This window comes from Calypte anna, chromosome 2, assembly GCF_003957555.1.
Source record: "Calypte anna isolate BGI_N300 chromosome 2, bCalAnn1_v1.p, whole genome shotgun sequence".
In the NCBI taxonomy this organism is placed as follows: Eukaryota; Metazoa; Chordata; class Aves; order Apodiformes; family Trochilidae; genus Calypte; species Calypte anna.
This window is the reverse complement of record NC_044245.1, coordinates 117,462,770-117,751,127: the sequence shown is the minus strand read 5'-3', so window position 1 is coordinate 117,751,127 and position 288,358 is coordinate 117,462,770. Positions and strand designations below refer to the sequence as shown.

Sequence of the window (288,358 nt, the reverse complement as noted above, 5' to 3'; positions counted from 1 at the left end):
ACCTTTCTTCCCCTGTACTCAGCGCTGGTGAGGCCACAGCTTGAGTCCTGTGTCCAGCTCTGGGCCCCTCAGTTCAGGAAGGAGATTGAGGTGATGGAGCAGGTCCAGAGAAGAGCAAGGAGGCTGTGAAGGGATCCAGCACAAGTCCTGTGAGGAAGGGCTGAGGGAGCTGGGAGTGTTCAGTCTGGAGAAGAGGAGGCTCAGGGGAGACCTCATCCCTCTCTACAAGTCCCTGAAAGGAGGGTGTAGGAAAGGAGGGACCCAGGGTGGGGTCGGTCTCTTCTCCCAGGCAGCCATCAGTAGGACAAGTGGACATGGACTTAAGCTCTGCCAGGGGAGGTTTAGTTTAGATATTAGGAAAAAAATCTTTACAGAGAGGGTGATCAGGCATTGGAATGGGCTGCCCAGGGAGGTGGTGGATTCTCTGTCCCTGGAGGTTTTTAAGAAGACTGATGTGGCACTCAGTGCCATGGTTTGGTAACCACTGTGGTAGTGGATCAAGGGCTGGACTTGATGACCTCAGAGGTCCCTTCTAACCCAGGTGATTCTGTCATTCTGAGAACAATTGTAAGGAAGGAAGCTAGCTAGCCAACATGGTAGTACCAACTGCAGTTCTTCATTCCAGAAGAAACAACACAAAGCAGAACAGATAATAAAGGTGATGGACAAGTTTAACAGAAAAAAGATTTTTCATCTTTCTGAAAAAGAAAAGTTAAAGAAGTGCCATAGGACCTGTCAGGTTAATGCAGTTTCCAATGTAAATGTATAGACAAACAATCCCTTCCAAATCCAACTTTAAGAATACTGCAATCTTCAAATAGCACAAAATTAAGTTTTGTTTTGAGTGTAGAAATCAGTCCTATCATTATTTTTTGTGTCACATGAATCTTTCACCAACCATCCTGTAAATATCACAAAGGTCTGAAAAACTGCAGTTGAAGACATTACCCTGCTTAGTGGAGTCATACAGTATGGGAACAGTTCACTGACCACCTAGTATAATATAAATGAGTCTCTACATTTTTTAGTCCTTTGGCTGGTTGCTGACAGGCAGAAGCAACATCATTTCATCTTTTATCCTTTCATATATGACTTAAAAGTGCAGTTAACTTGTTCTGTCAACCACAAGCAAAAAGTCTGGTGCTGTCCCTCCCCATCCTTGATGTACTGTGAAATGTACACTGGAAAATCCTACCTATTGCTATAGCTGTTCAGTAACAGACAATATAGGGAAAAGGAGAAAAATTAGAATAGATTTCTTGGAGTTTAGCAAAAAAACCCAAAAAACCCAGTTTGCCATATAAAATAAAAACAATATCGTGTGTGGAGGTAGTCTATGCCATTTCTTCTCTCTGTGGAGTTTACTGTGGACTTAAAGATTACATCTGTTGCTTTGGAACAGAAAAAGTGTTGATTTAGCCAGAATTAAATGCATATCACCTCTCTATAATTTGTTTGTATAGTCCTAAAATGTAATCTGGACCCCTCAGCCAATCTGAAGAGATGTAGGTACTTCCAGAGGGCAATTCATTCTACCTAAAGAAAGATCTTTAAAATAAGCAGGATATTGTTGTGTATAGAGGGAGTCTAAGTGCTTAATAACCTTTAGTGTTTAAAAAAATGTTGTAGAGTCATTCCTAATATTAACCAGCTTAATTCTTTTTTTACAAAAATTGAAAAAAAAAAAGAAAATGCAAACCAGAAAATAGATATTAATTAGCAGGGACAATACCTATAGAGTTGTTATGAAATGCTTATAGCTTTGGTGCTAGAGAAACTGTGTATAAGTAACACAGTAATATATTGTTCTACAAATGCATATTGCCTGTAATTGGGATGAGGAAGCTGCTCAGTAGGAAAAATATTTGTCTCAGCCTGTGTGTCAACTAACATGCTTTCCTTGTTGCTTTTGCTTCTGGTTTTTATATTATCTTGAATGGAACGCTTTTGTGGTGTAGTAGGTGACTAACACAAAATTGTTTATTTGAAACATTCACTGCTGCTGTGTGAATCTTCTGGTTTTGATTCAGAATCCCCTGAAGGTACTGTTCCCCTGCAACAGTCCTAGATGGCATGCACTCAGAGCCCTGTAATTCAGTCTCCAAAACAAAGGAAACTAAAAAAATCTCAATCTGAAGTAATCTCAATTGCTTGTTTTCTTTTGCTTTTATAAGAAAAAGGAAATTTTCTTAAAGGAAGAGCAAATTCACCACAAACCCATGTGAAAAACCCACATGCATTGAGAAAGCTGGGAACACCTTGAAAGCTGTGGTGTGTTTCAGGTCAACTAACTTCTCTTTCTTTTCTGACTCAAACACTCCCACATTTCCCCTTACCCTGTGTCTTGGGTCAGTGCAATGGTGTTTTGGAAGTAGGGATGACACAGGGGTGGCTCCTGTGAGAAGCTTCTGGAAGCTCCCTCAGTTCCAATCCAAGGCCGAGCCGGTATGGATCCATCAGTGAAAAGAGCATATTGTTTCCCATTCTCTGGTAGTTGGTCATATGGTGGGGCTTCTTCAGCATTCCAAAGTGTGTGCCTTCTGGCCAGTCTGTTACCACTTCTACAATTCCTGGATGATTGAGTCTTTCTGTTCTAGCTCTCTGTGAGAGTAAAGCAATCCATTTACTCCGTGTAGCATCAGGGAAGCATGATGAAGGGAATATTCTCTACCTATGTACATAAAACCCAGTACAGGTAATAGGGGCACCAGGAGGAGCTGTGCTTCAGTACCAGTTACTTCTGAAGAAGCTCTAACTCCTTTATATGCAGCCAATATCGCTTTTTCAGTGGCTGTGTAGTTGGCCCTAGAGCCTTTGTTGTTCAACCCCAAAATCCTAGAGGTCAACCTTGATTCTCTCCTGGAGCTTTCTGCCAGAAGCTCCATGTAGGACATGTAGATATGGGAAGCTAGACGAGCCTCTGTGAGTAACATATTCAAGAAAGGGAAATGAAACTGCAAAAAATATGAAACAAAAGACTTGCAGAGGAGAGGAGGAGGTGAGAGAGCAATGCCAGAGAACAGACACCAAGGCCAGTGAAAAGGGAGGGGGAAAGGTGCCCAAGATGAGATTTCACCACAGCCTGTGGTGAGATGGCAACTGTGCCCCTGCAGCCTATGGAGAAGCATGGTAGAGCCATCCCTAAAGAAGTGTGGTGGAGTAATCCTTGAAGGACTATGGCAGGGTAAACGTGGAGGTGCCCATGCCAGAGGAGGTGACTGCTCCCGCAGCAGCAGTGACTCTGTGTGGAGCCCGGGCTGGAGCAGTCTGTGCCTGAGGGACTGCACCTGTGGGAGGGACTCATGTCCCAGGGGTTCCTGAAGGACTCTCCTCCATGAGAGGGACCCCGCGTTGGAGCAGGGGAAGAATGTGAGGAGTCTTCCCCCTGAGGAGGAAGGAGCGGCAGAAACACCCTGTGGGGAACTGACCCTAAACCCCCACTGCCCATCCCCTGTGTGAGGGGCAAAGAAGAATGAAGTAATCTGGGCCTGAGAAGAAGGGAGGGATGGGTGGGAAAGTATGAAGATCTGGCCATGTTTTCTCTCTCTCCTTATAGATTAAATTAGTTTTTTTCCTTAAGCCAGTCAATGTGACCCTGTCTATTTTTTGCTTGTTACCATAACTGGGGAATGAAATCCTCCCTGTCCTTATCTTGATTAGTGAACCTTAAGGTGAACTCTCTCGTCCCTGTCCCACAGTGGGGATGGGAGGTGAATGAACAGAGGTCTGGTTGTACTGGCCAAACCATGACACCCTGGGCTGCCTTTTCTTTTCCCACATCTCTGTTTTAGATCTGTCCAACCCTCCTATCCAAAACTGGGTTCACATGTGCTGAAAGCAAGAGTTACATGTACTAGTGGAATGTATCACACTGAGAGGTGACTTTCCCCTCACTAAACTTTCTCTTCCCTTCCCATGCCATCTTTTCCATCTTTTTGATGGATGATCTTTTCCATCATCTCAACCAACCATTCACTCAGATGCATAACAAGACTGAGATGAACTCAGGAACTCAAGGAAAAAGAGAGGGAGAACCTGAGGGTCAGGATGGTCACAATTGTTATTAGACAGTAAATGGCAGGAGAAGGGGCAAGCAGCAAACACCCACTGCAGTGGGTTGTGCAGGACCTCACAGATGTCACCCCACTGCCACCACCCCACTCCAGCCCACCATTTCCTCTGACCCAGGGTAAGGAGAGGAGCCTGGGATCAATGGATCTGAACACAAATGTCCATCGTTTATTATTGATTTGCAGAGATTGTAAAGACATAGTGACCATAAAAGTGTAATTGTATTTGTAGTGTGCCTGGTAGGAATAATCATATACATTGGGCCCTGAAATCTCCAACAACTTAACTTCAGTGTTTAATCTTCAGAGGGAAACATGTTTCCAAAAAATGCCCTCATGTCACCAATGACAATGGTATCACTCTACTTTGCCAAAGCTGGTATTTCGAACAGAAAAAAATCAACTAGAGTAACTCCTCTTTGCCATATTCTTCTAGCACATGTATCATTCTGTCCCCAAAAGTCACTGTGGCACTCAAGCCATTTCAAACAGGATGTCTGCACTGGAGTTCTGTTCTTTTTTATTTTTACACAAAGTGCAAGAGACACATAACTGTTGTTTCTGTGACTTTTTTGAAAAAAACTGTGAATTTTTGTGACCAACTGTGAACATGTGGACCCAGCAGCTGTGTAGAAAAAAAACTTTCCATGAACATTATGGCTGATTTATTTGATATTGTCTCTCTGGAATTTATTATTTAGCATAGGTCTGTGTAAACTATATTCATGGGTTCTGCCTGGAATGAGAGAGATGCTTCATGTTCTCTTCCATTTTGCAGATTAAAATTTAATATATTTATTTCAGACCCATCTTAAATATTGAATATGAAATACTATTAATTTTTTTCTAGTAATCTGGAAGGATTTTCTTTTTAAGTAGCCTTCAAAAACTTAAAAGCACTGTCCTTAATGCCATTCATCCTTGAGTGTTTTTTACCACAAATGCAGTACAAAATTTACTCAAAAGTTTCTTGACAGTTCATATGGCACTGGGAAAAAGAATGATTTGTAGCGTAGACAAAAGAAGAGCACATGTTGTTAACATTCCTCAGCAATAACATAAAAAGACAACATACTCCCCTTATTAAAATTATTTTTCCTGATGTTATGTTCAATGGAATTGTTTTCAAAGATTGCCTTGGGTCTGAGATCCGGTTCCACATTTCACGGAAATCTCAGATGTCCTGGTGGGTGATGACATTAACACTGACCCCTGGGCGTGCATATTCTTAAGGGGAGTTGCAACACTCCTGCAGCTTACAGGAAAGAGCTCGAGCATAAAATGTCAGGGCCTGTTCACACAACAGATAATGCACCATTAACTGCACACAGGAGATATCTGAGCTTCTTGCAGACAAGATTGCAGTGCCAGAGATGTTCCAGATAGTAAGCAATATGTAAAACTGGTGAATTTGCATGACTTTCTCAATTACACTGGTTAGGCAGCTGATAAAGGAAATATTGTTATTATTGCACTCGCTTTGTAGCTGAGTTCTCGTTCCAGATGTTCTGCTGTGGAAAAAAAAATTAGGAAAACTGGAGGGTTCCATAACAGATATATACAAAACAGGGTATCTAGCTGTCCCAAAACGGGTATTAGAGGCATGTTGTATTATAATATATATACCAATATTAGAGGCATATTTCAATTCCTTTCTATACAGTACTTTGTTGCACAGCAGTTTTTCTTTCTATACTTGACTACTTTTCACATTTTTTTCTGTCATATCATTAATACATTTTTTCTGTTCATGTTTGTAATTAGATATCACAATTCAGAGAGTGAGCTGCTGAAAATATTTTGGATCAATCCAAATTCATATCAAATTGACCATCTCAAGGAAAATACACTAATATAGCTTAGTCCTGTCTCAGATTTGAACTCTGAGGGAAAACAAAGTTTTATTACCCATTCTACTCACTTGAAGGAACAATGCTGGGCAGAAAACAAGACTATTTTTTTTTAAATTCTAAAAAAGTTCAATTTTTTACATTATGTGATAACTTTTTGATAAGTATAATCATAAAACTTTACTATTTATATCATGAGCCGTCCCCATCTTTTTCTTTATAGTACCATAGTACTTGCTATATGATCCAGTATTTTTTCTCTTCTGATTATTTCCCATAAGTACATTCTGTCTCTTGTTGAAGACCACACATGAAAAATGTCATCCTCAATACTTTTGTTTCTTGAAACTGAGATAGAGAAGGGTTTGGGTTTTCAAAATCAAATGTGAAAGGGGATTATAGCTGTGACCATGGAATTGCTCCCACAGCATCATAAAACAGTATAAAAGACTGTCAAACTTTCAGCACTTGAAAAGAAAGCCTTATTTAAAAAATATTTCCATATGTTAATCAGATGTTCACACTACTTTACACATTTTGATGTTAAATCCACCCAGAGACAGATATTATTACACTGAACCACCATCAAGGGGCATCAACTTTCTGGAAAAGAGTAAAGGATACAAATGTGACTACTGTATATGTGCTAAGTGGAGCTTTGCTTTGTTAAAGTATTTTGGAATAGTTACAGGGCTAAGTGAGACCCACACAAGGAAAGTTGCAAGAAGAGTTTGCTATCCCAACAAGAAGAGCTGGAACAGAACTAAACCTAGTCCAGGAACCTTCAGAGTTTTTTCCAGAACTTTCAAAATGTGATCTACAGAGGAAGTTTCTCAGACAAATAGGTAAGGAAGTGTAATTCATTGATTAAGAACATGTCTGTGAAGAAGAAAGGCAAAAGAAAAGTATTAGGCATCAGCATTAAATTAAGAACACTAAAATAATTACTTTTGTCCTATGACACTTCAAACATACTGACACTTGTGTCATTTCATATATGTTTCTGGAAGTCCACATATGCATTTTAGAATTTTCACAGGATAGTGAATAGGCACCCATGCACCAACCAACCTACAGCATCTATAAAATAATTTTGGCTAGTCATTCAAACGGGTTTTTTTGCTTGTTTGTTTTGGTTTGTTTTATTTAAATATCACAGATTGGGTTATTGCACTTTTTTCCCCTTATAATCCTAATGCTAATACTGGACCTGGAGTCCCTTGGATGAAAATTTTCATACTATAATTCTACATGTAAGTTGTCCACCACAAGCTTATCATTTCCATAGCTTCCCTCCTGTGGGTGCTTTAATTTAAATTCATTTTTTTCAGGGACAAGTAGTCAAGACCTATAGACAGAGATTTTGTAAACTTCCAGGTAGTAGAAACCATCACTTTAAGCAGATTAAGATATTCACATGCAAGCACAAAGCATGAAACACTTGCATTCTTGCCTCTTCATCCTCTCCTGACCACTTTTGAGCAACACATAGTTTTGCACTTTTGCTGGGCTTAATTTCTCCACAAAATGGAGGCTCTCTCCTCTTAGCTTTTTCTCATTTTGTTTTGCTCTAGAGTTGGTGGAGTCCCTTTGATGTGTAATTATAAGTGCCTTTCTTCTTTTTTCTGACTCCAAAGTCCTTTAATGTGTGACCAATTTGGTCAATATGCTTTTTAAGTGCTTCACTTTCCCCTAAAGAAGAATGTAATTGGGATAAACCCCTACCCTCCCAAAGACAACTTACAGGAAAATTAGTTTCTTGAGGTACTCCCCTGTTTGGGCCTAGTATACTCATAGCTATATATATTCCTGAGCAATAAATATACAGACATGAAGTGCACTTTTCAACTGCTGTTGTAATATAAGGAGTTTGAGGAGAAAGCACAGCAGCCCCACAGCAGCTGCTACAGATGCCTGTGCCTCAACTGTGATTCAGAAGCTGTATGTATAACATCTTCCTCTTTTACAAATATCTTAAATACTGAGAGTGCCCTCTGAAATAATTTTCATGTTCTTCTAGAAATAATTGAAATGTTTGGGTTTGTTTACTTCTTTACTGTTTCCATTTAGTTCTGTTTTGCTTGTGTATCAGGCTCCACTTAATTTGTATGTTTGTTTTTTAATTTTACATGCTCAATTTTTTCTTGCAAAACATTTATTTATTTTTTGTCTCTGTGTAAGATTATGCTTGAGAATGGCTTTCTTTTTGATGCTGTTTGGTCTTATACAAAATGTCAATAAGGGCTGAAGTGCAATGCAAATCATTAAAGGTCCTGATGACCATAGGTATCCCCCAGGCTGAAGCATCATGTGCCAAAATATGAACCCACCACTGCAGTTTCTGTCTATTCCTTTGTTCATTGTTTGAGAGAGGTAAAGGGTGACTACAGGGTGATATCAGTGTGACATTAGCTGTGAAATGAGAAAAACTAATAACTGAGCCTTTTCAGGCTGCTTGCCTAGTCCAAAGCAAGAGGTAATGATTAAGTAGGTTGCTATGAACAGCGAGAATACCACACCCCAAACTATTTGTTTGCACTTTGAACCAGACCATTACAGAGAAAATGCATGATTTATATTGTAGCTTCGTGTTGTCTCTAGGAAACCTTTCGTAAAGTTAATGGATACAGCTGTCACCCTTAGAGACAAAGTGATCTTCAGAGTTTAGCTGGAACACCGCAGCTATTGCATTCAGGTTGTGTTCAGGTTTTTTTAGAACAGTTCAGGCATGTCAATCCCAAATCAGTTCTACAGAACAGTAAAATAAGCAGAAATTAAGAAAGACCTTGTGAAACAAACATCTACTGTAATACAGTTGAAAACACAAGGGAAGATGGGTGCCAAACCAAACATTGTGCATGTTAGTGTTTTTATCCCTTCTGAAGTAGGATCTACAGATTCACATTCTGAATGCAGACATATTTGTCAGAAGCAACACCACCAACACCTTCAGTTAATCGTGACCATTACATTTTTTTTTCCATAGCAAGTTATCAACGCTCACTCTTTCTAGCAAAGAAAACCCACATACAGAAGATTTGTTTAATTAGGAAGCTAAATATCTGTGGGGTGAGAAAATGTTTTTGGTTTTGTTTATTTGTTTTTATTTCAGCTTCTCTAACATGCAGTATTTCTTCTTACTAAAACTGGCCCCACAACTGAAGGAGTGGATAACGCAGGATTATTTCCTCAGATTTTCACAGTTGTAATGACTTTAATACAGCATGATTTCTAATTGTCATAGAACTTTCATAAGAGGAGACATTTCAGTCCACTGAACTTAATATGGTTAGGGATACTGCTGGGAGTAGAGATAAACTGAAAGACTTACCTCATGACCATCCCCAACACCCACAACGATATCAGCTTCTAAATCTAAATCTCTTTGTAAGTCTCAAGTCTGGCTTCAGGGTTTGTTGCAGTAGGGATTCTTTTTTCTTAGCAGAATTTCTGATCCTTATCAGCATTTAACATTTCTGAGTAAAAGGCGTTTCTCTTGAACGCCCAAGCAGCTTCACAGCTGCTTGTCAACCTGATAATAAGTAGAAATACCAAATGTTCTCTCTTTTCTCCCCTTTATCTTCAAAATGCTGAATGGATGAATTGAGTTCATTGCCAGCAAAGATACAATGGAACATACACATCACCTCCCATAGATCAATTAAAGACATGTTTTGTTGGTTTTTTAACTGATGAAACTCCAGAGGTCTTAATTTAAAAACAGCTAGTTCAGTCTTCATTTGTAAATTAGCAATGTTCTTTAAGAGTTCAGTTCAGAATTTAATATGGCTTATTTAAAATGGATCAGGGAGAATGAAGAAACAGAGGGACAACAAGTAGGAAAAATATCATTTATTTATTGCCAGGTTGACTAAAAGAGTAGGGGGAGAAATGCAGGAGTGTAAACGGCAGCTAAATTATACCGATGTACAACTTAACAGGCAAACCCTCTCTCTGACAGCTTTTATCATTGTGTTCAGTTTTACAAATAAAGTAGGATCGTGCAGTTAGAGACCTTCTGTCTGATTAGATACACCCACCAACAAAACCATACACCAATTAAATTGGCAGATGCTATTATGGTGGCTACAACTTGAGAGTTATTTCCTCTTGTGAGGTAAGGTATTTTCATAGCACATCAGAGTGAAATTGCACAGGCACACAAAATGGGTTTAAGTTGACCATCACAATAAATCATACTGAAGAAAGGTAGATCAAATTTTGCTTTAAATACTTGTTTTTCTTTTATTATCAATATAATTATGGATTTATCTGTAAGGATTAGGAATATTTTATGGGATAGCATAGTAACTTAAATCCATATTTTAACAAAAGTGGATTTTGTCGTAGTCAAGGAGATCATTCAGCTTAGGGTGAAACCAGTTCCGTGTATTCCCACCATGTATTTAAAAGGCATCACTGACATAACTTCTAAAAGTTCTTGCATCTGCACAGATCTCTCTTCTGTGGTGCTTTTTCTACTTTCCTTTCCCCTCTCCTCCTCTCTTTTTTCTGGCTTTAGATTTTTATAATTTGAGATTCTGTCCCTCCTTAAACATATGAAATATAAGGACACTTGATCTTTTTCTCTAAAGCCAGGAGCAGATGAAGAAAGCTGGAGATAAAATGACTTGCTGAAACATCAGCTGCAGCCAGTGAATACATCTTGTTGGAACTCTACCATCTCCAACCTTGAGAGGCCTTCTGGAACTATACAGGGCTATAGATGACTGTTAGGGGAGTCATAACATAAGACATGCAGATGTTCCTGCTAACTCCACCCTGTCCCAGTTTGTTTAATACACTGAGTTTTATTAACTTCTTAAGGAAACAAGAACTCAATAAACATTAAAATGCCATGCACCACTTGTTCATAACATGTACTTCTCTCTTGGACCAAAAACCCTGATGCCAGAAGAGCAAACAACCACTGACATCCTGCTTCAGTGCAACATCTCAAAAAAAGAATTCACCTGGGAGTTTCTGTCCCTAAGAAAAGTGTTTATATGAGAAGAGAGTTGATAAACAAGTACAGCAGTGAATCACAAGTAGGAAACTGTTAACTGAAGTCATAAGAGGCCTGAAAGGCCTATGGAAAATTTTACTGATTACAGAAGCCCTCTCTCTTTTTTTTTTTATGTCTCCTAGCACAGTTGAAGTGGAGTATACTGATGGATTAAAACATGTAAGGTGGATGCATGGGGATACTCGATTTTAAACATTAAAGTCGGAAAGCTGCAGCCCTCTTTCCTGTGATACTATAAATGCTTCTGTTCTCAAAGCTGCAGCCTGGGAAGAACAGATAACAGCCAAACAAGCAAAATATGGAAAAAATTATCTCCTGTGTGTTTTTTATACAGGACACAGAATTTGAAGGCACAATAGAGGAAATCTCATTATAAGGGAGGTCTGGAAAGCCTGTGTCTGTGTGAAGTCTGCCTTTTTGCAGTTCCCTAAATCAGATGATGATCAAAGCTCTAGACCAGCAGTTCACAGCTTCAGCAAAAGTGGGTGGAATATAAAGCTGTTCAGCTCTACCAGGCTCTTCAACCTGACATTATGTATTGGTTACCATGAGGGAAGAATATGATTTATTGCACTATCATGTCATCAAGAGGCCCTAAACCTTTCCCTCTTGGCACCACTAAAGCTCTTTGGAAATCATGCCAATAGAATCTCACAACTACACAAACAAAATGTGAAGGAACTGAGACAACCAAAAGACTCCTAGAGACCAAGTATGTAACTGACCCACTCAACTTCAAGTATTAAAATACATCCATTTCCCTTTTGAACCTTCCCTACCTCAGATGGCAATTAGGGAGATAATTGGAAAAAAAAATTAAAAACCACATCACACATTAAAAATCTGACATCTGAAATACTGGAACCTGAGGTCCCAAAGTCAAAAGTGGAGCTTGAATCTATTTAATCAAGTGCTGCCTTATCTACTTTTACTTTACGGTCACCGCACTGTGACCATAAAGTACCTGAGATGCTTACCATGACAGACATGACTATTGCATGCTAAAAGGACTCAATGGCTGGAGCATGTTCTCCCCAGCTCCTCTGCCACAGCCACCTCAAAGCCATCCAAGAGGTGTTCTCAGGAACTCTGTAGTTGTGTGTGTCTTTCTAAAAGGAATTTCTTCTCCACTTCCCCGTTTCGCATGATAGATAAGTGGCAATCAGGAGGACAAAGTGAAATATCTGCCTGTCATGCAGGCAAGCAAACCCACATCTTCCAGAAAAAAAGCTTTAAATACAAGACTATAAACATTTAGGCTAAAAACAATGCACCGGTGTGCAGTAGGAGGGGGCGTATCCTCACTTTGGAGGTAAGCCATCACACAGGCTTCACTTCTACATACATTGTGCTAGAGAGGGAGGGTGACAGGGAGCAGGACTGGGTGCTCAGCACCAGAGGGAGGATGAGAGGGAGCAAGCCTGGTTGCCCAGCATCAACAACCCATGCTGATGGCAAGAGACTTACCTGGGGACAGCCCAGTTCTCCCACTTAGGGAGAACTGTGTACACCAGGTTATAGTCAGCTTAGAGTTTTATGGGAGACAAACAGAAAGATATTGCAGATATCTTTTAGAAGAGCTTGATGCTTTTGGAAAGTGGTTATAAATACTCATACTTAAGACGAGAATTCAGGAGCAGATATTAAGTGCCTAGAAGTATTTTTTTACAGCATAGAGCCACATAAAAGTGCAAGGTCTAATAAAAATATAGATAACTTTAGACAACTTTGTGATACACTTCTAGTACATTTGATTCTTCCTCCTTGCACAAGACCTACCTTCTACATTATACTCAGTCTGATGTTTACTGTGCACATAAGGTCAAGTGTCTTTAAGCAGACCTGTTATAAACTGATGAGTACATTACCTCTGACAACTGAGCTATCACACAGTCCTCCATATTCCAACATTACTGAAATTCAACCAAAAATTTTTAACTGCCCTGTAATTAGAACATCATCTGGTTTGAAGAACATTGTAATGCTAGTAGTCAAGACATCTGCAACTGCAAAATTAAAGTTATTATATTTTCTGTGTTCTGCATAAAGTAAGCTTTCCTGAGTCTGTTCTCACCAAACAGTCATGCTATTGACTTCAAAGTGAGGTCTGGGTTCAGATATTTAGTATAGGAACTGGATCGGTTGTCTGACTTCCAAAAGACCAAAGAATGCAGAAGTGTCTAATAGACAGACTTGGTTAAATCAGACTAGCTGTAATAAAATTTTTTAAGATGACAGAGTGATTGATAGGCCCCCAGAATCATCTGTTGAGCCTCACTAAATTTGGAAAAGATGAAGACATGAAAATGAAAATAGCAACAAAATTTACTCTGTTATGATTACCTGTTTAATCAAAAAGTCAAAACTAAAAAATACACACTAACAACCCAAAGCTAAAGAGCCTGAACTGGGAGTTCAGTTGTACACAATAGCCGGATAAAATAAAATACATCAGTAGCAATATTCCAGGGTGATTTTCAGTAATTAAAGAAAATGTTAAATCTATTTGAGATTGTTGACACACACATGTCCTGATACATCACAGGCAGTAAGTGAATTGTTCAGGACAGTATGGTGTGGGGAGGACTGACCCTAGCAGAAGAGCATGGCTGTAAATGCAAAGAGTACATCCAACAGTTCTTATAGCATTAGTGCCAGCACTCTTGGCTGACTGGTGTTCCCTTATGACCAGTGGTTACCAGATGTGCAATAGCTATCTCATGATAACCTTTCATCTCTGCCTTTTGAACTGCTATTAATAATAAGTTTATTTTGAAGAGGTAGCTGACAGCATAGGAAACAGACAGGTTTCTCATTCAGGATCAGCTAAGCACATGCAGGTGTCTCTGCCAAGTATCTTCTCTCTTTCACAAAGATTACATCTTATTCATTCCTAGCATATGAATATTTTCATTTTTCAGGTCTTTAAATGTAAATTAATTTCTCCATTTTCTATTCCTTGCCTTCCCTATTTTTTTTCCCTTTACTGTCACCTACCATATAATTCTTCCCTCCTTAACTCTCTCAGTCCCAAAAGACTACCAAAAGACCCAGTCTAGGGCCAAATGGAGAAAAAACAACTCTTAGGCAAAGCTGCTTTTGTCACACAGACAACAGTCGATCAGCTCTCTTTTGAAGCAGTGTGAAAAGTACCTCTGAGGTACCTACTTACTGTTCAGTCCAGACAACAGTTGGCTAGGTCTGAATCTTACTGTGAGTTTCACCGACTTCTCTCCTCAGGTTTTGGTATTAGTGTATCAAAACCTATTAGTATACCAAAACCTGAAGGTTTTAAGTGTTTTTTCTTGCCCTAACTCCTTTGAAGTTCAGCAAACAAAGGTGACCCCAGTCCCCAGTAGGACCAGAACACCTTCTCTTTTCACTGGTCTGTGATTAGGTTACTCTTTTTCAGTATGTTAAAATCTGGCTGGAAAAACTACCCAAAAAAACCTCTAATAGGTAATACCTGGGATATAGAGATAAACTACCTCAGGACTGCATGGCTTTGCAGGCCCTTTTCTTACAAAATTCACATCATTTTGCAGGACTCATTCAAGACCTCAGCTTGGAGAAACCTTCCTTGGTAGTTGGATTATTTTTCTTGTGGTCTGGAATGAAAGAAATTCCACTCCATCTGGGTATGGTCATTCTTTTCATCTCATCTGGACATGTTTTACAGTCCTGGGCAATGTGGTAGTTCCTTTTTACATTTTAGTATTATGAGTCCACAAGTGCCTGAGGATCTCTGTCTTGCAACTTCTTCCCTTTCCATGAACATCTGTACCTGCATACTAAGTAATGACACTGTTTCCACAATCGGAATACGAAGACATCCCAAAAAACAGATCTGAAAACACTGGAAAAAACCTTTCTGAGCAAAGCTGTAATTTATGTAAATGAAACATAAGAATAATTTTCCCTTTCTCTACTGATTAGTGCTTTTCTCTTGAAGCCTTCTAGCTTTGGGGCTTACATTCTGTTGTCAACATTCTGGGCTCGAAAAACAGCTGAATGGTTTCAGAGCTTCAGTCAGGAAAAAAAAAAAAACAACAAACCAAACAAACCCAAATGTTGAGCCCATGCTTATTAAAACAATAAAAGCAATGATAATGTACAAATAAAGTATTTACAGATTGTTTGCTGTATTGCATTACTAGTCTTAAACATAAGACTTTAATGAAGAAATGCCACATTAATAGGGCATCAGGAACCACTGATGCAAAATGATACAAATTCTCCTGACAGTCAAATCTTCCTTTAGAAAGCATCCAGTTTACCCCAGTAGCTTAAATCTTGCAAACATTCTTTTCAGAACCCATTACACGTTCCATAAGGATATGCAAGTAGCCACATAGCCACAGCAGTGGAGAGACTGTGAAAGCTGAAGGAATAATTCAGTCTGGTGGGTGGCTTAAGCAGATGTCATGAAAACCTCACAAAAAGGCTGTGGTTTTAGATGCTATAAATTATTTCTTCTATGAAAAACAAATTAGAGAATACACAAAAGAGAAGCACTTCATGAGTTTATCCTGAGATACACATGATTTGGTCTTATACCTAATTATTAAATTACACTAGGAACTTTATTGATGGAAAATTATTAGGAATAATTTCCATATGAAATTTACATAATTTACATATGAAAACAGAGGCTTTGAATATATTAAGCCAAATAACTTTGAAAGGAACAATGTAACAACATGAAGGTGAAACACCAACTTAGAGGAGGGTAATACAACAGTCACCACACAGAAATGGAAGCCCTGCCCCTCTAGATTACAAAGAAACTGGACTTAGTTCTGGCAAGCTAGGTCTAAAACTGTAACAATGAAAACAATATTTAAAAGAAGAAAACCACGGACACTAGTAACAAAACTTTATATCTTCATTCTCCTCTGATTTAGCTACTGAGTTTTTATTTTGTAATAGTTTTTTTTAAGTGCCTGGAAAAGAAGCAGAAGCATAATATGAAACAAAGATATGATTTGCATTGTTGTTCACACTGTAATGAAACTTTCATAAAAAAAAAAATCAGATTAGTTCAAAACTATCTTGACTGAAAGTACTGCAAAGAGAGTTGTTAACAACATTAGACATTAAATGACAGATGAAAAGAGGATCAATACATGCAAAGAAATACACTTGAGCAAAACCAGATATAATAATACCTACAAATTTTCTGTGACCATTTGACAGGTCTTCATCTAGCCACAGCTCTTGGATTATTGTATATAAGCTTCTGAAAATATTGACTCATTAGTGAGGTCTAGTCAAAAAGGCAAACTGAGTAGGGTAAAATTACTACTGTAGGACTAAGTGACATTGTAGTAAATCTCTGTGGACTTCTCTAATCTTCAGAGCACACACTCCTGAAAACCATGTGCAGTTCTGGTTCTCCTGGTATCAAAAAGGTCACTGTAAAAAAAACAAACCAAACCAAACCAAACCAAACCAAACCAACAACATCTTCAACAAAAAAACCACACAAAAAACCCAAGCCAAAACCAACCAACCAACAACAAAAAAACCCAAACATGTAAAAAACATTATCAAAGATAGAAAATGGTTTCTGTATGCAGAATGACTTCTCTGTTAGGAAAAGCCCAAGTCTCTGCCCATGGCAGGGGGGGTGGAACTAGATGGTCTTAAAGGTCCCTTCCAACCCTGAAAATTCTGTGACTCTGTGAAAAGAGAAAACTGTCAGAGGTATCATACTGGAGCACAGGAAAACTCAGTTCAGAAGAGAGCTCATGAGATCTCAGTCCAACAACCTATTCAAATAGGATGAACTCTGGGTTTTATCTATTTGGATTTTGAAAAAACTCCAAAGATGGAAACTGCACAGCCTCCCTGTCCAGCCTCTTCCTCTTCCACAGCTCTTCTGTCCTCATGGTATGAAAGATTTTGCATATATACCATCTGATAATTTCTTGTTTCAACATGTCTGTCAGCTCTTGTTCTCCGTTTGTGAAGACCCTGTCTCTGTCTTCTGGCTGACCCCCCATGGGTATTGGGAAGTGGCTATTTAGTTCTACTTGAAATATTTTCATGATGTTGCATCAGTAAAAATATGAAATTTATGAAGAAAAATGATAATGATTGTTCAGTATTTTTCATAAAAAGACAGTAAATTATATTTTTCACAAAAAGGCTTTAAAAATATTTAACGGATATTTTTTTCCAGAAAAATCCCTTTTTCCCAGAAGAAGTTGTAGATGATTGTAGATGAGTTGTAGATGAGCTGTAGACAATTTCAGACTTCACTGAATTAGTTGCCATATGATTTGTCTCTAATAGGCTGTTGAACCTATGTTATGCTATGTCTATGCAACATTCGATTTAGGAATTTTTTTTTTTCAAAGGATATGGGAAACTGTGAAGGTTTGCAGTAGGAAGTGTCACCCTAAACTTTCCTGATCCTTGTATTCTTTGCTGAAGTATTTGCTGTTTGTCATAATTAAAAGCAGCAGGTCTCATGATATTGTACCTTTAGGCCTAGATGACAGACTTTAAAACTGGGCTGAGTGCATTCTCTGCTCAACACTGAATCCCCATCAATGTCTCTTGCTTACTCACTCTTCCTCCTACTTACAGCAACTTCTGGCTACTGCTGGATTTTCCCTGAAATATATTTTTTTCCTTATGGGAAAATGTTAAACAACAACAGCTTGACTCTGTAAATATTTGAAGAACACATCACTGCATCAGATCACCCGCAGTGCAATTGCAGGCATGAGTAGGAAACCAACTTGTGTTACGAGCTTCTGCTGTCATCATGGATGCAGGGAAATACTCAAGTGTGCAAAGAGACAGAGTGCTTCTCTGAAAGAGAGCACCATATATAGTTGTATTTATTTGTTTGTCCTTAAGCCACCCACAGGAGATCTGTTTCCATTTGTGTTTCAGTGTTGTCTGCAGAGCTGCACTTCATGACAGACAAACTTCAAAAGTTTCGGAGGTTCAAAGCTCGCATGAGCTTATCTGAATTTCTCAGGTCTGCAAGTCGCAGGGTATCAGCCTACAGCCTGGTACTTCAAGCACTTCCTGGGGAAATCCCAGATGGAAACAGAGACATAGTTTGACTTCAGAGGGCCCAGACCAAGATATGCATTCAAGTTCCTGATAGGTTTAAGAGGGGACTGGAGACTCAGTGCATGTTGGCAAAACCTAAAGCCAGACATACAGACTTTTCTGATTCTTCATGAGAATCCCACAGTAGAAAAACGAAAAACTCAATTTCTACACATAAAAAAGAAGCATTTTGTGGGTTGTTTTAATTTTTTCATTACTCTAATTCACTCCAAAATTCAACAGCTTGCACAGATAGTATTTGCAACATTGCTTTTCTAACACAAAGGACAGTGAAATCAACAGGAATCTCACAAATCTCACTGTACCTCCTTCACCCGTGAGCCATTTTCTGCTCTTTCCTTATGTCATGAGCTGCATTTTGCCAAAAGTATCTCTGCTTTCTTTCTGTTTACATCACATTCATTTATTCTGCAGCTGTTCTCTCATCTGCATATACCTGTAACCCCCTCAACAAAGTAGTGTTACAGTAATGACCTCTTGAAATGCCACAGCTTTAGCTTTTGGGTGCCTCTCAAGACCAGTATGGAATTTGCAGGAAAGAAAAAAACAGTGAAGGTGATTATTTTTCCAAAAATAATAATTTTCACACTGACAGCCCAGCACTGAAGTATGCCTGTCTTAATAAAGTGTTTTACTTAAAGTCTTCTCTTTGGTGAATAAAAGCACAGAGAATTTGACTAACTACTTCATGGTAATTTCTGAATTTCCTGTTTTAGAATTTTAGCTTCCATAAAAACCTTGAAGCAGCACCCAGGAAGATCACTTATCTGTGAACTATTGCTGATTGAAAATTCTTTGCAACATATCATCCTACATACCATCTCCTTTACGTGGATCTGACATTGTACATGACATAAAATTTTGATGAAGGTAGTCTCAAACTTAATGACCCTGCCTTATACTTCAGATTTTGACAGTGGTGGAGCTGGATTTGAGGCAAGTCTTGGACAGCTCAACAACAGAATGTGTACTGTACAGTTTATCATTCCCACAACATAACTGTTTCGTATTACTTTCAAGTCAGTTTGGCTATGTTAGAGATTATGTTCTAGATTTTACTAGTGATAAAAGTAACCTTGCTGGGGCACAGATGCTTTTCTACATAATTAAAATTTTTGTTTTCTTCTGATAAAAAATCATGCCACTGAGCATGGTTCTAGTTGAAACAATTTTATCTGTCATACAATAAGTGCAACAGAAATTTCTCCCTGGTATCACATTATGACCCTCTCCACAGGCAGCTGGTGACAAAATATTAATTAAGCATACAATAAGAACATTTCTGTGGTGGTTAAGTGAAAAGGTAATTTGTTTGAAAAACAGAATTAGCATTTGGATGTATGGAGAAAAGTACACTTTTGTAACACTTCACTACAAGCAATTTATTAAAGCAATATAGTGAGACATTCTTGAAAGAAAATTTACATATGTATTTGCAATAAAAAATAGGTTCATCCTTTCTTACCTTAACAGTACAAGTTAAATTACCAATATACAGGAAAATTGGAATTATGCATGTAGGCATCATTGAGGCAGCCTATTTCAACAAGTCAAGAATGCTCAGGTGTTTCAGTGCGCTCTTCATACTTCCAGATGAAGTATGCTTTTAATGTCACCATTTTTTTTGACTCATCTTATGCTATGAATGCTTGCTAGCAACTAAAATGACAGAAAGCATGGCAGTTTCAGTACATATTTCATCTTTAACTCAGAGACCACAGCACAGAATTCATTTACCTAACTCATCTTCCAAAGATGCATAATATGCAGTTCATCTGAATCTCAGTAAAACATGATTTTGAGAGTCTGCCAGCGTCAGAATGTTCCTGGGAATAGTTTATCACTGGTGTTCTCCATTTGCTTTCTTGATCCTCTCCTTGAGGCTCAGCCAAGCAAATGTGGATAAATATATCTGATAGTTTCTAAAATGTCTCAGCAACTAATCAGGAATAACTGGACCAGTTCTTGCAGAAATAAAACTCAGTCTGGCTTTTGATGTGTGTTTCTTAAACATAGAATTTTATCTTTAATAAAAAGGCAAACAAAATGTTTTTTTAATTCATTTAGAGTACTTTTGCTGTTTTTTATAAACCTACATACAATTAAAGCAGATGATGAAGCAGAAAGAATTCATTCATTTCATTAAAACCAATAAACTAAATAAAAAGGTACAAACCAGTTTATCTTCTGTTCTCTACTTTGACTGCCATAATCGTTACCAATATGAGCATCATTACCTAGCTAGCAGGTGCTTTTACACATAAACGTATTTCTGTGAGCTGCCCTGTCTGTCCTGGAAAGTGCTTTGTTTCTCCATTGAAAGTCAGAGGCAATAACAGTGAGTGTCCTTCTACCTTCAAAGTCACCAATAAAGAAATAAAAGGTGTTTTCTGAAGTTGTTCTCTGTCCATTAAGCCATTACAGGACTAAACTTTCTGACCATGAAGTGAATGGTCTGTACTGAAAAACTCTTTGTTTAAAATTGCTGACATAACATTAAAACATTGATAATTCAGAGTTTTCTCTTGATCAAAATTTCAGAGATTACATCATTCCCCACTGGATAAGGCCACATCCCCTCCAGAAGTGTTCCTTCAAGGATCCTCTCCTTATGGCACGTGTCCTTTAGATAAGAGAGAGGAAGGAGCAGTAATCCTTGTGTTCCTCCTAATAAAACATGCCTGAGTAAAATCCATCTTTTTCCTTGTGTTGTTGCTATAGTAGATTGATTATCCTTTTGTCCTTCATCAGTCCAGAAGTCAACTTATTGGACTTACAGGTGTATTGCCAATTAAATTCTCTTCTTTCTCACAGTAGTAAAAGCCTGGGATTTGGGACCAGCAATCTCAACACCGTGACCTGAAGGAATCCTAGAGAAATTGTTCAAGTTTGAATTTCTGTGGCTTTAGCTGAGTGAGGTAGGTTCTGCCTGGCCACAGCTCCCTACTGAGGTGGGAGGTGGTCAGGTGTGTATCCACAAATCCTTTAGGATCTTCCGACTCACACTGGTGTGCAATATATCTGCTAGTAAAAAGCAGGCGGTATTCTTGGGCTTTTCTTGCTCTGTTCCATTCTCAAAAGCTCTTTTTCATCACTCTCCCTGTCCCCCCACCCCCCCTCCTACCCCAGGTTACATTATTTAACAATAAAATCACCAATTATTTTCAAGTTTTTTTCCTTGGACTGAAACTTTTTTACTAAAGCATATAATAAACACAATATGCTTTTCAAATACTCACATAACAAAAAACAACCCCAAAACCTCACTGTATGGCTCTGTGAATTTCTTTTCTGGTTATGTTAGATGAAGAATCCTTGTAGAATTGTGGGCACTTTGATAAAAGGGAAATTTACTGAAAATGACAACTAGATGTTTGGTACATTTGGCAACAATGTTGGCAACCACTGTAATGTGATTTCTAAATATTTCATTACCCAAAGGAGTTTAGAGATTTCCATGGAATCTACTATGGGTCAGAGCAGAAGAGCTTGTACATCAGTAATATTAATGCTGACTTGTCTAGTTTTTCTTTCAGTATGTGTTTTTAGTATATGTGTCAGTTAGATTAAGTCTCTCCTGTTTGGGCTTGACTAAAAGAAGTGACATGAAAACGTGAAGTTGCAGATGTTTAATTTGAACAGACAGTAAAATAAAAGGAAAATAGAGCTAATCCCAGGCATAACAATATATCATATTACAAATCATCTTGACTGTCCAACCAAGCCATGAACCATGAGCGAGTTTCCACTGACTTCCATTGTCCAGACTAGTTGTACCACCAGTTGTATTCAGAAGTTATTCGATATTTTGATACAGTGTGTCCCTGCTTGCAGGGCTTGTACTACCAATGTTGAAGCTGGTACAATCATACTTTGAAAAGTAGAATGCCTAAATGGAAAATAATGTCTCTCCCAAGTGGTGCTGCAAGCTTTCAAGATTTTATGACAAGTTTCATAACATTTCACTGTTGGCTTGAAGTGCTTGCTCTCAGAGTATTAGAGTTGTAGGCGAATTTTGTCCCTTTTTTAAAAAATTGTCAGTCTGTAATGATTGCACAGAAAAAATTCAAAATGGAACCTGTTCTTATGAAACCCTGAAACTTTAAAAACCCCTCAACCCTAAAATATTTTTAGAAATAGAGTGTGCAATTCTTTTAAAAGATATCATGACTAAGTCAAATTCAAAACAGTCATTTTGAGCTTTTGAGTTTGGCAATGTTGCAATAGTAAAGTCAATATTTTAATCTAAATTTGATCCTTTATTACATCATTCTGTTGGCTTCATGCTATATAATATCCTGGTCTCATGCAGTGTCAGTTTATATCAGGTAACTAGTTTTTTATTATACACTCACTACCATGATATTGTGGTACCAATGCGCCCAGTGGAGGCTGCCATACTTCTGGCATTCTTGCTTAGTTTTTCTGGTTCCTGTGCATGTGGTGAAATGTAATTAAACCACATAACATTTCTTGGAATGGAGATTTGTAAATGTTAAACTTTCTTTTTTCTGTAATAAATATTCATGAGACAACTCAGAAAGGATTCATATGAAAAGCAGTAAAAAAAAAAAAGTTAGAAAAAAATTAAAGATTGTATTTACCTCAGACTTAAAATATTCAGACCATCTAAAGACAAAGACAGAATACACTGCCAGCTAGAGTGAAAAATAGTAATGATAAAATAAACACTTTACATAAACATTTTAGCTTGTCAATATATCCACAAGAGTTAGGATGGCTTAGTGTAGGCAGTGTGTTCACCACATTAAAAAAATACCCTTTTTACAAGCTCAGTAAATGTCACAAATAGTATCCTATATTTTACTTGCTTTTATTTCACTCTCTGTGGGTACTTAAGGTTGACTTTTAGCCTATGTCCTTTCATGACCCTCAAGACTCCTTATTTGCCTTACTTATACAGAATCCTTTAAGATTACAATCACAGATGATCCCCTCTTGTCAGCTCTTCATGAATACTGTCTTGCTACTTTATCAGGGTTTCGACTTCCACATTTGCTGCTACTTCAGGAATCCCTCTCTGCACTACACTTAACCCCATGTATTCTGTTGCCTTGCAAAGGTACCACTGTCACCTGAGAAAGCTTCTTGTTTTACTCCACTTTCTGTCTCCCACTTCCCATTTCTGCTGTTATCCATGCTGTTATCCATCTTGTTTTCAATGTATTGTATACCATTGTATACCAATGCTGTTATCCATCTTGTTTTCAAAACTCACTCCCTCATTATCGGTTTAACGCTTTCTCACTTTTCTCCCTCGCTGTCTAAACTCTTTCCAGGAATCCCAATGCAGCATTGTGTCAAAATGCTTACTGCCATTCCCCATTGATCTATCTCCTAATGCTTTTTCTTTTTTTCTCTTTTTTTTTTTTTTTTTTTTTTTTGGGCTGTCAAATATTATTTATCTGCTTTCCTTCTTTCTCCATATCTCCCATGATCCTCTGTCTTTGGAAGCATGTCTCCTTGGCTATCCTCTTCCCTTTCCCCTTTACTCATTAGCCATTCCTAAATGGAAAGAGATCTTTAAAACTTTATCTACCGGAGTCCACTCAAATTTTCTTTACCACTATCCCATATAACTCACTGCTCACATGGTAGTGCTTAAGTTATGCCAAAGTTCCTTAGGAATTTTTCTTCCACCTTTCTTGGTCATGTAAGTACAGAATGATCTTTAGTTCTATTACATGTGCCCACTGCCTAAAACATATCTAGTATCCACTAATTTCTTGGCAGTTAACTTATGTCAGCAGCAGTTTAAAAAAGATTCTAGGACTGATCAAAGTGAATGACCATTTTTCAAGTTGTATTTATCTATCCGTGTCTAATAACACAAATGACAACACAAACTTTTTATGTTGAAAAGTCAGCTGAATTTTTAAGTGAAAATACTGCCATACTGTATCTGGAAGACAAAATGCCATATTATCATAGATAACATTGAACAGATGTGAACAATTTTTCAACTTAAGTTTTAATTCCTCACATAGGAATTGGCTGTTGCTAATGCTTGGCAGTATTATCCTGTCTCACACTGTTCTGTCACAATGCAACATAAACCACAATCTGGCACTCTGTTCCACTGGTTTGCAATTCTACATTTGTCATGAAGGTTGTGTTTTGCTCTTGCTTCAGGTTTGCCAGTCTCATCCCATGCTGCTCTGTGTCCATGAGGAGTGTTCAGAAGTGAATAGGTTTGCCCCAGCAGTGGAATGAAACTCTGAGATGAAATTCCATCATGCTCCAGACTGGCTTTGTTTGAGAGTATCTGAGACTTCCAGATGCATGTTAAAATGACACAGGGGATATCACTTCAGCTGCAAACAAGCAGCAAAATACAAGAGACGTTATCTGACTGTTGTTTAGATATTTATAGAAATACTAATTTGTTAATGGGGAATATCTATTATAGAACTAGTTAAATCTAAGTGACATGATTCTGGTTTCCAGACGTGCACAAACTACAGGTGTCTGACACTCCCTAGCTGTAGTAAAGTCAGTATTGTGCTAAATCAACACCAGTCTTTAGAGAAGTATTTTGGGGGCAAAATAAAGCAAGGGACAGAAAATAATCAGCCAGGACAGATATCTTATTGAAGGGTCTGTCTTCAGCCAAGAAAAACAGCAATGTAAAATGGGCACGAGGAAGCAGGGAGCTGAAGCTGCAAGAAACTGCTCAGATAACAATGAACACATAACTCACTGCCATGCTACAGAATTCAAGCATATTGTTAAAACTCCTTTAATTTGGATAAATCTGTGTAACCATGTCAGTTAATTCACTGGATCTATTTCTTGCTGAAGTACCTGTCAGTTCAAACAGCTCTCATCTTTCTTTGTAAATAAAATACAGACAGTAAATCTTTGAGACACTTATCAGCTAGAGAACTAGGAAAGCCACTCACTTTATCTTGGAGGAATTTGAACTGACCACCAAAAGAGAAACCCAGAACCCATTAAAACTACTTGTCCTACTGCTTTTGAGAGCCAGGCTTGCTCCTCAGAACTAATGGAGTCAAGACTATCTAAATGACAACTGGCACTTATCAATGCTTTCTTCAAAACCATAGAAAGCTGCAAATCCCTCTGTTCACCCAGCAGAAGCTTTCCACACTGGAATCTCTCCACCTACAGAGCCATAACACAGCTTTTAGTCTTCCTTAATACTGAAGAAATGCTAGAAAAGACTTTTTCAATTTCAATAGCTTGGATCTCTCTCAGTCAAGTCCCAAACAAGATGCAGTCCCGCTGGAATATAAAGGCAAAATTTTTTCTTGGCTTTGAACATAAAAAATAATTGTAGACTGATACTGTAAGATATCCTTACAGACTTTTTCCAGCGAGTTTGCCATACTGTTGTCACACATGCTAAATCTTATCAGCAAAATGGATTTTCACTCATCTGGATCAACTCACTTAGTAGCAGTCAAAGCCTGTCTCCTATCAGCTTACCCAACATTTCTTGCTCTCCAGACAGTCTAGGAGTGCAGCAGACTCCCCAGGATCACATATTCAAACACTCCTACTTTCCACAGCATGTTTGGACTTTCAGAGTGTTCTTCGATAGCCTGCTCTTCTTACAGCTTCCCCTGTACGTGTTTTTAATAACTACACCGTATTCCATAGTTTGAAATAGAAATACCACAGTATGATACGAGTCAAAATCAAATAGTTTGTCAAGAGGCAACTCTGAGTTAAAAGAAGAAGCTTACTGGCCTTTTCCTCTCAGCCTACTTGGGTGGCAACTTCCAGAGCCAAGGAAGCAGCCTGCTTTCCATTCAGGTAAAGAAATTCTGCTGCCTGCTTGAAAATTAAGAGATTCTTTGCAGTGTGGGCACCCAAGTGCATGACAGGATTATGACATACCCAACCACCCACATTGTCACAGACTGGTTTCGTTCTTTAAAAAACACAAGCACAAGGATGAATTTTAAGGTGGAGAAGCCTTGCACTTGAGTGGAAATGCACAATGAGGACTTCACACACAGAAACATAACCCACCAAAAAACCAAAACCGATCCAAAACCCAACAACCAAACAAAACCTAAACAAATAAAACAACCAGACCAACCAAACAAAAAACAACAACAAACCCCCCCCTGCAGATGTGATTTTTTGGGTCCTGTATAGTACAAATACTTCCAACACAAATAACCAATAATTGGTCCTTTCCACTCAGCTTATGAATGTTCTGTTTAGTGGGTATAAGTATATATAGTCAGGACCTCACAGCCTCATCTTCTCATGATCTTTTTGTAAACTGACCTCTAGGAGCTTTCCATCTTAATCACTGGTGACCCTACACTCACAACTGAATCTATAGATTTCTCTCTGTTGCTTAAAATGTTTATAAGTTTGTTCTTGTTGAGGCCTGGCTCTCCAGGAAAGCAGAGATTCACTTAGAAAACTATTCAGTCTTGCTCCAAGACATAAGCTGCTCCCAAGAACCTGAGTTTGCCTCCTGGGTTTGATACAATTTCCCAACTATCTGTATAATTGAATTTAAATATATTTGAGTCATAGTCTGGGAAAGGGCTGCTACATGTGCCAAAGTGTCATACCTTCAGCGCAGAGGGGAAGGTGCAAGAGCAGGCTAAGTATTCTCTTCTCCCATCTCTTTCCTTTCTGCTCTTGTCTTTACACAGGCCTTCCTCAGAGAACAGAGGAGGTTGCTGAATGCAGGAAAGCAGAAAAACTGCCTTCAGCCTGCTAAAAAAATAGAAGAGAGATGCTGGGGTACTACATGGGTTCCTTGCAGGTACCATTTCAAGATGCCTTCAGAGTTAACGGTACAATCATCTTATTTAAATGATTAAATTGTAACCAACTATGTCATCTTTATGTAAAGTTCTGTGAAGACATTTATTTCTTTCTACAAGTTATAGTTTGACATCTTTAAAATAAAATTTAAAAGAAAGAGGTAAGTGATGTTTAAATCATGATTTTGTGCAATGGCAAATAAGAAAAAAAATGTTTTATCTTTCATGTTAACTCAAAGCATTCTTCTTATTTTTTTCCATTGCACAAAATCATGATTAATGTTGAAGCTCATTATTTAGAGAACAATTAATTGTTTCCTTGCACCTAATGAAATAAATGGTTATGGGAAATCCCTTCTTGACTAAACTGAAATGTTGCCATCTGGCTTCCATTCTCCCTGTATTGTTCATCAGTTAAAGAAAAAAATTAAAAAATTCTTATGCAGCAGAATAACCCAGTGATAAGCTGCTGGTGTTTATGTTAATGGGCTCCCATTCAGGAATGTACATACTTAGAACACAGCATCTTCTCATAAATGTTCAGGCAGCTATTGTAACCTTCCTGGCAATTAAGGAACAACTTACTGTAACAGAGCTGAAAGAAAGTTGTTTTTTTTTTCTTTTTAAAAGGAAAAAATTCAAATCCTCTGGTTCCACTGATCCTATAAAACAAACAAATGTGTTTATACCATTGCATTACCTCACATCTTGGAACTGCTTGCACAGAGAAAGGAGAGGTTTTTAGGCAGAAGAATGTCTCAGTTAAGTTGTCAGACAACCCATCATTTTTATAAGGAGAAGACAACTTTGCCATTCTGGGGATCATATGCAGAGGATATAAACATGAAGCCCATAAAAAAAGTGCAGTGGTAAATATATCTACAATTACTGCATTATCTGTATTTAAACCATCTGTTTATGTCGTTTCTAAAATAGAGAGTGCAAAGGCACAAAGCTATATTTTACATCAACTATCTCCTTGTTCCATAGGATGCTGTTTTGAAGCTAAAGATGCCCAACTTGAGCAGTGTCCTGCTGTGTTAGCTATGGTCATCTAGTGAGACAATGACAATGGAGGACATCACTATGACTACGTGTAATGAGAGGATGGAAACTGTGTTTCAAAACTGCTCAGTGTCCATGGGACAGTGAGGGTTTCTCACCTATCCTTGTGCCCCAGCTGCTCCCCAGCACACAGCTCCATGCCATATGCCATTATCAATTTATCACACAAACCAGTGTAGGTAGAGACTCACTCATACATTCATTAAAAACAAAAAGAAAATGAGATGTCATCTAAGTGATCAGGTAAGACTGAACTGGGAAGCAACTTGTAGGTATAGTATGACCCATTTTACTGGCCACAGAGCAAGGAGGTACTAAGCTCTCTGGGAAAATCTTGACTTTGGAAGTGTTGTCAAACCTACCATTGAAGCTGTAGTCATTTCTGGAAGTCGTAAAGCAGAAACTTTTGGGGAGAGAGATTTATTAACTGGTAAAGCTTGAGATAAAGGGTGAAGAATCTTCATCCAGGATCTGCAATACTTAAAATCCTCTGAGGGACAGGAAAAGTGGGAAACTTAACCACACACATGCACATGTACAGACCCAACTTCAGGAATAATATCTAACTTGTAACCTCCAGAAAGAAATGACCTTCTGCCTGCAAGTTAGACCTAGCTCCAGGTTCAAGTGGCAGTGAATATTATCCATGAGACAAGCACAAAGGGGGGTTGTAATAAACTCATAAATGTCAGGCTTCAGCTTTGGATTCTCTCTTTTGTCTTGGACTTCTCTGTTTTCCTTGTATTACTGTACATAAACCAGCCATTTACATTTGTGTCTGCATGTTTGTAGACTAAATGTGCTTTATTAAGTTTTAGGTATAGTGTGCTTTTCAGGGTTTGTTCTTTTTACAGAGTCTGATCATTAGAAGCAATAATAGTAAACCACTGCCTCCAAAATTGTGTTACAAAGCCTGTATCTGCTTGGTTATTTATGGTCTCTAATTCACTGCTTTTTGTCTAAGCAGCCATCAACTAACTGTACTCTTAAATCTTGTTCCTTTGCTGAGATGTTTAGACTACCATTTTTATTGTTACATGCTTTTATTCTTCAATTCCTTCCACACAGACTGTTTAGGTGATTTGTTTCCTGCCTATGTGCACCGACAGCCCAGATGTTGAGTTTGGATTAATAGGAAATAACTCATGAGTTGGTCTTATGACTGAGAGCCCCATAAATGAGATTTTGATAGCATATATAGTTAATGCTGCCACACAAAGGAGTAGTTTTTCCTGCAATTTGAGACCCAGGACTAAATGTTCCTGCTGTCTGCCTAACCTGTCACAACAATTTATACTTCCACCTTTTTCTTATACTGTCTTTGGACAAGAGTACCAAATCTAGGAATACTTTACATAACTCTAGAAAAGACCATTTCCCAAAAGAAAATCAGCAAATACAACTGGAGGGCACGAAACTGAGCCACAAATTCTGCTTTCATCCTCAAACAGGCACACACATGGGTGGACTAATTCTGAGGCTATGAAAAAAAAAAAGAGTAGATCACTGCTATCATCATTCTCTGAGTGTCTGTCTCAAGATTATAAATTGCTGGTTTGGGTTTTTTGTTTGGTTTTTTTTTTTTCTTTTCCCAAAAGGAAACAAACAGTTCCACTTCCAGTGAAGTGGCACCCTGTGTAGTTTTCCGTGCCGATACTGAATTATTAAAAACAGATGCAAATTATTTCTCCCATAATTCTGCAATGAAAGAAAACCAAATTTAGTAATAAAATATGAGGAAATCCTCCTATTTCACCTTAAATGTCAGCCAATGCTTTGTTCCCCTGTCATGTTTTTAAAGGTCAATTATGGAAAAAAATTTCTGGAGAAACTGTAAGCACTGAGGTTTTTCTAACAAGAATATGATAGCTGGAATTTGTAACATTCGTGTTTATGGATTTCTGCTGAATTGCTTATTCACTACTAGTTTCCAGAGTCAGCAATGGAAGCTTCATTTAAGTGTAACCTAAAACCTATCTGTAGACTGAAAAATGTCAATACAAAGGTTAATTCTTTACAGAAGCTTCTTTTAGAAGTGGAAATAAAAGTATTATAGCCTAAAAGCTGAAATGAAGCCTTTCTCTTATTTATAATGTCTATGCACCATTTTCCCACTAATTAATCCTTCAGATCACTTAGGAATGTCAATAAATAGTTTTTTGTTCAAGTTGAATTCAACAAGTTTCTCAATATAATTTCTCCCTTCTTCCACAGAATGAATCAAACTGCAGCATTGTTCTTGTTTATTGGTGCAGGAGGAAATACAGCAAGCAGCTGTACCCTAAAAGCCACATTAGTAGAGTTAGTAAATGACATGCTTCAGAGGTAGTTTTTCACAAAACACTTCAGAAGAACATAAACAGTTATGAGATGGATTGTCAACCCTCTAACTGGTAGCTTGGGTGGAGTGGCATCAACCATCTGAAAAGAATGTTGCTTACAAGTAGTGCTTGCATCTTCCTTTCTTTATAGTTTCTGATTCTTTTCTTTCTCCTTTGGGAGTCTGAAAGAATGTCTTGTTAACTGGGTTTTTGTTTGGTTAAGCCAGTCATCATCCAAGCATGCCCAGTCAAAATATAAAGTAGCTCAAAGTGGTAGATATATGAGCAATTTTTTCAGAGAATCAATGAATGTAAAACAAAGCATTATAAACAAAGTTATGATACCTCATAGCTTTTTGAAGAAGTACAGACAGGAGCACAAGGAGAAGAACAAATCATATGGTTGGAAATTCACCTCAACTTCAGAAAGATTGGTCAGAAACAGGGAAAGAGAGAAAAAAGGTATTAGATAGGGGAGAGAATTATGGCAGTGTTGGACTATTGTACAATACACATGTCCTATATGTGCTTATACTTCCTATATATCCTTCATATACCTAAGTACAAAAGAGAAGGACACAATAGATTTGTATATTTCAGGAAACATACACATTGATGTAATTGAAGATAAAGCCAAAATAATTTATATCAAAAAAAGCCCAGACTTGATGTAACTTTCCACTAGCAGGAAGAGTTTTAAATATCTGTTTTCAAATAGTTAAGAATTATATTATGGTGTTATCTAATATGATGATTTCCTAAAGAAAAAATGAGGAAAGGACTTATCACTGGTGGTGGTTAGATAGCATAAAGAGGCCTGGGGAGATTAGTGTGGGTCCAAATGCTTATCTTAATTTCTGCTATGGTTATGAAGTAACTTGCCTACAAGATATTTTTTCCTAAATACTGCTAATTAGAGTCTGAGTTATACCCTAAACACATAAGGCTTCATATCCCTTTCAAAATCCTTAACATTAAAAAAATCTTGTGTCATAACTGTGGGTAATATATTTAACAATATAAACACCCATTGCTTATATTTCTTTAACCCTGCTAAATTCATGGTGTTTTCAAAATGTACACAGATGTGCCTTTTAACCATTAATTATTTTATATCACTTATACTGAGTCTCCTGATTTTTCAGTTAAACAGACAGAGTCCAAAGGATATGCATTTAGTAGTGTAAAAACATATAAAAAATCTTTCATTTTTCTTACTTTTAAGATGAAACAAAACACAAGACGATTCATTTTACCAACCAATTTATGTGTCAAACATAATGCTTCTCATTACTATGAATAATAAATATTAAATCCTCAAGCCTAGTGATACTCTCATTGAGCACTAAATCAAAAATCTGGAGACTGGAATATCACTGTCAAAAACTGTTACTCAGCACCAGAACTTATCTTTCACTGCTGTGCCATTCACCTCTTCTAAAGGGAAAAGTAAAAGCAGTTGTGTTTTGATGTATACTTAATTTATTTACTTAATTTATTGCTGATTAGTGCTGAGACATATTTTCCACGTTTAGTATTTTGTTATTCAGATATGATCTTTTTCAACAAATCTTTCTTTCTGATTGTTAATGAAACAAATGTAATTTCCTTTTCTTATTCTCCAATTTAAATGACACAAACTTACTCCAAAGAAAAGCAATCTAAATGACAGGAGTCATCATTAGATTTCTGCTGTATCTCATGAATGAAATTGAGAAAAATATCTTTAGCTGTAACATGAAGTATTCATATTCACAGTGAGTATGCTTGAAATAACTTACACAACTGGAAACTCCCAGAAAACAAGAACCTTACAGGAGAAGCTCCTACAGAGAGACAAACCTAGTTTATCTACAGAGATGTTTCAGTGAAGGAAATTGGAAGTATAGGTTTGATTTGTCATATTGTGTTATATTCCTGAAGTCTGAATAATCTGAATGCTTTTATAGAGTAAGCTGGCATTCTCCCTGCATTTTTGCTAAACTAATTACTTCACACTAAGTGAAATCGCCTTTTTCAATCAAAGGCATCAGAACAATGAAATATGTCTTTATTTCATATTATAAAAGTATTTCAAGCAAAAAATTTTGATCATTGTTTACATGTAAATTACACCATAACTGATTTTTAGAAGTCAGAATAAGCAAAATGCAACTGGACTTACATCAATTTATTTGAAACAATTGCAAAAATTTGGAATACTTTATGATGTACAGGAGCTCCAATATATTTAGGTCAACTCATGTTTCTGTGTCTTTCTTCTGTATTTTGTAGTATAAAGCTTCCAGCAATACATGGTAGATAATCTTACCCTTTTTGTAGAGTTATCTATTAATTTCTAGCTCCAAGTAAATTAATAAAAAATCAGGTTTGTGAAAAATTTGGTCAGTCTCTAAGAGCCACAATAGACCATGCAGTATAATAAAAACCTGATTGTGTTTATAAATATAAATAAAACATTTTTTGTTGTAATTTTAGCAGCAGGCATTATCCAATTCACAGATTTTCTCATCATGTCAGAACTAGGATCTCTGTTCCTGTTACCACACAGTCACTATGCTTCATACACTGGTGTCTAACATTCTGACATCCATCCCAAAAATGAGAATTCTTTTCTTTTTTCTTTCACTAACAGTTCTTTGTCAAGCACTGAGCTATGGTGAGGATGGAAGCTCTCCAATGATCTTCCATGGGCTTAGCAATGCTAGTAGGACTATCGTGATAGAAGTCAGGCATACACCACCTGATAAATACTGCACTCATTTCCAGTGGGTGTTGCACTGTGCTACCTTGAGCTCTTCACTTACATGAGACCATTACAGAAATTCTCTTTGTACATCTCACCAAAATGTAACTCATGGTGTTACCTCTCAGCATCTGGTGGAGAACGTTTGATTTCAAAGCTAAACCAAGGGTCTTCACAGTAACATCCTGATTGTTTTACAAGTTAAACCATCCTTGGAAGGAGCAAACTGAGTGAGGACCATGGACAGATCTTATTCATATCATCTTCTGCCATGAGCTCTAACTTAAAAAGCTGTTTACATCTAATATAAGACCACAGAATCATAGAATGTCACAGTTGGAAAAGACCTATAGAATCAATGCATCCAGCAGTCAACATCGGCCCTCCTCCCAGATAAAAAATATGTATCAATCTCTATCACCCACTAGAGCATGTCCTGAAGTGAAGTTCTTCTGTATGAAGAGGACATACCTGGGAACAAGAATAAGAGAACGGTGCAGTCTACCAGGGTTCTGCATATGCACATAAAAAAAAAACCCAAACAGTATCATATAGGACTTCTTACCACTCTATGGTTCCCTTGTCTCAGGCAAGATGAAGGACACTATTGGCCCAACAAAACACATATTCTTCAGGTTAAGCTCTTTGCTGAGATCCTACCTGTACAAGAGACAAGTTGGTCATGATTAATTTTGACACAGATTTTTCTCACTGTGTAACTCCCCAAAGCTTAAACAGTGCTTTTCAGGAGTTCTAGCAAAGCCTGTGTAGCAGCAGAAGTGAGACTAGTGTCTCCAAGCTGGCATCCACTTAGGAAAAAAAATATTTTTTTCCAGGAAGGAAAATTGTACAAGTTCTTGAGGAAATTAAGCAAGTTTTTCCAAAAACTATGGATACAAATGTATCTCAGATTTTCCTATAGCTCTCCAAAAGATGCCTAAATTACCTCAGAATTACCTCAGCCAAGTGTCTCAGAAGACATTGCTGTAGGAGGCTGCCATATGTACTGTGGAGAAGATATCTGAAAGGCAGATGTGACAATACAGAGAAGTGGAAAAGAGGTGTAACAGTAGCACGGCCATGCTGAACACAGTGCTTTCACTCCTGGTGCTTTCACTGGAGCAAATCTGTTGGTTAAATCAGACCTTTATTCTAGAAGAGACATAAACAAATGACCGCAATCCCCTATTCAACTGGCCTCATATGTTGTAAGATTTTTGTTGTTTTGTCTTTATGAAGATTGAAAACCAGCTTTGGCATGTCCATGTGACTGATGTGCCACATTCTCCTATGGTCCCAGATAAAGCAACCTTTGCTATGCTATTAATTATGAAACACTCATTTTATGTTCAAATCCTGCACTAGAATGGCTGTAAAGGGAACTGGCAGAACTATCCTACTACAGTCTCCTTTTCTACAAAATTACATCATCTAACCTGACTGGTCTGGCTCCCACATAATTACAATTTTCACAGCTCAAGCCAGGAGAGCAAGGTGATGGCATTTTTAATACTTGCAGTTTTAATGCTTTCTGGTTTATGAGTTAAGGTAGGTGGCCAGGTGCTGTTTCGTAGGCTCATCTGTCCGTCTAGTACTTTATTTGCAATACCATGAGACTAAATGAAAATGTTGTGAGCATGCCTTTATGCTGCAAATATAAATGTTTTCTTTTCTGAAAAAGGCTGCTGCCTAGTGTAACAGGAAGTGATCTAATATTTCAGGTAATAGCCTTATTATTTCTAAAAGGTCTGAATTTAACTTAGGTAGTCAACATCTCCTGATATTCACTCCTTCATGAGTACTATTTGACAGTGTGCTAGGAAAGAAGAGGAAGGGAATAATAATTCACTTCAATCACATCTCATTATCTTAAAAGACAAGTTGGCAATGGAGCAGCAAAACTCTTTGAATAATGGGGTAAGAACTGAGGAGAGATTTGGCACAAAGACCTTCTGTTTTGAAGATCTGGAATCAAATCCCATTTTATTACCACATAATCCCTGATTATACGATGACAGACACCAAGATGGAGAGCTAAACCACAAGTATCATTCAGTGGCAAAGTTAGAATCATGTTCTTAACACTTGAATATATAAAAGACATACATGACAGAAAATAAAATCAATCAATCTTTCCATTACATAAATCATACCTTCCAGATGCATGAAAGGGCAAAGTGCTGTCCTCAGAAGTTAGGCAGTCACTTAGGTAGAGTGTAGGCTCCAGTTTCAGAGAAGTTATCTGGAAAAGTACCCCCTCTCCCCACAAAGAAAAAATAAATTATGAAACACTTTTCTTTTGTCCTGAAAATTCTCCTGGTTTAAGTCTGTGAATTCAGGATCCCACAATAGGAGCGTGGGATTAATTTGGTTTGATTTTCCATGTTGAAGAATAATGGACCTCTTTCCCAGCTGAGCTCCCCTGTAGTCCAAAGATGCAGCTTCATACCTGGTGTAGTCTTATCCATATTCCCCAACATCCAGGTGTCACTTTCAGGTTTCCCTTTTGAAAGATCCCACCACTAGGTTTATTAGACAAACTGTGTGCAGAAAGTTGGTGTCCTCTCCCAGATATGTTTTGAAGACTTGACTAAATGTCACCCTATTGAGAGTGGGGTGATGACCTAGGCAGAGACTGGATGGAATCATGTGATGTGCAAGATTTAATTACATGGGAATTTAACCATGGTTTTATGTTTATAGAAACACTTAATGCCAGCTAGCTCTAATTAAGTCCACAATGAGGAATCAAATCCTCTGCAGTGCTGTGACTTCTTCTTTGAAGGTATTTCATTTTGCCTCAAGAAGATGCATGTTGCTCAGGCACCTAACACAGAATCCCTGAACCACCTCATTGGGACCTGTTGCTTTTTGTTTGGTGTTGCTATTAATGTTTGAGACACCAGAAAGACTTGTTCAGATCTTGCCCAAATCAATCCCAAACTACATCCAGCAGAGGGCAATAAATAGTACAGACATGAACCAGTAGATGAGACATCTGCCACTGACAGGCTTCAGTGTGCTCATCTCTCTTTAGTCAGGATTCCCTAGGCCAAGGAAAGTATGAAGTATATGTTTGAGATGTATTATGAAATCAGGCAGTATAGCTCTCCACAGTAACAATCCTTGTGCAGCATTTAGTTGGTTGTGGTATAGGAGAGACTATGGGAATTTGGTAGAATTATGGGATACGTAACCAGCTTTTGGACAAATATTTCTGCGTAGGGAAAAATACTAGTTATAGTATGCACATGCCTAAAAGCAGGAATGCTTTTCTTCAAAACGCTTATAGTATAGACAGTAAATATATAAAGTTTCTGATCAGATGTATTCAATTGACGAAAAAATATATGAACATCCCATAAAAATTTAGAACACTGGTTCAGATGAAAATAGCAGTAATATTTATACAAAAATGTGTTTGCAGGGTCTGGTTAAATGAGATATTGACTTAAGTGAAGAGTTTTTAAGAAAAACAGTAAGATGGGACTCAATAGTCAGGACAACAAAGAAACACCGGAATAAAGCAGCAACTTCATAAATTGTTATAGTGACATTCTACAAAAAAGAAAGCAGAATTACCCGCCAACCCTTTTCTTTAGAAGACAAACATTACTTTCAAAAGTTAAGCAAAAAAGAAATCTAGCTCCCAAAATTATGTCACTAAATATCTGCTTTTGGATGAAGAGGAGAGACACTAATTTTTAAGAAAGTCAATTGCCAAAAAAATAGTTTGGGTAGAAAGCAAGTTGAGTCAGCTATTTAAAAAATTGCCAACTTTTATTGTCTCTGTGAGCCATAGCTCCAAGTTTCTTCATTGTTTTCATGAATGCAAGCAAAATTACCTACAGTCATTACTAGATAAGAGTTGTATCTATTTCTTTCCCAACAGCTCTGAGGTAAACAGTGTTGGTACAACTGTGGACCCCGGTTTTCCTCCTGGGGAGTACCTCAAGCTACACTTTTCAGCACAGGACAAATGCCAACGATTTACTTACTAAACAATACACGTTTTAGGAAGAAGTGTAGACCTAATAGCAGGCTGAAATCTTTCAAGTCACATCACTTTGGATAATGTGGAGAAATACTCAGTGCAGAAGAAACCATCACCTTTTAGCTTTTTGATCAACAAATTGTACTTGCAGCTTTCACCAACTACATTAAGAGCAGCTCAGAAAATTTCTAAGAATTTTAAAGAATTTCACAAGTTTTCTCCAAATAAATAACAGCAAAAATAATCACAGAGTTCAGTCAGCTTCTTAAATCATCCTGAAGCTAAGGTATGGTTATCAGTTTGAGAATCTGATTAACTCTTAAAACAGAAAAATTGTAAGATCCTTTTTAGAATCCCCCCCCATTTTTTAGGAAAACATTTTTAATTTATTTTTGTATGCAATATATATGTTCCTCTCTATCCTGAAGAGGACAGAGCCCAGGAAAGAGATTTAGGAAAGCAAGGCAGAGTTCTAAATCTTTTCAGTGTTATTGCAGTACCTACTAATAACCAAGCTGAAACTGCAGTATTTCTTGCGTGTGTTTATGGACAGAGTTGATAAATCCTACTTGTTATAATGATTGGGGTTTGACAAACCAAGGCATGTAACCTTCAAATGAGAAATGCACAAAAAGTATCTTAATGGATAGAGTCATTGGAAGATGACCAGATGGAGTTGCTCTTACAGGTAACAAGCAAGTTACTTGGAGACAGAAGTACTCTCAACACCTTGTATCAGTAGACACATCAGGATCTGCTAAGCTGCTTTAGACATTATGGGACTTCATTGCCATGTTATTGCCATATTTTTACTGGTGATAACCTGGCAATCAACAACAAAAAGCTAGACAGAAAGCAGGTATAATTTTCTGGCAGACTTTAACCACATAACCAGCAATAAATGGATTCCATATGGTCTTCATCAACAGAAAATATGGCATTTGCTTTACTTGGCTGCATTTTGATGCCTTATTTAGGTGGAGAGATATGAGGAACCTTGACAGACTGACAGGAACCTCATGAAGTTCAAGAACAGCATAAACATTGCCAGCAGATTATTTTTTCCCCTTTGTTCACCACTTGAGAGATTGCATTTGGAGTTCAGTCCTGAGCTCCTGATCCAAGGCCAGAGCCAGTCCAATGGAAGACCACCAGATAGGAACCTGCAGAATAAAGCATATAGGGAGAGTATTAAAAAGAGAAGGATATGATGTTGAATGTCTTCAGTGATCTCATGGGAAATTGTGGAAAAAAAACACAATAGAGCTAGAGTGTCCTTCTAGGTACAGACTGATAGGATCAAAGGCACAATATACAACAGTGAAAATCCTGATTCATGACCAGGGAAAGACGATTTGCATCTTAAGAGCCCACCAGCATTAGAACAGGATTTCTAAGATGCCTAGAGAAATTGTGGAATCTCCAGCCTCGGAGATAATTCAAGACTGAACCAGGAACAACTGTCAGCAAACTGGAAAAATCTGACCCTGTTCTGATGTAAGGATTTGCTCAGAAGACCTAAAAGGTGGCATCCAGCCTTATATATGATAGGATTCTATGACACACCACTGGCTTCAGCCCATCTGCTCTAATTATGCAATGGGTAAACTAGGGTGGGAGTAATTTAATCAAACAAGAACAGAAGGAAGCTGTGAAAGACCAGAAGTGGTTTGGTGAGCTGTGCTGGCGATGCTGGTCCTAGGAGAGACCAGCACAAGTTATCAGATGCAAAAGCCACCAACTATTCCACAAGCTTGTTATAAACTTCTATTTGAAATATATGTAAGGTAGCACAGAAAATAACTGAACCAAAACCTAAACCCCAATGTTTCATATCCCCTGACAGATGCTCAACCATCAAGAAGTTCACTACTGTACTTTTATTGCATCAAAGTAAGCTGACTAATGCACAGCAACTGTTTTCAGATCGTTTCTGTCCCCTTTATGAGCACAAATTGCCCATGAGCTGCTTACAATTTTGAGGATTTTTTTCTTCATTATTCAAAATTATTCCTTCCAATATTTCAGCAAACAAGCAGAGGTCTGTAGTTTGTGAATGAGCTGTTTGTTGCCAGTATGCAGTGTGGACTCAGTCCAAAGCCTATTGAAGTTGATGGAAAATCTCCCACTGACTTGAAATAGGTTTTGGATTGGCCCTGTTTGAGTGATAGTATTCGTTTTGATTGGAATTATAGGTCACATGGCATTTTTCTCCAATATTCAGTGTTTTTGCCAACTTGCTGGACAATAAGAGCATTTGTCTGAATTTTGACACAAAGAAAATACAGAACAGTCATTAATACAACCAGAGTGAATTTGTTAAGAAAACTCAACTATTCATGGAAAAGAAAATGGTAGTATCTGCCCAGACACCGTTCTTTTGGATTCACATGAAGGAGAGTCTTGAGTGATTAGGGGATTAATGATTACAAAAAAGTGTACTCATAGTATTTTTGTGCTGAATACTTGTGTGTGTTCCTTTCCTTACTGCTTAAAAAAGTGTTTATGGACTAACATTGTGAACTAACATGGACAGATCTTATTTTGATAAAGATTAAACAAAATCAGAGGATTTTTCTTCCATTTTGGTCAGTATAAAGAAGTCTTCCAGTCTCTGTACGGTAAAAAGATTTAGTATATGTTTACAGATTACGAAACCTTAACACACTATACAAATAAAGTAGGTGGCTGGTAAACTTAAGACATCCCAAATATAGGCTGCAATTCCTTAAATTTGCAACCATTCTTTTTCTATTTCCTTTCTTTTCTATTTCCTCACATAAAAAAACCTGCTGCTTACATCCTTAGCTAGGCAAATCTCACAGTAGAACATGTCTTCTTCTCTTTCCTGATGACTGAACAAATAACTTAAGTCCAACTGCACAACACCAGGTACTTTTACAAAAAAAACATGTTATATAATTAATTTCCTTAAAGACAGCTTCAGAAAAATTCAGGGATTCAGGACACCTGATAACTGAGCCTCCTTATGGAGATTTCAGCCCCAGCTTCACAAAAGGCACACGTCTGAAGTTGGTGGTAGTCACCAACTCCATGTCCACTTCCTAATGTATCATACTGAAATTCATCATTAACCCCTGGTGTGTTTAAAAGCTTCAGGCAGGAGAGGATTTGACATAAAGATTCTAAAGTGCCTCAGCTTTTGCTTCAGAGTGTGCTTCAACAGCAGCTCCATTTCCTTCTCCCATAAAATCCTTATGTGATGTTGTTTCATCTGCCTGTCTACTGCAGAAATTCCATTTGAGTTGATGTCCATATAGTTAAGAGCTGTCTACAAGGGCTTATTCCTACCTCCTACCTCTTCTTTCCCACGAACACGAGCAGCAAGCCAGTTCTGGATAATGATCTGGCTGAAAACTCAGAGATCTCAAGTTTTGGCTGGATCATCTGTCAGAACCAGCTCACACAGGCACTTATATGAGGACCAGTTCAGACATGAAAGAAGGGACAGTATGTACTTCCCAGTGTGCTTCAGAGGATGGTGAGACCACAGCATCACCAGACTGAAACAGTTTGTGCTGTTAAAGAAGTGCAGGCAAGAATAGAGGAGTTCTCATTGAATGATTATCAAGACAAGATTAATGTGTATAAAAAAATCCCACAGAAGCAAAACCAGTCAGAAGAGGAGACAGTGGCTTCAGTGGGAGAGTGGCTTTCTCAGCTCAGAGGGGTTCACTCAGGGAGATCACTCATTCTCATTCAAGAGAACAAATTTGGTCTGAGTCTGCCATGGTAGGTATGTGGAGGGGGAGCCATTTGCTGCTTGTGTGCTGAAAAAAACATGTAAAAAAAGGGTCGTTTTGTTCTTTCCTCAGTGAAAGCAGCAGTGAGGGAGAAACTCATAGCAGGGAGCATTTCTGGGCAACGCTGCTGGAGTGCCCACACCTTGCACTGCCAGAGCACCCTCTGGGATGAGTGTGGCACCAGCCAATTTGCTCTTCTCCAAACAGATCCTGGACATAGTTTGGGAGTTAATGTGTGCCAGCAACGATTCCCAGAGGGTAGTTTGGATGTGGCTACCCTGTTTTGGAGGGCATGAGTGTTGAGTAGTATGAATATGGGCCATTCTTGTGCCATTTGACCTCTGTGCCAGCAAACGGTTCCAGGCACATCTGATTTCCTAGAACAGACACTGCCTGTAGCTCTTGTTTCTCTTCCACGAAATGTTTGTGCATTTTATTTGATGGTTGTTTATTGCAAAATAAACATTAAGAAATCCCTGAAGTGAGGATCAGAAGTTGTCTTGCTATCAGTCAAGAGCCGATTTTTTTTTTGCAGGTTTTGTGACGTTTATATCTCTTTCAGTATAGTGCCCGATATAGAAAATACCCCCCAGCTAAGGAGATAAAATATCTTATAGGGAAACATGGAGTTTAATTCGGGTTACCTCTGTGTAACTGGTTTCCAGTGAACAACCTTGCAAATTGTTATCAGATCAAAATATGCTGGTTCAAGAATTGAACTTTCTTAAAATAGACAGGACCTTGGGAGCTGAGGAAGTGCTCTCCTTCATCAGCTCCCTGAGTTCTCCCAGCTCCCAACAGATAACGAGAGTTGGCAGGACCACAGAGGGAAGTCCAGAAACCAGGTGTATCCAGGTGAGAAGGGAAGGTCCCACACACTTTCAAGACAGCTCTTTGGCTTCAACAACTTGTATGCCCACCCTAAAACCACTCCCTGAGAGAAGATTCCCAGAGAAGGATTCTAGCTGTCAGTATGATTGCCATGTGCCTAAACTTCAGATGCGTCCCACCACAGCTGTGCTGCACCAGTATTCCTCTTCAGAGCTGACCTTGAGTTTCTGGAGTGACTTCATCTCATTTAGCTATTCTGCCAGCTCCATGAATCTCCCAGCATGACCAGACAAATACACAATATATTCTATCCTTCCTAAATTAATAAAATAATATACATTTCTTGGGTTTTTTTAGAGTACATTTCCATGCTTTACTGATATTTGTTAAAACTGAGGTCCTTTCAGGTATTTATTTTTACAGCATCTCACCTACCAGATGTTCTGTGTTGAGTCACTAGGGACACATTCATCTTCATGTACTTCTAAACTTCTCTTATGATTCATGCTGCATTTCAATCCAGCCCTTTTTCTTTTTTTTTTTTCTAAAATACAAACATTCCCTTAGGTGCCCCAGTTCATGTAATTTCAATATAACCATATAAACTGCAATAAGCCACGTGCTGCACAATTATAGAATAAATAGCCCATTTTCAAAGTTAACTGCCAAAAAATTTAAATTCTATTTTAGAAAATATTTCCTGCAAAAGCAAACATTTTCCAGGGTTGATAATTGGTCCATTTTTCATCAGCATTTTTCAAGTCAGGAATTTTTTAGCCTGCAGATGTCTTTTTCAAAAGAGAGAAAGACAGAAGGAGAGCAGGAAAGCAAGCAAGCAGGAAAGAAAGAAACTAAGATAGAAAGAAAGCAAGGAGGAAAGTAAGCAAGCGAGGAAGGAGGAAGCTGTTGTACACCTCCCTCCCCCCCCCAAAAAAATAAAAAATACCCCAAACAAATCAAAACCAAACCAAACAAAAAAATATACAGTTTAAGGCTTTGTCTTCTAGTTATATAAATCAAATTTTCCTGTTTCTTTTCACTTCAACTCAACCTCTAAATATGCACAAAAATTATAAGCCTAGTTTCAAAGCACAAGTGATTCAGAAAGACAGGAAATTTTAGAGTGGGCAAATGCCCAGTATTGGGGAAAGATCTCCATCTTAAATAACTCATGTTTTTTTTGTAATGAGAGAGTATTCACCTTTATTTCTTGTTCTTTGTGTATGGGAATTTTTTCTAAACATGCTGGTTTTCTAGACCATGAAAACACAATGTGAAAACACTGTGGAACACTTGCACCTAAGAGTTTTGTCTCTCTGTCTCCCCAGTTTCTCCCTGGCTCTTCTACCTGAGCAGCCATTCTGAGGTGTTTATGCATTTTGAGATGCTACCTCTCCCTCTTCCAGGGAGCAGGTAGGTGCACTCTTCAGGAGGGTCCTGTCACAACGAAGTGCTAAACCCACAGGACCCCCAGCCTTTCAGGCAGGTGGGGGATGTTCCTGTTGCCACCTGGCAGGATGAATTTCTTGTCCCTAGATGTGCTCTGAGCAGGAGATGGCAGCAGAGGCAGCTTGGAGGAAATGGGGTGGAGAAGAAGAGTTGAAAAGGGTTACCTTGATACCCAGATATTTCACAGTGACATTGTGAATTACTTAGCTATGTAATCTTCTGGTTACTTAGGACTATCAAAAGGATATGGCACATGCCCTTTTCTGAATAGGCTAGACATGGAAATCCATCCCAGTTAAACCCTAGAAAGTGAGAAAAGCAAGGTCTCTTCCTAGAGAAGGCAGTAGGTAGTATCAGTTGACATTAAAGGGAGCAAAACTGTAGGGACCCTATTGCTCATGGTACTCACACATCTGTATGCATCCATTCTTGTTTCCTTGAAATATAAACAACAAATAAAGTTTTATTTTTGGAATTCCAAACGGGATTTATCTGGCTGAAGCAAAAGTGAGACTCAGTCAATTCAAGGAACTCCAACAGTGAATAAAGCAGTAAAGGAAAGATCAGTACCTGGAATAAGATCTAATAGCATCTCATCAGTATTTCTACTGAGCATTGCCCGAGGAAGAGACATATACAGCATTCCAACCACATTTCTGATAATGTTGCAAAATAAATTAAGAAAACAGTGCACCAATTCACATCCTGTTTAGAACGTCTAATTAATGTCTTTCTAAATTAATGCTAGGGTAAGACATTTGACTGTTGGATGAGCAGTGCTAAGTGAACTGGAACTAAAAAACCAAGAAAGAATTACTTTCACTTTGAGGCTTTTTTTACATCTATTTTACAGAAAAGTGTGGGTTTGGACTTCATCAAGCTTGGGAAAACCTAGGAATAGTTGCTTTATGTACTTTTAATTGTACAAATGGTTACCATAACCATGCACATTTTTCAGTGCAGCACTAACTGCTGAATAAAGAGTTCACAATTGAAAAGCACAAATATTGACATTTTTATATTTATCTATTAGTCTCTGAATACCCCAGACATCAGTAACATCTGGAAAGTGCAGCCTCAGGGGTTAATGCAATAAACAGGCAAGAAAAATGGACTATGTCATTCTTTGAAACTCTTACATCACACATGACTCAGAGCCAAAGGATTTTAGTGCTTGCCATTATTATTTTATTGACACATCAAATCACTTCAATTTATAGTTGCATAACCCTGTATATTCACATTCACGTTTTTAATACACAGTGGAACTATTCTGACTGACAGTCTGTGAAGTGAATAAGAATGCTGCTTACTGCATACATACTGCCCATATATACCACTAGCAATTAAAATGGGAGTACTGGTGCCTTCATTTTCTTTGGAAGACAGAAAAGAGAAAAATCTCCTCCTGACTTCTGTCTTCAACTGCTGCCTGCTCTTTAATTAGCAGAAGGATGGCACAATAAATGCATTCAGTAGAAAATCAGCTCTTTCGAATGGTAGACTTTAAAGTATGCTGTTTTGCAGTGGAAATATTATTTGTTAGATAACAAATATCAAAGGGAGCCATAAGCTGAGTTGGAGAAGTATAGAGTGATACAGTTTGGTTTTACTGCATTAATTATAAAAAAGGGAAAATATCAAATGATGCCCACTTCTACTCCCAAATTCCTGCCAATGTAAACTGGTACTTCCACTCCTAAATATTAAACTCCTAAAAATTAAAATCCTAGAGCATTTTTTTCCAGCAGGTTAATGAGTTATATCTCAAATATGATCAATAAATAAGGCATTTTTTTCACAACCCTAATTAGAAGTATATTTTCAGGATTTACTATTTGTACTAAATCAGATTCAAAATTTTCATGAAATCAGCTTGCATTTGGTTACAATGCTCTTCTCTTCTCAGAGGGGATTACTGCAAGTTCTTAGCGGGGGTGTAACATTAAAGAGGATACAATATCCATCATTTTCATAAATTTCTTCTTAATTTTAGTAAGTGTTTCTATTCAGATAAAAGAAGAGGTGCTGTGTTACCTGATGTTGAGTTCTAGACTCAGTGGGAAGCCTTGGAGCCTTGCAATAAGCCTGGCGCTTTAACTAAAAGGGATTAAAGACATATTTTCTTTCTTTTCCTTTTTAAGTGAGACTTATAATTCAGATCCTTGAAAATCATTATCTTAAGAAAGTTATAATGAGGCATATGAAACAGCACAATCTTACCTAAATTTTAAAGAAGAAAACACCCCCTCGGTGCAGGAGTAGTTTCCATTCGAACTCACCAAAGTATTGATTCTGTCCCAAAATCACTGCTTGTTAACATAACACTGTTCTAAGATGAAGGTTTTTTTAAAATAACAGGTTGTGGTCTCTGTTATGCATTTGCCACACAGGTTTTCTCAAACTAACACTCTGGGAGGCTGAATACACACATGGAGATATATATTTCTCTCACAGGAGTCCCACTCCAAAGTGTTCTGAAACTACTTTAGATTAAATAGCTTGGGACAAAGTTCTGGATTGCAATGAAGGGTCTCTAGGAGAAAAGACAATAAGAAGATGTGACAGTTCAGAATTTCTCATTATACAATAGAAAATATCAGATTGGAAGGGACCTCAAGGGGTCTTCAGTTCAACCTTCTGCTCAGGGCAGGTTCAACAATGAATTCAGATGACTTGAAGGACAACAATTATGCTAAGTTAGAATGGATGGACAAATTTTAGATCTACATCAAAAGATCTCAGAGATAGATGTCTTTGTTAACTGATACTAGCTTACCCCTTAGAAAGAATTATAGCATATAAGCAAGTGCTCTTCTATTTAAAGTGCTCTTAAACTATAAATGATGGCACTTATGATTTTTTTTTTTTCCCTTGCCTCTGTCCATCTGCCTCTCTATCCCTGTGCCTCAGACTTGCACCACAAACAATTAACACATGTATGCATAGAGCTGGCAATGTTCTGCTGATGAGGGGAACAAATGCTATTTCTAGAACTGGAAGGGAACATGGCAACATGTAACCACAGAAGCCAACCCTAATAAGCTGAACCCAAGCTTTCTTAGTGTTCAAACAGTACAAATCAGTTAAAACCTTTTTTATTTCTATTGCAGTGCAGCTACAGGTCTCAGTCAGGATCTGGCATCATTTTGCTCCCTGTTGTTACTACCACTGCAGCAGAGCTACTCCCTACTGCTGATACCATACAACATTGTTTCAGTGAAGATGTGACAAATAAATGTAATGAAAATAGGGAAAGTGAGGAGAATAGAGAACAGTTATGCAACAAAGACTTTTTAATATGGAAATAAAACTGCCAGTCTTTCTCATCCACAGCACCTGAAAATAGTCATCAGTGCCTAAATGCCATAAAATCCCTAGCCACAAACATTTGCTTTCTGGAAGGTATCAGATCACAGGTTAGAGTGATCTGTAGAGAGAAAGAGAATTGGTAAAGATATGGTGAGATTTGTGCGAATTAAAAATAGATAAATAAATATATAGAAGCTGAAGGCTGTATTAAAAAAGATGGATGTGATTTATTCAGGTAATTAAGAAGGGGCAAGTTGTGAAAATAAGGCAGTTGCAAATTTGAATCTAGCTGCCTGCTTCTGGGAACAACTGAAGGTAAATATTTGAGGAATCTGAAATGGTTAGGGAAATTGAGTAACGTGAAAACAGCTTATACGTGTGCAGATTAAACAAGAGGGAGCTTCTGTAAATGATAAATGAAACAGCAAGGTCCCCATCCAGGACAGTTAGCAATTTAGACAACACAAAAAAAGGTTGGCTTTGGAGCACTGTAGGATTCTACTTAGAAATGTGCATAATAAAGAGATGGCTCCAATTTGCTGCTCGGAGTGACAAAGGGAAGTAGAAAAATTGCCAATACCCACAGCATCAATGGAGACATGAGCTCTGGCTGCTGTTAAGGTGAAATTGAGATGCAAGCTAGAAGCTTGTATGTGAAGGTAACTTGAATGCTTAAAAGCAATACAAAACAAGTGACTTGAGCCAGCTCAAGTTTAGGCTTCATGTTTCTCTTTCCTTGCATTTATTTCCTTTGCCCCTGTCAGATTTGCTGTGGAAAATCAGCCATGATTAATACTTCCCAGAAGAAGAAATTTATAAGCCTCCAACTGTAAAAGTATAGGGTGAATTCAATAGCTAATTTTATAGCCTTCTGTATAATTGCTTTATTGTCGAAATATAACCAGCATTTTCAGCTAGCTGGCAGTTCACTCATCACTTAATTCTTAGTTTCCTTTCCTCCCAGAGGATGAAACACTGCAGGAAATACATACTCTGTTTTATGCTGTTGATATAGCTCCTTATTTTTTACCTCTCTATACAGGACACAGTTAAGGATGGGCAGAAAAAAAATTCTCCCTGTAAACTAAAAGTGACCCAAAGTATCACCAAAGGATATGTTTTGGGTAAGTGAGTTATTAATTTACATTAGTAAATTGGAACAAACTGCATGACAGATTGCAAGGAACAGTCAAGCTGCCTATGAGTGCTTTTGCTTTCTATTCCTGAGCAGAGATGTGGTACTTTTCCAGATGAGCACCAGCACTGCTTGTGCTCTGCAGACAGTAATTCCCCATTTGTCACGAGCCTGAACAGTGCTTTAAATGTGTAGTGGGCAGTTATCTGGTCATGTCTTTAAATGGGTTGAAAGAAGTCTGTGCTCTAGCTTAGTCTGAATGTTTATTATTATCCCAGGGGTAGCAGAGGATATTTGTATTCTCAGCATCTGCCTTGTGAGTTCAATAAGGAAATGCACACTTTCTTCATGTTCAGGTGAGAGGAGTAATCAATACAAATCAGCAGAAGGAGCAGCAGGAAGATTACCCAGACTTGTTTGTTGGCAGCAACAGCACGAGGTGCATCTCTGATACAGAATGAAGGGGGAGGACAGGAAAGGTTATTTTTTAGGTCTAGGGGTAAGTCCCCTGCCTCTGCATTAAGAACTGCATCTAACACAGTGATATTAAGTTCTGGTTTGTGCACTGTGCCTGATACTGTGTATAAATAACAAGAAAAGCTGAGTTGCTAATCAGAAATTCAGCAATGGGAACATTCTTGCATGTCTGTTAGATTTTTCAATAGATCTGTGGTTAGAGGACCAATAGGTTAGAGGACTTTGGCAGGTTCCAGGGGCATTTAAGACAAATATTAAGATAGCAAGAAATTGGCATTCATATCATAAGAAAGTGTTCTCACATAGCCTCTTTTCCACCTAAAGGTATCAGAGTGTTAAACAGGGCTTCAGAGGAGAGTGAATGTTGTTCCATTGTGCAGGCAGGATACTGAGGCAAAATTGAAATATCTCAAGATAGGCAACACAGCAAGATTGGGACACAGGCTATACAGAAAACCAGAGGCTCAGATCTCTGCTGATTTGCCTATTAAGTGAACTGGCTTAGACAACTGTTTGTTAGCTTCAAAATATATCCTCTGGACTTTCAGCATCCTCACTTGCCCCCAAGACAGGCTGCATAGTGAGTCAGGATAAACCGCCTGAGCTAAATTCACATCCCACCCAACTGTGAATCTTTCCAATGACTGAAACAGCAAATGGAAGAAATTTACATATATCTTTACACATAACCAGTGTGAATGAAGTTGTTTGTAGCAGAAGAGAAGCTGTTTAAGCTGCTACCACTCTATCCTTCTGGTAGATACATCGGTCATTTCAGGATATATTGCCTTTTCTATTTTCCAAGTAAGTAAAAGGAGAAGCCACAGCCAATCACTTCCACAACCTTTGCTCATGATCAGGATAAAGTCCAAGTACAGAATTTGGTCATGTCAAAAATGGATAGAGATAAGCCATGAAGTATTTCCTCAAGGGGCTTTTTAGTATGAGTTAGTCTTCTAGGTGCTAACAAAAAAGCTCCTAGAAATTTTGAGTGAAATTTAGTGAGAGGAACACATACCTCTCTGCCCCAAACAAGTTTAGCAGTATTTTTTAATAAAGGTGGCAGTTCTTGCTCTCCAGTTAATGTGTTCCCATTGCCTGTTGGGTAAATTGGTTTGTAGTACTATTCTGCAGGAGATCAGTCCCTTGTTTGCTTTGCTGATCTTCTATTTTCTTCATCTTGATTTTTTCTGGTCTGGTGAATGCTAATTTGTAACTGCCCAAGGGCCATGCCTAACCTAGAAGTGCTTTTAAGTTCCACTCAGTCCTTGGTGTCTCCACCAGCATGAAACGTGATGCAAACAGCTGCAAAGGGACTTTTCACTTACCCTCTGCCTGGCCCCCAAAAGCTTTCATAATTTGTGCTATGTACCAAAAATTATTCAAACAGCTTCAGTGATGTATTTCAACATCTGAATACAGATTACTTTGTTTTGACATGTATCAAAGTAAAAGCTATATACTTCGGCTGTTATAAAAACTTTCATCAGTACTTTATAACAAGAAAATAGATGGTTTTACAGCATCAGTGACAAAATATTATTTAAGAAAATAAATACCCTTCATCTCTTACAACCTTTCAAAATATTATATATCTTGATTTTTTACTATATTTTAAATTCAAGCAGTGCTAGTTTCATTGGTATTTCATCAATTTTGGCTTTCAGATTAGTAATACCACTAGAAAAAAATCAAATGTCTGGAGTAATGTTTTCATTTTGTTATGATCAAGAGTAATTCCATCTGATTATATCTGATTCATTTCCCACTAAAAGACATAAATCCTTCACTGGCACAAAGTTTGCCTTGGTGATATAATAGGCCACTCTATTTTTAGTCCTGAGATCCCCTACCAGCACGATAGGAGAAAAACTTAAAAAAGGTTAGAGAGGTCACCCGCGTGCATACTTAATTCAGTAACATTAACCTTGATAAAGTGCTGTGCTGCAACTGAGTAAACAACAAAGATACATATTTTCCTCTCTATATAATGGGCCCACATGTGAATAATGGAGGCACTTATGCTGTCCAGAGTGTGAATAATGAGGGCATTTATCCCATCCCCGGAGCTCCGCTTCGCCTCTGCTCTCCCATCTGGGAATCCCGCGCCTCCAATCCCTGCACACATCCCCGGCCTGCTCTCGGCACCCAGCCAGCCCCTAATCACCCAGGCACTTTGCATTGTTATCCCACAACATCATACCCTGTCAGACAGGCCTGGGATGTGATGTACGGGTGCTTGAACAGCAGTGGGATGGCTCAGTGCTGAGCAAGCCAAGATGGTCATGGGGAAGGAGCAGGGGAAGGTGCTGGAAATATGCAAACTTATGTTCTGCGTTTGGTTTCCCACCATTTATTTATCTCATGAGTTTTGGCTCTGGAAACATAAAACAGGAAAGACAATAGCTTGAAATCACTGTCTCTTATGCCCAGAGTGAATAAAACAGTCAGGTTTAGTTGATTGCCTTGCTCACTAGTTGTTTCATATGTCCAGTCCTGCAAAAGTTGCATGACTTTTGCAGATAATGTATGTGATAAACAATCACATCTTTTACCCCACCCTACACAGATCACTGTGGCTGTTGCATAGACATTTTAAAACTATCCAGGCCTGTCCAGCCACCATAAGTCAGTTCAAGTTCTCCCGTGCTTAAAGAAGTTTGCATTTATTGTTTGTGGTACAGAACCAAGTCCTCTGATTATCAATTTTAAATTCTCTTTTTCTGATCCATTGACACTCAACACAGTTACACTATGAGATCCAAAGCAGCCTTTGAAACAAAGCACAATCCCATGACCTGGCAAGTTCCCAGGATTTTTAGGCTTTTGATTCTCTATGAAGTCAACTTTTGGCTGATGACAAGAGGTAGGGCTGATATGGGAGTTCTGTCACCTGTGTTTCTGAGCTGACTTTAAAAATAAAAATAAATAAAATTAACCAAATTACTCATTGTTATTGTTAAGAAGTCCTAACTGAATTAATTTTTTAAAGATCTGATGATTCTATTGAGAAAGTTCTTGGCCTAGTGGTGCTTGCCTTGTATCTCCACTCCCAAAAGAGTTACTATGAACTCTTACACACAAAAAAGGGAGCAGCACACAAAGAATTTCCAACTCCACAGCAAAACAGTTTGTGTAATAAAACAACTGTTTTAATAACTTCATAAACAAAAGGAGGTTGGAAAATACTTGTCTTTTTACCAGTTCAATTAGTGCATAAAAACTAATGATATTTCAACTACAGTCAAGCATTCTGCCATTGTTAACAGTTCTGTGTGCTTAATATTAATCCTTTCCACTAGGTGGTAAAGCAAACTCATCACATTCAGAACAAGATCAGATCCAAGGAAAATTCTAACCTACTTCCATCCCCTCTTCTAATAGCTGTTTTCCCAGTCTCTGTGATAGACTTAAACTGAGCCTTAAGATTAAGCAGTGAAACAAAGTAGAGGCAGACCTTCATTTGCCTTCCTATTAAGCATTTATGATTTCATTGTAGACTGAAAAATCACATTTCATATATGTTAAAAATTTATATAAAACATCATACCTTACTCTTACATATATATTTTTAAATTAAAACACAAACTTATATTAAATATCAATAAGCACTTTTAGAAGTCCATCTCTGGCTGTAGGATTTGTCTCCAAAATGGAAAAAATAAATAAGAAGAGTATTTCACCAAGCTAGGTACCTAAATTGCTGGAATACGCTGCACATTAGGTACCTCTATTCTCACCCTGAGAACAGAAGAATCCAGATGACTGTCCTGGAAATTACAAGTCAATTCTAAACTGCTTAAGTTAGAGTCAAAGCATTGATTCCATCTTTGGAGTGACAATGCACAGTGAAAATACCTGCTGATTTCAACCCTGCAAAGACTTCATCCCACCTATTCTCTGAAAAAGAAAAGATAAAAGCTAACCAAGAATAAGGAAAGCAAATTATTTATAATAAGATTTATGCTCTGCAGCCTTCTGGTCCCTTATGTTGCACTGAAAAGGTAGCAGGAAAGCTATTGTAACCATTTTTATTTTTTTCTTCAGTTGGCTGCAAATCATCAATCAGGTTTGTAGAGGCACATTCTCAAAGGCTTGTTTGTTGGATTCACCTGCCAATCCTCACTCAGCTTTATTCAGATCATGGTTCTATTCAAATGGAGCTGCACAATTCCCCATCTGTGCATCCTAATAACAAAATGCTTTTCCTTCTTTTATCTGGCAAAGACTCCCTCTTCATCCTGCTGCTTTGAATTCTGCATTTGCAAAGGGATCTAAGCCTAGAAGCTGCTGACCAAGTCTTTCAGGACTTCACCAAGATCCAGCACCACAATATGTGGCGGGAACTTTAGTGGTACTTACTTAGGGAAAGAAGGTAGGAAAGAAGGTATTTTTTATCTCATTCAGGCATATCTAAGTATATACCTGTCCAAATACATGCTCAGCAACATTTGCAATAGATGGGGATGTGCATGTAATACTTGGAGATTTGGGGTACTAAAATGAGAACCCTACTGAAAAAATATATTATCCTAAGGGATAAATTTTTTATCCTACAGACAAAAATTGACTTCAGAAAGCTAAATTATTATCTCCAGAGCCTATTTTTTGTTGTTTTTCCCTGCAATAGAATGTAGCTGAGAACAGTCACAGCTATAAGCACTTGGACACTACAGCAGCATTTGGATTGTATTACTCAAGTAATACGTCAGTGACTACAGATGGGTTCTAAAGCATGATGGGGAAGAACACACTTACACATGAACCATTTCCAAAGTCAGATGCAAAGTCCTGCATCTAGATGGGAGAACAGCATGCACCAGTAAAGACTTGGCCTTGATGGAAGAGAAAACTTTAGAGCCAAGGAGCCAGGGGGTTTGGTGAAAGACCTAGCAGTGACCCAGTCACTACCCGAGCTGCATGAGTGGGTCAAGAGAACCACTTGTGTTCCTGTATTCAGGACTTGTGAGATCACATTTAGTGTAAAGCCTCCAGCTTTGGGCTCCTAGTACAAGGACAACGCTGAAAAACTGGAGCAAGCCCAGTGGAGAGCCACCAAGATGCTGAGGGGACTGGAGCATGTGATGTATGAAAAGGAACTGACAGAAATGGGGTTTTTCGGTCTAAAGGGGAGAAGGCTAAAGGTAGAAATATTGTTGTTGCCTTTGACTACCTGCCAAGTGGTTACAGAGAAGGTGGTGCCAGAGACACACAATGATACTACAAGATGTAAAAGACACAAGCTGCAGTCAGGGAAAAACAGCAGATTGTGTAAGACAGGCTGCCAAATCTCCACCCTTGGAGATTTCCTTAACTGTGATGGATCAGACCTAAGCAGCTTTGCCTAACTGTGAAGCTATGACCTCCAGAGTTCTCCCAAAAAAGCAACAAAACCAAACATCCAGGAGCTTTTGCTCATCAGCTCTATACCATCATCTTGCAGAGGAAAATATAACAGTTCAGGCACATTATAGCATGTGCTATAGCAATATTTCCATGAAGTAAAAGGGTGCTGGAGTTTTAAAAGCACAAGAGAAAAGAGAATACAGAATGGACACTGCCACTTATTGAGGTTGATTGGAAACTTACAGTGAAATGGGTTTATTCTGAAAAAAGTAGTAATCAAAATACTTTGCAATATTAGGCCTATCACGAAACCTTTTGATGAAAAATAAGTTATACTAGAAACTCTATCTAAAATCTAGCCAGCTCGCATACTGGGCTCCCTTCTACCAGAGGTCTCCTGGTGGATGGGCAGATCTGGGAAACTGGTCCCAGCACCTGGAGCTGACTATTGCTGAATGTCTATCTAGGCCACCTTGAACTCAAGAATGCTGTGGTAAACAGAGCTAAGTCAACAGCCCAAATTCAGCGTTGTTTCAGCTTCACAGAGTAAAATGTCCCCACTAGAAATAGGAAAAAATCTCTATACATTCTGCCTAAATAGTCATTCCTGCAGAATTCTTTATTAAAAGAAATTCCAACTTTGTATCACTGTCTTTGATGTCAGGCATGAGTTTACGTGGATTTACTGTTTGTGTAGTTCCAGGCTTTGAGCATCTCAGCAGCCAGCTGTAGGTAAGAATTGCTGTGAAAGCAAGAGGTAAAGCAATAGGAAAGCTGTAGGTAAGAAGAGCTGTGAATTACACTGCACTTTAATACAGACTAGTATCTCTCAGACCTTTTAGTTGTGAAATGTTCTCTTTTTTTTTGTTTGTTTTTTTTTCTGAAAAAATTTTTGTGAGAAACTTTTAAAGTGACAAGATAGCTGATTGGTTTACACAGTTCATCAATTGGCAGGCAGAGCAAGGGAAAGAAAAGAAAGGTAAGATTAGTCTTAACATTTGCAGGATTCAAAGTTTTAAATGTATTGGACACAAGGACCAGGATCTTTACTTAGGATCTGAAGTGAAACTTGACATTCCTTCAGTCCATTTAACCTTACTTGTCAATAGCATTGCTTTCACATTAAATTTCTCTTTTAGTGAAAGATTACCTTTCAGAGTGAGGACATCCACAAATAAATGAAAAATGTCTTCCTTTGCTTTGTGAAATCATTCCTTTGTCTTCATGGACTACAGCCAAGGGCTGTTTGTGATAGAGATGATTAATGCAGAAATCAAGTCTAATGTGAAAAGCCCTGGGAACAGTCACTTTATCTTTCAGCTTTTACTTTCAGTTGCATCAGGAAAGGCATACACATATTTCTTTCCATGGGAACCAAAGTCCATAAATTGTTATAGTAAATTCCTTACTGCTGGGAAGCTGAACAATCTCACATAGTATCATCTGGTTCATTACTCAGAGCCTTCAGCTGGCTGTGATTATAATGCTTCGAAAAAGTCCAGCTATGCTCTTTTTCTTTCCTTGAGTATCTTTCTGTTTAAAATGGATGAACATTTTGGTTAGAATTTCTGTTTCACTACACTAGAATGGTTCTTTTACTCCCCATCTTATGACTTTGGAGAATGCTCTATTACCTCAATCTTGCAGCTTCTTACACTGAAAGCAGTAACTGCTGTAGTCATTTATTATTAATGATGATAAAAGTTTTATTCTCCTCATGACAAGTAAAAAAAGTTGCATTTTTTCATGACTTTGTGTTTCTTAAGCTTCATGGTTCCAAGGAGAATAGGTCTTTGGAATCTCAGCCTTTAGGTCAAAGCACAGTTTGCAGGTCTGCTAAAATAAATAATAATTAGAAAATAATTCTTCTGCAGTCTATCACTCCTGGCTACAAAAAGCTGAAAGCTTCTGAAACAGACTGAAAGAAACATGTATCAGGAATTAAGGAGTCTGATATCCTTTTTCTCATCCCATGTTAAAATCCCAGTCTTTAACTTTAAGCCAAGCTCAATTTTTTTTTTCCAAGGGACATTCATTAACTATGCTAGCAAATCAGAAATTGCTTTCTAACTGCACAATCCATTGGATTTTTTGCAATTCACAGATGTAACATTGCTGGCTGTATGAGTAGACTTAATCTTTTGATAGTGAACTGGTGAATCTGAACTTCTGAAATCTAATTGGTGACGGGGTAATTTAAGGTAATCTTTGAAACTTCTCCTTCTTACCACAAAGATTCCACTTCAGGCTGTGCTAATCTTCCACTTCCCCTCCGGGACAAAAGTAATCCTTGTTTCTTGTATTAGGTCATAATGGCAATAATAAAAGGATTGGTTCAACATGACTTATTAGGAAACTTAGAATAAGATTTTATGGGTCTGGATTTAACTTATGGATCTGGATAAGTGAATAGGGTTTTTACAGAGAAATTAATCTGGTAATTAACAACTACATTAAAAACTAAAACATGCAAAATGACACACACATGCACACACACACACACACATTTGGTTTCCATTGCATGTTTGCATACAAGCAATAAACGTTATTAAGTAGAAAAGATGGAGCTCATCTACAGCTTTAAAATTCCACTGCTGTAGTGTTCCTCCCTGCAGATTTGTCTGCACTGCAGCAGACATCTAAGAAATGGGATTTGTGCCTACCTGGCTCTTGAGCCTGTTACCCCAGTCAGTTAAAAGCTGCTGTGCTCATGTCTCTTCAGAAATTAAAAGGTAAGAAAGCAGTTGCAGTAGCAAAGAAAAAAGTAAAAAAGAAAAGAAAAAAGTGAACTGTGCCTTTCCTAAGGATATCTCTAAATGTAAAGAACTACAGCTCTGTGTCATAAAGGATACTATCCACTACTTATAAAGTATTGTTGCTTAATAAAGTAATGTCTTTGCCACTATAGAAGGGAAAGGACTTCTTAACATGAATTTGCTCAAAATCTTATAGAAGAAATGTTTAAAATGTATGCAGATTCCCTCTCATTGCTGTCTTTTTGACAAATAATTTATTATGCAAAATGCCTGTATATCCTGATGCTGAAGAAATGCTTTTATCTATGAACATCTGAATACCTGAGTTTTTTCACTCTGTTTCCTGAACATGAAAATGTAGTACTGGCAGCCAGAGTCTACTATTAGCTAACAGAACACAGTTTACATGAAACAACTTCTTTTGAATTCTTACTGGATATTTTCCTTCCAGAAATTATGCAGTTGATGGAACATGCTGTGAATAAAAAAACCAAAAAAAAACCAAAAAAACCCCCAAAGGATAATAAGATAATTTAGAAGTAGTACTTTTTTCAAACACACTTTAAAACCTCAGTTTCCACTTGCAACATGCCTCTTCAAATGTTTGGTTAGCAGTTCACTAGTAGGAATGCTTCATTAAGATAGCTTTCAAGAAAGTTTTAAAAATTATAAAAGGAACCGACTGAAATGGGAAACAGTATCTGTTTCATTACAGTCCTAATTAAAAGCATTTAGGGATTTTTTTAGGTTTTTTTTTTAAAGATTTTTTTCAATGAGAAGGAAACACTCCATGCTGCAGTATCAGTATAATCACTCTGAATTAGCAGCCTTAAACTGGCTTTCTTTATAAGCAAGCTATACAGCAGATGAGTATCTATTTTCAACAATTTGGACCCACAAATGAAAGATCAAGAACACTTTGTTCTGCTCAAGTGTAAAATGCAAACAGGAAAGGAAAAAAAAATATCTGAGTTTCAAGTGACCCATTTCCCAGTGATAAACACACTACAGTTTTAAATATTATCATCAGGCAATGCCAGAATTTCAGAAGACAAATTTTCTCTGCATAATCCCATCTCTAGTTTCTGATACAAGGTCAGAACTGTTCCAATAGAAACCTGTGTCAAAATAATATGCTGATTTTGCATATCAAGCAGCATTTAAAACAGCTGATATTTTATTGCAGACATTTGCTCTCTGTGCATAAAATCCACACTAAATTAATACTAAATTATTATCAGTGAGCAGATGTCTTATACTCATTGTCTTTATTAACTTCTACTGTACCTGGGCACCATGTAATGCCAATAAAGCTATTGAAATTGGATCAACTTCATCCTTTCATGGTACATTATCCCTTTGATGACTCTAGATCATGGTTTGATTTAATATTCCTGCTGATCAGAGAGACTGAAAGTTAAAGAACACCATATGTGATCAGAGCTGAGGAAAACTTCAGGAAGGAGTTTTGTTAACAAAATAAAATTCAAGTACTAACATTTTCTTTGTCGGTTAATAATTTTTTCAGCAAAACCTCACTTTTATTTCCATGTGTGTCCATAATTTCAGTGGAGTCGCTTTCAAGAAAAGAAAATACAGGTTGTTGAGGCAAAATACAAGTGAAATATTTGCCATAATTTTAAACCTCATCTTTGAAATATCTCCTGTCCCTGCTGAGGAAAGGTGGAGTACAGGAGGCTCCAAGTTCTTAGTCCCTTAGCTTCAGGCAAACTGTGGCTTTGTTTTGAGGGATTTTTTTGTTTTGTTTTAAAGCCAGTTTTATTAATTTAATTCTTCTACTTCATTCTACCCCAAAAATTTTATTTGTGGCCGCCTAAGAGAGAGAATCAAAAGCCAGCAATTCTTCCTCTATGTGGTCTAAATTTCTTCCTTCTGGCAAGAATTTTCTTTTTTAAAAAGGCTACAAAAATAATTGAAATAAATTTTAATGTGAATCAGAATGGGGTAGAGCTCTTTCTGTCTTGAGAATCTTACAAGCTCTCTTACTGTGAAAAAGCATAAGTACTCTACAATAGAAGACAAAGCCTTATTCTCAACGCTTTGGAGTCATATTTGGGGAAAGAAGATGTTTAACAGATGGTCAATAGAAGATAATCTATATTGAAGGCTTTTGAAAAACAGAAAAGTCTTTTAAATGCTTAATTAAAGATTTGTGACAAACTTCTTTATGCTTCCCTTCCTGAAAGAGCATGCATTTGCACGTGCAAATTAAATGTTTCTTTTCAACTAGAGATATGATGTATAGGAGTATTCATTAAGGTTGTAGTACAGGACAATTTAATGTGTAAAAATTATGCTGTGTTAGATGGAGCATATGACCTAAGATGCAGTGATCCAGTGGAAGGTGATGTCTACTGATTATATACTGATTATATACTGGCTTTGACTAAAGCTTTAAGGAGTTACAGATTTTTGCCTTTTCCTTTCTTGCATGACAGGAGGCTATAAATTCATGTAGCTTACTTCTGTATTTAACAAGATTTTGCTTAAATGTTTAAGTACTAGTTATTGAGCAGTAAGAAACACATAAAACTCTGCAGATATTAATGTGTGCCAAATAAGGCATATGGTGTGCAATTAAATAATATAGTTTCTTAACATTTACAGTTTTAAGGACACTTAAAATTTTATTGCTTTAAAGTTTTTTCTTTACCTTGGTGGAGGCAAAGGGGGAAATTCAGTCAAATCCAGCTTTCAACTAACCAGCTACTTTGCTAGGAAGCCTCTTGTTGCCATTGAACTGATTGGAAAAAAAAACAACAGGTGATGCCTGTATTTACAAATTAATCTTCCAGCTATTGAAATTAGGGGAGGAACCATGAAATAGGGGACAGCTATACAACCTACAAAAAAGACTGGATGGAGAAGGTAAAATTTCAGCCAGACTTGGCCATAATTATGCTGGTTTGTGCTACTGGTTGCCAGAAGAGTTTTTGGCATGATTTTGGCCTGGGCCAATTAGTGTTCTGCCACAGGACTCCTGGACAGGCAGGGCTCTCAGGAGGTGCCATGGAGCTCATCCCAGTGGACAACTTAAATGCAGCAATGTAAAAAAAGAGGCCTGAGCATCTTTTTCTTTACCGGTACAGTCAAAGCTAGTGATTAAATTCCAGCTAAGTTCAGAGTAACCAGGATTTTATCCAGAACTTTTTGTTTCTAGGGAGCAAATCTAAGAGACAGAGCTTCTTTTAATTCATAAGTTAACATTTCTTTGTGGCTGGTCTGCGTAAACTACAGTATTAATTGTGTTTACTTCCTTACAGGCCACAGAAAGACATTAAAAATGGCTGCTTTATTTACTGTCTTAGAGCTTCTTAATCTTCAGTGGAAAAAAAAATCCCTTGTTTCAGGCTCTAAAAGACTATGTATTTGGTTTCATGTTTGTTTTGGTTTTGCTCTTTTTTTTTTTAAAGGAAGTGCTGTATCTTAAAATAGAATTCTTTTTAATGACATGTCAGGAATTGTATTTTGAGATGTTTGTCAGCTTTTTTAAAATGTGCTGTTGAATCTTATTAAGCTGTCAAACGTATGACTAATATGTTAATAAGTAACACGATCTCGCTGTAAATCAATATTGCAGAGTAACAGATCTCAGAGCCAGGAGAAAGGGGAAGAAAGGCAATTGTTTTGTAAACTTTTTTCTCTGACATTTTCCTGTGTCTGCCTCCACAGTGCACTGCATCTTCCTGCTCTTACAAAGCATTTAAATGCTTGAAATGTAACTTAATCTGACCAAGAAAGCAGGACACAGAAGCAAGTGGAGATAGGAAGAATGGAGAAAATACTTTTGCTACCTTACTAGGTTGCACTTTTGCTTTTCCAGCAATCTCAACCAAGAGTCAGTATTTTCTACAAGAAGCAGTGTGATTAACAAAACAGTTATTTAGTCAAAACCTAGTGTTTTCTTAATGGTTTTGATTGAAGGCTTTCAGTAAACCCTCGAATCAAGTTAAATGGTATCAGGAAGGATGAACGCATATTAAGATTAAAGATTTCACTGTCAAACATCCAGAGGTCTGCATTACTGGAAGGGACACAGGAGTGGCTAGAGTCAGAATCATGGTTGAATTTTAGTTTAAATTAGGAAAACAACTCAGATTTCCTTTTGTTAGGAGTGAAATTTCTTGTCAGATATACTACAATAGAATACAAGGTCATACTTAGGTATATTATTTTTATTGATCAAATGACCTATCTTCCATTTGCTCATGCATTTCCAACGTGAAAGAACAACTGACATCTGGAACAGTTTTCAAACTATTTGATGTAACCATTTTCAAAAGAAAACTGGCTGAATAAAATAATTATTCAATCAATTGAAATCGGAGTTTATTAGTAACAGCTGACTCTTGTATTTCTGGATTAGCTGGAAGCATTTTTGTGATCCCTTCTACCTAATGATTTTCAGTGGATGCCATAAACACAAAAGGTATTATTTGTAAACAGCATGCCCTTTGCTACTTTGAAAATAGTAGTTCTGCAACAGGTTTCCTAAAGGTTAGCTTAATCCCTAACTTGTTTTTTTTCCCCTCTATCTCTCCATGGAGTTTTATAGGGAGTAAGAGCAGCTGGAAATTATAGCATCACCTTGACTGGGTGGGTCATGGAGCAGACCACAGCTTGGCTGGGGCAAGTGTGGCTGGCCACTGAAAAGACTTTCTAGCCAGAGTTCTGGGTTCTTTTTCTGTGGAACCCCTGGACTGTGCTGGTGCACAGTAGGCTGTCACAGATAATTCAGGAGCTTGGAAAGCCATTCAACCATTTAGTGTAAACACAGGTATTCCCTTAGCTCACAAGGATGCTCTTGACCAGAGGCGTGAAAGACTTAAGTCTCTCAGATGCCAGAGGGAAGGGATCCAGATAAGAATCAAAAGGGAAGAAGTACATGTAAGTCATGAAACACTTTTACTGCTTGGAAGGAATTGTCATGGTTTAGTATTCTTACTGTCCAAAGCATTTTATGCAATTTACTTTGAAAAACAGAAAAATAATAATCCCGAACTACTTCATGTGATATGTCTTCAAATTACTACTTGAGATATCCTCTCATGGACCTCCCAGAGGTACATGGAAATTACAGATGGTACCAGTTCCTTCCTCAAGCCAACCTATTCATCACATAGTCAGCCAAGCACATGAGGGTAATTTGGAGTCTTGGTTACATAAAAGAAAATGAAGCTAGATGCTTCATATAAATGAGTCAGTTTTTCCCCCAACTGACTATGTGACTCTCAGAAATATACTCTGCAAAGTATCTTGCATGCTTGAATGCCTGTTTACCTTTCAAAAGCTGGGCCAATACCATAAAACCAGATGGAAATTATTTTAAAATTGAGTACAGGATGGAGTTACTCCAAAGCCAATGCCCAGTGAGATACGAGTTCAGGAAAAAAGAACTAGTTGAATTATATTTGTCCAAATTTGACATGTCTCACAAAATTAATTCAGTATTTCATCTTACCATCATATATATATATTCTTTATATCTTCCAACTTCTATTCATTAAAAACAAAAACTAATTTCTCAGCCCACTAGTAAAAGAATCCCAGATTTTACATTTACTGCTTCTTATCATGGAGTTAGTTCATTTTACTTGGAAGCAGTAAGTATCAATAAATGCTAATCATAGTATCTCCTTTTCTTAATTTATACTTTTAAAAGTTTTCCATGTTCTGATCAACCTGTATTTCTCAAAATTTTTTAATGAGGAAATGTTTAACTATTATAATTTTCTATATAAGTAATTCATTAGCATCTTATACAATTATGTACACATTTATTCTTTTAGTACTTCTTACAGCATTTTTATGGTACTAAGTTTACATGGAAGTATCAGCTGGGGCATTAGGTAAACTTCTCTTCTGGTTTTCATTTAGGCTGTTGTGTTCATTTCTGTGTTTCTAATAGAAACCAAAGATAGCTGAAATATGAGATATGTGTTTTTTGATGTCTGTGTATAAATTCAAGTGCTATACGAAATCATGGTATTAGTAGCTATTCTAGTAGATGCATTATCAGGGAAAAGAAACCAGTCTATTTTTAACAGGCAAGTCTGCCTCCATGGTCCATGGAACATGTAAGCAAGTGCTTATTTTTATGCACTGAGGACAACAATAAGAGGAGCAAGCCTAAACTTAAGGTTATGGCAGAGCTATGATCCACATGAACTTCAGGTTTGTGCAATAGATATTACTATGGACCACATATGGAGTTTATCTTCATATATATTTGTGTGGTTCTCACACTACTGCTGTTTACAGGAAAGGTAGTGTCACCATGACCAGCTGTGCTAAGAAAAGCAGATGAATAGAAAAACCACATGTTACTGAGCAATCTATTAAATCAGTTTTGCCATTCTTTAGGGCAATTCAGAGCTGAACTCTAACAAGATATTCCAAACTGCCTATTACAGGAGCTTATATAGGCTTTTAGTTTACCTTGTCTGCAGCTGGTGTTCATGAATACATTGCTCCCTATTCATTGAAGTAATACATTTCCCAGATCATCTCACAACTTTATCAGCATTGCTGGGTCTAAGCACTCGAGTGTATTTGTGGCCATCTCCAATGGACTTCCCTTTGCTTCTGAAGTAGATATATAACATGTACTGATGATGTGTGTCTGAAGCCTGCAACTTTCTTGTGACTTTTGGCAACAGTATTAGTGTTCAAACATTATAAATCTGTGTGCTAGACTTTACAGAACAGAACATTTGAAAATGATCACAGTAACATGGGCCAATTTCAGCTATGGTTTTGATTAGAAGTTCGATAGAAACCTCACAAAAATGACAACATGCTTCCATAGATAAACTCTGCAACATTTATATTCCACTTCACTGCACTGGGTTGATTCAGAGTGTATTTGCTTTTCCTGGCCCCAGTAAAAGTGCTCAAAAAAGCTACATTCTATTATTAAGTGCTGACTCTTTTTTCCCTAGATTAATGGGTTTTGCTTGTCCAGAGAGATGACTTCTTTTGAAGAGGATGAAATACACCAAACTGAGCAACATCAGAGATACTGGATTTTTGCACTTTTATGGAACAAAGAATGCCAAGAAAGAAAGAGCTTTTTCAGATTGGTGGCCTAAGATTATTTCATTCTTTGTGAAATTTCTTACAGTCTTTCAGGAAAAATCAGAGCATTTTGTCTAATGAAGATTGTTAAATGTGCCTTTTATAAATGCCTGTGAAGTAGGCGTGACACAGTAACCTGACCCAGGAATGAAAATGAAAGGCTAGCTTGCAATGTTCTGTGATTACAAAGAGCTGAACAAATTCAATTTTCCTTACTCTGTCATTTTGCAAATTTTGTGATTTCTAAATGATTAGATAATTTTATGTATTCGTTCTGTTCTGTTTAACACATAACATATATTAACAAACTCAATCAAATGTGCCAGACCCAGCTACTTATCTATCTAGGCACTGTAGCAGTATTCTGAGCAATACACTGCATATTAAATAGCTTGAGAGCCAATTACTTAAATACCAATTTCTATTCCCTACCATTCTGTCATTATCTAAGTGTCACCTGAACATATTAGAAATGGTAGAATGGAAAGATTACACCCAAGACTTCATCACCTGTATGTATGCACCTTGCATATTTATTTATCATTCACTCATCAAAAATTGTGATAGAGTAAATATCCTGGTTGGCACATTTTAAGTCAGACATTGGCCATTATGCTTTTCTTTCTTTCTTTAACATGGGGAATTGCACATAAATATAAAACAGGCACTGCTAAAAGAATACTGGCAGAGCAGCAAATATGACTCTATATTTGGAGAGACACTTGATATGGAAAAATTCATGTTGGCAATGTTGTTTGATCTATACTTTAAGTGTGGGCTTGAGGATATAGTCAGTGTAAACATAACTGTCATGCAGGAATGTTCTGTAGGTCATGTCCTATTCGCTGCTCTCAACATTCTGGTCAGACACTAGAAATTTCCAGAAGACTCAGTACATGCACAACAAATACCTTCCAAAAGTCTAAAGAAAATAAGGGTAAGCATTTTGGGTACACATACCTACAAGTATTGGCAAGAAAACATCTGTCACTCTTGCAGGAGAGACTCCATGAGGAAGCCTTCAGCACCTATCTTTAGTCAGAGGACTGAACAGTCACAGGTTGGTAATAAAGAGGACTATGAGGACATCCTACTCACAGAGAAACCAGCACATACTACATTCTGCATCATTGCCACAGCAGCTTGTTGAAGCAGCAAGAGAATTTGAAACCACTGTAAGACACTCCTTGCCTTATAGTATGGAGGGTACTTGGTGAGCATAGTACACATCTCACAATCCCAACCACTAAAACAACGACCTCTCATACTTCCACCTTGCCTTTCTGCCTTGTTCTGAAATCTATTCTATCCTTAACTGCAGTAAGAAAAATGCACCTCTTCCAGTTTCATGTTGCAAACTTACTGTGTCCCAAAAAAAATGGGATTGTGAGCCTGTCTCACTGAATGAAATATTCAAACTTTTAATTACTTCAGTTAAGGTTGAACTTTTCTCTTTGGAGCAGATCCTCAACTGAGACAGAAGTCTCAATTCACTTCAAGGTAACCATTGTACCAGCTAAGATTCTTTCCTGACATAATTTTCCATCAGAACAAAACTGACACTCTCCCTTTTTCCCTGTGTCTGCAGGGTGTTCTCTTGAAACAGTATGGCAATGGGAAGACTAACTGCAATCTCCCATCCATTTTTTACTACCACTATAGTATTTGGCACTAAGTTCACTCATTTGTAGACCAGGATCCTTTCCATTCTCTTAGGGAAGAATAGTGGGATAGCAGCCCAGTGGAGAAAGATCTGTGAGTAGTGGTGAATGGCTGGCTGAACATGAGCCAGCAGTCTGCCCAGAAGGCCACCAGCATCCTGGCCTGCATCAAAAACATTGTGCAGTAGGGAAATTATCATACTCGGCCCTCGTGAGGACACAGCTTGAGCATTGTGTTCAGCTCTGGGTGCCACAGTATAAGAAAGACATTGAGGATTGTGGTCCTGGAGCATGTCCAGAGAAGGGTTACGAGGCTGGTGAGAGATTTGGAGGGCAGGTTATATATGAGGATGGCCAAAAGGAAGGAGGGTTATTTAGTCTGAAGAGGAGAGGGCTCAGGGGAGATCGTATTGCTCGCTACAGATACCTGAACAGAAGTTGTAGAGAGGCTGGTCTTGGTCTCTGCTCTCAAGTAACTAGTGATAGGATGAGAGGAAATGGGTTTAAGTTGTCCCTGGGGAGGTTTAGATTAGATATTAGGAAGAAATTCTTAAGTGAAATAGTGGTGAGGCATTGGAATGGGCTATCCAGGAAGGTGGTGGAGTCACAACCCCTGGAGGTGTTCAAGAAGTGTTTAAATGTGGCACTTCATTGTATGGTTTAGAGGCTGTGGTAGTTGGATTATGGTTGGATTTGATGATCTTGAAGGTCGTTTCAACTTTAGTGATTCTATGATTCTCTTTTGGCTTTTCAGCTGGAGGCACAGTTCAACAGAAATGGGCAGGTGGGGCACGCTGAGGGAGTTTGTGGTTCAGAGATGACAAAGGCTCAAACACCCAGTTCATCTGCAGAAAGTGGGAGGCTTACCTAACTGGGTAAGAAAAAAGAGGTGCTATGACCACTAACCAGAAGCTCTAAGTTCAAGTCATCAAGTGAAATAGCCAGCAGATCTGTAGGTGCAGAATTAGTGGATATTGCAAATTGAATTTCCAAGTCAGGAGGACCCTGCAGGTTGTGCAATAGGGTAACTGGTTCCACAGGCTGGAGTGTATACAGCAGATCAAACATCTGCACTTGGATGCACACACAAGCATTGCTTCAATACTGATACATGCTATATAGCAATGACTTTCCTTCAGGGTGGGAAGAAGGTCTCATCAACAAAAACGTGTGGTAAAAGTTAGCAACATTTCTTTGTTTTCTTGCTTTGTTGTTGTATTCTTAGAGCTAAGCTGAAAACATGAAGACCTGAAAGCTGCTTCATCAGGCAGAAAAAGGCACTCCACAAGAAGAGGCAGTGCTTCTTCACACTGTTGCTTAACCTTTCCTCTTCATTCTTAGCTTTACCACTGAAAACTGAAGAAAGAGAGGTGTTCACAGTTCAGCCCTCAGACTCTTGCCAAACCGTTCCACTGGATAATTTCTTCTAGTTCAGATCCTCCCCGTAAAAATATATTTGTGCTGTGTGGGGACCAGCAAATTTGATCCTAAACAGTCATTGCCTTTGCCAGGTTACCTTTCCCCAAGGGGGTTGGCTCCATAGAATGCAAGCCTGCTGAGCTGTAGTCTGTCCCTACAAAAGGAATCAGTGTTTCTTCTGGAAATCAAAGATACACCATCCACATCATCTCTAGCTCCCATCATCATAGACCCTCTCACAGAAGCTGCATACAGTATGTTAATGGACCACCTTTTCACAGGAACCTCCATGTGAAGCAGATACAAAGTGATATTCATATGGTCCTTGATTTATAGCTCTGCAGGGAAAAATGCACCAGTCCAAAATGAAGACATTCATATGGACCCTGATCCAAAAATTAAGCATATTTTCTGGGGCCATCAGAAAGCAAAGTTCAATATTCTGGAATTTCTGTAATCTGTCCTCTGAACAGCATGGGGTGATCTTGGAGAAAGCCTTTGCAGAGCCCAGGCACAATGATTTCAGTCTCAGTGATGGTAAATACTTGGCCTCTGATTCCCTGTGGCCTAATATGTCATATTTCCACCTGAAAGACATGTCATGTCATCCATGAGACTTGTCCTTGTTTCTAATCCCCTCATCAAATCTCATTCCATTTGTCTGGATCATATCACAACATTTTGCCCTACCATGAACACACTTCTCACTAATGGTAAACTTGCTCCAGACACATTTGTGGGGTCCCACACTGGTTGAAGAATTGCTCTACAGTTAACAGCAAATGGGGTTGTACCTGTGTTTGCTCCTGTGGAAAGGTTTAACAAGGTTGATTGAAAATATTATTGGAGAATGCGGGTTGTAATGATTTTTACCTGGTGGGGAGTTATTCATCTGAATGTTGTTTTATCATTTCAAATGTTACTTGTGGGAAGGGAATGTCACAGCTCGCCAAGAGCTACATTATGTCAGCTGCCATGCTCTATAAACAGATTACACACACCTTATATAAACAAACTGTGGTTAGCTAATTACCCTGAACAAAAATACACACACAGAGAAGAAAATTCATTTCAAAATGATGAATTATATAAATTTTAGTTTCACTTCAGCAACATATTTCCAGTATGCCCATGTGTAGCTGCAGCTTAATAAAACTCCCTAGAAGATTACTACCATTTAGTTGGTTTCACAAGTTCAGATTGTTGTATAGAATTGTGCCATGTTGTGAATTCAGTACTAACCACATTGTAAACTATGACCTAACTTGGCAGAGAGGGTGTATATGTTGTAAACAGATATTATGACAGGTGTATCAGCTAGTGCCAACAACCAGCTTTAAAAAAAAATATATATATAGTATCAAATGGTTACAGCCATAAATAAGCTGGAAAAAATGTAAATGGCTTAATAAAATATTCAGGAAAAATATTTTATTCAGAAGGCCATTTCTCATTACCCATGGCACTGACTAACGAATTAGAAGTAAAATGCAAAGTCAGGCCAGTGCATTTTACTCCTTTTTTTTCCCAGAAGTTATATGTAGTACACGGTAATAGATTCTTGTGGGAGATAAAAAAAAGGCATAGGAGTGCTACAGTTATTTTTTGACAAATAAGAGTTCAATTTAAAAAAAAAAAAGGATATCTCTTCCTTGTATAAGTCTTATTCAGTTTCAAATCATGATTGACTGGACAGCAAAATACCTTCAAGCTCAGAGAAAGCTCAAAGGAAGAGATTAACCAGCAAAGTTAATGATTTTATATACATACTTCCCAATACTAATGTACAGCACTAAATACAGCAAATAACTTAACTGATGTTGATATAGCCTACGAATGGCTCCCATATGTGGTTCCTGACTATGTGTATACTGGGTAGTATATTTATTCCAGTGGTAAATAAAATCTTAATTCAGCAGCCCAGCGGTTTACCGATAGGGCATGTGTGGATATCCAGATTTTAAGAAAAACATTCTTAGTGGTATTCATAGCCACATTACAAAACCCTGCAGACACAAAGTCCCTCATGAATTTCCATTGGAATTCCACCCTAATAAGGAACTCATGGGATATAATAAGGATTTGATTTTGTGACGTTTAAGGCAAAGCACTGCTTATGAATTGCAAGGAGTTTCACAAATAAGTACAGAATAGAGTTTTCCAGCATATTGTCCAGTACATACTGGTCAGACACTCCTCAAATTTAGTGAGGTGTCCTGTGTTAAAACTAATTGTAGCAAGAAAAATGTCAACATAGCACAATAAGATCTTATTTTACTCCAGTAAACTAACCAATGCTGCATATTTACTTCTGCTTTAATTCTCATGAAAGAGTTATGCAGGAGAACTGAAGTACTAAATGTAATTATGAGGTAGTGGAGATATTCTCAGTTCTAAGAGTTTGTTTCATATTATTATACAAGAAAGTACTTACAAATATGTGAGAAAACATAGGGGAATGGAAACAGAGTGTTTCCTTTAACTTCCAAAGTTGCACTTAATTTAGCAAACCTCTTGAAAGAGAAGAGAAACTTGTAAAAGAAAATACATTACAAAAAAAATATAAGGTTGTAACAATTAGGAGAAGTCAATAGTAGCCCACGTAGCTGTAAACCAGTATTCTTCTGCAAGTACATTCAAGAGACAGTGAAATTAAAAACTGTAATGTACTATTTTTTCTTTGGGGCTTCTGTCCAATGGACTGGGCAGAGTAGATCATCACCCAGGACTAATTTCGGTACAGTTACACTTGCTGCAGAAGATGAAGGAAAAGCAAGGCAAGTAAAGTGTTGGGAAAGAAAAATTTTTCTTACAATAAGTTACATTTGCACCCTCTGAACAAGTAGATCCAACCTGTCCCAAAGGTCACAGGTGTTGCTCAGCAAGGTGTGTTATTGATATCATAACTGTGTACTTGGTGGAAGCTTGGAAGCTATTGAAGTTATGAACAGATCCTGCAGGGGTCTTCCAGGAAACAACATGACCACAGAAGTTACAGATAAAACTAATTACTGGTGGATTAAATTAATTTTTGAAAACAAACAAACAAACACACTTTTTGGTATTTTCTAGCATACGACTCTGTGAGTGTGCACTCAAGGGCATATATGTAATTTACTTGCTGGGGTAAGGATATATTAAACCTAGAAAAGAAAAAAAATATATCTCCTCTCAATTCTTAAAAAAACATATTATAAAGGTAGAATGGACAAGCATGTTGATAAAAGAGAATGAACAGGAGCTGAAATCTGGTCAGTAACTGTCCAGGATATCTTCTGTCAGCAAAGGAACAGAGGAGGTGGGGAACTCCAGGTAGTGCCCATCAACTGGGCAGTTCTCCAAATGGATTTCTCTTTTCTTCCTCCTCTAACTGACTAGATATCAGTTCTCCTGCTTCATCTGAGACTTTAAATGGCTGCTTGAGTGGTTTCCTAAAAGAGAAGTCTTCTTGAGGGTTCAAACACACAATTAAATGAAGGGTTAAGATCCTATAATTTTGTCCACAGTGATTTATAAATTAAAGTGAGTTTTTGGTCCAACCTCAGATGTGTTGGAGATCACAGCTTCTTTTTTCCTTTCTCTCTGGCTGTGTACCACACAGCAGCTTTCAGCAGCAGTCATAAGGCTTTCAGAACCCAGTTGTGTCATATCAGTTGTTCCCTAGTTCTTCCTAAGGAGAATGTTAACATGGTATGTGTAGAGCTGAGAGATACCTGAAGTGATCTACTGTCTTGGTGAAGTGGATCAAAAGAGTGGAGTGTGAGAAGGGAGAAGAAAAATACATGTGATATAGGCTTGGGAAGCAGATAGAAAAGCATGAATGGGGAGTTGAATACATCCTCTATGTACAGAGGATCAGTTTGGGGCTTCAGTAGGAGGCCAGGAGAGGTAGATGTTATTTAAGAGGTGAGACAGAAATGTGGAGGACATAAGGAAGATGATAAAGCACTGCACTGGTTATACAGCAGGCTATCTGTAAACTTCTGTTTACAGATTTTAGTTTAGTTTCATTTACACTTTGTGCTTACACAAACACAGACATTGCTTACCACTAGGTAATGCAGAGATTGTCATCAGATACTCCAGCAATGCAGACAGACAGACAGACAATATTGTGTCCTGCTTCTCCACGAAGAAAGTCACAGAGGTGAAGCTCTGCTCTGTGAGGATTGCAGCTCAGGTACATCTGACACACAAGAATAATGCTTCTCACACTACAGTGTTTCTACTTTTTATTTAGCTTATTTTATTTGTTCGCTTTCCGACTAAACCATCTCATGAGGCTCTGATCATGCACTAACAAGCCAAGCCAGTCTGCCAGCTGCATCATGTAGGATACCACTCTTTTCTGGAAGAAAGGAAAGAAAAGGCTTGAAATGGCTTCTGTGAAAGGTATATACTACTTTGTGTTGTGTCAGCACACTGTATGTTGGCCTTCTCTGCAAGATTTTCCCAACTGACTATTACATATACACACAGTAGTAATATTTAGGTCTATTTAAGTATTCATTCATTTTTTTAGGTACAGAGTAGACCAATTTAATAAATGAATATGACCTTCTGCATAAGCCATACTAAATCTTGTGTCTAGTCGTGTGTTCACACTTCTAACTGCTTTGCCTTACAAAAGCATCCTTCCCTTCTCCAACTGATGAAGTTCTACTGTAGACACACAGCGTGACTTGTTTTGTTATCCAGGAGTTGTTAAAGAGTTAAACTACAATCTTTTCTTCCCCATAAAAACAAGGAAATCTCTAAGCAACTGACAAAAATCTTCTTAGGAATTGTTATGTTCAGCAGCAACAGCTGAAAGCATTTAGTTTATGAGCCAGCATTCATCTTCAAAGACTTCATTCTGCCCAGCAAAAAAGAACAAGAGATCAATTAAGATCTTGTTCAGCCTACTAGTAACAGTGGGAAACATACCTCACACAAGTCATATAATCTTGGAATACTTCCTAAGCAAACCAAAGTCTGATTTTCACATTCTTACCTTTCATAGACTTTGCAGATGCTCTTTCAGACTGAGATGACCACTTCTGGGAAACAAGGGTAAAAAGAAGTTTTGGGAGTTTAGGTCTGAAAACAGAAATTATATGTAAAGTACAAGGCTCATTATTATTTAGTACAGATTATCCAGGTGACAGATGACCAATCTTTTTTTTTACTATGATGTCAATCCCATGTAAAATCTGTAGTGCATGGAGCAGGAAAACTGCATGTGGTACATTTCCCTATTTAATCCTCAAAGGAGTTCCATAGCAAAACTGTCATTTTTGTATTAAACATGGAATTAATTACGAGCTTATGAGATTTCATAGTAAAAGTTATAAAACTACTGTTTATTCATATGAAAATGTTTAATTAGGTTTATCTATAACAGGTTTTTTTATTTTGTTTAGAATATTCCATTATGTTCCACAAAGAAATACAGCTCCCTTAGACAAGGGCCTAAGCATAAGTCTGGGAGCCATGCTTTTATTTTCCTGAAGATGAAAGTTTCTCAGATCTCAAGCCAGCTTGGCTCTCTACAAAGGTACAGATGAAGACTCTTACAGTGGTGAGAATTTCTTCTTAACTTCCTCCTCTAAAAAGAAAGTTTGTGTAAGCTCCTCAATAATTTTAGTGACACTCAGGAGCTGGTATTTTGCATGGAGAAAAATGGGAACATCCTTTCATCCCACTTGTTCTCTGCATCAAATTCAGAACAATTGCAAAGGTGGGTCATAGGTTTTTTTGGGGGGGTCGATTTTATGACCACTGTAAATTCTCTGTTCCGAGGTCTTAAGACCAAAAGGACTGATGTAAGAAACCATATAACTAGTAACAGTGGTCCTTATAAATCTTAGCTGCACACAAAAGAGCAAAGAAAATAAAGAGACGGTGAACAGACTATAAGATCAGGGGAATAAAAGGAAGTTTATTTAGAGGAGACTCACTACCAGACTGGCTTGAGTTGAACGACGTTTGTAATCTGTAAAGAGGCCGTGTTATGTGAGGTGAATACAGAATAATATTCCTCAAGGGGGGGAGAATGCTTTGTACAACTCTCTTGCAACTCTAAAAGTCCCTTTTACTGTGGGGTAGGACTTACAGCACTGTATTACAATCCCAAAAGTGCTTACAAGGAGTGACAGTAAACAACCCAGTAGAGCAGAATGCATATAACATGTATATGAGGTAAATTGTGCTTGTTTGCAGATCATGTTATTATTTAAAATAGTAAATAAGTAAATCTTTGCCCTGTCTGTTTCGATGTGAAAGCACACAAATGTTTTTGCTCTAACACAGCTAGTGAAAAAGTGGCTGGACAAGGCTCTTTTTCAACCCTAGTATACTCAGTGGGTTAGATCAGCTCAAAACTCCAGCTACCACAATAATCTCATTTTGAATCCAGCCTTTGATTTTTATTTTATGGCAACAATTCAGACACAACATAGTTAATAAGCAGCATAAATTTCTCCATACCATTTTCAGTTATGTTCTTCCATAGATTCTAAGAAAGAGATACCTATAGATCTACACTTGAAAGAATTTTTAGAATATGCTTTGCAGTTCTCACAATGCAAGCCAGATCTTTTGCAGTAATTCAGCTCAGACAAAGTGGAAAGAAGCATCTCACGACATCCTCGTATGGAATGAAGTTATGAGCTGATTTTCAAGGAAAAAAATACCTAATCACACAAAAGATTGGTTTGAACTACATTAGTTCACAGAAAGTTAACTCAGAGACACTGATTTTGCAACAAAACTTAACAGGCGAGTTTGGTCCTGGAAATCGGGAAACTGGTTAAGTTTTTCCAGCTGCACTTAAGAAGCAAGAAAACCTTAAAAGGAAACTATGAAAATTTTGAAAGAAGTGACACCCATAAGTCTCACTTCAGCAATTCTTCTCTAGGAGACCACCGTTCCATCTTATTTCTGTGTGTAAGTGCATACAAAATTGCATTTCTGCTTTGTTATGAACATGTTTACACAAAGTCATGTAGATTTCAGGGAATTACAGATGTGGAAGTCCCACTCAGTGCAGGTGTGTTAAAGCCCTGCCTTTTCATTATAGTAGTATGATACATCTCATTTAAAACACAGAAATGAAGACAAAAACCACAGGCACTGGAGTCCTACATTTCAGTATCCTGTGTATAATCACTACAGGAAGAATGCTTGCGTAGTTTACAAAACCTTCATCTTTTCTGTCCATTCTAAGCTTCCTGAGTGAAATTTTATTAAGTACAGACAACTCCCAAAGTATTGTTTCCCTGACCCTATACAAACCTTTTTCTTCCCCAAAGGGTAAATTAATAAGAAACCCTACTTGCACATACAGCTTTAAAAGTCCCCAAGCATTTCTGCAGGTGGGTAGGTGGATGCTGTTTGCAGGATACATTTCATTCTAACTCCAAATTGTATGACAAAGGTAACAATGCCTTGAAATGGACCAGCTGTTAACATTTGTGGTGGCTATTTGTATGTTATTTCACTAGTACACGGTGGGGAAAGACTCCAATTACTGACTTGAACAATTTGGTATGTAGATAATGAGAAACGGTGGTTGGATAATGTAATACAGTAGTGCCAAGAATAAGCATTATAATATGTCAGCAGCTTTTTATTGAATTAAAGCATGATTTTCTAGGTACCAAGCAGTGCTACTACTTTACACTTTCTCTAGGAGCTTTTAATCTCAAAAGTTCTAAAAACTCAAGAAGTAAGTGAGATACAGAATATTCTTACCTCTGGGGTGAAACTGAGCAGCTGTTTAACATCACATACAACAGCACAGCTTAGGACAGCAGTTGCTAATGTGGGAAAACATACCCAGATGTTGACTCCTTGTCATTTTAAGATCACATCTTGCTTAGATATTCAAGCTCAGAAGACTGAACCCTTTCATGCTTTGGAAATTTTCTTTTCCCCTCAAATTCAAATATGAGAGGAAACTATTGGTTTTTTTCTGCATATAAAAGCAAGATGTACGCATTTACTGAAATTTCTCAAAGCCTCTGGTCTTGAAGTCTTTGCTTTTTTGGACTTAAGTATTGTGGTGATGCATGCATGAATGCTTGTATCTCAAAAGGCATTGGAGAAAGGGGAAAAGAAACGAATTGTTGCCTTCACTTCCATACAAGGCTCATGGAAAATCAAAAAGAATCCTCATAAGGGTCACATAGACATCTTTAAGGGCCCCAGCTAATTTTGACAGCCACAATAAAGGACATCTTAATACCAGAAACTGATTTTCAAGGCTTAAACAATTTAATATCCCCAGATTGTTATTTGACTAAAGTCCTTTAAAATTTTATTTTATGTTCCTTTATACAAAAAGATATTTGAAGTCACGTAGCCACAATGGATGTATGTGAAGGATTTAGAGCAACAGACCACTTCCAAGTGCTCTGCCTAACTCAGAAGTCCAAATCCCTCTGGTTTATACATATGTAAATGTATACATATGTATATAAAATGTATTTTATATGACAATTCATCCACCATGCGCATAGATAGCAACAAGGTCACAAGACCTCTGTGCTTAAGAAGTGCCATGCAAAACCAGGCCACAGATGGCTTGGTCCTTATCAATAACTACTTCATTCAGACAGTCCAAAGATGAACTTCAGGTCATGCTGAAGCACTGTGCTTGGATTTAAGATTTTCCACAGTGGACTGATTCAGAACTCAGTGCAAGTCTGCACAGATAAGCACTGACTGATTTGTTGAATGTAAAGAAGTCTTTATGTGTACACAATCTGGTGCCCGACTGACCAGTAGTTTGGATGTGCCCTCAGTTTTCATCCAGAACCACACAGAATAAATATGACCACAGAGAAAGATTAAAATAAATAATTTTTCTCTTCATCACAAAGTCTTGAAAGTCCTAAGAGTTACTTAACTTTCTCAGGGGTAAGGGCAAGGGAGCAAGGGAGATTTTATTTCAATGTCTAATTGAGACATCCATTTTTAACATGTACTTTTGGTATTGCACTGCACTTCTCCAAAGCCCAAACACTAAGCATTCAATTTTACATTTACCAGCTCCACATAGTCTCTTGTCCATGGGTTGGATTAGCAAGACAACAACACATCAGTTGATAATGAATAGTTCCAGAGCAGATGTTCCAAGGAGATCACCCATCAGGCATGACTTTGGGTGTTTTCAGTCTGAGTGCATAGCAGAAGACTGGGAAACAGATGATTACTAATGGGACTTATGTGACAAAGTTCTTGGCTCAGTCCTGTAGAGTACAAGGACTGAAGCAAACCTGGAAGAAGTTCACCACAAGAACTGCCAGGAGGACAGCTGCTCAGTTAAAAAGAAAAAAGCAGTGACTGCACTTCATAGTGGAAATGGGTGGAATTCTATTGGTAGACAAAGTGCAGACACAAAATCCTGGCTGCTAAGTAACTGAAGTTTAAATACAAAGGTGATTTTGAAGCTCTAAACAAGGCAAGATATCTTAGTAAGTAACTATCTGCAGGAACCAAAGGGAGACAATGTCCCTAATGACATCCCCTAAAAATAATATTTTTGGGTTTAGTAATGTTTCAGCCTTGGTGATAATATATTAACCAAAATTAACTAATAAAATTAACTACAGAAGCAGACCACATGGAAACCAAGGTAGCCAAAGCTTTCAATGCAAAGGGGCAGGTCTAACTTGTGCTGTTCAGGCAGATGGAAATGTGTTCAGTGAGACAAGAAGCAACAAAACTTTTCTGAAGAACAATTTTTTTAAATTCCCATCAATGATTTTATAGTCAACATAGAAACACTGGAAAAATAGCAGAAAAAGCAAAGAGCTAATTAAACGACAGTAAAAATAATCAATACCAGAGAAAATCCTCAAGGTAGCCTGAGAGAGGACATGATGATCCAAAGCATCTTAACTCTATTCTCCTTTCTGGGCTAGCACGAAGACTGAAGAAGGGTAAGAGGGTTAGAAGGAGGATATAAAATCTGTTTCCTTTATCACCTCTTAAAAAAAAAGAGCAAAGAAAATGGTTAGAGATTAGAAAACACAAAGGCAAAAAATAGTTTGCTAGCAAAGAGGGGAAAGATCATAGAATCCTTCAATTACATGAAAAGCCCTTGTCATGAAGAAAATCATCTGTCCTACTTGCTCATGGTGGAAAGAACAAGTAGTGACAGCATCAAAGGTTAAACGTTAAGAAAAAGCTTTGGAATAGATTTTCTGGGAAGGTCACTGAATTTCCATCACTGGAAAAGGTTAGACAAACATCTTCTAGGACAAAAGATAGGTGTAGCTGATCGTAGTTTAGGGACTTCATGACCTCTTGAGGTCTTTTCCAGGACTATTTTCTATGATTTGACAACTTAAGCAGTGATGACAAACTTCATAAACTTTCCTGTGATCTCTTCAGATGTCATTAAGATTATCCAGACCCTTTATTTTTACAGTTACTGCTTACAAAAATAAAGAAGGAAAAGTTTGAAGGAAGAGACGACATTCTTTTTCCAACTATATCAGTCTAAAAAGATAGCATTTGATGCACATGTGCCTTTCTGAGAACAGCAGACAAGAAAGCAACACATTCCTGTTGTGTAAAAGGACTGAGTTATCAGTTGTAGAAAAACAGGTATACTTCACACTAACTTTTAATACAAGGTCATTGTGTTACATCATTCTTGAAACAATAAAAGTTAACATGCTGAAGCATTGTACTTAATACCAGAAACAAAATCGAGCCTATTTAGCATCTTCACTTTTTCAGTTAAAGGTGTAATTTTACCTCCACAGTCACAGTATTTCACACTGAGAAGCAAGACATGGGCTTCAAGGGATAAAGTTCACTCATATGATCTGAATTATGTTGTTTGGGTTTTTTCCCCCTATCACTGAAAGCAAAACAGATAGTAAAAAAAGGGGAATAGTGGTGAGAATTCAAGTATCATCCTTCGTATGTGGCTAAGGACTCCAGAGACATGAAGAGATGAGCTTCAGCCTAGTTTGATCACACGATTTGATCATCCTTTTGTAGGACAGCATCTCTCACATGCACCTGATTGTGACAACTACTCAATGTCTGTGCATCCCTCAGGAAGAGAATATCAAGGTCTTGGCTGCAAGAACAATTCTTCTTTCCTACCCTAGCCCTGGCCTCAGGGTGTCAACGGAAGGGAGAAAGCAAAGATGGGGAAAGTTTGCTCCTCTGTGCTTCTCAGGTAAAAAAAAGGCCATGACAGCAGTGTGCTATGCAGAAAAATTACTTGTAGGGAATTTTTATAGGTGATTATAAGTAACCTTCCTATCTGCTGTTGCAAAGTGCTTTACCTCCCTCTTCTCTCAAAATAAAACTATATGCCATCAACATAAGCTGATACACATAGCCTTCTTAACAAATCTTATATTTCCTTCATATTGTTCCCCATTAAAATAGTTAGATCTGCTCTTCAGCCTAGTTCTGTACTTTCTATTTACCTCTACAATGAATGAAAAAAATTCAAGAGACCTTGCTATAAACTGCATGCTATAAACTTCGCACGCCTTTTGAGTCTGAATTTCTCTTACTCCCCCTACAACAAGGTTTCCAGATATACTTTTTTCCTTTCAGGAAAACTTCTCTTTATTCTATTCTATTCTATTCTATTCTATTCTATTCTATTCTATTCTATTCTATGTCTATTCTATTCTACTCATTTCCATGACTTCAGCCTCATTTTGGAAAAAATTCTATCCCCCAATTCTATATGGCCTTTATAGGCCTTGGTATGTAAATATCAGATAGCTTTAAAAATATGACATCAAGCAGCACCTACATCACTAGCCACTAATTGCATGACATCATTGCAGGCCAGCCTATTAAATGAAAATTCAACCAGCCTTTTGCCTTTATTGCAAATCCCACAAAAAAGCTGATAGTGCCATTGAATTCCTTTTATATGCAAATCATCAAGTCTGTCTAAGACACAAACAAATATAATTTGAGTTGTTAGCTGCAGTCTAGAGACTGCTTGCAGTATTTGGACAAACAGAAGCAGAAGCTTCTCCCTGGTGATCTTCTCTTTTACATAGATCAAAGACTTTCTAGCCTTTTATTGGAGTGAGTTTAGGAATTAAAAGATAACTTGGCCTTATTCAAACATCAGACTTCCATAATACATGGATGGAATTAGAAAGACTTAACAAAGTCTGTGGTTTAGAATTTACACTTCTCCTTTAAGCTTAGAATCAAATCATCTTTTCAGAGTTAACTATGTTAAAAGAAACAGCCTCTCTGCTAGCTAATAAAAAATTGCAGACATCTTAGCTGTACAAAGTCTCTAGTGTGTTTATCTGTTTGAAGGAACTAGGCCCTCACTTCCAGATGGATTGAATTCAGCACTTATTAAAATCAAACCAAGACAGTTTGTAGAACAGAAACGATGTCCTTAATTATTATAAGAAGTATTTTTATCTATTGCTTGTAAATATGTGAGTTCAGCTGTACCTTTGTAAAAAAATAAATTTAGGAAAAAAATTCAAAGTGACTGCACAAGTAAAAAAAACTTCCAGCTAAGCAGTCAAAATAATTTTTGGAAGGAAAGCCACAGAACCCAGAAGGTGTTTCTGTGTAAAATGGCTGTGTATGAACACACTAGAGCAGCAAATGGCTTTTTTAATGAATGCCTCAAAGACAGCAGTGGGCTTTCACACCCCTATAGCCCTCTGGCAGAGTTGTGAAGCACAAATTCATCTCAGCATCCTTGTACTGCAGCAGGCAGAAGTGGAAAGTGCAGAACAAACCCTGCAACACCAGCACCGGGCAACTATGTCAGGAAGAGGAAAAAGCATCTCAGGACACAATTTGTCCCTATCTCTGAACTCAGACTGACTATGCATGCTCCCAAATCTGAAATGGGCTTTCCAGTTTCTGAAAGCAAAAGAGCCTTCTGAGCCTTTAGCACCCAATTCATCTTTGGTTGTGCTATTTTAAGAAACATCTGCTTACCAGGCATAATTTACTGAAGGAAAAAAATCCCACACTTGTTAAACAAAACCAAGAAGTGATTCTTGAGATAAGGTGCTACTACAAGGCAGAGTCACTACTGTAAAAATAAAGGTAAAGCTATTCTAGCTATTCTGTCCTGAAGGCACATCACAGGGCTTTTTTATTTTTCTCCTTTAACACTATATTAGAAACATTGCATTAATTTACATTTCTTCAGGGAAAAAATAAGACTGAAAGCTTATTTTTTTCTTGGTCATGCACACTAAATAAGATCTGCATTTTGGCAATTTCTACTCAATAGAGAGAAAAGCTGAATAAAATTTTAATAGATAAAGATATCAATATTCCAACAGCTTCAATCCAAATGATTTCTGATAATTTCTAATAATTTCCTGATTTTGAGAAACAATTTCAGCAATGTCTAATAACATCTATACCTAGTCATATATTACATACACTTGTCACTATTTCTTTCATATTTCATCAAGCATCAGTAAGTCCAGTCTATATTTTGCCAGAAACTTGTTTTAAAATATCCTTATTTATTATGTACTATATCTATGCCTACTAAATGAACTTTAAAAATTCTGAGAGAATAGAGGAAGATAAAAGAATGATAGAAGAAAGAACAATATTCTTTTAATCTAATGTGTACTCTGTTATGTCAGTTACCAATAGATCTCCTTTCCCAAGCAACTGACATGTGATATGTTCCAAAGATAGATCAGCAGAGCTCCATGAACAGTGAAGGGAAAACAAAAACAAACAAAAAACCCCAACAAACAAAAACCTGGCATCAGTCTTCTAAGAAGGTATTCCCAGCCAAGCCAAAAACCTGGTTTATAAAGCCCAAAGGGACAATCATCCATTTAGCCATCTGCCAAACCAAACCACAAAATGTCCTTTCTTCCTAAAAAGCAAAAATTCATGTAAATTCAGACGTATGGGGGAAAAAAAATAAGAATTTCAGTCTCCACATCCCATGATTTTTTTGTTTTGTTTTGCTGCATTTTTATCTACTGGAAAAAAAGAACCCCAAATTGTATTACCAACTGCTAGTTCACAGAATTACTTCTGAGTGTGATGCTGTAAGGCACCATTGTACTGTTTGCCTTGTTTCAAATGAGCATTTCAGGAAGGAAAACAAATACTGTAAATGATACATAAGCAGCTTTGCCTTCCTCCACTCAAAATCTATGGTTGGTAAATAGAGGCAGATGAATTACCACAAAGACAAGCAGAGTGAGAGCCATGGGCTCAGCTGATGTTTTGTGCTCTGAGAAGGTCTTCTGCAGGCAATGCTCCCTGAACCTTGGGGTCCCGGACAGCAACTCCCTCCACAGCCTTCCTCTCTTGGGAGATGATACAAAGCAAGCTCACTCCTAAATTCAGCTGGTACTATGAAACAGGAAGCCTATCTATAGGCTATCTATATAGCCTATCTATAGATACAGAAAATATCTATATCTATAGAAAAACAGAGATAGAAAGGGTCTCAGAAAGTTGCATAGGGAATCCCTGATTCCTGTGCAGGCCCCATCCAATTGAGGCAAAATTCAGAGCATGCTTTCTTCTGGGTGGAACAGCACCCTAGGAAGCACAGGAACAGATACAGTATGCACAGATCAATGACTGTTTTTTCATGGGTAGAGATGTGCTGCCTCGGCAGCAAGGACTGAACACAACCACAGGCAGGAATTAAGCAGAATTAGAGGAAAATGCTCAGTCTTTAAATCCATTTTTATAATGTAGAATAACATAATCTAATCTGCGGGAAGCAGCACTCCCTCTCCCACAAAATAATTCTCACTTATTTTGCTGCTAGTGACTACCAATCCCTTCCCTCTTCTCTCTAAATACTCTTTTGCCATCGGACTTCCCATGATTTAGATACAATTGGAAGTATGAATAAGTACCTCGCTTTTCTATCATGTTGTGTAAGTACAACAGATTTAAGGTAATAAATGTTCATTCTTCAATTTTTAAAATAGCTTTATTACTGATAATGGGAGTTTCTCTACTAAGTACATTTGCCAGTGTGCTTCTTTAGGAATTGGTTTTGAATTTATACTACAATGTGCTCTGGATTAGTATTAGGGTGTAATTCAAAGCCACTTTTGTCTTACCTAACTGCATTAATTTAATGTTTCTTTTAAAGATAGGGCCCTGTGTGACATCATTACACCGCCAGATTTATAGCAGCCAATGAAGTCACCATTATAGCTTCTCATAATTTTCCTCTTTCACCATTTCACTATGCCATTAGTTATATTTCTCAATTATGAATATAGCTTCTGGACAGGTAACCTTTACCTAGAATACAATATTTAACTCACAATAATGGTAAGAATTTCTTTACAGTGACATTTTGTTTAATAAACCATAAATCGGTATTATCAAATTTCAGTATATTTCAGATGCAGTGGATATGAAAAAACCTAATAAAACATACAAGCTAGAATTGAAAATATTGCCAATGTTTCTGAAAGAACTACATCTCTTTCCAATATTTTAATCAAGTTAAAAATCTTTGTCCTGTTTGTGCCTATTTGTAGCACAGAAATTTCCTTGTATAAGGACATGCATATGAAATTATGAAAAAATCCCTATTGTATTTTCTGTTCCTTCTATCCTTGCTTATGAGTGATTCAATATGTTTGTGTTCCTTGTACTAAGTCTAACATCACTAGTATGGAGAGTATCATAGAACCACAAGTGTGAAATTGTTAACTTTCTGTAAAAACATTAATTTTCAGCTACAACCTTACTTTGGCATCATGGTTTAGGCCCAGATGGTATCAACCAGACCTCTGCTCACTCACTCCCCACCCTCATGTGGGACAGGGAGGAGAAAATCCACCCAAAGGCTCTTCAATCAAGACAAGAACAGGGAGGTTTTCATCCCCTAATTAGAGTATCAGGCAAAAAACAGACACCTTGGGAAGAAAAAAACCAAATGTAATTTAATCTACAAGTAGAAAGCGAAACCATGGTCATCTACTAATACCTACACCCACCCACCCGCCGCACTCCCGCCCTCCCTTCTCCCCAGTCCCGGATCCCTTCACCCCCGCCTCCCCCTCAGGGCACAGAGAGGGGCAGGGGGGGTTTAGGGTCAGTTTCCCACACGGTGTTTCTGCCTCTCCTTCCTCCTCTGGGGGAGGACTCCACACATTCTTCCCCTGTTCCAACGCGGGGTCCCTCTCATGGGGGAGAGTCCTTCAGGAACCCCTCCGACAAGAGTCCCCCTCCCACAGGTACAGTCCCTCAGGCACAGACTGCTCCAGCCCGGGCTGCACACAGAGTCACGGCTGCTGCAGGAGCAGTCACCTCCTCTGCCACGGGGTCCTACATGGCTGAAGATCCACATCTGACCCTCTCTGTGATTCCACACAGGGCTGCAGCTTCACATCTGCCACCTGTGACAATTCAGGGGCTACAAATCGATGTTTACCTCACTGTGGTCCTTTCAAGAACTTCTCCACTCTGGTCCTCCATGTGCTGCAAGGGCACAGCTGCCATCTCACCACGGGCTGAGGGGAAACCTCTGCTCGGGCACTTTCTCCCCCTCCTTCACTGACCCTGGTGTCTTTTGTCTGGTTTCTCTCTCACCTCCTCCCCTCCTCTGCTCTGTAGGGTGTTTTTTTCAGTTTCCTCTTCCTTTCTTGAATATGTTACTCACAGAGGCACATCCAGCTGCCCATATCTGCTCAGCCTTGGGAAGAAGAGCAAGAACTGGAACTGGGGGAGCTTCTCACAGGAATTGACCCTGTGCCCCGGCTTCCAAAACACCACTGCACTAACCCAAGATGCTTGGGCAAGCTGTACATTTATGTCAAACTTGCTCTCAGATCAATCATGTCTGTTGTCTTTTTGTTTCTCTCAGTTTCAGGGTCTCTTTGATGACAGGGAGAGCCATATGCCTCTTCTTTCTGCCCCAGTGTAGGGGTTGAGGGTTGAAGTATTTACTAACATTTCTTAGCAGTTAGAATTTTGAGTATGTGTTGAGTTGTGCCACAGCTTTGATTAATGAAAAAAGGTTCACATCAAGAAATGGTAGTAGATCAATAGTTGGCCACAGCTGGCAGATAGGACTCGGTTTTCTCTGAGAAGACGGTTCTTTGTTGCAATAGAAACAGGCAACCTATGTATCTGTTTACATGGTTAATTTGCATGGATATACCTCCGTTGGTTCTAAAATTAACTTTAGATTAACAGTCATAACTTTGGTGCCCTGGGCTAGTACAGCTGCAGGAGATAGATTTATGTTACTGTAGAGGTATAACATCTTTGCAAAAGAGGGAAAATAGCTTATCGACAACCTAATCACGTGAACAGTACTCCTGTTCAAAAATTCAGATGTGTTTAAGTAATAAATATTTGTGTGTGGTCTTTCTTTCCCTTCCCTCCTCAGCAATGATCCTATTTCTCTGTGGATAGAAAAAGGGAAATGCTGTAAACATGGCAGCCTGCAGGAAGAATAAGTCAGAGAAATCGTAGAAAGAAGGAGGGAAATCATGAGGGACAAATTAAACCGAGTATTAATATTCAGACAAGTTTATCTGGATTTTGCAACATCTATACTATTATGCACATTTTTCATTTTACTAGATCTCCATTCTGACTCTTCACCTATCATCCCTGTGCATTTAACTCCTCAAAGTTTGTTGCAGAGCTCAAATGAAAAATAATGTTGTAGAGATTGGGATTTTGTATCATTCCAAGTATTTATGAACATAATTTTTCTCCAGGATCATCACATAAATCTTCTGTTTGCCACAGGGCAAACAGTTCTTTCCATAACTTTTCAGCTGCCGATGTGAAGAAGAAACAATAGTTTTTCTTTTTACATTTAAACTTTCCAATTCAGGATTCAATTTACAAAATTACACCCTATATAAATTTGCCTTTCTATTTGCCTTTCAAAAATAAAAAAGGAGGGGCTGGGATGAAAAATAATTTTTGAAAAGAAGAACCATTCCTTAAACAGAAGTTGCATATCAGTCTCTGATTTAACCATATTATTTTGCATTAGAGGATCAAATGTCCCTATCCCTGACAACTAAAGATAATGAAAAAATACACACATGAGCTTTGTCCTTTGTTGCAGGGTCAGGAGATACAATCACTCACTTAAACTATTAAATGTAATGCACACAGGCATAGGGAGATGAAAAGTGCCAGTTTAAATTAGCTTGACCTGTAGTGTTGACTCCTGGACAGATGGCATAATATACCCTGACTTCATTGCTGAGGCATTAAAAGTACACAGCAAGAGCCCATTGTGATATTAAGAAAAAGCTCAGAAGCAAACTCCCACTGCAAACCAAAAACCTGCTGGCCCCCTGTGCAGCTCTTAGGTTCCTTTTGCCAGACCTATTACAATATAGAATGGAGTCTTCTCAGTTTTAGCTAAAGCAATGCACTGCTCAGGCAATTTTCTACTTTGCTATCAACAAGCAGGCTCTAGGATGAGATTCAGAGTCCTTAAACACCAGGCTGACAAAGGGCAAACCAGTCAAAGTCAATGTAGTCTTCCCAGAAGAAGGAAAAGCTAATCGTACCCAAACCTTGCTGTTTGACAAAGCTGGCAAACCCTTTAAGGAGTGTACAAGCATAAAAATTAGGTAGATCTGTAAATCTGTGTATAGTATTTCTCATGAGACAGCAAGAATCAGCTGAAGAAGTCATAAATCTTTCTACTGTTAGCAGAAATTGAGGGATCTCACACACACACACAGCAAACCGCACATAATTTTTTTTTATATTTTCAATTAGAGGAGAAACAGAATGCTTATCCAACTTTCCTTTTGCATTCATTCTTGAAATTAGGAGGAATTTGTCTGAAGCAAGTAAATAATTCTCTGCCTAGCATCCTGAGAAACAGAAGCAGGAGTACAAAAACCAGAGCACTAACAAAATTGTTGGGTGGATAAAAACAAAGAGCTAAAAAGATAATGGCAACTCAGTGAGTGAAAGGCAGTTAGGAAAGAAAGACATTAGCCATTTTTACAATGCATGAAAGTTGGCATCGTGAAAATGGTTGGCTCCAAACATCAATGATTTACATCCATCTGTTTCTTCACCATCGGAAGTTTGCAGCTACGCACTTTGGGGATTAAGATTTTATGGGTTCTAAATGGAAAGGATACATATCACAATATGAGTGCCCAGCATTCATCAGCCAGGGTCACCTGCAGCTCTAAAGGTCATCTGGGTTCTGTTTTGTTATCTGGTCCCTTTATAAAAATAGAGAACATAACATCCCTGAAATCTCCTCATGCTTCCTTCTCCTGAAAAGGGAGAAAGCATAACAAAGGGCAAAGAAAGTTAAGAAAAGAGATTATGACATTGGATGAACCTTGGAGGGAGAGGAGTTGTGTATGCCGTGTTTGCATTACTTTGAATAGAACTGCCCAAGTTTCTCGTTCTCTTCAGTCATTTTTTATGTACTGAGATAATCCTACAGGAAGCCAGATGCTGATTTATTCCATAAAACATATCCGATTCAAATTGTTCCTGCCAGTGACCACACTTTCCATTGTGTTTGGGGCCACAGCATAATCTTGTTCTTAAACTTCAAAATCTTTATTATTTTACAGACCATAAACTTGGGAAGCTCTCATCTTAAAGCAAGAAAAGAATTTTAAAATAGGAACATATTTTGTCCCCTAAGAATCAGTTTAACATGAAACTCCTCAGAAAATTCACCCTCAAAGACTCACAGGAATCGGTGGCTTTCAGAGCAGGCTTCACTACATTTTGCAGTTTCTTCAAACATTTGCCTTTTAAAGTTGTGTTCCACCTTTGTTACATGGCTTGCAGAAAGTCTGCACAACAGGAGATCAAATATAGAGTGAGGATTATTTGCAGCACAGAACATTTCTTAAAGGGTGGATGATTTCTCAAAAATTTTAACTTGTGTAACGAGAAATATTTGTGTTCCCATGTCTGATTTTTTCTAAATATTTAATCTAATAAAATATATTTAATTGGACAGACACTGCCTTGGCTAAAATCAAGCTTCTGAATAAGAAGTTTAAATTTAGCCTTCACCTAGCTAAGGCACTCTGGCACCTGCTTTATTAACTTAAAGCACCCTCTTAAATTTAAACATATTTAAGCACCAACACCAAAAGCGTTGGACAATTTCCATCATCTCTGAAGCAAAAACAAAAGACATTTATCTCCCTGACTAAATTTAATCACACATATTAAGAATGTTGGCTTTTATGGCTAATGAAAAGTCAAAATACTTTTTTGGTACATGATTTTAAAGGATTTGCAACTCAAGTGGAGCCTCTGAGCAATCACAACACTGTGCATATATATTGTGCTTCTTATTTATACCCTGATAGCACCAGGGCAGTGGATAATGGATCCACTGTTGAAGTTACTGTACAGACAAAACTTCTGCAGCAACCTTTGCCAAATGTAGAGTTTGGGCTAATACTGAGCTGGAGGTCTAATCAGAGAGCACTCAAAGCAAGTGAGGGAATATTAAAAGCTCCCTTGCAGTTCAGAGCAGAGAGAGGCCTCTAAGTAGGGCAGATCTCCATTCCTGGCTGTCAGAAGGCTGAGTTGTAACATGAGCTGGGCTCCATTTGCTTTTCCATTTATATAAAAACCTTTTTGTTTCTTTTGTTATAAACTTAGACCTCCAGAATAAAGCCTGGAGGAAGGGGGGAGGGGGAGGAACACTTGCTGCCTGAAAGATGCAGTTTGTTGTTCCACCACCTTATGCAGCATACAGCTCCCAGCTATCTGCCAACCTTGCAGCAGCCCCTCTATGCCAGCTATAATCTCTTAAAAAATAAAGTACTTGTCCACATCCTGAGACTCCAACCCAGTCCTTGTCCCCAAGGACTCCACATTGCAGAGGAAGGACTAAAGCACACCGGGAAAGAAGAGCAAGCAAACTTGTTTCCTTTTGCGATACTTAGAGAGTAACCCAGTCTTTAGGAGATATTTTAAGATGGGAAGACCCTGGCAAATCAAGACTTCAAAGCAGCCCATGGCAAAAAGGAAGAAATCAATAGGATGGGAGTAGGGTAAGCATATTAAGAAAGCTCTGCGTTTGATATTACTGACAGCAAAAGGAGCAAATCGTGAACTCTAGAAGATAAAGCTGGAAGAGGCTATAGGAAAATGTCTCCAGGGGCAGATATATCGGTCAAGCATGCTAAGGGGAAGCAGCTTGGTGATAAATAAGAATGATGTATTTATCATGCAAGAACAGCATACATGGCCACCTTGCTACACTTCAAAAAAATTAGAACAAGGAGAAAAATAAGTAGTAGGACATTAAAGTGGAAGATAATGAGTGAAAGCACAAGTATAAATGTTCTAGTTTTCTGCAAGAGGAGACTTTCACCTCTTCGTCACATAAGGAGGAAGCAACACAAGCTGTGTGGATGTATTGGTTAAGAGAACTATAAAGAAATGGAGACTTTACTCAGCCAAGACTTATGAGTAGTAATAAACAACAGTAGATATGCTCTTCATAAAATCAGTTTTCACCATTGCTTTTATGAAGAACCCCTATCACTGCTCCTATTTTACAGAAGGAGGAAGAATAATGTATAGCTAAGCTATATAAATCACTCAAGCTGCCGAGGGTGGCAAAACAGAGGGCAAGAACAAAAGCACAATTCTTGGTAAACCCCACAGCTGAAGCCAAAGACATCCAAGGCTAAAGGGAACATAGAGGGAAAATTCCTTTGTAATGAGCAATGGGGGATGCATGAGGAGAGAAAATGAACTGCCAGGTGAGACCTTACTCAACTCCTCTGCATTGAGCTGGTTAAGTGCTATACACATGGACTAAAAAAAAACCTCATTCTCCTTTGAATTTCAAATTAAAGTATTATTTAGCTATCCACTTACTCAAATTGCTTTATCTCAGACCTGTAAAGACAATAAAAACTGAAAAGCAAGGGAGTTGCAGTAAATAACCAAATACTAAATCACTAGGGCTGTACCTGTTTTACTCTGCTATGGTCAAGTTGAAAGTAGGAAAGGTGGATCTCAAAAAAAAAGCAACTCCAGTTTGGAATGCAGTGATATGACTACTTCTCTGTGTTTTTTATGAGCCTTATAACTTAAGTTGCTGAAGGAATAAAGTAAAGCTTATAAACAATAAATAGCCAACAAATTTCAGAAATTTGCAGAGTTGCAGGAACTCTTATTTTTCCCCTTACATCTGCCATCACATTTAATGATTATATGGGAGAGGTCCTCATCACTAATACTTCAAGCATTACCTATATCATACATTTTTAGGTCTACTATTTTTAAAGGAGAAGAGTAAGAAGCAAATGATCTGGGAAGTAGCTACCATATTTTATAGCACCGAAGGCAGTAGTTATTCCTGGATTAAGTATACACAGATCTCTGACATATAAAATGACAAGTGATTTATTGCTGCCCATGCCAATGAAAAACCTGCTCAGGAAGAAGTGTAAACACATATACATACATAGAGGAAGCTAGTGAATACATGAAGGTGAGCCCTGTAGCTCAGAACCTGAAAACTGTGCAACATTTCCTACCACACTCTGCAAACCCCCAGACCATACAAAAAATGAAAGGGCTGAATGCTCCCAAGGTTGGGAAGAACTTCATATGACCTATCACTTGGATGATGGGTCTTCCATACCTTGCTACATTTGAACTATCTTGCTTCTCCCACCACTGGAGCAGAAGGAGCTGGGACTGGGGGCCTGCAATGAGGTGAAAAGAAAAGAAAGGGAAAAACTGTTTTTTATTTTCTTCCCTCCTACGAATCCCACACAGTCCCAGAAACCACATTTTATATCAGATTTTGAGGGCTGACTTCTCAGCCAGTGCTCTGTAAAATATGCTTTTTCATGTTATAAAACCAGAAACAGACAACAGCTTCAACATTTGAAATCCTATTCTGTTAAAACATGCTTATGTCTATTTTTCCCTTAGTTCCCTCCTTTTTTTTTTCCTTTTTTTTTTTTAAATTGTTCCAAGGCCTATAGTGGCAAGTTTGGCATCTGGCCAAGTTTTGGTATGAATTTTTATAGTCGAGATAATACAAACCTCTGTAAAATGGAGCAGCAAAATGCTGGCAATTACCTTTAACAATAACTGGAACAGGGAATATTGATTCTGAAATAAGCCCCTTTCCTCTACTTACTATTAACAAGTGAAGATTGTACTCTTTTATAGGTGCTATTTATCTTGTTTTTTTCTTGCTATTGGTTTATAAAAATTAAAAAACATATAAACCATATCTAAATAAAGTATTTAATACCACTGACATATGCAGAGTGAAGTCTCATACTGGTTTCCAGTAGTGCAATTCCATTCATTTTATTGGCCTATTCCTGATTTATAAGCCACAGAAGTAGAGCAAAATCAGATCCAAGGAGCACCAGGATCTTTCTCCATAAAATTTGGTTTTAAATGTTAAATAGCCAGAGCCGCAATGATCAAAAGATGCCACAACAGTAGCAGCATCTCTGTTATTCTGAAATTTTCTTGCTTGTAAACTTCAGACAAAACCACTTTTTGTTTGTTGATGTGAGCATTTTAACAGGAAACAGGAGTTCAGCCACTAAAAAGCACTTTTTTTCCGACACAAATTTCACCATTGTACTGTGATTGACAGCCATCCCAATGTCTATAAACAACCTACAAGCCTCCCAAATTGACCATTCAGTTCCTGCCTCCAACATTTAAACACTGAGCGGTTTTTGCGCTCAATAAAATTCCTTTTCATTTCACCCTGGGTTGCCATGTCTCTTCAAACAGAGACAGAAAAGCAGTGCTCTGTGTCAGACAGATTTTAATTTTCAGTCCTCATCCATTCCTACAATGTAGACACAAGCAAACAAACCCTACCCAAAGCCTAGCAACCCACAGTTTAAACAGTCAATGTGTATGAGCTGCGGGATGAAGGCCTGGACCTGTTCACACATGAATAAAGAAGATTAAGATTTTCTTTCAAAGACATGAAGCCTTTTTGACAGCCTGTGTCAACAGTGCTGTCTGCCTCTCAATGTGAAACAGTCTTCTATCACAGGTTCCCACAGGGAGGTCTTGCTTATTAGCATGCTTTACACTTCCATTCCTTGTCAGTATTTAATTTAAGAATAAGGGTGCAAAGTTTTGCAAACTCTTACTTACCCACAATGAAAGGATAACTTACTGGAGACACTGAAAGGAAATACCAGCTAACATGAACACCTACAGGGTACACTTTTAAAAGAGGATAACCTAAAAGGAAAAAGAAAAAAAAAAAAGCACTGGAGACAGTACTGTTCCCTATTATCCACTGAGGGAATATACTGATCAAGTTGTGGAATCACAAAATATCTTTTTAGAGGGCTACTTCTGCAGAATTCCCATCAGCCTACATTTCAAATTTAACATTTGCACTGCTCTGCAGGACAATATGTCAATTAAAATTTTGGAGATTAAAAAAAAAATCCACATCCAAGCAGCAACAATAACACCGAGTGGGTTAATAACGTGGAAGCACAAGACTGGAAGGGATCTCCAAAGTCATCAAACTTAGTCCCCTCTTATCACAGGCAACATGACATTTAATCCTTCGCAAAAAGTGACCAAGTGCCCTTCTAAAGCAGCACTGTGCAAAACAAAAACCCCCATGGTATTCATTGAAGAGAAAGATCAATCCTGGCTGAAACAATTAGATTCCATTTTTCTGAGTGAATGATAGCACCGAGTCACCATAACAAACTGATGATATCATATTGCTCAAAATCAAAATATTCTAAGACTTCAATCTTGCAAACACACTTGGGGAAATGTTTAGACAAAGAAGTGAATGATCCCAGTAAAGGTAATTGTGTCATGCAGATGTAGAGCACATGCAGCTTTCAGTATTGTTTAAATTTCTGGAGCTAAAAGTAATAGGGAAAAAATATACCTCTTTTAATACCAGGATAACTTTTGTTTTCAGAAGCAAATGAAAATGATGACTGCTGTATTAGCTCACTGCTTGGTTAAGACCACAATTTTGTTATCAATTTGAACATTTAGCTTAATATTAAATATTTATTTTGAAATTATCACATGAGAAACTTACAGTGTTCAGGGCAAAAAACATATTTCAGCAAGGAACTGATTATGTCCCAGTGAAGTGAGTGGGAAAAGCTCCAAATTTATCTCAAGATTGGACTTAAAACAACACAATTAAATGAGAATAGTTGGGAAAGCCAAGTCATAATCTGTATCATGGGAAGAAAGATCTCAGGAAGAAAAATTATACAGATTTTTTTTTCCCAAAATTGCTACGATTTTGCTTAAATTCAAAATCCTTTGCATCTGTATTTTTTGAGAATTTTTTTTTTAATCTCACAGCTGGAGTAAAATGAAGTAAATGTTTCATGTCTCTGATGTAAAATTCAGTATGAGACAGAGAAAAGAGCTGAATGACCTTGTAACTAGAAATAAACAGCTGAGACAGGGAAGGATAACTAGGATTATATGGATCAACATTTAATTCATCAAAAATCTTCCTTTAAAGCTATGTATTGTACACAGTAATGATTCATGGTCTTTTCCAATATCTGCTTAGCAGATGCTTTTTTAACAGCATTTTTGATTTCTTCCCTACTGTCTGAAAGACACAGTTGAGTATGTGAGATCTAATACTATTACACAAAGAACCATTTCCTTTTATTCTGGTTAAGTACAGTGAAATATACCAGGTCTTTAACTAGCTACATTTAAAGCAGTACACTCTGAGTTCTACAGTTTGATTCTAGCCAACATTTATTTCTGTCAAGGAAGTATGTGACTTAGTGCACTGCACTTATAATTCATAACACAGTTATGTTCTCAACGCTACATATTTGCCTGATAGAAATAAATGTTATTTCAAGTTTTTATTTGCTAAAGTTAAATTTGTCTAGATATCTAAAGAAAAACTCTATAGGTCAAGACACAAAGATAAATATGAAAAGAAGATGTACAAATACAGTTTGTGAGCAAGGGTCTGGATTTTATTCTCTCCAATGTCAGTTATTTGTGGGTATTAATTCTGAGAAGCAACATTAGGTTCTAGCAACAGTTAGTGGCAGGACTATAAACAAAACATAAGTTGCACTATAAAACCTAAAAAACCCCAACAAATAAAGTTTTGATTTTTATTTTCTGATCTGTTCTTTAATGGTATAAGAAATAAAAGCATACATCCATGTCTTTTCATCCTTTTTTTTTCACAAATTAATTTTTTCACTGTCTTTCAGAGGCTCAAGATTTGGTCTTTTGTTTTCCTTTGTTTTATTTGAGACAGATGCATTAGTTGGAACCAAATGTACCATTTAGACTTAGATGTACAGTACATACTATGTGCAAGAAACATTCTCAAAGCCGTTTGGGAACCCTGTATAATTTCACTCACAACAAGGGACTCTTCAGAGCCACCATATTTGCTAAAGAAAGAAAAACCTTGAATTATCATCAGCTTTTGAAAAACAGGAAAATTTAGTAATTTCCTGATGGTTTTGTGCTAACTTAATCACTGAACAAGCTGCATAACAGAGTTCATCATCAGCAGAGAAATGTCACAAAGCCTTATGATGTCTCCTTTCAACATGGTTTCCATCTCCCCTTATTCTTTCCCAGTAAACCTCAGTGGGCTGTGATTTGGCAAGTGGTATTTCTAACCCTTTATTCTTAATGGGATTCTTGTCTCCATCTCCTAATCAATTAGGAGGTCACCCTTCTCCCTGAGAGCATTTGGCTTTACTGTCATGGAGCACAATGGGAAATAGCCACCCCTTCAAGCAATTCCCAACAAGGTTCTCCAGAGCAGGAAATTTGAGGGCATAGTGGTAGCATAATTTCACAATGTTCTGTTACAGCTGGAAAGAGAAAATGTGACCATTTATATAAAATTATTCTTCTCAGAAGACCTCAAGCACACTAGATCCACTTGATAAAGCAGTCTGGGAGGAGAAAGAAACTTGTTTTAAGTGTGTGCTTGAGTCACAGAAGGGAAAATTTGGACCGTGTGTTAGAGGATGGGGAGTTGAGAGAGAAGGGCAAAGGTAGATGGGAGGGGGAGGAAGTGTAGGTGTTGCTTTGGCCATGAGCAGCTACTCTCATTCATTTTATCTGGGGTATCTTTGAGAGATGCTAGTTTACCATATAGGCAGAACTGGTGGCTGCCAAAGGCAAGAGTTAGCACAAGTTGTGTGCTTGACTGATAAATTTGGCCAGTTCCAGCTGTTTTGGTCACTGGAGTGAAACCGAAGCCCTAATCATGTAGTAGGAGTGTGCACCCATGCTCCAGCTCACAATCCCAGTGGCAGTGCCCTCATATAGACATGCCCTTACCAGCAGCTGACACAGACATGCCAGGCTCTCCCACAGAAACTGAAATTCCACAATCATCATCCAACTGCTAAGGAATGGCACATGTAGGACAACATTAGGGTGAGCTGCACATTCTCATTTGTCTTTCTGTAATTAAACGCTTGTAAAGCAAATGGCTCACATGGCTCACAGGGTTTCTTCTTTTTATTTTAATCCACATGTGATGAAAAAAGACACATTCTCATTAAGATTTTGGGTTTTCTTAATGATTTATCAAAATAGGGAAGTGTTTAACCTGAAAACCAAAATCATTTATTTTGAGATGCTCCTGCATAACCTCACATTTTTTTTCATACACTGAACCCCAGCACAAGCCAAAAATGCAGTTTCATAAATTTCTCCCTTGGCACATAGACTGTGAGATTGTAACATCCCTCGGCAACTTCAAGGATATTTTGAACTGGGCATTGAAACATTTCTATACCCCAAACGGCATCTTACAGCAGTCATCATATTTCAAAGCTGGCATGACATCAAGGCAATCAGGATTCATGCCCCTCAGAGCTTGTGCTCCCAAGAGCCACAGTTCATAAACAGTATTTCACTCTCGGTGAATATTTTCTAAAGTGGTTTTACAAGCAATCACATTCCAAACATAACTGAAACTACCCTACGGTTCTAGGATGTGTCCCTGCACCAGTGACCAATTGTGTGGCACTTCCAGAGTGCCCAGCTAACAGGAACATGTTACAAAATGGGAAACTGCTCTGTTTATTATCTCATCACTATCCTCAAACCCTAATTGGTGGCATTTGGATCTTGGTCCCTCCTGTCTTAATCAGGCTTGCTCAGACTGTGAATGTGGCCCAAAGGGTTAGATCATCCAGCTGGTGTGTCAGGTAAGAACAGCCTGCCCAGGGAGATGCCTAACAAATGATGGCACCTGTAGAATAACAGCTTTGCAGAATGAATTTGTGGAACCTAACTCAGTGTTGTGCCTTAATCCGTAATATTTCAAAATTCTGTGGCATGATATGTTCTGTGATCAAACAGATACCCAGTTGTCCAGTTGGGACTCTTTCTCTTCAATGAATACCATGGGTTTGGCTTTTTGTTGTGTGCAGTGCTGTTTTAGGGTGGCACTCAGTTACTTTTTGAGAAAGATTATGTCATATTGCCTGTGATGGCAGTGGACTAAGTTTGATGACTTTGGAGATCCCTTCCAGTACTTGTTACCCTTACCACAAAAGCAAACAAAGCAAAAAGCAGTTGCCTTTTGTTTACACAGCTTACAGCGTACTTGACATTCATTCAATCTACCCACCTTGTTACTAATCCTAAAATATCCAGCTTTAAAAACAGGGTATTTTGCAGATTTTTTTTTAACTTTATAACATCTGCAACAAATATTGTGGGGATGCTTTAACCTAAGTTCCAAAATTATACATGATTTAATAAGAGAGTTGTTTATGTTGGTTAAATGACAGTCAACTATTGAAAACAGATTCATGGAGAATAAACAGCTATATATAGGATGTGAACTGTTTAGGTTTATTGTATTGTCCTTAAGTATATTTAAATATAAGCTATTAAATTAGTATACTAAGCTAGCTTAGACTTACAAATCTATATTTGGGGACTTTGGCCAGCATCTGGTAGCCAAGTGGTAAGCCATCTTTTAGGGTTTTCAAATTAATCTGTTTGAAAGGTAACTAAGGGACAGAAATAGTGAAAAAAGGAAAGTTAAAGAGTTATTAATGTGTTTGTCTGAGAAGCTGTTCTCTCATAAGTACTTTTTTTTTTTTTTTTTTGTCCACTAGTGACAACTGACTGCAATGAATGTAATGCCTTTGTGACTATGGCTTCATTTAACACAAGTGATCGTATGTTTATGCTAAATTTGGCAGTTTAGCATCAGAAAAATTTAGTTAAGGCCCTCAAAGAAGTACTGTCTGATCTCTCTTAGTGAGGTAATTTTTCTTGTGGATCCTTCTCCATTTATACTGTTTTTGTTGATACATAAATGTAGTTTTAAAAAGCCATAGTAAAATACAGATCCTGCTCCAGCATGCCAACAACATAAGCTATCAGAAATATGTTGGTTATAACACACAAGCAGAACACAAGACTAGTTAGGTAGCCACAATGAACAACTTTTTTATACACTGTTCTTTTTGCATGCACTTTTCTGCAAGTAAAGAGCCTCACTTTTTAGACTATAGACTAGTGAATGCATAGAGCATCTTCACAAAACATTGCCAGCAGATGGAGTAGAGAAGAGTGGGGGAAATAAAGAGGAAAGAAAATGATCAGCAAGGCACCTCTTCCTTACAGAATATGTAAGAAGGCAGATGTCATGCATTTGCTAGAGTATATTTCCAACTGTTCTCTATTCCCTGTCCTCACACCCTCACTCACAGCTCAGCATTCCTTCACCAGGGCAAAGGAGAGCTTAGCTGTTAACATCAGGGTTGGGAATTTTCTTCCAGTGTCCATTTTTCTGTGAGACAACATATTCCTTTCTCTTTCAGCTCTTGGCTCATTAATGGGAGAATGTGACAAAATTTGGGTAAGAAGAAGGCATCCAAGTTTTATAGCCCACAGAGCCAACTCTTGCCATTGCTCCCTGCCAGCCTCCTAGCAGATGTTGTTCTGCAGGTAGTGCCAAGGCCCAGCTGTGGCTCCTGTTAGAAAAAGGCATTCAGGTCACCTGCTGGAGACAGGAGCTTTGCTGTGACTATTTCTGCAGCCAGCTCATTTCATCTAACTAGAACAAGTCCAATTTCTCCCCCCGAGGTTAAGGGACCCAGGACCACAGGAGGCACAGATGCCTTACTGGATTATTGAGACCTAAGTATGGCTAGACAGGAATTGCAGCCACCTGGTTTGTACACAGACACAGCTTTTCTCCTGCCAGGGAAGCAGGCTCAATGCAGGCTTCTGAGCAAACACTGTTTCATGAAGTGCCAAACACCCAGCAGTGGCACACTTCCCTCTTTGTTCTCTGCAATACAAAGCCAATGGTCTGATTTCTGCCTTTCTAGAGACAAAGCTAATTGTCTCTCAGTGAATCCACACAGCAGCAACAAAACAACGTGTTGAGAATAGATATTAGACAAGGTGAGAGCAAAGAGGGGCACACCAATGCTTCTCCCTCTGCAGCCATCAGCAGGCATGAAGACTGAGCAGTTTTCTCCCAGAACAACACTGAAGTTTATGTGGTGTGGCCACAATAAGTCATATAAGTGGTGAGTTAAGCCTTTCCCATGCCTGTTAGGGTCATGAAAATTTAATAATTACAAGTAATCAGGTCCCAGACCAGTATCACTAACACCTTTGGCTCTCCCAGTTATGACAGGTGCTTCAGCACCATGAATACATTCTTGCTTAGTCCTGACTCACACAAACATGTTTCTTATATTCAAGCAATAACACAAACCTTTCTCTGCAGTTCTGAGGTTCATTTTTTCCTAGTTCCAACAAGACCTTGCCATAAATTATTATGCAGGGTAAGATCAGAGCACAACCAAGGATATCAGTGAGAAATCTGAAGTTGTTTAGTATTTTTACTAGAACAGCAACAGAACACAGCTGAAGAATACAGTAACACGCATCATAAAGCCTCATTCTCAGTACTGGAAAAATCAACTCTTATGTGACTAGCCCCACCTTTAACAAAACATTAACTTTTTCCACAAGTGAAATATTGGGTGCTTTGGTTTTTGGGAGTGGGCTGAGGTCTGATATGCCTGGTTGGTCTTTGGTGGGCAATTCATTTGGATCCTGAACACCTAAACCAGATGTTTGTACTTAATAGGTCGGTGAGTCTCATAAGCAAGTCATTATTTAATAGTAGAATTGGGCACTTCAACATCTCTCTCTCCTTTTCCACTACCAAGCAGACATAGTGTCACACATACATACTTTTATCACTTGTGTGCAGCATACTGTAGGCATTTAATAGCTTTAAAAGTTGTATGTAGAAGGCTGATGTAATTTTTCGCAGTTTATGAGAGCTCTAACTGTAGGTTTATAGGATACAAAGGTTTAAGTATTCTGTATCTGGGGCAGATTTGGAAGTAAAGCAAAAAAAAAAAAAAAAAAAAAAAAAAAAAAAGTCATGTTTGGAATATAATATGTGTGACACAAATACCAAAACAGTCATCTGTTAAGTCCTCCTCCTGACTAATTTGAGTTACTGCTGTATTCATTAAATTGCACTCACAGCTAGATACTCTACTGAGCCTTTCTTTAATGTGGATCTGGAGTGAATTTATTGGGGTAAGCCTGAGTTCCAGCTCTTTTTTTTCAAATGTTCGTTTTCTTTGCTGAATTATTTTGGATTTAGTCCAGTCTAATAGAGTAGGGTTTGGCTCATCTTACTCTGTTTCAAAGATTCCAGCTTTTTCAAGCATGGGATTGTAAGTGAACCTGTGATATCCATAATTTATGAAGAAAACTATTTACCAGCTCAGTTCAGATCTATGTATAAATAAGTAAAAAGCAGTCAAGAAGAATAAATTTGAAGCTAATAAAGTCTATCTCAACCCTTTTTCTCTAGAAGCTTCCAGTTCATGTTAAATAAAGCAAAGTTTCCAAAGTGGCAGGGCAGAACAGGATCCCAGAACTTCCACAAAGACAAAATAATTGCTATTTCTAATACCAAATTTATAATTTTCTAAAATTTATATGGTAAAATTCTTAAAGAGATTTCTTTATTCAGAAATAAATTCTTCTAGAATCCAGAATTTATGAATAGATAACCTTCTGCTGAAATGACATTTAAAAGACGGTTTTAAAATAAAGGAACCGTTCACTAATATGAGAGAACAGATCCTTTTAAATACATAATTGAATTAAAACTGGATATTTAAAAGCAGTAATAACTGTAGTAGATAAACATTGTCACATAGCATAAATAGCTAGTTAACTGTTGAAGCAAATAGTAAAGTATGCATGGAATAAATTCATTGGAATCTCCAAGTTCACCAAAAGGTAAACATGAGTAGTAACAATGCCTAATTGCCCAGATTTTTTTCCCCGTTAAGATTCTATTTTGACTTGCTCAGAAGTTCTCCATATTTCAGTTTTTCTTGCTGAAGTAGATCCTGCTGTTTTCCTGCTTCAGGCTGAGTTCTTCTAGAGAATGTCTTCTGCAATGCTTTGCTGATTTCCAGGGATCGTGCTAAGATTAAATGGTGCTGCCCATGTTAAAATGCTTCCCATTGCCTCATGAAGGAACTCCAATAATCTTTGCTGCTTGGAGCAGGGGCATTAATCTGCTCAGTAGGTTTCTCATTACAAAAATTTGTGGCTATATAAAAGTTGATGGAGACAGCTCTGGAAAGCATGCTGCCACATGCTCAACACAGTCAGCTGGAGCTTGGCAGCTAAATTCTCTGAGGATCCTCTGGGTCTTGAGCGTGCCTTGTCCCCACACACCTCCTGTGTGCTGGCCCAAAGGCAGAGCTGACAATGGTCCTGATTCTAGCCTCTTGCACCGTATTATGCTTGCTTTAAAATGTCAGCTTCTGAACTCCTGCTGAGCTTAAGAGAATTTCAGCTGCCAATATTTGCGTAGAGGTTTCCAGCACTGACTATTACAACGAAAAACCAGGAAACATGGTGTGAGTACATGCTGAAGTCAAGGATCAAAAAAAACCCTTCAACAACCAAAAGTCTAATAAAAAGAAGTTGTGTTTTTTGGTTTTTTTTTTTTTTACACAGTCTTAAGTCTATAAAGACAGTGTCATGATTTGTTGTGGTCTGCCTCCTTATTTTTTAAATGCTTACAGTACTGGAAATATTCATGTGCTTCCCTGGGAGAAGCGCTGCAAGGGCTACAGTAATCCTGTCGTGCAGTTACTCCAGAACTGGAGTCAGAAAAACAGATTCTATCTAGAGGGCATGAGATTCCTATAGGTGTCCTGTCAGTAAAGTAAGGCAACCTGATCCAAAGGGAAAAAAAGGCAAGGAACTAAAAGGCACATGTTGAGAGAGGTCCGAATCAGAATCTGGTGGTTGGACCAAAGCAGAAGGGAGCACAAGAGGACTGAGGAACAGAAGTGCACATGCCTATAGCAGGTGGTGAAACTGCTCCCTTCAGAAATTTGGTAAGAAAAGCAGTCCTGAGTTCCTTTGTGGTGCAGTGAAACTCCCTGCTAAAACATGGGGCTGGATGCTGGGTCATAGTCTACCAGTGCAACCGTGGACAACTCAGATAGCTGTGTGGTAGTGCAAAGCCAGCTTCACTGAGCCACACTGCTCCATCAGCATCATCCAGCACTGCCCTTGCTTTAGTTACAAGTGCAGTGGGCCTAACATTGTTCCTTGAGCACAGACCCTATGAGGAGAGGCTGAGGGAGCTGGGGTTGTTCAGCCTAAAGAAGAGGCGGCTCAGGGGAGACCTCATCGCTCTCTACAACTCCCTGAAAGGAGGGTGTAGCCAGGTGGGGGTTGGGCTCTTTTGCCAAACGACTTTCAACAAGACAAGAGGGCATGGTCTTAAGTTGTGCCAGGGGAAGTTTAGGTTAGATATTAGAAAGAATTTCTTTACAGAGAGGGTGATCAGACATTGGAATGGGCTGCCCACTGAAGTGGTGGATTCTCTGTCCCTGGAGATATTTAAAAAGAGACTGGATGTGGCACTCAGTGCCATGGTCTAGCAACCGCAACAGTGGTTCAAGGGTTGGACTCGATGATCTCTGAGGTCCCTTCCAACCCAGCCAATTCTATGATTCTATGATTCCTGTATCAACAGCAAATGCAGAAGGCTGATGCCATCCAGCACTTTCTGACCTTGCCTACTGGATCAGTGAGTCTAGATAACTGGGTACCTTTTCACCCAAGTACAAGTGCAAGTACAGTGATTTGGGGCCATCAGGCACTCCCTAACCATACCTGAGACTCTGCACAATGTACCCCAAGACCTCTCCTGCTCAGAACATAGGCCCACTTTGAAACTGGTCAAAGATTACCTAACCTGAATCATGACTGTCATGGAAAAGCACTGACCAAAGTCAGTCATCTTGGATCCTATAAATATTGGTTTTAAGAGGAAGGCTGCCCTGGGTCACACAGAACTGCACAAAGGAAGCTGGTTCATCCAACTAAAGGACTAAGTAGCTGGCCACTTTTCTTAAATAAAAGGGAAAATGAAATTATTTTGACTCCGTGGGGTAATCAGGGCTATACTGAAATCAGGTACCAAAAGATGACAATTTAGTTTAAACACTTTGTTTGATTTGTACTTGGGCCCCTATGTTAATTATAACAAATTGTTCATTATGACTAAGCTGTTAGAAAAATAATATAACTTTGTGATTCTTTATAATAGTGGTAATCAAGCTTCATTTTCTGCTATTCCAAATCACACCAGATCCACATCTATGTATTAAAGCACTACACTGAAATCCCTACACTTAAAAGCAAACCAAGTCTGGGACTTGGAGTAGATTCAACCCCCATTAGAGTCTTCTCTGAGAAGGAGCTGAGAAAGCAAGGGGATCCACTCTGAAGCTCATGATTCAAAGGGAAGGTCTTCCTCATTCTTGTCCCTGAATCCTGGGCAAATAATTCCAGCCCATTTGTGACTCAGTCTCCCTTATAAAATCATCTTCCCTGACACCAGTCTAAGTCTGTCCAATCCACCTTCCACATAATAAGTAATAGAGTAAACCTTGCCATTAAAATCTGTTCAGTCATATTTTCATTAAAAATTACTTTTTCTTGATATCTTTATTGGTGATTCTTTAAGTGATCTTAAGACCTTCCATTCTCATCCATGTCAGGTTGAAATCTTTCCTGGCTTCTGAAGTTTCCAGTCTTGTTGCTGGCCCTGCAGTTGTAGACAGACATTCCTTCCCCTGCTCCTTCCCTCAGTTTTTCAGGTTAAAAAAACATACAAAATAGAACCCAGAAAAACAAAGAATCCCCTCCAGAGCAAAAAATGTCTCTTTGTACATGTTCATTATAGCAGTCTCAGAAACTATTGCCTATTTCTTCCTCGGCCTTCTCCATGTGACTATGGAGATGACAATGCCTGCTACATGGCTTGCTATTCTATCCCTTTCTCAGATCAGTGTATTAAACACAAAATAAGTACTTATTTCTGCTCCTTGAATTCAATCTTAATGTTAGCACTACCATAGTGCTTAAAAAATAAGTATGATTCTCCTGAAAAAGCTCTCTTTCCATTTCTTACAGCTGGTAACTGAGACTGACACTAGGCTGTGAGAAAGCTAATTAAAAACATTTGATCATCATCGAAAGAAGAAATCTTTGGCAGAAACAGAGATAACAACCAGTAAAATATTGGAGTGGTTTACAGCTTCTTGTAGTACTAATATTGTCCTTTCTCTTCTTGAGAGCCCCTGTTTTATTCACTGACACCTTTCAGCTTCTGTAAAAATATAACAGGCGTTCCCACAAGCAGACTCGTGCCATAAATCAGGTGGCCAAAGCTCTGTAGATGCAGGGCTAGCTCCTGCTCTTGGGATTTCTTTCTGCAGGTTGTGTTGGCGTTGTGACTTCTGGCTCTGTGCCTGGCTCTGCAGAGAAATGTGAGCCCTCCACCTCCCCCTCTCAGGAGGATGCCATCAAGGAGACCCTGAAAGGTTCAAGCATTTGGCCATAGGGGAGAGCAGCAACTGGCTGGCTGGAAATCCTCCAGACAGAGCTGGACTAAGAGTTGGGTCTTGCCCTCATAAGTAGTCTACATTCTGTGCACTTAATAGGTGTTGTAATTATCATGTAATTAAAGAACACCATAACATCTAAAAGAAGGTTGAATTAATATTACTTAAGCATCTTTAACCCCAGTAATTTTTAACTTCTGAGCGACTGACTTGCAATCTTAGCATTCCTGTAGTGTAGTTTTCTGGATGTAACAATCTCTGTGTATCTGAAAATATGTTGCATGCTTCATTTGCCAGAAATGTTATGAGCTTTGAGTCAACACATTAGGAGCATGTCTCTGTTTTCAGTGGCAAAAGGCCAACTTTTAATTTCACTTATTTGCCACTGGCTAAACTGTGTCATTTCCTAAACATTTCTTAATTTTTAAAATAAACGTCTAACCAGCATGGCAATATACTAAAACATGCTCTTCAAATGACTGTAAGAAAGAACAGAAATGTGTAGGTAAAGCATTATCTTAACTAGAGGTTTCTACTGCATTTTTATTTTGATAGCATGGGGTGAAAAATTTTTTATACAGTCCTCTGCATTTCAATTTAAATGTTATTTTGGTTTGAGCATGATTCTGTTTAATTTGCTTTACAGTTTTGTACCTATGATATACAAGATATACAATGCTGCAGAATAAAACAGCAATACAAACAGCATGGTAGGTGATCCTAGAAATACAAGTAATATGGATTAACAAGATTTGGCTATGCTTAATAAAACATTCAGCTAAGAACAGATGATAAGTCAGACGAATTGACTTTTTCTGTGGAACCACGGATTAAAAAGACTCCAGCGGAGTCCTTCAGCAGTGGTTACCATCCATATTCCATATGTATGCTATAGATGTTCATTGTAGAGCATCTCTTTATTTTTATAAGGAAAGCTTCTCTAACTTATTATTTTTTGTGAATTCTCTGCAATATGGAGAGTTTATTAACACCAAAGTGCACTTGATTGCAACAGTACAATCCCTGGTTGATATATCCAATTAAAGTAAAGTTAACCATTCTCTAACAGTTGTGATGAGAAACAGGATAGAATTGAATGTAATTTGTCATCAGACTTTAAATTAAAATTAGATTGTCAATTTAATCTGTAAACAGAACTTGCTTGGAATAGCAAGAAAAACACTATTGCTAGACATCCACCAGATTTACACTGAAGGTTTTAGTATTCACCTGAATGTTACACTTCAAAGAGATGGACTTTTCCTTCTTCATGAACGTAGGACTGGTCTACTGCTGATTTTGTTTACTCAGGTATTGCCATCATCACCTGCGCAGACTTCAAACCCAGAAGTCATTCCCAATAAAAAAAAAACATGGCTCTTTAACCTTCTACAAGCTGATCTTTTAATTAATTTTAATAAATTTAGATTTTTAATTATTCAATTACTTTTAATATCTTAAGTCATCACAAATACTGAATAACTTCAAGGAAGATCCATTTTTGTTTTGAAAAGAAAAAATTTGCCACCATCTGTGGTTAAGGAATACAAACCCATTGAAAATAACTGAAGCAATCATCTTTTGTTTTTCAGCAAGGGAGGTATCTTAAAGCTAGTGAGCATTAAGACATCAATAAAAGTGTCCGAGACAGAAAATAACCATAATAAGTGATGTCAGCAATTCTTCATGACCTTCCGATTTTATAGTCTTTTATGTGAAATACATTAATAAAAGAACCCATAAACCAAGTCCTGGAATGTAATTAACATGTTCCTATATTGAAAAGTCCATTCTGTATCTCCATTGAAATTTCCATTTCATCTGTTTAAATATCCATTGCATTAATTCAGACATAGACTTAATGTTTCCATGCTATGGGAGAGAGACAATTCACTTTAAATATCCATTACAAGTATTTTTAGATTCTATTTAAAGCCCCAAGGCTTTAAATGTGTGTGATAGGCACTTAAACACTAAATTAACTCATTAAGATAAGCACAATTTTGTTAGTGTTAAATCAATTTCTGTAAAAGGCTGCTTTTTTCTGCTGGTAATTTATGGAAAGATTTGACTGTTATAGCTCCCAGCAAATCCTTACTAGCATGTCTGTAATCTCTCTACACTGAAAGTATTATAGATAGTTTAAAAAAGATGCTTAGGCATCATTTTTAGAGAATGTACTGTACCTTAAGGCATTGTGGAATCTTCATCCTCAAGAATATCATTTTTCACTTTAGGGAACTTCCCAAATGGTACATGAAGTGAGCTCTCTTTTGCCTTTTGCTAGTGCTCTCCTGTTACAGTGTAATGTGAACTTTCCCTTCAGAGGAAAATGGGGTAACACTGAGATGAAGCAGGGAGAAGATTCCACTGAAAGGAAGATTTTTTTTTTTTTAAGGAACTGTATCACAGTTCTTTTCATTAACTTGGACAATCCCAATTCTGTTGTGGATCACACCAAGTATGGAGTAGATGCTTTATGAAATTGGTATCAGATAATATTTTTTATATAAAATTTACAGACCATGTTCCCAGTTAGAATCAGAGAATTGTTTTGATTGGAAAAGAACTTCAAGATCACCAGGTTCAAGTGTTTACTTAGCACTGCCAAGCCTAAGCAGCACATCCACCATCCCCTTGGGCAGCCTGTTCCAGTGCCAGACAACCCTTTCATTGAAGAAATTTTTCCTAATATTCAACCTAAACCTCCTGGCACAACTTGAGGCCATTTCCTTTTCTTCTATCACTTGCTTCTTGGGAGAAGAGACTGACCCCCACCTCTCTACAACCTCCTTTCAGGTAATTGTGGAGAGTGATAAGGTCATCCCTCAGCCTCCTTTTTTCCAAGCTGAGCAACCCCAGTTCCCTCAGACACTTTTCCTAAGGGTTGTGCTTTAGACCCTTCACCACCTTCATTGCCCCTCTTTGGACACACTCCAGTACCTCAGTATTATTCTTGCAGTGAGAGACCCAAAACTGAACATGGCATTCAAGGTGTGGCCTTACTGGTGCTGAGTAGAGGGGGACAGTCACTCCCCTAGTCCTGCTGGCTACACTATTTTTAATTTGGACCAGGATGCTGTTGGCCTTCTTGCCTCCACTGGACACACTGCTGGCTCATATTCAGCCAGCTGTTGACCAACATGCCCAGATTCTTTTCCTCTGGGCAGCTTTCCAGCCACTCTTCCCCAAGTCTGGAGTTGCCTGGGGTTATGGTGACCTGGCTCTTGGCCTTGTTGCACCTCATGCAATTAGCCTTGGCCCATTGATTCAGACTGTAATTATTGTGGTTTAAGCTTCATGCCCCCTTCTGTTCATGTCCCAATCATCCTTGCCACATAGCAGTGTGGCTGAGGATTTGCAGAGCAAGCTGCCACAGGTAGCTGGCTTGCTGAAGACAACTCCACCACAAACCTTTGACAGGGGGGAACACCCTGAATTAGTCCTTTGCGCAGGCACTGGGGCAGCTCAGTGTGGCCAAAGCAGGGAATTCCTGCTTAGGCAAAGGCAGCCCGAATTTCAATCATCTCAGTGACTACACTTTTGATGCATGTCACTGAAAACTGTCAGCTGACAAGCTTAAATTGTGTTGGCTTTAGGCAAATGAACCTTGACACCATAAGAATGGGGCAGTTTTCCAGATAAGAGATTTTAAAACAGCATACAATTTTGCCTATAAAACACTGAGATCATGGAAGGCTGAGACACTGACTGAGCAGGGCAAGGTAGTTGCAAATATTCAATTAAATTTTGTTTGATAACAGAAAACCTTAACTCCAGCTTCACGATTCCCTAATATTTGAAGCAAAAATAAGATTTAAAAAAGAAAGCAAAAAAAAAACAAACCACCCATATCACATACTTCATAAGACAGATGTGCAGCAGACATGCAGGATAATTGCTGAGGCTGCAGTTACAGTCTGCTTTGTTGTAGGATCATGAGGAACATGATCTGTGTCTGCCTCTATGCAGCTGAGTTGTGTGGCCCAACACGAGTAGATCTGGAGACCAAAACCGCATGTGCCAGGGATCTGACTTGCAAACTATCTGCATTTGAGGGAGAAAGGGCATAGGCTCAGATGAATTGTATTCTGGCTGTGTAGAAAGAACACCAGTGAGTGGCACGAGTGCATTACTATAGCTTCTGTAGCATGTTTTCTAGCTTGTCTTAGCCCAAAATGCAGCTGGTCTGGGTGCTGGGAGAGTGCTCTGCAACATGGACTGAGGGCCCGTGGGGATGAGTCTCCTCTGGAGTGCTCACCTAGTCCAAGCTAAAATGCACTTAAAGATACACCCCACACATTTGTGTACCAATGCCTGCTGTGATGGAGTAGATGACCCTTCCTGGGAAGCTGAAGTCCATTGAGGAATCTGGTGAAAGTTGTATGTGTGGAGTAATTACAGTGTATCTCAATTACTACTCCTTCACTTGTGGATACAAGGCAAAGTTCAGCTTTGATAACTGTAATTGCTTTTGTTAATGGTGTTTTTTCACCATGGCCAAATGTTATATAAAGCCTTATACATCCTCTGGTTTATTTCAGGCATTTCGCCTGAGTAGTCTTTAGGATCAGGCTTACAGATTCTAAATTCTTAAGATCCTTTGGGAGACATAAATCATGAATGCATATAACTTGGCTGATTTAAGTGAAAGAAAATACATGTAAGAATCTGTAGTTGTTTGAAAACTATATTTAAAGATATATTGAAAAATCAAGTCCTCTTGCACTGATGTCATCTACAAAGGTGGGGCACTGCCTGGGAGGTACTTTTAATGTTTTGTGGGTTCCTATAAAACTTGGACAAGGAGCAAAGGCATTTCAGTTTAACAAGCTAATAAATAGTTTTGAATAACCCACCTTGTGTCTCATAACATGTGGAATTAAAACATAAAGTAAAGCCAAGGAAGATAGAATATAAAGAAACGCAAGGCTGCCCTCTGCCTCCAACACTGGAAGGGATGTAGGCAATATGGATGGGAACAGTCACTTTTTGACAGATGTGACCCATCAGCTTTTCTGTTTTCTACCCTCTGACTCAGAAATGGGGCAGTATATTGTATTACAAAAAATTAAAAAGATATCCTGACACAAATTAAAGAGTCTCAAACAAAAAGCTGTTGTGCAAGACATTTTTCAAGGATTTACAAAATCCCCACAGGTATGCCATGCTATTAATGTCACAGGAATAAATCATATTCTGTCTTGTAATCTAGCCTAGAATTAATACAGTTGGTTTGTATTTAACCCTTTTCACCATTTTGGATGGGGATTTTCTAGGACTTTTTTTTAAAGGTTTTTGGAGATTGCAAGAAAGTCACATTGATGTCAGCACTACAGAGTCCCCAACTGCCAGATAATGTCAGTTCCACTGAGATCCAACCAGACATTTCTGAAATACAAGAGGAAGTTAAAGAGGAAGAGAAAGGCCATGTCAGTGTACGCTGAAGATATCTTAGTGGCTAGACTCTGCATTTACTGATGGCAGCTTTATTACAAACTTAATGAAGTGATGTAGCAATAGAAAAAAGAGTAGGGAAAATGTGTGCTCACTCCAGGAGGAAAAAGGGAGAGCTGGTCACAGAAGATGTAGAGTAGGCTGAGATACTCAATAATTACTCCACCTCTGTCTTCACTGGCAAGGACTCTGATCACACCCTCTATGTTACAGAAGCTGATGGCAGGGACTGGGAAAAGGAAGATCCTCCCACTGTAGATGAAGAGGAGGTTTGAGACCACCTGAAGGTGAACAAGTCTATGGGACCTGATGGCATTTACCCATGGCTCCTGAAAGAACTGGTGGAATAAGTTGCAAAGCCACTGTCCATCATATTTGAAAAGTCATGTCAGTCTGGTGAAGTTCCTGCTTACTGGAAAAGGGGAAACATAACCCCCATTTTCAAAAATGGAAAAAAAGAAGACTCGGGGAACTAAAGGCCAGTCAGTCTCACCTCTGGCAGGATCATGGAGCAGATCCTCCTGAAGGCTCTGCTAAGGCAACCAGATAAAAGGGTAATTGGTGACAGAATTGGTGACAGCCAACTTCCCTTCACTAAGGGCAAGTCCTGCCTGACTAATTGGTGGCCTTTTATGATGGGCTCACAGCCTTGGTGGAAAAAGGCAGAGCAACAGACATCATCTACCTGGAGCAGTGTAAAGCTTTTGACAGTGTCCCCCACTATATTCTGATTTCCAAACTGGAACAATACAGATTCAATGGATGAACCACTTGCTGGATAAGGAACTGGCTGGATAGTGGAACTCAAAGAGCTGTGATCACTGGTACAGTGTCCAAATGGAGATGTGTGACAAGGGGTGTTCCTCAAGGGTCAGTACTCAGACCAGTGTTGTTTAACATCTTCATTGGTGACATGGACAGTGGAATCAAGTGCACCCTCGTCAAATTTGCTGAAGGCACCAAACTGTGTGGTAAATTCAGCACACTAGAGGGGAGGGATGTCATCCAGAAGGACTTTGACAGGTTTGAAAAGTGGACTCTAGCAACCTGCATGAAGTTCAACAAGCTAAGTGCAAAGTTCTGCAGCTGGGTCAAGGCAATTCCATGCATGAATACAGGTTGGGAGGAGAAAGGATTTTGGACAGCCCTGAAGAGAAGAAATTGGGGGTGGCAGTGGACCAGAAGCTTAACATGAGCCAACAATGTGTGCTTGCAGCACAGAAAGCCAACCAGGTCCTGGGCTGAAGCAAACAAAGCATAAACAGCCAGTCAAGGGAGGTAATTCTTCCCCTCAGCTCTGCTCTGCTCTTGTAAGATCCCAGCTGGAGTACTCTGTCCAGTTCTGGAGTCCCCAGCCTAAGAAGGACATAGAGCTCCTCGAATGTGTCCATAAAAGAGCCATAGAAATGATCACAGGATTGGAGCACCTCCCTAGTGAAAACAGGCTGAGAATGTCAGGGTTGGAGAAAAGAAGGCTCAGAGGTGGCCTTATAGCAACTCTCCAATATCTGAAGGGGGTCTACAAGGAGTTGGGAAGGGCTTTTTACACAGGTGTGTAGTGAGAGGACAAGGAGGAATGGTTTTAAACTTGAATAGGGGAGGTTTAGGTTAGACATTAGGAAGAAATTCTTAAATTTGAGGGTGGTGAGACACTGGCACAGGTTGCCCAGGAAAGTTGTGGCTGCCCCCTCCCTGGAAGTGTTCAAGGCCACGTTGGATGGGACCTTGAGCAACCTGGTCTGATGGGAGGTGTCCCTGCCCATGCAGGAGGGTTGGAACTAGATGATCTTTAAGGTCCTTCCAACCCAAACCATTCTATGATTCTATGAAGTGAAAGGAGGAATATCTCCAAAATTTTTGTTGTTGGTGTAAGTTAGAACTTTATGATTGATAAATTGGTGTTTAAGCTGATGAATTTTGGCTTTTGTCCTGTGTTTGAGAGACAATGTTTATTTGTGGCTGATGTCTAGGGCAGGAGGAATAAAAGAAGTAGATAAGGAGAATACAATTCAATGGTAGCCCTAATTCTACTGCAATTGTTTTGATCTTTAACAACTTGTTTTATCTAGTTTTGATGGGAACCCCTTATGCTTTTGCACATGGAATACCAGAAATAAATTTAAAATTGTAAATTTTAATAATAGTGCACGTGAAGTATTGTGTCATGGGTAACATCAGTTTTTTACCTTTAAAATGCCAGACATTAAATCCACACATAGATTTTCAACCAGTTCTTGTTGTAGTTCTTATAAGAGCACATGAGCACTATGTGACCACTGTAGGGCCATTATGTAGGTTGAACCTACAAATCTTTAGGTGTTTGCCATCTTTAGGAGTACCTAAGTACCCCAACTTAAGGTAGAGAATTAAGCATGTAGCAAATGAAAATCACACGGGTAACATTTGGAAAATAATTACAATAACTGTTAGTGGAAATCATCCAAGAAAAGCTTTGGCAAAATGAGCTCTGAAGTACATTTCATCTGTGTTTACATTTTTAACACCAAAATACAAAGTTTGTATTGTTCCCCTTTAGTCCACCTGGGGAATGAGGGATATTTTCCTCTGCTACATAGCAAACTGCTAGTTTAAGGCCATGTTTTCATCTGTTTTGGAGCAGTAATCTTAAAAAGCATTTATAAGAGGCATACATATTGGGGGAATAAATCCACCTGGGCTTGTGTGTCAGAGGCAGGTGAGCTGAGCTGTGCATATGTCTTTGTCTAGGTAGACGTGATCCAAGCACGCCTTGTGTCTGATATCCACAAGGACCTCAGTCACAGTCTTTGCCTTCACTTTGCCAGCTAGTCCCTCCATAAATAATTAAGAATTGCTGTTACCTAACTGTATACTACTTCAGAAATACAAAATATCAATTTATTAACCTTTCCAGAGTAATTTTCAGTGGCTTACATGGAAAAAACGTACTTGCCAAAGCCTGCCTATGTTATTACAAACACAAATCTCAGAAAAGTATTAGATCTCAGATAAAGGTGTTGTAATTTGTGTTTATTTCTGTCAGAGAAGCACATACAACTTTCAAACATGGATAAGGGCCTTATTGTAGTAAGCTCTGTGCAGAGCCCCAGACTATACCCTGGAGGAACCTGTGGCCTTCCTTGTGTCCCTTGCTAGTTCCTTCCAGTGACTCAGGCTACACAAGCATCACCCTCCTGTGTACCTTCCCTCCTGCTGTACAAATAAATACCAATAAAGTTAAGGAAACAATGGGCAACTTCAGCAAGTGAAATAAAGTAAGGCAACTTCTTAGCCAGAATAAACTGAGGTGGTCCATAAACAAGCCCTGAAGGTGTGTTTAGCTGATAAGCTTAGGAGAACAGTCAATTTTTCAATTGATGTCATTCTTAGTAAGGAGCAGAGCAGCAGGGATTTAAACAGAATAGATGGATGCCTGGCTGGAATTTTCTTATGAATGCACAAACACATGTAAAAGAGAGCAGATAATGTCAACTGAGGCGGGCAAGGCCAGCTTAGACAAGACAGATGCTGGAGAGGGGATAAGCCAGCAGAAGGTAAGTGGTGCAGGAAGCCAGGTGTGACTGCCACAGGAGTCAGTAGAACTATCAACACAAAGTGGAAGGAGAGATTGCCAAAGTAGAAAGAGGATTCTAAAGGTAAAGTTTTGACATAGTAGCTAAGGTTCTGACTTCCTGTACCAGTTAGCCACGTTAAACAGGTGCAACCTAAGCAGGTACATTTTACACCTACATCAAGTAAAACCATAAAACAAACCCAGACCTGATCACAGTCACTGGGATTTAGAACATCCAAAGGGGCTGCACTGAAGTTAGCGAGCACAAACTACATCATTCAAATAAATTAAAAGGACAACGAACAGAAGTGACTTCATGTTGTGAACTTACAGTGTCATTAGCTTTTAGAGAAAGTGCACGCAGGCTCTGTCAAAACACAGTAAACAATCAGATAGAGTAGTTACAGTTCAATAACCAATAGTCCACCCTTGAGCATATCACTATCACCATTAAGTCAAAATCAGCATAACAGTTACAGTAGAGGCTTCACAAAAGGGACACAATTCTGGTCCACAAACTAACAATCTTCTAATGAACCCTCGACTTCTGAATACAATTAAAAACCTTCTCAAAAGCCTTCTCCTCTTAATTCTGTAGATCTTGCCATGGCAGATCATACGCACACATACTAAAGTGCAAAACATTCAGAAAAGGTTCTGGAAGGTTCACTTGTAAATCCTAGAATCAAATAGCACTTCAGTGGCTTAGGGCTGTCAACACAAGCAAACTTCCACCAGCATCACCACTGGGGAAACTGTTTGCACGTAAACTAAACATTAGATTTGACAAGTTGATATCAGCTGAATAAACTCTTAGCCCTCAGGCTGAGTTTGGTTTCAGCTCTGCATGTATGCAAAGTACCAAACAGTTAATTGAATCTTCTCTTAACCTTCATGTCACAATGTTCTGGAGAAAAATCTCTGTCTACATGTCCCCCTACTACCAAGTCTCCCAGTACAAACCTGAGACTTCACCCTTTCATTTTACAGGGTCTTTGGAAAACAAAGTGACAGGACTGCCACTTGTGCAAAAGTTTTGGCAAAGCTTAATAATAATAACCCTGAGGATATTGGGCTGCCCACGTCCTATAACCACACTTCTATTTGGCTTGTGAGTGTATCCTGAATATAATCTGGAACTTCTGGGGCTTCACTGTACCAACAGTACTAAAAAGTGAACCCTGACACACCAAGAGCTGTGCTGATCTCTTCTCATTGATTTTGCTACTCAAAGACCATTTTAAAGGGACATCCAAAAGATAATTTAAAAAATTCTGTTCCACTTTGTGCTCCAGTGTACCTCATATTTTGCTCCATCATGTTATGTGCTTACCTTGTGAAGCAGCTATCACAGAATCATAGAATTGCTCAGACTAGAAAAGACCTTCAAAATCATAGAGTTAAGCCTCAAAATCATCAAGTCCCACCTCAGTGCTCCCTCAAGGCTGATAAGTCCATTCTTTCTGATACTTTAAAAAGTTTTCTCTTTTGTTGCAACTAATCTGGTATGTCTGGCCCACATTAGAACCTCGTCTTGGGGGACATGGTGTACTGTAAGAAGTTTGGGGTTTTTTGTTTGGGTTTTTTTTGTTTTGTTTTGTTTTAATTAATATGATACTGGTGCTGATAATAAATATCAGCATGAGGCACAGATTAAATTAACTCTGTCTACTTTCATCATCCTCAGGGACAATAAGAGGACAACAAGGTCATATGCCTCAAGTAATTCACAGCTTTTTTGCATTTTTTGAAGTGATGTAGTACTCAGGAAATTGATTTTCTTCACTATTGATTTTGAACAAAAGATGCTTTGCAGAATCTTTCCCATATTTCAGGAAAGGAGTTCCATTTCATCTTTACACCATGAGCATGTCATAAGAATACCTGTCACAGCAAAATCAGATGGACTCAAGCTATGTGAGATAATTGCTATGTTTAAAAGCTGAATCTGTTGAAACAGATTTCTATCCTAACCAAACTGCTCCCACTGAGCTAAATTTTACATGCACATATATAATGTAACAAAGAAAAAGAAAAACCATCCAAGCTCTCTTACTGATGGTACACTTTTTGTTTACTCCATTTTTCAGTTGGTTGGAAATTCAACAGGAATGAAAATGTGTTTTGAAGTTGCCAGGTGCTAGTATGATTTTGTGCTTAAAAGTGAATCTCCCTTTTAAATTAAAAGTATCACATATAATTTATCTAACACACTTGCCAAACTTTTTCTTTCTGCCATTTAAATATAGTATTACAAATCAACTTGAAATAATAGAATGGTTTATGAAATTAAGCTACTGTCTGTTCTATGTTTTTATTTTTAAGTAAATTTTTGCCAAAAGGAAAGTTTACAGAGCCAGAAAGTCTGTATGAAATAATTTTCTACCCCCAAAAAATGCAATTAAGAGAAATTAAGTTCTGAACTTCCACTAATCTCTAATAGGGGTCCCTACAAGAAGTTTATTGTTCGTGGGCCAACACTTAAATGTGATTAATTTCAGTTTGTAAAATATGCTTTGATCATAATTATTACATATGTGAATGAAACATTAAAAAAAATATCCTCATACAAGATGGGGTTGCAAGTGGATGGTTCTACAGTAAGGTGTTAGTGGGGTGGAGTAGCTGAAGAGATGAGAGACAGTAGGTAACTCGCAAACCAGGATGGCGTGACTTCACATGCACCAAAATTGATTGCAATAAATCTTTTCTACTTCAAATCAGACATTCCTGTACTCTATCACTGATCAAATTCAGATCTCAAAAGGCTGCAGCCAGAAAGCCTGGTTTCAATCCACCATTGGAATGGGGGCATGGGTGAAGGGAGGGGGAAATGAGCTAAACTGAAGATGATGAGATCAGCTTTTAAAGTGCAATATAGTGTATTTTAATTGTGGTTTAAAATATATAAATGTATATTTCAGGATGTCAACTGTCACGTTCAGAGAGACAATATGAGGTTGTTCCAATCCTGCCTGGTAAAAGTGAAACTCTAGCTCAGTAACATAATGGAAAAATAGGGCTTATGAGGCAAATTATATTAAGAAAAAAGAAAAAAAAAAAAAGAAAGAGGTGATTGATTCAAATTATATCCTGAGAAAAACTCAGAAAATACCAAACAAATCCAGTCTTCAGACTGTTCATCTCAGAGTCCAAAACAAGCAAAGGCTATAAAACTGCAGCAAATGCTGATTGCTCCAGCACTGGCATGGTGGTGGTGAACAGCTGCAGAGCACAGGTGGGCACCTCCTCCTTGTCTGTAGGCAACTTGGAGGTCTGCTGAATTCTACTGCTGTCTTGGGGCTGGTGGTGATTGTCCAAGATACATAATCAATTTTAATAAGTCATAAACTATGTAAATATTATTCCAGTAACCATTACATGTCTGAGTTTAATGGTCAGGTGCTTCAAAGAGCTCACAAGTGCTAGATTACAAAACTAATGTAAATTAAGATGGTTCAAAATAACACATCTTTGATGATCTCAGTGTTAATGGAGTTGGGGCTAGCATCAGATCCTAAATTAGCTCATAACTGAGAGCTGACAAAGGTTTAACTAATATCTCCTACCTACGTGTCAACTTCCATTAACTAATTCAAAGGGAAGGGATATGGAAAAAAAAAAGTCCCCAAAAGCCTCTACCAAACCAAGAAAACTTCACTCTGAGATCACCATTATCAAGACCAGCAGGCTCCAACAAGCATGCAATAACTACTACCCTCTTAAAATAAAATTGTAAAAACATTAAAAAGTGATGAGATGTTGTTTAACTCATTTTGTTTGTAGATGTTTAAGCACTTGTGAATGTATCTAATGACAGTTTTATATAGTGGCAGCTTAAGGCCAAGTCTCATTTACTAGCTGCAAATGTTCCATAGTAACAGCATCCTAAATAACCAGAACACCAGGGTTACTGTTATTTACTTTCCTCCTTTGAGTGTATTCTTCTCAGTTCAGGCATTGTTGTGAGGAACAAACAAACTTCTTTCCCTGTCCTAGCTCCTGAATCTGGAGGAGTGACGCTTTTCCAGCCAGCACCTTGCAGACTAACAGGCAGCAACAGGCAAGTAACAGTAAGACTCAGAGCCCTTTTTTTCCAAGAGGTTGTTTCCATAAATAAGGTTTTGAGAATTGAGGAGAAACAAGGGGAAAGAAGATAAATGAGAAGGAAAAAGGAATTTCTGAGGTTTGGGTTTAGCAGGCAAAACTATGCTTGCCTCGATGGCCAGCACAGGTATTATGCAAGACCTGACATTTTGCTTGACCTGTGTCTCATTTGGTTTTAGGTTTTGAGTGAGCTTTTGTCACTCACAAAAGTCTCATTGTTAACAGACTAAATTAGGGCAGATTTTTCAAGACCATACAGAGAAACTGTAAGAAAACATTTAGAAAGTACAGAAAAGGCAGGGAATTGGATAGAGAGGGAAAAGCAAAACTCAAACCAAGAAGTACACAGCTTCTTGGTTTCAAAACAATATAAAAAGAGCAGTTCACGAAGAAATAGATATAAGTCATTACTGTAAGTACAATGTTTGAAATGATTTGTACCACTGTGACAGATACAGCTTCAAGTCTCAACCAGAAAAAAAGCCTGGTTCAAGCATTACTTTAGAAAAATAGAGTGACCAGCATATACTAAATCTTGCAAATAAAACAGCAGTTCACCATAACTGGCACACATTTCCGAGGATGTCAAGCAGAAAGAAGTTTAAAATACAACAGCTGAATGCCATTTTCACCTGAACGCGGCTCAGATTTTTAGCAAAATTGCTTTTAAATGTATATATCTTCAATATCAAATTAAATTCATCTCTCAAGCTTATACTTACAGTGTCACTACCAGCTATAATGGTCTTTTCACAGAGCTAACAACTATTACAGCCCTTTCTAGCCTATTACTAAATAAAAGGACATTGCTCTAAAAGTAGCAAATGAAATCTGAGGTGTCTAATTATTATAAAAGGATAATTTTATTAGCTCAGTTATACCAAATGTGATCCAGTTACATGAAACAATTAGCTCCCCCAACATGCCCTTTCTGGCTGATATGATTTGTGATAGGCTTCCCATACATGCAGTGATATATACAAGTAATTAATAGAAGTAATTTAAATTGCTGCATAGTTTGAACACCCCCTCCCATCCCCTCCAGCCTTGGAACTGAACAGATGTTTTAGATTTATATTAAAAAAATGTAGGGATCAACCGTCATACAAATGGAGATTACTTCTATCCCAAATATCATAATATAGTTCTGAAAAAAACCCAATAAACCCAATCAAAACAACAACAATAATATTTTGGGTTTGGAAAAGACAGCCTGCATCCCAGAATGAAGCAAATGACACAATCCCACTTGTCTCCCAACTATGTATGCTGAATGTTGGTCCTATCAAAAAAACAAAGAGCAGAACACAAATATAGAAAGTGGAAATATTAGTCCAAATACACTTCCTAATTTCTTCATGCTTATGAAAGCACTATTTTTATGTATGAGGATAAACTAAAATAACTCCACCGCTTTTCCTTTTTGGAGTACCCAGTCTTAGCAATGAATTTTAAACAGAAGACATGGTGGGACATTTCTTTGTCAGGGAGTGGGTGGAAAGAAGTAAAATTTCTGCAGCTATTTAGAATACAAAACCAGCCTTGAAGTTATCATATATTCACAGGTAGGGGACTTGTCTTAATACAGAATTTGACCATTATTCAACAACTCAGTGAAATACGGTTTAATTGTGACAGCAAGTGCATTTCATAGCAGCACACAGGCCTCCCCCTTAAAGTGATTTAATGGAGAGATCAGGGCACTGAAGCCAGGCAAATCTCCATCCAGGTAACTGGCCCCCTGGCCCCTCCATGTGCCCCAACCAGAAGGGCGATTTCAGCAGGGTTCAACCTCTAAAGCTCAGCTGGCACCACCTGAGCCTGCTCAGTAAGCCAGACTCTTCATGTCTGTGAGGCCAGGAAAACTATAATACAAAAAGTGGCTTTTAGCCTGTATTTGAAGATCTGCACAAGTCTGAGCTGTGGCACAATCAAGGGAGAGGTGAAGGAAAGAGGGGAAGCAAAGGGCAGGGGGGGTGGGAGGAAAGGGTGCAAATGTACAAAAAAATTTTACAAAGCAATGCCACATAATGCAAGGCACTATTGCACTGGACTAAATAATAGCTCTGTAGTCTTTACCAGAAGAGCTAAATTGTCTTTCCAAAGAATACCTCACAAATATCCATATCCTTAAGACAGCGATCGTTTTTTACAGTAGATTAAATAAGTCAACGTGACCCTTCCCTGAATTAGTGTAAGATCTAGAAATTATGATCTAGAATAATGTAAGATCTAGAAATTTAAATGGTTGAATATGTCACCTAATAATTATCAATAGTCTCAACTGATCAGGACAATACCGTGACCTACAAATGTTATTTAGAAATGTCTACAATAATAATTTTTAAGATTTGCATTGTCCTGCATTATCAGAGTTGGTTTTCTTTCTCAGTGAAAACACGTGGGAGGAGGAGGACAGTGGTACTGAATAAAGTAGAATGATGACCATTCCTTGATTTGTCTGCCAGAGCTTGTTGCTGATTTTTCAGCTCTTCAAAGCAAATGTCAGAGACTTTATCAACTCCTTCACAGAGGCAACTCAGGAAGTAGGCAAGTGAAATATTTCTGGTGAAATATTTTATCATTGGAAAATACTGATTACATAATTTTCCTGTAGGAACATGTACAGTCAATTCAAAAATGGATGCAAAAGCAAGTGGCCATGAACCCATTCAAGCACAAGCCCTCAAAACTAGAGTACTAACTATTCTGACACAGCTCTTTTGCCTGACACATTTCACAAAATTTCAGTATTCAGAAGGATGTTTTCAGCATGGTTCAACCTCCACAACTCAACTGGCACCATCAGAGCTTAGAGCAAAACCATCTTAAAAAAAAAAAAAAGTTCTGTATTCTACAGTCTGAAGCACTGAGGATATAATACCATATCCAAAACCTTGTTCTGAAGCAAGAACAGGAGAACCAGGCAGCTGTCTTTCTGTGGCAAGTATCTTAGAGTGAGATAGAAAATGAAAGTAAATATTTGTCACTTTTTAAAAGGCCTCAATTTGAGCTCAGTGAGGATCAGAACATGTGAATTAGCAGCCTTTCAATAGACAGGAAAGTTTTTGGGTTTTTTCTGCTGAGGACCTTGCTGGATTTAGCACCCATCTGTGTTAAAATCTATCCATTTGATCCTGTCTGAAAAGGCTCAGGATATTTGGAGTTAGTTTTAACTTGGAGCTGTTAAAATTCAAGATTTATGTGCAGACTTGATAAAGTGGGGGCTGAGTGATTTAGTATGTTTTGGATATGAAAATGAGATTCTATTAGTGCCAAGATAATTTACACATGCATTTAGTGACATTCCATCAAAGGAATTATGGATCTGTGAACTTGCATTCTATTGCTTCAGTGTCCATGTGTAGCTAGAAACTAGTTTTAATTCCCTTTTGCCTAAAAATACAGAAAAAGGGTTGGTTTTCCTGTAAACGGGAGCTTTGGGGAAAAAAAAAAAATCTTCTTGAATAAGGTTTGATCCCACATCCAGATCTCTCACTGCTCTCAGGGGAAGTAGGATACTTACAACAGAGATTTAAAAGAAGAAAAAGACAAAAGACAAAACTTGAGTTTAGCATAGCTGAAATATGGTAATAATTTTGCTGTGATGACTACAGTTTCACTTGGCAAATGTTAGGATTCATGTCAAAATTGAGAAATAGCAGTTTCAATGCTGGTTTGTGTTTCTAGGGTTCTAGTTTTGATAAAATGCCTGTGTTCTGTACAGGAAAACTGTCTGAACTATTAAACTGTTATTTCATAATAAAGTGTAAGTATGAATGAAGGTGCTTGAAGAGGTTATTTAACCAATGTCCACATTAGACTTGAGACAAACCTTTTTTAATTAGCTGTCAAGGTAGGAAAGATATAGTTTTGATGTTTTTATAAGCAAAGGTCATTAAAAGTCTACCATGATCTCTGTGGGATTTTGTTGCTAATGGGCAGGAAAATAAGTAGTGCTGTAATCCAGGCAGGTTCCATGGGGAATTCAATAACATGGTATTCAAAAATTTCATAGTGATTCATAATTCAGCTATTTTCCATAGCTTCCAAGTGAACAATAGCAGAGAAGCCACAAACTTGAACAGCTATGTTGGCTCAGCTTAAGAATAATCTTTTTATCTACTCTATTTTTGACTACTCAGATGTAGTTAACATGAACAATGCAAAACATGATATAGTCTTTAATATATACTTCTCTAAATCTATCAGGAATGTGCAAGTGCCTTGCTCTGAAACTGGATGCTACTGTGAGTATACTTTGTTTAAACTGTGAGTAGGTGTATTTGAAAACAGGCCTCATAAAGGTCACAAATACTTTCAAATTTTGGTATTTAAATGGACTGATTTGTCACTGCTAAAATCCTGACAATGTAATCAGAAGCCTACAGCACAGTGATTGAAAGGCTCATCCTTGGTTAAGTTTACTTTAGTTTAGGGTTATCCTCGTGTATGCCCTAAGGACCTTGGTAACCAAATGGAGGGAGCCTTTAAAGTCAGCAAACTAAACCCAGGAATTATTCTTCATTCTTTAAATTTCATGGCATTCATCTAGCAGTTATCCTGTTGAACAAAGATAGAACCAGCTGAGCCAACAGCTCATATGGTGTCAGCTGATTTATCTGTTAAAAAATTCCAACTGTATACAGAAAAAAATAAAAGCTAATCCTTAGCCCTAGTGGAATTTAATTCAGCATTTTAACATTCATATTTAAGTGGACAAGATACTAAGATAAAGGAGTTTTTAAGTACTATTCTTCCTATGGAAATGTAACAAATTCATTTTAATGCTTTTAAAAATTTGCATTCAGCCATTCATTCCTATATGCATTTTAGCAATACAAAAATCCAAGAGATTTTTTTTTCTTTTCATAAAGAAAGATACCAACAGATGAGGTTACTATGAATTTTTTAGCTTCAGCCTTAATTACTATTAAAGCCCTACCACTATTCATATATCATTTGATTCTGCTTCTATTATCAGCCATCCACACATGAAGATTTTCTAATATAAAGATAATATAGATGGGAGATACTATGAAGGATATCTGTCAAATCTACTAAGGCAGTATTTCAACAGGACCCGACTTTCTAGTGTTGTACACTAGTTAAAATCAGAGATCAGTTGGGTGCTGTGCTCATGAGGAACAAAAGGACATCACATTCTCTGTTACTAAGAAAAAGCAAAAGTAGAATTTGTTCAAGAGCCATTCTTCAAACATGAAGACAAGAACCTCCTATTGCTATTCGGTCCCTCAGATAACCTTTATTCAGTGTTAAGGACTACTACATTAGTGGTTTAAATCAATCCAAATATGAAAATGAAAACAAAGGAACAAACCCAGGGGGCAAATAAGGTTAATAGTGGATCCCTAATAAAAAGGGATTTTATCAGATCACAATTTTCTCTAGATGTTCTTGATTAAGATTCAGCTTTATACAACATAACTCATGACAGCATCATGTTGTTCCTGTTTAACAGGATGTTCACCTACAAGTGCTACTGGTAACCAGAGTTATACCAGCCTGGGGAGGTTTCCATTATGAGTAATTTCTCTTCAAGTCACAATTTGTTATCCCTTCAATGTGCTCCTCTGCTGTGGAAGATGGGTTACTATTAAGCTCAAAATCTGAGCAGTCTTATTTACCCTTCAATACCCTTAAAGCATTAGTATAGATTTACACAGCAAAGAAATAACTCAAACAAGTGATTTCTTTTTGCCTTATGTTGCATTTCTGCATCCTTTCCATTACAGACAGTCACTATATTAGGACTTAATTATGGCAACAGTAATTTCTGGTTCTACAAACACAACTGATAAAGTATGGAGAAGGTATTTTTATCCAACACAAGCTACACCTCTCTCAAGTCACTTGGAAAACACATTATTTACAACCCTCATTGTTAATAGCAAAGTGGTGGCTGAAGGAGATCAAGAATACCTTCCCATTAGGAAAGCACAAACAGCAACACTTACTTTTCCTGCTTGATAATTCTGAAGATAGTGCCATGCCAACATTTATTAAAAATAGATAGCACTAGCTTAAAAAAAATAAAAAATAATAAAAAAAAGCCTGGAGATTTTCCAGAGACCCTTTTAGCTAATGCAATGAGTGGGTGTACAGCTACTTGAGCTGAGTTATTTAGCTAATTGGCAACTAAGTAAAGTAGCTCCTCTCTTACTTAATGCATAAAGAGTCAAATAACTTCGGGTAGTCTATAAATGATCAGTGAAACAAGGATTAAATCTGACTTCAGATGTTCAACTTGCTAACTTTTTTTTTAAGTAAAGATGATCCAGGCTTTTTATACTGCTAAAAAGAGATACCAGCATGCTATTGGTATAATTTTAATTGCCACACTAAAATTATTAAATTTCAGGCATTATACAAAATAAACACTTGATTTTTAGTAGATTCTTTTCCCTTCTCTGAGGTGACAATGTGATCACCTCTCTTGGCACCTAAGAGACTTTTAATCAGTCTCAGACCACTAATGAAATCTGAAAGCAAAACATGCAAAATCTCACTGTAGGAAAAACAGTACCAAAGTTTTAAAATTTTAATAGTATATGTCTACAGGCTATAGTTTGAATTTTCTCACCACTTCAGTTTAAGAACTGTATTTCTCTAATCAGTCAAGTTCCCTTTTTACTCTACTTTCCTCAAAAACAATAAAAGGCATCCCTACCTGATTTTAAAGGATAGATGTCCGGGGGGGAAAAAAAAGTTGCTTTCTTTGTTCATTTTCATCACAGTACAGTAATGTCTGTTTCTGCAGTCAGTAAACACCACTTACATTTATACAGCCATATTTGCAGAATTCTCCTGAAGAAACATATTCAGTATTATCATCATTGGCAGCAGCATTTTTTCACCTTCACAACAATCCAGACTGGGAAAACTATGAAAATTAAGGGGATGTCAGTGACAAATCTATCGTAGCTACACTGACTTCTCCCAAATATGGCTCTTTTTATGGAAAGACAAGAAATGCACCTCAGATTCAATCTCTCAAAATGGGAAATCTCTCCTTAAATTCTGTATCACATACACTGATATGAAACAAAACATGACTAACACCATAACACTTTAAACACTAGGGATTTACAATTCATATATTTGGAAGTCTAAGGACACTGACAAGTCCATGACAGAACCAAGGTAATTCTAATTAAAGTGCTTCATCCTTGGAAATTTACTAAATTCTTATAGTCACAGATATATTAGAGCAAATCATTGTGCTTTGATGTGGTTGAAATGAATCCACAAGCAATGGAATGTGTTTAAATGAAGTATTTCACAGTCTTAAAAAAAAATTCCAAATTTTTGGAAGTTAGTTAGATGCATAAATGTTCTAAAGAGATAAGGAAGATAAGGAGAAGGAGTCTAGGGAGGTGCTGCTCACATTATTTCCTGTTAAGTATGTAAATGTACAAATGTATTCCCTCTGTCATATCCTTTAGGGTCATTCAGTAAGTTTTGGTAAGACCCATCATAAAAGATACTTACTCAAACCCAAACTACAGCCCCTTATGCATATATTAATTGGTAGGTTGGTGTGCAGGACCCACAAACAACTGAAGGTCTGAATAGGCTAGAATCCCACCAAGACCTAAGTGGTTTCCAGCCAATCTTTATTAGCATTCTTGAGGCAGAAGGAGCTGGCTATAATAATTTTTTGTCTGTCAGTTTAGTTTATTTTCCTACTCCTAGACTACAAAAATTATCAGTCTCGTCCTTCCCAGAACTTATATTTTCTTCAACTCTATCGTCACAGCTATTCATTCTCACCACAGACACAGTAAATGTGTTTTGATCTCTCCCTCTTATCACTTAATTGCGTTTTCCATTATAGAAGCAATTGTGGGATCAGAAAACACCTGACAGAACTCCTACTAAATTCAATAGTTCATAATTTATTGCAAAAGAAGCTGGGACCAGAGATGTTGCAGTCTTAAAGAATGTGCACTGTCTATTTTGTCCACGAGTTTTACTACTTATTTACATGTAGTCTCTTTATACTGGATTAGCATTTCTTCCCACCACTCCTCACTCTCCACCCTCCCACTCCATCACCTATCACAAAATCTCTATTTCAAAATCCAAGACAGGAATGAGATTTATGGCAACCTGTACCTAGTTTGAATGCAAATACCGGAAGATCTAGGAACCCATCTGGCAGAAGGGAATTGATAGGAGTGAGTGGTTTATTTTCAAGTCACCACACAGCCAGAGATACATTTGCACTGGTTACAAGTCCAGGAGTAGTTTCTCAGCAGTAACTGTTGGAGAGACAGAGTCAACAGAACTCATGAGCTGAGGATGACCAGATTGGCCATTAGGTAGTTGAACTGAGGAGCCAGAAGCTACCCAGTCTTAGTGAAACAGTCACATCTAGCACACAAAGCCTTTGCTATTCAATAAATCATCCTGAGTCAGTCAACTGAAGGGCAGTGCTCTACACAACCCTTAGGACAAAAAATGTTGCCAAATGGGGGCAAATATGTTGATCAGCATGCCCCTCTGTAAAGATGTCTGTCATGTCTGGTGATACTGTCACTAGATGGAACAAAGAACCTCCCTTTTTCAACTAGCCACACAGAACTGTGGGTAAAGGGAGGTACCAAACTAAGCTTCCTTCACTTGTACCACAACCCCCTTCTACAATCCTGCATCTCAGCAAAGCCACTGACCTCAACGTATTCCAACAACAGACATTTTCACAGTTAATAAAAGGAAGAGGAAAATTTCCCCTCCAAATTCTAGATAAAGTGTTCCTACCTCCAATATGTGGCACAGTAATTAGAAGCATAAAAAGAAAAATAAATTGTTAGAAGGAAAATTGTCATTTTAAAAGGACTGGGATGTTCTCATCTGAAAATGAGAACTAATCTGGGGTTATGGGGTGGTGTTTTGGAAGTAGGGGGGCCAGAGGGATAACTCCTGTGGGAAGCTTCTACAAGTTCCAATCCTGGCCCCACCTCTGCCCAAGGCAGAGGAGAAGAGGAGGTAAAAGGTACAGGAAAAAACATGCCAGGGTCAGTGAAGGAAGGGGAAGGTGCCCAAGCAGAGATTTCCCTGCTTTTGGGGAAATCACAGGGGTCAGCACACCCAGAACGCAGGAGATGAGCCTCACTCAAGGAAAAATCACCTGCCTTATCATAGTGTCTCCCAGGCCAGGTAAATATAGACCTATGAAACTATTTGAGCCCCACTTTGGGCACCAGTGAAACTTAGACAGTAAGTAGGTGACTTATGCTCTCTGTCATTACCCAGAGGAGGATGAAGGCAACAAGGGAGAGAGACTTTAAGGTTGGAATTGAAAACTTGAGTAGATTTAATAATGTAGCAATAGCAAATTAAAAATGTCTATAAAAATATATAAACATGGAGCTCACCTTCCTGGTAATTACTCCACAACTGGAAAAGTCCCACACTGGATTGGGTAGCAGCTGGTGGTGCCCAAGTCCAGGGGCTCAGGGACAGTCCACAACAGTCTTAGAAAAACCAAGCTGGTCCTGCTTGGGATGGCAGAAGGTGACTTGTCTTGGCTAATGATGTTCTTCTCTGGTGAAGAAATGAAGAGCCGTAGGAGGAACAGCTACATACAGACCTTAACCCACCTAAAACACCAGCCAGAAAAAGCACCAGAGGACTCTCTTGAGAGCCATTTTATTCTGAGCACCATAGGAAGAAATACTGTGATTGGTCCATTTGGGTCATCTGACCCATCCTCTCCTCCCATAGGCTCAGCTGTTCCCCATTATCAGTGCCACACCAACACCCCCAACTGGGGTTGTTGGGGGTTTCTCTATCCTGGTCCCCTCAAACCAGAGCAGAGCTATAGAATCAAGAATTTCATAGAATCATAGAATTGGCTGGGTTAGAAGGGACCTCAGAGATCATCAAGTCCAACCCTTGATCCACTACCACTGCAATTATCAGACCATGGCACTGAGTGCCACATCCAGTCTCTTTTTAAATATCTCCAGGGATGGAGAATCCACTACTTCCCTGGGCAGCCCATTCCAATGCTTGATCACCCTCTCTGTAAAGAAATTCTTTCTAATGTCCAACCTAAACCTCCCCTGGCACAACTTGAGACCGTGCCCTCTTGTCTTGCTGAGAGTTGCCTGGGAAAAGAGACCAACCCCCACCTGGCTACACCCTCCTTTCAGGTAGTTGTAGAAAGTGATGAGGTCTCCTCTGAGCCTCCTCTTCTCCAGGCTGAACACCCCCAGCTCCCTCAGCCTCTCCTCAAAACAATAGTAACGCCACCCTCTCCTTTATTGCCTACATTAAAACTACCTATTAAGGTAAATTAAGATAACACTGTGGGTTATATTATGCAAACTTGTTCCATGAAACCTTTTTGTCACTATGATTTCAAATACCCTTTTTAAAAGCAAGCTGGCACATTTGATAATTCAATAGTGTCAAAATAATGCAGTAAGGTTTGAAAGCCCACAGCCTGCTTGCAAAGGATTCAGAGAGATCTAATTATCACTGCTTTGTGCTATCAATCACTATGCCACACTGCAGCATCCTCTGTCTTAGGTGAATTGCCTGGGAAGAAGGTTCACTGCTTTGCCTGCTACTGACACAGGTCCTGAGCAAGGTAGGCGCTGAAAATTGCCATATGGTCAATATTAAGTGAAAGTTGTGCTGCTATAAATCAAAGAATGGTGCTGGCTGTCATCACTGAAATACACAATCACTTTCCAAAGAGGCCAAAGGCTGCTACTTGTTTTGGTTTTGCACTGGGCTATAGCTCAAAAAAGATTTTCCCAAACCACAAACAAAAAAATATTAAATTGTACAGTGGCAGATTACACACTGTATCTATCTACTTGTTTTGCTTGTTTCCACAGTTCTCTATGTTAGCTCTAAGTAAATCTCATTCCTCTGAAATATACCAATATATTCTATTCTATAGAATAGAAAACTAATGATATATAAAAAATATTTTATTAAAACAACAATTTCAACTTTAGGGTAATGCAAGCAATAAGAAACTCCTTAACTTCCAAATATTCTACTGTAAAATCTGTAAAGTTTACCAAAAACATTTTTAGAATGCAAAAATTCCAAGTGTGTAATAAATTTAGGGTCCTGTATAATGTATTAGCAAGTGCTCCTCCTCTTTGTGACATAAATCCTGCTTTCCACTGCCATCAATAAAATGATTTCCTCATTCTGTAAAATTACAGGATCTCTCACAATGTGAATAACTGTTCCTTCCCTCACGAAAGAGAAAATTGGTACCTCTTTGTACTGAATACACAAAGTAAAGGGCAGATTTGAAAGATCTGCAGGTCAAAACCAGATTACAGTGAAATTGTCTGTAAGTCAGGATGTGGGAATGGGGGAAGCACATTCTGCAGTTATTTCAGCATATCAGCATCAAATAGATTTTTCAGAAAAGAAAGCATTTTTAAACACTTTCTCCCAGCCGTGTCCAGAGGTAGCAAGACATTTGACAGCAACATAAGAAACACTAAGTTGCATTGTTTGAAGGATAAAATCAAAATCCTTCACTTGTGAATTGAGGTCTATTCTCAAACCTTGGACAGGAGCATTCATTTTGGGACAGTAAGTAGCAGGGCACTCTGTTGGGACACTCGTATGACCACACAAGGCTCGAAGTGCTGTCAACAGGGCAAAGGAACCATGAGAAGACAGGTTTTGGAGTGCAACAGAGAATTACAGAATGGTTTGGGTTGGAAGATGACCTTAAAGACCATCTAGTTCCAATTCATGGGCAGGGACATCTCCCTCTAGACGGGGTGGATCAAAGCCCCATCCAGTCTGGCCTTGAACACTCACAGAGAGGGGGCATCCACACCCTCCATGGGCAACCTTTGCCAGTGTCTCACTACCCTCACACTAGAGAATTTCTTCCTAATATCTAATCTAAATCTAACCTCTTTCAGCTTAAAACTGTTACCTCTTGTCCAATCACTAGATGGCTTGTAAAAAGTACCTCTCCAGATTTCCCATAGACTCCCTTCAAGCACTGGATGGATGCTATAAAGTCTCACTGGAGCCTTCTCTTCTCCAGGCTGAACAACCCCAACTTCCACAGCCTTTCTTCATTAGGGAGGTGCTCACGTTCTCTGATCATTTCTGTGGTTCTCCTCTGGACATGTTCCATGGGCTCTGTGTCCTTCTTATGCTGTGGATTCCAGAACTGGACACAGTACTGCAGGTGTGGTCTCACTAGAGTTGAGTAAAGGGGAAGAATTGCCTCTCTTTACCTGCTGGCCATGCTTCTTTTAATGCAACCCAGAACAGGATTGGCTTTCTGGGCTGCAAGCAACCATTGCCAGCTCATGTTGAGCTTCTCATCAAGAAACATGCTCATGTCCTTTTCCTCAGGGCTGGTCTCTGTCTATTCACCATTTAACCTGTATTTGTGCTTGGGATTGCCCTAGCTCAGGTGCAGGATCTTTCATTTACTGAACTTCATGAGGTTAGCATAGGCCCACCTCTCAATCTTGTCAAGGTCCCTCCTCTGGATGACTTCCCTTCCCTCCAGCATGTCAACCACATCACACTGCTGGAGGGTGAACAAATGTGCTGATGGTCACAGGATGTCAACAAAGATCTCTCTCTTTCCCAAACTGACCTAGCAATCTCCTTGCTCAGGAGGCTTCTGTTCAAAAGGATGAAGTGGCATAGCAGGAGTGGCATGGGCCCTTCAGAAACATATGACCAAGCACTTGAGCAACTCTAGAAGTTTACTGTGAACAACACAAAGACCTCCCATTGAGGTACATAGAGATGCCCACCCAGTTCCACCAGTTCAAAAAGACCAATAGAGAGATATACAGAAGTACACACATGGCCCATACAGCAGTACATAAACATCCATGTACAAACTCCTTTCACTCCCCAACCCACAAAAGTCTCTACCTGTGAGACTACATCTGGGGCCATGAAGAGCTAAGATGGCAACAGAGTAGTCTATTCCACATGCAAAAGGAAGAGCTCCATATGGCAAGCCACATCTTAAAGATGATGAGGAAGAGGAGGACAAAAAAGGCACAGTATAAATGCCACAGAGGAACTTGATGAGCTTGGAGCACTGGAAGGAGGGAAAACACATAACTCTATAGAGCTCAGGATATATTTCACTGCTCTTCAGTCTTGTACACCTGGCAAATGCTCAAAGTTTCCTTTACCTAAAGACACTCTGGACCTGTGAAATTGAACACTTACATTGTCATAATCTTAGCTGACACTCAGCTACACATTCTTTGTGGTGAAATACCGTGTCATTCACACAACTAATTTGGGTGAATTTTTTTTTTTTTAAAGCAAATGTTACAAACAAGAAAAGCCCAAAAAAATCTTATCTGGTAGCATGTGATTTCCTACTGGCAAATAAAAAATAATACACACTGGAATACAAGCCAAAACTACTCATTTTTTATTGAAGAATAGAGAACGGTCTCCAAAATTCACACCAGCCTTTGAGAGTGTTAAGTGTTGGTTTGCTATGGAGAAAACTAAATTTCACAGTTAAGTGAACTATGATCAAATTTCTCCAATAGTGAAAAAGCACAAAAACCATAAAACAGAATATTACAGTATTCATTACACCACGAGGTATGAAATGAAAATGTAGGCCAGTTGTTGGCATGCTAAATGGAGAAATGAGGCATTTCTTTTTTGACAGATCTTGCTGACATGTTTCATATAGAAAAATTCAGGTTTTATAAAGAATACAGCATTAACTAAATGTTAAAATTCAAGGATGCAATGGGGTGCAATGGTCTAAAAGATGAAGCTTGTTTCTCAGGTGGCTCATTTTTTCAGTGCTAAAATAAAGACATATAGATAGACAGAGAGGCAGACAGACATGTCAAGATAAAAATTACAAGCACAAACTTAAACCTAGCAAGCAGGCAAAATCTTTGTAAAAAGCCCCACATTTCCTTGAAATGTTTTTGGTAAAACTGAAGCAATACAACACCATAAATAAAATTCAACAGATTCATAGTGTGTGAAAAAAGAAATTTCAAAAGATCAAACCATTTAAGTTCATAAACCTCCCACAATTTACTCTTCAAATCCCTATATATTTTCATGGAAATCAGTTTTCTCTGACATATAAAACAAAGCTGTGTTTTGCTTGATCAATATTTATTAAAAAAAAAAAAAAAAAAATCAGTTCAAACCATACCACTACACAAACGTTATTCACAAGGCTCTCTTCCAGTACCCACACTGGAACTTACACCCCTGTGCTGCCTGGCATTCCCTTGTTCTTCAAAACAAAAGTGACTTTGGGTTTTATCAACGTATTAAAATCAGCATTTGGACTCTGCAGGATGGAAAAGGTACGGAAGGAGAAATATTAGGATTCTACTATTTTAATTTTGTTTGGACATTCACTGATATATGATAAGATCAGTTGCCTGCCTGTGATGCTCTGGGTAGAACATATTGCAATCCTTTGAGCTTAAGCAACAACCTGAGCTCACAGTGCTATATCAGTGCTGTCTGATGCAGATAATTATTTTGACATCTGATGGGTATGATCCTCAAAATCTTTCATTATGAACAGATAAAGGAAATGGCAACATATTACCCTTATTTGCACTGTATTGGTGGTATGATAGCTCAGGTCTTAAAACAAATGAAACATCTTAAATATTCTTATAAACTGTCTGTCAGAGCTGCATTCTGACCAAAAAAAGTAAAATTGGGAAGGAGGATCTCAGCTTCTGCTTGGAAAGAAATACCCTGGGGGTAGAAGGGGAGTATTTCCTCCCATGCCAAGGTAAAAATGACACAGAAATCCATGTTCCATTTCAATCCATCCAGGCTTGTATCTTGTGCTGGAAGAAACACAGCTGTGTAACACTTCAGTAATAATATATTAAAAAGGAGGGAAGGAAGAGGGGAGCAGAGAGAGAGAGGGGGGGAGTGTTAGGGAGGGGTGACCTAAAGATGTCCCTTGCCCCTAAGCACCTTTTGTAAATTAAGCCAACTTGAGTTTCAATTCTATCTCCATTATCACCCTAACTCTCCCCCAAATCCCACTGTAGTGGTAAATCACAATTACTGGGAGGAAAAACTAGCAATGCTTCCCAGAAACACTCAAAATTTCTATATTTGGATTAGAGTATCCACCCCAATCAAGTACTTCAAACAGCATTTAATGTGGAGGCGGTGGGAAGGAGGAGAACAGAAATTCCTAATGGAAAAATTGTAGCCCTGTAATTAGTCTATGTCAAAGTTCTCCAATCCCCAGAAGAAAGAGTTTAGAAAGAACGATTAAAACTTTCAGATTACATTTAGTAAGTTTCCAAGAAAAATACTGGATGACTTCCAAGCTCATAAAACATAAGAGCTGGAACTTCACTGTACAGTGCAGAATCAGCTGGAAGCAGCAGCCATGATGCGAATGATCCTTCAATATTCCAAGAGGATGGAGCTGCTAGGACAACTCTGCTCAGCAAAGAAGAGAACATCCCAGTTTGAAAAGACGACAGAGAATTTTGGACATGGTGCTTTTCACAATTCATAAAGGTGTTTTCCACATTTTTTTTAATGTGATAAATACAAGGAGGCCATTCTAATGTGACAAAAACTGTGTCACAGGAGTGAGTATCAAATGCACAGAAGTTAATAGTAGTATCTCCTCTGTACCAATAAATAATGGATAAAACTTTATCTCAGTGTCTCTAGTTAAACCAACCAACGTATAGAACTCTGCAACTAGACTAAGCATAAAACTGAAAAGTATCACAGGTTACTGAGCAATTTAGCCACGAGCATGATACCACTCATCCATCAGGGTTTGAAGTCAAGCAAACATTCATATCCCACATTCTCTGTAGAGCTCATTCCTTAGTATTAGTTATTGCTCATTGTATTTCTCTGAAGAGTTAAGGACCACTGTGAATGACAGTTTTCAAGGGTTTCAGATTTCTGAATCACCAGTGAAGACAGAACAAATGTTAAAAGTACTATAAAAGGTTGCTGAAGTGTATCTTAGCTACTTGGATGTGCTTCCAGTGGAATGGAGCAAAGGAGATACTGTATGTTTTTTACATTGTGTTAGATCCTACCCCAAATAAAATATTTTGACCAGGGACACTTCATCTGGATACAAAAATAAAAAATTCAACAATCCTGAATTCATTCTCTTACACTTTTAAAATCTACAGGGTATAGCATTTACCTTTCTTAAATGAGTTAACCTTCTGACATGTCTGAAATGTTCAAGCATATGAACACGGTACAATTCTCTACGAACATTTAGCACAGAGAACAAGTGAGGGAAGATAATATTTAAGTTGTCACCGTGTGAATTAATTGCTTTTAAGAGGAAATAGTGCAGATGTCTATCTGGAGTTTTGGCTATGTTTCTACCCGAAGAGCTTTAGCTCTGTCTTTCAAATAGCTTACAGTCTTTGCATAGAACAGACACAGAATTATGGATGAGGTTGATGTTACAGTCTCTCCCAGAAGGCCTATGCATCACAGGCAAGCCCATCAGATGCTTTCAACACATCCTCATAGGAAAATATTTTAAATTCTGTAAGATCTGCGTCCAGATGAAAAGTCAGTAACAGATGATGTGTTCTGGACACAGAAATGTAGCATCACCTGGAGGGACAGGAAGTATAAGTTGCTTTGGAATCTCAGCTAAAGGGCCCCACACTTTATTAAAGCTGGAGCTGTGAGTGTGTAGGTGTTGGATTACACACATCAATAGGAAGAGAATGATTTCTGGAGGCACTTACGGAGAGATTTTGAATTATGGTGCTTACCAGGCCCCAGGGAGCATTTTGGCAAGTTTGTGAAATACACTCATGAATTCCTCATGCACTTTGTGGAGACAGCTACAATGACTGAAGCATGGAGGCTAGAATGACCTTTTGCTGTTTCATCACATGTGATTTCCAGTGTAAAGCAGGGCTCCTCAGAGGAGCAAGATGTGCACCCTGCAGAGTGCAAGCCCTTGGTGTCAGTGGCTGACACATCTTCTGGCTGTGACAATGCTTCTTCAGCAACTGTCTAGGGTAAAATCCTGGCCATATTTAAATCACTGGAAAAACTCAAAAAGTTTTACAGGACCAGTACTTCATTCTGTTGCATGGGTGGCATCTGAAGTCAATGTGATCCAAGCAGAAACAAAGTGCAAATAATTGAGACGTAAAGAATGTATTCAAGGGGAAAAAAATCTTGTTTTGAGAAACCACAGTAAAGCAGAAGTACAAGCACTTGGGTGCATGAATTTCTAAAGGAGTGGGATTCTCCCTCTCCAGACATTCTCAGAACAGATTAGACAAACATCTGTCAGAAATGGTTTAGCTGCCTTTATGCTGCCTCAGGGTTAGCAGCTAAATGATATGTGGAGGCCCTTCCCACCCCCATTTCCTATTACACTTCTGAAGGCAAACACATGTGTACACTTCTAGGACAGGAGGTCCCTGGTGAGAATCAGCAGGTCAGCTTTCAGGTCACAAGAGGAGCTATTTATGTTCACTGTCCCGCAACATCTCTTTAGCGATGTGCTGTAGCTGGTTTTGGTGGGCAAAAAGAAGGTTCCATCTCACAATTTAGAACAATATTTCATCACTAAACTCCCCAGAGAAGGCCCATGAATCTCCAGCAGTCATTGGCTCAGTGATTCTCCCTAATTCTTTCAGAACCAAAATAATTCTCCAGGATTGGCTGATAATTAATTACACGAAAAGCAATGTGAAGCTCAAATATAACACAGACACTATTCATACAATAAAGATACACTAGTTGGAGAGTGTGTCAAATTTCTACAGTATGACACTGTATAGCACTCTACTAATCACTAAATCATCTTCCAACAACAGAGATATGTATGGGGCTTTGTAGATTAAATTGCAGTTCATGATAAATACAAATTTATATATTTGTACTATGCTTTGTAAGTGAAAATATAACTAGACTTCTTTGCTGATTGAAATGAACTTAAGGTCCAGTAGTGTTTTCACTTGCATCATGATAAGTTTAAAGCTATCATAGAGGAAACTTCTATTGACAGTACACACAAAATATTGCTGAATGTTCTCTTAAAGTAGATGAGCAATAGAAAAGAGCATCCAAAGGAGAAAAAGTCATAAAACTAGATTCTAGTTGGCTATACTTTGGTTTTATGTAAAATGTCAGGAAAGAAACCAGCAAACAAAGGCATAAAGAACAGTGGTGTTAGGATTCTAACTTATAAAGACGTGTCTACTTTTAAACATCTTTTAAACTTGGTAATTAGAGTAATTAAAAGTAATTTGACTGATATTTCAGCAATATACCATTAAGCAAGGTAATGCTGTCAAGATTTTCTTTATTGATAATGAACTGATGAAGCTGTTTTCTGAAATGAACTTCAGGAGACTATTCCCACAAGATTCCAGTTTAAACTACTGGTTTAACCCCAGACTTGTGCACTTTCAACAAAAATTGTAAAGGGCAAAAATACCTCCAAAATTGTGTACTTGCATTGCCTAACTGGCTGGTGCCTAATGCAAACAAAGTAGAAACCAGGACCAGAAGTAAAGGGGTACCAAACTTCTGTAAGCACAGGAAAAGCTTGCCTCTGAACATGGGTTTATTATGCACATCATTTTGTTGGGAAGCTGCCTGAAAGTAGCCATTATTTAAACTGTGGTAATTAAACAGTTTGGATACTTGCTGCAAAGACATCCAGGTTGTTATGATCTATCCCATGGGAGTTTTTCTGTATTTTACATTAATAGTTCATTGGATTAAATGTAAGCATGTCCACGGATAGCCAGAGAAATTAATTGTGTCACAATGTGGGAGTTGGTTTTCATTTAGTTCACCTGTCTGAGTTTAGTTGTTTCAATTTAGAATTCCCCTTGCTCTTATCTAGCACTCTTACCTTATCACCTCTCTAAATGACATGTAGACATACCTGAATCAATATTCCAGAGAGAGGGAAGCAAGCCTCCCTCTTTTGTAAGCACTGACTCAGAAGAAAGAGACTTAAATTGTGAGCACAGCCATATTTTTAGGAAGCATATTCCCACAGGACCAGAAAACTTTGTTAATATAATATATATGCACAGTACAGCTGGTTGCTATGTGGTTTAAAAATCATTGTTTACATTTTCAAGATACAGACTTGCTCAGAGAAATCTTCCACTGGATAATATTTCAAAACAAATTGCTTCATTTCAATAACTTCTGCAAATAAAATTTCTTCCCCATTTGTCTCTCAGAACACATAGAAATCCTAGTTAAGACACTGAGCTAGAAATAAAACACTCTTCCAGTTTGTCAAACGAGGAAGATCTGAGCAGTACAGAAGGGATGTAATATTATTGGTCTCTGAAAGAAAGACATCTGCTTATTTGTTGCATTTTTTTACAATTGAGTACAATTTGTATTTTTTTCCATTACAATTACTGGTAAGAATACTACATCCCTACATCATTGTATTAGTATGCTTCAAATGCTTCAAAAATCTGAGCTGTAAATATATGGATAAGAAAAATTTATCTGTTTATCACAGCTCTTTTTCTGTCAAAAAGTGGTAATTGAATAGCATCACCAATGACCCATGAAGTATCTTTCTGAAAAGCTCTAAATCTACTCTGTTCTTTGCAACTAGAGAAAAGCACACTTCTCCATAGCTTACAATAAACATTTTAGGATGACTTCAAAGTGCCTGGTGCAGAGTCAAAAACAAAAAAAACCCCACCTTGATACTCTTACCAAAACAACTAGAGCAGCATCACCAAGAGGAAGTTGCACAGCTGACTCTCAATTCAATTAGGCACCATGGAGGCAGAGTTTATTCCACAAACAACTGACAAATGGAAACTGCTTCCTGAAGCCAAAAAGGTCAAACAGAAAATGAGTAAGGCTTCCTGCAGTTCAAAAGTGAAAACAAGTTTATCACACATGCCTTCAGCATGGCCTTCCCAGCTGCTGTTTATTCCCCCCAGGCACCTAAGCCCAGCTGCTTGTTGCCTATTAAGAGCATCTTGGCTCCTTCTTGGAGTTCTTCTGACTTGTTACACTTCATTGTCAGCTTGCTGGTGGTCAGGGTACCCTGTGGCTTCTTTGCAATGCCAGCAGTGGTTACAGGGCTAATTTCTAGTGTCAGCCACGATTGCTTGTCACATGCATCAGAGGGAGTAGTGCCAGACCCGTGTTGAAAATCATGAGATCATGTCAAAATCATGAGAATTAAACCAAAACAATGACACTAAGTTTTCTGTATGTGTTAGTGTGAAAACAACATAATATTTTTCCACGGTTTTGTCCTCTATCCTTCAGCTCAGAAACTGTCATGGAAAATACCATTGTTTTGGCCAGTCCTAAGAGCAGCCAGATCCCAGGAGCCCAAAACTTCACAACTTTTACAGCTGAGACCACTCAAGAGAGAACCCATCCTATTACACTTCCAGACACTTTCATACATTTCACACTTGCTAAATCATTCTAAAAATCATTCCGATGAGTGTTCATGGTAACCACTTCATCTCCAACTGAAAGGGGTTTTGCCCACTGAAGACCAGAAGCAGGATTTATATTCTGCCTTTCTGCTTAAAGCTTGTCATGTGTTTCTTCACATATAATCAAAATATAATACCAGACATTTCCCTGCCCAAATCTCATTGCTCTACCTAGCCAAAACTCTCTTCAAGTTCTTAGACATGCAGAAACTTTTAGAATTAAGAAGTTGCCAGTCTTTTAGCATGCTCTAGGCAACCTTATTTCTACTGAAATCAATTAGTTTTTTCCCAGGGATTAAATAATTTCACCCAGTAAAGGCATGAGGCATGAATGTGCCTTAAGATGTCCTTAAGAATAAGCCTTAAGAATGTGGCTTAACAGATGTCCAATGAAACAAATGGATGAAGAGAAAAGGCAAACCTACTCCACTGTTTTCAGTAGTGTCAAGGTAAAACATGAAATGCAGACCACTGAGGAAGAACAAAACCTGAGAAAAGGAGATGTTAGTTTCACAAGAATGCTTTACTAAGCACAACCGACAAAATGTAGCATTATAAGTGATAATACACTCTTCTATATATAAATCACTCTTCAGGTATATTCCAAATATAGACAGAATAACAGATTTTCTTTACTGATAATAAAGTGATGAAGCTGTTTTCTGAAATGAACTTCAAGGGACCATACCCACAAGATTCCAGTATCCTAAACATTTCACATGTAGGAAGTCTACACTATGATGATACACCAAGTTAACTCCCATTTGACTTGCTAAGATAGACCATCCACTTTTTGTGTATTTAGCACTGTATATTTGTAAGACAGCAAAGAAAGTTCACACTATGAAACATTCATGACAGACAATATTTATTTCTTAAACAGATGGTTTGTTATATTGTATTTTTTATAGTTGCAAGCAATTTCATTATATCTTTATGCCTAAGATACAAGGACCAAGCGTACATAACTGAAGACAAAGGAAACTGAGAACCCACTTGACAGAATTAACAGGTAAATGGAATCAGTAGATGCAACTGCCACATCCCTTCCCTTGATGTCTTTGCAAAAGCATCTTCTAAAGTTCCAAGCACACAGCATACACCAGTTAGCTTCTTTTAAACAGCAAATTTGTTTTGGTAATCTGTATGGGTAACTAATGATTCGTTATATATATGCAGCTCTCCTTTATGTGCTTTATTTTTGCATGCATGCTCCATTCCCTACTGATACGTTCCCTTTTTGACAGAGTCTTTATTAGTTTTAAAGATCAAAGTAGGTAAACTCAATACACAGCTATGAGGCATGGGCAATGCCTGTTTCTGCTACCCCCAGGCGTGCTCTTTCCCTCACTCCCCCTCTTCCCCTCTCTCTGCAGGTGACTATGAGTGAACGGCTGCTTCTCTGTGAGACCTGAATGGGACACACATATGGGCAGATGTGGGTGAATAAATGTTTATTAATCTAAAAAAGAGGAAAGATTACAAAAATATACGGAGTAGAAAACCTTAGACAAGTTAAAATACATAAAATCTCTAGGTAAAGTTTCTTTTGGTCAGGCGGTGTTTACTTTATCAAATGTCAATCCAAAATAACAGGGTTATAAACTAAACAAAAACCTTATAGTACCTTCTTACTAAAAGGCAACAGTTACCCTTCTTTCCTGAGGCCACTGTATCACAGTAAATACTCTGATTCAGTGCATTACAGCATCCACATATCAGAGAGGTTCCACTTATGTACTGCTGAGACTAGAAAAATAACTGTATTTCAAATTATTATGTATAAACTAAAGCAAATTTTCAGGTGTAGCTTTGATAACCGTGGTTTTGTTTGAATTACATTGCTCTTCAACAATCCCACTGATTTCACAAACCTGTGAAATCAAACAGAAAAACACAGAAATTAGGGCTAAAATTTAATGCACACAAAAATATGATAAAAGGAAAACTTAATCCTTCATTGTGCTTGCATTTGGTAAAATATAATAATAATGCTTAACTCACAGTCAAATAAGCAACACTGATCACTATTTTAATGAATTCGAATTAATTTTTATTCCTAAAATATTCAGAAGCAAATCACAGCTTCTTTTGTTACAATATTTGTTCCGATTATTCAGTGTTTTTGAGGGATTTTTTTCAGTTTCTTTGTTGATAGAAGTCATAGATTGCAAAAAATATGTGTTGCAAAAGACATCAAACATAATAGGCAACCATGATGCATCAGGTAAGCTGAGATAGTGATGTATTAATTTCTGATTGTATTCAGAGGATGAAAATCTTCCCCAAAGCAAAATGGAAATTTAGCTTTTACAAATATTTACATACACATATTGAAATAGACTGTTTTGCAAATGTTACTCTTACACAACCTTCTCTCTCTTCCTCCCACCCCCTCAAATATTTGTAAAAGACATAATGCTGCAACTGGACCTATTAAGTGGATCTGGTTAGAGAATCAGGGCTATAAACTGGAAATGAACACCACCACCACAGCAAATTACACAGCTGAATGCATAAAGGTCTGTATGTTACCTTAGAATCCTTAACCTTGCCATTTTTAAACAATGAAGAAAATCAGACACAGAAGCTTCATGTTTAATCTCTCCTTTTGATCGCTTGAATACTCAAGTATTAATGAGAGATTAATGAACTTGGCAGGAACACACTATTCCCACTGTCTCCAGCTAATTAATTAAATACAATTGGAATAAGATCTTTCAGTTTCACTTTGTCAGGTGATAAGCCTGGACTTCATATCTGGAACTGTACTGGTATTCTACAGAGCAAGGTACACACCATGAAAACCCCTACATCAAAAAACCCTCACTCAGCAACAGTTCTCTTCCTGTTTTAACCTTGTTGGTTTGTTTTGGTGGTGGTGGTGATGCTTTTTTCTGTTGTTGCTTGTTGTTGTTGGGTTGTTGTTGGGTTTTTTGCCCTTTATATGTAATGCTTAACAACTGCTTTCCTTGGCAGTGCTATATTTAGCAGATATTCAAGCATTGTCACAGTTTGATCTTTAAAAGGCAAGTTTGTCTTCAGGGAGGAAAAAGAAAAGCAAATATATGAAACCTGTTTCTTATGAAGCAGATTCTTTTCATGACTGTTACCCACAAAAACTCTAGGGACTGTGGTCTTCTTAGCTGCAGATGGAAATGGGATACCAGCCAAAAAAATGTATTTCATGCTAACCCGTATGCATTACTGAACTTCTGACTGATGAGAAATGACATTAGCCAGATGAAATCAACTTCCAGCTGACACAAGATAGAGAAACCTCAAGGTGGAGATGTAAGAGATGATGGACACCCCAAAGGGATGATAGCATTCATTGTACCTGTCTCAACTAGCCCCTTAGTAAGACAGATCTCCAGCTGACCTCTGAAGCCCCTTTGTTTCTCTCCTTACTGCTTGGATGAGTCCTATTCTATATGCAGACTCATTCACTCTATATTGCTGAACTCAAGTGAGCCAAGTCATACACTGACAGGCTGATTTCTCCAGTATAAAAGGGAAAGACAAAAATATGAGTTAATACAAGCAGAAAACCAACACTGACTTACTTGGGGAAAGTAACAGAAAAACTGAATACCAGACATACACCCAGACATTAGAATTAGGGCCCACCAAGACATATTTAAAAACATTAACTGGTGATTTCTCATAGCTTTCCTGTCAGTTATCACATTTTATCAACCCACTTCACAGATCAGGGAAAGAAGACCCGAAGGAAATGAGGGTTGCCCAGATCCTGCTGTAGCATTCACACTTGCACTATGCACTGCCAAACACAATTCCACCAAAATGGACAGAAGTCACAGATAAAGGATCAATCCTCCTCTCTTCTCCTTTTCTCCCAGTCTCCACATTCATGAATTTTCTCATTGACAGGACGAAGAACAGTCACTGTAACTGTCTCATAAAATCTCAACCTTTTCCATTATAGAGCTCTTCTTACTTGAATTTGAAATCCTTCCTCTTCATGATAAAAGAGAAATTTCTACAGTTTTGGCATAGAATAAATCTCAGCCTCGTAAAACACATTTATAGCATTAGGATAATAAGGAGTGTTAACTTTTTTTTAGAGCTTGGAGAATACTAGGCCAAAGAAAGAAAACAGATTTGTTTTATAGATCCTTCTCCTCCTGATAATTTTTGCATCCTGGGATTGCAGTCAAGCATTTGACTTTTTTTTATAGTTTTCAGAACAATCTGACCCCTTTGCTGAACCAATCAGTCAGCTACGAAGCCAAAAGCTTTTCAAGGCCTAATTTAATGCAAAAGGCTGTAATATCTGCTTGCTACTCCTTGGGTCTTGCACTTCATGTGGTGATTTGCATAAAAAAGAAAAAAAGAAAAGTAGGTATGGAACATGGACCAATGTCCATAATACTTTGGTAGTATTTCACGGCCACTTTCTTCACTACTGTAAATGACTACAAAAGGCACTGGTAATAGATAGCTCTTGGAAAAAAAAGTTGGGACAACTAAATGGAATTAAAAGCAAGATCTTCGAGGCCTATAGTGAAAGCATTGAGCCAGCATGGCAAGTGAAGGGATCAAGGAAGACATAAATGAATGAGCCCATCAGTACAATGTGATCCCTAGCTCTTTCCAGGAGGAGTCATGAAGGACACATGAAATGGTCAGTACCTTCCAATTGGAAGGTCTGGACTGCCATGCTCCAATCAATTATATGCTTTTAGACTGATCTTTTAGTGATGAGCATAGATAATTATTTGCTGAACTTACAAATGTATCTATATAAAGTGGTTTCTACAGGGCACAGAACTGTGTAGAATTCAAAAACTAAGGACAGACAATATTTTTTTCCTGAAACCTTAGAACTCCACTTGCAAATGATTTTTAAATTAAAAAAACTGAAACATTTAAAAACCAAAATATCTATAATACTGCTATCATATACAATGGCTTTTATAATACCAGACATTTACTTAGATAAAATTAGCCTGAACAGATTTTGTGCTTTGCAATCTATAGACTTCAATGTCTATTTAGAGCACAGTAAAGCTTAATAGTATTTTATTAATATCTTTGTTATGGTCAATATTAATCCAAACCATCATATTTCCCAGGCGCATGTTTTTGGATTACTAAGGACAGACATTACTTTATCCAGAGACACTCTGCCTTATCAAGTAAATTATTTTTATATTCCGAGGACTAATTTACGATAATAGAAGCAACCTGGGAGGGGTGTGAGAACTTTGCAGTTTAAAACCACTGGAATAAACTTTAGACTAAAAATCACCAAAATGTGTTTATATATACCTATAGTTGCACGCATTTTCAGTGCTTGTAAGAAAACAGGTAACGTAAATGTTAAATAAGAATCATTATATCATGTCCATATTTATCAATAACTAATATGTAGTGTCCAGGACAGCAACCGAAATGGCACATTCAGACTTCAGTTTCTGGGTAAGTATATTCATAGGCACCAAGACAAAAAATCTTGCTGTGATCAGCTAGTGTGACTTCCCATATACCTGCATATGGAGAGCCTGCACTGTCTCCTGCTGGCTTATGTGTCATCTATCATTTAGAAAGCCCTATCACATCACATTAATGACTCTGAGTTCATTGACTCCTTTAACTTTTGCTTACAGTGCTTAAGGGTTCTGGTTGCTAGGACATAGCATTTCATGTCCTACATCACAGTTTGATGAGTTGAATCTTTTTTATTAAAAGATTATTAAAATCCCTATCTACAGATATCCAGTTATCTTTCAGATTCCTATTTGAATGCTGTTAGGTGAACTCCTAACAGGGTTTCCCAAACCCTGCATCGCTTCTAATCATCTTCTGAAATCTCTCGTTATTCCAATCATTCTTAATGGCAAGACACCAAAACCACAGTTTTTTACTGATAGTATGAGGAATAATTAGTTTGCTACTTAACTTTTGGGCCATTCAGTGGTCTACCCTTATTTGTAACAGCACTATGCTCAGAGCTCACACTGAGATGATCTTCAGTGATCATCCTAAATCCATTAGGTCACTGCTTTCCAGGACAAAGCCTCATTATTCTGCAGCAGAGATAAATATGTTTCTCTGGTGCCAGATATATTTCGTTTAGTTCAAATATATTTCATCTGGTTATAATAAAGTGCATTTTACAGGAATGTGGCCGTTATACCAGGGGATTCATATCATTTAATAACTTCAACTTGTCCTTCCCACCAATTATGCAAAACTATTAGACCCTAATGTGCCCCATTCATCTACCTCTTCCCATTAGAAAATACAGGTTTTGATTCTTTAGTGAGCCAGCTTTTAATTTACCTAATGTGTGCCCTGATAATTCTCTATGCCATTTTTAAAATTACTGTGTCATTTTTTATTAGATTAAATATCTTTGGGAATCCAAGTTTACCATAATCATGCAAGTTGCAGAAAAAGATATCCTTAGGTTTGGAAGCTGTAGTGAAAATAGCTTTCTGCACTGAAACAAATTTTGAGGGTTTTTTTCCTCACTGCAATGGAAAGTTCCCCCCTAATACTTAGTTCAGTGTGAACTTTTCTAAAATGAAACCAAATATTTGTCAGTAGAAATAATCTGACATAACCTAGAGCCTTAATAATATAAGAAGACAATTGCAGATTTGTATTTAAGCATATCCATTAAAAAAATAGGAATCTTGAGTCCAGTTCCAACTAGCTAGTTCTTTGCTGTGTTTGAACTCTCCTCTCACTATCTAACCGTCATCTAACTTCTGGTAGAAATAATGCCAATTTCTACTTCTGTTTCACTATCTATAAATGATTAATCCAAGCAGGAAGGTTTCAAATGCTAGGAAATAGTTTCCTCTCATTTTCAGACTCAAAAAAGAAGTTATATGAAATGGTGCAACTTCAGCTATGAGTGTTACATGACATCCAGGCAAGAACATGCAACCAGCCTGGAGAAATTCTGTTAACAGGAACACAATCTTTACTGCTGTCCCATTTCTGAAGGGGACATGAAGCTATCTCAAGCTAAATGCCTAGTTAAGGCACTGGTAGGGAGAATGACAGGGGACATAGCTTCTTTAACAAATGTTAATTGCATGCTGTAGGAATCTGGGAAATTATTCATAGCCCAAGCAGACAAAAACCTCAGATGCTCCTCAGAAAGGTTTTGTGGGATATTACCTTTTTACTTAACATATTAAATGAAAGAAGAATACCAATAAGTATTTTTCTCGAGAAGATTAATGAATCTGCAATTAAAGTCTCTCAGAAGTTCAACTTTTGGACAAAAAGTGCATATTTACGGTGAATTTACTATTCACTGGGAAAACTCTCCATCTATATATGTTATGTTCTTATTAACCAGACATACAACCAACTAATATATTTGATCAATGCCTCCCTAGAGAAACCAAATCTAGCCTTGTCCTAAACTCAGACGTATTGAATAAAATAATTCCAGTACTGCTACACTCCAACAGAGCAGAACAAATACTGAATTTAACTGACAGAAATGGAATGTGTTTGTGCTCTGTCATAAAACTTGCAAGAAAAAATAGTACTTGGCTCTAGAGTAACGCTCACAACAAAAATATATTCCAGCAGTAAACTCCTCCTTACTATCAATTCTGATAAAGAACTTTTCCAAATCATAGGAACACTTATTTTCATAATTAAGAAAAAGTAACTGTTTAGCCATGTGAAACTGCTCAGTGTAAGGAGTTTTACCCATGGAGAAATACTGTATGGTTTGGAACTTTACTAGAATGCAGTCTGAACTTCTTGATTCTATAAAAAAAATTGTCTTTCATTCTTTGGATCTTTTTCCTCCCTAGGCAGTTATCTTTGCAAGTTCACCAAGAGTCTACATTGTTCACCTATCACAGACATCTGCCAAATGGACTGACTGCAGGTGGGGATCCTCTGTGTCCAAGGCTGTGAGACCTGAGGAAATCTCCTGTGTGGGTTACTTCTTGAGTTAGGCATGCAAGAAAGCAGATTTTTGGCCAGTAAATCCCTGCCAGTTAGTAGGGGGTCAAGTTACACCAAGAGACAGTCTCTGTCTTTTCAAGGTTCTTGGAAGCTAGTGATGCATTAGAAATTTCCAACCAGTTGTCTCTGTAGGAACTGTCCTCAAGGGAAAATTCAAGCTTACTCTTGCTAGTCCCCCAAAAGGTTGATTTCCTTCTGAAAAGCTGGCTAAGAAATGTGGTGGTGGTTGTATATGCACTTCTGTTTTCTTGCATCAGTAACCCATAAAGAAGAAAGTCATTTTCACCAGTTCCAAGAATTTCCACCGAATTGAAGCATTGTGGTAGGGGTAAATATTGCCTCCAGATTCTTCCTCTTTCCAAGAATGATTTCTATGCATTGTCTGAAAACTCTTTACAGTATATCAGCAATAAAAGCAACTACTACATGTAGTAGTGGGGAACTGTCTCCAGCATGACAGCTGAGGAGGAAGACACACGAGGCTCTGTCTACAGGCCTTTTAGTGACACTAAACTCAAAAAAGAACCACAACCCCCTGATTTTGGATAATACTGTGGTGACCATCTTCATTTCTCTTTGCTCCTTTTGTGCAAAGTGCCAAAGGAGCACATATCTAGCAAGAAGAAGAGATTTAGTTACTAAATTATAGTAGAACTTTAAAAAGCACATGTTGGATCCTAATAAAATTACGAGAAGAGCAAAGAATTACACAGTTACCTTACTCACTGACATATGACCATAAACTTAACTGAGACAATAAAGAAGAAGGGGCTATGCTAAAAAAACCTGACAATGCTTCTTTAAAATGTTTTTCTTTCCTTTAACATAACAAATCTTTTAAGCTGTAAACATTTATACCCTTTTATATGAGCACCAATTTGATGTCAAAATTTGTCATGAATGGTATGAAGCATAATTGGTATTGACTTCCAGTTACCTATGTATCTGGCTGATAAGGATAAATTTTATAAATGCTGTCAGAGAGTCCAAATGTTTTAGAAAGTAAGTTTGGTTTTTTAGAACTGAGAACCTAGATCTCATTTGCACAAGACAAGATATGCACTGCTGTACCTTTTTCACAAACAATGTTTGCTGGGAGATGCCAAAGTGACCCAATTCTGTTCAGCTACCATTGGCTTTGAAAATAGCCTCTTTAAGCTCTTACATCTGACTACATCTGAAACTGTTATTCCAAATTTTTTTCATTCTTTTTCTTGCAGAACACTAACCAGAAGGTATTAATTTAAAAGAACTCAAGGTGACTTGCATAGCTTCTCTTTTTGCATTGTTAGTTTTCCACTACCAAAACGAGTTTTACACCTGGCTGCTGTTATCTCAATGTAGTCAAAGAATGTGGTAAATATTATCCACGTATAATTTATTAAAAGCCAAGTCAAAGAACAGGTGTTGCTATTGTAAAGATTAATTCTGCAGCTCTTCTGCTCAGACTCATAAATTACAAACTCCTGGCCCTCCTAAGCACTAAATCACATGCACAACATCCACACAGATTTATTAACTCTAGGGTGAAAAATGATGTGCAATCTTGCCAGCTTTTCTGCCTACAAGCACTGGCATCAGCAAGTATGCCAAGCCCCTCACTGACTCTTCACTTTACAAAATGGGAACTGGCAGCTTCTTTTTGTCAAACATGGGAGTTTTGCACTTTCTGCTTCCCAATGACACTAGCATATAGCCTCAGAAGGTGATGATAATATTTCTAATGACCTTTATCATTATTAGATTGCAGATACAGAAAGTATTGCTGTGATCAATCATTTTTTGTTCTACTCCCTTAGTTTTAGTCATAGAAAAATTGCAGAGGAATCTAGACAGATTGGAGCACGGGGCAATGATTGATGGGATGAAATTTCACAAGTCCAAATGCTGGATCCTGCACCTAGGACAGAGAGATGCTGGAGAGAGGAGCAGCTGTAAAGATGCCCTGCAGAAAGGGACCTGGGGTTCTGGTGACATCAGGCTCAATGTGAGTCAGCCACGTGCCCTGACAGCCAGGAGGGTAAACCCCATCCTGGGGTGCATCAAACACAGCATGACCAGCTGCTCAAAAGAGGTGATCATCCTGCTCTATTCAGCACTGGTGTGGCTTCCCCTTTAGTACAATGTGCAGTTCTGGACCCAAGAGTTGAAGAAGGATGTTAAGGTCCTTGAATGTGTCCAGAGGAGGGCAACAAAGCTGATTAAAGGAAGGGAGACTCTATGAAGAGCAGCTGAGGCTTTTGGGATTGTCCAGTTTGGAGAAAAGGAGGCTTGAGGGGTGACCTCATTGCTCTCTACAGATTTCTGAGAAGAGGAATTGGAGAGGGAGGTGCTGATCCCCCTGGGATCCAGTGATAGGACTCATGGGAATGGCTCAAAGCTGCGCCAGGGCAGGTTTAAACTGGACATTTGGAAACATTTCTTTAAGGCAAGGGTGCTCAAACATTGGAACAGGCTTCCTAGAGGTGGTTAATGCCCCTTTTCTGTCAGTGTTTAAGAAGAATTCAGACAATGCTCTTGACAGTATGCTTTAACTTTTGGTCAGAAAGTATAGCTCACGGCTTCCTTCTTTTAATTCTCTGTTCTCAGCACCATCAGATTCAGGAAAAAACAATTATTAGTTAAGCAACTACCATTTCTACTGGTCTCGTGGTAGGACAGGAATTTTTATTTATACTTTACCATTCTGTAACACTGGACAGTGACAATGATCTACCAAAATTCTTACAATCTTATAGCATGGGATCATGGACAATCACGAGTATCCACACCTGTGGAATTCAAGTAGAAAAGCTAAAAAGGAATCATACATTGCATCTGTGTCCTGGAACATCAGTCTCACTGGTCATGTAATTAGCACCAGTCTGTCCAGCCAGTCCTACCAGTGTTTGTGGGGTTGTACATTCATTACAAAAATACAGAGGAAAATTCACATGCACAGAAAAGGCAGGTGCCAGGGTCTCCTTTTTTGCCCAGCTAATGTGAGCTTCAGCCCAAAGATAAGTGAAAGGTTCAGATCTGAGTCAAGCTGGACTTAGCAGCTTTGAACTAAATTCAGCTGGACACAAAGAATTTAATTTGAACACTGTACTAGTGTTAAAAAGATCAGCACATGCTCTTCAGTATCTCATTATATAAACTGAAATTTCCTACTCAAACCCCAGGCTATGTATGGATTTGTGAAACAAGTATATGAATAGAAAACAATTTTTTAAAGTGGCATAATTTAAATATATATTCTGTTTATCTGGCATGCTTATTATTAATCATCAACCACTTACATAACTCTTCTATTCTGTCAAGAAATGGGCTTTTTTAATTTTTTAACTCTGGATGTTTAAATCAGTTTTAGTAGAGGGTAATAAGTTTTCTAAACATGCTGATTGAATCAACTGCTCAAGTATACCACCTAAAATATGTTAGGAAATAGTATGCATAGTCACCTTTGCAGATCACAAAGCTACTGTGAATTAAAAAAGAAAATGCAAAACATTTAATATTTTCAGCAAGATTATTTACAGGTCAGGTACCTTGTAGGCAGATAGAACTTGCTACAGTTTGAATGCATAGCAATTTATAGCATATTACTTGCTGCTACTTGCTCTGTCATTTAGGGTATGATCCTGCTGACCTTTGCTTTTGTAATTAGACTACTGCTTCAAAGAGTGTAGGATCTTAAGGATTACTTCTGTGATTAAGAAGGGCTTTTTTTTCATACAGAGGAATTCACAAGAACACAGGTGAAACAGAGATAATAGAGTTGCATGCCTGAGAATGAAGGCTGTATTTTTCAGAGCTACTGGGGTTTTTTTTTTTGTGTGGTTTGTGGGGTTTTCTTGTTTTGGTTTGGGTTTTGGTTTTTTGTTGTTTTTTTTTCTGGTTAATACAGATTTACTCAAGAGAGTCTCCATTTCAACTGCATGTCACTTCTCTGGAACAACTACTTTAACACATCAGGACACATTTTTTCACTTACCTAAGTAAACTGTGGTCTGTGATAACTTTGTCATTGTTCAGTGACTGTAAATCGATCCTACAAAGTTCAGTTCTCAAACAAATTATTATTTGGTAGTTAAGAGATAAGCTCATGTGATCAGGCATGACATCTTCACAGGACTTAAAGATATGAAAAAGAGAAGTTAAAAGTGTGAGAGTTTTTGACATATCATCTGGTCCTAACAAATATACTTACATTTGTCTTGGTCTGCTTCCACTCCTTCACTTTCTGTGTCACTCGGCAATATCCAAGGTTGATGAACAAGCTGAAGCTGTTGTAAGAATTCATCCTGCCACAAACAGATCTATTTTAGATAAAATGACAGAAAATGGTTCTATATAAATGCAGAGTGTAGAAAACACTGTAGCCTCAATTAAGTAGTGAAGGCAAAGTCTTTAATAAAAAAATAAAAATAAAACCTGATGTGAAATAAAAGAAGAATGCAGATGGTAGGCAAGCTCCCTGTTTTTGTTTTTTTTTTTCTATTTAATTCTTTTTTATTTATCTATTCTGAAAAAAACCCAACAAAACCAACCAAACAAAAAAGCCACAGATTTGCAGATTTGTACACAGTCATCTTAGAAATGCAGCCACACAGAACAAAACCTTAATGCAGGTACTCCATCTATCCTTGCAGGTTTTGGACTATGTCTTGACACAACATGCACTATTTGTTTAAGTAAGTCTTTGATTTATCAGAACTTTCACTGTTTCTAATCTAGTAAGAACAAGGACCTGATTTAAAACCTGACGTTCTACTAGAGAAGTAGAAAGCCTATGATGGAAAAATGCTATGGAAACTTTTGTCTCCAAGAGACTATAAAACTCTAAGAATCAAAATATGTTTTACAGAGTTAAAAATCCATCTGCAGCTGAATATGTGCTTTTTAAAACAGCTTACAATTGCCTCCTTTTTATATAATGTATATGAAAATTTTTTTCCATATGTATATAAGCACATACATGCACAGACATATAAAATACTTCAGTTCATTTGCAATATTCAAGGTGAGAGATGAGACTGGAATCAGACAACTCACAGAAAGTTAGGCGTTGGTAGGGACCTCAAAATATCATCTAGTCCAACCCCCCTGCCAGAGCAGGGCCACCTACAGCAGGTCACATGCATAGTTTTATTGTCAAAAGCAGTTCAAACATGCAAGTCTAGTCTCTAAAAGAGAACATTGGCCAGATATGGTAAAATTACTGGCTACATTCTTGTAAGTACCTAAAGAAAAGGGGGGGTAATAGCCTTGTCTTTTTTTACACCAAAAAAAGAAACAAGAATCTATGTATTCAAAATTAAATTGCACATCACAGCACTACAGCACACTTTTTAATATTAGTTACCTGGTTTAAAAACAGAAACCAAGCTTGTTTAAATCAGTTCTTGGAGACCAGACTGTTCAATCACGATCTAACTTGGTGAAAGTAAGTTATTAATTCTATAAATAATTTGTTAAAAAAATCAATGAAGGCTGTTCCAATGGCCCAGCACTAAGGTCAGGCAGGACCTCCAGACCTTACATGCTCAGTGTTCAAGAAAGGGGGTTACTACAGCACTGAAATGGGTAAAGTGGAACAGGATTCTTACAGTAGGAGTGAGTGGCTCTCATACTTGCAGAAACCTTAATAAAACACAGGGCAAAGAACTGAGCCAGGCAGCAGAATGGAATGGAAGTATCTGACCAAAAAGAGAGGCTTCATCACATCAAGTTGTGCTCTACAGTCCCCTAAGTAGCAGTAAAACTTATATTAATCAATGCTGTATTCAAGTTAACTGAAATTTCCTGCTGTTAATAACTATAGATCAATAAAGATTACCAAATATGGCTTTAAATTATCTGGACAAATAAAGTGATAGTAAAATTCCAAATGTTCCAAAATGAAATGGCAAACAAGGGAATCAGTAGTATTTTCATCTGAATAGCTAATGATAACTATCAGAAAATTGTGTCACTTTAATGGAATCCATCCTAAAGAGATAAGGATTCAACATTCCTTTGTCAATTTATACAAAACACTAAAGGATAAGGTAAATGCATAACAGTATCTCTGCCAAAGGATTTGGAACCCTGATTTATTAGTTTTACAGAGATAATAAAACTATTTCTCTAGGTAGCATTTCTTTGCTATAATTCAATTCAGTCTTGAACAGAGCTGATAATAAAACACACCTGTTAGAACATTGTAATATTATGTGTGCCAAGAGGCAGAAACTCACCCACAAAAATCTCAGATCATTACAAGTCCTGAGCATTAAGAAAAACCCAAAATGTTCCTAACAGCTGATATGTTAAGTACTTGCCAAGTTGTTTAAGATTTATGCTATAATAAGATTAATCCACCCTGAGCTACAGTGTGAACCTTACTAAAACTTAAAAACAATTCTAAATTGTATTTATTAGTAATATTTTTGTATTTTTGACTTATGTTACTCTGAAACACATTACGAACTAATCATTGAAAGATACGCTAAAATTCCCGATAAATAAACAAAAATTAAAAAAAAAAATAAAAATTGACAGCACACAGTGTAATCCCATGCAGCTCTGAATGCTTTAATTCACGGTAAAACATGCTCCTGGCAGCCAGTAATCACATCCTTTTCAACTGACTTATTTTCATCAAGTATGTATCAACTTTGTACTGGTTAATTCCATCAATACCTAAGAGTAAAGAAGCAGAATTATTTGTAAAATCTTATCTGTAGTATTGTAGGACCATCAGTGTAACCACAGTGTATGCACATCTCCTGGAAATTTGCTGATGACACCATAAGGCTAAGAAGAATAAAGGCAATTTCCCTTCTTTTATTTTACTGCTTTTATACAGGAAGAGAATACAAAACCGACTGTAAAATTATTTACAGTTTCAGCCTCAAGTTTTAGATGTTTGTGATCTGTAAAAGTACAAAGATAGAACAGCTGGACAACTCTCACATGGCAAAAAGTCACCCAACAGAGATACTTCCTGGCTATGTTCTGTCTAAACTCGCTTCTTTAAGTGACCAGAAACTTATAGTGGGCTTAAAAGAACTCCCAAATCTTCTAATAGAACACTCCAAAGATAGGGTTGGGAGCAGGAGACTGACCCGACCTTCATCAATACTTTCCAACATCCAAGCGCCTTTAGAGCTTGGCAGAGGAAGGTCTCTTGTATGAAGGTGTCATAGTAGCAGCTTTCCCCTTGGAAGCAGAGCTAGTCCCAAGACAAGTTTCCAATGAGCCAAAGGTCACTTGTGCGTGACAGAAAAGGATAAACAGGGTTTGAGCTGGGTCACTAGCTGCCAACAGACTGTTGTACACAGAGAGTAAAGAGAAAGAAAAGAATTTGTCACTTCTAGAAGGGATTATAACAGAGGATAAGATCCTGCTTAGAAATGCTGAGATTTAGCACCAGCTCTACAGTGGGCTGCTGTTCTAACTGTAAAATGGTGTAATCATATTACTCATTTCTTAAATACCTTGTAACAGATCTATATATACTTATATTAAAAGTACAACACTTGTTTTAAGAGCTATCAGTCAAGCTTGGCAAATGGAAGAAACAAATCAGAGCAAATTAAATGGGGCTCATGGTTTTTATTACTATAACTACAGAAAGGCTGTGGAGAAAAAACATTTTTAATTGCCTGCCTTGTTACTGGAAAGATCAGAGTGACAAACAGACTGGATATCCCTTGGTGGAGATGTGGTACTCATGGCATTTTCAAGAGTCTATACCATAAATAGTTGACATCACATGATTATGCAACCTTTAAGAACAGGACAGCTTAAAAAGAAAGAAAGAAAAAGAGTAGTGAAGTGTCTAGTAGGAAACAATGGAACCTCTTATTCCTTCTGAACACTTTTAGTTAACAAATTTCAGTTCTTATTTCCTGGTATGTGAGAAAATTCCAACACACAAGCACACCCACCTCTTAAAACAGGACACAAAGGGATTTTTGTTGGTCAAAAAATAAATTTGTCATCATTACATATTTTTTCCATGGAAAACTTCTGGTTTGAAAATACAACTGTTGGTGAAGATACTTTCAAGAGAACTGTATTCAGCTTCAGCGTGCAGGTCTCTACACTGGATATCCAGCTCTAGGTGAAGAAGTAGCTCAAGTGATGGGATTAGCACACTGCCATTCAAACATCAAAATTGGTTTTTCACCACCAAATTTAAGTAAAATTTCCTCCCCAAATTCTGTAGTTTTAGAGTTATCTGTGCCTCATTTCCTCTATTTCAATAATAAATAATGGAGACCATATACTTAATTGAAAGATTTAAGTATCAAATATCTAATTTTCCTTCAAGCATTATTATAAACAATTTTTTCTAAGTTTGTAAGAATTCATTAGAATAATACCTTGTGTCAAGAGTCATACCCAACATATTTTTTTGAATAAATTATACTTCTCATACACAGTTATCTAAAGGTATGATTTTTTTTTTCTTTTCAGTCTTCAAAAAAAAGCTCTTCAGGCTTTGACAACTGTATTACAAAGAGATTGGTAGTAAATGGTGGAAACTGACTTACTCCACCATTTAAAAACCAGCATTCTAGACATTTAAGTCCTTCTCAAGTCAGTATAGAAGGACTGGCACTTCCTGAGACAAAACTTACTTCTGTAAGGCATGTATCTGAGACAGACAGCAGGGCTCTTCTTTCACAGCTGCTTTTATTTCTGCTGCCTACACACTCAAGTCATCTTTAAGGCAGCTAAGGTTATTAGAGGAGAATCCCACTCAAAATTTACAAGGTACCTTAATTTTTTTGTTTGTTTGTTTTGAGCAAAGACTAATTCTGTAAAAGCCATTAATATCAGACAGGAATTTTTTTATGCTCTGCATCAGCCTAGTTAAGATGCATATAGTATTAGTCAGTGATTCAGTGGGTTGAATGTATTTTCCTTGCAGTTCACTTTTGTGCTGGAGAAAATTTGTCCGTTCAGCATTGTCTAATCATTCCAATGTGTCACAAAAATGAAAGAAAAAGCAGACCAAGGAGATGCTATGCACTGCTAGTTCAGCAGGGCAAAAACACCCTGGAACCATAAAGATAGATACACTTGCATTTCATACTCCAGAGGTATGCACCTCTTAAAAATTGTAAGGCTAATAAAACTGCCATGCATCATGCAGGCAAAACCCTACAGAGTTCATGGAAAATTTGGGGGCATGAGCGTTTCAGTATGATTTCTGTAATGACCCTGGCATTCTCTAATCAGTACCTCTCAAGGCTGAGCAGTATTTCCTTGCTAATTTTTTCATTATATTTCAAGTTCTTTTCAGAGTAGTAAGTTACATTATGCATACTGATGTTACCTCAACATAAACCACAACTTAGTCTTCACACTATAGCAACTCTTAAACATACCAAAAACATTAAATTGAAAATCTTACTTCTGATAAACTGCTTCTCTGAGTAGTGACAGTTCCAACAATGTCTCCACTCATTTGCACAGAGAGCCCTGAAGCAGCGCTGAGGGTCCTCCCCATTTGGCTCTTAGATGTCAAAGATCTGCTTCTTTGCATATTAATGAAGCCTTCCCTATTTCCTTGATTGCTAGGGGTAAGAGGTCGCGACAGCAAGCTATTTGGGGTCACAGGTCTACTCCCTGGAGCTGACGGAGTTGGTGGCCTGTTGGTTTGTGTACCAGGTGTAGGAGGCCTACTGTTTGCAACACTGGAGACTTGCGTTCTGCTGGCAGCGAGCAGAGGCGGTGATTTGTTTCCTTGGAGCTGAATGTTCTTCCCTGTCTGAGTTGGCACTGGAGGCCTTGGATTTTGGCCCTGTGTAGCTTGAAGATTGCCTTGATGGTCAGACATAACTAAACTATGATGCTGGATACCAGGGCTTCTTGAGAGTGTTGCTTCTTCCCATAGCGCTAGGTCCTTCTCAATATCTGCACACACACACACAAACAAAAAAAGAAAAGAAAGAAAAAGCTCACTTTCTGTTTCGGTCTGGTTTTTTTACTGATTTTTTACCAGTAAAAATCTTACTGATTTTTTTTCCAGTGTTAAGTGCCAACCTGAAGCTCTGCAGGATAAATCCAGTCACCCTTAAAATACGAGGTATTTGAAAATCATTTCCTCAAAGTTTATTTACACTTGATTTACTACTGAGACAGCTATCCCACAGAAATAAAATACTGATGCTCATTGAACATCAATAAAACTCATAAAAATACCTATCATATCTTCAATGCTATCTCTCTGGTTTTTACACTGTTTCTCATTAGTTTCAAACTAAGAGCAGTGAGTTAAACTTGCCATCCTAGCTGCAATGAAGGGCAATCAAGAACTTCTTCAAGCCAAGATATTCTCTTCTGTCCCTGCTGTCTATGGCTCAACCAAAACTCTGGGGGAAATGACCCTTGAACTCTGGCACATCTGATCTGTGATCCTCTTTGAATCTGAATTTTGTGGTCTGGACTGCTATCAGATGGGGTCACCCATCCAGGTCCAGTTCCAAGGCCCTGGTCCAAGGCCAAGGTCCAGTTCCTATCCCTCACACAGCCATAAGGAAAAAGATCTTGTTTAAAAACAGAACAGGTCAGGGGTAGTGATGAAGTGTCTTCTGAATTATTTTAAATTATATTAACACTTCTAATTAATTAAATCAGATACATCCCAGAAAGTCAGCTGAGGGTAGCTGAAATTTAGGTTAGCATTGCTAACATACTTAAAGTCCTTGTAAGTAAAAGCTTCAAGCTTAAAAAAACAGTTTACTCAAGTTTATTTTATCTCTCACAATTTTCAGTCTCACTGGCATGTACTCCTCTGTAACTTGGTTTTGAAAGAGGCAGTTGGTACCATTTCCCATTAAACTGTATGAGCCACAGTTCCAGAGGCTGTAAAACAGCAAAGTTCTACTGATTTTAAACACGTATTTCAATAACAATATTTTCAGGTTCTAAAGGTCCTAAAAGAAACAGATTCTAAACTGCATATCAGAAAAATCAGATTTTCTTCCACTTATGTTTACCAGTAGGTATAAAGATAATGCTGTTTGCAAAATAATTGAAGGTCTGCCACCTTTAACACTGACTTATTTTAACATCTTGAAAAAAGGAAAATAAGCAATGTTAATTTCATGTTAATAGTCTAATACAAGATATTTCACACATTTCAAATGCTATTACCAGAAAAGCTGGTAAACATGAAATAGTTATGAAAGCCTCTAATAAAAGTGCCTTTCAGCACTTTAAAGCTTAGATGTTTTGCTGCTAGCAAATTTCAAAATATAGTTACTGCTTCTAGAACAAAGTTAAGAATATTTCTAATTGTTCCCTTGCTGACTTCTTAAAATTATTTCAATTTTGAAATAATTATGTAATAATTATGAAATAATAGAAGTACCCTTCTATTCTGCTTTTTAAAAAAATCAATACACACCACATTAGAACTTGTAAAGTGCTTGGCAAAAAGTCAGAGGCTGATAAAAGACAATGTGGTCTCCCCAGTTTAAACCAAATAAGAAATATGTTCTTTTAAATATTCAGCTTCACCTATGTCTTTGCAAAACTACAGACCTCTAACTTCCCAATAAAGATTCAGTGTGCTAAGAAATTATCTGAATATTGAATGAATTAATAAAAGTTAAATAAACACTTTATTACGGCTCATGTTTCCTTAATTCTATATAGTAATCAAGCCTGCAGCCAAACCAATTATTCAAATCAGTTCTCCACATGCAATTAACTTTTTTCCATATTGTGATTATTAATTTTCTTCAGCACACAATCTCTTTTGATTTTACTTCATTATGTACTAAATCAGCTTTTCCTTCAGAAAGAAACAAAGTTACACAATGCCAGTTTTACAGGATTATCTGATCTGTAGAGAATACTGGAATTGAATTATGATTTAGTATTTTTCAAAGCCCTCGTCAATGTCATTTAAAAGAAAATAAAATGCAGGCAACAGAGCAATACAAACAAGTTTTCCTTTCAGATCAGAAATACCAGAACAAGGGTATGATTCATAACCTGCTTACAAATTGTTTATGTATTTATAGTTCTTCTTGTGATAAAATATATTCCAGAAGAATCTAATGACCACAGAATTGGTGTAACAAACAAAATTAGCGAGACACTGGAATTCAATTAAATTTAAAAAAATATTTTATTTTCCGCAGAAAATATTTGCATGTTATCTAAAGAAGCAATGTAAGAGACTGGATCATAGACAAAAGCATTTTGAGCCATATGTAGAGAAGGAAAACTGAGAGCTTCAAAATCTGATTTTGCAAATCAGATATTTTTCAAATCTCAAGGTCCTGAGGCAGTTGCTGGCAGCTGATGCTAATCCTGAATTTAAGCACAGATACTAAATTGTGTTCTCATGTTAGAAGAGAGTTTTAGTCAGCCAGGCTCTATAAGAAGGCGTACGTGAGACAGGGGACCACATTTCATCATTACTCAGGTAATCCAAGTTATGATTCAGGCATCTAAATGACTGCCTAGTATAGAGTTATAGAATTAATAGGTTACAGTTTGCCTAGCAAAAGAACTGAAAACAAGGAGAACTGCTGATGTATGCCAGAGACACTTAAACTTTCATAAATGTATGAGTCAAATAAGGCTAAGCAAAACCACAGCATTATTTTCTGAGGCCCTCTGAGCTGATTCTTAATGGAAATCATGTTATGCTTGTCTGAGAGGGGAATAATTGTCTCAGGCAGCACTGGTGTTGTAATAGGAAATTAATTATTAGGAATACAAGAGTCCAATGTCTAGTAATTGGGCTGTTTTCTTGCGAATTTCTCAGGCAGACAAAAATTACTGAATGGTAGAACGATTGAACCCCATCTTACTACCGAAATAATGGGCTTGAAGCCAAAAGACAACAACAGCACCGATGTGAGAGACATTTTGTAGGTCACACAACAGCAGACTGAATCTCAGAGACTATGTGAATGTAGCTTGTTAGCTTATGGTCAATTAAGTGTTTAAAATTTCATATTCTATGGAATATGGTTTCTGTCACCTTCGACAAGGGAGATGTAAAGGAACTGCCTATGGCATACAAGAGGAGCTTGTATGACCATGGAAGTGTGACCAGTTGAGGTATAAATCAAAATAGGGAGTTCTTCACAAGACTCCTGAGTGATAAGTGCAGCAACACAAGGGAAAGTGCTACCCCAGTGGCAGAGGCCTTTGGGATACTCAGGTCCCTGCTATGCCTCAGAAACCCAATGACCACAGCTTGGCTTGCTGGTCTCCTGGTTCCTACTGGATGTTCCTGGCAATTTTGGCTTGGAGAGAGAGCTCATGGATTTTCAGTCTAGTTTGGCAGTGGCTACAGCTCTGACAGCTACAGTGACTTGAACCTGTTAAAAAAATTTGAATTACAGTATCTCTGTTGTCAGAAACAAAACCTGCTTAAAATACCTTCATTTGTAGAGATCATAATTTTTAGTTCTTGTTCCATTACAAGCAAAACCTTTTTCTAAAGAGCTTCCCTCATTGTCCTCATAGCTTTGCCTTCTGCCTTGACATAGAGGTGGCCTACAAAGCTCTGCTTTCATCATACTACATGCTATTGCATGCCTAATATAGGACTATACACAAAGAACAATACATGGCAATCTACATCCCTTATTACTTTTTCCACAGCTCTGAAACATCTTTTCACTGAAAAAAAAGAAGTTTTTGTTTGAGAAAGTGTTTCCCCATAAAAGATGTGGCAGATGTTCCACTGCACACAAGTTAACAGATTTTCTTAGCCAGAAGTCTCACGAAGAAGGTGGGCTTTTCCTGCAAAAAGCAATCTATTCTCAATCTAAAGACCCACTGCAGCCTTTTCTAAAGACTTCTTAACTGTAGATGAAGCATCCTCCTTATTGCATTTCTTGGTGAAATATGAAAAAAAGGTACATTATTAAGCTGTCAGACTGCAGGAAACTTAATACAGTTTAATTACTGTTTAATTACTGTATTTACTGTAATTACACCAAAGTTCCTTACATCTACAAACACAACAATAATTGTGCTGCTTCTCTCCAATGAAGAAAAAGTGAAGCTTAATGTTTGTATCTGTTTTCACCAGCATGTGAGACAGATCATTTTTTCCTTAATCTAAAATATTGGCAGAGCTACCTGGGTGAGCACTGCCAGGCCTTTTATGACCCCTTGCTACCATACATACCAGCTAGGTGTTTTTCCACGGTCTGCAGTTCTTTTGCTGTTAAGGAGTCCTTTAAGAGTATATGCCTTGGGGAACCTCCAGGTCTGACACCCGTGGCATCCAGGGGCCAAACTGTCTGAGACTTATATAGATAAAAAGAAGAGGGAATACTTTTAATCTAGTTTCACTTTTACATATGAAGCAATAAAAAAATTGATATACTCATTTAAAATTGCAACTCTGGTGTTTTTTATATAGAATATATAACACTTAATGGAAATATTATGAAGTATCTTGCCTTACCTTAAATAATATATCTCCCAGGCATTACTTAAAATCAACAGTTCTAAAGTAATTCAAATGTATATCCTTCACACAAGCTCTTCTTCCACACTGAGACATCATAACAGGACAAACTGTTCAACAATTTTCATTTTGTCCAGTTCCAGCTACTTAGTGGGGGTTGTACTTACTTTAAATTTCTGTATCTTTTGGCACCATATCTCTGCAAAGCAGCACTTCTGGGAATTTCAGAGAATTTTGTAATCAAAATTGCCAGTGCTATTTTATCACTGCAAGAAATATTCCTTTCAGGAACAGCAACTAAATCATCAGGGCAACGAGCACTTTGGAAAGGATGCCAGTAAACAGACCACCTCCCCAGTCATTTCACTATTGAATGTGGAACTCGAAATTATCTCCATTTTCTGGGACTAAATACAGTTCCAAGAGATAATTTGAAAATACACTACAAGGTAAACTTGGTAAGTTGCTTTAATACTCATTTGAAATAGCCAGAAAATATATGACCAAGTGTGCACGACTTGGTTATAAAAACAACAAAGAAAACTATTAATTACAGCATTCTTATCAGCCTACCTGATATGAGTTTTACATTGTTACCTCACCACAATATTTCATTTGCACTCCAGGGGGTTTTGTTGATTTCCCAGATTTCCTAAAAATCCCAAGGCTTATACAATGGTCTCATTGTCATTCACCTCTCACTAATTTTTTAATCTTTCTGTAAATGTCAAATAAATTTAGAGATAGTTTCAAAGACAGCAAGCTGGTGTAATTTCAGGAAGAATGAGGTGAGAGACCCAAGCTGGGAACATGGTTCATGGAAGGCATGCAAGGCTCTGCTGCTAAGCAGTCTGCTGGGTTGTCTGTTGTCATGAATTCATGACATTTTTTAATTTCCAATTGTTTTTACACTGGTTCTGCTTTGGTTAAAATTAGCCCATTTAAGGGAAATACACAGGAGCAGCTGAATAAAATGGTAAATTAATCAGAAGTGGAACTGATCTTGCAAACACATTTACTTCAGACATATCACTAGACCTGATTCACCTGCTTCCCCCCCAGGAGATTTTGAGCATTTTTTAATTCAGTCTTCATTGTAAGTTCTCTACCCAAATCATACCCTGAATTGTTGAGGTCACTACAGAATATTAATCTGCATTAAATTATTCACATCTCTAAATTTTTATCTCTAAAAGATACTAGTTACCCAATATCTACCTCTAGATAGAAGAATATTTTATTCGTTGAATAATTCCTCTGAAATAAATTAAACTATACAAGAGACAGGAAGGGCAATACAGCTTGCAAAAGAAAAAAGTGTAATATTTTCTGTTTCAATCTGGTTTTAATATCTTTTGTCCCCAGATTTTTATAGTGGAAAAAGGCCATTTTTATATGATTTTTATTATCTATCTGTTCAAAAGGGGAAAAACCAGCAGGATCTCAATAATTACTAAGGGAGAAATAATCCCCAAGGTTATAAGGAGGAATTCTTCTTGAACATTCAATTTTGTGGACAAATACAACTGTGATGAAATATGGAATAAAAACTAATGAGTGACGTATGGTAATACTCAAAGATCAAACTGCTCTTCTAATATTCTTAACTTTGGTTATTCAAGTTTATCATAAGCAAATTATTATGGCTTTTCAATATATTCCTAACCTCCCAAAAACACAGCCTTCCAAATGTTAGCCTGCTGCAAGGATTTCAATCTCTATCCTGTGTTTACAAGAGATTAAATTGAGTTACCTTCCTCTTCTACAAACCTCTACTGCAGTTCTTATATTCTGCCTTTTCCTCCTACTAGAATTCTTTCCTTTATGCATGGCAATCATCAAAGACACAGCTGAGGTGACTGAGTAAAGGCAGCTCAGCCTACTGCCTGAGGTAGAAAGTGAGGTAAATTGAGAAAAATTCTTCTTTAATGCTAATCACCACGAGAGTGCTTTAGACATTTATAAAAATGTGAGTAAAGTTAATTAAATGTTAATGAAACCAGTTGTAATTAGGAGACGCCGAGTCACAAAGATCATCCAACATTAGCAACACCTTTGCAAGTTTCAGTACAAGTTTAAAAATCTTGTCTGAGTTCATATAATACAGGTAAAATCATGAGTAGATACAGGCACACAAAGGCATACACACACAGATATTCAATAAATATCTGGGCCTCCTTTCATTCCTCTAACACAAAGCTACAAATGTATACAGACTTTATGTTCAGTCTGGATATAGCACAGATGTATATTCTTTCCATGAATAAATGTTAATAATAATTAATTGCATATGGTTTAAACAAAATACATTTACATATACCCAGTCTCTACTAGTACATATGGGTTTATGTTCAAATGGTCCCTCAGATACACAGTTCTAACACCCTGTGAAATTAATGAGGTAACTTCAGACTATTTTTCTGGTCAAAATTTGTAACTCGTCCTGTGCATCTTTCTGTTCTATGTAATATCATAACCTTAAGGAATTTTACTAGCCAATAGCTTAATAAAAGACCAGAATAGCATTGCAATACTACTTATGGAAGATGAGATATTTAATATTACTGTAAGAAATCACATGCTTATAATTTAATATTAACTTGATAGAAAATAGTAATGATCTGGGAAAAAAATATTTTAAGAATTTATTATGACATTAAAACCACAGCGTAACTGGTTTTTTTGTTCCTTCTCTGAATGTGGGTATTTCAGGGCTAAATCCAAGAATCTTTTTTGATGCAGGCTCAGGTAATGCCTTTTTCTATATCTCTAAACAATACTGAACAAAAAAAAAATAAAATTAACATCTTGAGACTATGAGTTCATCTCTGTGAATAATGCATAAAGAGAGACAGAGGTCCTCAGTGTCTCCAGCACACAATTTATGCAACAGCTTTATTCCTGAAAGATAAACACAAGCTGAAAGTAAGAGATGTTATCAAAGAGGCTTTGGAAGCATGTCAGTTCAAATGCAAACATAAGTGACTATATAGAGCTCTAGCAGAATTCACTGCTGCCCCTTCTCACTTGATAAATGGCAGCCATGCAGATAGGTGACTTAAGAAAGAGTTTCAGGCTTGCAAGACATTTATTTAAACCTTTATATTCCACTTCATCAACAACTATCCTTGTCTACTGCCCAGGAACTGCAGAGATTAAACACAACTGGCAGTTAACTTGGAATTCAATGGTAATGACAGTAGACTGAAAGTAACCAAAAATTGTACAGCATGTATATATGGAGTGTGTGCATAGGAGCCCTTTCAGTATCTCCCAAATTACAATTGTGCTGTATCATCCAGTAAGCTTTACAAATATTAGCACAAAATTTATAAGCTTAACAAGCTTATAAGCTTAATTTATAAGATTAACAAGATATAAAGATAAGGATGTTCCTGAAAGACATCCTTCTCTTTCTAATTTCTAGGAACAGCTCTGGGCCTTGTTTATCACCTTAAAACTTTGAAGGTGAAGCAATGTCTCTTTGTGTCAGCACTATGTTCAAACAAAGTTCTAAGGATACATTTGTCAATTTTTAAGGTCAACTATGTGCCCATTTCTTAAGTAGCTTTCTTTATATATCATCATAATTTCTTCACAGACAACAAATCCATTACTTCTTTCTTTACTTAGATCACTTGGCCAAATTACTGCTAACATAAAAAATTACAAACAATAAAGCCAAAGGTAATCTCTTTTGTCACTGATTCCCCACACTTCTGAAAAATAACTTACTGGGAATGCCAGAGTGGAACAGAACTACAATTAAGGAGGTCATAAATAAGAAAGCTTTTCCAGTGTCACTATATAGGTGCTTTAATCCACATCACAATGTTACTTTGACAGTGTATATCAGTAGAGCTTTTATCCTTAAAATCCCCCAGTGTAGATGTCAAGTGTTTGATCTCTCCATTGAGCAGACTTGACATGGGCTGTGTGATAACCACCAACACCTGGGGAGTTCTACAGAGGTGCAACATTTCAGAACAGTTAAGGACAAGAGAAAGGCCTCCAAATTACCTACAACATCCTCTGGAAATGAAGTGCTTGTTAGAAAATAAATGACTCATTTTTGCTGACCGTAAAAAGTGTTACTAAACAACACAGCATTATGTGTCTGTATCACTTTGGCCTGCTGGAGGGTAAACCACACTGGTACTCACATGTGCATCCATGTACACACACACACACACACATTCTCTTTTTGGGTGTGGGAACAGTCCCTGCCTGACAGGAGAAAGTACTTCTTCCTTTGTAAAGAATATTTGAACTGTATGATTTTGATGAAATGAGGAAAAGGAGGTGAAACCCAATTCATTAGTTAGTTCCAGTCAAACTGTATATATATAAATATATACATATATATATATATACACAATGCATTTTGACTGAACCTTTCCTTCTCCATAGTTTTTCTAATCAACTGCAAATTTCATTAGTAACTTCAGATAATAATATTATAAAATAAACACCCATGCTTAGCTGGCTGTGTATAACCTACCACTTTGCTGAATAGCTAAAGTAACTTAAATAGACACATTCAAGAGGGATGCATCCATACACACAAAAAACTCCCCTTAGCTGAACAATTTGTTTGCAAGTGTCCCTTCTGTTCTATCAAGCAGCTGGCAAGAACAGTGGTATTCATGCAGCAAAACTTTTTGGGCATAACTTTGAAGATTCTTCACACAACTTGCATTTTCTGTGATGCATGTTCACCAAATGTTTAATATTTCAGCTGCCAGTCTGTTCAAGGCCATAAGGTGAGCTGGTCAACATGCTTTCTTGGTACTGTAAAAATAATAAACCTCCTCAGAGCTCTGTTGCAATATTGGCAGCCACCTCTAATCCCCACCTTCCACATTAGGGCCTGTTCTACTTGAAATGCCATGTAATTGAAATTACAAGCAGTTTGCTTCCCATGGCAGCCAGCCAGCACATCTTACTCTAAACCTTACTCTAGGAAAATGGTAGTTTGAGTTAACTTATGCCTAATTTTTCTGTTTACAGGCAAGAAGAAAGGAGGAGTTATGTGGGCACCTAGGAATCACATTTGCTCAAATTTCTGAAATTTAATCAGGATAAATTTTTTCTACAATTCTGTTCTGTTTTATTTACCATTATTTACAGTAATATTTTCTAATTTGTCGCACCCCAAACCCCTAAATTTTAGACAGGTGAAAACAAGGTACTCATAGATTAATTTATTTTTTTTTTAACATTTTTTTAACATTTCCTAAAGTTCAGAAAATTATTTCCCTTTATAATTACATGTTAAAGAATTAGATATTTTCAAAGAAGAATATCTTCACTCCAGAAGACATCTCCCCTTCTCTTTTCTCCATATAAGATCTCTTTGGAAGCCTTAACCACCCACTGCATGCTGCTCCTGCCCATGGGGCTTATGAACTGAACTTGTGAGGAGTTGGGGCCTTTCTGGAACCCTTGGGGTTCCAGGCAGGGAGACACAGCATCCCCATGACAGGTTGGCACCCAGCAATATGCAACACAATATCAGCAAAAAGAATATCAGCAGGCAAGAAGGTGGGACGGAAATCAAACAAAAATAGGTGTATTTCAAATGTTCTACAAAGTTAAAGAGAACCTTAAAATTAAGGAAAAAATATTTTTTAGCTTTATGTAGAAAATCCTCTCTAATTTACAGAGTTTGTTTTACAAGGTGGAGGTCTAAACCAAAGAGTTTCAATGTATATAATTCAAACTGTTTGCTTAATTACTTGCAGCAAATATCACTTATTTCCCAGGAACCTTGATATTATGTTCTTGTACTGTCTTGTATTGTTAACTTAGCTAAAAGTAATTCAACTTACACATTCACAGGTTTTTTCAGACTCCCTGTGGAAGAGTTGCACTAAACAATATTATGGTATCATTGATTTTACAAAATATTTAAAACTTAAAGTTAAGTTTTAATTTTATGTGCCTCAATTTACACATGCTAACAAAACTCAGCTTGAATTTAAAGCCTTTTGCATCAGAACTCACTGATTTTTTTTGTGTAGAAGTATGACCTTTATAACTCATATTGCCTCACAGGCATACTGCTGCTGTGCCAGTGGAACCCTAAAATTGATATTTTAATGACTAAGCTGCTAATTGCTAAAGTGACTCCAATCCAGTAAATGTATAGGTTTACTCAAATACTCAATATCAGGGGATTTAGATGCACCAATTATACTTGTAAAAGCTATGTTACTTTACTCTCAAGGAAATGTTTACATTACTCTCAAGGAAAATAGTGGGGAAAGCTAAAAAAATTGTAACAATTACAATTTAAATAATGCATCACCTGAATATAGCTCTATTCAACATATATGGAGAGCATGAAGCTATGGCATGGTACCTTTTGTATGAAACCTCAAGTCATTTTTCAGACTGAATTGCCAGCTAACAAATTTCTGCATTTATCACAGAAAATCCATTTTTATATTTCTTCTAGGAAAGCAAGTGAAAAGTCCCAAAGCAGTAGGGAAATGAGCAGAAAATTTAAAATAAAACACCATTATAAATGAATTCATTTGAGTATTTTTTCCACAGTGATAAAGAGCAAAAGAGCAAGGCAACTTCCTGCAGAAATGCCTTTTGCAGTTAAATAACTTTCTTTTCCATACCTTCTGTTACACTTGGACTGGTTTGCCTTATGGGATAATTTGCAAAGAAAAACAGACCTCTGGATGTGCACATGCAGGGCAAGATGAGTGAATGCAAATATTCACATAAGGAAACCCATAAGCCTGAGTCCTGTTATGTCCAGGTGGTAAAAGAAGCAACTCAGAGGAAAGGTAGAAGTTAATCAATATGAATTGCCCAGCCCATGTGCCCTCTTTCTTTCTTTCTATTAGTCACAGCAAATTTACTAACTTTCCTAACACCTTATTTTTCCATTTCTGACAGAATTTCAGACTACTTAATTTTCTGCTAGTAGCACTTCAGTGGCTTGCTAGCAAAATATTGATAAAACTCATTTAGAGAAACATAAACCAGTTCACCACACTGCAAAAATCTCGAGAAAAAGATTTACATTTTGCCTAACACTTTTTCCTACATTAAATAATAGAAACTGAGCCCTGCAGTTAACTAGTATGTCTAAGGACATTTTGAATGCTTTCTTCCAATTGAAAAACACTTGGGAAGAGTGCTGATTCCTAAAAAGACTTCAAAGTGCTTTTTGTTAGCTTTACCCATTTCTTGATTTTTTTATGCCTTGTTTAGGATTATGCAGCCTTGAAAATATAAGTTCTTGATTTTTCAAATATAAACACTCTTGGTGGAAAATAAAGGATAGCTAAAGATTCTATTAAAAAGGGTTTAAAGAAAAAAGGTGTAATCACAGAATCTTCCAGATTCTACAGAAATTGAACAGCAATACAATAAAATCATAGGAAAAATTACATGAACCATACTATAGACTGTAGCTTAGCTCTTCTATGTTCTGGTATCCACATTACTTACACATTAAGGATTTTACATGTGGGCTTATACATGAAACACAAAAAAAGAACCCACACACCTAAAGATCCTTATGAATAATTCTTGTTGCTTTATCCCACCATTTTTCCCAAAACATTTCTTTGAAGGCCAAGGCACTTTTAAAGAAAATTGTCAAACATACATAAGAAAAGAGAAATTCATGAAAATGAGCCATTTAACTATCATCTAACTCAAATTACCCTATTGGAATGCACTACCACTATTAAACAAGGCACATCTTGAATCAGATCAGGATTTTTCACATGTAATCAGTACATTTGAGTGAATGCCATGAACCAATTTGTCCAATTTAAGAGAAATGTCTGATCAATATCATATTTTCCTCATCTTGTCACTCATATGGTATCTTGTATCTCATGCAATCTCTCAAAATAATTTCAAGTCATGAGAATGTATTTTTATATCAATTCCAAAGTAATTTTGCAGGCGTATTTTCTACTGCTTTGAAGGATTTGTGAGAATTCATTGCAAGAATGCATTTATCTTCACAGCTTTCCTATAAACAACCTCAGCTTTGCCTCTACATTTTATATGTCAAGATTGTCAAAGTCTCAATTATTAGGGGACCATGGAGGAGACCTCTGGTCCTTCAGAGCACTAAACAACAACAACAACAGTTGGATAATTTTTATCTTTTTAGATACAGTTGCAGACAAATGTACAGTGTTGGACAGCTGTCCAACATATAAAAAGTCATTGTTATAACAGAATAACAAGTCATTTTCAAGAAATAAAAGTACTTTTCAGTGAGCTACACTATTTAAGCAAGTGTTTTAAGATACAAAAGACACACAAAAATGAACTAAAACCAAACAACAAGCAGATGAGCTAATTTACTGGCTTATGGCTGCTTAGTAATTTAGGCAAAGGAATTTTCCAGGAGCTCAGGAAAGTGAAGCTGACTGCTTTTGCCCTGGGGAGGCATTGGATGGGCAGAGCAATACCTGCAGCCCTTCATCTCGTCTCCTCTCAGAAGCACTGGCAATAACAGCAGCATGGGTTCCAGGGATTGAGCCCAGGCAGATTTGCTGCCTCTGGCAGACTGCTGCTCCAGCCAACCCTACCCATGGCTGGAATAAGCAGAGCATTAAATGATACACGTGCATGTTGTTTGTTTGTCCACAAACATGCAGATGCAGAGCATACTCCTAAAATTACTCAGCTGAAGGCTGAATGGTTCTGTAGCAAAATCTGGCTGATAAACATGATGATCTTTTGTTTTCCTTGTATCTTTATTTTTCTGTGTGATAAAATTCATTTGTTAATCCTTTCCTAAGCTACCTGTCTGCAGCACTGATAAATTAAAACTGGGAGCTGCAGGTCCAAATCTATTAGAAAAACATGGGTTCAGAAATTGCAGTGAAATTTATCATAACTCTGTCCAATAGTGTGAAGCAGAAAAGAGGCTTGAGAAAGAAACCCAGAGCAATAGTAACTACAATTCTGCTCATAACTGCTTTTGCTTTTATCCACAAATGCTCTGTGAGCTTGAAGTTCTCAGCTTTAGGAATAGATCCGGAACTCCATATCCACCGACTGTTTTGACAGCTCTGGTTGGAAATACTGAATGTTCAGTATTAGTTGGCTTTATTAATAATACTTAATCAGCTGCCTGAAGACTACAGGATCAGTTTGATTTGACATGTTTCTTTTTTCATGAATATTGCCTTTTTTCCTTAGCTAACAAATCCTAAGCCCATCTTTTCACTTATTTATCAACATTGAAGTGTGATATACAATCATTATTGCTATGGTTGAAGAGAAAGTATTGTCCTCTTAAATCTGTCTAAAATTTTGCAAAACCAAACAACTGTTGTCAAGTTCTTTGCCTTAGAAAAAGCAATCCCTTCTTCAACCTATATTCAAATTTCTGATACAATACTACTAGTGCCAAAATTCTGAATACATAATTAAAAAAATAATATTGCTGTTATATTTTCTGCAAACAGAAAAGCTGCAAAAAATTTCTTATATTACAGAATGGAAAAAATGATGAGAATAGCATTTGTGATTAAAATAATCTGTTTTTAAAGATCACACTTCACAGAAGGAAAAAATAAAACTGCAAGGAACTGAAAAATTCTGAAGGGTTAGGGAAATTAAACTTTCTTCTCTCTAGGGTAACAGTGCTCGCAAGCACAACTTTCATCGTTATGCAAAATATACTTTTTAACAAACTGTTTTTAAAAATCACAGGATTATCCACAAGGGAAGATACTTACAGATCCTGCCATTTGAGAGCCACTCTGAAATTCATCTGTATCTTCTGTAAGTGTTTCAACCCCAGGTACCTGAGCTGTTCCAAATAGGTAGAAAAGAAGTAAATCACTCTTAAGTAAGCATTAGTCATTCTGAAAATAAATTGCCTATAAGTTAACTGCTAGGAAAGTAAATGTGGCTACTATAAAAGTGCTGATTTTCAGTTACACTTCAATGGATTTTAATTTGTCTGATTTGAATTTATAACCTGAATACAACATGGAAAAGTGTCTCTGACATGATCAGAGTGATAAGCAAGAAGTGTCGTGTAGGTTACTTATTATTTCTACTATTAACTTTAAATACTGTTCATCTTTAACACAAGTGAGCATTGCATCTTCAGTTTTAATTAAAAACAATAATTTAATTTAATAATTTAATTAAATTGTATTAATTCTGTAAATCTATTTAGAATATAGTTAAAATCCTTGGACAAAACTGTTCTGGTCACTTTAGGCAATGTTGAAAAGCCATGCAAGATATAATTTGTGCCAATAGTGCCACATTTGATCTGGTGAGAAGTCTAAAATGCCTCTTGGATACACACATAATGACTTAAAGCAGAATTTATGTACCTATGTCAGAGAAAGCAATCTCCAAGTAACAGGCTATTCAGTGTTACCCTTTGCCTGACCCTCTGCTAGGCACTCAGATGCTTTTCATAAGCAGCCGAAGCAAACAAGATGCCCTGGTCTTCCCCAGATTCTGCTGTTATTCAGACACTTAGCAGGGGGTCCTTAGGTTTCAAGAGTGCTCTGATCTCTTAAACATCTCAGACTATACTTCCCATAAAGACAGAAGTATAGGGAAGTACAGCAGCTATGGTTACCACATTCATTGCAAACACAAATTAGTGGAGGAAGAAGTTATGATAATGTAAAGTTCTGCTCAGGGAACTTTGCCAGAACAGAAAGAATATTCCACATTTTTGCCACTGCTGTATCTAGTTCTCAACCTTAATTTCCATCTATTTGTATTCTTATTAATTTTTTACCCTGGTCTTGCAGTTTCATCTGGAATAGCACTGTTTATGTTTCACACATTCCTATTTCTATCGAACATTCCCTATTTCTAACTTTTTCTCTATATCCAAATGCCTATTTTGGACTTTCTACTAGATTGGTATTTTAAAAGAAAAAAAAACAAAACAAGTATGTAGAAGCTACACATCATAGTCTTTCCAAGTTTCTTCAAGTAGAAATTTTATCCTACTGGATATACTGCAAATAACAAAAACCAGTGACTCCTGTTTGATAGGGAATGAATTACTGATGTGGAATTTGCTTGGTAAAATTTATGTTCTAAATTAAATATGCATTGCAGCATAATCTGTAGACCTAATAACACACAGAAACACACAGGAATAATGCCCATCCTGCATGTACTCACTGTGACATGGTACCATATAATCTATCATTTTCAACCCAATTATATTATTCCAGTTAGAGCCACAAAAGAAACAAGTCTTTCTTCACACCTCAGAAATATGTGGAACTGCATACTACACTGCAAAGTAACTCACTTTATGAGAGTTTACTCCCTAACAATTTGTTGTGTATTAAAATTGCTTCTCCAAGAATACACTTCTTAAAAGATCTTCTTTGCAAGAACTTCTTTTCCTGCCTTATATTACACTTTCACTCCAAAGGCAGGGTACTTTTCAGCAAAAGATACTGAAACAAGTGAAGCAATTTGCTATGGTACTTAAAGGCAATTGGGACAAAATTACCCTTTAGTGATGCTTCTTGGATCTTCTTGGATGCTTCTTTGAATATTTCTTAATAGCCAAATTAAAAAAAACAACAACAAAACCCCCAAAACAATAGTAGATGACCTGTACCATACTCCCAGCATGAAAAAACAGACTTGCAGTGGACAGATGCGTATTTTTACTGGATCAAGCCTGTAGTGGTTTATCTTTTGAAGCCTGAGCCCTTCTTCTCATCTATCTGTACAGAACAAGACCAAGGCTTTATGGGGAACTGATCCAAGAGACTAACCTGGCAGGCTTGGAATCTACAGGGGAAGTTTGCTGTGTGGTCACCAAAGATGCTGCTTCTAATAAAAATCAAGAACCTGGCTATTAAATTCTTCCCTTAGTTCTTTCCTGTCAAGGGTTCCCATGGGAGAGAGAAAGAGTTTTGACAGTTTAGGAGAGTAAAAAGAAACTGCAGCATTAAAGAAAGCAATTTGCGTTCTCCTATCTTGAGACCTGATTCCCATCTCTCATTTTTACTTAGATCAAACACAACTCAGTCCAGTTCAGAATTATACTGGAAGGAAATCAGAGTACTGGTTAATTAGAACCAGATTCAGATTGTTATTGGAGTCAGTTTAGTGCCTGATGATGCAGATGATCTTTTAACATAAACTATTACATTGACTTTATTTGGTGGAATTGCTATAGTAAGGCTTATTTATGAAGCCTGTTAGATCAGATGTGCTGTCAATTAATTCTGAACCTAGTTCACCTGAAATCCACATGAGATGCTCTAGATCCAACTATTTAACAATTTGCCAGTAACCCAGAAACAGACCATTATCTCAAGAAAGTTGCTCTCAACTTTGTTATACATCAGCACCTTGTCTGCATATTATCAAATGAATTGTTTACATCAGCACTTCACAATACATGGTTTTCTCTCAGTAAAGTCACTGGTATTGACAAGTAAGAGCAGAAAATAAATTGAAATCAGCCTGGTAAAGGAAGCCTTTTGGTGACTTTTTCATGACACATAATACATTCTTAGGGGGACATAATTAAAAATTCAGTGCAACATGATGCCTTGGTTACTTAAAGATTTTTAACAGTATCTTCTTCACATACATATATTTACTGGAAATAAATAGCAAATGCTCAGAAAACAAGTATTGTGCTGCATTTATAGGAAAGATTGATAGGATGGGCAGTCGTCTGAGTTCTGTGTCTGTTTCCAGTCTGTGTCTACTTGTAAAATCCAGCTGTGCTTTCTTTAAAAAAAAAAAAAAAGAAAGGTATTACTAGCCAACATTTCAGGAAAGAAAAATATTTTGAAAGGCTGAACATTTCTGAGAGTGCCTCTTGACAAAAGTTTGGCAGTACCTCACTGCTGACCTCAGTCCTTTTGCCCTAGAGGCTTTGGTATTTTCAAGCTCAATGGCTAACAGGTTCATGTATATTCATAGACATGAGATAGATGCATTAAGAGCATGAATGTCATTGCCTCACCTATCTATCTAAATTTTACCCCCTATATTTTTGTTGGAAGTGCTTTTTTAGAGAAAGGATTCTTTACCTTCCCTATATCCATACTGACTATAGTATCCAGAAAAGTATGAAGTGGTCCAAGTCACAATGGCTATAGAACTCTGGCACTCCATACTCTGTGGTCATGGAAGCTCCAATTTTGATATTACACAGCATCCAGCCTGTTCTGACACTTTCACCTTCTTTAATCTTGGTGACTCTGCCACTTAGCAACAGCTCACTATTTCATTGAAGCCGACAGTTTCAGAAGATGCTATGTCAAAGTGGCCACTTCATGAACAAGAGTACAGAGATAGGAAAAAAAGAAGGCAGAAATATGTTAAAAAATAAAATAATTGTTTTAGGAACTACAGAACTTTTTTTCTACATGTACATCAACCCCTATCCCAAACAAACCATCACAACCTCCCTTTCTGGGGTTTATTCACAGAATAACTTTGCCTTTCTTTTACAGGGCCTGAGCGTAGTCACCACTCTGTGTCTGCTCGCATTCTTCAACAAGCTTGTAAGAACATCATACGCTGTGATTCTGAGTCCCCTAATAATTTTTATAGTGAAGTGATGAATGGCAGATGATAGGAAAAACAAATGGCACAAACCATGCATTCTCAGAAAACCAGTCTGAAAAAATTCTCTTTAAAGACATACTAGTTCCTAATGCTGACATAAATGGGTTTACAAATGAGGCGAGGGAAATGAGCAAAAGCTCAGACTGCTGTCATACCTAATATCACACCTAGTAGCACTACATAGCAGACAATTAGTAGGATAATTGACAAAACACAAGTTAGTTCTGCTTAGTTTTGCATTAATTAATTATCATAGCTAGCTTGTCTGTGGCCACTGAAGAAATGGAAAAGCAAATCCTCCAATTAAGACTCAGCTGGTTCTGCCCAGCAGTAAGGGAATGGACTTAAAACATTTACCTTTGCAGCTTCTCTGTCCAAACCTCTATTCCTTTCTGTCTCCATTTCAGTGACAGCTAAGATAAAGTTAACCTCAGCTGAGGCTTTCATAGGGAAGCAGGGCAGACTCTGGCAAGATATTGTGCAGGAAGTGCCTTTTCAATTAGATTTCAGGTGTTACTGTGTTCAAAAACCTGAGCAGAATTTGAAATCAGGCTGAGTGTGCCCACTGCAGATTAAAGTAATGTCCAGTTATGCTTGTATAAGAAGAAAAAATGCTCATCAGAACTCTTGCATAAACTCTTTTATACTATGGTTCGATTCTAGCAAGTGGTACTCGGAGAGATCAAAGGAGCATTTCTGATACCTAGTTTAAAAACGGGGGAAATTCTAAGAGTTTTTTATTTTTGCTGTATATTATTTGAATCTTGTGGATGTATCTGCAGTATTAAATATTTCAAAGTCTATTCTGTGTCATAGAGGTCAACTGGCAATTAACAGCCCATGTATATGCTATTAAGCTCTTTTACATCCAAAACAGTGTGCTAACATACTAACTGGTTACTAGAATGAATCCTGGCCTAAGGCAGCCCCCAGAAATATACCTAGGAATTATTGTGAGATGCTAATTGGCCACGACAAAAGCCATGTCAGGGGCTCTTCTAAGAGATTTGAAGTGTAAATGGTTGAGTTCAAATGCTCACAAACAGTCTCTGGAAGTGCTTAGTCTTCCTTTACAGACATAACCTCTGCTCTTAAATTTAAGACCTTGGTGAGTTGTTGGTTTTTGGTTGTTTATTTTTTTTAAAGAGCAGAAAATATTTATATAACTTACCATCAGAGTCTGACACCACTGGCTCAGTTGTTTGAGATATAACGGAGACATCTTCCGGCCTTTCTGCCAAATTATCTCCTTGCAATCTAAAGTGTGGAAAAATGGAATGAAAACATTTGCAATCATATTCCATAGATAAGACACAGAAGAGTGTTATGTATGACTATATACTGTACTCATGACATTTTTCCTAATTAAAAGGGTAGCTTTGCTGAAAAGCCTGCATCCATGGTTCAATCATATCATCCAAGATTGCCTAGTAACCAAAACTAGCCTCTAAAAAAGAGTCAGCTAAATCCCAGTTTATCTATTTTTTGTAAGACATATTTTAACAACACTGGGGGGTGGGTGGTATCATGTTCAAATGAAACTGCAAAGCTTCCTATACTACCTTCAAAAATACTTTAACTGAACTGGACTGTCAAGGCTGCCCATGTCAAGGTGTTGGCAACGTGGGGCTTGCAGGGTTGGCCTTATGTGGACAGGCCAGGGGTGTCCTGTGCCACCCACAGAAGGACATAGCTGATCCTCAGTACCTTGGAAAAAAGATAAGGAAGGAAAAGATAAGAAAGGAAGAGCAAACAATGCCACACAGGCAGAAGAGCAGGGAGGAGAAAGAGTAGGATGTGTTCCACACTCCAAAGCAGACAGACACCCACTGCAGCACGTGGAGGACTCACACCAGAGCAAGTGGATCTGTCCTGGAGGGACTGTGTCCCACGGATGACCCACAATGGAGCAGATTTTTTTCCTGAAGGTCTGCAGCCCAATGGGGAGACTACACCAAAGAAAATGAAAAATGTGAAGAGGAAGGAGGGACAAAGAAGAGCCCTGAATGGACTGATCACAACCTCCCCATGCATCTGGCACCAGTTGGAGTGTGGGAAGAAGAATCTGGGACAAAGGAGTGTAGTTGGGATTGGGAAAGGAGGGAGGAAAGGTGTGATTTTAGTGTTTGTCTTTTTGTTTCTCATTACCTGAATCTATTTTCATTGCCAAAAAATTAAACTAATTTTCCCCATTCAAGGCTGCTTTGCCCACAACAGCTACTGGTAAGCAAGTTCCGCCACCTTTGCCTTGACCCACAAGCTTTTTCATTCCATTTTCTCCCCTCTCCCTTCTGAGGACAGTGAATTAGCAAGCAGCTGGGGGGGGGGGGGGGGTTCGACTTTAAGCAAGTTTTATCCACCACAGGGAAATACATGTAAGAATATTTCCTCCTCTTTGTTACTTTTTAAAAGAAAAAGACAGTAATTACAGCCGAGTTTGTCTTCAGGCTTATCCCCTACATTAGCTGACTGCAGTGTCTTGACAGCAATTTACAAAAACAGCCGCTGTATCTGTTCTTTTAAATGAGTATCCCAAGAGTCTCACCATCCTTCTTCACCATCCTCACCATGAATTCTAAGTGCTGATTCTTCTCTGAAGAAATGGTTTGTAGCTTATAACACAATATAACTGCCATTTACATAAGGGTTATCTTACCCTGAATTTATTAAAACATGAAAAGAATAAGAAAAATGCAATTCAATTTCACAAAGCCCAGAATTTATAAAAAACACATTGAAGAAAAACCCTAGGGGAAAAAAAAATATCTTGCCTCCTAAAAACAGTTCCTTTCACTTTGTATTCTTACTCTCTGTAGCTGCTTTACACTAAACTTTGAATTAATCCTTTGAAACCAAGAATAACCCCCATATCTGCACTGAATTCCAGTTTATCACTCTACAGTTATCTAGTATATTTGAGTCTTAAGTCACCCAATGGTTTGTAACTTGTCAAAACCATTTCCCCCGCCTTCCCAATTATTTTATCTCCTTTTATTGCCTGATTATGGTTTACTTAGGAAAGAAAGATCAATGTAAATTCATAATGACTCTTGCCCGAGGAGGCACTGCCACAGGACACAAATCTCCTCAAGGCAACAAGAGGATAAAACTTAGAAGCTGTAAACCTAATTTTGAAGATTACTTCTGTGCATTCTCTCTAGATCTATACCTGACTTGTAATGCTTTAGTTCCCAACTTACCAACTCTTTAAAAGCCTAGTTTGTCAAAAAGGCCCTTCTATAGATGAGAGTCCAACACAAGCAAGTGATTTTGAACAACTATGATGAAGATATTCAAATAGGGAGAAAACAAACTGGACATTAAATGACCACATGAAAAAGGAAAATCTCAAGAATCAGATAATTTTCCTTTGCATTAAAATTGACCTGTCCTCCTCCATTACACACACAAGCATGTTTACTGCAAACACGTATTCTAACTTTTAAGGATGTGCATGGAATCACAGGAACCAGAAGTGATGTACCCTTCTCTGCAGCCATATTGATATTTTCTTCATGGTCAATTAAAAGGAAAAATACTTCAGCCTTCTCTGTGTATATTAAAGGCATAAAAGTATTCTCAAGAAGTAGGTGCTGCTTCTTTGATCCCATCAGATTTTTCAAGATTTTATGATGTATTCCCATTCTGAGCTACCATAAAATCAAACTAGACATGGCCAAGTGAAATTATTCTCATTCTCTTCATAAGAGGAAATGGCTGGGTGAACTGAGTGGGTGAACAGGTGAATAAGATATTGGGCATATCTGGACTTCATTTTCACTTCCAATTTTCAACTTATTTATGTATTTCTTAAATGTGGACTTATATTGGAATAGATTGTCATGCGACTCAAGCAACAAAATGTCACTATAGCTCTCCAAAAGAATTCTGTTACTTGTGTTACTCTTATTTCTTCTTCAATAGTAATACTACTCATAAGACTCCTCAAGTCAAATGAGAACACACTAAAATTCTTAAGCAATTGATTAGAAAGAAATGGATGCCTATTATAGAGAGATTTATTTTCTAATCTGTCCTTGTTTATGTTTCTTTCTTCCCTGGTTCATTCTTGCCCAATATCCTTGAAGAGAAGAGTGTGTTGCATCATGCTACAAGTATCATTAACGTTGGCAAGCCTAAGCTATGAGATCCACTTAGCTGGTCTTATGCTTACAAAAGAATTTTCATCTCCAACTCTTTCTTGCAGACTATGGGGTACACAGAAGGGTACTATCAGGTAGACTTTGTTCTTTATTGCCAGATACCAGATAGAAATGCCTTGCAAAAAGCAGTAAAACAATGACCAAAACGTTGCATTGGAACTCTTCATTCACTGCTTTCAAAAAGCCAATTACATAAGAGTAATGTAGTAATGTATATGAGTCCCATCTTTGTTAGCAAAGCAGTCTAAAGGGAGTCAAAATTTTCCAAACTGTTGGCTAGCTTTGAAAACTCTGACTATTATTTATCAATGTGCACTCTTAAAAAACAAAAAAACCCCCGACAACCAACCAAAAAATCCCAAACCAACCAAAAAACCCAGCAGAAGTTACCTAAAAATTCCTTTTGTAGTGATACTTTATGGCCTATTTCAGCTACCAATTATTGAATGGGAATCTAAATTTGATACCAGATAATCAATATTTTTTATATATATATTATGTTTATAGTGTGAACTCTTGCTTGGAAATCATTGTTCCAGTTGCATTTAACCAGCTGCATGTTGGAGTTTCAAGGGCTACAAAAGCAAACAGCCTCCAGGTAAATATTTCAGTTTCCTTTGACCCAACAGGACTTGTTTCACAAAAAAAGCCAAAGACTTCAGGACCAAATACATGGGTGTATTTGGAGGGATGCAGCAGCTGTCTGGAAGACTGTTGTATGGCCAGTAGGACTTTGAAAATATGATACTATAAGAGCATATAAAAAGAGAAGAAAACTGTTTCATATATATTCTGTGAATGCATCACAGCATAATAAAATTCTATGCTGCCTCATTAGAAGATGGAAACAAACTGCAAATAGCAATAGTCAGGATTGATATTACAGATTACTTTTTTTCATCCACTATTTTGAAAAGATCTTTTCACACTCCTGAACAGTTTATGAACACACAGAGTGTTATCTAAGAAAGGCAAAGACTAAAGTCATCAAAAAGAAAACATGTTGATTCCCTTAGGCTTCAGATAAGGAAAATCCTCCCTCTTGACATCTGAAAAGGCAATGTTTTGTACAAATGCCTAAGATTTATCATCTTATAAAATAAATTATGCTGTTTCTATGTATGTTTCTATTAGTGATAGTCCAGTATTTGGATGTAGCAGCTAAACCCCAAACAAAGAACTAAAGGTAAGAGTTCTACAGTGTACAAGGCTGACCTTCAGGTTTTGGTACATGGCTATGGGACTTTTCTTTTTAAACATAGCAAAATAGAGCTGAACAAACTTGCTCAATTTTTGGTGTTCCCTCGAGCTGAAGCACAGAAACTTTGAAATTCCACTTGAGACTGAATCATGAAAACCTGTTATTTCATGACAACACAAATGCTATTGCTGGCTTTTCAGTAATAAAGGAAAATTTCTTCAAGAGCTCCAAGACAGTAGAGGGCAATCCCCAAGGAGGAAGTGGGAAATCATATATCTGAGAATGGCAGTTCCAGCCATCTCTCTTCCCTGCTAAATTTTGTTGAATCTGGATAATTTTTGTAAAACGTTTTGGTTTGTGTGAATCATTGTTTCCTAAAATACACTTTTCTTTTTGGAAAATTCAGAATCTACTTTGATGACTTCTTTTAAATCAAGATGGTGAGGAACGGGAGTAAGAGAGCAGTAAGGCTGCCTTCAGGTTCACCTGAAATCAGCATACATTTTTAAGGCTAAAACTGCAAACTAAAGTTCTCACCTCTGAAAAATAGAGATAGTGTCATGTTTGTATTAGAAACTTAGTTAAGGAATTTTTTTTGCTTGTTGAATCACTGATTTTGCTTAAAATATTTCTTAAAAAAATCTTAACAAATACCTCAGTGATTTACAGTTAGTTCCTTTGTATAGTTGTTATTTGATTTGGGTCAAAAAATGTAATGTATATTTTGTAAGATTAATGAGTATCATGAACTTATTAACAAAAGAAACATTCAAATATAACAACGACATTGCTTTGACAACCAAAGGGAGTTTCAGTCAGATATGAGGAGATGAATAAATTGGACCGACTGGATTTTTTTTTCCCCCTTTCAGATCATCTGCTTCCTTTCTGTAATTTAAAACATTACATCAACATCTATCATCTCTCTCTGATAATACTGAATTATAATTTCCCCAGAACAAATATATAACTCCAGGGAAGTTATAACAACAGAGATCAGACAACAAAATTCTTGAAAGCCCACATGCTTTCAGGTTACACTGAATGTTTTCTTGTACCTTTCCCTAGCAACCTCAACACTGCCCCAGTAAGAGCACTCCAGGCTTTATAATCATCTGTCCTGACTTGCCTATAATATGACTTTATTTCAGTCATTGTTCTCAAACATGCTGATCCAAATTCTGACCTCATGTACCTTGACTTACTGTCTCCACAAGTTGTGCACTCCTTTATGCTCATGTAAAATCAAAAGCTTTTCCAGTACATAAATACAAAGCCAGGAATTTCTGAGCTAGTCCATTTGTTTTATTAATGTCTTTTACAAAAACAAAAATGCTGTTCAGAGGTACAGATACAAGAAGATGTCAGTTTTCCAGTATGGACTATGCCTGTTAATCTAACGATAAAATAATAATAATAAATATTACTAAACAACACACAGACAAAAGGACTCTTGCTGGTAGAACCCTCTATCTGCTTTAGCTACAGATTGGAGATGCCTAATGAAGATTGAATTTTAAATGAAGTTTATACCAATTTCAGCTCAATAAATTACAGAAGAAAGATGCCTGCATCTGTGGGGCCAAACATGAGAGGACTGTGAATTTAGTGAGTAATGAGAGTGGCTGACACCTTTCAAGTCTGAAGTAATAATGGCCAAGCTCTGCAGCATGTCACCTTGTTCTACTGAAAAAAAACCTAAATCAGTGTCACTCTTTTTGTTTGCACCATAGCCTAAAATACAGGAAGCATCTGCATTGAAGGGAAACAAAACATGAGGAGTATTGGATTATCCTGCAGAACATTATCCAGGAAAGCAGATCTTTCCAGAATTAAACTTTAAAACTACATGAATGAACACAGACATTGAAAAAAAAAATGCTGAATAAAATCTAGTGACATATTCAGCGTGCTGCCTGACGGAGATGTATTCTTTTAAATCCATTTTAAAGAAGTTGTGGAAAACTCTCAGGTAGGAGTGCGTTGTTACTGGCCTTAATTCTATTACATACAGTATTCATACACTCTCACCCTGAGCTAAGGTACTGTTAATTTAAAATAACTCTATTTTCATTGATGCACTTTGGAACACAGTCTGTTTCTTACTTTTGCACTCACTTTCTTAAGGACTCTCCCACTGCTTGCACTTTTTTTAAATATTTTAAAAATCCCGAAAATTAGTTAAAAAATAGATTTTGGTAGAAGTCTGTTCTCTTTCTGCAAATTAAAAGCATTATTTTCTAGTCACTACTGAAGCCTTTTTTTGAAAGTTTCCATGCCATCAATATGTAACTCACAGACACAATGTTTTCAAGCTGGTAAAGCTAGAATATCCACTTGCTGAGCAAAATTTACACATTGACACAACCTGCAAAGTAATCTTTTCTGTGTGCTGTTTGCCTTTTTAAAATGTCTAAATGCAGGTCTTTGTGTGTTTAAATAACCACAGTCTTCAGCTATATCTGAGAAAAACCAAAAGTGGAAATATATTTCCCAGAGTAAGGAATCCATAAAGAGACTGAATTATCTAATCCTTTTACAAGATGGGGAATTAAGCCATTCTTAGAGCAATCTTTTATCTGCTGCTGGCTTCAAATCATTATCTCACAGGAGAAAAATTACAGTCTCTGTCAGTCTTTTCAGCCTTAACACTCTTTCCTCCCCTGTGAACCATTTTTTCCAGGACGTGCGAAAGAGTTTTGTGTGTGTGTGTGTGTGTGTGTGTGCATGGGTGTCTTTAAGAGCCATTAAACTGTTATCCAGAGTCTCAAATTAGGACCAACAAGCTTTCCCAAGCTCATGGTCTCCTGGCTTTCTCCCTACCTTGTATGCATCCAGAAACAACAGCTATTGCTGAAATACACCACTATGTAGCACCAAACTAAAGAAACTCCATATATTGGAATAAAGGATTAGTTTGCAAAGTACACATCAAAGAGAGAAAGTGAAAAGAAGGGGAAAAGCCTTGGAAAAGCACTTGCCTTCCTAAATTACTGAGGAGGTTAAATGTGCTTTGTAGGGGAAAAGAGTAAAAAATGCCATGACAAGATTTACAAACAAAGGCCAGGATGAAATTGATGTTATTAAATTGAGAGACAGAACAATAATTTTCAGGACTAGACAAAAAAATATTAATTTCATTTTGTCCTGGTTTGGGCCAGGATAAAGGTGATTTTCTGTCTTGTACTTTTGCTTTTAGCTAAGTCTCTTGTAAGTAGTTGCACTTGCTGAAATTAACAGCAAGTTTCTCAGACAGTGTGTGCTTCTAGGATTGATAACACTTGATGTTTATAGTTACTGCTAGAGACTGGTGTGCCGAGCCAAGGACACTGCTCAGCTCTGAGAAACACTTTTACCCTCCAGAAGGAATAAAGAGATCCCACCTGCAGCCCTCCTTTGGGGAGAAATGGACAAGATAGATGCCAGAACTGACCAAACAGAGTATTCCATCCCATATACATCACACTCAGTATAAATTTGAGGGATCACGAGGGCCAAGCCATGATTTCCTGCTTCCAGCTTCCAGCTGCCTGCCCTTCCTGCCTTTCCTGCTTCCCTTCCATCACCCAGCATCCTGGGAGGATTCCATCCGTTCATCTGCCTGTGGTCCTGATCCATGCCAGCCCATATCTGTGTGTTCCTGCCTCCAGCTCCCGACTGCTGCCGACTCCAGGAGTCCAGCCTGGACTTTCCCAGGGCTGCCCTGCAGCCTCGGTGGTGACATGAGAGTTATTGGGGAAGAGGGGGGAGGAATGTGGTATCCATTTTCCTGTATATTTGTATCTATTTAGTAATTTTTCCTATTTATCATTCCTGTTTCATTAAAACTGTGTAGTTTAGTTTCCAACCCGTAAGTCTCTCTCCCTCATTCTCTCTCCTTTCTTTATCAAGGAGCAGAGAGAGATTAATAGAGAGCATCTCGGTTTAATTGCCGGGCCAGTGTTAAACCATGACACATTTTCATATGAATTTTTTTGCATATGTTCCTACAGCTTTCATTATAACAAATCAAGACTGGTACATTTAGAAGACCTTAAAAGTCCTTTACATCTACTCTTAGAATTTCTCAACCATATTTTTAAATACTTACAACTGTATCAACCTACTTATACCAGTTCTATTTTTTTTACAACCACCCTGAGGAAGAAAAAAAACTTAAAAAGAAAAAAGCTACTATTGAACAATAGTACTTAGAAGAGGTGTTCTAGACACATCATTAATTCTCAGCATCTTATAGTGTATTCTTCATTCATTACCAAAACCAGACAGTAGTTCCCTGTCAGTAAAGTCACCGTAAGGCTATCTCCAGAGGAACTTGGTGCACCAAGTGCCTCACATGTCCAAAAACCATTTTTATCATGAGAAGAAAATAAAATTAAAAAATAAAATATTAGTGTGTATGTATAAAATACAATTCACATGTAAATTTTATGTATCTAGTGTACAAGTATCAGTCTATTTTCACTAACACTAACATGCAAACACTTATCTTTCTTCAGTTAGAGTTCTTCCATTTCTTTTATGCTGACTGACAGCTACTTCTGTCAAAACCAGTCAGTCTACCCCACATGTGAAGCCTTTAAGGAAATAAAACAGCTGTTAAATCAAACTCAGAACAAAATGCTCTGAAAATACAGCATAATGCAAGGACCCAGAGACACACTCTTCCTTTTGAGATGCATTTCAACTGAAAATAGCAATTTCTTCACAGCTCAAGTATTTTTTGATAACAGAAGATGTTTTCATTATCACAGTATTTTGTGGAACTTCTGAGAAGTCTGAAAATATTTCTTGAAGGATTTATCCAATTGGAAATTCTCATAAAAAAGAGGGAGGAAAGAAGTCTGATCCTCCTGGGATTGCTGTCCAAGCACTTAACATTAATCTCCTGTCTTATATTGTTCCCTTCCCACATCTAAGATTTTGAAAATCAAGATACTTTGGCCATTTCATTAAAACACACACTCATTGGGAGCTTGCCATAAAACTAATAAATGTTTGCAACTAAAAATCATAATATCTGGTGCATTTTAGAGGTCAAACTTAGATCCACAAACTCAACAAATCATTTGAAATCACACAGATTTTCTCCATTTTGCCTATAGGAAGATGTTCAAAAGAAACACAACAGTGTTGATGACTTAACAAATCAACATATTAGCTCATAATAATTTGTGTTCTCTGTCTCCAGTTGACCACCAGATTATCAGTTAAAGTAAGAACATGCTTTGAATTATTTTGTCTCTAGTGTTTGTCTATTTTTCTGAAAGAACAAGTAAGATACATAAGTGGTATACTGCTCCAGAGAAGGAAAGTTGAAGTGGTTTATCTGTATTTAGCACCTGAAAAAGTCAAGAGAAGACAATGAAGATACTCTTGTGGCTATTTATGATACAAAAATAGGCAAATTAACCACTGTCCAGATTCAACTCAGCTAAAAATGAAAAATTTTTTACTAATTTTTTTTTTGCTACAACTTTTTCTTGTAAAATATGGAAAAACATGGATTTTATCCAAACTTTTCTGAAGTGAAAGATTTTAGAAAGTTATAAAACACCACTTTAGAGTTTCATTGCTGTTGGTTTTTGCCAATAAAGCACAAACAAACGTGAGGAAAAAATCACCTCCTTGAAACAAGAGGCACAATAAAACTAAGGTTACAAAAAAAAAAAGAAAATAAAGGAAAAAAGGAATGAAAAATAGTGACACGAGTGATCGGAAATGTTTAGTACTATCTCTTCTGTAAGAATTGCCACTTAGATATAGTGCACCGACAGAATATTGAATGCAAGACAAGAAAGAAAGAAAGAAAGAAAGAAAGAAAGAAAGAAAGAAAGAAAGAAAGAAAGAAAGAAAGAAAGAAAGAAAGAAAGAAAGAAAGAAAGAAAGAAAGAAGGAAAGAAAGGAAGAAAGAAAGGAAGAAAGAAAGGAAGAAAGAAAGGAAGGAAGAAAGGAAGGAAGGAAGGAAGAAAGGAAGGAAGAAAGGAAGGAAGAAAGGAAGAAAGGAAGAAAGGAAGAAAGGAAGAAAGGAAAGAAGGAAAGAAGGAAAGAAGGAAAGAAGGAAAGAAGGAAAGAAGGAAAGAAGGAAAGAAAGAAGGAAAGAGAAAGAAAGAAAGAAGGAAAGAAAGAAGGAAAGAAAGAAGGAAAGAAAGAAGGAAAGAAAGAAGGAAAGAAAGAAGGAAAGAAGGAAAGAAGGAAAGAAAGAAGAAAGAAAGAAAGAAAGAAAGAAAGAAAGAAAGAAAGAAAGAAAGAAAGAAAGAAAGAAAGAAAGAAAGAAAGAAAGAAAGAAAGAAAGAAAGAAAGAAAGAAAGAAAGAAAGAAAGAAAGAAAGAAAGAAAGAAAGAAAGAAAGAAAGAAAAGAAGAAAGAAAGAAAGAAAGAAAGAAAGAAAGAAAGAAAGAAAGAAAGAAAGAAAGAAAGAAAGAAAGAAAGAAAGAAAGAAAGAAAGAAAGAAAGAAAGAAAGAAAGAAAGAAAGAAAGAAAGAAAGAAAGAAAGAAAGAAAGAAAGAAAGAAAGAAAGAAAGAAAGAAAGAAAGAAAGAAAGAAAGAAAGAAAGAAAGAAAGAAGAAAGAAAGAAAGAAAGAAAGAAAGAAAGAAAGAAAGAAAGAAAGAAGAAAGTTAGGTACAATCAAACAAATCTGGTAACTTTTGAAGACAAACTTCCTAACATTCTGTGCATGAACTCCAATCAGAGAATCTCTTTAGTTTGGAAACCAAACTTTTTGGAAGCTTTTCCCCTTGGTACTTTGAAGTCATTTGTTCCCAATTTTCAGGAATATTAACAAACCCGAATTTTCTGCCAGAAACTGAGTCACTAAACTGGCCTTACCACTACTGGGCAGACATACAAAAAAACTATATTCTTTATGCAAATACATGTACCAAATACACTCATACCTGTATCCATTCCCCAGTATTACATCATAGTGTACAGAGCCAAACCAGGATTTGAGAGGTTATTCTCTCTGACACATCCATATATTATTGATTTAGAATGTTAGAAATATAAATTCTATATAAATTGCTCTTTATAAATTGTATCATCCTCTTCTACTTTCCTGCTGCACAATTAGACAGAAATTACTTTCCTTAATTGAGCAGGTAGCAAAGGTACTTGCACATGGAAAAAGATTCAAATCTTTGAAAAAACAAACAAACACAGATTAGGAAAAAAGAAATCTCCTAGGGGGTACTCTGTTACATTTAAAAAGGCTGCACTCAAACCAATTTGAAACCCATTTAAATGTACACAAGGACAAATTTACCTAAAAATCACCATGGAGAATAAACCCAGCAGGGAAATAAGGATCATAATGATTAAAAATCATGGGATGTCAGAGGTTACCCCTCCTTTCACCCAACCTGATCCGACTCTCTCCTAATGTTGCATGGTGCAGCATCCATTCCCTGACACCTTCCCATCCCCAGCTCTGGAGTTAGTCTGGGACTACATGGTTGAATAAATAGAGGAGAACCCATCCCATTCCAAAAAATAAGTCAGCCATCCCAATGGTTTCTGTGCAGCACACCCAGTGACAGTGAGAGCAGAGCAGCCACAACCAGTAAGGAATGGGTCTTATGCAGAGCTGAATTTGAGGAAGTCCAGTAGGCTTCTTTCCTTTGCTTAAAGAGATGATGGAGGAGCTCTTTGCCTTCAATTTGCTTTTCAAGTGTAGTCTTTTGTCATTATTTATTATCTTCCTCACAAGGGTAACTGATTTGATTATTTTGTTTCTTTTTTGTCTGAAGTTCCAGTAGTTTTCTGTAGACACTAAACCCAGTAACATGGCTTGTTTAACAGCAGTTTTTTCTCTATTCACAGTCATCTGATTTTCTGCTTTTGATAGTTAACTGAGACCCACTTGTCAAGCCTCAGACGCTATTTTCTGAACAGCTCATTATCAAATTTTCCACCAAAAGCTTATTAATGACCTCAAGTCTCATTAGTGTTATAGTTTTGTGATACTCAGATAAAGCAACTCCATACAAAATCTTTATCTGCAAGAATCCAAAGTGGTTAAAGGTAAATTAACACCAGAGAATTCCTTGACCAAACAGTTAATTCCTGTTTTTTTTTTCTAGAGGTATATATCATGGTCAATTGAGACAACAGTTCTACTTTCTCCATCATTACTCTGCAATTTATGGCAAACTATAGCTGGTTCCTTCAATTCTCTTGTCTCCTCACCCACATATTTATGGTACTCATGGCTCTTAGTCATGAAGATCTGCTTGAAGTCCAGTGGTATTTCAGAGAACTTACATGTGATTTTTAAGTTTCATATAGTATCATGCAGTTTATGTGGCAATGTGCCAAGTATACATGGAAGTGGTCGAGATCAAACCACAGAAAACTAAACTTATTAAAATGCTGCAAAAATCCAGACACTTGCAGAAAGGTAAACTGGCCTAGGTAAAATAAGCAAGTTAACCTTAAGATTGTTTGGAGGACGAGACATCTCAAAATATTCAGAGATACACATGTTCAGCGAGGCACAAAAGGAAATTTCACAAGCAAGGCAAAGTGACATGAGAATTTTTAAGAATTTTTTTTTTAAGAACTAAGTTTTCAGAGAGCATCTGTAAATGGTAGCACTCACAGAGCCTCTCATTTATTCTACAATAGCAGCTGAAGCACACAAGTTGCTACACTTGAGCTGTACTACACACACCAGGGGCGTTGGTTAGAAAAGCCACATTTACTGTTTTAATGTACAAATGCACTTTGTTTATATCTATACATCTCATTCTTCTAATATGTCAAAAGGCCTTCGGATATCGTGCTTTTGTTTTAGCTAATTTTAAAATATTAACTAAAATATTGCATCTCAAAGCTACATTTGTATGCGACCAGTGTTCCTTCCCAACATTCTTGTTCAGAAGCCTTCAAGCTTGTGGCACAGTATGTTTTCTATAATCCCATTTATTTTTTAATCACATGCAACCCCTTTTTTTGTACTCTATTGATGTTAAGAAGAATGAATGCAGCCCTTGCGCTATTAAAAACAAAAAGCTTCTTACTTCCAGGAATGCATTGGCAAGACTCCACAAGAACAAGATTTAACTTTTGAGAATGGCAGCGGGCATACAAGGCTAATGGGTGGTCCTTACAAAAAAAAAAAAAAAAAAAAAAAAGAAAAAAAATCCTCTAAAATTCATTCATTAATACATCAATATTATCTTATAATTTATGCCTCATTAAGTCCTGCAAGATGTGCAGTGTGCAAGTAATAATACATGAGAAAATATATGTGTTTTTTGGCTTTCACAAATTGTCATTTAGATCTTTATGGAACCCATATGAGTTTTGCTAATGTGGGAGGGTGTCTTATGATTCATCAGCCAAACCTGAAATTCATTTGTTTTGCCTGTATGTGAGAAAAGCTTCATAAAATCATGTTATAGAATGAGTCAGCCTATTGTCTAAGTCAGTCAGACTATTTTTGCTCTTAGGTGAAAAAGGAATTTTTGTTATAATAATTTTCTCAAATGATCTAAATCCAGATCAGTTGTACTAAAAATGCCTGCTAATTTTCTGAACTACGTAGCAAAAAGCAAACCTTCCAAATACAGGGGGTTTTATAGCCTTTTTTTTTTTTTTTCTTGGTATCTATAAACCTTGTTTTGTTCCACCTTGTGAATAACGTCACCCCTTTATTTAGGTGACTTAATATGCTGCTTAACTTGCACTGTAGTCCAAAAGCAGCTATGGGAATAACATTGTTTTGTAGCTACTTGCCCATTTGAAAAACCTCTTAAAACCGTTACCCATCTGCATTTCGCTCATCGTGTGTGAAACATCTATGCAGCAAACAGTAAGCTCTCTGTTTCTTACAGCTATATTCCAGTCTACAATCCAATTCATACTCCAGGAAAATTAACCCCTCCTTTTATGTCTCTTTCTCTCTCTCTCTGGTTTTTTTTTTTTTTTTTTTTTTTTTTTTGAAGGGTTTGTGGGGTGGCTGGTTGGCTGGTTTGTTTGAGGGGGAATTTTTTTTTTTTGTCTTTTAATCATAAGCTGTAAAAAACAACTCTGTGTGATAGCTTGAAAGAGTCCCCTCTCCTGGGTGGAGAACTTTACCTTTATTTATCTACTGACCTGGGCTGTGATACTTGTCTATTATTTTAAATTGGTGAAATTATCAGCACTGAGGGTCAGATATTTTTTTTTTTAAGAAAGAAAAAAAAAAGAAAGAAAGACAGTTTGGGGGTTTTATTCTAGTTCAAATCATGCTCAGTCTCATTTCTTATGAGTCATGAAAAAGCTCTCACTTTTGTCCAAGAGCTTAAAGGCAAGGGAGAATGTTTGGCCAAATGCAGTGCCTCAATAGTATTGCAGGTTTCCCCCACAGTACAAACTGGACTTGATTTGCCTTTTAACAAATTAGATTCTTATCTCTATATCTAGTCACTCCCTTTTAAAAGATCTTCCTCTGACACTGTGTGTAACACTGCATCAGAAACAGAACAGAGAGTTTACAGGGAAGATGTAGGAATATGTAGAGCAACAGCTTAGTGACAGGCAGAGACAATCAACTACACAGGACACTTAAGACTATCTTGAACTAAATTCCAGCTACTAGCAAAGGAGTAAGGCTGTACTGAGAAAGAGGGAACCAGAAGCTGCTGGTATTGTTCCCCTGTTACTTTGTTCTAGAATTTGGTCCTGATTTTCTCATATATTTGAGTGGTACAAAGGGAATGAGCTTATTTGGAGCTAAATTAAGTCCAGTGACAAATATGGGGGAAACAGATGGTTCACTCAATTCTTCTCACAAGTCACTTGTACTCCCATGTTCAGCCCATTTGTAGGAAGCTATAGAAGCCCCAGAAGAGCTCTCAGTGGGCACACAGAATTAAGCCAGTACTCCTCTCAGGCTAAAGTAACCTAAACCTCACCATAAACCTGTTCTCTCTAATAGTCAAGCAGCTAATGAATTATAATTATCTAGTGTAGTGAAATGAGGCAGCCAGGTGCCACTAATTGCCAGGGAGTGAGCATGAGCTTGTGTCAAGCCCACCTGTGCCTAATTAGGGTGGGCCCCCACTGCGCATGAGCAGGACCAGGGGGCCAATAAAAGGTGAGTCCTGAAGCACAGGCTCAGCTCAGTCCTGAGCACAACTGCAGAGAGGTCAGTTGCTCTCAGAGCACTGTATTACCTTCATTGTGCCATGAGCACTCAACACCCTCAGGGTGAGGCTTGAGTGGCGTAGCCGGCTAAGACACCGTACTGCAATGCTGAGGCCCCGGGTTCGAGGCTCCTCAGAGGCTCACCCTGAGGGTGATGAGCGCTCGTGGCGCAATGAAGGTGATACAGTGCTCCGAGAGCAACTGGCCTCTCTGCAGTCGTGCTCAGGACTGAGCTGAGTCTGTCCTTCAGGACTCACCTTTTATTGGCCCCCTGGTCCTGCTCATGCGCAGTGGGGGCCCACCCTAATTAGGCACAGGTGGGCTTGACACAAGCTCATGCTCACTCCCTGGCAATTAGTGGCACCTGGCTGCCTCATTTCACTACAATCTAGGGCAAGAAAATGTAATCCTAGTAGCAGGATTTTAATGAAAAAGTATGGTGGAACTTCAGTAAGGCTATTTGTCCTTTCCAAGTGAGACCCCCAAAATTAGGCCAAATGTTTTAAAACTATTACTCAGTTGTTTAAATCAACCCCCCTCAGGACGGACCAACGTGCCCAAGGAAGTGAGAAACTCTCTGGAGGAGCTATCATAAAGGGTAGATTGACTGGAAAATAATCAGAGCAGAGCATTTTTTAGATAAATACTACCAGGTAAAAGAACTAGATTATGCAATACAAGAGTAAAATTCAAGTTTTTATCTGAGCCAAGGAGCATGTTTCCTAACATTTGGAACTTTGCCAATCAAATTTCAAGTAAAAAGTCGTACTCCTCCTACAGACAGCCAAAATACCTTCAGCAAACCTGATTTGGTAATCTGATTTGACAAGCCCTATTATCTACAGAACACCCACTGCTGTTAATAGTTCCATTCATTTCAAATCACTTCATACAATCAAAAAATGGATTAAATTAAGAGGAAAGACACCTGTTTAATTGTAACCCAAAGTATGCATAGCAACAACTTATGACTTATTTTTTTATTTTATGCAAATGACTCTACAATCAACCCCCATACTATTAATAGACAAGTGGTACAGCACACAAGACTACTTAGAGAATATGAAAAAATAGCAATATAATTTCTAAAAGAAATAAATATAGTACTAGGTTCAGTATCATGACCTTACAATAAGATACTAGGATTTGTCATACCAATGGAGACAAATACCAACACTGAAAAGCTTTCATAGAGGTGAACTCAATATTCAGGCTGTGATTTTATGGCACAGCATTTTCAAAAGCTATATCACTAAGTAACAGAAAATTTAATTGCTCTTGGAATCAAAGAGGATAAAAACCTGTCTTTGTGTCCTTGAAGCCACATGCTTCGTGCAACTTTCTCTACCCATTACTTCAGCTGCTGCAAGAAAGTACTGGAAAAATCTGCTGTGGGGATATTGAAAAAGAGAGCTAGCTGCATTAATAACTCATGTCTTGAAGTGAGAGAGGAAATCTCCTCAGACTTGGTAATAAGGAAGGACCACTCCAAAAGAACAGACAGACTCAAACACCTCAAAGAAATAGTGCTAGTTTCCTCATTACTAAATACAGCAATAATACACATTTCTCTCTTTTGACATCCCTTGATACTGATGGTAAATTGTATTTTAATTCCTCCAAAGTTCAAAGAAGCTGGTAAACTGCAACAAGAGTAAAAAGGTGCTACAGTCAAGTAGGTATCATCCCATTCCTCACAGACTTCATTAAGGTGGGTAGGGAATGAAAGAAAGGTGCATAGGGAAAATAAAACTGCTTTGTGTTCTCTGATACAAAAGAGGATTTTGTGCGATCTTTCTCTCACAACTCATATTTTAGACTGCAGAGTCATGTAATACAGTCAGTAAAAGAACAATAGCAATATCCAAGGTTGCTAGATTTGGCTCAAGATCTGAGCTCTGTGTTCCCTGGAGTGCAGGGCTGAGAGACTATATGGTATCTTGGCACCTGCTGTCAGCGGCTGCTTTAGGTAATTTAAAATTTAATTAACCTTCATAGTAATCCATACAAGATTTTAGGTAAGTTCAAAGACCATGTAGAAAACTTCACATTTCTATTTTCCTTATTGTTCTCCTTTTTAAAGCATGGACAACTGATGTCAGCTAAGGTCCCACAGTTAATGGGGACCAGTAAATAGTCCCACATTTTCACGTAGCAAGTTGTTTGGAAAACATTTTACAACAAAAGCAATTCATTTCTCATGAAATGGGAAGAATTCCATGACCAGCATGTTTGCTGTTTTCTTAAAGCATAAAGCCACACTGCTGACAGGAAAATTCTCTAGAATGTCAAGGCCATCCAGTCACTGCTCCTCTGACAGTAGCATGAGGTGAAGTTCCCTGAGGGTCCACAACCCTCCTAACTAGATGCCATGGCATGGGTGATTCAGTATGCATGTAGTTATGCTCACAAAGCACTAGAAAATGTTTTGAAGCCCCTCTTCCTACATAAGGGCCTTTAAAAAGTAGCAATTCACAAGCAAAATGGGAAAAAAGTAGAACCGTAGGGTGGCATATGGCCAAACTTTTGACTTAATTTCACCACAGGTTGCTTTTTATTTACAAGCAGCTAATCCCCTCTCAAACTGCACAATAGAGCAGCTATTGGCAAGGGCAGGCAGATAAAATTGGCATGCCTCTATATTGTTCTTGCTAATCTGAACCATTAACAGAAGGGTGAGAAGGCTAGTTTTGTCATTTAAACAGGCTTAAATCCTTTCTCCAAATGAGCTTTTGTCTACATAGAAGAATGCATCTAGGAAATTTAAGGGGCTTCTGTTAGTGTTGCATTCTCAAGTTGACTTGGCTACAGGAATACCAACCAGTTTATTTGGCCCTCATACAGTAAATGCAAGAATTATTTCCACCTGTCAAAAGCAAAAGGAGCTCAATCTAATTAAATCATTTCTCAGAGGTGAAATGGGATGAAATTATAAAGTGCTAGGAAGCAAGTATTTGAAGCCCTGATCTGCACCTGTGCACCTAAATCTCCATTTATACAGGTGCTTTTCAAATTGGTTTTGAACCTTTAAATTCCCTAATTCATTCTCTGAAAATCCACAGAAGTTCAAATAACTAATGAAATTCAGAGACAGGCTTAAGATAGTCTCAAGCTGTGAAGTAAGGCCTAAGACAAGCTATGTTCTTTGATTCATTGTTGATTTGACATATCAAGCATAAACATAAGTTGGATAAGTGAAATGCAAGAGGTCATAGAGCAGTCAGCAGCTAAGTCATTATCTTTCTTTTTACACAGGAAAGGTCATCACCTACCTGGCCCATAAACACAATACCTAGCTGAAAACCTGTGGAAAAGAATGTATTGGTTAACATGATCTGGGATTTTTTTTTTTTTTTTTTTTTTTTTTTTGCTTTTTACCTGGCACATCTTGCACAGATATTCAGTGTGACCTTTGCTTGAGGCTCAGCCGTATGAGCACTTCGAGTTTGATTGAATTTGCTCCCAGAAGACATCACACTTGTTACTCCTTCCATTCTTAGATCATCAAGATCCTCTGTAACAAGACAGAATGACTGGATGAACAAAATTAAATTTTGTAGCAGTAAAGGTGCTTCATCTGTAGAATCACTAAACAATGGAACAGCTCAGTGAATCAGGAAGAAAACAGAGTTACTTGTATAGAAAAGGAAATATGAGAGGATTTTAATTTATATATATTATTACCCTGCTACAAGAGATCCCTTGAAAAATACTCAGTATCATTTCCACTTCAAGCAGTGCTGCATATTTTTCAGTCTTTTGATTTTTTCAATTTCTCTGATTCATTTATAAAAAAAACTTGTCATCAAGAGATGCTGTCCAATAGTTACATATGACTTTGAGCATATTGAAGAGAAAACTTTTTCTGAGTGTATGCTGTTGCTCTGTTTTATCTATTCACTTAACAATTAAAAGCACAGCTAAAACAAGGGTGTTGTGCTAAATCTGTGAAAATGTGAAAGGGATACATATATCACAATGAAAAAAACCATAATGTGCAGCTTTATAGACACTACATTGCTGTAATGTATGCGCAACTAATAATAGTAACTGGGTCTTCTACTACTGTAAAATCCTTCCCTTTTTGCAGGAAGACAGCTGAGGCTCTCAGAGAAATTTTTGCCCAAGATGACACTGGAACAGTGTAGCTCAGTTGGACTGTAAATTAGTTCTCTTGGTTTAGTCATGACATTCTTTAAGGGCAATGGGTACACTTTTTTTGCTAACATAACATAGGCAAGTTCTGTAGACCTAATGTATCCATAAAGCCCCATTTTAAGTTGTTTGTAACTTGCTTTGGTCCTAGCTGAAAAGTAAACAAGCAAAACACTGACCAGCTGCTATTAAATGAGGACCAAACATTATATGTGTGAAACTCATGGATGTGGCTTAGGATATACATTAAATAATCACCTAATACAATGTCTTTCTGATGATATAAACTTCTGTACTTTCATATATTTATTTACAAAAGAAACTTGATGTTGAAGGATCTGGGTGGAGCAGACAGTGCATACAGGCAGACTTTAAACCCTAACACCAAATGGGGAAAAGTCACAGATAACTTTAAAATTAGAAAAGGAAACATGTAATTAGAATTTATAATACACAAGTAATCATTACAGATTAACAGCAGAGTACTGGGCTCACCCTTTGTATCTCAAAGAGTGAGATACAACCCCCAGCATCATTACCTGAAATATTTCTCCTGGTCCTCTGTAGTTCATAAAGGCTACTGCTCTTCCCACTTCAAACTGATTGTCAGAATTATGTCATAGAAACAACATTTTTTGGGATATGCCCATTTGTATAAGTGCCTTCCAAGAGCAGCAAGGCTAAACCTAAATGAAATTTTTGTGACAAAAGTCCTTGAACTAGATTTTCTTACAGGTAATGATTTATTTGACTGCTTAAGAAAACTCTCCTTAGTCTCTGCAACTCATTGGCTTGGCAGTATAAACTGACAGGTCCATTGAAGTTTCTGGCATTGATTTCCACCATTTCCACATCTTTTCTTTTAAATTTAATCTATGGTAAACATACAAACTAATTCAAAGGACTTGGAAGGCTCTATGATAAAGAATTATGAAATCAATCATCTATGACTCATTTCAGAAAAGGTCTTACATATTTGGAACACATTAGGTATTATAATAAATACAACTTAATTGTGCTTTAAAGATGTGTGAAAATTTCCATATTTTTTAGCAGATGTAAGCCACTGGATGGATTACAGTTTAAATGAAATTGAAGCATATGCCTCTGGGTTTTTTTCCCCTTAACAGATGTGATTTCTTTAAATAAGGTTTTCAACTGTTCTCTGCTTGATTAACTTTTGGCTCTCTAACGACTAGGCCTGTTTCACTAGAGCAATGACACAGGCTGCCCTAAATCATACTTTCTATATCTGAATCTTTATATCTAAATCATGACTCTTTTTTTAGCCAGCCACCAACATTTTTCTCTCAAGACAAAACTTAGTGAAACTTTTTGCAAGAAATATGGATTTCAGAGGCGGCTATAGTGCTAATAGACAAGGGGTCAGGTTATTATCCAGTACTGATTTATTGTTACATGTTGTTAGACCAATGGCAGTAATGTGCATGCAAAAATGCTACATATTATACAATTATTCCTTTTTCACAAGAGATTTTCATCCATCTAATTAAGCATTGGATGGACTTTGTCCACGGCAAGCTACAGAAAGCTGCCAATATTCCAACTAGATGGAGAAGTATAACCCCATCTACCAAATCCAAAGAATAACTACAGTACTGATTTCACTTTGATTATTGCATTTCTGCCTCAGTGTTGAATGATTTCAGTGTCTTTTGGATGCTACAAATTTACAGTGCAGATATTGCACTTCTCACTAAAGCAACGTTTGAGACCTTCCTTGTTCTCAATACCCATGACCTTGGAGGGGAATTTTTTGAGTTGTGAGCAAGTTTAAGTGTCCTCTGGCAATCTTCCTGATTGACCACAACCATTATTGAAGGCCCTCAATTAAAAAAAAAAAGCCAACAAACAACAAAAATAAATCACAATGTAATTTTAGTACTAAATTCTCTGTGTGTTCAGCAACTGATGCATGTTTTACAGAAGAATATTTGTTCATAAATAAGGACGTTATTAAAATAAATACAAAGTATGAGTGCAAATAACCAATTTTAGGAATAAAAGGATTTCCAAAGGTTCAGATGTTTCTGTGTAACACTGGAAAGAATCAGCCTTAGCAAAAAAGGATTCCATTGTGAAGACAATTCAGTTACAGAGTCTGGAACACTGAATCTTTTCTCTTTCTTTGTATTTTTTGTTAGACAAGCTGGTGATGATACAGCTGAGCGGTTCAGTGATTTTATTGAGAAGCAACAAGGTAATTCACTTGGAAAAGAGAGAAAGAAAAACCAAGTTGATGATAAGAATACTGTGAAACTTCACAAGTCCTTAGAAAATTGAAAGCTACCTTAGTACAGAGATAGGCTGAAAGTTTATGTAAAGGAAACAATCACACTTGTGCTAGTAAAACTGTTATTTTATTGCACTGTATTTCCTTGATTTAATGTTAATTCTCTGCCATTCTTGAGTATATGTGAAGACACTAACTTGATATGTTCTGAGTGGTTCTGAGTATGTTCTGAGAGGTAAAAAAAAAATCTGCCGATAAACCAAATAAAAAGCCCTCACATTCTTCTCAAATTCACACAGCTGCAATCTTCATGTGTTGTCATAACAATACACAAAAATACTTAAAAGTGAGGTAAACATCAAAAGTGCAATATAGCATAGCACAGAACCAGATGCTTTCTATCTTAATAGCAAAACTGCACTAAGCTAAAATTTTTGTGAGTTTTTATGGACAAGTCCCATGAAAAGGGGAAAGGGGAGAAAGGTATCTATTTTAACTAAACAAGAATATAGTCCAGTAACAAGGAAATGGTTTTTAACAGGACATTGCTTGTAACTATTTACTTCCGTTCTTTTAGGGAAGAGGGGCTGGAGAGAGGGAGAGGGACACTAATGCCAAGTATTCTCAAAACTGTGCAAGATTCCTTCATGTCTTGGGATGGGACGGTGTGAAATCATCTTACAAACATTTACAAGGCACTCGTACTCTTCCCTTCAAGAACTTACACAAATCTCCTACTGAATGCAGTGAAAGTTCAGTTCTATAGGAAGGCTCATGAAATCAGTCCTACACTGTTTGATATGCTTCAGTCACTTTTATCTCCATTACAAAATATGTAGTAATTTTCCAGGAGTAATTCAAGAAGTAGAAGCTGCCAAGCTGGAAAAAGTCCTGGTTGATCATTAGACGTTATGATAGCTCAGAGTTTGTCTGTTCCATCTAATTGCTAAGAAGAGCACTAAATATTTTCATGTGAAAGGTTTCAGATAATGAATTCTGATTTATGTTCTTGAAGGCTTCCTGTCAGTTCTGATGCACCAGTAAAATAATGACTCTTTTTTTTGAAGCACTGAATTTCTCAAGGGAATGCTTTTACATCAAGACAGGCATCAATGTATTCCATGTACCAAGCATTGATTTGTCAAGGATTGTTGACTAAAGCACAAACTCTCAATGCTATGATCATCATTAAAAAAATCCCAACAAAACAACACCCCCCAAAAAAAATCTCCAAAAAGAAATCAACACAAAAAACCAAACCAACAACCCCCCCTCACCAATAGCAGTTCTGCTTGCCTTCCAGGACTGTATGCTGCTTTATATGCAATACTTGAATGTTTCTTATTATGTTAACCATTTCTCTAGATTTTAGCTAGAATTTCTTACCAATATCAAAAGAACCCAATATGAATCCCACTTTAATTCCAAGAGAACTATAGGGACAAGAACAAATTAAGATTCCAGACCAAGGCTGAGTGTTAACCTAGAACACCTGATGTTCCATTCCTGAAAATCATGTTTAATCACTTCTTCAGATTCCTCCAACATAAGGAAAACTGGAGTTATCTTCTGCAATACACTACCTACAGGACATATAATTTCATTTCTTCTTATTAATCTATGACTTAGACAAAGCTCTTATTCTAGTACATTTGTTTCAATACATCCTTCTATTATCATCTTCTAATACAGGAATTTGTCCCAGTGCAGAACCATGACATTGACTGTTGATGCAAAAATCATCCTAAGTAAATCCTTCAAGACACTTTCACTCTGAGTCTAAAGACATCTTACTTTCTAAGCATCTCAAGTTGACAATGAATTCCTTAAATGTTTGGTTTTCCACTGATGGACACATGCAAAATAAATTGAAACATGATGCTGCTAAGTCCTTGAGTTTGCATATCCACCTCTACCTGTATAACTGCCAGAAACAGTCGAGTAAAATACCATTTCACAGTCAAAACCACAAAACATGGGACTATAGGAAGCAGCAGTATTTGCAATTACCAAAACAGAAGAGTCATAGAGTCACAAAACCATAGAATGGTTTGGACTGGAAAGGACCTCAAAGATCACCTAGTTCCAAACTCTCTGCATGAGTGATTGATTCGAGTTCTCACTTATAATCAGCAAGAGGGAGAAGAATCTATCTTCAGTTTCTCCAGCTTCTCCTATTTTAAGCTGGGACTGGAATTAACATAGGAGGTAGGGTCTTCTGCTGATTTCTAGTTTCATTAGAGCACACTTATAAAATTACACTAATCACTGGCCCATAGGGTTCCTGCTTATTTTCCCTTTCCCCACTAAGTGGGATATTTCTTTACTACAGCAAACAAGTTACTTGCAGGCAAGATTGATGGAGCACTGACTTAGGGGATTAAAGTGTCTAAAATGCTGTGGCCTGGCTTCACACCATCAGTCTCCATGAGGCAGACGAAGTTTATAAAAAAAAATTTGGATATGGAAACTGCCCAAACCACTGACTGAATACAACAGCATGGCTTCATTTTTGCTCCATTGAGGAAGCCCAAAACACAGCTGAAAAGAACTGTTATCATGCCCTATTGTCATCTCCTAATGGTAATCCTAGGACAAATGATCTAAGATGACCACCATCAACCATTGCTCACCCACTAACTCAGCACCAGTAACTGCCCATACAACCACACTTATCACCAACAGTGAATCCAAACACATTGGTCTAAACTCTCAACTAGGTAGCTTCAGTCACTACTAAAGAATACTTTTACAATATCAGGAATCTACTATTGTTTGGAATATATTAGTGACTGCTACATTTCCAGTAAGATCAAATTTAGAATATTTCTCTTATTACATCACATTCTAGAGTGTATTACTGCAACTGCCATAACTGTACAAAAGTACTTGCACTAAAATAATAATATAGAACTACAAATAAGTCATAATGAGAAAATTCACAGAACAATCAGAAATTCTGGACTTCAGGAGGCATCTAAATGCATTTCTTTTAATGTTTTACCTTGGCAAACTTGTTTAATTTTTTAACTTCAGCTTGGAATAAAACAACTTCTAAAATTAAAAGGAAATTTTGATTGGTATTCCTGATCAGCTCAAATTCTGATGTCATTTATTTATGTAATCACTATATCTATCTGAATAAGCAATTCAAACCTCAGTCCAACTCTGCATTCTTAAGGAAAACCCCTGAAAAAAGCTTTGTCATAATAACAGAATAAGGCATGTTTAAATCAGTAAGCTTTTTTCAATCATATAAAAATATCAAAGCATTAGAAAAGAATGTATATTTAAACGGTTTCATTTCGGGTTTAATTTTAGTTTGTTTTTTATTGTCTAACAAAAAGGAGCCAGGCATAATATTTTTAAAGTGTATTTGGTTAACATAGTACAGATGTTCCTTACAATATATATCCAAAATATTGAATTTCACATTACATTGTCATTCATGTTTTTCTTTATTAAATCTATTTTGAATGAAACTGATAATCTGAAAGTTGTTTATATGAAGTTAAAAAAAATGAACTAAAATTAGTAATTCACTGACTTAGCAGTATACCTCAATAACATAAAGCAACTACAGTGGTTTTTAAGCCAGTTAGAGAAGATTTTAAACTGTTGAGCTTTGTACAGAACTATTTTTGCACTGGGGGCCACGCTCATATTTCTTCAATCCACCTAATCTATTCTATCAGCCCCTTGGCAGGATTAATCCGAGCTGGGTTGTCAACAGGCCATTGGAAATTCGTACACCTTTTATTGAAATGAAAGTTGAGGCAAATCATAAACATTACAAATAATCTCATGCTAAACATTTCCAAACACTGAACTTTCCAACAATTTTCTTTTGAAAAAGTAGTATTACAAACTAGATTTCTAGAGTGCCAGTTATTAGCACATCTGTATGCTCTCTCCATAAACCTATCTAGATCAAGGATTCCTATAATGATAACATCTCTTTCCTCAACTTCTTTTTTCCATTTTTTTTTCTTTTAACTAAAATTATCAAATTCTAAATGTAGACAAACACCTTACTTGCTCTTCAGAGAATCTCCTTTATTAAGAGGGAGATGCAATAACCAAAAAGATGCTTGTACAGGTGCATTTAGGAAGAAATAGTGTGTTGTGTGCAGACGTTCACAGTAGGTGCATTAAAGTCCTGACTGAGGCAGTAACATACCAGTAATTCTGATATCAAATCACCAGAACTCTTGGGTAATAAGCTAGAAAAAAAAAATCTGCATCTTTGTTATTACTCTTCAAACTTCTGCCTACCTGCAAAGGGACAACTGCCCTCCTTGCTAGCTCTGCTGACTATGAATCAAAGATAAGAATGAGATGGCATAAACCAACTGAAACTCTGCTGTTTCTTCCAGTTCCATCCATCTATCAGCTTGCATCAACTCTGCTTTGTCCTGAGACAAAACCATCTGTTTTGTATCACCAGCCATATTTTGGCCAGACATTGGGACATCTGGAAGACTGCACTGTCTACACTCAGAGAAGCAGACACTGAGCTGGATACCATCAGCATACCAATGGCATCACAGCTGACAGTGCATGCTCTTCCTCACTCATTGATTAAATTCATACCACTGACATCTCTTGTGAGAGGGTAGAATGAAAGCTCTTAACAGAATTTATCTCTCCAGCTTGGTGAAGCAGAGAAACGACCAGGTATGTAAAAACCATACCACACATCCAGTAAGATTAGCCAGGCAATAAAGTTCATAAAACACCCACACAGTTTTACAAGATATTCTCTGGTTGTTTTTGGTTTGGTTTGGTTTGGTTTTCTTATTTAACTTAATTTCTTATTTGGTTTTCTTATTTAACTGAAGTAAATACTTTTCAAAGAAACTTTTGGTTACTGTGCAGTTGGTTGTTTTGCGGAGGTGCCACATACTCTCTCAGATTGTTTTGTGTAACCTACCAGGTCAGTGCACTATGAGGGCACGCTTGCTTATGCTTTTGGTTTAGATAAGAGAAAATTAGAAGGCTTTTTGTTTTGCCACAGTGCTTGCACAAGCATACTGCAATTCAAGTCAGAGAACTGGCTGAAGAGGAAGAATATCCAGTGGTACATATAACACATGTGGCTGCTACTCTTCTCCTGAATATTTCTGGACAAGATTAGTGCTTAAGTAATTATCAGGCATTACAACACATTAGTTCATGCAATGTTAGCTCAGGCCCTCTTATGTATACATATATACGTTATACCTATATATAGGTATGTATATATATATATACACACACACACACATATATAGGTATATGTGTATATATAGGTATACCTATAGGTACTTATATAGGTACAACACCCATAGGTATACCTATATATATACATATACCTATATATATGTGTGTGTGTGTACATATATATACATATACCTATATAAATGTGTGTATATATATGCCCTCTTATTTATATATATATATATATATATATACACATTATATATATTTGCTTTTACTCAGCACTACTTTATCTTCTGGATATGAATTAGAACCACACATTTCTTCAGAAGAACTAATTTCAAAATTATAAAACCATCTTGTGAACAAATCAAGAGAACGTGACCTGACAGCTCTGCTTCTCAGGATATACTAGGGTTAATCATGACTCCATTGAATCAAGTGGACTTTACCATTGACTCCACAGACTGAAAATCTCTCTAAAATATTGCAAATTTCTCTCTTTTGGGTTTTAATTTCTTAATATGAGAATCTACATTAGATCTTGATGTGAGTTTAACTTTGAAGTCAACAGCAGTGGAATATGAACCACCACAATTCTCTGGTGGCCACTGGGATCCTCTTCAGAAGGATGCCATCCACTTCAGAAAATTAAATTAAAAAATAACAAATGAAGGCTAACCATTTAAAGAAATTCTTTAAAGAATTTATCACTTGAGATGGAGGCAGAGATCCTAGAATGTTACACCAGTGGTCATAGAATCATAGAATGCTGTGGGCTGGAACAAACCCTGAAGATAATCCAGTTCCAATACCCCTGCCATGGACAGGGACACCTCCCACTATACCAGGCTGCTCAAATCCTGGTCCAACCTGGTCTTAAACACTTCAGGGGAGGGGGCATCCAAAATATCAGATAGTAGATGTTCCTCAAAGAGGTATTTAAAAAAAAAAATATGAAGGAAACAAAACTTTCAGAAGTAAAATTGTCACATGCTGGAAGGAGTCAACATAAGAGAGTACATCTTATCACAAAAGATAAATGACTAATTTAGTATATTTTACTGCTCAAAAAGAACCATCTGTACTGTATTCCTAGAGTGCAGGAAGTTTGACTGATGGATAACCTAAGACTAAAATGAGGTCAAACTTGCAGTACAAGCCATATCAAACGGAGGAACAGAGAAAATAAAAGAAATTAATAAGTATGAACTGAAAGCACCTTCAACAATATACAGCAGAGGAGAGCTATTTCAGGCAGAAGAAAACTGGTAGCACTGCACTGAAAGGAAAGTTAGGTCAGCACTAAAAGACCAAGTGATTCATGGTTTTCAGCCTGCAGGCACACTAGCAAAGCTCTCTAGCCCTGAAATACTGCTAGCTCAGGTGGTGGATGAATGAGGTCACTGAGGATGCAGTTCTGTAACCCAGTATTTTGTTCCCAGTGATAAAGAAAGTCCCACAGATTTCTGCACTTTCCCCCCTTTCTTCCTTTTCCAGTGGTATTGATGCTTGATTCTTATCTGATCCTGGTATGAGCTCATTCAGTGGAAAAAATACTGGTTTTGCTGAAAACTTTTGCATTTAGCTTAATGAGCTGCATTGGGACACCAGGGGGTCATACAAACATTATAAACAGTTTAAAGGAAACAACAGCCCAGAAGAAAAACAAACAAGCAAAAAACATGCTTATCAAAGTATTAGGAATAAAAGTACGCAAGACAGAATTTTTACACAGATGGAAGAATAACCCATCTGCAACTCTTCACTGTTGCTTTTATGAACCTTAAAACTTACTGTAATTTTGTTTCTCTCAAGATGCAAGAATCAAAGGTTTTCAAAACTGGCATTTTATCAGATATTCAAGTATGTATTCAGGAAAGCATTCCTAATCTATTATCAAAATATGATTCTTACTAGTATGTGTTACCACATTAAAGATAATCTGGATTTTTAAAAAGAATGCATTGCATTTGCCAAGTAACTGCTGCCTTTCTGTTATTTTTTTTTATATTTAACTAAGCAATGCTATGCTGATATGATCTTATATGACTGAACTTGTAAATAAACTTGAACATTTGAAGCAGGTTAAGATCTCTTTACTATCATCACAGTCTCTTACCTTCTCATCACATGTTTTTCATCTTTTCTAGAGTTCCTGAAATGTGGTCATGTATATGAAATCAATGAATTCTGATGTCACAATATGACTGCAAAAAGGTTTTTAAAGTGAATGCAGATTTAACAGATGAGTCTCTCTCTACCAGCGGTTGAAACCAAACTGAAGTTGCAGCTACTTTGAAATTTATCACAAAGATGTCATCGATGTGCTCAAAGAAATTTTCAAAACTCATTAATTTATCAATTAATTGTTATCATGGCAACAACAATTATTTTCAAAACTCATGTAGCGGTACATTTGTTCATCCACAAAGTGATGTCATATCAATTCAACTGCATTCCTCCTTTCAGTTTTCCAAAGTAAGAGAAAGATTTTGGAACACCTGATAAAACTTCAGCAGATCCAAAGACATTTTTTTTCAGCTCTCAAACATCCATCTCAGTTCTCCAGTTCCCTGTCACCTGAGCAACTTAATTCGTAGGCTTTCTCTTAACCCTTTCAATGAGCAGTCTGAGTAAAAACCCACAGCAGCCCAACATAACTTTCCATCACAGCAGTGAAAGTGTCCCATCTGTTTAGAGTTCTGTTCAGGTAACACCTATTTATGAAATATTTATGTTCAGCATAAACATGAACTATTTCCAAATTATTGCTCATTAAAAAAATTAGAAATTATGCACAATATAAAAAAACTATACCCATATAATTCAAGCACATTCTGAAGAACAGGCTATCAAAAACAGAATTCCCAAGGTGCTGGCATTATAATTACAATGTTTATAAAATTTGGAAGTTTTCGCACAAGAGTTTTGATTCCTTAAGCCAATACATCAGTCTTTCACCATTACACTTTCACATCAATCTTTCACCAATGGTTTTGAACACACTCATAAACAATAAATATTCAAAGATGAAAAAGTAACTTCAGCACAGCAGCTAGGCCTCAACAATATTTTGTCTCAGGTAACTGGATATACATTTGAGCAAATTTCATAAAACAAGTATTATTTTTATCAGATTGTTATGTGAGTATTCATAAAAAAATACAATGATAAATTTAGCCAAATTATTTGTTACTGACATAACCCAGTTGCTACCCATTTCCTGAAAAACATCAGGAAAATGAATTCCTCTCAGAGATACTTAAATATGTCAAAAGATTTTTCCCTCCTTCCAAGAGCATCCAAGTAAGCACAAAAACCATTTGGTAAAATCCCCCCCAAGGATATATTTCCCCATATAGCCACATGCAGAAATAGGTCTGCAAGATATTGTTAGACACCTTGCCAAGCTTCCTCTATTCCAAACATTACTTAGGGATACTTCTGCAGCTAGGTGAGAGTGACTGAGTAATTAAATCCACGACATTCTGATGAATTGTCTCTCCACAGTCACTAATTCACATTTTCCTGTGGCTATATATACACTGACTGAGAGTCAGAAATAGAAACTACATTACACATAAAGTTCCTTTCTTTATGTAACAATGACAACCACTCAGTCTGAGTATCCTAAATAAAATATAGAGCAAACCGAATACCAAGCATTTGGCTTTGATCTCCTGGTAAATCTTTTAGAGTTGTGGCAGGTGAGAAAGACAAAATGATTCCACAAGTAAGCATTAATTAGGAATGAAAGTATTCTCTACTTGTAGGAGAGAAATGAGGATTCTGGCCCACAGTTCAATGTCTGACAAAGGAAATATATGTTCATTACAGCTACTTCTAGAGGATTATATGCATCATTACTTTTGTACTTCAATGTCAGCATTTATAGTTTCGAAACCAGGAAAACTGAAGTCAATAACACCTAAAAATTTTGCAGTAATGTAGTAATGTTTTTGAGATAAAAGATACCTTGTTCTTTATCTTTGTTGGAAAGGACAAATATGTGACTATCACTTTTTTACTATGAACTATGCCTTTAAGAACAATTTTGTATTATTGTTTCATTTACAACATATTTGCAAGTTCTCATTCTCATCATATTGCAAACAGAACAATCTCTTTATAACTTCTGGTTTTAATAAAAGAAGGAGAGAAACCTTTTTGAAGCCAAAATTGGATTTGTCTCTGCATCTGTTTAAAAATCAGAACAGAAAAATCCTTTTATTTGCATATTTATTTATATTTAATTATTCCCAGATCTGTATATTTTATCTGAAGAGAATTAAAAACAATGGAATGGCTATAATACTTTTCATTTCTATTTTATTAGTTCATTATTGGTTACTTCAAAGATACACCACTTCTTTACAGAGAAGAAACTTTGGCAACATCAATGCTACCCAGAAAACAGTAAGCCAATAAATTAAATGGTTTTGTCTTCAGAAGTCCTCCTTCTGTCACAAAGGCACGTTGTAACCTCAACTGCTCAGTCCAGAAATGTATAATCTTCGTGCATTTAACACCATGTCTTTTTCAACTGCTCAATATCTCAGTATTTTGCTAACCATTTCCATCCTCATTTTTATATATTCTTCCAAAGGTGACTCACCATCTCTCTTCCCATGATCACACTTCCTCTCAGCAAAACCTTACCTTTTATATACATCAATTTCACTGCCATGAAGCCAGGATTTAACTTTTTAAAGTGTGCTTTCTGCACAGCTTAGTGTTCCAAGATAGTGATGATTGAAGGAACAGTTTCACAATCCCTTTAAGCTAAACTAAGTCTGTGCTGTCACTGAAAGATTCAGACCTGCCTGTCCCTCACTCCAGCTGACGAATGCTTCCCATCCTCACACCAGCAGTGATGCTTATGCATCCAGGGACCAGGGAGATCACCTGGCTGAAGGTTCTCTCTTTTTAGCTGGGTTAATCTTTGGCCCAGCTCAGATTCCCTCTTCAGTAATCTTGCTCAGAAGTGTCTTGCTCAGACATGGACTGTTAAAAACAGGCAATTAGAAGAAATTATTCTAAAATACAGCTTAATATTTTTTCTGTACAGACCTTGGTGATTTAAACCAGTTAAATTAAACTAGGTCCATGGCTGGTTATAGGAGTTAAAACAGAGGATACTGCCAGGAAGGATCTTCACACAAAATAACTATAGATCTTCATCACCCATAACAGCACTTTTATTTTCCTTAGAATGTGAAGCCAAAATCCTGTAGTCTACTACTTAAGGATATATTCAGTAGATATTAGAAATCAGTTTTAAGAGCTTTTCTGACACCTCTTGTTTTGGATTTAGTTTACACAAGGACATTTATATATCTTGAGATCAATGCAGTAGTAGGCAAGTGCACAGACAACATATAGAAACCGCCAGAACTTTCAAAGCTACAAAGCAAATTATTAGAAGATAAATTTCCTCCAAAAATAGCTATCAAGCTTCAACCAACACTCCTTCTATTCAGCAAAAAGCCAATTGTAAGTGTAATAAAGAACCAGAACTGCATGCAACAGCTTCCAGTATCAACTCATACTTATCTTAACGCTACAGACTTCAAATAATTTAATATCTAAGACAATGCATTTATTTAAATGTGAAATATTTCCGCTTTCTTGCCTCATCTTTGTTCACAGCTTTTGCTACATTTTGCCTCTTTTTCATCTTTGCTATATGAGTAGTCAAAATGTTCTATCTACAGTAATATTCACTGGCAGTATAATCAGATACAAAGAATGCTGCCTTCCTGACTGGTGGGGTCATTTAAAAAAATCCAGTAAGAGCCATTAAGGAAAATGCAGTCAGAGCAGCTGGTAGCTCTACCTTTCATGTCAGCAGGTGCATTGCAGTGACTGCAGTGATGTGCCTGAGCTAAAGCTCAACTTGCAAACTCAGGGTCTTGTGGCAAAGTAACCCCGTGAAGCACAGCAAAAGCTCATGAGCTTCCTGCTCTGCTCACAAGTGCTCCATACACATTAGGAAGGCTGGCAGGGCTGGCAGTGTCTGACTCTGTTTTGCTTGCAGGGCAGTCACAGCATTTACTGCAGTATTGGTAATTTTACCTGGTGCAAGTTCTGTCACGTCATTTGTTGCAACAGCAATCAAAGTAGACAAATGGGATTCTTATTGGTGGACTGAACAGCTGTTTAGAGGTATTTTTAATTATTTTTTGTTTGCAGTCTCTCCCTTCTCTCGTTTTTTATGAAGGCTTTCAAATTTTAATTTTCAGTACTCAAGTATCAGCTGTTACTTTCTCTGAAAAAGCATTTGTTCCCTTTCTTCACTATAAATGATCTTTCTCTTCATTCTGTTCTTTCTTCTCCAGGTTTTTTATTCCTCAATCTCCTTTTTTACTTCAGCAATTACAACTATTAGAAAAAAAATTAAATTATTCCGCTTTAAGTTAATTCTAGAAAACAGGATACTCAACTTCTTCACATGCAAAACACCATTAAAATGTCTAGCTACACAACAAACTTTTAATATTTGTTGAAAAAACAGTTTTCAAGTAAGAACAGGTAATGACATGTTACTTACTGTTTGTCATACTATTTACTGATTGAAGCATTTAAAATTACACATAATTTTAAAATTACATGTTGCACTTGATACCCCATCAGTGGTTAGAGCACATAGCTTGCAACAAATGATGAAATTAATATTGTCAAGTCAGAGAAAGAAACAACAAAAAAGTAGAAGTAGCAAATGTAAAGACTCTTGAATTCTTATGGATTCATGTTATAACCCAGTGACGACTCCACTTTAATTTCAGCTGTTTCCTTCCATATTTCTTATAGTATTCTCACCCTAGCAATTCTGCCCATCTTCCTTCTTTTCCTTTCCTTCATTAACTCCAACAGCTTGCTCCAAATTGCTTGAGCAAGTCAGCAGATGCTTTGTTTGATTCTAAGCCAAAATACTAATCAATCTGCAACAGTACTTCTTTAGTTTATACTGAAGCTTCAGGGTGATACCAATGAGATTGTCTTCTACCCAGACACAATTTTTTATGAAATTGGAGGAAATTCCATATTAGAGACTTGTCAAATTCTTTTCAAAATTTCTTGGTAGCTTTAAAAGTTCTTAAGACTAGAACTCAAAGACAGAAAGGAACACCTTAAAAAAGCATTTAAGTGCACAGAAAACTAGGCTCACAGGAAACTAGAGGCTGAAAACTTACAGGGAGAAAAACATACAGAGGGTACTCAAAGGATATCACTACTGGTTTACATCACACTAAGCTCATGGATTTGCAACAACGTGACTGTGAACATTTCCACCAGTTAAAAACCCACTGGATAAAAACATGTGTTTCCCCTGTTATCAGATTTCAGTAGTCACAGGTTTACAAGCTTTTGTCCTCGAAATATCGAACAGCCACTGGCAAACTCACCCGGCCTGATGTTGCTACCAGCAGAAACCACCTCCCTTCCTTTGACAGACACTGCTGCTCTCCTAGGCAGAAACAGGCGTCCTTAATGCACCGGGCTGAAAACAACAGTGATTCACAAACTGATTTACAAGCAGATCAGATGTCTCTGCCCTGAAGGCTTCCATATATATTAAGGGTGTAGGGCAAGGCAGATGGCTGAGGGTGGCAATAACTTCAGCCAACAACCTCCTGCTGCAAGTCTGTCAGAAGGCAAACAAGAACCAATTCATACTCACTAATGACTTTGCATGCCCTGTTTCATTCCCTCTCTCAGCTGGTACACATAAAACTCTTCAACTTCTGTCTGTGTCCAATTATTTCCCTCTCACATTTTCCAACCTCATTCTATTCTTCTGTATCCACTCTGAGATGAGTGTGAGAGTCTGAGCTCACTGATCTGCAATTGCTTCAAAAGAGCAATTTTTAAGTGAATTGCTCTGCCTAGGGTGGAGGACCTGGCTGGCCAGAGCTGAGCAGGGGGTGACACCTTGGGAAGAGATAAGAACTACTGGGTGGAGACTGCTCCCCTTTCCTGAGGGCCAGTTTTCAGTGCTGGGTCATCCTTCCAGGGTGGAAGAAGCCACATTGATTGTACTTGCTAAGTATCTGGCTAAGGTGGCTGGAACACAGCAGAGAGTGCTAAGAAGATAAGAACTGATGGGTGGGTGGGGGACTGCACCCTTCTGCGGCAGCTCCCACCCTCCAGGCAGCCTGTCTGCAATGGCTCTAATGCCAACACCCCTGGCTTCTGTGGCAGCTGACTGACACCTGCACCTTCTGAACAAAAGGAACTCAGGGCTATATATGGCTGTCCATGATGTGGCTGCTTTGTTGTCTCTTGACCCACTGCCATTTTGCATCAGACCCTGTCCAGGATCAGCACCATCTTGAAGAAACTTGCTGGACAGCTGGGCCCATGGTGGTGATTCTCCCTCTCTCTCATTCTTCCTTCCCACTTTCTTACCCTTTTTCTCCACTTTTCCTTCTCATTCTTTCTTCTCACCTTCTTCCCACTTTTCTCTCTCTCTTATATCTTCTTTTCCTCTCGCCCTCTTGCCTGGCTCTAGATATTCTTGCCTGTATCAATTGTCAAATAAAATCTGCTTGCACCCAACCCTTCTATGGTTGAACTTTGTTTTGCAGATCCAAAACAAAAATAAATTTTAATGTCACCTCGAACCATAACAGATGAGGATGACTAGAATGAAAAGCCTTCATACCAAACTGGGATAGCTCACTGGATACAAACAGGGACAAGTGACAGACTGGACATGCAGTGCAGTCAAGGCTACACTTTGACCTGATCACATGGGTCAAAGGCACCTCCCTCCTTTGATGTTCACAGCTCATCACAACCACTCATGTTAATTTAGTAGCCTGAAAATTGCAGCAGTAGTCCATATCATCCTTTCTCATATGTTCCCAGACATTTCTTAACCACAATTTACTGTCACGTTTTTAATCTTCAGAAAAATCTTCACTTGTTTTTTGTGTTCTGATGTATGCCAATAAAATTTGTGGGTCAGAAGACATTAATAAGCAAAAAACAGCACTTAATTGATTATTCATAATGGGACACTAAACATGCTTTTAAAGGCCCTAAATATCACAGTCATAACTAAGCCACATACAGGTGACTTGATATACTTCAAAAATGTGATGTTACACCACAAAGAGTCAAAGCCTAACTTAAAGTTACAAACCTTCTGAATTTTAATTGTGTGGTAAAGGTACAAGTGAAGAAATGTGGTTTTGCTTTGCATTCACCATTTTGTCAGCAGACCCCTTCCTTGTATTAAATTGTTTAGCAAATCCTGGCAGCTTTCCCTTTGGTGCAGCTAAACTTCACCAAAGAAAGGTTTTCTGTTTCACAGCCAAGATCCATTTGTTTTATATTGGGCAGACTGCATTTAAGGAATAACACAATGACTAGAGACTATTTGCACTACTTATTCTCTTTAAGTTTTGGGTCACTTGCTATACTGTTATTTAAGGAATACTGTTAGAGAAGACCAGAATACTGTGGTGAGAAGACCACAGGCTTTTCAGAATTGAGCTCTGAGTCTCAAACCCCCGGCCTTAGCATTGCTCGGGTTGTCTGTATAACTGCGTGCTAGCAGGCTGGGCCACTCAAGCCTCACCCTAACAGTGATGAGCTCTAGTGGTGCAACAAAGGTAGTGCGGTGCTAAGAGAAGCAAGTGACCTCTCTGCTGGCTTGCTCAGGAATGAGCCAAGCCTGTGCTTCGAGACTCACCTTTTATTGGCCCCCTAATCCCGCTCATGCGCAGTGGGGGCCTGTCCTAATCAGGCACAGGTGGGCTTAACACAAGCTCATGCCCACTACCTGGCAATTAGTGGCACCTGGTTGCCTCATTTCACTACCTAACCAAAGATAAGGTCTACATTCTCCACACTTAAGTCAAAAAGCCATTACAACCCTACCTCCAAAGTTTGGACATAAGCCATGCCGGTCAAGTCTGAGATAGGTGGCTCAGGTCTAATTGGGGCTGAGCCACAGATCTTGCCAATCCCAAGTGGCTCCTTCATGAAATCGACATCCTTGTCAACTTCACAGCTACCATTAGCTGGGAAACTGACAGGAGTGTCAATTCCCTCAGCCTTGCCGCAGGGGAATTGGGCTTTCTCAGACAAAGAGCAAATTTTAAAATTCCTGTTTCATTCTTACTTGCAACAAAACATTTAAAGAGAATAAAAAAAAAATCTGCCACTCAGTCCACTGTCATATCCACACCTTTTCTTTCAGGCATGTCTATATAGTCCTGTGAAATATGAATGTCAAAATTTCATAACTAAATTGCATTGAAAAAACAGTTTTCCACTTCCAATAATCCCCAAGGTACAGGGAAACACAGAAGATTTAGCTACTTATCACAGGAAAAGGCCTATTCTTTTATTATTAACAAATTAAGAGAATGGTACAACATTCATTCTTAAATGTAATTCCTGACTTCAATCTTATAATCTGACAGGAATCCTCCTCTTCACAACGTCTCAAGAATAATACCCTATTATCAGTAATAAAGAACAGTGAAATAGTCACAGAAAATAACATATGCAAATATATAGTACAAATATATAGTACAAATATATATATATGTATATATGTATATGTGTGTATGCATTACAGATTATTCAGCTGGAGAGTACTTGAAGTAATTCATAATAAAAATACTGAACTTCAGGTAGAAAAAGCGTTATCTATTTTCTCCATAGTAGAGACCATGATTCTGCAGATTTAGTTCAGTCATCTCTTTGAAAAAGTTATTTAAGATAGAGACATCTGTAACAAGTTGCAACTGAACAATATCCACAGTACAACTATATTTCATCTTTTTGTAATATTAATAAAAATTTGCATTTTCTGCTATTTTTCCTTATTTCTTCTACATGTCTAAAGGATCAAAAGAAAAAACTCACACAATTGGTTGAGTAAAATTTTTTCTAAGGGTTAGCAACACAAAAAAGAACATTTGCCCAAGTTAAGAAAATTAAGTATTCATTTTACTAAGTAGTTTACTTAGACTCCAAAAGCTGAATCAGGAATCTAAAAATTTGCAGCAAATCAGAACTTCAACACTAACAGTTACCTTATAACACATCTATGGAAAACCCAGCTACTGAGGCCTCCTTATCAGTGTCTAAAAACTTCAAATTCAACCAGAGTTAGTAAAAGTTCTTAAGGTTAGCAGCTTATACATTCTACAATACAGGAATATGGAGGAGGTGTATCCTAACAGGTAAATGTTCCACTTCTGCATGATACATTCTTCTTAAAGACCCCAGTACTGGACAATTGACCAATTTTTTTCTGCTGAATTTTTGCCAGCATTGCTCTGCCAAGCACCAGAACTGGAACCATGCCTGCCAGTTAGCACAGAAAAGAGAAAAAGTGGATTGCAGAGCAAATGGAGAGAAAAATGAAAGCCAGGCTTGGTAGGAAACAGGCACAGAGAATAAGAAAAAACATAATCATGTATAAATTATCTTCAAACACATACACTCAACAAGTTCAAATGACATACACAACAGATCCCTAAGTCTAGTATTAAACATCCTGCCATTTCACATATAGAAATGTTTTTTTTAAATAATTTTGATTACATGTTTGATAATAATGGCAAAGCTCAAGAAGTTACAGCTCCCTGAAGTACTCTTGCAGGTGTAGTTTTGTCACAAATGAAATTCCCTATAAATGCACTCTACTTTTTGCTGGTTAAGCTATAATTATGCCTTTCTTTTCTCTTGCATTATTTTCCTGCCAGTTCCAAATCACTTCAGTTAATACATGGCATGCCCTGACAACGTAATTCACAGTGTTCTTCATTCTGCATTCTTGTCTCCAAGGAATCAGAGCTGAATTGAATGATAGATTCAGGTAAATACTTTATTCTCTAGAGCAAATTTTAAGTCAAGCTGATGGTTTTCAGTAGCATTTTCTATGCAAGCTTGCACCTGTTTATAATAATCACTTCAGCTTATTACATGTGATCTCACTGAAGGGAAGATGGGCAATGCCTCTGCTCTAGAAATTGATATAATTTTAAAAGCACCTTTTCAACAATATTAGCTTATTCTTTCCCCTAATCTTCTCTTAGGTCATGATTATTCACACAAAAAAATCCATCTACTGGTTTATAGACAGCTGAGCCTTTTATATTCATAGGTCAAAAGCTTCTATTAATATTTTATAAAAATATCCCCTTAAAAAATAGGTGATTGTATCTCATTTCCATTTGCAAAATATTTTGTGAATAATTTTTCCCCTTTTAAGGGGAAGCATTAAATTTTTTAAAATTTAAACACTCTTTCAAGAGACTTATCTAACTCGGTCAATTACTTAAGATAGGCTTTTGAATAAACAAATCAAACAATAAAAATTCCGGAAGCTAAAATAGCCACATCTCAAGCAATTCACCAGAAAAACAGGGGCAATATTAGAGTAATTTAAAATGAAATATTTCCACATGATTCTAACAAACAAACAGGTGTTCTACAAACTAAAAATATGAAGTCCAAAAAGAGAAAGCAACACATGTACAATGAAAAATTTGCTTAGCCAAAGAGAAGGAAGCCCTTTAAATTCATTACCCCTACAACATCTTAGAAGAAAACAAATTACATAGTTCATTTCAGCAGGAGTCAGCTGTATCACTAACTTGTCAGTTTTTACAATGATCAACATAGACTTTGTAAGTTAATCACAAAATTTGCATGTACATCACTACTTTCAAACATAAAAAAAAAAAATCATAGTACCCCTATTACTTTGATGCAGTATATATCTTGCACACACCAACTGAACAGAAGTCCTGTTAAAAAAAAACAGTTTAATTTCATGAGAAAGTATCAAATTGGTTAAAATTGGAAAGCGGTGAAGTTGGCGATACCAAATTTTTAATTCCTGTACATGTATGCTTTCCTTCAAAGACTTTATATTTCTGATCTTTACACATAAACTGTTTTCTAGCCTTATTCTGTGATAAACAAAATTAATTCAATGAATTTTGCAGTAGAAAGATGAATCCAAGATGACCATTTTGATGACAACCTTGTGTTTTACGTCTCCTTTTTCCCATGGAAATTACTTAATTTATTCTGATAAAATTAATTGTAGTTTTGAACAAGGATCTATATCTTTGGTTAAGCATGTTACAAAATAGTATGCCTGGATTTTGGTCTGTACATCATCTTCCATCACTATCTAAATGTCACAATGGTTAAGCTGAGAACTAACTACATGCTAAATTGATTACAAATGCTATAAAATTAAGTTCAAATGCATCACGACAACCACAAAGTTCATCTTTGAAAAAAATTAAATTCATCATTCCCTTCCTTATGCTGAGATAAATGTTTTGCCATCACGTTTACAAAATCTGGGATAAATTACAAATATTTGCAGGCAGCATCAGTCTTCAGGAGCAAAAACTGTTGGTATGATTCTGCCACATTTTAACAAGTTCTGGTCTTTGAGTTCACTTGCTTCTACACTAATCAAGATGACATAAACCAGATATTAGCAATTTGTATGATTAGATGAGTCACACGACAGGCTTACAGGATCACTGACCTAGGCTTGGAAGAGTTGGCAACTCCCCCTCCACACTTTGTTAAAATGGACAAACCTGGACAGTTTCAAAGATAGCCCCTTTAACACAGGCTGTAATGAAGGTTTGCAAAGTCTAAATTTTGCTGCACACTACAGCATTTCTTCATTTATAGAAGGATAAGATGTTTGCTTCCTCATATGAAAACGAGCAATAAGAAAAACGAAATCTGTTTCTCATTTCTTCTGCATATTTCTTTTAAATGATGTAGATATATCTACAGCCAGAGGCTTACATTCATACTCATTGTAAAAAAAAAAAATAGCAAAAAAATAATTTTGTCAGAGGTTATAGTAGTGAGCTACAAGATATTAGTTTAAAATTGTTTATAATTATTGCAGTCACATGCAGCCTCCAGCATGAATTTGCATCATCTATTACTAAAATAAAGCATCTATTTTATTTATAACTCTTGGGGGGGGGGGGGAACCAACCAACCAACCAACCAACCAAAACCCAAAGGCTTAGAGTATACCGATTTATCACATTTTCTTGTACCGATGGTATTTTTCTCCTGCAACGTTAAGCACTTTGTTCGCCTTTTAAACAGATTAAATCTAATCTATCACTGACATTAATCAACCCATAAGGAAAAACGCTGGTGCCCCCTGGTGGGCACAGCTTCCCACGGACAACACCGCCGTCACAAAACCCTCATCAATCCATCAATAATCGTATTTAATCCCCGTGCTAGACACTAGGATGTCTAATAATCCAATAGACTGTGGACCTGGATCTGTAAACTGGAGAAACATTCACTTTTTCACCCCAAACATTCATATTTGTCCCTGGTTTTACTACAAAATGCGTGAGACAGAAGAATAATCTGTAATTTATCTAGGTCTTCATTTTAGCTCCATGTTTAAAAGGCAATCTCTTTGTAAATTATTAGAACCTGTAAGTCACATTTTTTTACGCTGGCTTGTCATTCTAAAGTAAGCTGAAATCTCAAAATGAAACAGAGAACACAAGAATGCCAGGCTGAACCTGTAGTGTTTAATCCTGTTGCAAAGGGATATAACAGTCCCTACAGTGTCTGGAAGAATGCGTCTAAGGAACAGTCTCTTTGTCTTATTAAAACTATTTGCAGGGTCAAAGCCTAAGTTTGTTCACAGCACTATTCAAAATAATTAGCTTTGCTTGGCTTTTAGCACTGCATATTGATATAAAAAGGTTATCAGTCAGAAGGCTCACCCAAACATAATTCCCAGTGATTTATCATAGGAATTTCAGGGTAAACAGAAATCACAGAATACATATTAGAATGTTTTTAGAGTATAAAATGCTTGGTGCAAGATAAAGATATCACTGCAGCACCAATGAGACAAGGAGTGACTGGCAAACATAGAGCAGCACCTTGAAGCAGTTTGCCAAAAGCAGTTTCCTTTAATTCAGGCACCATCAGTCCACCCTGCAATTGGGTTCATCTCTGGGCACTAAAAGCACCTGAAGTCACATTCCAAGGCTCTCAGTGATGCATAAGCCAAGTCATTCGACCTGTTATTTCATGTGTGTTCCCTTCTGGAACTGGAAACAAACTCCTCCAAGCTCTGGTGACAATGGTATTTGCCTGAGTCAGTACTAAAGAGTACTGCAGAAAATTAAGCCTATACCAAAGTTTCTCAGATAAAACCATGACTTTTTGAGCAATGAATTTTCTGTATGTCCAAATACTTGTGCAGAGCACTAAGTCGTGAGTTATGTTTGCACCCAAAGATAAACCTTTAAACAAGCTTCCACTGAAGTCATTGTACTGTATAAAACTAATGAGTACCTGTTTCTGAAAGAGATTTATACAAAACGAGCAAAAAGGTTTAGGTTTCATCAGTACCGAAACAGATGTGATTATTTTCCCCATTCACATAGCTTGTTCATCATTGATTTAAAGGAAAATATTATTTATCCATCAAAAATTTCTTCTGCCTTTGAATTATTTGCATTCTTAAACAATTTTAATCTCGCTAAATCTGAACAAAAACTTTCAAGTTTGCAAAACCCCATTTCCATTTGGTTTTAATATAAATAAATATCAGCCTCAGCAGTATTTTATGTACACTTTTGAAGAATATGAAAACTGAAAATCTAAACTGAGGCACAGGCTCCAAAGTATTCTGACTCAGCTGTATAGCAATCTAAAGGGACAAGGTTTTTTTGACTCTCAGGCTCCCACACACTTTTCCTAGCATTGGTCTTCTCTGGTTCTGTTTCCTTCTTTTCTCATTTCCCAAGATGTCAATGCTGCACTCGCTCTTCAGATTGCAGAAGTGAGCAGCATGACTGTGCATCTCTCTGCAAGACACCTCTCTGTCTGTAGGATGCTACTGTAAGACATCATCTCTCACTCTCGCTTTGTATGGGTTGCAAAATCTCTTAAAAATTACTGTATTAATTGCCTTGTCACTTGCATCATGGTTAAGTGCACTATCCATAGACTACTTCAGAGATTTTGGAGACATGACAGATGTTGTTCCTCATTGTGAAGATTCTATCTGCCTGCACGTGTAGCTTTTTGATGCTTATTTGCACTGAATACACTCATATTTTATCAGCTTTTATCCTTCTAGATGAAGTTTCCCGTTGTGCCTAAATAAACCTGTATGCTCTCTATTGGTTAATCACTGATTTTTTAAAATTTTCCATTAAGATTGTTCTACCTGGTACCCAGGTGTTAATAGTACACTTTCACCTAACCTGTAGTAAGCATTTATTTCTTCTAGCTAAAGATATCTATCACAGTCTGGGATGCCTTCAACTTTATGCTCAGAGGACTGACTTTTCCACCTATCTTATTCCCCTATTCCCCTCAAAAATGATCTGCTGTGCATTCCAGGCTAAATATGCCAAACTTACAAGTTCTACTAAGTTTTATGCACAGCACTTCACCTCCTCATTTGAACTTCCTGTTATTGTCCTCACAGCGACTAAACTACTTACTCACCTGCTACAGTTTTTTTTTAAAAAGTTACTTATTCTGAAGAGGAAGCAAAAATTAGAGGCCATTTGCTCTCACTTAGGTAATTTCAAATATTTCAGTCCACATTAAGGGCTCAGAAGAGGGAAACAACAGAATGTCCAACTGTAAATACTTATCTAGGTAATTTATATTAACTTCCTATCTGTATATTTTAACATTAACTAATTCAGTGTACCTGCTTCTAAAATGTGGCATAAAAATATTTTGTCTTCTGTTTATCTTGACACTACTCTTCAACTTCTTCTCCTTGTTTCATCTCATTTTCCTTCTAAGTACAAGTAGACATTCTGGTTTTAAATCAGCTTGCAGTTTCTGTTTCTTCCCTCGTTCTGGAGATAACCATGAGGTCTGGCAGAATTTTGGCAGTACTAAAGTACAATACTCATCAGTAAATAAATATCTATTCTGGATGACTGAATTTGTAATCTGCTACTGGCTAGTTAAAAGCTCAACTTGCACCTGTAGTACTGAAACTGACTTTTCCTATTATGTAATATAGATATGTTATGAGAGGAATAAAGGAAAAGAGCAATAATTTGTGTATCTGTGCATGACAGATATACTTCCTACACAGGTTATCAAAAAAGCATATAATATTTAAACCCCTCTGTGCATGTTTTCTAATCACACAGAAAGTATCTTATTTTATCACCTATTTCACTTTCCTTCTGAAGTCTGGACCTAACATCAGTGTCTCAGTCAGTGTTCTGCTAGCTAAAACATTTACATGCACCGTAATTTACTCAGTTGCAGAGCTCCATTAAGTTTCAAATACTTTCATTTTCAGTATTTTCAATTTACAATGAAGTTATATTTCATGGCCCACCCTATGCTAGCAATTTAAAGAATCAATCAGGCTTGGAGGGACCTCGGGTCTCTGGCTCACTTTTCCTGCTCTGTTTTGAGCATGGGTCAGCCATGATGCTTAGAGTTTTATCCAATTGAGTCTTGGAGAAGTCCAAGGTTAGTGACTCTAAAATCAGGCAAATTGTTCCAGCAGTTAAATATCCACATATTGATTTTTTATTTTGTTTTTTTTTAATGTCCTTTATATCTAATCAGAATCTCACTGGTTTCAATTTATGCCCAGTGTCACTCATTCTCTTGCTGTGTACCTCAGAAAATACTGTGGTACTTTCTCAAGAGCTTCCACTTAGGCACTGGGATGCTGCTCTTAGATTTCCTGAGGCCTTCCTTTTCCATGCTAAACAAACTGAGCTCCCTCAGCTTCCCCCCAAGGGTAGGATCCCAATGTTATGAATGCTGGACAGTCTTAAAAGGGATGCCTGCAGTCTTTCTGCAGTATCACTTCTGCAATCTCCTGTGGAGTACTCCATGCATTTAACACCTGTTTTGTTTTGTTTTGTTTGTTTGGGTTTTTTGGTTGTTTTGTTTGGGGCTTTTTTGTTTGTTTGTGGTTTGTTTGGTTTTGGGTTTTTTTCAGAAGGGCTACAAGAAAACACAGCGTGAAAAGGCAAGATTTCTGCTTCTTTATTATCATCTCAAAACTGCTATATTCCATCCCATTAAAGCAGACAGATCTGCTGCAGCAGCTGGACCTTCAGGAAAGTTGAACTTGCCATTTGACTCACATGTCTGCTGATGAGGTTTTGTCATATTGGTTGTTTTTTTGTTCTAGAGAAAAACAGCAAAGTAAGGCTCTTTCATTCTCCTAACTATACTATCACTTCTTCTCTAAATCGTGGCTGCTTCTCTCTAATTTCATTACATTAGCCTTAGTAGGCAATGCTACATTTACAAGAGATGTCAAATGTTTTAAGTACTAGTTCATTGTAGTTTCTACTAGGAATAGTAGTTATTCTGAAATATCCACACTTCTGCTGAAAAATGTGTTAGTGAAGATCTAATATTATTCCCTAGTGCTGTTACAGTACTTGTCAACTCCAATTTCATTGCACTAGGACTCATACTAAAAATGGCAAAGTTTTACAGCCTGAGTCAAGACCTCATGATTCAGTTACTTCCTCTCAGCAAAGATTTCAGCCTTTCTCTCATACTTATTGCAAATTTGTGTATCCAGACTCAAATACCTACATACTAACCACTAAGTGATGAGTCTTCGAGATGTAAACTGGTAGTGTCCAATGCAACAAATAGATTTCTAACTCATTTCCTTAGTAATGAACTGATATTCAGCATTCTCTTCTCATCTTCTGCCTTTCAGAAACTTATCAGAGTTTGTCTGTTTTGACTGTTCCTTCTATTAGCTCTCCATCAACAAACTGTCGTGACAATTGTGAATGAAATTATATCAACTGCTAAACTGGATGGAACATTTTAGCACCTGCTAATCTCACAAATCAAAATTAAAGAGCTGGACTTTAGTAACAGATTGTATTGATACAGTTTGGGTTGTGGGGTTTTTTTGTGCACTGATTTTTAGTACCAGTTTTCATGGTAGTTATATTACTAAATCATATGACTTGTCATCTACAAGTCTTGGAAGATGTAACACTAGGTGCTGTGGTATCATGACAAACAACTACCCTGCAAACAGAAGCCAAGTTACTCTGAATGACACAGAGCATTGCCTTTTTCTAACAGTGGAAAAACCCACCCAAGGATAATGGAGTAGCAATGGAGTAGTATCTACACAATTTTTACATCATTTTTTACTAAAAGCAGTTGGGGCTGATGAGACAGGAAATCGGGGAATGAGCAAGAAGCCATCCCATTCCTGCCCAGAGAAAAGCCAAAATTATTCAGTACATTTTCTTGAGAAAGAGAGACAAGGAATCAGCCCTCAAGGAATTAATTTTAATTTAACTGTAGTTTTCGCATACTATTGGAAGAGCAGGAATACTTAATGCAATATGAACTCAAGAGTGATTTAGGAGCAAAGAGATCTCTTAAGAGCATCATCTAAATATCAAATACAGAAAAGACACTGCCTAACTTCAAACAATACCAGGCAAACTACCTTACTTTCAAGGCAAACTACATTTGACTACCTTGTATGAAGACCCCCAAATGCTACATTGCGCATCAAAAGACAGTTGGTTGTGTGAAGCAGAGAGGACAGTGATCTAGTAGATACTTGGTTCCTCACAACTTGTGATGGTATGCATAAAATCCTAGCCCACAGCCCCATTCTAGCACTATCAGACTTAGGATCAACTTCATTAAATACCAGATCTGAAACAGAAACACACGTTAAGTGTTCCACTGAGACATGGATATAGACTGAAAAAAAAAAAAAAAAAAGTATGAAAAAGTGGAGCAATAAAGGTAGGGCAGTGCTGAAAGCAGCACTTAAAGCCAAGCATGCCGAGATTGTGAGTTCCAGTGTGAGCTGAGTTTGTGTCTCAGGCCTCACCTTTTATTGGCCCCCTGGTCCTGCTCATGCACAGTGGGGGCCCACCCCAATCAGGCACAGGTGGGCTTGACACAAGCTCATGCTCACTCCCTGGCAATTAGTGGCACCTGGTTGCCTCATTTCACTACAAAAAAGTGACTCTGCTGCCCCTGAGTCTTCTGACCTGCTTAGGCCTTGCGCTATTTTGAGCACAGCTATGTATTCCAAGCATGTACCTTTTGGTTTCACAAGACTTAAGAGACTCAAGCAGATTGAGTCTTTTCATGGCTCGCTGCCTAAAAGCTGACTCTGTCTTTGAGACCGGGTCACAGTTCTGTGATTCTCGAGTTCTGTGACAATGTGAGGATATGATTTATCAATTTTTTTTTCCCCCTTCGTTCCCTTCCACAATTTAGTCATGTATGGAAGCTTAAATGAAGCTACCATATAAGTGATACTTATAAACTTCAATAAATTAATATACCTTTTCCTCCCTATTTCTACTTTTCTTTAATAGCAGAGGAAGAAGTAGCACCAGCAGTCAGCCTAATACACAAGTTATTATTTTCTCCCACATTCCTGCTGAAGCATGAGAAGGATGCAAGCCCATGTCATAAGAAGTGCTAATACAATTTAATTTAGGCATGTAAAAATAAGCTGATAAGATTACAAATGTAACAAATATTACATACTTTTATTCTTTATGTATTCTGGTGATCATTTATATTGCATACTTCAATAATGGAATAAGCTTCAAAGAAGTTTCAAATAACTCTTAATGGAAGCCACTAATACCACTGAACACTGTTTAAAAAAGCAATAATTAAAGCCTATTGGACTATATTAGGAATAAAACACTAATGACCTATGTATCAAAAACATTCATAGTGGTAAACTAAACTATAATAACCAAATAAAACAGAAAAATGAAGCAAATACAGTATAAAGCACTGGGGAATAATACATAAGGTTTTTTATCATAATATTCTGCATTTACTGTAATATTTCCTTAGTTTTAAGTGCATCAGATTCAACAAACATTTTACTGTAGAAATTTCATACTTTCCACTGACTAGTACCAGAACCTAAGACATCTATATGCATTATGAAATGTAAATGAAAAGGTTTTTTTCTGCAAGTAACATTAAATTAGTTTCAGTAATTGGAAAGCTTTCAATAAGTACTGACTGTATCAGAAAAACATAGTATGAATTTTTGGAAATGTCATTGCAGTGTTGTGCAGTGCATGGCAATGGAACTAGGTTTTCTAGAGGGATTTCCAACAGCTTCATCTCAAAGAATTCCAGTATAGAAAGACAGAAAAACACATTATGAAACATTTTATTCACAGCTTTCCTGTGTTCATTTTCTTTCAATTTTTACTTTGTGCTGTTATATACATCATATTCTATCATTTATTACAAATAGCACCATGAGTTTGCAGTGCAATACCTTGCAATTTCTTAAATATATTTGTTTATTTTCCATAGTATTAACACTACTTCCATTTTAACAATATTAATAATCTTAATTAAAAAATTAAAAGACGATAGCTATATTTAATAATACATTGTGAATAAAAATAATTCTATTTATTACTTTTTAATAATTTTATTTTTAACAAAATAAATATTTCTTTTATTTTATTTATAAATATGTAAATAAATATCTATTGCCACCCACTGAAATATTGCTAACTTTATATTTCCCTGAGTGCCCTCACTAGCAGGAATAATTACCTTCTTCTGAGCAACTTACCTCTCTATAAAATAAAGGACACTAGAATTCAGAGAAACATTACACTTATCAGGCATTTATTGACATAAAATCAACTTTAAGCACTGTTGTCTTTTGATATAATTTTCACCCTCATATCCTTGCCTCCCAATATGAATTAAATTCACAAATCTCTTTGAATAAGCCTTCTACCATGATGAACAATCTCTACTCAGTCGCTGAGCAGAGCCCTGGGATACCTGAAATCAGGTTATCATCCTACCTCTTGTTTTGCTGCCACCTCCCCAAACTGTGCTGATAACTCTGATAACTCTGCACCAATCCTGTTCTCCCACCACAAGGCAGTGGTTTTAGACTTGTCCAGCTGAGTAGTAAGGAAGCCTCACCAGAGCTCTCACAGTTCTGCCTTCTGAATCCCCAAGTGAAAAACTCCTGTCATTTCTTACCAAAGTATGAGCTTGACAGTTGTAACTCCTTCTTTCATGCTTTCTTTTCCTGCATGCTCCAAAAAGAGAAAGAGATTGCACAGGAACTGGCAGCAATTTAGCATGCAGACTAGACAATAAAGTGGGCCAGATCTCCCCAACCAGCTTCAGAACTTTGAAATTCACATTTTGAGCTCCTGTGTGAACTACATGATAACTATATGCAGAAGTTATTGCAGATTACTAAAACTGGAGTGTCAATGGCCTCACTAAAACAGATCCAGGCATGAATGAAATTACATCCATTGCTGGATTTCCTTCTGTATTTTCAGTGAAGGATTTTCCACCAGCAAGCCAAACCCAACCTAAGAACCCTTTAGAAGAATGAAGCAGTTTAGACATCCATTTATCTAACATCCTAAGGATATCCCATTCCTGGGGATGACTACAAGAACAGGGCAAGTAGCTAGCAATACTTTATGGTTACACAAATATCAGAGGTTAGCAAATGAGATGCCCATCTACAAGAATGGATAGAAAGAAGATCTGGGGAACTAAAGGCCTAGCTGCATGTCCTTGATGCCAGGGAAGGTTATAGAGCTGATCAACTTGGTGCCATTATACAGCACAGCAAGGACAAATAGGTGACCAGGTCTAGTCAGCAAGGGTTTATGAATGGCTTGACTAGTCTGATCGCCTTCTATGATGAGATCACCTGTGTAGATGATGAGGGAAAGGCTGTGGATGTTGTTTACCCAGACCTCAGAAAAGCCTTTTAAATTGTTTCCCGCTCCTGGAGAAACTGGCTACATATGGCTTTGTCCAGTGTACCCTTTAATGGGTAGGGCCAAAGAGTTTGTGGTGAATGGAGTTAAATCCAGCTGGCAGCTGGTCACAAGTAGTGTTTCCCAGGGTTTGGTGTTAGGGACAGTTCTGTTAATGTCTTTATGAATGATCTGGGTGAGGGGATCAAGTGCACCCTCATTAAGCTTGCAGATGACACAAAGTTGGGAGGAAGTCTTCATCTACCTGAGGTTAGAAAGGGTCTACACAGGTACCTGGACCAGTTGGATCAACAGGCCAAGGCCAATTTTATAAGGTTCAACAAGGCCATGTGCTGGGTCCTGCATTTCAGGTCCAACCCCATGTAATACTACAGGTCTGGGGAAGAGTGGCTGCATAAAGGAAAAGAACCTGGGGGTGTTGATCACACAGCCAGCAGTGTGCATATGTAGCTTGTATCAGAAACAGTGTGCCCTGGATGAGAGAAGTGACTGTTCTCCTGTACACAGCCCTGGTCAGGCTGCACCTCAAGTACTGTGTTCAGTTTTGGGCTCCTCACTACAAGAATGACATTGACCTGCGGGAGCGAGTCGATGAAGAGCATCAAAGCTGGTGATTTTAGTCCAGTAAGGATTGTCTGAGGAAAATATGGTTGTTTTAGCCTGGAAAAAAGGCTAGGAGGAGACCTAGTAATCTATTGCTTTCTACAACTACCTGAATGGAAGCTGTAATCAGGTGGGTGTTGGTCATTTTTGCTAAGTAGCAAGTGACAGGACAAGAGGCAATGGACTCAGGTTGTGCCAGGGAAGGTTCAGATAGGATATTAGGAAAAATTTCTTCACTGAAAGGGTTGTCTAGCATTAGAACAGGGTGCCTAGGGAAGTGGTTGAATCACCATTTCTGCAGCTATTTGAAAGATGTGGTGTTTAGGGACATGGACACTCTACAACTACCTGAAAGGAGGGTGTAGCCAGGTGGGGGTTGGTCTCTTTTCCCAGGCAACTCTCAGCAAGACAAGGGGGCATGGTCTTAAGTTGTGCCAGGGGAGGTTTAGGTTGGACATTAGAAAGAATTTCTTTACAGAGAGGGTGATCAGGCATTGGAATGGGCTGCCCAGGGAAGTAGTGGATTCTCCATCCCTGGAGACATTTAAAAAGAGACTGGATGTGGCACTCAGTCCCATGGTCTGGCAACTGCAGCGGTAGTGGATCAAGGGTTGGACTTGATGATCTCTGAGGTCCCTTCCAACCCAGCCAATTCTATGATTCTATGATTCTATGATTCTATGGTTTAGTAGTGGACTTAGCAGTGTCAGGTTTATGGTTGGACTTGATGACAGGTTCTTTTCCAACCTTAAAGAATCTTTGATACTATTTTCTAGTATAATCCTTCAGACACAGCTGATTCATAGCCAGAAACTTTCTGAAGCAGAGGTAGTATCTATATTTTGCAGCCCTCGATACAATTTTCTTCCATTAACCTGTCCAGCTCATTGTCAGCATATGTAAATTGTTGGCATCCAGACCATTAGCAATTAGGTTCATAGATCAACTGCGCAGTACATGAACATATATGTCCTTTTATTTATTTTAACCTTGACTGCAGTTTCAGCTAGAGCACCAGAATTCTTAAAAAGGAAAAATCATTAGTCAGTTGTACCTTGCTCACCCTATTGCTAGTAATCTATTGCTCTAACTCATGTAACCTATCGTAGCAATGCCTGTTATTTTAAGCCCTGATTCAATACAGTAAAGCAAATATTTCCCTTCTACATGAAAGGAACATGAGCTTTCTACCTATTACCAAACATATCTGACTTAGTACAGCATATCTGATATTTTCCCAATAAAATACATTCTTTTTTTGGAAAAAACAAAGCAAAACAAAAAAACATCACCATGGAATGCGTGGTCTTATTCAAAGAGCCACAAAACATACAACAAAATGGGATATGGGATGCTAAAGACAATCACTAGGACTGGAGAGGATGTGGGAAAAGTCCTTACCTTGCTCTTCTCATATATGCAAATAAACAGCTATTACACCTATTATTTCTTTTATCTGAAATCTTCTACTGTGTAAAAATAATATTTATTGAAAATTGTTGGCCATTTCTGACACTAACATTTCAAAAAAGGATACAGTAGGCAGTCCTCAGATATAGATTCAGATTTTACCATTTGTTCTGGTTTCAGCCAGGATAAAGGTGATTTTCTGTCTTGTAATTTTGTTTTCAGCTAAGACTCTTGTAAGTAGCTGTAAGTAACTGTGCTTCCCCCCATCTTTCTCTTTTGGATACAAAGCATGCATCCTCTTTCCAGCTAACAAAATTTAATGGAAAAAGCAAACTTCACATGAGTAGATTTTAAAAAGCTGTGGCCACCACACAATAAGACATTAGAAATGGAAGAATGTAGAACTGGAAATGAAGCTGCCAGTAATTATCTACACAGTAAATTTTTTTTCAAGTATTTCACTAGGAGGGCAGTAGTGATGCAGATAATCCAGTTGTGCATACAAGGATATTTCACTTAACTTTTCAAGACATACTGTAAGATGAGCAACTCTGCATTTATTTTTTTAAAAGAAAAATAATGCCTAATCCTACCTTGCTAAATATTTTCTTGGAATCTGAGAACATCAATGTTTCTTATTGCATTGAGTGTAAAGAATCAGCATTCTGTGACAAGAACAAAAGACAACACTGCTGTTATCACTTTCCCAGGACTGGCTAAAGAAGCGATCACTATCTCTGACTAAAACAACTTATCTTCTTCCAGTGGTGTGAAAATACTGTGCTACACTCATTTTCCTGCTTGCTGGTGATTCAGTCCTGAGGGCCATTGTACAATGGGAGTTTGTGATCCACACAACAATAGAGCTAAGCAGACACAGGTCTCTGGTGTGCTATGCTGTATGCACATACCACTTGGCTGCAGGATGAAATTAGCCTGCTAGTCATAAAGGAGAAGACTGTAGGCACCTCCCACTTGACATCTGGTAATTACACCACCTGCATGGTCTTCTCTTAAAAGTGAACCACCATGTTGTGAACATCTTTTTGCTTGACAGAAGAAATGCTGAATGAAATCCTTATAAGACTAAATAAATTAAATTATTTCCTCCTAAGAACTCTAAGGTGTGTAATGCTGGTAATCCTTAGCATGGCAGGATCCATGCTATACCTGGAGGTCTGTCTCGTACTGTGCAACTTAGGGTTCACAATGTCTGAAGAGATGTAAGATTATTTATGCTACCCTGTATTTTTCACTTCAAAAGGTATTTAAAATCACACCTGATGGAGTCTAAGTGCCCTTCTAATGGAGACCTGTAACATATTCTTGCACCAGTACCCTAAATCTGCCACTGAAAACTTTGCAATTTATAGTCCAGTCCAGTCTCTGCACGCAGAAGAGGACCACTCTCTCCCATTGATGTCAGCTCCTGGGCATTCAATATAAAGCAGATCTTAATTGGTAATGTTGCCAATTTCCCAATAGCTTCCAAAAAGAAGAGTCATCAAAAAGGGACATGATGAGCAGTTCACATAGCTTTCTCCCACACAATCATTCACTTAAACCCCAACAAAACAGGCTGCAGGCCAGGAAACTGTTCTGAAGATGTACATCAGCTCACGTACCACCTTTTCCAGGGCCTCTCTTCTGGCAAATCATGTATTCTAGTCAAATAACAGCATAAAAGCTGGGAGACACAACAAAGAGGAAAAATCTGCTGGTAACAGAATAACTTACCAGGTCTAGAGTCTGTTTCCTGCATGTTGCCAAAACCTCTAGGAAACAGGGTAATCAAGAATGTCTGTTGAACCAGAGAAAATTTATTGAGAGCACTGCAGATTGGACACTCTTCCATTAAAGCACTCAGAGACTTATCAGAAAAGCAGTATAGACTATATGAGGAGTAGACTACGAGATACTGAGTTATTGTCTCATCCAATATTTTTTTTTAATTATATGATTCATCCTTTGGTGACTGTTCAATCACTGTTCCACCAATTTCAGAGAAAATACAGTTCATTCCTCTCCAATTGGCATCAGTGAGGTTCTGAGGTAATAATTACTTCAAAGTCTCAGTGGACTTCAGCCAAACGCAAAAGACATCTACTGTCCAAGTGCCATGGAATTCCAGAAGGACTGCAGTTTACAAAAAACTACTTCATCTCCCAAGTAGATTTACAAAACACAATACTTGGGCATTATGATGTTTACAAAACCAGCCCCTGGATATAATTTTCAATCACAGACCTTAAATGTTTTACACTTTTACATTTACAATACATGTGATTTTACGGTTACACTTCAACTTTTTAAAGGCAGAAGGATCCTTTCCACTATCTTCCAGTAACCCATTTCAGCCACATGCACTACTGACCACGCTTAGAATGTTGCCAGAGTGTTAACAGATGTCCTATGCATTCAGACAGCATCATAAAGCTGGGCAGACAATGGATTGAGAACAGCCCCGAGGAGAAGGGCTTAGGGGTGTTGGTTGATAAAAGCTCAACATGAGTCAGCAATGTGCGTTTGCAGTTCAGAAAGCCATCCCTGTCCTGGGCTCCACCAAAAGAAGCTCCTGAGCTGTACCAAAAGAGGCATGGCAATCAACTCCAGGGAGGTGATTTTTCCCTTCCAAGTATTCTGTCCTATTCTGGAGTCCCCAACAAGAAGCCATGGAGCTTTTGGAGTGAGGCCAGATCAGGGCCACAAAGATGATAAGAGGGCTACAACACCTCTCCTAGGAAGAGAGGCTGACAGAGCTGGCATTGTTCAGCCTGGAGAACAGCAGGCTCCAGGGAAACATTACAGCAGCCTTCTGGTACCTGAAGGGGCCTACAGGAAAGGTGGAAAGGAAGTTTGTTCAAGAACATGTAGAGACAGGGCAAGTAGGACTGGCCTTGAACTGGACAAGGACAAAATTTCGATGAGATATTAGGAAAAAAATCGTTACTGTTAAGAGTAGTAAGACACTGGAACAGGTTGCTCAGAGAAGCTGTGGATGCTGGAATTATTCAAGACCAGGCTGGATGGGGCTTGGAGCAACACGGGCTAGTGGAAGGTGTCCTGCCCATGTAGTCAGGGTTGAAATTAGATGATCTTTGAGGTCCTTTCCAACCCAGACTACTCTATGGTTCTGTTTAAGAGTGATAACTGAAATCAGAATGTAGTCACATACTATTCTTTTTCATCTTTGCATGTATTTCTTTTGAAATGGATTCTTCAGAAGTATAACAGCTTAATTGTTTCTTCAATTTAAAATGTTTCATTCTAGCTAAACCTGCACTGACAATTCTGGTGTGAGTAGTAGGAGGCTTTTTCTAAAAAAAAAAGAAAACATACCAACTTCCAGTTTCATGCTTTTAACACCTAAATAAACAAATTGAACTCTGAAAATTATTCTCTTGACCACACATAAAGATGGAAGTTTGTGTTCTGCAAAAAACTGCATCATAACTAGTGTGTGCATTTAAATCATTTGCTATATATAGTAGAATTTTTATTCCCAGTATCCAGATTTTAAAGCGTGAGGTTTAGTAACTTTTTAAGAAAGGACTTAATAAACAACAAATACTGAACCCTAAAGGGAACAAGTCAAGTGGTTGTATGCAACAATGCCCTGCAGTTCAGTGATAGCAGAAAGCCATTATTTGAAATTAGTTATTCTGCATATAAGCAGTGTAAAAAGCATCAAAGCAATTAATGGATTAATGGAGTACATGATAAAAAATTCAATCCTAGTAACAAACAGCTACTGATCTGGAAACTATAGTGATGAAAAATACCTATGTTTGCTGATAGAAACTTAAGTTCTTTTTCTTGCCTTCAAAATAAAAGACCCTTCCTGTGTAATATTTTGTCAGATCCCAAAGGTTCAAGCAGTTCTGCAAGATGTAACATAACCATTAAATCAAATAAAAACATACACATACTGTCAACAAATTGGAAAATCAGAATAAAATAAAAGCCAATCTTTCAGAGACACAGCAATTTCAACAGCAAGCCGTACATTTTGAACTTTCTATCAGTGGCAGTTACATGGCAATATTATAATCACTATAACCATGGAAACTCATCAACCATGACATGATTTTGCCTCAGAATCCCTAATCCAACACCCTACCTGTACCAGAGGTCCTGTTTGTGACCTTTCCTAGTTTTAAGTTGACTTCGTATCTTGGCCATTTTTAATGAAATCCATGATAGAAATATGTGCCAGGTTTTGCATACACAAACCAGAGTGGATTCTTAAACAAAACAACCCCAAGCAGAAAACTCAAACAAAAAGACCCAAAGCATTTGTTTGTGCACGGATAAAATGCTGCCCAAACATCAAGACAGTGAAAAATGAAATTTTCTTTAAACAGCCTTTATGGTTCCAGATATGTTTGGTGATCTGAGGATCTCCACAGAAATTAACAAAAGATTCTGTTCTGTATTTTATACATAATGAGGCCAATAACATCACACACACACTGACCTACTGTACCTTCAAGATGCCACAGAATCCTAGAGGAGTCCTGTGGTTTATACCAGCATAAGACACCCAAATCAGCTTTCATGTCACAATCGGAAAGAGCTGTAAGTTGCAGAAGGAAATATGGAGGTAATGTAGCTACAGACTAATTATGGCCTTCACTGGAACCCAAGGATTAGTTCTGGAAATACAAACTGATTCCATGAAGGCCTCAAGCCCAGTCACTCTGTGACTTCCTTCAAACACAAAGAATTAATTGACCCACTGTGACACCTGAGTGACCCAGGCTGTTCTCTCCTTTTTCTTGTAAAATCAAATGCATGCATCAACCTTAAAACTACTGAAAAAAACACCCTAAAATAAAGAAACAATCTATTAATTAACTCTACTATTAAATCACAATTATTCAAGCATAACACAAGATTTTTTTACCATGAGCATGGTCAAGCACTGGAACATGCTGCCCAGGGACATTGTAGTGTCTCCATCTTTGGAGAGTCCAAACCCACCTGTCCTATGCTCACAGAAACCTGGTCTAGCTCATTGTTTTGCACAGGGAGCTTGACTAGGTATTTCCAGCTGGCCCCCCAAACTCAAGAGTGAGGAAGCAATAGGAATAAAACAGAATCAGCGCAGAGCACCATGTGGGGTTTGGATTTTTAGATTAAGGTCCAACCAGAAACAAGTAATTTGTGATAGAATTTGTACATGTAAGAATGCTGAACTATCCTAAGACTGCATAATTTGCATGCTTTGATCCCAAGTTCTATATAGCAAAACTGGGGAAAAAAAAATTGAAATTCATTACTACCTTTTAAGCATCTTACACTGAAGCTTTTAAAAATGGCAGAAAAAAAGGCTATTAGTAATGTTTCTTCAACAATATTCCTCCTTTTGCAACTTGTAATTCTAGAAAAGGGAGGAAGCATTGAGCATAGAGCCTTCTAGAGTACAATTTAATATGTAATACAGGCAACTGTAAAATTACAATTAAATCCTCTGGAGAGGTTACAAAATTACATTGTGTAAGCTATTTGTAGCTAGTAAGTCTTAAGTAAAATCCAGTGAAGTGAGAATTATGATGCAGCTAAGAAAAGAAAGAACCATATGAAAGCCAGAGAAGCTGATTCTGCTCCTTGTTACATTAATAAATACAACTTCCAAGTAGGAACTGTGATTTATGTAGGAAATCAAATTAATTACTTTAAGTACCTGAAAAAAATTTTTTTTTATGCAGGTGGCTGTTTATTTACACACATATACAGTCTTTATTGCATTCAGTCCTGAAAGTTGCAAGTTTAACCCTAAGAACCTTCACACAGCTGCTGGATACTTTAGCTTCAAACACAGGGAGCAGTTTCAAAGTAAGCTATGTTTGATCTGATGATCTGATGATCTGTTTGATCTATGACCTGATATTAAAGGTTAAGGATATTAAAGGATATTAAATATTTCTGATATTAAAAACTATCAGAAAATACACATAATTTTTTACAGTTACCCAGCAGTTCCATTGCATCATCTTCATTGTCAATATCTTCTTCAGTTACAGATGGGGCTGTGCTTTGAGCAGAATCAAAGGAGTCCTGAGAAAGCATGGCAGCCAGCAATTTCTTATGTTGCTGCTGTTGTTGTTTTAGTCCTTTGGTCTTTGGCTCCATTTTTAAGCTGCAAAGGAGGAAAACACAACTTTCTCTTACTGGTGTTCTCTACAAAGTATGTCACATATTTGTCACATTAGCTTGGTCCATGACACTCTAGTTAACACTGTCAGATCACACATAAACCAGCTGGTTGTTTCCATAAGCCACATATGCAGAACAACAGGATGTCATTTACTAATCAGTATTGTTATGACACAAAGCTGGCAACAAAAACCTGCTCTTTGAGTGGTTATGTTATCACAGCCCCACAGAATTAAGGACTGTATAGTTACAACAGTTCTCCTGGTTGTTGACTTACATCCTTACTCTAAGTAACAGACAACTGGAAAGACACAGAAGTTAGCAGAAAATTCAAACACAGGACTTGATCCAGTGAGCAATTTCTGATTCCTTACAGTATCAACATATAGACAGAAGTTTGGCCCCGTACAGGAGGGTATCAGCAGCACCTCAGCCTGTCTTACAGTCTGTTGCAGGTAGGCAAATCTATTCCAAATATATGAAATTTGACTGACTCGATGATAGTTCATTTCCCACTGCAAAGATAAAGGCTAATAAGACAAAGAGGACCTTAAAGATTAAGAACGGGCTTTGAGTTTGGGACATCAGGTAATGGATGGGACCTCTGCAAGCTCTAGTTCATTTCAGGCTCTAAGAAACAAGAGCATCACATTTAAAATTACTCAAATTCCCCACTGTGCCCACACAGTATCCCTTGAGGACGCTTTGCAGGAAGGTTGCTTCTTCTCAGAATTTCTCCAGGAAATTTTTCCCGTTGAAGACTACTAATAATGACCTGGAAATGAGTTTAATCCTATTTTCATGATGTTCAAATTTTTGAAAGATGAGCTCAGTACCAGCAGAATTGCCATCAGCACTTTTATATGGTCCCTTATCTCATATTAAAACTTTGGCTTGCCTCCTTACAGCAGCTACAGAAAGCAGTACAAAACCAGTGACAAACACATTATTTCTTCTGTAGCAATTGAGGACACAAAGGGCAAAAAGGTGACCATTAGTTTGACAAGACGTCACTCACACATCTACCTCAGACTGGCTACACTTCATTTTCCAGTCAAAGTAGTAGTGAAACATCTCCTTTCAGTTGCTCAACATTAATTCTACTTCTTTTTTTAAGGAATAAGATATATAAAGTGTGCTTCCATTGCTCACCATCACAAGAATGTATGTTTGCAAGGAGGAAATAATGGTTATGTCCCACTGTCCACTACTGAATGGAGATAAAAACAGAAAAAAACTTGTATGCTATGGTCTGTGAAAACAACACAGAGAAAGGGGGTTGAGTGAGACTGATGGCAAAAAGGTGATCTATCACCTATATCCTATGGCTATTTATATAGTATTTAATTTATGGAGCATTTTCTTATGTTTTGGTGATACGTAAAAGAAAATGTATTACCTGGAAAAAAACAGGACAGTTAATTTTCACTTTCCTGATCTTACACTGTAAATGAAGATTAGGATGTGCTGTGAGAGTTTGTTGGCTTATTACATAAATCCTGATAATTAGTGATCAATTAACTATCACTTTTCATTAAAAGTGTTGCTAAATCAACTCTAACAAGATATAATTTGAAAAATTAAATGTGAATTTTAAATCGCTCCCTCTTTCAGTTGCCAGGTAAAAATGTAATTGAATTATTTTAGGCTACTTGGCTTCTCTGCCCATGTAGAGGCATTGGAAGTAGATGATCTTTAAGGTCTCTTCCAACCCAAACTATTTTGTGATTCTATGAGTCTATGATACTTTTAACTATGAAGTAGATAAATGAAATTCTTTACAACTGGAAACAGTATCACTCTAGGGAGTTTCATTTAATCTGACAAAATTCAAACTATTCCCACAGATTTTGGATGCTACATTAAAAGTGAATGATTATTATCTATTACTTCTTTCATGCATTTATATTATAGACAGCTCCAAATTCTGCTAACAGTATATTGATTCCCAGGAACACTGAATCAGACCTAAAAGAAGCTGTTTATTAAGTATTAGATATTAAATACTGAATACTAAATATTCAGAATAAGCTTGATCAGTGAGGGTCTGCTAAACTTCCATATAAAAATTTCATCAATTTTCATATCACCACTATCTTTAAGTTCTGCAATTCTGTGGTAATTTTGCAAGACTTCTGTAGCTTTTAAAAATGTCTTACTAAACCTGATGAAATGCTAATTAAGCAAAAATTATCCCAGCCATAAAACAAGTCATCCAACTGCAAATCATTAAAACAGTGTTCACACTTCAGGATACATATTTTTCAACAGGTCTTCAGTACTTTCTGCACCTAAAAACTAAGACAGACCACGAGTTTTTCCTGGCATCAAGTTCCTCATATTCTCCTTATTTCATATGCCAGAAAACAGGATTTTGTCATTCTCAACAAGACCTCCCAAAACTATTCTCAAAGCCATTAATCACATTTTTTAATTATAGCATTAGCTGTGAGGTTTCTCACAGCTTGTACCACCCTTTACAAAGAGAAAAATACACTGATTTGAATAATCTTTGCTACTCAGAACTAAACCTCTTTGCTCCCTTCTAAAGATTAGACAGAGATCCTTATTTCTGCTCCTTCCCATTGAGAGAAGGGATACAATATCTTCAATTTGCTCAGCAATGTAGAACAGATCTTTCTTTAGTACCTTTATTGGCCTTATGAAAAAGAAACCCAAGCCCTCACAATCAAGCTGCAATGCTGTTTGCTGACTCCACAACTTTCCCAGGAACTGCAATGGAGAGACCCAGAGTCTGAGTTCTGCTGGTTCCAGTCTGGTGTCTGACTGAGGGATCATTACTACTCCTTTGAAATAGTAGCAGTTGCAGCTTCCCCCACAATAATCTAATTAAAAGAAGACACCAGTACTTATCGATAACAAACCTTCCCAACATTCAAGGGAAGTTAATGAATGCAGCCTCTAAGAGTACAGCAAGTGACAGACCAGTTTCCTTGTGACAAGGAGATGAATCCCAGTCAGTGCAGAAAGCACGTGGCAGACACGGTGCCTTACACCTTTTCAGAGGGCAAGTACAGAGTTCTTGACTTCTTAAAAGGGAAAAAGAGGAAAAGAAAGGTGTCTGCTAAAATCAAAGTACTAGTTACAACCAAGTACTAAGGCTACAGGGATGAGGGAGAACAGTAGGTGTTTTGGTTTTGTTTTTTTAAAAAAAGGAATCAAACCCTTTTAAAGAAAGGTTGTGAACATTTCCTGTGATAAACAGTTGTGTTTAAGTCATAGAAAGTGGAATCCTTGTAAAAATTAATGTCTTCCATGTTGCTGAAGTGCATTAACAAACATACTCCTTCCAATCCCCAGTCAAGTGCAACAAATCATCAAAAGTTATTTACTGCAGAGAATACAATTTTCTCTTTGAGCAAGAATTGTTACTAGCACCACAATGCTAAGTATAAGAACTGAAGATTGATTTGTTATGCTAAAATTAACACAGATACTGTTTCCCTTACCTATTTTTCCTTTAAATAAGAAAATCAGATTTATCACTAAAGTGTCAATAAGGTTAACAAACAGCTACTGCCAATCAATGAAAGACAGAAAGGACTGAAGTATTGGAATGAAGCCATACACCACAAAATTATCACATAATGGACCCCCAGCCATGCCAACATACGCTTAACTTTACACCTGGGAATAAAACCATGGGGTTGCAAATGAGTATAAAGTTACTCAGATATAAAAACATGATAAGAAACCAGCCATAGATTAATGTCTTCCACTCATTCTGCATGCTACCACATAATGACATGGGAATTTAAAAGATCTGCATTCTGATCTTAGAAATAGAGTGTTGAAAAGACATCTCTGCTTGATAAATTACAGTATTTTTTAGGCTGAACCAAAATCCCACCTTCCTCCAGGGCTGCTGCTATCCTCACTGTCCCACTGTTCATTTTTATTTCTTGGTATTGGTGGCTGCAGCATCTCAGCAGCCAGTGGATCTGCATCGTTCTCTTCACGGCCAACCCATTCTCCAATCACACGAGGTCTTAGAAGGGGGGTGTTAAAACCTGCCGTGTCCTGCAGAGAAATAAATAAAAAATAAGTTTTAAAAAGGAATAAAATAAAATTAAGAAAACCAGAAACACTGCTTTGATTGTTTTCTGCTACACAAGTAAATAGCAAAAAAAGAAATAGAAAATGAAGCTATTCATTTAAAAATATAAAACCAACACAGTACATTATCATTTCAGAGGGATACAAAATACATAGAAATGATCAGAGAATAATAAAAACATTCTCATTAACAAAATTTCAAAACAGATTTGCCCAGCCCAGTATTTCCTATTTCTTAGATTTCAAAAGCAACTGTAGAAATCTGGTGTATCACCTTGAAAAATCATTTAAAATTAATGCACAACTCTTAAAACCAGCATTATGTCAATTCTGCTAAGCAAGAGATGAGGTCACTTGTCTAATGAATACCCCAATGAATAGACTTGTGAATAATTAGTATCACACTTATTTGCATTCTGATTTAATGCAAAACTAATAAATACATCATCTACACTTGGCATTTTAAAAATAACCCTGCTGAGATTAACATAATATATGTTCCAATTCTGAAAATTGCAGAATAAAATTACAGTAAAATGTATTTCTGAACCTAGAACTCATATTTTTAATGATTTACTGGAAGAAATAGCTGGAGAGGGGTAGAAGAAGCATAAAAAATGCAACAGGAATCCTGATCATTTGCATTACTACGTCAGAAATTTACCTTAAGGAAACAAACTGTGCTTAAATGTTGTACGTATGTTCTGCTGAAGTGGTGAATATTTCTGTTCTCAATGTTACTAGAATGCTTGTAGACAAATGGTCATGTACAACAGTACAGTCAAATAAAAAAAACATGCACATATGCAAAAGTAGATATGAAATGGTGGGATAGGAATATTTATTTTGCTTTCATTAAACTCCTGTCTAGGCCAGCAAAGGCATTTCAAATATAGTGTTCCTAATTAGAAGAGATCTATTCTATTCTTAGCCTTGAATGACAGAAAAATTTAGGGGAAACATCCTTGGCTGTTACCTACCTCAGAGTCTCAATAAATATTCCCATCACAAACCAATGCTTTCCAAAGAGCATCTGGATAAAGTACAGAACAGTGATTACTTAGCCTAGCAGTTATATTTTCTCATTTTCCTAAAAGCAAACCATTTTTAAAGTCTCTTCCTAATTGACACAGATATAGTAAAAGCACAGTATGAAGCAGAGTCCTCTGCTGAAATGAAATAACAAAACAAAACAAAAAAAAGCTGGAAAATGCTTTCATAAGAACTTGTTTATCCCATTCTGGCTAGATGCTATTATTTTACTCAGCAGATCCCCAAGAGCTTCCTTTTGACAATGCCAAATCTGACCCAGGCTCTGGATTATTCACTCACACATTCTTTTTTTCTGCTTTTTGCTATGTACCTGTGAGGGCATCACCACACTCTACTCTCTTTATGTCTCTCCAGACTTCTCCACCACTTTTTCCTCAGTTCACTTTTTCCTCAATGTCTGTTTTCTGCAAGGCAGACATGACCCAGGAGGACCACTGAAAACTGAGTGCAGCCAATACAGAAGAGGGAAGTCTGAGGAAAACACCATGGTTTCAAAGGATTTAGAAGCCCTAACCACTGGCATGTCTCTTTTATATTTATAGATAACACAGTTTCTGCATCTTTCTGGTTCTACGTTATAGGAAGGTAATGCAGAGTAGGTGACAGTGGCTTCAGGTCACTTTACAGGCATAACCTGTCACAGGTGTGGCTACCATCATATGCCTCTGAGGTAGGAAAAATATTATTCCACTGCCCACAATGCCTGCATTACACAAGGCACTTGCATAAGTTTATTCAAGTAAGAACCCCTTTTGGGTACTTACTACCATGCTACTCTAGCCATTTTCTCCCTTGCCTTTCTCCCTAGAATCATTTCTAATGAATGAAGGCTAATATCCTAACTGGGCGTTTTGGTTGCATGAAATTCTTTGCATTATTAAGGAGCTTTAGAAAACTACACACTTTGATTCATAGTTTTTGTTCAGTGTTAAGAAGTGTGTGTCGATTCAGAAATTTGGGTTATATTAACTTTGTACTTTAGCTGTAAAATCTGTGAGTTTTAGAGAATCAAGGCATCTCTTCTGATTTTATTTCCTTGCACACAGTAACTGCAGTGCCACTTACTTATTTTACAGAGTTTCCATGGCCAAGAGATGCAACCTCAATCATCAAGAGAGACATAACACCAAACATTGCAAGTCTGAAGCAAATCAGACTAAAAAGGTGGTGATATACAAAATGTGTTCTAATTGCAGCAGTGTAGGTTGGGTTTTTGGTTGTTTTTTGTTTCGGTCTGGTTTGGGTTTGATTGGGGTTTTTTTGCAATAATATCAGTGAACTCAGAAATCCTATTAGCCTGTGTCAAACAGAAAGCTTCCATTTTGACCTCAAGACTGACCTTGTCTGCCTGTATTTTCACTACCTCTGTCTTGGACTGAAGCCCAAAGTACTGGCAAAAAGCTAATAGCAGATATTTGACAAGGATCCACTTAAATGAAACACCCTTCCACAACAGTGATTGTTATTCAGGGCAAACTGGTTTTCCAAATCCAAATGCTCAAGCAACTGATTAATTAACTGGATTACTTGGAGGAGATACATCAACAACCAATACTGTTCAAGTACTGTCCTGACAAAGGAAGCTGAAGATCACTGCATCCAGAAAGAAATATTTTATTTTAAAATAATTAAATAATTAGAAACAAAAATAAACATATACATAGTCTCTCTTTTCTCCAGATTCGTAGCCTAAACCACAAATAAAACAGCAATATTATAGGCTCTGACCTAATCAGTAAGAATGTTCAAGGTGCTGGACTGTCTCACCTAAACCATGTTATTACCTTGAAAGGTTGGATCAAGTGATCCTTGAGATCTGTTCCAACCTGGTATTGTTTGATTCTATGATTCTTGACAATCAGGAAACCAAAGCAAGGAAGAGCATATAGAAGAATTAATTACTGTGTTTAGTTTTATGTCAAGTCACCAATAACATCCAATGCTAAGTTTTGGCATGCTCTTCTAAACACCTGATGTGTTAAATGGTAAATCCAAGCCACAGATGAATGTGGTCTGAAAAGTGATTCAGTGCTGCCACAGACTACATATGGAAACCACAGTATCAGCATTTATTTCTGGGAAAGCAGTTAAATGAATTGACTACATTTATACTTGAAAAATATATACCACTTGAAAAATACACCAGGAACATTTTCAGGTGAAACGGAACAAAAGTCTGTCTAATGTTAAAGTATCAGGTAGCCTTTGGTTGCTTTTTGGCCAAAGCTAAAGAATAAACTTAGAAACAAGTCACAGAAATATTTCAAGAATTATCTTGTGCAAGAGATCATTCCTAAAAGGCAGGATTCCACAGGATGGTCCTGGGTATGATTAACTTATAGATGCAAGAAGGCAGCTATAAGGTCTCCCTGGAGCCTTAACACAGTAGTGTCTCCTAAAAATTATATGTAGAAAAACACATGATAACAGGCTGTAGCCCAAAGTGTCTTCTTCCTCCCATACATAGTATTTCATAGCTTTTTTCAACAAATAAAACCAAATGAAGAGGTGTTTCACATAACTATTCTTAAAGGTAATTCTAATGAAAGTATTTCCTAGTTGTATTTCTCATAACTTCTGAGCACAGTTAAGTAAATAGCAGGAAGGCTTAGATACTGTTGTACTCTTGATATGAACAATGAAATACAGCAAGATCAAGGGTAAAATGATAAACAAAGGCTGTGGTTTTGAAATGGCAGCCTCATGCACATGACTGCATGGTAACAGTGATCAATCTTGTGATCAATAGGGCAAACCCATTGGAGGTATATTTACACACTTGTGTCAGAAAGGTTCATGCTTTCATTTCACCAGGAGAAAGGAAAGATATTTTTAAAACTGTCTCCTATACTAGGCATTAGTCCTGTGTCTTATATACCCTTTGATTCTATTTCCTTGAGACTAATGGGTTCTAACACTAAGAACACAACCCAAGATTCTTGGTACTAGAACTCTACCACTGTTCACTGGTGAGAACAGGGAAAATAAAGGTGTTTTGTTTTCTCAGTTTGATTATTCCTTCAACATGAGTTCATTACAAGTAAAACTAAAATTTCTGTAATGTATCAAATTGTGTAATGTATCAAAAGGTCAAAAAAAGAAGATTTCATTGTTTGATGCATTCAGCAAGGAAATAAAGACTGGTATTTATGCCCTGTGCATTCCTGATCAGATCTAGGGAGCAAAAATTATTAACAAATATTCTCATAAACCATATCTAAGAATGCAGAATTCATTACTTCATGACTCAAATGTACTTAAAACTAAATGTTTCCAAAAATACACAATAAATAACCGAATACTCTGTTAAACAAAGATGGCATCAAGACTAACAGCACTTCCATGGCCTCACTGAAACTCTTAAACTCACTGAGATTTTTTTTTTTTTTTGCATGGTTGACAGCTCATACTGGATCAAGCTCTTAATGTATCAACATATATGAACTTATCCATATAGCTTTCCATACCCAGACTTCCTCCAAACCCAACAGAACTTAAGTGTGTGTGCTAGAAGAGGGAAATGCTGTTCTCAGTGCCTTAAATTCTCACAATCATCTGTCTTTCTCTAATATTCATTAGGCATACAATAAATCTTACCTTATCAAGTTCATCAGAAACAGCAATGCCTGAAAACAAAACAAATCAAAAGAAAAAAAAAATTAGAACCATTCTTCCATAAATGTCTTTACTACAGTCAGTAAAAATAAGGTTTAATCTGGAAAGTTTACACACTGTTCTCTGCACACTGCTTTTCAACCCAATATATCTTACTTTGTTCCATTAGTGAAATTGCCTGGATACAATATACACTGGATACAATATACAAGTTCCTCAGCTGCAGCATTATCAAAATGAGCTTTCAAAATCTATGGAAATGAAAACAGCAGATGTGACAGTACAGTGATGAGCTTAAGTATACTTCTACCTGCTCTCTCAAATTATACCATCAACATGATATCTACACGTGGACACGTTATTATGCAAATCTCTCTCTGCTCAGCATGCATAACAGCATCCTGCAATTACAGGGCAACATGGACATGACTCCTCTCTTTCTCCATGGCTCAGTGTAGAAATGATTCTATGAAAACAGATGGAACTTAAAGAGAGTAAAATCTCAAAGCAAAATTTCATAATAGAATGCAAAACAGTTTTTCTAAATCCTCTGAACAAGAACTTGTTTATTTGCTCGGGCCCTTTCTGCTGATGTCTGACTGAGGCTTTTGTATGCTTGCTTCCATCATGTCATCCACCTCTTTTAGTTATGACTATCCTGTACTATATCCTGTAGATCCTGTACTATATCCTGTACTATGCTATCCTGTAAATATGCACAGGTGCTCTCAGAATTTTTAACACATCTTCAAGCCTCATTCTTATCACATTGAGCAATCGAGTAGTCATACATCTAATGCCATCATGTTGAAAATTCTGTTATATTAAAAGCTCTTCCCAGGGCTCCTATGAAGTGTGACAAAAAACTTTTCCAGGTTAGAACTTCAATTCAAAAATCAAAACAAGCATCTCCTGGTGGTGAAAATAAAGTAGAGAAGTACCTGTGCATAGGGAGAATACACACTTGAAAGCTGTTTTCTAATTCATAGCATGTTACTTCTTCCAGGGAGTGCAAGCACTTATAGTAAAAAAAATATGTAGTACTATCTAAGTAAAAACTTATTTCTAAAATCATGCTACAGATTGCAGCAGTATAAGCTTATTTCCATGACATTTTTATTTCTTACTATTTGCTATACTGTAACTACACAAGTTCTTCAGGTTTTTACTATACTTTTATTCATTACCTCTCCATGGCTAATTCTCAGTTCAGATTACTTCTTTGTATTGATTTTTGTTTTAAGCAAAGTGAAGAGTTATGAGAATTTCAATTATAACCTTTATTTACAATTTCTAGAAAGAAGAAAGATAGGTACCATGTATTTTAGTCATTCAAAAGTTTTAAAGTAGATTATATTGAAAAAAAACCCAATTTTTCCTAGCCTTTCTATCCCTCACAGCAACTAACCTGTTTTAATAACTTCAGATTTTTATTTAGCCCAAAACACTACACTGATGTCCATACAGCATAATCAGCAATTTGCTCCAACCTGAATCATTCAGCAGGACTGTAATGTGTTACGAATGTCTTCGATCCCCAATAGGCACTCTTAGATGTAGTAAAAAATAATTCAAGGTTCTCTTTATTTCAGCTTTGAAAACCTCATTTCCATTAACCATCTCTCCATCACACTGGATTTATTTTGCATAACCAAGGTCAATCCATTTTACAACCACAAATGCACTCTCTAAACAGACAAAGTACCTTTTCAGGCAATTTCCCATAATGATAAGATGGTTCATTTTGTTTTGATAGGGATCTATTTCCTCAGACTGAAAGTTGGTCTCCTTTTCTTCTGCTTTTGCAGATGCTCTGTGAATGGGTCTTTGAAACATGGGAGTGGTTTCCAAGAACAGTTTTTCCCTGTGCTGACTTACTCACTAAAAGTATTTATTTTCAACTATGGAAAAAAAAAAACCTACAAAAGGTAAACCTGACATTTCCAAGACTTCACTCCAAAAAATGCCAGATGCTTTTAACATTCAATTGTCTTTGTTGCTATTCAGAGATCAGTACTGAAAGCATCAAGTAGCAAATCAGGAAAACTATACAACTATATGGCTCACGTTAAAAGCTTTTTCTAACTTATCTGATTAAGTTATATATAAACACATAAAATTAAAAAGCACCCATAATCTACGGGAGTGCTTTAAGTACAATGCTTTTTTGTGTAAGTCCACTGTTTTCCCAGTATCTGTTCTGAATTTATAGAAGAGTAAGTTGACCAGAGTGCTGCAAGACACCAACACTAACTCTATTACTTGGATAAGCATGTAGAGAGACAGCAGTTTCTGAAGATATCTCGCTAAAATAAAATTTTTAAGTTTAGAAAACTTTTCTCTTTGCAATCACAGAATTAAGCCTGCAAACTCTTTTTATTTGATGTGGTATCAAGGGAAAAGAAAGAGGATTAATGGGAAGAAATTTCTTCTAAAGCTTTTCACAGTAATCTTGGTATGGTATTTCTTCTGGAGGTGGGATTTACCATACTGCTGGTGATAAAGATCTTTATGTTACAGCTGAAGCACCATTAAAAATATTCCATTGGTTACTGATAATACAATTCCATAGGATAATTCAACCCATAAAAAGGTGAGTGTAATAAAGCTCCTCGTTTTCTTCCAAGACACTACTGTATCACACACTTAGTGTGTGTCCATTCTTACCAGTTTTCTTTTGCATTTACCAAACTGACAAAATATCATGGCTAAAGTTGAGCGGAGAGAGAAGTTGCACGCTCTGTGCAGTAGACAGAAAATCACAGCAGTGAAGTAGTTTTTTGGGTGCAGATCTCAGGTGGAACAGTATGGACTCCAGTTTTCACAAAGTAGTTCCTCAAAGAATGATAACAGACTTGTCTACTTACCATAAAATTCAAAAACCACCATTATACAGAATCCTGAGAACACAACTAGAGACAATCATAATTACCATACAAGTACAAGAGTATTTAGGATTTCTGTTTTTCCCTTAAGCCTTAGAAAACTCCTGACTTTTTGGTAGACAGTAGGTTACTGTCAGTTACTTCATTTTAATACACTGAAAATTTTAAATAGCTGAATTTCTAAAAAGTAATGGTAACAGTGATTGCTACCCACAGCTCATGTAATTCCTAATATCCAGAGATCAAAAATTTCTCAAAAAGTAAACCCTCTTGTTACTTATTTTGCATACTTGACAACAATTAGTTTGTTGTGCTCTCTGTACCTTGTATAGTTATTTTCTTTTTTTTTCTCTGTGACTCTCAGACAACATAAAAGAGGAAATATAAATTTTTAAATATTCTAATTAGGAAAATATCACTGTAACATCACAGAACACTAGACATCAGGGGACAGCCCATTCCATGAAACTACTCTAAATGCAGGCAGCTGTGTTCCAGGTTTAGGTAAAACATATATCGGTGTAGCCAAAATGTCCTAATGCTGAAAACTTCTCACCTAATATTTGTCACCACCTCAAAGTGTACCTGTTTTTCATCCCAGCTTAATCCTAATCACCAAAAAGATCTAATACTAGCAAAAAATAGACCCATTTAGTTTGAAAATAGATGCATTCAAGACTGAATCCAGAGGCTTTGTTAGAATAGAACTTATTAGGAACAACTCCTTTTGACTTCCTGCAGATCAAATAATTTAAAGTCTGACTTTGTGAGGGTGAAAGTGGGAGAATTGCTCTGCCACAAGTCACTGGGCAGTGGATAAGTGGAGGACTCATGGAAAAGTTCTGCCTTTATTAGGGAAGGTCTTCTAATACCAAAGGCAAATCCTTCAGAAATATATGAGTATGCCTTACCCTTTCTGTCATAGCAGCTATTTTTCACACTATTTGCTATATCATACTGTGATTGACAACTATCCAAGAATTCTACCATTCTTTCTTTTTGCTGTGTGAAAGTGCAGTCTTCTAACTGACAGGGTAAAAGATTTGCTTGCTACCACCAGCTAGGTTTGCTTGCTACCACAGACAAGGTTTACAGTGGGAATTAGGTACCTAGCTGCCAATTTTATGTCCTAAAAAATCCTCCTTTTTACAAGTAATAAAGGGTGCTGAATTTTGATCAGGCATCACAAGTACCAAGCTCACTCAGCTGTCTGGTGAATTAGACAGATTCTGGGCACTTATTTCTACAAATGAGTATAATGACCCTCTGTGCTGTAGGGTGCTGGAATAATAAAGTAATTGGTCTGAACATACTTTTCTAGTCCTTCACAAACACTCCACAGCCACAACCACTGCCACGTCTGATCAGTCTGTTCATGCTAGCACAGTCTCTCCCAACTGGATTGATCCTGTCAATAGTTTGGGTTTTGAAGAGAACTGGAAGAAAAAGGTTCTCTCTGATTGCAAGGAAGGTCTAGCATGCTAGGATTAAATGAAACATGATTACAAGACAATGTAATAACAACGGGACTTATTAATACTTATTATATTCTAATTTATATTATCATTCCTACATGAAGCAGATTGCCCAGTAGCATATCTCACTGCATTAGACATGTACCTTGTGTTTTTTTATAACTAAATTATTAAACCAGTTGTTTGTCGTGCCTTTTTTTTTTTTTCTTTTAATTACCATGGATTATTAAAGCCATTTTTTACACTGTTATGTTAGATTTCTGTTCCAACTCTGCTAACCCTATGGCAATCTGCAGTAACACAATGGTAAGAATGGAGAAATAAAGATGATGATCACTATAGCATTATAGCATCTTCTTTGATAAAAAATCCATCTCTCAAAAATGTATCTGTACCATGTTTTAACAAAATAAAATCACTTCTAATTTTAAAATTACTATAATCCACAGTAAAGATAAGACTTTCTGCCACAGATATTGTGCTTAATTTCTAGCTTATGAGGAAATGAAATTTCTTTCAAAAGAAAAAAAGAGCATTTTTAATAACAATTCGATGAGTCTTAAAATGCCTGGCTCTTTCATACGCAGCTCTAAGCAGAGGAGTTTTATTTGTTACTGCTCTCTTGCAACAAATAGAATTAATCTAGTTCCTAATGCCTCTCCACTCAATGGTATTAGTCCTCTTCAGAGAGTGAGTTTCAGACTTCAGTGTTCTCAATTCAACAGCATAAACTTCATTTTCAAACCAGTAGGTAAAAAATGAGTTTAAGACTTTCTGAAACAGCAAGTCATAAAATCCTTGCCTGCTGCATTATTTCTGAAGAGCTTTGCAGCAGGTTAAAAATGTGCAATACCTTCATATGTTACACACATCTGAAATTACAGAAGAGGTGTTCTGATAAGAATAAAAGTTATGAAACTTCAGAGACATCTAGCATTTTTGGTTTTAGTTGAGGTCCCTAAATAATTATAGGAATAGATAACACAAAATAAAAACTAGTTGAGATTTTTTAATACATTTTTAAAAGCAAAATATACATCAGGCAAGCCTAATGTGTACCCAGTCGTAAGAAAATAAAATGCTATTATTTTCATCTATGCCATACTACTAGTACTCAGTTCAACGGGAGTGAACAGTTTATGCATTTTCCTAAACATCCAGAAGATGGCCACAGAGCTCCCGATTGCCGGTTTTCCTGCTTGCCAAACCCTTCTGGATTTGACATACAGGTTGTGACACAAAGAATTTAAACATGACTATGACCAAACACAATGCAGCTCTGAGTAACTTTTCAAAATTTATTCTCGGGATGGGTCTAGGCCAAGGAACTTGCTGTTGGCTGCACTGTAAACCTCATAGTGCATCACAGATTCTGTAAAGGACTCCAGGACAGAAAGAGTGTTCCTACTCTATCATGATTAATGCTGCAACTTTGAGCAGGAGTAGTAACTCAGATTTTCTGTGAGGGCATACTAAACTGAAACCTCAGAGCTATTGCCAATGAGGGAGCCAGCAGTATGCCCAGGTGGCCAAGAAGGCCAATGGCATCCTGGCCTGTAACAGGAACAGCGTGGCCAGCAGGTCCAAGGAAGTGATTCTGCCCCTATACTCAGCCCTGGTGAGGCCACACCTCGAGTACTGTGTCCAGTTCTGGGCCCCTCAGTTCAGGAAGGATATCGAGGTCCTGGAGCGGGTCCAAAGGAGGGCAACCAGGCTGATGAAGGGACTCGAGCACAGACCCTATGAGGAGAGGCTGAGGGAGCTGGGGCTGTTCAGCCTGAAGAAGAGGCGGCTCAGGGGAGACCTCATTGCTCTCTACAACTACCTGAAAGGAGGGTGTAGCCAGGTGGGGGTTGGTCTCTTTTGCCAGACGACTTTCAACAAGACAAGAGGGCACGGTCTTAAGTTGTGCCAGGGGAAGTTTAGGTTAGATATTAGAAAGAATTTCTTTACCGAGAGAGTGATCAGACATTGGAATGGGCTGCCCAGGGAAGTAGTGGATTCTCCGTCCCTGGAGGTATTTAAAAAGAGACTGGATGTGGCACTCAGTGCCATGGTCTAGCAGCCGCAACAGTGGTTCAAGGGTTGGACTTGATGATCTCTGAGGTCCCTTCCAACCCAGCTAATTCTATGATTCTATGATTCTAAGTACCTGTAATGGTATCCATCTCAAATTAGGATAAAATTCCTCCCAGTACCTAGCTACATAAGAAAAAGGCAAAGAGTATCATCTACAAGGCACCGTAACATATAAGCAAACTACACATCAGTATAGTCATTATCTAGGAAACACAGATTTAAACTCTCCTCCCCGTAGCAGCTTTTAAAAATAATCCCCATCAAAAAGATCTGTGCTTTGGATTTGCAGCATTTTGATATTCAAATTTCTGAGTAGCTCCAATTAAGAATATAGGTCTGAGGATTAGTTTGGTGAGTAATGAATCAGACAAGCAGAAAGAAACAAAATGCAAAGTACCCACCAAATATTATGTCCCAGAAACCCTCTTTAGGCCAAGGTCATTTTGTAAGAGAATCATCAACTCTGCAGAATCTTTCAGAACTCTTAACCTCAGGGAAAGGTGCACACTGCATTAGGTTGGTTAAGGTGGGCAGCCCATAACAGCCAATAGCCAAGGACAGAGCCATAGTTCACCCTTCTATTGCCCCCTGAAAGCCAACTCCCTTCTTCTGAGAGCTAGAAAGTACCACAGCTGAGATGAAAGTCAAACAAACCCCAGTTCTGCAATAGCATTACGGAAATTTTTAGAAAGTTAAATGCAGTTCCTGAAAAGGATGCTCTAACTCAGAAAGAGACTCTAGCATTGAAAGTTGGAGCAGGCTAGATCAGAATGGCAATTACCTTCACAAAAGTAATTAAAAATGTAACATCTGCAGGAATAAGATACTTTTAACTGAAGCCATAGTGATCTCCTGGCCATATAATCCACACTTTCTAATTGAACAGCAATAATCATGTTCACTATTCCTTTTGTTTCAATCTCAGAAAATATCATTGTTTTCTATTATTACTCATACATCACACTAAAGCAAATGGATTTTATGAGCAAAGGCAGTATCAGATAACAGCTACAGCACTGAGATAAAATTAACTTCCTTAAGGGTTTGACTGAGTTGATCTAAAAATGTCAATTTCAAAATTAATCAAAAGCATTGATCTCATACAAGAATAATATGATTTTAAAGTTCAGCTTGAACAGGAGAAAGGAAAAATTCTCAACAGAATACTGATGACTAGTTTTGTGGTTCAATTAGCAGAATGCATCTAGGCCCAGATGCTCAGCTGATGGTGGATAAGTAATTTTTAGTGATTAAAGTCCATTTCAGATCAACAATCGCGCATGACAGAAAAAAATACTATATATTAAGCTCTAATTAATTATTAATTTGTTAATATATTCTGTTTTGATATTTTTAAAAAATAGTTCTACTCTTATGAGAGTTTTACAGAATATAGGCTTTTACTTTTCACTATTTTATCTTTTTTCTTAAAGGTGCAACATCATGCTTCTCTTAAGCTTAAACTATGGATAAACAACACCAACTAGTTCTATGATAATAAATAAGCGTTTGAGATACTCTTGAGGAAATCAAGAGATCTTTCATTCTTGGAGATACTCAAGAGCTGTGGACATGGTCCTGGACAACTAGCTCTAAGTGGCCCTGCTTAAGCAGCAGGGGATTGGGCCAGATAATCTCCAGAAGTCCCTTCCAACCTCAACCATTCTGTAATTCTATGATGCTTTATGTTTTCCAGCAATATATCCAACTAGAATGCAGATGGCTGTTTTATGTATTGATTGATTGATTGCTCAGCTTCTAAATAATAAAAAAAAAGAGTATATTTTTCCAATTATTTTTTCCTATTTCCTATCTAGCTATTTATCATTATTTCTGGGATTCCTTCCAATAAACTGACTCGGGCTGGTTAACAAATAGCTTTGGGTAATCTTAACTTACTACCATATTCTTACCTTAGGATGTCCATTTAATGCAAAGCATGATAAATTTGTTTCTTCCCTCTGATTTGTAGCATACACCAGGCCCAAACAAGGATACAAACATTACTTTAAAAAATGGTTATTGCTGTTGAAGGGCTATATGCATTTATAAAAATTACCTGTCTCACAGTAGAACACATTAAGTATCATCAAATGCTGTTACCATGTGCAAGCTAAAAAAATCCAATATGCACAAATTTTCAATACACACTCTAAAATTCAACTGTTCGTAGAAAAGATGTAAAAAGTTGTTCACAAAGCAGACAGACTTCACAACATTTTTGCAGGAAGGTCTTGCTCATTTAGTAATTTTTCCCACTCAAAACCCTCATAATTTACTGTTTTCCATCTCTTGTTATCTGTTTGTCCATCCTCAGAAGACGAAGGGTAAAGACACGTATATTCAAGAGCAAGATCATAAGCTGTACAGAAGATTTTAACTCTTTTTAAAAGGCAAACAGGACATAAGGGGAAATAGAAGAGCATTTGAAACATCATGGAACTTTCTTTATGATCAGCTGAGGAAAGGGATCATAGCAATAAAGATGAGAGACCTTGCAATCAAAGAAAAGACATGCAGAATAGAAATGCAGTATATTTCTCTATGCTGCTTCATAAACCAAAATCTCCTCTGAATCGTTGACTTGATAGTTCAAAATCCACCTCAATGACACAGTGATTAGAGAAGAAAACAAAACCCAGGTTTCCCACATGGATAGGCCTCTGGAAAATGGTGTACTTAAATCACCAAGCTCTAGTGGAGTCAGACCATAGTTAGAGCAATACTTTTTCTCCAGTCCCTCAAAACTCATAAGATACTTGTGACATTGAGTGTGAATTCACTGTTTGCTTCTCAGATTTACTCAGCACTGAATTATTCACATTTTGTCTGGATGGGGCTTAGGAGGAGGGCTCAAAAGATGAGGAAAATCAGTTTTAATCACTAGGAGGAGTGAACATAGGAAAGAAGGGCGTGCAAGGGCCTGAGCCTCAACTTCCCTTTCAGGCAGTTCTAACTTTGTGTTAAGTGCACAGGTTTGTGTCAAAGCAGCTATCGAGGCTGAATGGTGACTGAAGCAACAGAAACTACAGTTTAATTCACAGGCTGCATCAGCTGCATAGCAAGCAATGAAGTCAAAGAAACTCACTAAAGATCCAAAGCTTATCTTTTAAAATGGAAATGAATTCCAGGACCTGAACTTGAAACCTCTTGTTTGATGTGGCACTCTTCCCTGATAAAATACTGAAGAATGAAATGAGAGGGTACTGTGAAAAGCCACTGATGGTACATTGAGATTGTTTCCTACTTATCTATTTGTTGAGTATCAAATGTAGCATTAGACTCATAAGACTTTAGCAATGGGATCACAGAATCAAAAGCACTGACTAGCCTGCCCAAAACATGCATTAACACTGGAGAAGGCAGCTGCAGGACCTTATTATGGCTTTTATAAAATCCACCGAATAGGTTGATAGCTTGGGTATAGCACAGAATGAATTTCATTTGTCTTTTAAAGTTCTAGACATGGCTATTCATTCAAATCCTCTAAGCTATTTTCTATGTGCAATCTGTATTCTACCTTTGGGAGAAAAATAAAACCACATTTATTTTCAAAACTATACCTTTTCTAATCTTTTCCAGACTTTTTGCATATTTCATTTTGAATTTTTATATCATGCTAACATGTGAGAAAGTACAGCACAGAACAGATTTCCTGAAATAGTCTCAAAATCAGGAGTACAAAAGCTGGCAACAAGGACATACAGCTTAGAATTAATCTGATGAATGTGTTTAAATGATATAACCATAAAGGCTAAAGTGCAAAATGAGTAGCAACTATCCAAGTACAAAAACAGCCACAAGAAAAGATACTATAAATACACTACGAAAGAGGACAAGGCAAAATACAGAATTATTACATTGAAGAGAAGGAAAGCAAATAATAGATGATTCAAAGAAATACCAATGTTCAATATTTTGACTGATTCGGTCTTCACAAAAACTTGAACTCTGGCCAGATACTTAATGCTAGTAATTCTAAGAGGAAAAACTGAAAGTCAGATGATGGAAAGCTGAAAGATATTCGCATGACTTGGATACATTCAAGTTGGCAGAATCTCCTGAAATTCACTCCAGAGCACTTAATTAACTAACTGAAGCAACATCTAATCCATTAGTAAATCTCTTTCAGGAATGGAAAGGACAGAAAAGGGCAAATACTGTATCTTTCTTCAGAAAAGAAAAAGGGAAGACATGGGGAACTACTAACCAGCAAGCCTTACTTTGACAGCAGCAAGAATACTTGACAAAATTGTTAAATTAACAATACATCAATATCTAATGGATAGGAAAGGTGATAACCAGCCAACATGAATTTATCAAGAATGAATCACATAAAATCAGTCTGGTTGTTTTCTCAACTGAAAAACTTGCCTAGTGAATAAGAAGAGGAAGTACATGTAAAGTACTTCAGTTATAATAAGACATTGTTTACTGTCCTAGACAATAGTCCAGTAAACAAATTCTAGAATTACATTCTAGGTGAAATAACTGCAAGGTAGAAAAAAACTGGTGGGAAAAAAAAGCACTTACTGAGTAGCTTTCAAGGGCTGGTTGCCAGATCTGAAATGTAATCATGAAGAAGTCTGACAATATATCCATTAATGATCTGGATGAAGAAATAGAGAGCACATTCATGAAAGTGAACTTAATATCAGGCTGTGTTTTAAAGCACTCTGGGGAATAGGATTAAAATCTTGCATTATCTTGATAAGTCATCAGAAAAAATCAAGTACTAGGAAGAAAGAGTGAAGAATGTTTCTTTTGTGAAATAACTCTGTGAAAACCTGACTACAACAACACTGACCAGGTACATTCACCTCCAGCCCAAGCATAGGACCCAGCAGAGCTGCAGTGTTTTACACCCCAGTTAGAAACACTGTGACCAAGAGAGGTACAAAATGCTGCAAACTGTATTTGATGTATGAGGAAACCAGAGCTCAGTGGAGTTGACACAATGTTCACAAGGAAAGACAAAGATGTAGGACTGAAAAGTGGATTTAGTCCTTTACTATTGAACTCTCACATCCAATTGTTTTGTATTTCCAGAGACTGAACAAATAGCCCTTTCTGAAACTGGAAGAAAGGGGTTGGGAAAAAAAAACGTGGACCCTTACTGGATGCGGTTTAGATCATTAGAAGCAGATAAATCAATTTACTAGAAATGCATATGAATGAAAAGAGCCCTATACCTATACTACTAAAACTGGTATGAATATAACAGTTGCTCAAAATATAATTGTTCTGATCAACAAAAAACATTTGGGAGAAAAGGAATTTGGGCAAACTAGTTTTGGGTATTTGACACAACTTGGAAAAATGCTGAATTTCAAAATCCTCCATGAAAGAGATCTTCCATTCTTCATTCAGATTCATTTCTGACCTCACCATATGTTATTGCTCCAGTGAATCAAGAAGTGCCTTGGACAAAATTTGAGAGGAGAAAGAAGAAACTTCTTATCCAAATGGCTCCCAAACAATGCCATACTTAGTTATCATGTACTTTTTATACTCTGATAATTGTTAATAGTGTTTACTCCCATGATACTACTTCTATTCTACTATTCTATTCTACTACTTCTATTCTTCTATTCTTACTATTTAATTCTATTCTACAGGAAAAAAGAAAGCTATTCTTCATCTTATCCAGTAATTCTCAGAGCTACAACTTCTATCAGCATGCTGTCTCTAAGCACTACTCCTGTTTGACTATGTATTTTAAGTAATAATAATTGCTTTCTTTGATAAAATAATTGGATACAATGTTATACTAGTATCTGAGATACGTTAAAGTATATATTTTACTTTCTTATGAAAAAAATAAAAGAACTAATTGGGGTCAAGGATACAAAATACCTAATTTTTTTTTTCAATGACAGGTCTGATTTCCATCAATGAGGCTAAGGTTTTACAAAAGTTAGTGCAATCTAACTGCTGCCACCCAAAGAAAGGAGCAGCCTCACTGTTGCACGGTGCCACCATTTTCCTTAAGCCAGCCTCTTTTGTTGATCTCTTTATGAGCCAATTCAGCTCACTCAACTGGTAGAAAACTAATGTAAGAAAAAAGGTGATGCAGGGGAAGTAGTTTCTGTCAGCAAGAGACAGAGAGTCTGTAAACCTCATCAACAGGGATATAACTGCTGATGTCAATGAACTTGGTCTTCGTTGGATAGAAGACCACCTTCTTGATATATACTTCCAAATTACAATTCAATCTGCATGGTTACATTAAAAACTAAAATCAATCAACTTACTGCGAGACAGATTCTCAAGGGCTTTTCCAAGTTTTTTGCTCTCTTGAAGAATATGATTTAGTTCATCAAAATCATGGCTCTCCGGTTTTGTCCTCCAATCCCATTTAGGTTGCTCTATTGACCTTGGCACTAAATATACACAGATATATAGATGAAGTTTAGACTTGGTAGTTCAGACTCCTACAGTAGAAAAAAAAAAGCTGCACAATGAGTTTACAAGCTGAAGTACCTTGAAATTATTTAAGTATCCTATTTTAACAGCTGGAAATATTTCCTTTGGAAAATGTGAAGTAAAATGAAAACATCTATGAACAAATGCATACTTGGGATGATTCCTGCAAGTGAATTAATTGATAAACAGGAATAATTAACTCAATGTTAACAATTAAAAATAATGCAGTAACAGAAAAATGGAATAAAAATATTGCATATGAAGGTACTTCATTTACATCAAAATAGAATTGTGTGCCCTAGGGGTCAGAGAGGAAAAATGTCAAAATGAAAATGAGTAACTTGTACTTTTGACTTTGCTAGTCATTTAAGCAAGAATAAGAAAAGCTTTAGATAACACTTTTAAAACAACATGTTTATACAATTATTTTAAAAATATCAGGAAGTGTAGGTTACAAAATTCATAAAGACACTGAAACAAAATATTTCTCTATTGTTCATGCTGTACAGCCTATAATCTCTATTCCAATACGTAAAGTAAGTGAACTTGATCTTTGAGAAGCATAGTCTTAAGCTTACAGTCTCTTACTCATTATCTATTATCAAAACCTCTAATTTCAAATTAACAGTTTCTCAACTGATGAGCTAACTTTACCTACAATGGCAGGAAAGAGAAGAAGCAATTTATGAGATATATAGGACCCACACAGAGCTGCATTGACTAATGTGAAAAATGTCAACAGCTTATAGAAATGGAAAAAAAAAAAAAAAAAAAAAAAAAAAAAGGATGTTGTTTCTGGAACTGCAGTTTAACATGATCTTTTTGCCAATGTACTGAACTAAGTGATCTGCTGCCTTCTTCATCAAATGCAATTTTTGGATTGTCTCCAAATACAGCATTACCCTGCTCAGAACTGCACAAGCTGATGAGAAGATGATGATGCCAAGAGGCCATATTCCCAACAGAAAGGACCAGTTCCATTTATCAATGATTCCTAACTAACAACTTAAAAGTAACTTCAGAAACAAAGCCTATAATGTTAAATAAGTCCTGGCCAGCTTTGAATTTTTTATTTACTGTTTTGACAGCTGTGAACTAATTTATGCTTACAAACTATATTTGCATGACGTGCTAAGAAGGAAACTTGCAGACTACCAGATAGTGAAAAAAAAAAAAAAAAAAAAAAAGTTATCTTTTGATCATCTGGAATTTCAGAGTGCTGAAAATGGCAATAGCCATCTTCTCCAGGTAATGATATGTGACAATGGTACACCAATGGTATGTTTAAGTCTTTCTTTCACAAAGAATGTGATTCCATCTCCCCCAGACATAAGCCCAAGCCATCTTCTGGGTATCTGTACATGTACAACCCAGAGTATATTCTGATCTGTAACACTCAGGAATCTGAAGAAGTATTGGGGAAGTTAATACTTTGAACTGTAATCATGCAATTACAGGCATTTTCAAAAGCAGAAGATAAAGGAGACATTTTAAAGGACCTATAGAGATAAGAGGAAAAGGAAAGAGACACGGTAAGCCTCAATAAGATGGGATGAGAGGAGCAAGTTGCAGTGTTAAGAGTCTGGTTCTGCTTTGTGGTCAAAAAAATCAAGCTGTGTATTTCCCTTTGAGGACAATGGAAATCAGGAGCTACTGGTGGTTCCTACTGAACAGATACAGGAGTATCAGGGTATGGCCAGCACCTACAGAGATGGGAACCCTATAATTTTTCTCAATACTCTTAAGAGACAATTGTTTAATTTGCAATTCCCTGGCTCAGGAACCACTGTGTTCATTAGAAGTTACCTAAATTTTTGTGTGACAAATAATTTATTCCATTCATAGACCCTAGCATAATTAACTAATGACTAATAATCAAATAGCACAGCTTCAGCATTTCTCACAGTTTGTCTTGTTTACAGAAAACAAAATGTTCTACCTATTATTTTTTCAAACTTTTACTAACTGTAAATAGAAACATTTTGTAAATTAGAAATTTACAAATTTTGTAAATTAGAAATTTAGAAGTCTATTTTCAGTCTATAAAACATTAAACATTTGTTTTATATAAAGATAACTTACTCCTTTACTGCCTGCTTTTTCAGCCACATCATCTTCTCCCTTCACTGTACCAAAACTATATTCTACATCACTCACTCCAGCCTATTAGCAGTTTGACAGACTTTCCATGTTTATACTGAACTCACATCACCACAGACATTTCAGAGTATCATCAAAATACCAACAAGTGATAATATAACTTAGTAATACTATATATGATGATAACTAAACCTTAGAGCTGCAGAAAATTTCAGCAAGCTGGGATTTGGTATCACATCCATTTGAAACAACATTCTCAAAAAATACAGCTTGAAAACCACATTTTTCAAAATAACAAAGGACAGAATTTTTGAGAAGCCATACTAGTTAGAAATAAAATTTGATTTTAAGATGGGATAGAAGCTGAATGAAACAAATCTAAGTCCTATTCAGCTGTAGAGCTTCCAGGACCAACAACTGGTGCATGTATGGACTAATCTGCATCAGGATAATGAGAGCATCAAAGCTGCCCCTGGAAAGCAGGAAAACTTGCTCAAGAGACAATGGCTTGGTCCCTAGTTTCAGAGCAATGTTCCACAAACATAGGAAGCTTGGACAGCACCTGACTAAATGGATGGCAGGAAACCAGTCAAAAGCATGGTGAAAATTTGCTCTATAAGCTGGTGTACTACAGCCTGTGTTTCAATGAACCATTCTGTTCAGCAGTGAAAATGTATGAAAACAGGTATAGCATTTCTGAGTTTCAATAGACTTTGTTTCAACAATGAATCTGGATAATTCTTCTGAAACAAAACTGATGGGGAACATAACAGAATATGAACTGACATTTTTATTACTTCTAGAAAACACATAGTTCTTCTTACTCACTCTTCCAACCAATAAATAGAGAGTAAAACAAAAATATACTTCATTACATTATGTGGCGTGTCTCTCCTTTCAAAGTTTATTTCTGTTAGCTTACAAATGTTCTTAAAACATAAATTTTGTCTCTTTCCAAATACAGGATCCACAAGCACTGGTCATTTTTAAATTGATGGCTTTGTGTGAAGCCTGCAGAAGTGCCGAAGTGTATATGACCCTACCTTGAGATCTCTGGAAATGCATGATCTTCTGTATGCATGAAACCCATCATTTACCATTTCCATGTATATGTCACTATATATTTAGTAAAATCCCTTCATAATATTCTGACCTCCCTCTTTACTGTAATCCATCATTCCTCAAAATCATTGTATCAGGTTTTTTTAATCCCTCTTCACATTACCTGCCTCAGTCTCATCTCTTGTTATTTGAGAGATTTATATAACACTTTCTCTTGAAATTATTTTCCCACAATTCAGAAAATTTATTACACCTACATCATAGAATTAATATAGAAATATTAAGGTTTTCTCTTTATAGAGCTGAGATTTCCTCATCTCATCTACAAGACTGCAAACACATACTTTCCAGTGTTTCTAATTTTCTGGTGGTGCACATTCCCAGATGTGGTACGAATTCTGTCACAAATCAGTGGAACTTTTTTTTTATAACAAGATGATGCTACAAGATCAGTACTGCTTTTATCTCCACATAAATGTCTTTCCAAGACATAATTTGCAGACAGAATCAGACCAGTTGCTCATTAAATACATTTCATTAATACATTGTATGGCCATCTTACACCTCAAAGAACAAAAATATGCGAGTTATTACTAAGCATAAAATTATTCATGTATTTAAATCTTGCAGTAGCACTCAGTTTGGAGTTCCTTGATAACACAGCCAACTTGGTTTACACAGGATCTGGATATTAAAGGTCTAAGACAGGGATGATCTACAGTCCTAGGCAGACGAAGGGCAATTAGAAGTAACTGTACATTGTAACATACATTGTAAATGGGACATGGTGAGGATGGTGAAAGGAAGTAGAATGCAAGGACAATCTGTGATGTGACTCAATAAGGAGGTGGTGAAGAGAACAATCTGCTTTTGTCTAAAAGTAGCCAGGCTGTGGAGCAAGAACTCAGTTTCACGAGATACTTAGAAACTTCCAAATCTGTTTTTCTTCAAATACAGAATGTGATCATCCAAATATTCAAATAAGTACATTTCTATATACACAAACACACACTAGGAGCAGTAGCTTCAAACCTCTCTCTTTCCAGACAACAGCAGCAGCCTCTGCTTAACTATGCTTTTGCACACCCCAAAAAAGTGGTCAGATCTCTTAGATACCAGGGTCTCTTGTTTGTTTGTTTCAGATGCAAATGAGACTTTAACAGGCAGGAGGAAGGACTGCAGGAATCTTTCCAGTAAAAATATTGAATGCACAAGGAAGAGATACCTGTGCAGTAATAACATGCCTACTGCAGTCAACATCACCTCTCCTGTAGGAAAAAAAAATTTCCTAATTAAATAAATCAATTCCATCCATGTTTCCAGAGATTCCCATGAAGTGACAATTCTCAGTTCCTAATAAATCACAAGATCAGGATATTTTCAACAAGACAGTTCTAAGACAAGAGCTCTGCAACAGAACATATCATGGCGGATGTTCTCCATTAAATTTTAGGTTTGTTTTGGCAGTTTTGGGGAGCTTCTAAGGTTCTTGGATTTGTAGGCTTGATTTGTTTTAATCATAAATCTGAGATTAAATGCTTCAGGTCTCAGCAAGCCCAAGGCATTCTGGTTTTCAGATTAGTACTTTCTGGATAGGCTATGGAAAAAATATACCAAGACACCCAAAAATGTTCAGAGGTACAAGATGAAAGCAGAAAAGAAACATAATATGCTGTGTTCATCTAGACTGAGTAACAAATGGCCTCACAACATGCTTGCTTTCTGCTGATATGAGTGGTTGAAAGGGCATACAGTAACCAACGATTTTTGGCATAAGCCCAGCAAAAATTGTAAAAACCCATCATTGTTAATATGGTTCTTGGCAGAAAGTAAGAGAAGCAAGACACTGCAAAAAAGTACATGGCTGAAAACAGCCTCTCTGACAGCAATTAAAAAAAAATAGTACTTCAAAACCAAATTATTTTCCAAAAGTTGCAGAGACAAATAGTTGCAGGGGTAAATAAGTAATGAAAAATTAACAGGATTCACGGTTTTAAACAGTGGTATGGACAAATAAATAGGAAAAGGCATAAACAGAAAAGCACAGAATCAGAGAATAATTAGGCTGGAAAGGACCTCCGAAAGTCTTCTAGTCCAACCTGCTGCACAAATCTGGCCCACTGAAGGCAGGTTGCTCAAAATACCTAGTTGAATTTTGAGTACCTTCCACCAGGATGGAAATTTCACAGCATCTCTGGACAACCTCTTCCAGTGTTTGATCATTCTTGCAGTATGCGTTTTGTTTTCTTTCACTACAGAACTTCAAGAAGGATCTGGCTACATCTTCTCTACCACCCTCCCATGAAGTAGCTGATGATGACAATGAAACCTCCCCTTATCTTTCACTGCTTTGGGATGAACAAACCAACTTCCTTTGGCTTTTCCTTGTCCATCACATGCTCTACCCCTCTCACCATCTTGGGGGACCTCTACTGGACTTGCTCCAGTATCTTACTGTCTATCGTGACAAACTCCAAGCGCCACCTCCAAAGTGCCACAGCTAGTTCATACTGAAGCTCTTGACTATCTATATCCCAGATCCTTTTCTGCAAAACTACTTTCTAGCCACTCAGACTCCAGTTTATGCTATTTCTCAGGGTTATTCCATTCAAGATGCCAGATTTTGCACTGGTCTGTGCTGATGTTTCACTCAGCCCTCTCCTCATTCCTGCTTGAGATCCCTCTGAATAGCAGCCCTGGTACCCAGAACACCAACCACTTCCAACTCACCTGCAAACCCAGGAGAACATTCTGCTTCATAATCCAGAACACAAAGACAGACTTTCCAGTAGTATTAGTTTCAGTATCAACCCCTTAAGCATGCCACTACTGAAATGCTTTCCAACTGGACTCTGCATTGCCAGTTATAATCCCTTGAATCCAACAGTTGAACCAAAATCATACATTTCTTCTTTTCCACCCATCCAGTCCATATCTCACTAAGTTATAAGGATACTATGGGACAAAGTTTTTCTAAAGTCAAGGTGGTAAACATCCACTGCTCTCTCTGATTATATGGCCAGCTATTTCATCTAATGAGGCTTCAGGTTGATCTGATCAGGCATGTATGATCCCCTAAAGCCATGCTTGGTGTTGTAAATCAATTTTTCCTCCTTCTTGTGGCTGGAAATACCTTCCAGGCAAATCTGCTCAATAACTTTTCCAGAGGGTGAGGTTAGGGTGATCAGCATGTCATCTTCAAAGTCTCCTTTTTGCCCTCTCTCAACATTTGCCATTTCTAGTCATCAGGAACCTCCCACATCATGACCTTTCAGTGATGAGACAATGGCTGAAGACTGAGAACTTGAGATATTTAGCAGGCAGCATGCAAGGTACTTGATGCTTACCAGAGTCAGAGGGCCAAGCACACAAAGGAGGAGAAGAACACAGTATGATGACAGAAACATGTTGCAACACCTTTGCCTTCTATTTCTAACACTGTATTTCCATAAATAGCTGTTAACCATCAAAACCTGTTAAATTAGCCTCAGATTGAGACAATGACCACTTCCCTGAATTTCACTCTTGAAAGTGAACTCACATCTACACACTTCTTTTGGACTTAAATTCGTGTACCCATACAGAGGTACACTGAAACTGATGATCAAATCTGAGTCTTTTTGAAGCAGGGGATGTACTTTATCAAGAAGAAAGAGATACACGCTCCTCTTCCAGAAAAAATAATCTGTGAACCTTGGTAAGACAATTTAGTCCTGAGAAAAGTTGTGCTACAGGACATAACTACCTGTACTGCTATTTTTTTACTTGCTAGAATTATTTATTTACTTTAGCCACCACTGTGCTACATTTTGATCTACTGAGGCCACTAGGAGAGGGGTTTTTTCTGGACTTCCCCATCTTACTTTTAGACGAAAGACAGCAAGCCCTAACATTGCAGCATACTATATATCTCTGTTCTCATCTGGTCCACCTAATCACATTTTGAGTTACAAAGTATTTGGATATTATGAAAATTCCAAAATGCTACAATAGTCAACAGATGAAAACATATTTTTGTAATTTATTTTGAATAACAAATCTTATATACACAATTTTGTGTGTGTACCTATACAGATATATGTATGTATATTGCAGATGTATTTATTTGTGGGGAAAAAAAGACACATTAAAAATCAAGCTTAAAAAATAAATTACTTCAATAACCAGTACACAGAAAGCACTATATTTCATTAAGGCTTGCTGCCTGTATTTTTACTCCTTCTATGCAAACTAAGAGATAATGATAAAACTGTGCATGACATGAAGATATTCTTCCAGTTTTATCTATCTATAATTTATTATATCTTCACATGACTTCTTAGGGTATTATTAAACATTCATAATTCAAGTGAAAGTAAAACAAGATCAAACTATTCTAACATGTATCTACATTTCAACTGCTCAGTTTCTTTTTCATTTTAATCCTAATTCAACAGAAAATCATACCATGGCTTTGGAAGAATGTACAAGTTAATAACATAGTAAAGCTTCCTTACATGACTTGGACTCTGGTGACGGTGGAGAAATGTTGGACACGGCAAGGTCACTCTTTGACTTTTTAGGCTTTTTTGCATTTACCTGCCAAGGTTTGTCGTAACTTCTAAAATCTCTCCTTGTTCCTTTATTTTCTGTTAAAAGAATCGAAGCAGTCAATTATAACATTTGTAGGGTTTTTTTTTCAAAGACTTAATGAATAAATAACCCCCCAAAACCAAAATCTATCAGTCTAAACACAAGCCAGCTCTTCTTTCTCCTATTTCTGATTTATGCTAAATTTCATGTATTTCTTCCATTTCCTAAACATCAAAATTAACAAATCCATTAATATGCTTTTCATTAAAATATAACCTTTTTTAATTATTTTTGTTTATAATGAAGTCCTTATGATCCATTTATCCTCTTACACGTTTGACTGCCTAGGGTTAAAACTTTACATTTTATATAAAAAAAAGATTTGACAGGCAACTAACATTTTGACTATCAGCAACTATTTCAGATCTATTACAGTTTGAAACAGATCATCAATTGATTTAAAATGCATAACCAATATTCTAATAGGATCTTGTATAAAAAAATCAAATGTTGTATATATGAAAGCTAAAATTTCAGATTAGAGCAGATATTATTTCAGAAAAATTCTATGCTGAAGATTTACAATCATAAATTATTCATACTGGAGTTCATAAAGTAGTAGCATCATCTTCTCAAGTGCTGGAATGATGGATTGTTAAAAATGTGTATTATTAAAGAAAATATCTCAATAGAGGCTAATTTCAGGCACAAGTACACCATTGGAGAAAAAAAAAAAAAAAAAAGAAAGAGAAAAGGAAAGCAAAGAAAACAGCAGGGGAATCAAGTGACCTTTATATGCACCTTCTTTCTCACTGAGACTGAGATTGTTCCCATGCTCACATGATAGGCTGATCTCATACCCAACATTCTATACTAAATTCAGGAGCTATTGGACAGACTGACTTTATTGTTCATGCTCAAAACCACAGCATGGTACCTGTTCAACACATACATCCAGGAAATCACAGACAAAAGTGTGGGAAGATTAGATAGGAGATTAGCCTTCTCCATCCTACAGAACATACCTGATACTTCACTTTCTGCCCAAAGGGCGGCAGAGCCAGACAGCGTCCTCTGAAGCTGACTGCGGCTCCCCTGTTTGGACTGAAGATGATCAATTAGAAATGGGATTGGCTGGTCAGGTGTCTCCGTTATCAGCTTGGTCATCAACTCCTTCAAAAAATTAAAAAAAAGAAAAAAAAAAAAATTAGAGAGATACTGCACCTAAACTAATCTTGTATTAACCAAAAGCAAAGGAGTATTTATAATGGGAAATCCTGTTTTCAACTGTCACAGGTTCATACCTGAATTGATCTCAGTCCATATGGTAAAACCAACCCAATCCCCACTAACTGCTCAAATCTACCTGAAACAATCTGAACACTGTTTTTAACCAAGAATCTTTTCAGAGCAGTGAGTAGCTCTTCTCTGATTCATGCATGCCAGTTTCTTCTCACTGGTAATCTGTGTATCAGGAAAGGCTGCTGTATTTTTTTATCCCATCCAGTCACAGAAAAAATGATTTGTTTAGGATATGTATTCATATTGCCTGTATTCAAACACTTTTTAAAGCAAGTCCTCCAAATATTATTGTATAGACACAATCAAATATTCTATTACACTGTTACAGACACGGATACAAAGCCAGTGGCAACAGGAACCATCTCCTATGCTATGCATTGATACCATCTAATGCTGTTACACACCCTGGCCTTCCAGGGCTCCACAGAAGTAAAAAATTAACAGAATGACCAACAAAATCAGGACCAAAAAAACCTGTCTACATTCGGTAAGAGTATTTATTCTCTCTTCATATATCCTGATGCACAAAACTCACCATAAGTCTCACACAATTTAGACTATCTCTGCCTTATCTTTTCCACACACCTTCATTTAATAAGTAGTTTTTCAAATATTGGTAGTTACTAGGGACAGCCATCAGTTATCTGTGCTGGAAGAAGATACTTATGAGGGAGTATACCAAAAAACAGTAAACGACAGATTATTAAGACATAGCAAGTTGTCTTTGTCCACTCCCAAGACTTTTCATTCTTTTTATTCAAGTAGTGGTGTTAACAATTGGGTATAAGTGAAAATGAGACAGAAACAAGATAACCATTCCATAAAGAGAAATTAGACTTCTTCCAAATCTTAGAAATGGTAAAGCTATATAGTGTAACTTCATCTAGACTGTCGCTCACCAAAGTAAGAGAAACCATCTGATACATATCATACAAGAAAAATCCAGAAATTGAAGTCATTCATAATTTGGTTGCTTAGCAACACTCTAACAGCAAACCTTTCTTTTTTTCCCTGGCAAAATGCATAATTAGTGACAAGTAAATTAGTAAGCCTTCAGCACTCTTTCCCACAGCATTCTCCTGGACAAACTGGCTACATATGGCTTAGACCAGTGTATTCTTCACTGGGTAAAAACCTGTCTGTATGGCCAGGCCCAAAGAGTTGTGGTGAATGGAGTTAAATCCAGCTGGCAGCAGTCAGCAGTGGCGTTCCCCAGAGCACAGTATTGGGGTCAGTTCTGTTTAATATCTTTATGAATGATCTGGATGAGAGAATAGAGTACATCCTCAGTAAATTGGCAGATGACACTGAGTCGGGAGGATGCACTGATCTGCCTGATGGTAGGAAAGATCTACACAGGGACCAGGACATGCTGGATTGATGGGCCAATTGTATGAGTCCAATTGTGTGAGATTCAAAAATACCAAGTGCAGGGTCCTGCATCTGGGTCTCAACAAGCCCAGACAATGCTACAGGCAGAGTGGCTGGAAAACTTCTCAAAAGAAAAGCACCCAGGGGTGCTTGTCAAGAGACAGCTGAATACGAGCCAGCAGTTTGGCCAACAAGACCAATAGCATCCTTGCTCACATCAGAAATACCATGGCCAACAGGACTAAGAAAGTGATTGTCTTCCTGTACGTGGCACTGGTGAAGCCACACCTCAAATACTGTGTTCAGGTGTGAGCCCCTCACTACAAGAAGGACATTGAGGTGCTGAGTGCATCCAAAGAGCAACAACACTGGTGAAGCCATCTGGAGCACAAGTCTTGGGAGAAGCATCTGAAGGAACTGGGGTTTAGTCTTGAGAAAATTAGGCTGAGATGAGACTTCTTCAAGCTCTACAGCTACCTAAACGGAGGCTGTAATGAGGTGGGGGTCAGTTCCTTCTCATAACACTCAACAGGACAAGAGGAAATGGTCTCAATATGTGTCAGGGGCAATTTAGATTGTTTATTGGAAGAACCCTCTTCACTGAAAGGGTTATCAGACACTGGAACAGCCTTCCCAGGGAGGTGGCTAAATCACCATCCCTAGAGGTATTTAAAAGACATGTGCTTACGTTTAACACTGGACTCAGTAGATCTAGGTTAATGGCTGGACTTAATGATCTTAAATTAACCAGAACAATGTTGTGATTCTATGAAGTGGAAAGATGCAATCCTGTGCTTCTAATGGATCCCAATAGCAGCAGGAATTCCACTGCAGAGGATTCTGTTACCAGATGAAAAGTCTCAATCTGTAATAACTGACTTGTAATTTAAATAATTTGTCTGAACTGTGGTTTGAAAATAACTTTTCTATCTTAAATTGACAAAAAAGAAAGCATGAGAACTGAGATACAGGCATTGATACTATTAGGTTTTTTAAGACATATATGGGTGACAATCTATTACTATTACAATACAAAACTAATATAGCATTAAAACAGATTATACAGAGATGAAAAATTTTAGAATGCCTACATGTCAGTCTAAGACAAATACTACTCAATTGTTGCTATTACTGTCTTGCTTGACACAGGAAGAAGGGGTCTTTATTTAATAGAAACAACTGATTCTAGGATTCTTTACTCTGAGACATAGCAATAAGACCAAATAACATAATTGCACAAAGTATGAAAAAAATTCCTATTCCAAGGTGATGTGAAATTTGCTCCCATTCAAAGGGACTGATTTTTTTTTTAATCTACTGTTATGATGTTGATAATAAGGCCTGAATTCTATAGTTTGTACGGTCTCAGAGCATTATTGGTTCTATTACATGACAGCAGTTAGAAAAGTTTAAAAAAAATAGAGATTTAGGCTACTTTTATCTATCTGGAGCAACAAATCCTTACACTTAAAGCAAAAACAAAATAACATTGCTGGAATCCTCATAAACCTAAAATAGTATGCAGTTCAAAAAATACTTCTTATTCCTGTAATCAGCCTCAAACTGATTTACCCAAGGCACTTACAGAAATGTAATTAAAAGTAAAGAAAACTTCAACTTAACACAAAGTGACTCAGATTACAAATCCTGCCATTTAAGAAAGGCACAGCTCATTCTTATGAGTATTCCTTCCCATAAGTGCTCTTAGGGATGTGCTTCTCAAGATGCTCCAAGCAAGGTGTGAAAGTGGTCTCCAACATACCACAGCTGGGTTCCCAAACTGCTGAATCTACAAAGAAGTGAGCACTCAGATAAATTTTTAAGTAAAAACATTTAAGAATGCCTATTAGGGATTTTCTTGGTTTAGCACCATTCCCTAATTAAAACTCTCTTAAACTTATGATGATGACAATCCAAAGTTTAATTGATGCTCTCATCTGTGCTGAGATGACATCTTAACAGATAGCGGCAATAACATACTACCTGGTATTCTAAATACATTCTTACAGGTTTGAAATGTTTAATGAAAGACAAAAGTGAAGGCATTAAAGAAAAACTAAAGTGTACAACAAGGTAAAAAAATGAAATTCCTTTTTGGTTAGCAGCAGGCTGATCTGCCTCACAATGTGCTAAGTAGGCAAGGTTTCACAAGAAAAAGAAAAGAAAGGAAAAAAAAAAAACCCAAACAACAGCTAGTCTCAATGAAGCCACATCTGCATTAACAGCTGAATAAAAATGGCACAAGGTCATTGAAACTGAGCTATGTTTCTCAATAAAAAATGCAACAGGTAATTTCAACTATGCATGAAAAGAGAAATGAAAGACATTTAATGTGTCTCTTAAAAACATTAACTACTGTTTGCCATTTTAGCTCACATATCCAAGTTTTCTAGTTTTCTACTTCTCAATTTCATCTAATAAAAAAAGAAGAAAAAAAGTTTTGCCTACCTCTATAGCATGTTCTTTTGTGCACAGTACTCCTTAAAATGACAAATAAAAAAAGTCACGGCAGGTTTAGCTTCCATGCTTCCAGATAAACTGTTCTGTACCCATGATCTCCTCTTATCTATTATTCCACTGCTATGTGTTCCTTTCACTTGATGTCCTTTTAGTCTTTTCTATCAGTGGGATTCCCCTCAGTCTCTCCCTTCCTGCTGTGTAACAAGTGAAGAAGCCTGTTCAGATGTCAGTAGCTATTCATTCCCTGTGCACCCACAAGAGAAACTGCACCACAGAAGAGGGGTGAAAAGGACCTTCCACTGTTACTACAGCACTAAGGTGAGTACATTCATTTCTGCTGCTTCCCCACTGTCTTGCTCCAAATTAGTTTCCACCCTGTCCAGAATGAGAAAGGAAAGGCAGAAAGGCAATATAAACTTAAAAAAACCTGGCAGTTAACTCCTCCAAAGATTTTGCCTTGGACTGGGCCAAGCAAAAATTAAAATGATAATTTCTACTTTCTTCTATACTGGTATTTTCAAGTGCTCTTACATTCACTGTTCTTTTTAAAGTATATAAAATAGAGCGCTTTAAAAGAAACATGCAAACGTTGACCTGTGGATGTTTCCAAGAGAAATTCATCCCCTATCAATAAGGCAGCAAAGCATCTTGAAAAAAAACAAACTAGCATCTTTAATATATTAATTCTTTATAAAGAGAATAACCTTTCACTATTGTACTATCCTGAGGTCCCCGATTAGTTATTCAACACAGGCTCAAATTTTAATTTCCTTGTGACTGTCCATGCATTTAATACAAATGAAACAGTCTTCACAGTCTATTAATCACAGGCCCAATTACAAGAAAGCTCTAATTAGCTATGTCTAAACCTACCTATCAGGTTATTAAGTTAATTAAGAGACATTCTATTCTGCCCTGTAATTGATAGCAGTAGTTACACAATAATCACAGCTTTTGTTTTTAACTATATAGACTTCTACAGACTGTCAGAGTGTGGAGATTTTTGCTGTACTGTGATCTCATATCATGGTTTAAATTAGAAGTCCAAAGTAGGCAGAGTGAATTGCCCTCAGAACATGTCTGTCTCTCCTGGACAAAAGAAGAAACTAGGTGGGTTAGCTTAAACCACCAGGTTTTGATGGGATGCAGTTCCAAATTAATACAACTAAATACAGCAGTCTTCACATCATTGTTGGGAGTGATCTTGCCAATGAAGAAGCCAAGTGAGCCTTGAGACCTCCCAATGTGTGTTCACTTTGGGTAAGAATTATTCTCCAGGCTCCACTGCCTGTATTGGCCATATATCCATTAACTACAGTGGAGCTTGGACTCTTACAAGTCAGGCAGACATCTAAATTTAAGTTTGCTAATGACTTCATAAGCCTGTAAGTGAACAAAGACATAAAATTGAGTGAGAACACATAGAAAATAAGTTAGTTTAATAAACTTTTTATGGACTGACACGTTTCCTTTAGAATTACTTCCTTGTTTCTCTAGTAAAAAAGCAAGGAAATATTTTTTTTAAGTACATTTCAACATTCTTCTTGCTGAGTAAAATAAAAGTCTGCAATTATTAAATGAGAGCAGAAAGGTAAACATCACTGCTTCTGCCACAATAGGCTTTAAATCTTTCTGAACATTCAGAATTAAACGAAGAAAATTACATTATAGAGTATAATAATAAAAATTGATGTTAACATATTTTAATTGTTCATTAAATTATTATAATCTCTCCCTATTAAAGTAATTACTCAACACAAAACAAATCCCCATATAAACACAACTTGCATGCCTACACCATACTCATTTCAAACTCACCAAGGTAGAAAAACAGCCGAGAGCAAACCTCTATATTATTCAGCTTTGTGAAGATATTTAGACATTTACCTGGAACTGACTAAGGAACTTTCAAACAATTCTTTCTTTTTTTCAAAGCCTTAACAGTAGTTATTTCAGCTAACAGTGCAGCTAAATTTATTATCACAAAATGGCAGTACACAGCATGGAACACACCTCACAAAGAAATTACCTTGGACATAAAACTAAACAGAATTTACAAAGCTCATATGATGGCCCTGATATTATGGTGCATACAAAACAAATCTATAAGGACTTATGGTGCACGTAATATTTTCAGACTCAAACTACTACTACTCAAAGCCTCAAACTGCTTATTTTAATAGCCCTAATCAGGGCAATAACTCCAATACTCTACACTGATAATCTTTTGTTCCATACACTGAGAATAGTAAGAGGGAGTCCAAAAACAAACCTCATAACTAGGTTTTCCTTATATGTTCATCTACTAAATATCTGTACCAATTCTATAACAGAAGACCCATTTTGGGGGCTATGTTACTAACCACATGTTTAGTGAGACTCTGGAGAACAGAATGGAAACAACACATTCCTTCCATTACAAACCCTTTACAAATAATATTATCAGTTCCCTGAGTTGGATGAACTAGCTCTATCTGATATAAATCCAACTCGTGTATGTAATAGTTGATAAAATATGCATCACTGAACTTATTTAGCAATCCAGAAACAACAACCTTTTGCATTGATGAGGTCTGGGGGGCAATTAGAAGGTTTTACTGAGTGAGCTCATGATAGTTTATCAAACTCCACCATGCACATCCTAACATACAATATCTACCTTAACCTCTTGCTGTATTTGTTCACTTGAGGTTTTTATCTCTCATCCTCTGGTATTTCAAATACCATTGTCCCAAATGTATTATACCACTTCTGAGTTCATATAATAGCTTCAAACACTTTTCCTCTGGCTTTATTATTGAAAGATTTCCTTTCTTCCAATCATTTCAGACAAGAATGTTGTCAAAAGAAAGGTTACTGGACCTTACTCTAAAACATTAACTGCTTTCTCAGTAAACGAACAGAAGGCTAAAAACATGCACTCAGAAATGCCAGGCATATCAACAGTTATCATGCTTTCTCCCGTAGTTTTCAAATCACAAGAGATTTTCTATGATACCTTACTCTTCTTTCAGCAGTTCTGTATCTCTGCATAACAATCTCACGCTTGCGGATTTATACCCACCATATCATTATCTGAACTCAGCAAGAATTTATCAAACTAGGGTAGTTCATGTTACAGTAGAAACACTCTAAGGCTTCCCTAAAGCATAATTCAGAAGTATTCCTTGGTTTCCACCCACTCTATCAACCAGTGGAAATTCCACCCTGAAGGCAAGGCATTTCACAATTCAACCAAGAGAAAATGAAAACTACTGGTTTTCTGAGAGGTCTGCAGGATGTAACCTGAAAGGAATACTCACAGATAAATGCTAGGAAAGACAACCTGGACTGATTTCCTTAAATTACAGCCATAAGACAACACTAACTGCACATCATTGCTTTTCTTAAAAGGTAACTCGGTAGGCTAGATCTGATCTTTCTCTGATTAGCAGAAGTAATCTTATTCCAATTTCAAGGTCTAAGGTGAAGCCACTTATTCCTCTGAGTTCAATGATTCATTATTGCAACTGTTAAAAAAAACACTCATTTCCATTTTTAACTTCACTGATTTAGCTTCTTCCTGCCTGACACAGTATCTTTTTTCTGAGGGGGTGTGATTCAGTAGTACTAGGAAATAAAGCAGTAGGTACTTCTGTGGCTACCTCTAGTGGCTTGACCCCAACCAGCAGCTCAGCACCCACCAGCTGCTCATTCACTCCTACCCACAGTGAAATAGGGGAGAATAAGAAGAGCAAAACCAAGAAAAACTCATGGGTTGAGAGAAAGACAGTTTAAAAGCCAAAGGAAAGAGAAGAAAAAAAAAAAACAATAAAACAAACAAAAAGCAAACTGAAAAAAGCAACCCAATAAACAACTGGTGCCAAGGCAATCACTTACCACCTCCCACTGTCCAGCCAGTCCCCAAGACACAGAAAATTTACTCCCCAGCTGAGAATATCATGTGGTATAAAATCTCTTTTCATCTGTCCCAGCTGTGTCATCTCACAAACTCTTGCCCACCCACACCCTGCTTCATAGTGTATGGTGAACATAGTGAGGAATAGGGAAGGCCTTGACCCTGTGCAAGTGCTGCTCAGCAATAACTGAAAGACTGGTGTATCAATACTGTTTTAATCACAAATCTGAAACACAGACCTGTATGGGCTTCTACAAAGAAAATCATCTCCCTTCCAGCCAGACCCAGTACAGTACCACCACATTAACAGTTTCAAAGGGTTTATGAGTGGTTATCAGAAGAAGACAGCTCTACAAAATAAAAATTGGTATAGTAATGCATTGACTCAGCTAAGCACTTAAGCTTAGGTATTTTTAATGCATGAGAAGTAAATATTTATAAAGCCAGGCGCATGCTTAAAATCCCTTGATATATTAGATCACTGCTCTGTGACTGCAGAATTGCGACCATTTTCTTCCTTCCAGAAGCTTACTAAAAAAATATTATGTCTTCTTCTTCTCCAGTGGTGAGACACTGAAACAGGTTGGCCCGAGAGGTGGTGGAAGGCCCATTCCTGGAAGTTTCCAAGGCCAGGTTGGAGGGGGCTCTGAACAACCTGATCCAGTGGGAGATGTCTCAGTGCATGGCAGGGGGTTTGGAACTAGATGATCCTAAAGGTCCTTTCCAACCCTGAAAGTTCTATGATTCTATGATTTTTTGCTTTAAAATTACATTATCACACATCTGATACTAGAGGCTGTGATGTACCTTAGAAATATATGTTCATTAATTGTGCACGTGAGCCATCTATTGCTTACACGTAACAACTGGCTCTTCACACACCTGAAATACCGACATACAAGATGAAGAACAAATTATCTCTACTTCATTTTTCATCCTTCTAAAAGCCTGTCAAAACTTTTCTAGCTGCATAACAGAAAGTGATGGTGAGCAGCTACATTAGAAGGTCTGATACTGTACTCCAACACTTTCCCCCTGTGGATAGCAATATTGGAGTGGAGAATCACAGAATCATGAAATGGTTTGTGTTGGAAGGGACCCTAAAGATCATCTACTTCCAAGCCCCCAAGTCATGGGCAGGGACACCTCCCACTAGACCAGGTTGCTCAAGGCCCCATCCAGCCTGGTCTTTGAACACTTTCAGGGAAGGAACATGCAAAACTTCCCTGGGCAAATAGTTCCTGTGTTTTACCACCTCATAGTAAAGAAATTCCTCCTAATATCTAAACTTCATCTCCCCTCTTCAAGTTTTAAATCATTGCCCCTTGCCCTCTCACTACACACTCATGTAGTTAACATTAAAACTTTTGTTTAAAAGAATTTATTCCAAATGCCTCTTTTTTTTTTTCACACTTCTATTTATGTATGCCCACTGTGTACCAAACCATGGCATCCAAGGTAGAACTCAAGCAAGGAGCAATGCTCTTCCAAAAACAACATCAAGAAGAAGTCACTACGAGTTGTTTTAGCAACATGTAGCACTAGAGGAATTTCCCACTGGGAGCTGTTTGGCAGTCACCCACACAGCAGGAGAGAAGGAAAGAAAAGCACACTCAGTAGTTTGGGGTGAGCTGTGGCCATGTATTTCTGGATCCTAGATCCTTCACTAAAACTGTTCATACAGGTTTGCTTGCTCATTGGTTTCAGCATAGCAAGTACACTGGCAGCCACCAGATGCACAGTCAAGACCATGTTAGCAGAAAAATTAAAACTCAGATCTATCAGGTGCCCATTAGCAAACACTCTGCTCTGACAACTTTTGAAACAATTCATTGTAGCTCTTGCATTTTCTGCAAAAGGCCAATAATACTACTTCTTTGGAAAATGGATACAACTAACATTGCATTATTATAAAATTACATTCACTCAAGTTATACAGAAAGACAAATATAAAAAACTGTTTTAAAGTTCTGCTGCCCAGTCTGTGTAGCCATTTATTAAATTTTATGTATAATTTTAAGGCATTAAAATAAAACAATTGCTTTCATTTTTTTTTTTAATCTCGACTAAGAAATTTTTATCCGTTCACATGGAAGTTCAAATAATAACCAGCAATTACAGTGATATGAAATGGCGGATGTTACTTACCAGGGTCCAGGGTAGGGATTTTTTAACAAAGATTTAATTATCCTGACTTTAACTGCTTACATAAATTGGCCATAAATTTGCTCTAGTAGTGATTACTAAACAAATTCCAATGAAGTCAACATATGCTTCCTGCTTGTAAGAATTTACTTAAATCATGTCACTTAGAAATGTACCCTTAGTACAGCAGCTAAGCAACTGTTGGCAATAGTCTAATTACAAGTTTTATTCATACACTCTGAAGAGATGAATATCTATTCTGAAGAGATGAATATCTATCTCTATGAATATCTATATGTGTCTTGATTGCCTTGCCCTTACCTGTGAGAGACTGACTTGGTCTCATAAGTCTTTAGACCAAGAGTGTTTTCAGCTTTTTAAACAGAACTAAATGTTTAATATGCATCAATACATCAGAGATTTTGAACTGCAAAGGTTAGAATCTGTTGCCATAGAAAAACCTAGAAAGTAATTTTCACCACAGCAAAACACAAAGGTTTTTTCTGTATCTGCAGAATTTATATACTGCAAATATGGCTGGAAATCCCTAAGAAGTAGGTTTTATATAGCATTTCAAGAGGACAAAAGGCAATTTCATATATATACACTTGATAGATTGACTTAAAGCTACTTGTATCTTTTTTCCCCCCCAAAGGAAAGGTCACATTGATTTGCCTTTCACAGGTAACACAAGATGCCCAATATCTTGTAAGAATAAGCACCAGAGCCACTGCAGACTCTGCAAGCAGACACCTGATAGCTCTCCAACACCTTTGAGAGCTCACAGTAATCTTCCAGTCAGTTTAGACACAGCTCATACTCACTGCTTTTCTAACTGCAAGGGAAAATTTATAACATCTCATTTACTATTACAAGGAATGCTTTTAGATTAGGAGTTACTTTATTCTTTGTTCATTTAGAGGTAGATAAAGTTTTCCTTTATTATATATACACATGAACTTTGCCACTTAAAAAGGCAAAGCCCACAATGAAAATAATTGGTCTCTAAATACAGGAATCTTTTGCTAAGCAAAAGCCATCAGCCCATGGGTATAACAAAAAAATTTTGTAATAAATGCATAAATTAATAACAATACAATAAGTAAATAAAAGTGTTAACTAATAGAAACCCAAGATGGATTTTTTTTTCTGTACTCTAGGTGATCTTCCAGCATTTTGCATATTGCCATTTACTACATGCCACCAAATGATGCTGGTAACCATTTTATTCCTGTAGGCTATCAGTTTATCTTCAGCCCCAAGTGGACAGACACATCAATAATTCCAGTTCAGTTGGAAGTAAAATCCACCTATGATTGCTTCCATTTTTATAATCCATCACCTAAGCCAAAATTACTTGTATCATTTTCCCCATCAGCGAGCAAGATGACAGAGAAACTGCTCTAATGATATCTTTTTTTCCCTTAATATTATTTTCAAAGTTCTAACATTTCTAACATGTTCTGCCTTCATGGATAATATCCTTTTCTCAAGTCAAGTTAAAATAGACAGTGGAGAAACTTCTGAGAATGACAATCCCATCAGAGTAAAAAAAAATTAAATAAAATAACAAATTGAAGATTAGGTACACACAGGTGGAAGGGCACACAGCTGTTCATTTTTTACCCAAACCATGCAGGCTCAAGGTATTGTTTTAGAGTACAACAAGAACCCTGAGAATTAAGTATGGCACAGTAGAAAGATTGAAAGGGGAAAGAAATGCTAACACTGAGCAGCTCACAGTCCACACATCTCCAGCCACCTCCTGGCATTCCCAGACTGCTTCCCACTGGCTCTAGCAGGTTCATTGCTGTGCCTGAGCCCTGACAAGGTACAGTCACTGCCTCTGTCTAAAAATGGCACAGACTTGTGGAACAACCCTCAGGCAGAAGCCTGGGACTGTCCTGAAAAGCAGGCCCTTGCTTGGGGTGTCCTTGCTTGGATGTCCTATAAATCATGGCCAAAAGCGTGGCCCAGAAAATGACACTTCAGCAAAAGACACCTGAAAGAACAGTGCATCCCTCGTGCTCTACGAAGGAAAATGTCAAACCTTGTTGACAGTATACAACAGATATTAGATACAATGAATTACAGCCAGGCACGTGTTTAACAGAGAAGATGGATCAATGCCAAATACATATTTTAAATACTCAGCACTATACAGCTGCACCAATGCTGCAGACTCTGCTTCACGTTGAGCCTGTAACTCTCCCTGGACACAACTGGGTTTTATCCTCTCAATCTTTGATTTGGATGAATTTCATGTTCATTTTTCAAATCTCATTTCCTATGTTAAAAAAAATATGTTTCAATGTAAAAAAAAAAAAAAACAAAAAACAAAAAAAAAAAAAAACCAATAAAAACCAAACCACAAACATCTGAATGTTAGGTTTAAAATTGCTCAAACTTACTGTAGTTCATTTTTTTATATATTGCACTAATCGCACAGACCTTTAAAAACACACTGTATACTCGTTCAGCTTGACTTTCATCGTGAATGCCATTATTTGACCATTTTTTGTTTAAAATACAAAAGTAATGTTTAATTAGATCAAATGCAAAAGTCGTCCAGCTGATGGAAGGCATGCAAAGTATTCCCTTTTCCCACAACTATATATTATACTATTGACATACATCAGGTTCACAAAATCTTTTGATAGCACCAATAGCAGAAGAAATAAACTTGGTGATACACTGAATGCAGGGCAAAAAGATACTATGAGAAAGGCTTCTTGATTATTATTACCTGCTATCAGAAGGACTTTACAAGACTGGCAAAATTCCACTTTGTTTAAAACTTTGTATGTTCAAATATTAGACAAAAACACTGTATAAGTAGTCATAGAAAAAAAAAATCAAGCACTTTTGCAGTGTAACAGCTATTATTTGCAACATCTGAAATGCTCCCAATTATCTCAAATTTTTTAAAATTGGAAAAAGCCTCAAAATATCTAGGGTTTAATTACAGCTGAATATAAATGGTAATGTGGCATAAATAAGATACAGATTTTCTAGTGAATAAATACCCACCTATTCCCAGCCCCAAAATTTGGCTAAACACTCTTCTGAAGGTTCTGAGAATAGCTATTTGACTTAATAGTCTATTTCCAGACAGAAAACCCAGTTCTCATAGGCTTCTTTTTCAAATCTAAAGCAATAATCTAGCTTTACCCAAATACTAATGCTCACTTTTTTTTTTTTTAAATCCATCATCACGGTAGTTTTTTGGCATTACTTCTGGAAAAAAACAAACAAAAAAATCCTACGTGTCTTACTTCTGCATTGCTGTGTAGTAATTTAATTATATATGGATGTGCTATATTTATCATCACTACTGGCCAATATGAAAAACAACCATGAAGAGGGAGGACAGAGTTAATGTCATTGGAATTTAAGGTTTATGTTTTCCACAAAGGATTTATTGGTTTGTTTCAGCATACTCAAGCCACAGAGAAAGCTTTTAGGAACTTAAGAGACATCCATAGTATCCATTAAGCAATTCAGCCAAACGAGGAAGTTAGCTGAAAATCAACTAACCACAAATATTACAGGTTGCTTCAACAAAACATTTCCGTTTTATCCAACTTAAAAGTTTAAAGGAGCTGTATTTTTCAACAAGATATTTCTACCAATTCTTAAGTTGTACCTTGCTGTCAACCCGTAGCTTCCAAAAAAAATATGGCTATAAATTTTATTTTCTCAGACCTACTCACATCTGCTCATTGATGCGTTATTGTGAGGGAATTTAAGGTAGTATATCTAGCACCCTGCAGACAACCACAAAATATGAAATATGGAGACTTAAGCTGAAGTATAAGTGTACAACTACGGTTAATCATATTTTTGGATCTCTTTCTTTTGTCTTTCAGTATAATTGCAGCACTTGTGGCTGTAAGCAAGATTCATTCAAATGCAGGTTCATGTGAAACGCTAATGGAAAAAGCTGAAGCATGTCTACAGTTTAACTTCATGATTTGTCCATGGATTACTGGCTATTCGTTTCAATAAAAGTTACTTGCATGCCCAAGTCCTTGGAGAATCCTCACCTAAGTAAGTAATGTGAAAAACCTCCCTGACATTAGCTCTAAAGGACAGCTGAAAACTGAGAATTATGTCAATATCAAGCTGAAAAGAAATATCTGAAATGAGAGGATGTGGGACACTTCTGTTTGGCCTCTGGGAGGACAAATGCATTGGTTGCACAGGCTTAAGGCTGACACTTATCATATCATACCCACAAATAAAGTTGGTCTGAGATAATGGGGGCAGCTAAATAAATATCAGCTTACATAAGCAGGATACACTTTCCACTCTGTAAGTTATAGATTAGCTAAGTTAGATATATGACTCCAATATTGAAGCAATTTCTACTTTATGCAAAGCATTAAGTATGAAATAAGAAAAAAATATCTGTATTGGTCTCTGTGTAACAAAAAATAGAAGCTAATGAACAAATATTTTTTTCCAAGCAAAAAAAATAAATGGTAGGAAAAGTGGTTTTAAAAGAAGCCATCAAAAAAAAAGGGAGGGTTCTAATAATTATATCACAGGGATCAACTTAATAAAATCACTTTTTAGTTCAAACAAGATCATTTTGACCCATGTACAAATATGGAATATTTCTAAAAACTGTCATTTGCACTTTGACTATCTCCTCCATGTAAACTGTCACCATGGATCGAGTCAGCTTGGCCTCACTAACCTACCCAGAACATGACCTAGAAAATCCTCAAGCTGTCCTCTGGCTTAGGTTTTCACACAAAGGACTAAAGCCGTATATTTTACAAGAAACCAAGATTCTGAAGTGAATATTTCTATGAGTACTACTGTACAAATGACTGAAACCTTAAAATGGGTAGTAATGGTAATTTTTAAGGACAGATAAGTGAATCGTACCTAGAACTGTAGTTAGGTCCATCATTTCCCAACAGACCCATCTACCATCAAGATTGCAATGAATCACTTCTTTTCTAGAAGCTGAGATCTGGCTAATTTTAGATGTGATAGTGTTGGGGGTTGTAGAGTTAGTTTTAATATCAACCAAAGCATTATTAATCTTCTATTCCAGTGCTTTTTATTTCTTAAAATCTGCCTGCAAATCACTGGTGTTATGTTTTTCTTTCTGACACAGCAAAGTAACTTCCCGGCCCTGACAGCGACTGCCCAATTAAAACTACCTGATGATTTGATTGGTCTTAATTTAATGTTAGACTAAATTTGCCTGGTTAGGAGGAAAGAGCTCCCTCCTGTCAGATGGGACTGCAGCAGGGATCCCTGTGGGAGCACAACGTGCTCACATGGACTGCACTGCAGCCTTGAGACTTGTCAGTGCTCTGAACCCCCACACTAAGCAGGGGAGAAGGGAGGAGAAATGAATTTTTTTGAATGTGTGGCACCAATTAATGGGATTAATAGCGCTACCAGGCACTGAGGCAGCACCATGAAGAGGAAGCAGAAGGGCCATAATGAGCTCAGGGCCTTGTCTTGAAAACTCCTAAACCACGTGAAGACTGTAAGAGCCAGAGGGGTTTGCTGTCTCTGTGCAGATAAACAGGACAGACAAAGGAAAGGGAAACACAAGAACAGAATAATGCATGCTAATGCACCAGGACAGCAGCCGCTGAAGTAGGAACAGCAGCCAGACAACTGGATACAGTTTCAGTACCCTAAATACTGTGTTATTTCCTTTCCTGACTGAACTTCAGTGTTTAAGTAAATGGTAAATGGATCTTCATTTCGGCCAACTTTATTCTTCTAATCTTTTTTTTTTTCTTTTATCATAGGGAAAAAATAATACCAAATTCTCTGGAGATTCTGATTTACCTTTGTTCCTTTTTCTCTCGTGGTATCTTTTTCTTTCAGAAATTCCTCCTTCACAGGATAAGAAATTGAACTTAAATCTGTTACTCTAGCACTATAATCTTTCTGTATCCCTTCTTGTATCTCTTTTTGTATCCCTTCTTTGTTCTGTATTGGTCAGTCCTTATTCAGCCTTTGTCTCCAAATAGCTTCATTATATTACATTTTGTATTACTATTACAGGTGTTTTTATCGACTGGCATTATCCTGAACCAGGGCACACTTAGGAAAAGCTAGCAAAAGCTCCAAAACAACTTTTATCTCTCTTTTTTTTTTTTTTTTTCCTGGGAGCCCCACATCATGGAAAAGGATGTGTCTTAAAAAGACACTCGGCAAGTTGCAGCCTTTCATCTTTCAAAGGTTAATCCTGTGCAGAACTCATCTTGCCTATAATTACAAGCGTTGTTTCATGATGGCCAGAGGAACTTCCACAGAGGAACTTCCACAACTGCAAACCTTGGTTTTGTCCTCAGTTTGTGTTTCCCTGGACATCTCTGCTTTGTCCTAATCAGGCAGGAAGAAAAAGTTTCTTCAGAATGCTTAGGGAGATGAATACCCAGGCCCAGTGTACTGAGCTTCTCATGCCCAACAGGCCAGGACATGTGCAGTTAACATAATGCACCTGAACAAAATCATACAGAACCTACCAAACTTATGCAGGTATCTCAGGTGTGTCCCAGTGCTTCAGAGCTTCTATATGCATTGCATATAGATGTGCATTTACACGCACACACACTCATTTAGGTCTGAGAAACCTCAGTAAACACAGAAACCCAGTAATCTTACCCTGCCTGTTTCTTCCCCTTTAAATGAAACTATGGTGTCATTCACACCCATGCCCCCAAAACCATCTCTACAAAACTATTACAGAATCCATGTAATTTTTTTTCCTTCCTAACTGCCCCATATCCATAATTGCTTCCACAGATTCTCTCCTTAAGTCACCTACAGATGAAACTACCCTTCTTTTTCAGTTCTGTGAACCATCTCCCAAGTCCCCAGAAAAGACAGCTTCCCCTTATTTAGACTTCTAGGACGAATTCTGCTATCAACAATACAGAGCAGCTTTTCTGCATTAGTGCACCAAAACTCAGAATTTGTCATTCAGAATTCCTTTCTTTGAAATAGATCCCTGAACCAGAGGAATCCTTCAGAATCATCAATTTACCTCTTCATGCACAAGAATGACAGCAGAGACGCAATGATTATCAAACTGGAGCATGATGCAGTCTTGCTGAAGGAGTCTGTGGCACAGCAGCCAAAGTTAACAGAAGTGCTAAGGACACCTTTAACTCCCTGGCAAAGCTATACATGAGCAGTATTGTCAAGATCATGCACTAGAAGTATGAGTATGCTGCAAAACACACACATTTCTTTAGACCATAAGTTACATTTTCTTGTATTTGCCCTGTGTTTCTCACCCTTCAGTTATACTCTCAGCAACCACAAGCATTAGAAACTTTCTTTTCAAAAGATAGTACAGATCCCAGGTATGGAATTAGACCATATGGACTGCAACTACAAGGAAAAAAAAAACCCCAAAACAAAAAACAAACAAAAAAAAAAACCCCACATGCATTAACAATGTAGCAACCTTTGTCATCCCATCCCCTTTCATTTCCTAAACATTCTAATTTTCAGGTTCAGTGTGTTCTGAGTGTGTTCATGTATGTATACACCCTCTAAATTTGTTAGGCCATTCCACTCTAATTATTCCAATCCCTTTTCTGCTGCTTCATAGAAGGGGCTGGGATGGGATGGGCTCCATGATATTCTCCTGACCTATGGGGAACTGCACCTTCAAAAGGCAAGATCCATTTGAAGCTAACTTAAGTACACAATCTCCTGGTATACAGGGCTGAGCAGTTAGAAATCCTGAAGTAATCTGGAGATCATTCACACCCATCTAGCAGCTTGCTACCAGAGAGAAAGGGCTTCTCTCCTTCCCCTCACCTTCTGGCCACCTACACTTTCCCTCCTGAGTCAATGCCATGGTTCCCCATCAGACCCACAAATTTAAACCAACTGAATACTTTTCAATTCATTGCAGATTTCCTTTCCTTCTATTTTATCTTCCTAAACTGGGTAAATGCATTATGAGACTATTGCCACTTCACTGCAACAAGACAACCAGAAACAGGCAGCCAGAAAGGAAGATGAACAGGATCTGAAGCAACTGGCCATCAAATCAGCCTCACAACCTGCAGTTCTGAGTACTTATCCACCAATGTCTGGAATAAAAGAAGCTACAAGAGAAGGAATTATTTTAAAAAGCTCCAACACAGCCGAAAGACCCAAACCCTCATTATTCCTGTCCCAAAAAACAGTTCCTCCAAAAGCAACAAAAGGGTTTGATAAGCATATTTTTCCAGCTACTATAGAGAAATCTCATACATGAATAGTGATTTTACTCACTGAATATTGCAGGGAGCTGGCAACATGGAGAGAGAGAACGGATGCTTCATTTAAATACACAAGAAGGTAACAGTTTTCACTCTCCATATTGACAGAAATGCTACAAGTGGAGGCTAATGTAAAATAGCCTTCTACATCTCAAGCATGGGTAAGCAAGTCCATATGCATTCTTCATTTCATATGGGCATTTCACAGAATTGTAACACATTTCCTCACACTGCTGTTGAAATCTACGTTCAAAATTGAGGTGTTTCACTGGAAACTCTGTCTAGTATAAAGATAATTCTTGAATGCTATGTGAATAGGGAAAGAAAACTGCCCAAAGCAACAGAAGAATAAAACCAGAAGGACATCATTACTACAGCCTATTGACACTGCCTGACCACTTCTGGATGGAAATAAAAACGTGTAGTCAGTGAGAATTATTAGGAAAAGGAGAAATTAAAAAAGTATAGCATATGGTACCTGACATGAAAGTTAAGGTCATCAAAAATGTAAATGTTTCAAGTTTTTTAAAAAGATATTACCCTCTATACTAGAAACAGAGATGAGCACTTGGTTGTCTTGGCAAAGGCATAGGTGTACATTTCAAGTGATCATGCTCTTTATCTACATTCTAGTATTAAACTCATGAACCTTGATTCCACCTCTCAAATAAGTGCTGCTTTTCATCACCTTCAGTAACATCTGGAACATCACACTGCCTTAAGTCAAGAAGCCAACAGTTTCCTAACAATTCTATTTTGAAACTGATTTTCCTCAGCTGAGTTTTAATTGGTTTCAGGTAGAGAAGGATCTTAACCCAGAAGAATACCCCCTCTCATAGTTCACAGCCAGGAGAATAAGAAAGTATGCACCTCTGAAAGGGGGATAATACAGAGTGCAGTCAGTGACACCTCATTTTAATCTAGATATTAAAAACAATAAAGGGTTTGGGTAGCCTTTTTTCCAAAAAGCTGATGAATATCAAAATGCCTCATGACATCTCCCAGATTCAAAGGTAACAAACACCCCTCAAAGAAAAAAAAGAAAGAAAAGGAAAAAAAATTAAAAGAAAAAAAGAAAAAAAAAAAAAAGGAGAAAAAAAAGAAAAACAAAAAAGGCAAAATATCACTATGCAAAAAATATGACCAATCAATGAAAATAAGAAAGTGTTGCTTCCTCACCTTTTCATTTTTATAAACAAGACAGCAAAAGTAAAGAACAAGTGAGGGGAAAAAAAGACACTGCAAAAAAAAAAAAAAAAAGAGAATGACTATTGACTAGATTTTCAAGAGTAGAGGCAAATTGTAAAAGAACATGATGTTAACATGCTTTTAAATATCATGTTTCTAACTCAATTTTTAACACTTTGTTTACAAAGTAACACTTAAAAGAAGTAAGTGCTAATAAGTGTCTTTTTAGATATGTCTTTGTAGTAATGGCCAGATAAGGGAGATAAATAAGAAACCAGATAGCTCCAGAAGCATAAAGAAGCATATCACAGGTGGAAGAAATGCAGAATAAGGTACTAGCTGCTCCTTCCTTCTCAGAAACTCCAAAATCACCAGAAGGTTGATACTGTGCTGAGGTACGGATAGCATCTAGCCCACTTGGAAAAGTATATATCAGTAAGAATAAACAACACACTAGAAAAAAATAAATACAAAGTTAAAGCCATTAAAGGTTTTTTTAAAAAATATTTGACATTTACATTCATCCTTTATACCAAAGATTGGATTAAGCAAAAAAAAAAACAAGACAGCTGAAGGGCTTAGTTCAGGCTTAATTAACACCATGCATTAAATATCATGCAAAACTTGGAAGAGACTTCATAATGTGATAAAACACAAAGAAAAAAAAAAAAAAGAGCAGAGTAATGGGCTTATTTTGATCCAGACTGATTCATTACTAAAGGGGCTGCCAGACACAAATTCAAAATCATCACTGTCCTAGATCTCCTAGAGCAAAGACATTAGATTCATGACATTTTATTTTATACGGGAACATCTGCTAGCTCTAGACCTCAGCAGTGAGCAGCCAGGCTCTGCTGGTGCATTATGGTGAGACAAAGTCAGTTCAGAACTACTTCACATTTTCCCAACTATTTTTCATGACAAGCTCATTATGCCTCCTGCTCCTCCTCTCAGGAAATGAAGTAATTGTCATTTTGAGAACTTAAAAACATTAAAAGTTATTGTAACAGAAGGAAGTGATTCTTTCATTTTATCATTATGTGGTTTAGATGCAGATCTTGAAACTTAATTATTACTTTCAGATAAAGATTACAACTCTAATTTTTATTTCTTTGAGTGCCTAGTGTCCAGAAGGGTTTATTTTTTTAAGTAACTAAGAAAGCCCACATTTCCCTTTCAGGAAAGTAACAAGTAACATTTTTGCCACTGTGGAAACAAGTCTTACCTGACAATCATCTATATTTGTAACCACACAAATGCATACTATATCTGTAATCTCTTTCACTGTCTCTTACCAGTATTTTTTTAACTCTCAACTACTTTTTTTAAACCTTTGACTAATTTCAGACAAATTCCCAGAGGAGTAGATGTGACAAAAATGCAAGTTCTTTCAAATGGCAAAAGATTACTTAGTCAGGTATTAAGACGAAAACATGATTTTCCTCATTTCGGAACATCATCTTTTCTTAAACCCTGAATCCACAGGGGAGAAGATTTATGAATGCCTTATCTGCAGGGAAAATTCTGACAACTTTTTCATCTATTTGGTCGCCACAAAAACCAAGCAAAAAGCATAAAGCCATTGCTCATGGAACTGTTTGTTAGCGGGAAAGGATTTATCTATAATCTTAATTCAGGTTTCTCACTTGTTTTCCCTTAAAGGCAACTTTACCAAGGCAACTATCACAATGCATGGGGAATTCTCTGAAATGCAAACAACATTGCTGCACCATTTTTTTCCATTTGATTTTCATTTCCCCTAAGTATATCCTCCACTTTAGTGCACAAAGCTACCACAAAGTCCTACTGTAGCAGGCAAAAAACCACACAAAAACAAAACCACAAAAAACCAAAAAAACAGAACTTACATATGATTCTCTACCCTCACTGTGTAACATTGTGGCATTTCTAGATCACTGCTGGCTTCCACACATCCTTTGAAAATCAGCTGACTCCTCTGGAAGAGGGACTGCTAGGCTGAAACAATGTCATTGGGTCGGTAATCAGTATCTGAAATGATGCTCATGATGTCCAAGCAATGAAAAACTTTTGTCTTCCAGAGACTTCACTTAGCTGCCTGAAACTAAATGGTTCTCTATTTAAATTCACATCATCCAGAATACAAACCCTTTCATGCTAGCAATGGCATCTAACCAATTAAGCACAATCCCAAAATAAAATAAATGATTATTTGGGCAAGCTCAAGAGGAAACAGTTCTATGAGAGCAACACTATCGTTCACATTGAAAACATTGCAGCTTAAACATAATTCAGTACTGTGAGGAATCTTAAACAAGTAAACGACACACTCAACATGTGCCTACAATATATCTCTGTATTTAAGAATTGAGAGGAAGTGTTGCTTCAGAAGATGGTCCAAACTCCTTCTCAAACTTCGACTAACTCAGTCACAAGGCGTACTGTAAACACTGTTAGTCAACAATGCAAACAGGTGCATTAGGATGTGTTAACATTTAAGTTAATTTAAATTAAATAATGCAAGACAGTGCATAATATATATCAATAATGCTATTTCTTTTAGGAAAAAAACACACCATAAATGAAAAATGAGGCAAAAACCAAAACCAAACAAAGAAAACAAACAAAAAAAACCCCAAAACAAAACAAAAAGGCAGCTTCCTATTATAATTGCTTCAGGAATTTTGTCCGCCAAAATAAAACAAAGTAAGTATTATAATATGAACTCAGCTGCTGTCATTCACATTACTTCAAGAAAAATTCTTAGGTAACCAAGTGGATGGTATGCTTATTTAGAGAACAGTTGTTTTGGCTTTTTTGTAACTCAAAGAAACTACAATCTTCTGGTTTGCATAACAACAGTGTACCTGCCCTATGCTTTTTAGCTGCAGTTCTATAAATAAGAAAATTCCAAAATACTAAATATATCTTGGAGCTCTTGAAGATTTATTGCAATCTGTTCTTCAGAGTGCTGATCCAGCTTTCAAATCCACAGAAACTGTCAGGTTGCTCAAATGAGAACACAACTGGAGACTGAAGAGATACAGTCATACAGAAGCCTAGATGTATGTATACTCTCAGGCAGCAGCATTATTCATTGAGATAATTAGCACACAAAAAGAATTTGCTGGATTGAATACTTGAAATGCAAAGTGGGTCAATACTTCACTCAGACAGAAATGAGTGGGTGCTGATTCTGAATGCTCTGTCCTAGCCAATTTTAGCCGCACACCTCCTGTTCACATTTTAGAAAGAGAGAGAGAAAAAAAAAAAAAAACCCACAACAGTGAGGCTCCATCACAGAAATAATTCTTATTTAGAATTCTTGTGACATTCCAAGTTAAATGTTTAAAAAAGAAAAAAAAAGAAAAAAAAAAAAAAAGGGTAGTGTTATACTGAGTGTTACCATAAAAATCCCAGAAGACAGGAGTTTCTAAAGGGCATTCCTCAAATCTAAACTAGATGTCTTACCACAGAATTCTGAGATGCCAATAATCTTTTACAGGAAGATGCCTAAACTTACAAAAGAGAAAGGAAATAAGTCTCCAAAACCACAACACACAAACCCAACAAGAACAGGATAAGCCAGCTCATGAAACGTGACAGAATTTAAGGAGTTAACCTAAAACCTTGAAATTAACACTACCAACACCTGCAAGGCCTGAAAAATTTAGAAGTTGACCTAGAGGTTCACAGAAGTTTTACCTGCCAAAACCTCAGGCAACTGCAAGATGAAACAGCAGCAAAAGAAACAATTCTGAAAAGCCACGATTTTTGAACCTCCATTCTACAGGGAGAAATGAAGCTAACGTATCAATGTTGTTTTGCAATCTGCCTTTATTCTCAAAATTGACACAGCCTCAGATGTACACATTAATTCCCACCCACCTTCCTTCCCACCTTTAAGCCACAAATAAGAATTTAACTCTTAAAAATGTTTGGAATCAGGTGAATCTGGGGTGTGCACATTCATATCCATTAACAGATACTGGTAGTCAGTAGAAGACGTGCCTGCTGAGTCAGCCTAAGCTCATTATTTCTTTCTCCAGGTCACTGCTACCTTTCTTTATAGGCATGGAAATAATTTTTGTAATCAGAGCTATAGTCTTCCTGCATCTAACGTGTTAGAATTCTTTCGAACACATTTTTATATACCCATTAGAAAACTAATTCAATGGTTACATTATACAAAACTTCAGCAAAGAAATGAAACTGAATTCACCTGCATACACAGCATGCACTGCAGGTGGAAAAAAAAATTAAGTCCAAAAGAACAGATGTTCTTAGGTAAGTATTGCTGGTTAACAAAATACAAAAAGCCTTAACCACAGTAACAGAAAGCCACAAATAACAGAGAGAACAGAGAAAAGAGCCACTACCAGGATAGCTGCAAGCAAGGGGAACAAAATGACCAGCTAGCAACTAACAGCATCTACTACTCTTGACTGTAATGCAGGGAAATCACACTTCATCAGGACACTGGCAAGTGCCCCAGCCATCAGCTATCTGTGCCTCCACAATTGCCTAAGATCTAAGGTGTAAAGTCCTCTGATCATACACTATGCAAGTATGCAATACGATTTGTTTATGCAGCACCACCCCTGCCTTCATGTCCTCTCTCCCTTGGAAATTTAACATTACTCAATATTATTTTATGCACTCTCTAATATGTTGGCTTGAAGCATATATTGTACAATTATAGTCCTGACCTGCTCAGCAAATAACACTGCAGAGAACTGATTCAAGTGTATTCCTTCTGACTTGGTATTAGAAAATTAGTACTCGCTGCAAAAAAGATGGCTGTCATCCATGACAAGTGATGATTAATTAGCATCAGAAACAGAAGTGGTGTAAGAAAATGCTAGCTGTTCTTGAATGAAAGACAAAGCTCAGATCTCTGTTCTCAATGTGTCAGAACTTTCAGAGACATGAAAAACTGATGAATTAGTGAATATATCTGACTGTGAACACATTGTACTCTTGACACAACACAATGCATGTATAATAGGAATACTCGTACAGAGCATAAGCTTCACCCGATGCATAATATGTGATCAGTTCGTGTCAACTTCAAATACATATCTTCCCCTTACAAAGGCCTACAAGCTGAAGCAGGGTGTAGATCTTGAAAAAATCGTTGAGAACAAAAAATACAACACCAAAATTAAATATATAAGTAGATTTCTTTAATGGCCCTCAGAAAGTGGAGGAGATTATAATTAAGATCCTCTTCCTTCCAGTGTTATGCATTAAAATAACTTTAAACAGCTATATGAATGCCACAACCCTATATCTTAGATCTACTCCCTACTATTCAGGTCTAAGTTGATTTCACACAAAAAAACTCTTCCTGGAATACAGGTGTGCATTAACAACCTGTGGACAGCCTGCAGGTTACACAAAGAGCCTTCCACAGACTTTCTACTACTATGAAATTCCTGCATTATAGTGATCAGTGAGATATTTAGTGATGTATAAACAGAATGTAAAGAGTACAACTTACTCATTTTTTCCTCCATTTTTGATAACTAAAGCCCCTTGCTATTTAAACAATGGAGATGAGTATCTTACACTACTGAGAAACTAGGTTAAAACAGAGTGACTCAGAACAGTGATGACAAGTAGTTTTGAATTTAAATGCGTGAATCAATGGGTTAAGAAAATGTAGAAGAAAATGACAGCTGTCAAGGACCTAACTCCTTAACAACCCTTAATTCCCATTTAAATACACAGGAGTCAGTTACGGATGCAGCCCTAGCAACTGTGTTGACTGAACAGTCTTTTATTCAGAAATCTAACCACACAAATGTTTCTATGAAATCCAGAACTAGAAATATCACCTGCTGTTCCCTGGAACCCAGTGACAGTTCCATCAAGTGGGGGTTTATTTATTGGAAAATGAACATAACACCCTTGACACTGAGACAGCATAATTTGACTCAACAGCCTCAGACCATGCAAAATATGAAAACTGACCCTCTGAGAACTGTTTTCAAACAAAATTTTGAACCTTATTTGTGAGGGTTGGCAAATGTTACCCAAAACATATAGTACACCAGAAAAAAACAGATTTCATACGTAGTAAGCCTGATTGAGAACAAGTTCAACACTGAAAAAGGGAGACTTGCAGCTTGGGTAATACCACCAAAGTATAATGTATGTGCATTTAGATGTAAAAACCGTATGAGAGACAGGATGATAAAATGATAATAGTCACGACTGCTCTAGTACCCTTTAAAATTTTAAGTATTCATAGCTTACGCACAGAAATAGTGACATACGCACATCTGTGCATTTACAAACAAAGCATCTTTGTAAAACCAAGAAAAATCCGTAGCTAAAATACGGTTCCGTATGACTGCAGATAAAAAATTCAGAAAACACCACCGACACGGACTTTTCGCAGGACAGATTCCACTCCGAGTGCCCGGTCTGGTGTGTGGATGTCCCGCTGGGGAAGCACCCACCTCTCCTTTCTTCCTTCCCTCCCTCCATCCTCCCTGGCCGGTCACGGCGGGGCAGCGCCTTGGGAGCCCAACCCCGCTGCTCGCTGCTCAGCGCTGCCGCCCTGCAGACGGGGGTGCTGGGGAGCGCCGCCTCCCCCGCACCGCGCACGGAAGGCGAGCTGGTACGCGGCTCCCCGCCGTCCCATCACCGCACGGCTCCGCGGTTGCTGTGGCGGAGGCTCTTCCCAGGGCCGTGGGTGTGAGGGCGAAGGGGCACCTGTTTCCCGGCCCGCCTGGGTGCGTGTGAAGCTGGGGGCGGCGCGTCCGTGGAGGAGCGAAGAAGCGGGGCCACGTCCGCGGGATGGCCGGGCAGGGCTGCCAACCTCCCCCACTCGGAGGAGGGACGGGAGGGTACACGTGTGGTGAGGAGCGGCAGGGCAAGGGGTGCCGGCGCTGCCGTCCCCTCCCCGGCCGGGCAGACGCTGCCTCCAACTCGTCCTCGCCCCTGCGCTCACCTGTGTTGCGCGGGGAGCCGCGGCCACCGTGGTGGCACCCCCGTCCCCACCGCTGCCCGCCGCGGAGGAGTCGGCCGGCAAGAGCGCACCTTACCTCGAAGAGGGGACCGATCTTATTCTTCTCCAGGTAGGCTTGGATCCTGGTCTGCTGGTGAGACGCCATCAAGAGCTCCGGAGGCGGGGGCTGGAACTCCTCTTCCTCGGCGGCGGCTGCAGTCCCTCCGGCTGCTGGCGGCACACTCCCCCGCCGCCCAGGGGTTACCACGGCGGGAGCTCGGGGAGGCGCTGCGAAGGGGCGGCAGCGCAAAGTCGCCGGGACGGAGCTAACTCAGGTAACCGGGGGGCGGTAGCCGAGCGCCAGTCGCCCCCTTAACCGGTCGCGGGGCGACGGCGGGCTCTCTCTCCCCTCAGGGAGCAGCGGTCGGGCGCTGCTCGGAGCGGAGCATGGTGCAGGGAGAAGAGCTGCAAAGGCGGCCCCCGAGCCCACACCGCTCCGTGATCGGTGTCTGTGTGCGCCTGTGCCTGGCAGCGCCTTGGTTACGGCAACAGCCGCGGCTCCAGCTGCCGCCCTCGCCACAGCGCCGCGCCCGAGGCCGATAGCCGGGGGCTCCTGCCAGCGCCGCGGCCGTTGGCGCCCGTTGACGCCCGGGCTCCGGCGCACAAAAGGCGGCAGCGAGGGAAGGGGGAGG

At 37.5% G+C, this 288,358-nt stretch overlaps 1 protein-coding gene and 1 pseudogene across 1 annotated transcript; both read right to left on the bottom strand.

The window, feature by feature from the left end:
* Positions 1 to 124,266: 124,266 nt before the first annotated feature.
* LOC115597968 lies at positions 124,267 to 124,400 on the bottom strand (annotated as a pseudogene).
* A 22,002-nt stretch (positions 124,401 to 146,402) lies between these two features.
* Positions 146,403 to 287,832, bottom strand: C2H8orf34 (chromosome 2 C8orf34 homolog). The gene is made up of 14 exons (XM_030444694.1): positions 287,764 to 287,832; positions 261,130 to 261,277; positions 260,029 to 260,160; positions 252,199 to 252,327; positions 239,488 to 239,516; positions 234,632 to 234,801; positions 230,577 to 230,743; positions 191,545 to 191,680; positions 172,844 to 172,929; positions 167,820 to 167,893; positions 157,801 to 157,921; positions 153,049 to 153,551; positions 147,850 to 147,943; positions 146,403 to 146,428 (listed from the first exon to the last, which is right to left on the bottom strand). The coding sequence occupies exons 1-14, from the start codon at positions 287,830 to 287,832 to the stop codon at positions 146,403 to 146,405; spliced, it is 1,884 nt and encodes a 627-aa protein (XP_030300554.1).
* Between the last annotated feature and the right edge of the window lie 526 nt (positions 287,833 to 288,358).

What these genes read in the sequence shown, in the direction of transcription:
- C2H8orf34 (XM_030444694.1), bottom strand. Translation starts at nt 287,832, where the DNA reads ATGGCGTCTCACCAGCAGACCAGGATCCAAGCCTACCTGGAGAAGAAT. An exon ending in GTCACCAGAGTCCAAGTCAT is followed by an intron (nt 252,328 to 260,028) that starts GTAAGGAAGCTT and finishes GTGTATATTTAG; the next exon opens with TGCCAAGGTCAATAGAGCAA. An exon ending in AGTGGTGTCAGACTCTGATG is followed by an intron (nt 167,894 to 172,843) that starts GTAAGTTATATA and finishes TATTTGGAACAG; the next exon opens with CTCAGGTACCTGGGGTTGAA.